General features: G+C 49.2%; 1 protein-coding gene and 2 long non-coding RNA genes across 3 annotated transcripts; 2 read left to right on the top strand and 1 right to left on the bottom strand.

Annotated features, from left to right (window-relative positions):
- Positions 1-49449: 49449 nt before the first annotated feature.
- On the top strand, positions 49450-264882 carry TCERG1L (transcription elongation regulator 1 like). Its single transcript, XM_077124440.1, has 12 exons — positions 49450-49794; positions 51813-51959; positions 52743-52923; positions 86764-86943; positions 191438-191529; positions 197743-197831; positions 211423-211577; positions 220906-220975; positions 245575-245710; positions 258200-258289; positions 261876-261994; positions 264637-264882. The coding sequence occupies exons 1-12, from the start codon at positions 49450-49452 to the stop codon at positions 264791-264793; spliced, it is 1761 nt and encodes a 586-aa protein (XP_076980555.1). The 3' UTR covers positions 264794-264882.
- On the bottom strand, positions 55192-77844 carry LOC143653307 (uncharacterized). Its single transcript, XR_013161246.1, has 3 exons — positions 77732-77844; positions 76786-76950; positions 55192-55908 (listed from the first exon to the last, which is right to left on the bottom strand). It is a non-coding gene; the product is annotated as an uncharacterized LOC143653307 (long non-coding RNA).
- Positions 264883-267299: 2417 nt separating the features above from the next.
- Positions 267300-280387, top strand: LOC143653309 (uncharacterized). The gene is made up of 3 exons (XR_013161247.1): positions 267300-267355; positions 277984-278062; positions 280042-280387. It is a non-coding gene; the product is annotated as an uncharacterized LOC143653309 (long non-coding RNA).
- Positions 280388-287364: the final 6977 nt, after the last annotated feature.

Raw genomic sequence — 287364 nt, 5'->3', positions numbered from 1 at the left:
GAGGAAGCCGTGGCGCGCGCTAAGCTTGGCAAGGCTCCGGCTCCTTCCCTGGTAGCGCGTGTGCACGGCGTGAGGCTCATCAGGCCTGCGGTGTGCCAGGGAGGGGCGAGGCGCATGCAGAGGGCGGTGGCCGCGCAGCGCGGTCAGCTCCCCGGCCGCAGTCACGGTGTGACCTGGAAGTGAGCCCCGAGGAGGTCCTGCCCCAGGACGACCAAGCGCCCAGGCGTGCGGGGGCCGCGGGGATGTGGGGGCCGGGAGCACGGCTAAGGCTGCGGGGAGCGGTGCGGGTCAGAGGGGAGACCTCCAGAAATGGGCGTGGCATGGGCGTGGGCGCACGAGACTGGACCTCCGTGGGCACCACTGCGACGTACGGAACGTGGACACCCAAGCTTGGGACCCGCTGTCCAGTGGGGCTCATGGGGAGTTACAGGCGGCCCTCCACGGTCCAGATGAATCCGCAGGCCTTGGGGGGCAGTGGACGGCTCAACGCGGGGCAGCCTCCCAAGCAGCCGGGGATGAGGGTCTGCGGTGTGTACCTTCCCCCAGCCCGCACTCCCGCTGCTTTCCCCGGGGATGGTATGCGGTCAGGAAGCCCGGGGCAGGGGAAACCTATGGCGGGGCCCTTCCAGCTGCTACGCAGGGCAGAACTTCCTGGCGGCCTCTGCGGTAGGCAGGTCGTGCTGGCACCAGTGATTTTGTTTGAAACACGGAAACACACCCTTTCAAATAAGCTTCAGTTAGAGAGTGCTGATGGCCATGGTTTCCTAACCCCCAACCAACATCCCTCCTGTTGACTCCTAAGATCATCTGGGATCGGATTGAGACTCTATAAAAGTTTGATACACTGGGCTTGCCTTCCTGGAGCATCTAATTCCCAGAGGGTTCCCAGGTCAGATAAATCCTGAACCTTGGAGGGACCATCCTCTTCAAGATTATCAATTAATTGCATCCCCCTGTCCTTTAGTGTGGATGCCCCTTCTCCACAAGAAAAAGTCCGAGTGGCCATTCCCAAATATCTTTGTAGATTGGGAGAACAATTAAAGGAGAAGGAGGAGGTATAACAAAGAAAATGGGACTTAACAAACAGGCATGGCTGCTGAATCACTATATTAGAAAGCCTTCTCGCCTCTAGTGTTTTGGAGCAGCTAAAAGGAAAAATCTGAGATAGTGGAATGGTAGCCCATGACAAACTCTGGGATCTATTCTGTAACTACTTGTTGAAGTGTGCTTTGAACATTATTGCTTTATCCTTTCTTTGCTTTGTATATATGTTTTATTTTACAATAATAGTTTTTAAAAAATTGGGTGACCCTTTTTCTCTAGCAGAAGGGGCTGATTTTTCTTGTTCTCTATTTTATATTCACTATAGGGAGATAAAGATTCTCATTGCCACAATGATTTGGGATAGGAGTTTGTCTTTATCTATCTGAAATGTAAGCTCTATTTGTCAACTGAATTTTTTTAAATTGTGAAAAAAAGTATGATTAAGGTAGGAGATGGCAATAGCTCATATATCATATATGTCACTTCATATGAATAAATATCAATTTTACTTCCTAATTAAGAACAAATTATCCCACTTTTCAAAAAAAATAAATAAATAAGGCCCTGAGGCTGGGAGAATTTAGGTGACTGCAGGTCCCTGGCCATGTGGATCTGGGACTCAGGGCTTGCCCTTCTCCTACCCTCTCTGGGCTTCTGTTGGGTCCAGCAGGCAGTGTCCTGCTGAGAAGTGGCCATCGGGTCCAGAACAGGGGCCTGGCCATGGGGAGGCCCCCAGAGCTGCCACGGCTGTGGCTCACCACCCAGGAGGCTCGGCCGTGACGACGCCCATGGTGTGCCATGGTCACAGTTTCCCTTCTGCCCTTCCTCGACCAGCCCCTCCCCTGTGGTCTTCAGGCACTCCCCGGGAGCCTGACGGGGTCTGGGGGCCTTCCCCTGCATCCAGCTGCTCCCCTGCCTCTCGCAGGACACTGCCCGAAAAGAGAGCGCCAGGGGTCTCCAGGCATGCGAGGAACCTGCTGGGCACCTCCAGGAAGCAGGTGGGGGGGCCTCTCCATGCACCCCTGGGTGGACGGCAGCTTCCGCCAGCCCCAGCCTGTGCACTCCTAACCTGGTAAACATGGAAACTGGGAATACATCTTATTCCAAGTTGACCCCTGAGAAGTTTAATGAGATCAGTTCCAAGGAAACACGTAAACACTGGCATTTTGTGTATTTTGAAATTCATTGCTTTTTTGTATATATATCTCACAATTTAAAATGTTTTTAAAAATTGACATTTTATTAGTGTTGCATAGCAGATATCCAGAGGAATCTGATCAGGGGCTGGGGACAAAGGGGTCCAAGACCGGTGGCTGCTTCAGGAAGGTCTACACAGTGGGGCCCTGCTCCTTTCTGGGGGAGGCTTTATGTTGAATTATTAAATCCGAAAGCAAAGTTCTATGTCAACACATTGAGTGTGTGGAGTCCAAGGCACGAGCTCCCTAATTAATACCCCAGAAGCTGCCACTGAGGGAGTTCATTGAACTGGGCCTCAGACCATCTAATTTTTCATCACGCTACTTTGCTCTTGAAAATTCAAAGTTTACCATCAGGAAAAACAATTTTAATTCATGTATTTAATTTTTATTGGATGGCATCACCACTAATTGACTTACTTAATTTCTTTTCTATAAGGAGAAAAAACAAAGAAGGCACTTGTCTTCTTCCCAGCCTCTGGGCCCGCCCTGAGTTTGGGGCTCCCTTTGCGCCATGAGTTGAACGCAAGACCCGGTTTCCATGCATGGACCTCGGGTCTGAGAAAGGAAATGAGAAAGGAAGAAAAGGCAGAGCAACTGTCTGATCCATGCATTAGCTGTCACGGGAGGTTTTTGTTTTCTTTCATACTCGGGATTAGAGAAATACCAACAGTGCTAATTTTAATTGTGAAAATGTAGCAGAGTACATTGATCGATTTTCCTGTGTTGAGCAATGCTTGCATTGCTGGGATGAATCCCACCTGGATGTGGTGTGTCCAACCTTCATATGCCATTGAATTTGGCTTGCTTGTTATTTTGTTAAGGGTTTCTGCATGCATATTCATAAGGAAAATTGGTCTGTAATTCTCTTTTTTTGTGACATCTTTCACAGGCTTTGGTAGCAAAATAATGCTGCCTTATAGAATGAATTAGGAAATGTCACCCCTTGAATCCTTTGGAAAAGTTTCAGAAAGATTGGTATTAATTCCTCTTTGAGAGAATTCACCTCTGTTTTAGTTTGGTAAGGCAGACAAAATGCAATATTTTGTAATGCAAAAATGCAATTAACAGAAATAGGTTGGCTTTTACAATGAAGATTCATTAACCTACAAGCTTATAGTTCTTAGGCTGGGAAAATGTCCTACTAAAGGCATCAACCGGGCATGCTTTTTCCCTGAAGACCAGCTACCATTGATCTAATTCTTCTTGAGTCAATTTGGGTGATAGACGTATTTTTGAAATTTTCCATTTCTTCTAAATTAGTTTGTTGGCAAACAATTGTTCATATTATTTTCTTATAATCCTTCTTATTTCTGTAAGGTGAGTAGTTGTATCACCATGTTCCTTTCTGATTTTAATTATTTGCATATTTTCTCTTGTTTGTCAGTCTAGTTAAAGATTTGTCACTTTCACTGATCTTTTCAAAGAACCAACTTTTTGTCATTTATTTTCTCAAATGTTTTCTATTCTCTATTTCACTTATTTCTGTTCCAATCTTAATTATTTCCTTTCTTCTGCTAACTTACTTTGCTCATGCTTTGCTAATTCTTCAGAATGTAAGTTAGGCTATTAATTTGAGATCTTATTTTTAATATAGGCATTCATGGCTACAGATTTTCCTCTGAGTACTGCCTTCAGTGCATCTCAAAAATAATAGTATGTTGTGCCTTCATTTATCTGCCTTTAAGTATTTCCTAATTTCTCTTATAATTTCCACTTTAACCCACTGCTTTTTAAAGAGGGTGCCATTTTGACAAGTGCTGGAGAGGATGCGGAGAAAGAGGCACACTTATCCGCTGTTGGTGGGAATGTCAAATGGTGCAACCACTGTGGAATGCAGTTTGGTGCTTCCTCAAAAAGCTGAATATAGAATTGCCATACGACCCAGCAATACCATTGCTAGGTTATCTACTCAAAGGACTTAAGGGCAAAGACACAAACGGACATTTGCACACCAATGTTTATAGCAGCGTTATTTACAATTGCAAAGAGATGGAAACAGCCAAAATGTCCATCAACAGAAGAATGGCTAAACAAACTGTGGTATATACATACGATGGAATATTATGCAGCTTTAAGACAAGATAAACTTATGAAGCATGTAATAACATGGATGGACCTAGAGAACATTATGCTGAGTGAGTCCAGCCAAAAACTAAAGGACAAATACTGTATGGTCCCACTGATGTGAATGGACATTCGAGAATAAACTTGGAATATGTCATTGGTAACAGAGTCCAGCAGGAGTTAGAAACAGGGTAAGATAATGGGTAATTGGAGCGGAAGGGATACAGACTGTGCAACAGGACTAGATACAAAAACTCAAAAATGGACAGCACAATAATACCTAAGTGTAAAGTAATCATGTTAAAACACTGAATGAAGCTGCATCTGAGCTATAGGTTTTTTTTGTTTTGTTTTGTTTTGTTTTTTACTATTATTATTACTTTTATTTCTTTTCTCTATATTAACATTCTATATCTTTTTCTGTTGTGTTGCTAGTTCCTCTAAACCGATGCAAATGTACTAAGAAACGATGATCATGCATCTATGTGATGATGTTAAGAATTACTGATTGCATATCTAGAATGGTATGATTTCTAAATGTTGGGTTAATTTCTTTTTTTTCCATTAATTAATAAAAAAATAAAAAATAAAAAAATAAAGAGGGTGCCATTTAATTTCCATATATATTTAAATTTTCCATTTTTCTTCTGTTATTGATTTCTGTCTTTGTTCCTTATGGTCTATCTACTTTTTATGATTTCAAAATATTTCTAAATGTATCAAGGGTTATTCTGTGCCCCCACATGTGGACTATTCTAGAGAATAATCCATGAGCACTGGAATAAATCGTGTAATATTTTGTCCTTGGTGAAGCGCTCTATACAAGTCAGTTGCATCTGGTTGGTTCATAATGTTGCTCAGGTCGTCTGTTTCCCTGTTGACTTCTGTTTGGAAGTTCCACCCAGCATTGAAAGTGTTCACTGAAATCTCCAACTCTTTATTGTTGAACTGTTTATGTCTCCCTTTAATTTTGTCAGTGTTTACTTCACACATTTCAGTGCTCTGCTTTTAAGTGCATGTTTATAATCGTTAAAACTTCTTGATTAATTGTCCTTTATTAATAAGTAGTGTCTTTCTTTGTCCCTCGTAGCAGATTTTGACTTAAAGTCTATTTTTTTTCTGATATTAGTATAACCACCCTGTATTAGTTTGCTAAAACTGCCATCATGCAATCTACCAGAAATGGAACAGCTTTTAAAAGGAGAATTTATTAAGTTGTCAGTTTACACTTCTAAGGCCCTGAAAATGTCTGAATTAAAGCACCACCAGGAGGTTACCTCCATTCAAGAAAGGCTGATGCTGTCCAGAACGCCTCTGTCAGCTGGGGAGGCACGTGGCTGCATCTGCTGGTCCCTTGCTCCTGGGCTTCATTGCTTTCAGTCTCTGTTTCCTGTGGTTTCTGCTCTAATCATCTGCGGGCCTACACTTTGCTCCTCCAGGACACAACTCTGGGTTCTGCTCATCTAGCATCTCATGGGAAGGCACATGTGATATCAGCCGGGCTCTGCCCGTGTCTAGGTATCTGCTCTCTCTGTCAGCACTCCAAGCATCTCCAGACATCTGTATCTGTCAGTTCTGAAGCAACTGTTCTCCAAGCATTTGCGTCTAAGTTCCTTCAAAATGTTACCCCTTTTCAAGGGCCCTAGTAAACTAATCAAGACCCACCTGGAACGGGTGGAGTCACATCTCCAGCTAATCAAAGGTCACACCCACACTTGGGGGCAGCACATCTTCATGGAGATAATCTAATAAAAAGTTTCCACCCTACAGTATTGAATCAGGATTAAAGAAACAGCTGCTTCCACAAGATTGGGTCAGGATGAAAACATGGTTTTTCTGGGGTACATAATAGTTTCAAACAGGCACATTCCACCCTCTGGAACACCCAAAAGACATGTTCCTTCCATATACAAAATACATCAACTCCATTACATTATCACAAAGCTTTAAACTCTTTCAGTGACAATACAAATACAATACACGGTCAAAACCAGTACAAACTCTCATCAAAGTCCTAGTAGGTGCTTGTGTTTTGTCAGTAACTGCTGCTGCGGAGAGAGCTGAAACCAAGGCCAGAGTCCTTGGTGTGTCCTAGGGGTCTGCCAGACCAGGAAATGCCCACACATTAAAGTGAACACACATGCACACTCTCTCTCTCTCTCTCTCTCTCTTCATACCCAGGTGGATGCTGGTGGGTGGCTGGAATCGTTGCTGCTCAGGGGGCTGAACCTGAGGTTAGCTTCCACATGGTCTCTCAGGGATCCCAGGCCAGCCTCAATCCTCAACCCCAAATCTTAGAGAGGTTTCTCCTGCCACCCTGTGTCCAGCCATCCCTTCCCCGGAATACTGGCCATATTGCCTCAGTCACAGCCTGTCCGCAGCCGTCTCGTTCGGCTTCTGATCCCCGGCCGGCGAAGGGAACAGGAGGGGAGAAAGAGACAGACGCAGGCAAACCAACTTAAGTGACAAACACGGGTTCGAGGCACGCAACGGTTGTGAGCACAGACCTTTACTGGAGTTAAGCTTGCATTCTCTGTTACAGGTTCCACGCGGGACAAGATACCCCGCGGGGGAACAACCTCTATGCGGCCGTCAGGTACGGCTCCCTGTGGGTCGTCTCCACCCACCCTGTCCGGGTAACCTCTTATATACTGTGCCCAAACCCAATAGGTTAGTGCCACATATACAGAGGTGATTGGAAGATAGGGTTGGTGGGCGCGTGCGTCATACGCGGAAACAGGATGCGGGCGCCATCTTGACTCACTCGATGGGCGGGGGGAACTCTAGAGCAGGCTGCAGCGCGTCCACTAGGCCTGACCCGGGAGGCGGCTCTCCACATCTCCCCCTTTTTTATTTTGACCCAGTGTCTCCATTGATGAGTGAGCTCCCGTGGGCTTGAGCGGCCCACTACATGTTTTGGTGCTTTGGGGAGTCTGGACTAGGCTTGCTAGGCACCAACCAGAATGCCTCCTCATATAGAGACCGGAGAGCCCGTGAACTGGAAACAACGTGACTCTCCCTGCAGTGCTTCGCCTCGCAACTGGGTTATGTAGGGGGGCAGGAGAGCGGCAACCAGAGCCGAGAGCGTCATTAGGTGTCTCTGTGCAATGGCCGGAGTCTAGTCTGGCCAGGACCGTGACTCCGCCGTAGAGATCATCCTTTAGACAAAAATTATGACTTCTGGTGCTGCCTTTTACACCCGGGACACGGCCATGGGCTTTGCAGCAGATCCTGTTTTCGAGCGCCCCGCCCTGAGTGGCCGGGACGGGTTATACGGTGAGGGGAAGGACTGGGTAGCGGGACGGTCGTTGCCAGGAGCATCAGGGGCGAGTGACATAGCCAACATGGTAGTGACACGTAATTGCTGCTGTGTCTGGAACAAGCGTTCTAACAAACATTTAACAGTGACTAAGCCCACTAATAGTCCCACTGCCACGAGGATCCAAGTAGTCAAATTGGGCCAAGAGAACCATGAGGTGACTCGGTTCCACAGACTTTGTACAGTCTCGCCCAGTTTGGAAAGGTCGAAGTCAACGGGGGTCAACTTGATATCCCCAAGCACTCGAAGGTCTGAATCCACTTGTTGGGAGAGGTTAGTAAAGGTAGGGAGGTTTTAAAGCTGGTCCCCTTTCTATACGATAGAAGGGTGACTAGCGCTCCTGTTGTCATCTTGTCGTTCGTCGCCATCATCAGCAGAGTTGGAGACCGGATCTGGTGGCTCTGGTTGGAGGCTTATCAATTTTCTGGGCAACAGTTCCTTGGCGTCCTCGGGCGACATCACGGTTCTCACCAGTCTTTCCGGAACCCACACTGGTTGACGTCCTGGCTCCTGGGGAAAAACACAAACAGAGCCTCTGGCCCAGCTGAGCACTGGGTCAGGGCCTTGCCATTGTCCTGACAGGACATCCTTCCAACGGACTAGACCTCTATGTGGAGGACTCGGAGTGGTGTGTTGAAGGGCAGGTGTCATTCCCTGTGAATTTTCATTTAAAAAATTGTACGTAAACAAGGCTATGGACAGTTGAGCCTTTGGGGACAGGCCGTGACCTATTCCCCCTTTCTGTTTTTTGAGCAAGTCTTTAAGAGACCTGTGTGCTCTTTCAATGATTCCTTGCCCTTGAGGGTTGTAGGGGATACCATGTTTTAATTGCACTTCCATATTTTCACAAAATCTTTGGAAGGCTTTGCTGGTGTAAGCGGGTCCGTTGTCTGTTTTTAATATTTTCGGCTTACCCCAAGCTGCCCAAGCGGCAAGGCAGTGTGCAATTACTTGGTGGACTCTTTCTCCTGATTCGGCAGAGGCAAATAAAACTTGAGAACAAGTATCCACTGACACATGCAGGTATTTAACTTTACCATACTCTGAGTGATGGGTGACATCCATTTGCCAAATGTCTCCCGGGATGAGACCTTTAGGGTTAACCCCAACTGAAGGGACTGCTCTTTGTTCTACACAATTTCCGCACGCTCGGACTATATCTCTAGCTGTCGCACGTGGTATATTAAACCGTCTAGCTAGGGTACCTGCATTGATGTGAAATTTGGCATGGAACTTTTGGGCTTGCTGATACGGCGTCTGCACAGGGAAGATGTGTGGCTCTCGAGAGGCTACATCTACTATGTGATTTCCCTGTGTCATGGGGCCAGGCAGGCCTGTATGGGCCTTAATATGAGTTATGTAAAAGGGGTGATGTCTAGCAAGTATTGTCTCTTGAAGTTTGAGAAAAAATGGTCTTACTGAGGAGGAGTACTTTATAATGCCTACTGTCTCTAAAACTTTTACAGAATTTACGACGTACAAGGAATCAGAAACAATATTCAGGGGGCCGGCAAATTCTCTCAGGACTGTAATAATGACTTGTAATTCTACCCACTGAGGTCTTTTCGATTGGAATAATACTGTTTTGGGAGTATCCCCTTCCATATAATATGCTCCTGAACCGGAGCTGGAGCCGTCCGTGTATACGGTGGGGGCGCTCGCTAGTGGCTCAGGTGAAGTCATTTTAGGAAAGATTACTGGGTGTAAAAGGTTTTCAACCATATTCAATGTAAAAGGGGCATTGGGGCCATACTGATGGACGGCCTGCCTCAATTCCTTTAAAAGTTTGTAATCATATGGCTCGTGCTGATTGTTACCTTGGGGGTTGATAATAACCGGGTACATTTCTGAGGCTGGTTGTGGCTCAAGTGGTTGGTAACCACCCAGCATGCCAAAAGGTCTAAAAGTTGAAAAAGGAATCCAATTCCAGAAATGCCTCCCTCTATTGTTTGATGACGTGGGACCCTGAGGGCCTGCGTACGCAGGCGGGGGGCACAGCTGTAACTGCCCCTCCCTAGACCAGCCTGTAGGGGGTTCCGGGTCTCGCAAAGGAGGGCCACTGTAATTACCTAATTCGGCCACCAGAGGGAGCCCGTGGTGAGGGTTTTTGGCGAGATCACCAAAACCATTCACCGGAAGCCGCCGCGCCCCTGCAGCAGGCGCTGGCGGGGCGGAAGCCTGCGTGGGTGAGACAGGGGGCCTCCCCCAATCGATCAGCGGAGGCGCGTCTGCACCCTCGGTCTCATCACCATCTGACTCTGAGTCAGAGGTGTCTGAACTATCGCTTGACTCTGGCGGCTTGCCTTTACGGGAGCCGTCCGCAGACGAAACTGACTGAGTTTCTTGGAGCGCGTGCCGTGCTTGCAGCAGGGCGGAAGACGGACTTAGGCCTGTAGCATTCTCCGCCTCAAGACAAGCACGAACGGTCTCCCATATAGGGACCAGGATCGGGTCCATACAAAGGCCCGTCCGGCGCGCCCGTTCTATGTCATTACCAAGTTTTAACCAAGAAGGCAGACTAAGGCTCCCGGAGTGGGCGAACCAAGGTGCAAAAGCAGCAACATCGTCTAAGAACCGTAGGAGGGAACTCCTCCTGACCGAGACACCCCGTTGCTTCAAGAGGGTCTTTAAAGGGTCTAACAAAGGTGAACTTCCTGACTGCCCCATGCTTGCAGTCAGCACTGTACCTTAACCACTCGGGGAGCTCTCCCGAGTCACCGGGGCTACCTGAAAGCCCGCGGCCCTTAACTCTCACGTAATAGGAAGCACTCACCTTCTCGCGGTGATCAGGCGCGGGAAGTCCGCTGCGAGCTCAGGATGCACGTCCTTCTCAGTTCAAGAAGAGACAGTACGGCTCTCCTTGCAGAAGAGGTGTCGAGAGAGGAGGTTCCCCGTACGGGCCACCACTTGTCGGGCGCCGTCTCGCTCGGTGTCAGGTCCCCGGCCGGCGAAGGGAACAGGAGGGGAGAAAGAGACAGACGCAGGCAAACCAACTTAAGTGACAAACACGGGTTCGAGGCACGCAACGGTTGTGAGCACAGACCTTTACTGGAGTTAAGCTTGCATTCTCTGTTACAGGTTCCACGTGGGACAAGATACCCCGCGGGGGAACAACCTCTATGCGGCCGTCAGGTACGGCTCCCTGTGGGTCGTCTCCACCCACCCTGTCCGGGTAACCTCTTATATACTGTGCCCAAACCCAATAGGTTAGTGCCACATATACAGAGGTGATTGGAAGATAGGGTTGGTGGGCGCGTGCGTCATACGCGGAAACAGGATGCGGGCGCCATCTTGACTCACTCGATGGGCGGGGGGAACTCTAGAGCAGGCCGCAGCGTGTCCACTAGGCCCGACCCGGGAGGCGGCTCTCCACAACAGCCATTTCCACAGGAGGGTGTGCTGGTCACTGATTCATGCTTTAACTTACAAAAGCTGAATTTTGATCAGCATCTCACTTCCTCCGGTACTCTAGTAGGTTTTCTAAATCTCTATTTGGTTTCAGGGTTATCACCTCGTTAATGCCAGTCTCTATGTCCAGCTCTTTCATTTCTGTAGAGGAGAGGGTGATTTGTAAAATGTCTTACCTTCCATGTTATGTTTGTGCTCATTTTCCCAATGGTTTGTCCTCCAGCTAGTCTCATCATGCCTCAGAGAAGAGTTTGGGTGAATAAGGGACCAGCAGGCAGGGCCAGGTTATGTATCAATGCAGGATCCTTATAGCTTACTGGGGCTCAACATAGGAGAAAGATTTTGTTATTGTTGTTGCTTTGTAAATCAATGGCTTCTTAACAGAGGTTCTACTGCCTTCACTAAAAAGTCTTTGTCTCATTAAAGAAACAACGTTTGTCCCTGTCAGGGTTTCCAATGACCCAGATCCAAATGGCTACTTCCTCTCCAGGGTAGGTCTCCCATCCTTTCCTAGGCACACCAAGGGAAAGGGACTTGAGAAAGGGACATCATTTGCTTTGTGACCTCCACGGAGCTTTCCTAAAGAGGATGGACATGCTCCCAGCCAGTCTGCTCTGTGAAGCACAGGAGTTTAGGAGAAGCCCCTGCCCAGATACACCATAGGTACAGGCAGCAATTCCTTGTCACAGAGCCCCCAGATTCTCCAGGTCCCACTCACATCTCACTTTCTCATTGCTGGGACTATGAGATTTTACCAAGGGATTATTTCCTTCCAGCAAGGACAATGCAGCTTGGCTCTTCAAGATTTATGGACAATAAAAAACTCGTACACATAAAGAAACATTCAGAACAGCCATGTGATGTGTCCAACAATGGATTGCAGGGGAGGAGGAAAGAAACCGTGATGTAGTTCTGCTATTCCAGCCACCTTTTAACCTCTGGATGAATTGTTTGCATCAGTGGTGAGGAATGTAAATGCATCATAATTCAGCAGATTGTAATGCTGTAGGACAATCAGAGGTCTCAGGAGAAGGATGGAGCTGTGCAAAACCATAGTCAGCAGTTGTGCATAAATATTACACCAAACGGCAAACCTCGGAGTGCAGCTAATCTTCAGTAATAAAGGCTGAGCACAAAGATGACCTGCACAGTTTGTCCTAAAGTTGTCTCTGAAAAATCAAGACCAAATGAGGGGCTCAGCTTAATACGGCTATATTCACATATTTTTAGCCCGAAGACATGGGTGAGCAAGAGTTGATAGTATCGAAGGCCACTCTTGCTGTATTTATCCCTCTAGTTATGGGAGCAAGGACACATTTTGGAGAGGAAAATGAGCACTCAAAGCACATACTCTCAGGATTTAACAGAACTGAAAATTGTATGGGAGTGCAAAGACAGATTTCTGCTCCTTAAAGTCTGGGGTAGAGGCCAGGAATGTGCATTTTAATGAATTCCCCACACAGGCAAGTCTAATGCAGGAGTCTGCAGACTCACGTTGAGAAATGCTGGCATCGAGGAGTTTGGGGTGGAGAGCTCCTCCGTCCACTGCTCACAGAATTCTAAGAGGTGATCCCCACAAAGAACAAAGGGCCCTGTAGGACCAGAAAGGCAGAGGAGCTGCCACAATTTTGGAGAGGAATAGCTCAGAGACTCTCTTTCAGGGGAGATGACCATGATCAGAAGGCTCAAGAGCTCAGTCATGGTGACCAGGAAGAAGGAGGTTGGGCCTGTGGCCATGCTGTACAACTGGGCTCAGGTGGGTGAACGATACCAGCTTTGGGAATTGAAGGTTCTCCAGGAAAGCCACCTTAGGAAGCAGTGCGGGGTGTGACACTGGCAGGATGGAGCAGCATTCCGTCCCTAGAGACATTGACAAACAAGCAGACGCCGTCAGAACCAACTTTGCCAGAACTTTGGAAAGCATTCATATGTCTACAGCAACTGAGCAAATGCTGAATCAAGTAAAGAAACTTAAAAATGGTAGGAAAGTTTTGTGGCATTTTTACTTGCCCTTGTCTTACTCTTATACTAGCTCAGCTGCAGGCCAGTGGACAGTGGTCCAGATTCTCAGTGTGGATCCCTGGTCCCTGGTTCGAGAAGAAGCAGAGCAAACATTACTCACACTTATTGTGCTTGTCTGTTCTAACCTGTCTGGGGGTATTTATAATGATTTCACCTAATGTGGAGACTACTCAAGGATAAAAGCAATGGGCATTGCCCCAAAACCCTATAAGGCAAAGGAAAAATCCACAGATAGTGAGAGCAAAATATTACAGTTGAAACATACAATAATAAACACCTATGGCTTGGGAGAGAAAGCCAAGGAGAGAGATTCTTTGGGAAATAAGGCAATGAAAAGGGCTGAGAATGCTGAGGAATTCTGACAGTGCTCCACATGCCCAGGGCAGGAAACTTGTTCAGTAAAGGCCTGAGAAGACCCTCAGCCCTCACTGCTGGCTGATTCCTGGGCCCAGTGCAAGCAGGAAGTGAAGGCTGAGGCAGAGTTGTAAACAATTTGGCTAAGTGTTCGAGGAATGCCCAGCACAGAGCCAATCCACAAAGACTTCGAGAGATAGATTGTTTGTTAGTTTTTTAAATTAAGCCCCTGGTGTTCAAAGAAATCTTTATCAAAACACTGGCTGGACAGAAGCAAAGTCTTTAGCAGTCAGAGAAAGCAAACTCTAAGGCAGGCGAGAATCTCATTTCCAGAGATACCACATTGCGATCCTTGAATGCTCCGTTTTTGAAAAGATCAACAACAAAAAGGCACACAAATAGGCAGGAGTATATGGCCCATTAAAAGGGGACACATAAGCTGTCCCTAATAAGCCAGACTTTGGAACTACTAGAAAGAGATTTTCAATCAATTGACATAAATATGCTCAAAGAACAAAAGGAAACCATGGACAGAGAAATACAGGAAATTAGAAGTGATCAACAAACAATATAACAATGTCAATAAAGATAGAAAACATAAAAAGGAACCAAATATGGGGTGCAACTGCAGTTCAGTGGTAGAATTTTCACCTGCCATGTGGGAGACCCAGGTTCGACTTCTGGCCCTTGCACTCCCACCCCCTAAAAATTCAGCAAATGGTGCTGCAATAACAGGGTAGTCACACGGAAAAAGAGTGAAACGTGACCCCACCATACAGCATACAAAAAAAGGAACCAAATAGAAATCCTCTAGCTAAGAAGTTTAATAACTGAAATGAAAATTCCACTAGAAGGGCTCAAAAGCAAATTTGAGAAAGAAGAAGAATCAGTGGAGTTGAAAATAGGGTGATTGAAATGATCCATTCTGAAGAAGGGAAAGAAAATAGAATGAACGAAGTGAAGAGAGCCTAAGGGACATGTGGGATGACATTAAGACAGCCAACATATTCATTATGAGACTCCCATAAGGAGGAGAGAGAGGGTGGGAAAGGAAGGGCAGAGGGGAGAGAGGAGAGAGGGGAGAGAGAAGGTACAAGACAGGGCAGAGGAGAGACTAGAGAGAGAGAAAGGGGAAGGAAGTATATTGAGAAATAATAATAATAATTCCCAAATTTTACCCAAGACATGAAACTATACATCCAAGATGACCTCCAGGCATGATAAATTCAAAGAAATCCATATCAAGAACATTATAGTGAAATTGTCGAAGACAAAGTTGAAGAAAGAATCTTGAAAACACGAAGAGAGAAGCAAATTGTCAAGTACAAGAGATACTGGGTAAGTTTAGCAGCAGATTTCTCATCAGAAAGCAAGGAGTTGAGAAGGATGACATAGTCAGAGACCTTAAAGGAAAGAAAGAGCCAAAACTGTCAACCAAAAATCCTATATTCTGTAAATCTATCCTTCAAAAATGAAGGAAAAGTGAAGACATTCCAAGATAGAAAAAGCTAAGGGAGTTTATTATTAGTAGATGTGCTTTATCAGGAATGCTAATGGGAGTCTTTCAGGCTGAAATGAAGAATGCTAGTCAGTGATTCAAGGACATCTGAAGAAATAAAGGACACTGGTAACAGTCACTACGTAGGCAAATATTTAAGCTACCAATATTGTATTTTTAATTTGTAACACTTCTTTTTTTCTATATGACTTGAAAGTCAAACTTATAAACTAGTAGTTATAAATCTATGCATATGGATACATAATATACAAAGACGGAATCTGTGATGACAATATTGTACCAGTATAAAAGGGTAAGGACAGACCTGTATAGAAGAGGGTTTGTGTCGTATCGATACTAAACTGGTATTCTTCAAACTAGCTTGTTAGAAGTTTAAGACATTAATTTTAGTCCTCTAGGCAACCAGTAAAAATTAACTAAAATGTATTAAAAAGGAAAAGAGAATCAGAATGATACACTACAGAAAACAGCTAAGTATGAAAAGAAACAATAATTGAAGAACTAATGAACAAAAAACAAAATGTATAAGACACATAGAAATAAATAGTTAAATGGCAGTGTAAATCCTTACTTGTCATTAATTTCTTTAAATCTAGATTGATTAAATTCTTCAATTTAAAGGCAGAGATCAGTAAACTGATTTTTTAAAAACCACATGATCCATCTATATGCTGTTTAAAAGAAACTCAATTCAGAGACAATGAAATAAAGAGGTTGAAACTAAAAGGATGGAAAAGGATATTCCATTCAAATAGTGTTGTGGCTATATTATTATCAGAAAAAACAGAGTTTAAGTCATAAAAGATACAAAAGACAAAGAACATAATATATTGATAAAACTTTTAATCCAGTAAGAATATGTAGCAATTATAAACATATACACACCTAACAAAAGAGGTCCAAAATATGTGAAGCAGAAATTACAGAACTGAAGAGAGAAGTAGTACTATAATAATAGTTGGAAATTTTATATTTTCAGGAATGGCCAGGACAGCTAGGCAGAAGGTCCATAAGGAAACAGACCTGAGCAACACTATAAAGCAATTAAACTAGCACACACACAACAGCAGAAAAAATGCTCATTTTTCTCAAGTGCACATGGAATGTTACCCAGAATGGAACATATATTAGGACATAAAACGAGTTTAACAATAATGAAAATAATGAAACAATAAAATATCTTTTCTGACCATAATGGAAAAAAACTGGAAATCAATAACAGAAGAAAAACTAGAAAAATCACACCTATGTAGATTATCACACTAGAGCAACAAATAGGTCAAAGAAAAAGCCAAAAAGGAAGTGATAAAATACCTGAAATGAATGAAAATGAAAACTCAACGTACCAAAACTTATGGGAAATGCTAAAATTATTTCTCAGGATGAAAGATACAGCTGCAAACACCTACATTGAAAAAGAAATCTTTAATCTATAGCTTAACTATACAGTTGAGGAACTAGAGTCCTTTCCTACAGAAGAGCAAAATAACCCAAGGTTGGTAGGAGAAAAGAAATTATAATAAAATTTGAGAACTGGAATGAGAAAAACAATAGAGAAAACTCAACAAAACGTATGTTGGACCTTTGAAAAGATCAGTGAAATTGACAAAATTTTAGCTAAAATGACATAGAAAATAAATAGATAGAAGATTCAAATTACTAAAGTCAGAAATGAAAAGAGGGAGCAATAGTAGAAATTTTCAGAAATAAAGATGTGTGTAAGAAAAAACTCTGAACAACTGTTACACCTACAAATTAGATAACCCAACTGAAATGGACAAATTCCTAGACACACGCTAAGAACCAAAACTGGCTCAAGAAGCTGCAAAAACTCTGAAGCAACCTATAACAATTTAAGGAGATTGAATCAGTAATTTAAAAATCTAAACAAAGAAAAGCCCAGGATCTGATGGCCTCATTAGTGAGCAGTACAAAGCTTTTAAAAAGAATTAATATCAATCATTGACTATCTTTTCCAAAAAACTAAAGAGGAGACGACACTTATTAACTCATTCTATGAGGCCAGCATCACCCTGGCTCTGAAACTAGAAAAAGACACTATGGGAAAACTTACTTCCCTTATGAATATAGATGACGGATTCCCCTAGGAATACAAATGGAGAAATACACAACAAAACATGAGCATGCTGAATTCAGCAGCACATTAAAATGATTATACACCATGGAGTTAGATTTATCCCAGAAATGCAAGGATGATTCAACATATAGAAATCAATCACTGTAATGCATAATGTTAATAACATGAGGAAAAAAATGCGCACATGATCATTTCCTTTACTGCAGTAAAAAATAGCTGTCAAAATCCAACACTCATTCATGATGAAAACACTTAATAACCTAGAAATAGAAAGGAATTTCTTCAACATGATAAAGTTCATATATTAAAAACTCAGAGCTAATATCCTAGGCAGCAAAGACTGAAAGCTTTTCTTCTACTCAGGAATGACGGGAGTGCCACTTCTTTCACCACTTCTATTCAGCACACTACTAGAAGTTCTAGCCAGAGTAATTAGGCAAGATAAAGAAAGGAAAGACATCTACACTGAAAAGGAAGAAGTGAAACCATCTCTATTCACAGATGATATGATCTTATATCTGGAAAACACTAAAGAAACCACAAAAAGTGATTAGTGCTAATAAACAAAATTAGAAAGCTGCAGTCCATACTGTCAATACGTAAAGTCAGTTGTGTATCTATACACTAACAATGAACCGCCTGAAAGTGAAATTAGGAAAATAATTCAGTTTACAATAGCAACAAAAATAATAAAATACTAAAGAATAAATTTAACCAAAGATGTTGAAGACTCATGCACAGAAAACTACAAAACATTGCCAGAAGAAATTAACAAATACCTGAACACATGTAAAGCCATCCCATTTACACTGGCCAATTTCAAAACTCATTCAAAGCTACAGATATCAAAACAGTGTAGAACTGAAATAAGAATAGTCATCAGACCAATGGATTAGAATTGATACCCTAGAAATAAACCCATACAATTCTTGTCAACTAATTTTTGGTGAGAGTGCCAAAATCATTCAATGGAGGAGAAATAGTGTGTTCAACAAATAGTGCTGGGAAAACTGGATATCCACATGGAAAATAGTTAAGTTGGATGTTCACATTATGCCATATACAAAAATTAACTCAGAATGGATCAAAGGCCTAAATTTAAGAAGAAAACCTATAGAAATCTTAGAAGAAGATATTGGAGAAAATCTTCATGACTTGGGTTTGGCAATGGTTTCTTAAACATGATACCAAAAGCACGAACACCAAAAAAATGAAACACAGATGAATTTATTTCACTAAAATTAAAAACCTTTGTACATAAAAGGACACTATCAATAAAGTGAAAAGACAGTCTGCACAATGGGAGAAAATATTTGCATTTCAATATATCTATGAGTCTAGTATCCAGGATAGAATCAGAGCTCCTACAACTCAATAGCAAAAAGACAAACAACCCAACTAAAAAATGGGCAAGGGACTTGAACAGACATTTTCCAATGAACTTGTGAAAAAATGCTCAAAATCATTAGCCATTAGGGAAATGCAAGTGAAAACCACAATGATATACCATTTCACACCCACTAGAATGGCTATTAGAGAATGGAAATAACCAACAGTTGGCAGGAAAACTGAAACAGTCTTTCGTTGTTGTGGGGAACCAACCAACTGTGTGGGAAACAGCTTGGTAGTTCATCAGAAAGTTAAGTATAGAATTACCATGTTATCCAGCAATTCCACTTTTGATTTCCCCCAAAATTGAAAGAGGAGCACAAACAGATATGTGTATACCAATATTCACAGCTCATGATTCACCGTAGCCATAAGGTGGGAAAAAAAACCCATGAATGTCCATCAATGGATAAAAAGATAAACAAAATGTGGTAAGCATGTACAATGGGATGTTGTTCATCTGTTAAAAGAGAATGAAGTTCTGATACAGGTTGTGATACAGTGGACCTGGAAGACACCATATTTCGTGAATTAAGCCATACACAAAAAGATAAGCATTGCATGATTCCACTTATACGAAATTATCTAGCATACATAAATGGGTCTAAAACTTGGCACTCCTAAGTGCCTTTTTGGAGATGGGGTGAAAGAAGATCTCAGATTTTACGTAACTAGCTCCTGGTCACAGGATTACTATCGAGAGAGCCAGCATGCCACGTGAGTGGAGTGGGGTGCAGAAGGCCTTTCCTTGATGCTAACCGAGCCATGTCCCCAGCACGCTGGACACTTGGGGCTGCTGGGTCACCTTGGATCATGGGCGCAAACCAGGGACTGACATGGTGGAAGCTTCTTCCGGGACCAGCCGCCTTGCCCCCCACAGTGGCTTTGGCCGGTGCGTGCACCATGGGCACTTGGCACAGCGGGTTCTGCTCCCACTGTCAGGGGGTCCAGGCTTGGGGAAGGGGAGAAGGCTCTTCCTGGTATTCCTTTCTGAGCGGCAGGAGGGTACGTCTTGGCTTGGCTGCCCAATGCTGAGAACCTGCCCAGGTCCATACCCCACTCTACACCTCCTACAGGGCCCACTACCCCCAGCCCCTCCCCCTGCTCCATGAGGTGCAGTGGCTGTGCAACAAGGCTGGCCTTTTGGTCCTCGTGACTAGCCGGCTGAGGGCAAGGGGGCAGCTACTGTGCATCACAAGAGCCATTCAGAGTCCCTGAGCCCATGTTACAGGGGAGTCACTCCCCAATTCTGGCCACATCAGGCAAAGCCCACCTTGGGGAGGGGGCTTTGTCAGTTGTAGCCACCATCTGTGTCTGCCAGAAGAGGTGCCTGAGGGGGCAGTTGGCCATGATGGCCCCGATCCCGCAGACCTGCCCTGGGTAACGCCCCCACTCTGGCTGTGCATCCAACTGGGGATGTGCTCTGAGCAGTGGGATGTGGGTGACGTGATGTGAAGCACTGGCCTGGCGGGAGCTCTCCCTCCTCCTCCTTGGTCTGCTGTGGCAGTACCCTCCAGCTGACCTGCTGTGGTGAAGCAGGCAGGAGGACACCAGGTCACTGCAGGTGTGTGGACAAACCCCACTGGATCTGCTTGCAGCCATCTGTTTCCAGATGAGTAAGTCCAGCCAAGAGCAGACTCAGCCAACCCATGGATTCAGGGGCTAAATAAACATTTACTGTTTTAAGCCACCGATGGCGAGTGATTTGTTACGCAGCGAATACTGTGGCGATAGATAACTGATACGCCTGTGCTATCTGAACTGACAGCTGCTAGCGAAGTTCCCCAGGTGCCCTTTGCTAGGGGGTAGGCTACTAATCCAGGCTGGGGGAGCTGGGAAGAGATACCTCCGTCTGCTGGATCTCCGTGGAGCTGTCCATCCCTGCCTAGCACATGCGGACAGTGTGTCTACACTTGCGGACATGGAGATTCTGGGGCAAAAGAAAATAGAAACCCCTTGCCAAATCTTTCTCATATAAACTCAGACAGTAGCCTAAAGAATGACTGATTTCCTGTTTTGTGGTTTGAATGTTAACAACCTCAAATACGTTACAGTACAAGGATAACCAGATAACTGTGTGTGCTTCCTTGTGAGAGACAAGTGTGATGCCCTGCACGGGACAAGCTGCACTTCCAGGAAGAGGATGCATCACAGTCCTGACCATCAGAAAGGTGGACCCTGCTCTTTCTTTCTGAAATGGAGTCTCTAATTGACCCCCATGAATGTAGCTGCATGTTTAGAGTAGCTTCTTCAGCATGGCGTTATAACAATCAATACTAAAAAGACAAAATGGAGTATTTGGGCAGTGATGAGCCAAAGAAGACCAGAACTGGTGGAGTTAAATTAAAGAAAAATCTGACTCAGAAACAACACTAAGGACCCATTATTTGGGCTATGGAAAAATTCATTTCTGTATACATTTTTTAAAAGATTTCATCCTGTTATTTCAGGATCTAGATTTCTCCTGAAAATGGGACACAAACAACTTAAAACATTTTCTTTCAACTCTTCAATGTACATGGAAAACATAAAAATGCCTCTATTTTAATGAGTGCATTTACAAATAAGATTGACCTTGCATGAAACCTTGCATCATATGAAACAGGCTGCACCTGTATCACAGGATTTGCACTTTTCCTTTCACACAGTTAACATTTAAAAATACTTCTCTGAGTCAAGAAAAATATCCTATTCATCTTACTTCTCCACAATCTAAAGAAAAGAGGTAAAAAAAAAAAACAAAAAAAAGCACATGTTCCTTTTCATTAGCCAAGGGGCACAGAGTCAAAATTTCTATAGAAGCTTTGTCCCAGCATGTGTGGGCTCCTTCAGCAAGCACCATAGGAGAAGAGCGAGAGGCCCCACGTAAGCCCTGATAAAGCTTCTGGGATCTGACTTCTTTTAGGGAGCATGTACCCCATTCTTTTCAACAACATTGAGTCAAGTTTGGGGAGCCCATTGGCCAAGATGATCTGCCCTCAGAGTCATGGTGCCTGGGCACAGGAGGCCAGGGGCTGGACAGACAGCTCGAGGATGCCTCTGTAGGTTCCAACTCCTTAGGAACGTCTTAGCTGCCCGCCCAGTCACCTCCTGGCTGACCTCACTTGGCTCTGACTGTGCTTATTAGTGGGGATGGGTCGCTGGCCACATGCCTGAGTGTTCTGGCCAACCTTGACAAGCAGTCATTTTCACCTCTCCAGCCATGCCCCTTCCTCCGAAAAGGTGACCCCAATTTGATTCTACTCAGATTTCTGCCTCGGTCCTTGGTTAATACCATTCTCCCTGTTGTGTCTCAAATTTGCCAGTCAAGAATGTTGACAACTTCCCCAAGCTCCCTCTTGGATGCGGACTCAGGAATCCCTGCTGGTGCCCCTGCCTTGGACCTGAGAACAGCACTGGAGGTCATCAGAGCTGCAGTACACCTTCATTCATTCATTCATTCAGTATGTGTTGAGAACCTACTATGCACAAACTTATAGAATTCTCATCCCCAAGAAATAAAAGCATATGCAGCAATATAATAAAGACATATAATGAGCTAAGGGAATACAGTAAGATGTGCAAATGCCAGCAAAGGTAACAAAATGTTTTCATAAAAGAAAATATTTGATTTAGGCCTTGAAATATAAGGAGGTGGAAGAACCTTCTCAGAGGGAGTCACAGGATAAGGCATTTGGACCGTGGAGTAACTAGCGAGGGAGAGGAACCAATAATTCACAAAGGATCTATACATAGATATCCAGCTAAAAAATAGCTTTAGAAAAGTGATTCAACCTTAAAAGGAAACCAAAACATGTAAATTAAAACTATAAAGTGGTGTATTCTTTGTTGCCAACAACTAGACGGATTTTTATGACAGCATAATGAGATGAGCTGGCTATAAGCCTGTACTACCGGCATAGCAATACACATCAGGGGACTTACAAGGGTTCAGATCTGTCAACCTTCTAGAAATCTGAAGACACATATTCGGTCCTGCAAAACTCTCCTTCAGAGGTAAAGAAGAAATCAAGACATTCCCAGACAAACAACATCTGAGAGAATTTGTCATCAACAGACTCGCCCTAAAAGAGATAATAAAGGGAATCTTTCAATCGAAATTAAAGGACACAAAACCCTAACTCACATAAACATAAAGAAATAAAAGCTATGGTAAAGATAACTGCATATGTCAATTTAAAAGGGAGTATAAACATTTTTTTGTTTGTAATATTTTTCTCCAATCTAATTTAAAGACACCTACATAAAACAATAATTATAAAATTGCATTCATGGGCTTGTAATGTATAAAAATATAATTTATGTGAGAATTATCTCACAAAGGAGGAGGTTGAAAAGGAGCTGTATTTGAGCAAATTGTATACACTATTGAAATTCAGTTGGTATTAATCTAAATAGATTGTTATAATTGTAATCACCAGAACAACTGCTAAGAAAATAGATATAGTAAAATAAATTACAGGACAATTAGTATGTATACTAGAGATTTTCTAGTTAATGCAAATTAAAGTAGTAATAGAGAAATTAAGGGAAAAAACAGAAAACAAATAGCGAAATGGCAGATGTACACCATAAATTGGATTAAACACTATAATCAGGATAAAAAAGAACATGATACAGCTTCATACTGTCTACAAGAAACACAGCTTAGATTCATAGATGCAATGGATGGCAAGTAAACGAGTGGCAAAATGAAACTGTGCAAATAGTAATCAAAAGAGATCTGGAGTGGCCATTCTAATAACAGACAAAATCGACTTTAAGACAAAATTTGTTGCTAGAGAAAATAACCAGCAGTTTACAGTGATTTGAGTCAATCCATCAAGAAGACATAACAGTTATAGACATGTGTGAACTAAGAAGACAGCAGGAAAATGCAGGAAGATAAAACTGAAGAACTGACGAGAGAGAGAAAAATAGACAAATCAAGAATGACAGTTAGATATTTCAATGCCTCACTTTCAATAACGGATAGAACAATTAGACAGAAGATCAACACGAAAATAAGAGTTGAACAACACTATAAACCAAATAAACCTAACACATTTATAGAACTCTACCCAACAGCAGTAGATACACACATTCTCTCAAGTTTACATGCAACATTTGCCAGATGATGCCATATAATAGGTCATAAAACAAGTCTCAGTAAATTTAGAAGGATCGAAATCATACAAAGCATGTCTCCATCTTCTCCAAAGGAATGAAATCAGATGACAGTAACAGAAGGAAATTTGGGAAACTCACACTATACAAAAATTAGCCAACATGCTCCAAAATTAATTCTAACAGTCAAAATTAAAATTTACTTCCACAAAAGTGAAAAGGAAAACAATACATGGTGAAACTTACAGGATGCAGCCAAAACAATGTTAGAAAGAAAGTTATAACTGCAAATGTCTGTTAAAAAAAGAAAAATTTCAGCTCAATAACTTTACCATCCACCATGAAAATAAGAACAAACTGAACCAAAGCTAACAGAAGGAAGGAAATAATGAACATTTAAATAAACAGAATAAAGAAAATAGAGAAAATAAACTAAGCTAAAAGTTAATTCATGGAAAAATCAACAAAGTAGTCAAACTATTGGCAACTGTGACCAAGAAAAGAAGAGAGAAAACTCACATTAAAATCAAGAAGGAAAGAGGGGATATTACTACCAAAATTGCAGGAGTAAAAAATATTTATGAGGGGATCATAATAATTGTAAACCAACAAATTAGATAACTTAGATGAAATGGATTAATGTCTAAAAACACAAACTACCAAAACTGACTTAAGAAGAAATAGAAAATCTGAATAGATATACTATAAAAAGTAAATATATTGAATTATTAATAATACTTTTTAAAATCCCCACAAAAGAACATTCCCACGTCAGATAGCATCACTGGTGAATTTCAACAAGCATCTAAAAAAGAATAATATCAATTATTCATGAATTCTTCCAAAAAAAAAAAGAAGACAACTGAACATACCCAGGCGTATTCTGTGACGCCATTATCACCCTGACACTGAAACCAGACATCACAGGAGAAGAAAATGACAGACCAATGTCTTTAATGGATATAAGCACAAACATTCTCAAAACATTTGGCTAACCAAACCCAGCAACATACAAATTGGATCATATGCTATGAACAGTGGGATTTATTCCAGAAATGCAAAGTCAGTTTAACATTTGGAAATCGATTAATCGAATACACTAATGTCAATAGAATAAAGGGCAAAGCCCACATGTTCATCTCAAAAGATGCAGAAAGGCATTTAATAAAATCCAAAACTCTTTCATGATTAAAAACATTCAGCAAATTATGACATGAGGGAACTTTTTAAACCTGATAAAGGGTTTCTGTGAAATCCGGATTAGAAAAGAAGTAAGGGGCACATACGCGTGTGAACCCTCTCATTCCACCTTTTCCTCACAACTATTGGGACTGTTAGACAAGTTCTGCAAAGTTGCAGAACTCAAGATTAAAATAAAAAACTCAATTGTATTTATATACAATAGCAGTAAATATTCTGAAATGAAATTAAGAAAATTATACCTATTGTAGATATACCTACAATATCACAAAAAGAATAAAATACTTAGAAATATTTTAACAAAAGAAGTACAACATATGTACAATAAAAGCTATAAAAATGTGAAAAAAACTAATGACCTAAGTAAAGTAAGACATCATGCTTACCAACTGGAAGACTTTATATTAAGAATGCAATACTCCTGAAGTTAATCTACATATTCAACACAATCCCTATCAAAATTACACTCCTTTTTCGTAGAAATTGAGGTGATTCTAAAATTAATATGAAAATGCAAGAACTCACATAACCAAACCATTATTGAAAGAGCACACCATAGTTAGAGGATTCACACCATTTATTCTGGTACTAGCACAGGATAAACATAGATCAATGGAATAGAATTGAAATAAACCTTTCCATTTGGGTCAACTGATTTTCAACAAGGGTGTCAAGACTTGTTCTAGTTTGCTAGCTGCCGGAATGCAACACACCAGAGACGGATAAATTTTAAATAAAAGGAGATTTATCTTGTTAGTTCTTCAGAGGAGAGGCAGCTAACTTTCATCTGAGGTTCTTTCTTACGTGGGAAGGCTCAGGGTAATCTCTGCTGGCCTTCTCTCCAGGCCCCTGGGTTCCAACAACTTCACACAGGGTGATTTCTCTCTGCATCTCCAAAGGCCTGTGCTGAGCTGCGAGTGCTGAGATGAGGTATGCCGAGATGCTTTGGCTGTGCTATGTTGAGCTCTCTCATTTAAGCACCAGCCAATTAAGTCAAACGTCATTCATTGCAGCAGGCATTCCTCCTAGCCAACTGCAGATGTAATCAGGAACAGATGAGGTTCACATGCCATTGGCTCCTGTCACAGCAACAGAACTAGGTGCCTTCACCTGGCCAAGTTGACAACTGAATCTAACTACCACAAGACTCTTCAGGATGGGAATGAATCATCTTTTCAACAAATCACGATGAAACAATTGGATATCCAGATAGAAAATGGATCAAAGACCTAAATGTAAGAGCTGAGACTGCAAAACTTTTTGAAGGAAGCATAAGCATTAGCCTCTGTGACCTTGGATTAAGCAATGGTTTCTTAGATATGATACCAAAAGCAAAATGACAAAAGAAAATATTAGATAAATTGCATTCCATCAAAATTACAACTTTTCGCATATCATAGGCACCATAATAACATGAAAAGACAACACAAAGAACAGGAGAAAAATTGCAAACCATATATCTGATAAGGGACTTTTATCTATGTAAAGTACACTTTCAATTTTAAAATAAAGAGAAAAAGTACCCAATTTTAAAAAAATAGGCAAAAGATTTGAACAGATATTTCTCCAAAGAAAATACACAATTGTCTGATAAGGACATGGAAAAATGTTCAACATAATTAGTTGTTTGGGAAATGCAAATCAACTCCACAATGAGATACAACTTCACCCCCTTTAGAATGACTTTAGTCAAAAAGACAGATAAAGGCAAATGTTGATGGGGATATGGAGAAATTGGAAGCTTCCTAGCTTGCTGGTGGGAATATAAAATGGTGCAACCTCCTTGGAAAACCACCTAGCAGTTACTAAAAAACACAACCATATGGTTACCATGTGACCCAACAATCCCTCCTAGGTATATAACCAAGAGGAAATAAGTCTTACATCCATAGGAAAACTTGTATATAGATGGGATAAGATGGCAGCTTAGTGAAGTATGGAAATTAGTTCATCCTCCAGAGCAGCTAGTAAATAGCCAGGAACAGTACCGAACAACTGCTGGGTAACATCAGCGACTGGACAGACAGCGTACACCAGTCTGGACCAGGTGGAAAGACTGAGACACCACACAGAGCTGTAAGTCTGCCAAGTCTCAGAAGCCAGCTCCCCCCGCCCCACCCCACAGGTACATTAGGCTGGTTCCCTGAAGGGAAAGGAAACAGAATTTATAGCAGCAACGGCTTAGCTCCATTTGCAGAATTAATTAACAGGTTTTGGCTACTGAAAATAGGCTCCCAGCACAGATAAATCCAGAATAAGCACTAAGTGTACTAGGAGCATTTGCCCTGGCAGACAGGGGGCAGAGCTGATGGGGAAAAAAAAGAGGAGTTTTGTGTTAGTGCAAAATACTGCAAAAGGGCTGTACCCCAAGGAAAGGGGGACTGTAGAGCTTGGAGACACATGCAGCCGTGTATCAACTTCAGTTGTTGATTAACAAATCCAAGGAGTGGAAGTCTCGCTCTGAATTTTTTTTCACTTTTTCTCTATGTCTTAACATCTCATTAGATAGAACTGGAAGCTTCTCAGGCTCCAGCAGTGCCCCAGGCAAGGGTGGAATTAAGCTTATCTGAGAGAGAAAGCAACTAGTCAGGTGAAAGGAGTTAATTCTCCAAAGGGAGTATCTTCCCCAAGGGAAAGTTGGGGCCCAGCTCAAGGGGAATCCCTCCCTCAAGGAATTCAGGCTCCAGGGACTGGAAAACTGAAGCAATTAAAGCCAACCTCTAAACTCACCTCTATCTCAGCCATGCCCTGGCAGGGGAGTCTGCTGAAGTTAAAGTTAAATATCACCTTACACTGGTGGGAAGCTCTGGGCAGACAAGCACCACATGCTGGGCAGATAGAAAAAGCACAGAGTCTAGAGGCTTCATAGGAAAGTCTGACAACCTGCTGGGTCTCACCCTCAGGGAAAACTGATGCAGGCAACTCTTTCTTCCTGAAATGTGGGCCAGTCCAGTCAGGGAATATCTGACTGGGGACTACAAAGTCTGAGGAGACCCTCCTCAAAAATGAAAGACTCCATATAGGCAGGCAAGAAAAAGAAAAATAAGAACTGAAAAATTCCGATGATTTAAACAGAACCTGTGCTAGAAGTCTTGAATAAGTTGAATTGAATGTCAAAGAACAGATAGAGAGCAAAGCCATCCAGCAAGAAAACCCTCGGCAGACGAGTGAAAACAACCTCCAGAATAAACTAACTAAGGAAATCAGATGTCAGCAAAAAATGAGTCATACTAGGAAAATCGAAGATATGGCCCAGTCGAAGGAACAAAACAACAATTCAAATGAGATACGGGAGTTGAAACAACCAATTCAGGATGTTCAAATAGATGTAGAAAATCTAATAAAAAATCAAATCAATGACTTGAGGAAGGATATAAAGAAGACATTGGGTAAACAAAAAGAAGAAATAGAATAATTGAACTCATTACAGAACTTATGGGAATGAAAGGCACAATAGAAGAGATGAAAAAGACAATGGAAACCTACAACAATAGATTTGAAGAGACAGAAGAAAGGATTAATGAACTAAAGGACTGGACATCTGAAATCAGACACAAAAGAAAATATAGGGGAAAGAATAGAAAAACATGAGCAGGGTCTGAGGGAGTTGAATGACAATATGAAGTGCATAAATATATGTGTTCTGTGTGTCCCAGAAGGAGAAGAAAAGGGAAAAGGAGGAGAAAGACTAATGGAGGAAATTATCACTGAAAATTTCCCATCCTTTATGGAAGACATAAAATTACACATCCAAGAAGTGCAGTGTACCCCAAAAAGAATAGATCCAAATAAACATATTCTATGATACTTACTATTGAGATTGTCAGATGTCAAAGAGAAAGAGAGAATTTTGAAAGCAGCAAGAGAAAAGCAATCCATCACATACAAGGGAAATCCAATAAGACTATGTGTGGATTTCTCAATAGAAAGCATGGAGGAGAGAAGGCAGGGGTATGATATATTTAATATTCTAAAAGAGAAAAACTACCAACTGAGAATACTATATCCACTAAAATTGTCCTTCAAAAATGAGGGGGAAGTTAAAATATTTTCAGACAATCACTGAGAGAATTTGTGACCAAGAGACTGGATCTACAAAAAAAATACTAAAGGGAACACTTTAGTGAGAGAAAGGTCTTGATAAAAGTGTAAAAATGAAGACTATCAGTAAAATTAAAAGGAGAAAAAAATTAGGTATACATATAAAATCCAAAAGACAAAATGGTAGAAGAAAGTACTGCCTTTAGATTAATAACATTAAATGTTAGTGGATTAAACTCCCCAATTAAAAGACATAGACTGGCAGAATGGAGTAAAAAACATGACCCATGTATAGGCTACCTATGGGAAACTCATTTTAGACCCAAGGACAAACAGGTTGAAAGTGAAAGATTGGGAAAAGGTATTTCATGCAAATAATAATCTGAAAAGAGCAGCAGTACCTATATTAATATCTGACAAATTAGACTTCAAAAGTAAAACAATTAAAAGAGACAAGGACACTATATGTTACCAAAAGGAACAATTCAACAAGAAGACATAACAATCATAAATATTTATGCACTGAGCCAGAGTGCTCCAAAATACATGAGGCAAACACTGACAACTACTTCTACCATAATAGTCGGAGATTTCAATTTTCTGCTCTCATCAATGGGTAGAATATCTAGACAGAAGATCAATAAAGGAATAGAGAATTTGAATGATATGATAAATGAACTAGACTTAACAGACTTTTAAAGAACATTACACCCCACAATCCTTTCTTCTGACAGCTCCAATCTGCTTTTGAAATCTTCCTGGGAATTTTTCATTTCAGTTATTGTAGTTTTCAACTCGAGTAGTTCTGTTTCCTTTTAAATATTTTAGCTCTTTATTGAGACATTCATATTGCTCATTCATTGTTTTCCTGATATTCGTTAGACCAGCTCCAGAATGCAAAGGACAGGAGTCGGAAGTGCCTCTGTGGCTTCCTCCATGGCTCCCCAAGGCTGAGCTTTCTTACCTGCCTAGCGAACACACATCCCAGAGGGAGGAGAGTGTCTTCAGGTACAAGATGGGCTGGTGTGATGGGAGCCCCCAGCGACCCAAAGCTGCTAATCAAAAGCTGTGGCCACCCCTGATCTGGGGTAAGTGGATTTTGGAGTCCCTTTCTGTCTCCAGGGAGTTAGCCAGGAGCAGGTGCCCACTGCAGCCTGCTGTGAGGATAAGGCTGGATGTGGGTCACTGGCAGATCCCCCCTGGCATTCACCCTACTTCACCAGCCTCTCCCTCCTTCTTTCCCCGGATGCTGCCCAGCGTTCCGCTGGACTCTGCAGTTTGAAGATAGTTGTTTCCGGCAGTGGCTGGCTGTTTAGCTGTGCTCTGGAGGAGGGCCTGGGTCCTGGGGCCCCCTGCTCTGCCGTCCTCCACATCCTCTCCCCACCCTGGTTTTCACAGAGCGGAGACCCAGAACTGAGGTCGGGCCAGCGGGCTCTGGTAGGAGTTGAAATAATAATCATAGTAAAAGGGCGTGCAGAGGTTTTGTCATGTGCGGGCACTAAACCAAGCACTGAACAGTGGTCACACCATTTAAGTGGTATAATTAAGGGTTGCCACAACCCGATGAAGCAAAGTACAATCAGCCACTTTATAGATTAAATAATTGGGATTAAAGAAATTAAGAAATTTAGGATGTTACATTTAAGCCCCGAGGTAAACACAAATAAAATACCAGTGAATATGCAAGTTTAGAGAGACAGAAATTAGAGTACAGGTTGCCAGGGTGGAGGGCAGGGAGAATGGGGAGTTAATGTGAAATGGATAATTGTCATGGAGAGATCTAACAAGGGAGGGGAGAAGGATATTATTGGGACATATGAAGGAAAAAATTGGAATATAGACTGCAAGTTTTATATCAACGTCAAATTTTTTGAACTCGATAACAGTACTTAAGGCGGGTACATAAGTGAATGTCCTTAGGAAATGTCACAGCAATATGATGTGTTCATATTTTCAGCTGGGACGTCTCCATGGCCAGGTCCCAAGGCTCTGCCATATAAGGCTGATGGCAGACATTGGCACAGGGCTTAAAGCAGCCCAGACACTGCTTGGAGGGTTTGCTTTGCTCTGTAATGGAGACAGAGAATTGCATGGCGAGGGGCCCGTCCTGCCAGGCATGCGGGGGGCCCGGCTGTGCCGTCCCGGAGCTGCGAGTGCCGCCCTTCATTGGCCCGCCACACCTGGGCCACGGGTCGAGGGTGGCCCCATCTGCTCTGGCCCCGGGGCTCCCTGGAGCCAGCTCCCTAAACCCCGCCCTGCACCGCAGGCTGCCTTCGAGTCAGGGTCCTCCTCCCAGCCGCTCAGGCCCAGCATCTCTGGCCTCTTCTCTCGCCGCCCCCCCACGGGCGGTGCAGCGCAGCCCTGGCCTGGAACCCGCCCCAGCTGGGGTGCACAGAGGCCCATCGTGCCATGTGGCCTAAGGGCTTGGGGTCAGTCGGCAGGCCAAGAAGAGTACAGCACGAGGATCTGAAAGGGAGAACATCTCTCCAGGCCAAGCAGGGGCTGGAGCGGTCACCTGGGGGAGAGGGGGACATGGGCAGCCATGGCAGGCACTGCAGCGGTCTGGAAGCTCTTGATGGCAGCCAGGCTTTGGGAGGGTTTGGAGCTATTAGAAAGAGAGAAGTGGGGTGTGGCTGGCAGCCCAGGGCCCGGGACCCCTCCTCGAGCAGGCAGTGGCCCATGACCAGGACAGGACAGCAAAGGTCACGGAGTCTGACCACCTCTGGGCATCAGCTTGCTCGAGGCTCAGCCGGGACGTCTCCAGGCTGGGTCCTGAGGCTCTGCCATATAAGCACCCCCTGTTCTCTTGTTTCATGTGGATCCCTTGTTTCCATCTCCCGACAGCCGCCATGGGGAGTTATATTCTCCCGTAACTAAGTCCCTGATTAGATTCACGGGGAACTTTTAGCCTGCTGGGTTCTATGGTCTTGGGCTTGGTTGGAGGCAAAGAAGGTTCAAAAAGGAGATTAGGATGCCTTACTCATTCCACAGACACTTGAGGAGATTTTTATAATTTTACTTAATGTAAAATGTAGATATGCAGCAGCATGCAATGAAATACACCAACAACTTCCTGCTCCCCCTGTGCCGGGGTCTTCTCTCCTACCGCTCCAGAGACGCACGTTTTCCTGACTTTTCTGTCCGCGCCTGGCTTTCCTCTAGACTGTCCCCCACACATATGTTGCTTGATTTTAATTTCTCACACCTTACATACATGGGTTAATAGTCCTGTGCTCTTCTACACGCCCGTGTTTGAGTGCGACATTGGGGGGCAGACCTGGCTGTGGCCCCCGGTTTATGGGGAGGCCGTGCCATGTCCTGTTAGGTGGCGGCTCACAGGGGACCTTCCCCATCAGTGGACACCTGTGTGGTTTCCGTTTTCTCTTTTAATTAACAGTTTTCTCTGAGTGTATTGGAGATTTCCCTTGTGCCTCGCTCACAGTTTCTTCAGGGTGCAAAGCTGAGAAGAGACCTAGGAGGATTGAGTCCCACGCCTCCCTCACTTCCCCACTACTAGATGATGTGATCGTCCACCTAGAAAGTTCTAAGGCCTCAACACACACGCACACACACAACTTCCTAGAACTAATAAGTTAGTCAAGCAAGGTCATAAGACACATAATAAATACACAAAAACCAATTTTATTTTATTTCTATATGCTAAAATGAACACATAGACATCAAAATTAATCTGTATATAAAGGCTATTTACAATTGCTCAAGAATGAAACAGGCGTGAACACAATGAAACACTTGCGGACTTGTGTGCTGAGCACACACCAGGCTGACGGGAGAAAGCCAGGAAGACCTGAATTAACTGTGTCCGGCAGTGGGAGGGCTTAACACGCAGCGTGTTTGTTCTCCCCAGATTGATGCACAGGTTTAGCCCGAGACCCATCAGATGCCCAGCAAAGTTGCTGTAGTTAGAGATAAGATAATCCTAAAATTTATATGGAAAAGCAGAGGAACCAAAATCATGTTTAGGTTAAAAATTGTTAAAACATGTTTTTGAAAGAGAAATCAAGTGGGAGGAATCATTTGGCTTGATTTTACTCTCTGTTGCCACAGGAATCAGGACTGTATGGCGATGGGGGAAGGAACAGACTGTAGATTTGTCAAAAACACACACAGAGAATCCAGAAATAGATCAACTCACGTTTGCCCAACTAGCTTTATCGCCCTTAGTAAGATGTAAGCTGCGTAGCCCACCCTTCTCGCACCTCGAGTGCACAATGTAGGGGCGTCTAGTAGATTCACAGCTGTGTGCAATCATCCCCAGAGTTGACTTCAGAACATTTGCATGGCCTCTAAAAGAACGCCTGTAGCCTTGAGCTATCACCCCTCCCCATCTCCCATCCCTCCAGCTCTGAGCAAGCACGAATCTATTACCGCCTCTATAGATTTATCTATGCGGGACATTTCCATAGAGGAACTCATTTAATACTTGGTCTCCTGCATCTTGCTTTTTTCTCTCAGCAGAATGCTTCAGGGGCCATCCAGGTTGTTGCATGTCTCTGAACTTCACTCCTTTTCATGGAAGAGTAATATTCCATTGTAAGCACAGACCACGTTTTGTTTATCAGTTCATTGGTTGATGGATATTGGGGCCGTCTCCACCTGCCTGAATGAGTCCTAGCAAAGGCGAAAAAGCAACTCAGTGAAGGAAAGAGGTCCCTTCCAAGGGGATGCTGAGCAGTTGGACATCCACAGATGATGACAACAGCCAAGAAAACTGATCCTCAACTGCAGTCTAAAATTGCCCCATACATTATGCAAACAGGAGCCCAGTATGAAAGTCCACGCAAACCTTGAAGCTCTTAGGAAAAAAAATCATAAGAATAAGTCTTTTGGATCTAGGCTAAGCTAAGTCTTCTTAGAACCGCCACCCAAATCATCATCTATGAAAGTAAGAAAAATGGTAAACTGGGTTAATCTATTGCAAAATCGCTTGCTCTGTGAAAGTCTTTTAAGAGAATGAAAAGGCAAACTAAGGACTGAAAGAAAATAATTGCTAATCACACATCTGAAAAAAAGAATATCTAAAAATATATTTTAAAAAACCGCATAAAACTCATCATTAAAACCAAACAATCCCATTTGAAAATGGGCAAAGACAGAAGGAGACATTTCACCAAAAAAGGATATACAAATGGCACATAAGCACATGAAAAGACACTCAACATTATCCCCCATTAGGGAAATGCAAGTTTAAAATCATAATGAGATGTCGCTACGTGCCTATCAGAATGGCTGGGAAAAAAACATAGTGACAACACTCAATCTAGACACTGCCTTCCTTGTGCACTGCTGCAGGGGCTGTGAAAAGCAGTTTGACAGCTCCTTAGAGAACTAAATATTCAACTATGGTGCAACCCAGCCAATGCACTTTTGGGCATTTATCCCAGAGTAAAGAAAACTCGCGTGCACATAAAAACCTGGATGTGAAAGTTTCTAGCAGCTTTATTCATAACAGCCCCAGCAGGGAACATCTCGAATGTCCTTCGGCGGGAGGAAGGATGAGAGAACATTGGTGCGTCTGTACGATGAAGACCCCTCAGCAGCGAGAAAGAACAAACTATCAATGCAACAGCCAAGATGAATAGCCAGAGAATTAACGCCAAGTGAAAGAACCAAACAATCCCCCAAGTTTACATACTTGTATGATTCTGTTCACGTAACATTGCTGAAAAGACAAAGTCGTAGAAATGGGGGTGAGATGGGTGTTTGCCTGGGCTTAAGGGGAGAGTGTGGGGGGTCAAAGAGGTCTGTAGGGGCTCAAGATGAGGCTTTGGGGATGGAAATACTCTGAGTGTGCTACTGTAGGGGTCTGGCTGTGATATTGTACTGTATTTTTGTAAAATTTTACTGAGAGGGAAGCTGGGTAAAGAATGCATGGGCCCTCTCTGTATTATCTCTTATAGCTACAATTGTCTCAAATAAGAACATTTAGTTTTTAAAGCACAAAATAAGTGTATGTGACTAATAGAGCATGTCTCCCCGCTTTTGCATCTTCCTTAGGAATTGTCTTTTTGGTGTGTGTAAAATATACATGTAGTAAGAGGCACAGACCTTAATTGTGAACTTTGATGAGTTTTGATGAGTGCCCACAAACTTGGCAGAGCATGTCCTTCATCCCCAAAGTTCCCGAGAGTCTTCCAGTCTCTTTTCTACCCACAGAGAAACCTCTGTTGTCATTTCTTCCACCATAGATTACTTCTGCCTGCTCTCGGACTTCATAAAAATGAATTTTATGTATATATTCTCTTGTGTCTGATCTCTTTCACTCGGCAAACTGTTTTTTTGTTTCATATATCAGTAATTTGATTTACAGCATTTTATTGCTGGGTAGCATTTCATTGTTTGGAGATCCCACAATTTGTTTTACATTTTCCTGTTGGTAGGCTTTTGGGGTGTTTCCAATTTGAGGCTATTTTGACTAAATCTGCCAAGGTGTTTTGTACAGGCTTATTGTGGACATCAGATTTTTAGATTCCCATCAGGGAAATGCCCTGGGTGGAACTGCTGGTAAGTGTTAAGTGTAACTCTAGAAGAAACTGCCAAACACACTCTGGAAGCATTGGAGCCACCTAACTGTCTCCCTGGCAGCACAGACGAGTTCCTGCCGGTGCACACCGCCTCACTGGGGAAAGGGATTGTCCTTTTTTCTGCTATTTTAATTTTTTTTTAATTAAATAAAAAAAACCTTTTATAGCTATCCCAGTGGGTGGGAAATGGGGTCTCCCTGGAGTTTTAATTTGTATTTTTCCTGGTGACTAATGGTGTTTGGCATCTTTTCATATGCGTATTGGCTATTTGTAGACCTTACTCTGTGATGGGCTTGGTTAAGTCTTTTCTAATTGGACTGTCAGTCCTTTCTGCTATTGACTTGTAGGAGTGCTTTGTATTGGCAAGATATTCTTTATGTGTTCTGAATCTTTTACAAGATGTATTAGTATAAGTATTTTCTCCAAGTTTGTGGGTTGATTTTTCATTTTCTTAGTGGTGTCTTTCTAAGAACGAAAGTTTTAAATGTAATGGAAACCAAGTTATCCATTGCTTCTCATATACCGTGCCTTCATTACCTCATGAGGTGTCTGCCTGTTCCAAGGTTGGGTTGTATCTCAAACATGTTTTCTTTTGAGCCTTAAATAATTTCACTTTTTGCGTTTAATTCTTTGAAACACGTTGCATTCAATTTTGTGTGTGGTGTGAAGTCGGGGTTCAGGTATGGTGGAGACAATTGCTTTGTTTCATTCTTTTATCTAATAGTTCTGGCCTCATTTGTTGAGGACTTTTTTTCCTCCTATTTAAAGAATGCATTGGCTATTCTCGCCCTTTGCACTTGCATATGTAATTTAGAATCAGCTTATCCATGAGTAACATTTTGGTGATCTTTATTGAATTAACATCATAGAGAAGTTTACAAGCACCAACAACTCTAAAATTGCTATCCATAAATATAGTCTATCTTTTCTACTTTTTTAGGCCTTTATAAAATGTCTCAACTTATACGACTTTATCCACGCAGTAATTGCACACTTTTATTAGATTATTCTTAGGGATCTCATCTTTTTTATTGTGATTGCCAACATTATATATTTATAAACTATATGCTCTGTTTACTGCTTGTATCATGGAATGCAAATAAGTTTCATAGTTTTAGCTTTAAAACTTGCCAAACTCTATTTTTATCCTTTCAGTGATTGCTCTAGAAATTCTAACATACATATTTAATTGAACAAAGTTAAAATTTCATAAGCATATTTAACTCTCTCCAAATTTGCAGGCTATTTTTGTCAGTACTTTAATTCTAACTTAATTTTTAGCCCCTTGGGTATTCATTTCTATTGTTGTATCCTAAGGCTAGTGGTTCACCCACCTGCTCGCTGCCTTCTCTGTAAACTTTTCCTTCGAGTAACCTGACCTTCGTCTCCCTCCAGGACCGCTTTCTTGCTTCCTTTAAAGAGTCTGTTGGAGTAAATGCTGTCCATTTTTACTAGTTTGTACGTGCCTTTATGTTCCCTTACCTTTGCATGCTGACCTTATTCAATAGAGATTGGATCCTGTGCATGAACGTTTGTCGTAAGTGAACTTGCCATCAACTCGTTCATTTCCTCTATCCGTTACCCATTTTTTTGTCTTGCTCTACTTGTCACTGTTAGAGGTGTGTTAAAATCTCCAACTATGATTATTAATTTGTCTATTTTTAATACTGTTAATATTTAGTTATATTTTTGAGTCTGTATTATTAAGTGCATATAAATGATGCATACCAATTCAGAAACATTATATCTTCCTGTTTTATCACATTGTGCAGTTTCTCTTCACCTCTAGCCATGTTGATTTTCACCTTCAATTAGACTTGGTTTCAATGTACCTAAACCAGCATTCGTTTGGCTCCTGCTTGTACACAGAGCTGCAGAGTTTGTGGGGTCTGCTCTATACTTTATGTAAGGCACTTATCTAAAGAAATGATTTGATTTAAAATTCCATTACAAAATCCATGGGGCAATTTGAGTTCTAGCGATTTATTCATAAAGATTCAGAACAAGAAGTAAAGCAAAGGGAAGTCACGTATCGGCTTCTTCCCCAATCAGCGCACGGGAGACTCTGGCACCGTCCCGTCCTTGCGGGAGCAGGAACCATCTCTGCGCGTCTTTATTATCGAAGGCACCGTTCCTGACTGATTTCCCACCTCTCCAAACCAGGCGCAGGTGGCACCACTGCCCAGGAACCACGTGGGCGTCTCACCTCTGCAGCGCCCGGGGGCTCGGGCTTTGGCACCAGCTGCATCACCCCCGGGATGCAGTTTCTGGACTTCATCAAGGACGACCTCCGCGAAGGTCTGAGCCAGCGTCTGCCAGAAGCCGCCCGGGATTCGCTAGGCCTCCAGAAACCGAGGACTTTTTTGTGACCTTAATAAGTTCTGGAAAAATGTTGGTCATTATCTATCTCGTTAGTGCCTCTCTCCTCTCTTCTTTCTCTTTCTGGAAGTCTCATTAGGCAGCGTAAACCTTCTTGTTTTGTCCCCATATTCCTTATCCTCGCTTTCATGTCCAAAGCTTTACCTTCCTGTGATGTTTTCTGGGCTATTCCTTCATATCTCTCTTCTGTTTTACTTATTAGCTCTTCAGCTGTGTCTATCCATATATTGTGTTTTTAACTTCAAACACTGTGTTCTTCATGTCTAAAAGGCTTATTGGATAAATCTACAAGCATGCAGTTATTTTCATAACTCTAATTCTTTAGAATTCAAATATTTTAATTGAATATTATTTTTAAATTAAATAAATAAGTGAAATATTTCAAAAGAGCATAATGCAATATTTTAATTCTGTTTAAATATAATAAACATACATATTTTATATTCTGTGTCAAATAATTCCAGCATGAACAGTCTTCTAGAGCCTGATTTTTCTTTTAGTTTGTTTTCTTTCCAATATCAGCCATGGTGGCCCTTCTCCCCCTTGGCTTCTTGCTTTGCATACTTACTTGTGCTGCTTTGATGTTTTTCTGTGGCATATATTCCTCTAGATTGTAACATTTCTCACTGCCAAGTTCTTGGGACCCCTTTCCACCACCGGAGATGACTACAAACATATTTGGGGTTGGGGGGGCTATTACATGGAAGGAGGTCTGGATTCTGACGCCCTAAGCATGGCGGGCAGGCTTATGTTCCTGCATTTTCAGAGCGGTCCTTCTCCCCGCTGGAGCCAGAACTTAGCAGTTCTACTTAGTCTCCTTTTGGGGACCGTTTCTTCTAGGTAGACCACTGAGGATGACTTCTGGGACCTGGCTTTAGTGGGAGCCCCCTGTCTGCAGCCCTGCCCTGACCCTACTCCCTGCAGCAGCAGCACAAGGAAGAAATGCTCGGTCACCTTGCGGTCAGCTGACGGCTTCAGTCTAATCTCCTCTCTCCACCTTGCCCCTACTTGTCATTGCTCACCTCCCAGTGCATCCCTTACGTTTGCCAATTCAGCCCCGCATTTAAATGGTGTGTAGTTTTTGAAATGTAACCATAGTGGTTGCTTTTTTTATGTTTTATACTTATAAGGTTTTAAGTTGTATAGTTTATATTATCTTTACTCAATAAGGTACACATGAGAGCTGAGCTCAGTCCCCAGTACTGCCTTTACCTCTGACAATACAGCTGAGAGCACGGCTGAGTCCCTACTGCACGTAGTCTACTCCCTAGTGGTTCTCAGTGCAGGCAAACAAGGGCACCCACTGAGGACATCCCCAAGTCCCTGAGATGGTTCCCAGATGGGCCACGCACCCAGGGCTCTGGTTGCTTCCAGACTGTGCCTGCCCCACCCTGAGCATTGCTCCTGTTGGGCCATTCTCATCCACGTGATCAGAGTCTTGTTGGGTCACACGTGCCCATGTGATAGGGTCCTTCCTTCCCCCGTCTTCACTGCCCGCTGCAGGAGGAAGATGGGCTGTGCTCGCACGTGTTGAGCAGAACCTCAGTCCCGGGCATGCTGCCTTCCCGAGATCGGTCAGGACGTGACGGGGATCCCTGTCCCCCGCTGATGGGATGTCTCAGGGCCCTTCCCCAGCCCTCATCTGTCGTAACTGCCCTGCACTGACATCTATGCAGGAGCTACCGAAAGCCAGACACTGCGTTGCCCTTTATCTCCTGTAATGGAAATCTTGTCCCCACGCAGGCCGGCCGGGGACGTGGAGGGTGAGGGGCTCACTCAAGGACTCTGAAGCCAGAGCCAGGGGCAGGTCCAGGGACCCTGACCACACCCTGACCCACACTCTGAGCCGGACCCACTGCCTCTCAGCCCGAGGCCTTCCCACTTCCTCTCTCCTGGTGACAGGACAGGGCATTGGCTAAGGGCATCAGGACGCCTGAGGCTTACCGGGGCCCAGCGGCTCTGGGGCTGCATCCTGCGGGCTTAGGGGCCCCTCACGGCATCCGACAGTGCCGGCAGCACCTCTTGCCAGCCTGCTCCCGTGAACCCCTCCTTGGGGTCCCCTGCCCTCTGACCCCATGCCGGCTGTCACATTCCACTGTGTTGTAGGACTGGCCTTCACTGAGGGCACTCACCAAGGGTCCGGTCCAGGCCTGGCATGTGCAGAGGTCATGGAGTGGGGACTTCAGACTTCAGAGCCCCCTCCTTGCTCAGAGTCCACGGGTCTGTCTAGGCGTCACTTTCCTCTCTCTCCCTCTCTCCTCTCTCTCTCCCCCTGTCATTCTCTGGTTCTCACCCACTCACCAGTTCTTGGTGGAGAGAAATTGGACATGAAGTAAGGTGGATGGTCTTCTAAGACTCCCTCCCTCTCTCCTTGATACTCGAGAGACCACTGGTTCTGGGTCTGTGCAGTTGCCCAGCCGGCTGTGGACAGGAGGACAGATGGACCCCGGGGTGCCTGCGGCCTCAGCCACCATCATCCTTGATTTTCGCCTGGCTCGCTCATATCTAAAATGTTTCGGATGGGCTTCCCAGGAGCTGTTTAAGGCCCACAGGAGATGGAGCCCTGGTGGAAGGAGGCCGTGTGTGCTGCTGGACACAGGGAAGTGTGGAATCTGGGTGAGTTATCACCGCTTGCCAACCCAACAACCATCATCCTATGTGTCTTCTGCAGGAAACACATGCCTTTTCCTTCACTCCTTGTGTTTCCAAAAGACCCCACCGGGGAGACATGGCTCCTATTGGCGTGACATTAGGTCCTGCAGCTTGGAGGGACGTGGCCAGGGCAGTGCCTGGAGGGCCACTCTCCCGGCAGGACATCTCCTTGATCCTTCCGCTAGGGCTTGGACATCTGTCCCCAGGGCTGCTGCCTCTGGACAATTTATCAGCCTCTTATGGGATGGCCCACAGAGGGAAGTGCCTCACTGGCTGGAGACACCCCCACCCTTGCTGATTTCGTGACATCCCGGCAAGTTCCCAGAGAAGTCTGCATGGCAGTGAACTGTCCCAGTTGTCCATCCACCCGGGCTCTGTGGGAAGCTCCCACCCTCTCCAGGCCCCACGGCCACGTCCCCGTGTATTCTACCACCCACCTCTATTCCACCACTTAGCTCTTTAAATCACAGAAACTTTTGCGGTAATTCTGAACCTGAGACCCAAGATCAGCCCAATGCAGTACGTTTCAATGTATTTATTAATGAATTGGAAGAATCAGAGGAAAGGTTAAATGGCAAAATTTGCTGATTGCAGAGAATTATTTAAGTTAATAGGGAAGAAAAACAGACTATCTTCTATGAAATACTGTTAGGTTTTTTCCCCCTTATCCTAAGAACATTTTCTCAAGGTGAAAAATATTAACACAGTCAGTGGAACAGAAAGCACATTTGGCCATACCCTCTTTTTCCTGTTGAGCCGTGAGAATTTACTGTGGAGAGTAGAGAATTTAGATTTAAAGGATAATGATTGCTGAATTCAGAGTTGTCACTTCTCCAGGATGCAGGGTGCTAGTGAAAGCACGGGTGTGTGAGGAGGGGCTGCCCAGCCTGAAACTCTGCAGAGGCAGGAGTGTGGACAGCCTGCGCCAAGGCCAAGGACAAACGGCACCTTTGACCACAGATGTCTGTGTCACCTCACCTGGCCCGTTGCCCTCCTTTCCCTGAAAAGCTTGAGCTCTGGAATTAGGCCTTGTGGCTCTGAATTCTAGCTGTGCCAATTCTGAGCTCTGCAGTCTTGGGCAAATCACCACATTTCTCTTTGCCCCGACTCCTCACACATGGCAGAGGTGGATGGAACCTTGCACCCCACTTTGCACATAGTCTTGGCCTGCATTCTGGTGGGTGCATGGGATCTCTTCAGGATGACACTCCATAAAGGGGCAGTCCTACTGAGTCAGGCGACCTCTGACCCAGATATTGGAATCCTTTATAAGCACAGGGAAAGTTAGATGGGGAGAGAGAGATGCCACGAGAGCAGCCAGAAGCCGAAAGTTCATGGAACCCAGAGGAGAAAGCAGAAGATGCCACCATGCGCACTGCCATGCTATGGAAAAACCAAAGAGACCCAAAGACTGCTGCCAGCCAGAGGCTGCCCACCCCGGGGGAAGCGGGCCTTCCAGCCTTGGACAGTGTGCCAATGCAGTCCTGTCGTTAAGCCAGCCCATGTCATGGTCCTCGTCTTAGCAGCTGGGAAACTAAAACAATGGCATACTTTCTCCAGGGCATTTTAGAATGGGTTGGATGAAATAGCAAACGCAACCTCTTGTGTGACCTCTGATGGAGGTGAGTGCTCGGTGACTGGGAAGCGCATGATTTCTCTGCTGAGTATTTTACACCAAGCCCTCGCGAGGAGCAGAAAGCTTCGTCCTGACTTGAGGAGTGGCCCTCGCAGTGGGGTCTGTTACAGGCACACCAGGCCTGGCCTCATCCTCTGCGCTCCTGCAGGCAACTTGCACGGGGACTGTGTTCTGGGTTCAGAATCACGGTGTGAAACGCGTTCTGCGCTTCAGACGTCCCCCTGGTCATTGAGCGTGGCCGACGGAGACCTGAAGGCCTGTGTGCTGAGTCTTTGGAACTCTGGTCAGCTCAGGGACGGCCAGATACTGCCTGCCCTCTGCTCTGGACTGTTGCTCTCTTGGGGCCTCTGAAAGATGTGCCCCGGGCAGTGCTGTGACCCCAGGCCTTGCAGCTTGGCGTTCATGCGCATTCTGAAGGTAGCTGTAACCTTCCTCTTCATCTGGGTGGGAGGCGACAAGGGTCTGCTGAGCAGAGTGTCGCCGTGTGCACAGGAGACTGCTGAGCCCCAGAGAGGAGCAGAGACCTTGGCTGCTAACCGCAGAGGGTCAGACTGCTGGTGGTGGTCAGAGGGGCCACTCCAGCCCTGCCCCAGCTCCATGCTCCTGCTTGTGTTGAAAGCTGAAATGTTGCGTTAAAAGACACTATAATCTGTGTTCTTCCCCAATTCAGACTAAGGTGCTTTGTTTGTTGGGTTTGTGGCAACAGGTGCCCTATTTTGGTTGCTTTTGGTGCCTGCTCATCATGGCAGGGCCAGATGTGCTGTCCGGAGACACCATGAGAGGCTGCCCGCACCCCCTGCCTGGGCTAAAGGAGCATCTTTATTCTGCTGATCACAGCAGAGGTCAGACAGTAGCTTCATCTGAATGAGTTCGATGTGCATTGATAAACTATATGTAAGCGCAAATGCTTGTGTCAAGATAGGAAGTTTTTGTGTTCTGTCACTGGCAAGACTCCGCATGCATCAGGACAGCTTTCTAGTTTGGCTGGGCTTTGTTGGGGAAATGCAAACAAGTTCATGTCTCTAAGACCCACAAATCATGCCACCATATGTGTGTGATGAGAACAAGGCAGATAAATTGTGCGACTTGTGACAATGCATGGTGCCGTATGCCTTTCTCTTCCCTCCTTGTTGTAAGTGCCCCGTAAATCATACTCGGATAAGACTAACGATCCCTGCCCCCTCACACAGCAGCTGGCGCTGCCAGGCAGGGGTGGGCTGTAAAGGGCACGGGAAGGGGCTCTGGGCTCGGCTGGGGGGACAGAGTCCTCCCCAACTGTGCTGGAAGCCCACCCCTCAGTTCCTGCCTACCCCTTCCTGCCTTTTCCCCCCTCTTCTTTCTGCCCTTCCCCACTTTGGGCCCTCTCAGGTGCTCCCAGCTCTGAAGAGCAGACAGAATGGGGCCTGGCTGGGTGGTTCCGAGGGAAGGCGCAGCCAGTCCCCGGACCAGCCTGGTTCTCTGGGCTCCTTGTAGACCTGGGGCCCGGCGTCGCATGCCCCCCACTGCACTTTAGGGCCGCGTGCCTGTGCTGTCGAGGCCCTGTGCACACCGCCTTGCCCTCAGGTCCCTCCTTGCATCCTGCGGGGTTTCCTGATGGGCTTCCCCGTGGCCCAGGGCTGAGCCCTCGATGTGGCCTGAGGACTCTCCTGTCTCCTGCACTGAGCAGTGACTAACTTCTTGTCGGGGCTGTGGGTCCCCAAAGGGAGCTGACCTTATGGCACAAACATGCAGCAACTGGGTACAGAGTGAACCCTGAGAAGCACTGTGCAGGGGGGCAGAGGGCAGGGGTGCAGGGGGACAGCCTTGTTCCCAGAGCATCTGGTTGTATGTCTGCCACACTCCACTGACACCACCTCCACGCTCCGTAATAATAATGATCTGTAAAATACACACACGCGCATTTATCTGTGAGGGTGTGTGCATATATATGTGTCGCTTTTTTTTTTAACCTACAAATCAATGCAATACGGCGAGCTATTATGTGGGATGTCTCTGCTGTCTTACTCCTGGTTACTGAAACCCAAAGCTGGTGACAACGACTGGATCAGCTGCAAAGGAACCGGGCATAGCAGCTCAGCAGCCCCCGGAAAGGGACAGTGGTGTCCCGTTCCTGGTTGGATTCTGCTCAGGCGGCAGATTGGCTCACTTCTGTTTCTTCTCGAAAAGAGAGTGTCTGGCTGTCAGGCCTGGTAGAGGGAGGCCTCAAAGGAGAATCCTGAATTCCCTTCTTGGTGTGCAAAGGTGAGTGACTCCAGCACTTTCCAGGCTGCCTCGAGGAGAGGGGTTGCGGCTTCTTGTCTGCTCCCCCTGAAGGAAAACCCTCCATGGGCAAGGATGGGGCCGCCAGGGCCGGGGTTAGGAGCTGGGGTCAGAGAGCTCAAACGGTACGACCACCAATTCTGGGGCTGTCCTTCCAAGAGTCCCTTAAGGAGGAAGGGGTGGGGTGAGTTAGCATTACCTGGGACGTGAGTGGAGGGGTCTCAAATTGAAACTGTCAGGGAAGCAATGGGATTCACTCCAGATGCATGATATGGAAGAAAAAGAAAATAGAGTTCATAATGTTGATCGCATAGTCTTATCAGAAACTCAGAAGACACAGAGAAGTCTAGCAAAAGTCATCCAGATTCCCACTCCACAGAATGTCTGTTCTGTATTTTACTGTCTTTGGACTATTATGCCTTCATTTTTTTTTTTTACCTAGAAGTATGCATAGAAATTTTCTCAATTTTCTGTAAAAAAATTTTAATCATGGGATAGTAATCCATCATATGCATATTTTGCCATTTATACCATCAGCCTGTGATTGTAAAGTTATTTTTATATCATAAAATATTCCTACATGTTTTAAAATAAATCCTATGATTAAATTTGTTCATTCAAAGATGTGCGTGGCTCAGCCAGTTGCCGCGTGTGACAAATCCGGGAGCTCCCATCACGCTGCGTCCTCACGGGGCTCGGCTCTGCACGGTCCCCTGGCCTGGGTGGCAGGCTGGCCCCTGTCGCAGGCACGTTTCTTGTTTCTGGACCCACTAAGTGAGGGAAGGCTGCAGTGAGCAGGAGGGACGTACGTTTTAGATATATAGACCCTGATGAAGATGCACAGCTGAAAGTGCTTCTGCACCCTCGCCCCGCACCAGGGCAAGGCAGCGAGGCAGAGGCCACTGCCCTAAGGACAGCGGTCTGGGTGCCACTGCCTCTTCCCTCCCCAGGGCCGAGGGGTCGCTGTCCCAGGTCCTGAATGCAGATGCTCAGGGTTTGACCACGGACAGGAGTGCCCAGCCAAGGAAATGCGCATGCCCTTGGGTGAAGGGGCCACGGGAAGCAACACGGAGCAAATGTCTGCTCTGTGCCTGCTACTGGGTGTGGCATTTCCATTATATGCAACCTTACTTAATCTGGAAAATCTATGTTATGGGGCACCGTTCTCTAAAACCTGCCACATCTCAGAGAGGTATTTGTGAAAAACAAGGTCCCCTAAGAACTTTTAATAACATGGGGAAGTATTCTTGCTACACAACTGAGTGAAAATAAGATTTAAAGTTACATATAGTAGAAGCTAAATTAAAAATATTTATTATAAAATGGAATATATATTTCATTATCTTATAAGGAGATGAGTAGGGGAATATACCATGGAGGGAAGTTCACCAAATGTTAATGTTCTTTTTCCCTGAGTGACTCTGATTCATGATGCTTTTCTGTATTTTCCAAATTTCCTTCAGTAACACTATAATACTAAGAAGAATATAACATTACCATTCACCGAGGAAGGGCAATCTGTCCCCCAGGGGTCTGGTGGCTTCTGCATGGCCCGTGTTTAAGTCTGTGTGTGGGGGGTTCACTCTGTCTCACTGACGAGCGAGTTCTGCATGTCTTTGAACCCAGTGGGTACCAACAGCGGGCAGTCTCAGCTTCCTTGTTAATTTCAACTCTGTATCTCCACCCAGGACTTGCTCCTGCACTCCAGCAACCTCCCTTCCCTGTGGCCCATCCTGATCGCTCCTTGAGTCCAGACCCACCTCTGCACAGACTCCAGAATTTAACTAAACTTTGGAAATACTCTTCCTCTGGCCGCCTTCCTGCCCCGCTGGAGTCAGGTGTCAAACTGCCATTCTGGGGAGCTTGTGGAGGAAAGGAAAGCTGTTCTGCTGGGTGGGCGGTGGGTGGCGAGGGACTGCTGGGTGACAGCTCCGTCCTTGGCCCCTCCTTTCTCAGTGTTTACCTGCACATGCCCTGAAGGGGCATTCTTCTTTCCTTTAAAAAAATTTCTATCATATTTTACTTACAAGAACAAAATAGAACAAGTTAAACAAAAAACTTGTACAGACGGCAGAATCTTATTTTATTCATCTCTCTCTAACATCCAACATTATTCTTTTTTGAAAGGTAAATAAAGAATTCGGGCCTCATTAGCATATGCAGATAATTCACATGGCTTCTGGCATAGATCTCCTCTTGCTTAGGTGACATTCTGTTTCACCTTATCTAGGAATTTCTGCAGGTTCTCCTAAATAATATGGACAAGCTTTAGGTTGCTTTTATTGGTTAAGATAGCTTGAGACTAGATTGTATATAAAGCACTTTATAAAGCTGATTTCTCACTGACTTTTATAGGAAAACAAAGGGTCTGAATTTATGGGGTGTTGAGTGTCCTGCTCAGGGCTGTGCCATGGGGACACTGCTGTGTCAACGCCCGCCTACCTGGTACCTGGAAGGGAGCCTTTGCTAACAGATGAGTGACAGTGGCTTCCGGACCCGGAGGAGCAGGCCGCTTCCCGTTTCCCTGAATGTTGCCTGGCGGCTGCTTCTGCCTTGTTTCCACCTTTTCTGGCTTTTGCTCTTTCCATGTCCTCATGATAGAAAAGTGACCATCACAGGGCTGGTTAGTGGAGGGGTCCTGTTGGAGACCCACTAGAATGAGGGGCCTGTGGAGTGGCTTCTTCCAGGCGTGGGGGCGCAGGGCTGCTTCTCCGATGAGAGAGAGAAGCCTGAGATGAGTCTGGTTGAACCAAGAGCCAGAAGAGGGGCACATGCCTATCTCCTCAGTACCCCGATCAGAGCAATTAATTGGTTGATGGGAATTTCTCTGTGTCTGGGCTGTCCACTGCTGTTTTCCCAGAATTTGGCACAGAGCCTGGCACAGCAAAGGTGTTCAAAGCACTGACGTACATGAATAAAAAGTTAAGCTCATGGCAGGTTTAGTGAAGGAGTTTGGGCTACCTTGAGATGCTCTGAGTGAAACGCTACTTGAGATTTTTCCAGCTCTGCTCAAAGCTGGGTACACATGGAAGCCATCCCTGGCTAAAGGTCCTGGAAGCCCAAGGGAAGGAGTAGAAATGCTTGGCAAAAGCTGACTTTAAAAGGGCTGCTCCAATGATTGCGCTGTATGGGAAGAGCCCCCTGCACCCCTCCTGCCAAAAAAAAAAAGGTTCTGCTGAAGGACTTACAGATCATAGCTCCTTCCCAGGTGCATGGATGGGTACATGACAGGGCTTCCGTTTTGCTGAAGGCAGCATGAGAGCTGGGTGCTGCCCACTAGCAGTCCTCTGTCCCAGCCTCCAGTTAATGGAGAGGCACCCATAACTCCTCTTCAAACTGGACCATGTGAAGGGGCCCCCGTCAGCTTGATTAGAGATGCACACCCGATTCCTTCAGTCTGGTTGCGGCCCTCAGGATCCAGCCCACTTTTATTGCACAATCAGTGCACGGAAATATATGCACATGAATTAAGGGCTTAAGCTACCTAGGAACAGGCTTCTAACTGCAGAGCTTTCTGATTTTAGGTAAGAAAAAGAATCTTGCCTGTTCTTTTGCATCAAATAGAGAAAAGCCTGTTAATTGAAAAATGGTTTGCATGGAGGAAAAACATGGAGATGCCAGCTATGTAAATTAGCGTATGCCCGGATCTAAAAGAAATCTTGCCAGAACGGGAGGAAATTAAGCATATCAGGAGAATGAGGAAACAACCCTAGACGCAAATTGAAAGTGCTCTGGTCTTCAGCTTATCTTGCAAGAGTGGCTGGATCTGAGGAGTTGAGAGGTGATGAGAACGCGAGTTTGGAAAGCCCCAGGTTTGTCTGTGGGTGTGGGTGGGTGAGTGCATGTTCTCACCCTCCCCCAAGGCAGGGTAGGTTCGTCTTACAAACTCTTAAATGCACGAACCACAATACTCTCCTTTTGCTTTAGGCAGCAGTGAAGCTCCTTCGCCAAACGCCCCCGAACAAGCACGGCCGGAGCTCGCTGTGGCTGACTGTGCTTGGGGTTTCTCGGGTTTAGCGAACTGTGTCAGCACACGGAAGTCTCCACGCGGCTCTCAGCGCGAATAGCCCAGCGCTGGGCTAGGTCTCGGACCTGACGCCTTGGCAGGGATTGAAGAGACCCGGCTCCGAGGATCGGTGGCTGGAGGGAGGTCAGCCAGGCGGCTGGAACGAGCGGCGCCTAGCGGTGACCGTCTTGACGCGCGCTAGACTGCGCCCTCCTCCGCTCCATGCAGGCGCCGGGGTGCGCTGGGCTCAGCGAGGGGCCTGGCCTCTAACCCCTAGGCTGGTCAGGAGGTAGCAGCAGAGGCCGCGTGCGGCTGGGTGATGGAGGACACAGCCTGGGTCTGCGGGACTCCACTCTACAGTCAGCGTTCTCAGCCGAGAAAGAGACCAACCTGTGCAAAGGCCCGGGGGCCATCAGCAGCGTCGTTTGCCCGAAGCTAGTGGGGCGTGGAGTAGGGGCCACAGGGCTGCTTCTTGCCTGGGGTGAGGGCTTGGCCCAGGAGCCAAGGGAAGGCTCAATTTCCGGACCACGGGGAACCCCTGGGGGTGCCTAGAGAAGCCTCGGGGAAATTTGCTAGGGAGAGGGAATCTACCCGGGCCTAGTGGCAATTGGCGCCCGCCGCGGTGGCGTCCGGGTCAGCTGCCCAGCCACCCCCGCGGGGTCTGCGCTCTCGACCGGATTAAGCCAGGAGGGCGGCCCGCGCGCGTTCCCGCCGGCGCCCCCAGCCCTGCCCTGGCGGCGGATGTGCCCGGCTCCAGCGCCGCCATCCCGGCCTCGGCTCTCCACTGCGCGCAGCTTCTGGGGCTCCACCCCGGTCCGTGCGCTCCGTCCGCGGCAGCCGGCGGGCTCCAGCTTCGGCCAGGAACTCGGAGCCCAACCCGCCGGCCCGGGGCCCCGCGTGCCCTCGGCGTCCCCGGCGCGACCCCAGCCAGCCTCCGGGCACTGGGTGGGAGGGCGGGTGAGCGCCCCGCGGGCCGGGCGGCGGTGGCGGCGGCGGCGGCGGCGCGGGAGGGCGGGTGGCGGGAGGGGGCGGGGCTCCCCGCGCGGGCCGGGGGCGGAGCGAGCGGCCGCGCCGCGGCACCAAGTGAGTTGCTCCGGAGCCCGCGCCGCCGCCGGCCCGCACCTCCCGCGCCCGCCGCCCCCGCCGCCGCCCGCCGCCCGCCGCCCGCCGCCCGCCGCCCGCCGCCCGCCGCCCGCGCGGGGATGTAGGATGCTGGCGGGCGCCAGGCTTCAGCGGCGGCGGCGGCAGCTGCAGCAGCAGCCCCGGCGGCGGCAGCCTCTGCTCTGGCCGATGAATGCGGACCCGCCGCCGCCGCCGCCGCCCTGGGTTTGGCTGGTGCCCGGCACGGCCGGGCTGCTTCGGCTCGGCGCGGGGGTCGCGCCCCCGCCCGTGCTGCTCGCCTCGGCCCAGCCCCCTGCCGCCCCGCTGCTCCCGGCGGTGCCTGGCTGGCAAGCCCCGGGCGAGCCCCTGCTGCCGCTGCTGCCGCTGCCCTCTGCGCCAGACCCCGCCGCCGCCGCCGCCGCCGCGCACCACTCCCCCTGGCTCCCCGGGCAGGTAAGGTGCCCTCGCCCCTCGACTTCGGAGCCCCCGGCTCGTCCGCTGTCTCTGCGGCCTGGCCCTTTCCCGGCCCGGGCGGCTCTGGCCCTCCGGCTCGCGTGCCCCGGCCTCCCGCGCGGGTCTTTGGCGCCCTGAATGCTCGGGACGTAACCAGGCAGCCCTGCCTCGGCAAGAAAGTTCCTGCCTCGACGTCTCCTTTGGCCCCTGGGCAGTCTTCGCCATTGGCCGGGGCGGTGGGCGGAGAGCCCGGTCGCCCAGGGCCAGAGTTGCGTCCGCGCCGCCACAACTTTCGCGGGGCCTGGGGTCGCTGTCCAGAGCGCGGTGCTGAACTAGCCGCCGCTGGAGCCGAGCGGAGCCGCCGTGCAGCCTGGCTGACTTACCGCGGAGAAGTTAATACTTTTAGTCTCCCCGAGACTTGAGAAGCAACCTGGGCGTCAGTAGCTCTTTCTGATTCTGATCTTGGTCTTTGTAATTTTTTTTTCATTTGCAAATAGACTCAGGACGATGCTGAAGAAAATTCAAACCGATGGAAGCCAATAGGGAAATCCTGCCCTCAGCACTGAGAAATGTAGCCGGTGTTTTCCCAGAGTCTAAATGTGCTAATGCCGTACACGCTGCGCTTTAGGAGAGTTTGGCGTTTTAAAGCCCAAAATTGAAAAAAAAATAAAAACCAGCGATAAAATAGAAGTGATTGTGCCTTTGATTAAAATGCAAAGGCTCTAGGCAGATTGGCTCTGGCGAGGTCCATTGTTTGCCATCTAACTATGCAGATGTATTTAAATTAGGGGATTCCATGAATTTTATTCCAAGTATTGCCCTCATTAGCATATTCAAACGAGCGATACTTTGGAATACACAATTTAATTAATGTAATTCCATTATTATCTTGTGAGCTTTCCTAAAAGGTGTCCTTCAACTCCTCCTAAACTGGTCTTTAGGCTTGAGGACATACCGAATTTGCGGTGCTGGATCTCATATTTTGATGTGAGGTGCAGTTCATATCGGGTCTTACCAAATAAACCTCGTAGCCTTTGCAATCTTGTGGAGGGGTTGCTATATCAGAGTGCTACCGCTAGAGGTATATAATGCCAAGTAACTACATTTTTTTCCAGTTTAGAAAATTGCATTTTTCTTCCTTGCATTTTTACGCGAGAAAAAAAATCCAAAGAAAAACCCCACCAAAAACCGTAGTATTTATATTTTAAATATGTCATGTTGCACATATTCTATTAAATAGCAATATTTATAACCAGAAGAGCATCTTCACTTAAATTTTTTCAAATGCTTTTCTAATTTAAAAATAAATGGATATTGAAGTGTTCCATGTCATTGAGCAGTGCATCTTCTTAGTTCTCTGCTGATGAGTATTCCACTATTTTCATTAGACTGTCTCCTAAATTTTCTGTCTCCTTTCAATTTTTTAGTATTTATTCTGTGCATTGGGATCTTCGGTTATTTTGTAAGCTCACTTACATTTTCTTTGCTTTAGAATCAATTTGAATTGCTGATCCTTGGAAAACTTTGAACCACAACTCCTTAGCTGTTTTCCTTTTGGTAATGTTATTTATGTGTTTTGTTTTAAAAGGATGAATGGAAGTAGCAGAAAATGCTATATTTAAAGGAATGTCATAAATATAGCTTTATGCTCGCTTATAAAGAGAATTACAAAAGGGACCTCCAGCATTTTCCCGTTCTGTCATGTTTTTTCATTATCTCAGGGCAGAAACCCATTTCCTACCACATTCTCATGAATTTCTGCTTGGAATTTGTTTCTCAATATTGAAGATTGAAATGTTGTTAATGCTTGGTAGAGATGAAATACGAAATATTTTAATACATTTTTCTTTGATTTACTAATCTGTATAGTTTTTCTTGATTGGGGTGAGAGTGGATTTTTTTAAATAATCAAGTATATAAATTCCCTTTTAAAATAAATTATCCCAGCACCCTTTGGTACAAAGCACAGTTGACTGATTTAGGCTAATTAGCCCTCCTTTGTCTTTTCTGGGCTGCAGTGGCTGTTCGGGGGCCCCTCTCCAGCCATAGGACTATCTCCCTCGTCCACTGTGGAGCTGGTGCCCCTCTTCCCACATGTCTGCCCATCTGCTGTTCCACCTCCTGTTGGGAAAAGTTGGATAGACAAAAGGATACCTAATTGTAAGGTAAAAATGCAAGTAATTTAATTGGATAAATAGAGCTTTAATTATTAAGTGGCTGGATATTTCCATGACAACAGAAAACACCATGCAGTTTCTAATTACAGTTGATTGACCATTTAGGTATAGAGTGAAGTTCATTTAGAATGAGACCGGTCTGTTCAAAATGCCAATAGATAGAGGGAAGCATTTTGTTTTACTTTTAAGTATTTGGATTCCATAGAACAATATAAAATTTTCCAATTTTGAATCAGATTCTCTTCTTTTAAATTTAAGTGTTCAAACACAATCATTGAGCAGAATCTCACCTTAATTATTTTATAATATAAATGTACAGTTCCCAATGAGTTGTTCTTCTTGTATTGCTTTGAATTTTCATCTTTCTGATTGTTCATCTTGGCTTTTGAATTCAAACTTGTCAACTGCATTTTGTTTACTTGAAAATCAAAAACATATATACATATGTATACGTTGACTTTTAAAAATAACATATTAATGACCTCATTGGGACAATTCTTTAATCTATAAACTGACCATTGGGCTGACCTAACCAAGTTTGCAGTTGAAGACACTGAGACCCAGCCCACAAGATTTTCACTCGAAAGGGATTGGTATAGGAGGCCCGTGGACCTTTCTTTAGGTTTTAGGATGAATGTGTTTCTAGTGTCCTCAGTTATAAGTGTCCAATATTTGGGAGCAATGTAAGAGAAGACAAATATTTTCATCACAGTGGTTAGCTTTTATCACATTCTTTGCTTAAAATGTTACATTTCCTTTGTCTTTGTACAGATAATTTTTAATAATTCCTTTGCTCTGGACTCAGCATGGCTATATCCTGAGGAGTCAAGATTGTTCCATGGGCATGAGAAGCCTCATTTGCTGGCGAATCACGTGGCCGTGTCTCTGTCCAGGCCTGCCCCTGCCACCAGGACGCTTCCTGCGGTGGTGTTGGCGCCTCAGCCCCTTCCAGGTTAGTGGACCAAATGATGGGGACAGTTTTCTTTTTGCCTCACGTATAGTGAGTTTTAGGTCTTAAAATCTTATTTTTCAGTCTAATGGAGCAGTTCTTTCAGTAAAGTATAATTTCTTTTCATGGGTATGATACTTTTTTTTATTAAGAAATTGAAGCCTGGTGAACTCACCCGCAACTTATTTGTAAGACAGGTTCATTTTTGTAGTTTCGGAGGTGGTTGAGGGACTTTGCTCAGGAAGGGAAGGCCAGTGCTTTGCTTCTGGATTTGGGCCAGGTCCTCTGCTGATGGCTGTTAGTAGAGGCACTAATGGATCCGTCAGCTCATTAAATGCTGCTTGAGTGGGAGGTTTATGCAGTAAAGCCACGGGTCTGCACCACCCAGTACGTGTCAGCTGTGTAAACTCCTGCCTGCACATCGGGTGATGATGGAAGATGGACTATAAAAATGGCTTGTTTGGAAGATGGATTTTGTTCCATCTTTAGACTCTAGTGACATGGAAGAACATTTGTCCTGGAACAGAGTCCCATGAAATGAACCCCGGATGAAAGATTGTATAATAAACCCATACAGTAACTGGAAAATAAATTCATCTTATGAATTTTTAAATTGATTTTTAAAATCACCTTAACATATGATCATATTATAAAAGAAAATGTTGCTCATGCCAAAATTATCCTGCAATACCTTCCGTTATGTAATATTTTATGCCTTCAGAATTACATTAACTTCCCGTAATTTCCTGCCTACCAGGCTTGTCTCAATATGTGTCTCTAAAATTCAGTAATAAGGAAATGTTCCTGTGGATAATGTAGTGCTAGTTTAGGAGATGTATTTATTTTCTTCTCTGTTTGCCTACCTTATTTATTCTAAGTTGCTATGAATCTTGTTTAATAATAAGTCAGGAAGAACAACTCAACCATTTGTATTTTCACAGGCCTTAATGATTCTTGTCTGAAAATTATCTTCTGTGCTTGTAGTATTATACATTACTGATTAAAATCTGAATGAACATCATACATACATACGTTTATAAGCATTTTACACCAAGATGATCGTGTTTCCTTTTTAGTGTAATGATGATAAAAGATGATTAGGTGGAATACGTTATACAAGGATGCTATAACTCTTGGCCTATTTGAGAATAATTTCCTAATGCGTTCGTAATAACTCTACCCCAAATAATCAGCACATTTGGTTTTAAAAAATGTTGAAGTCAGTCTACCTGCTCTACCAAAATCTTTGAATGAACTTTCTTCCTCTCAGCTCACCCAGAGTATAATAGAGACATTTTCCAGGAGGCCTTAACCCTCTTCTCGGGAAACTCAGCCTTCTAAAATGATAAATATCTACTTAGCTGGAGAAATGTATGAAAGTTTATAGATTTTTTAGCACATGGACATTGTTTTCTTACTACTGTGATAGTTAAATATACTTGTTCTGAGATCAGAGTTTCCAAATTGCTGTGTGACAAATTTGGGTTTTGATACATTTCAGAATTTTTCACAAATTTCCCAGCTCAGGACTTGCATATGTGCCACTAACTGCTTCACAGACAGCCTGGCAGGGGAGCAAATAAAGAGGGAAGGCAGGGCAAACTGAGGGCCAGTTAAAAATTAAGACCCGTCACTTTAGTTTTATTGTAATTACCTAAAACATCTAACAAAAAAGTTTTAATAATAAACTTTAACTTTATAACTAAAACTTTAACTGTAAAACTTTATAAAAGCAACGAGTGATGTTTTAATAAAACATTTCATATAAATTTTCAGAAGTATTATGAAATGCAGTTATTAAAATAGCTACTAACCATGTATAGCCTATTATAAATTGTTACATTAAGTTGATTAACCTTATTATAAATTGTGGTGTTGAGAAATAAGTGTTCTGAGACTCATGGATATATTTTGTTTATCCTCCAAATGAATCAGAGTCATATTCAAACTCTAAGGAATGTAAACTGTGAGATAAAATCCTTCATTTTCAGCAGGCCTTGTGTGGTGAGCTCTTTTCCTTTTTTGGGTAAAGGGTAATTTTTGTGTAACAATGACAGGGATATTTGTGGAAAGTGTAACCTTAGTGATAAAGGGAATATAGACTTTGTGCTAAAAGGAGTGACGCGAGAAAGCGGTTTAGTTTGCGTGCGCTGTGAGCTGTCTCGTGGTGGGCACACCTGTGGGTGGGGTGGGTGCTGAGGCTCACGTAGATTGCCCCCCTCCCACCACTCGTGCATCAGAGTTGACTGCACAGCCCCACGGTCCCGATGGTGTGAACACAGATTGATTTGGATAAGTTTTCTACAATTAGTATTCTAAAGTGCTTAGCTTTATTATGCATGTGCGGTAGCCTCATTCATCATGACAATAAAGGTGAGCTGCCATCGCACTAAGCTCTATGGAGAACCTGTCAGCCTCTCTGTAAAGATAGAAGCTGATGCTTTGTGTTCATGATTCCTTCTCCACTCAGTGGACAGACTGTTGTGGAGCGCTCTGTCGGCAGGCGTGTCCCCAGGAGGCGGGACAATACAAGGCTCTGCTAAGGAGCTCCCAGTCTAGGGGTGTGCGGTACAAGTCACGAGATAATTCTAGAATGATCTCATAATGTGTACTCATGGCAGAAGGTGTGTTAACAGAGTGGGAGGAGAAAGGTCAGGGAAATGCAGGTGAAGATAACTGGATTGTATTACAAAGATCCGCCGAATTTTACCAAGGAGTGAGGAGAATGGAATGCTGAACGAAGGGTAAGGAGCTGGGGTGAAAGCATGAGGCATGTTGTACTGTCAATGGTCAGAAGTGGCTGGGGGCGTGGTGGGGAGAGAGCAGTAGGTGACGCTGGCTCCAGTCTGGAACTGAAGGTCCCGGGCCTCTGCGAGGATTGTTATGGGACTTTCCTTCATTCTTCACCATCACAGAAACCTTGGCTCCTTCAGTAAAGCATCGTCTATCCTCAAGAAGCTGAAGAGTCTCAATGATAATTGCTTTCCCCTGAAAAATAATCCAAGCATAAAAAAGTATGCAAACTTAAACTACTGGAGATTAAGGTCTCAGATCAATAATTTAATGGCTCTCAAAGAACTTTCCCTAATTAGAATGTGGATGGGTTGAATTGAGAAATAATCTGGGATTCGCTCATTCCTGGTCCTCAGAAATTGATTCAGAGCCAGACCAGCAGAAAAAGCGAGGGGGCTTCTATTTGTCCCCTTGTGTTGACCACACTGGGGAGTGGTGATGGCAGATGGGTGCCCGGACACCTGCCGCCTCTCTCTGCACAAGATTCTGTGCCCACAGGCCGGGCTTCGCCTGCTTTACCTCCCCCATCAGCCTCCCCTGCTCGTGTGTAGTGAACACAGCCCCCAGTCCTTCCCCGGAGGGACGGGCAGCACTGCGGCTTCGTATGCGAGGTTAACCTCAGATGAATGGGAGGCAGGGCAGCTGGGAAGGGTGTTCTCAAGGATTCTTCTCATCCTGCTACTGAAATGAAGACCTTCAGAGTCTTTCAAGGTTTGCAGGAATAAGGTCACCATCTCATATGCAGAGAACTGGGCAAGGGGAGCAGGAGGTAATTAATTCACTCTGCACAGCCAAAGCTACATGAGATAATAGTATGTTGGAAACTGGAGATTTATCTAAATATGCCAAGACAAATGAAGACTATAGAAAAACAGTGAAAGATAAGATAAAAATGGAGCTGGCTGAGATACTAACTCATGTGGAAAGATATTTTGAAGAAATGAGGAAAGGATGCTAGGAAACTTTAAAAAATAACAATTAAAGTATTTAAAGAGAAGAACTACTTCTGAACCTAAACAATGTGATGGAGGACAAAAAGAAAAAGTCTTAAACCTACATAAATGAGGAAGTGGAAAATAAATGAAAATTATGGTAGAGGGTGATAAACATGTAAAATGGAAAGCAAACAATAAAGCTGTATTTAATTGATCTCTTTAAAAACAAATAAAATGCTGCAGAAATATAAATCTGGTCATATGATCCATATATCCTGCTTGCTATATTGTGGTGATATGTCATGAGTGGGAGAGGTGCTAGATAGAAGACAAGTTGACATAGGTTCAGATCATTCAACAATATTAGATGATGAGGAAAATTTGGATAATTATGGAGAAAAATGTTTGCTATAGAAGAGATTTATACAGATTTATATTTATATAGAACATAATATCTGCTGCATTCTTGGCATGAACAAAGAAAAGACGTTCTCAGAAAGACAGTAAGTAAACTTTGTCACAACTTATGTTTTGAACTCAGCTTCTACTTTTTCTGAAGTTATGTTGCCATCACTTCTGCATCTTGATTTTATCTTATGTGTTTTTGCCTTGCTTTTTGTTTTAAGCTCAGCTCGATTGTTTCAAAGCACAATCTCTGGCTATTTTTTTTTTTTTTTCTGGCATGAGCAAGCTCCAGGAATTGAACCCGGGTCTCCAGCACGGCATGTGAGAACTCTGTCACTGAGCCACCATTGCACTGCCCAATTTCTGGCTTTTAATAATGAAATTTAGAACATTTATATTTTGTATTTTATTTATTGTTTTTTTCTCTTGTATTACTATATCCTGCTTTATTATTTTTTGGTCTCTTGCTACTTCTTTTTTTAATTCTATTTGCTTGAATTCATATATTCATTTAGAAAGTGTTCTTCATGATACTATTTTCTCAATCAATTATCTAGGATTTTAAAAAGCAAATATGAACTTACGTTTTCCTCTAATTTAAAAATCATGACAACACCATTACTTTAGAATCCTTATAGGAATTTTGTAGACTTTGGGAAAAGTTTATATCCTCAGAAAATTTTGCTTATGTTTTCTATTTATTCCTTCACATTACTGAGAAATCGATCTAATGCAAGGATTATGAATGGGGGAAATTTGGTATTGAAATATCAATAATTATTGACAATTTCCTTTAAGCATGTAGAATATATGTGAACACTTTTCAATTTGGTTTGAATGGCAGAAATTCAAAGCACTCCTCTTGATGGGGAAGATTTAATAATGGTCCTGATCTGCCTGGCCACAAGTGTGTGTGAAAATTGAGGAGAGGAAGTGGGAGGAATGGGCGCCGTGCTCGTTCACTGTCCTCACCTCTGTAAAAGGGGCGCCAGGAAAAGCCCCACGGGCAGCAGAGACGGACCCCGGGCCAGCACAACCTCGGGGGCCCTGTCCGCCCCACCGCCCTGTAAGGCCTGGGTGTAAAGCAGCGGTCATCGCCCAGGGTGGTGGGGCAGGGCCATGATGCCCAGCAAAGGCATGGCTGAAAGCTGAGGGGGCACACACAGTGAGGAAAGTCCCCAGATCTCATCCTAAATAGAGGGTCTGTTAGCAGAATTTAACGACTGTGGTGCACAGAGAACAACTATTGTGCAAAACCCGAATCCAGGTCCACCCCGACAATGTGCACTCACACTCGTGCCCTAACAGGCTGACGGAAGAATGTGTGTGCCCTTCCCCAGAAGTGAATAAGTGTTTTCTGTAGTGTTGTATCCTTGATGTCTGATCTTCAAGAAATAATAAACCACTCTCTGTAAACAAAGTTATTAAGAGAGCTGGATTTATAGGGGCCTTAACGCTGATTGGTGTGTTAGAGGACAGCCTGGAAAAGAAGACCAAGGTGGATGCACACGTGAAGAACTTCATCAGAGATATGCCGTCGATTAAAATACAGCCAAATTCAAACAGTAGAAAGATAAAAACAGAACACAGAAACAAAAAGAAAAAATAAAATGACAATGCAACATAGTACCCGATGTGAATTTCTTTGATGGGCTACTGAAGAAATGTGATAGTGATATATTCAAGGAAAGGTTCAGAGAATTTGAAGCTAGGTCAATAGAAATGACCTGTTTTCAAGCAAAAAGAGAAGAAAGACAAAAGAAAAAAATAGAACATACTTTCTCAGAGCGGTGAAATAATACCAAATTGTCTAACGTATGCATCATTGAAGCCCCAGAAGGAGGAGAGAAAACGGGGTGAAGAAAAATGTTTGAAAATATAATGGCAATGGATAAACAAAAATAATGAGTCATTAAGCCGCAGATTAAAGAACTCAGAGAAACCAAGGCTGAACTATAACAAAAGCATAAAACAAGCTCAAAAAGCCAAATTAGACAAATCATATTCAAACTTCTATAAACCAAGGATTATAGGTAAATCTTGAAGACAGACAGAGGCAAAAAAATCACAGAACAGAGATGGGAGAAAAGGTTAAAATTGTAACAGTTTTCTTGTCAGAAACTCTACAAAGGTGAAGACAACATTATTACATCTTTAAAGCCCTGAAATAAAAATCTCTCAAGCTAGAACTATGCACTGAGTGAAAACAATTATCTAAAACTAGGACGGAATAAACACTCTCCCAGACAAATGAAAGTCAGTGCCAGTAAACTTTCATAAGGGCTTTTACAGAGAATCTTCAGGCAGAAGAAATATGATATTAGAAAGACTCTTGGGCTCCCCACAAAAACTAAAGAATGTGAGAAATGAAATGCATTAAGATAAACTATTTCTGTTATTTTCCCCCTTTATTGTTAGTTGTCCTAAAAGATAACCAACTGTGTAAAGAAAAAACAGCTGCTTGTGTTGTCCACTTATGTACATGTGAAATCAAAATATATAACAATTTCACCAAGGATGACAGAGAGGAATTGAAAGTATAGAATTTTAAGGGTCTTACACCAAATATTAAGTGGTATCATAGTATTTGAAGGTAAATGGTGATAAATTAAAGATGTATATTGCAAAGTATAGCTCAGATGCTTGGAATTATAAAAAAGAACTGTTGGACTAATATACCATGGCGGAGATAAAGTTCAAATTCTAATAAATAGTAAACCTAGAAAGCAGGTAGAAAAAGAACGAATGATCAAATGATACGAAAAAATCAAAACAGATAACTGGTGAGACAGTAGATACAACGGTCTAAACACCCTAATTAAATGGCAGAGGTTTCCAGATTTTTAGAGCAAAATATGTGATGTCTACACTGTGATGCCACTTTTAATATAAAGACATAGAAAAGATAACAGGCCACGCACGGAAAAGGTACACTGTGCTCACAGAGGTTTAAAAACCAACTGGAGTGGCTTCATCAGTATGAGGCAAACTGGACCTCAGACAGGAAACGCCAGGGGACCCACTGCGCTGAGACAGTGGTCAGCTGCCAGAATGCCTGGCGAGCCCGCTGCCTCTGGACTTCATAGAGGAGCTTCTGGAATCGTCGTCGGACTGCGCAAAAAAACAGGCAAATCCGCAGTTGCGTCTGGAGACCCAGACACTCCTCTTTTGGTGATTGACAGAGCACAACCGACCTCGGGAGCGCGGCAGGAGGTAGAGTTAGGAGCTTGCACAATGCCGGACAGAGGGTGACCAATTGGCCCTGGCCAAAACCCACCCTGGCTAACAGCTGCAGGATGCTCTTGTTCAGGGCACCTGGAACCTTCCCCAAGGAAGGCCACGTTTGAGGCCACAGCGTAAATCTCAACATATTTAAAAGAATTGAAAGTACACGAAATATGCTCTCTGACCACATCAGAATTCAGTTAGACATCAGTAACAGAAAAATATCCAGAAAATCTCCAAATACCTGGAAATTAAGTAATACACTCCCATGTAACACATGGGTCAATGAGAGATTAAGAAATATTTTAAATTGAAGGAAAATTAAAATAAATTTAACAAAATGCCACGTGGCAGACCTGGTTAGATTCCCAGTCCATGCACTTCCCAAAAAGCAAACAAGCAAAAATTCAACAAATGGTGCTGCAATAATGGGATACTTGCGTGGAAAAACAAAGAAATGTGACTCCAATATACAGCATACACACACACACACAAATGAACAAAACCATGTAGGACTTATCTAAAGCAGTGCTCAAATGGAAATTTGTGGCATTAAAATGCTACATTAGAAATGAAGAAAGGTCTCAAATAATTATGTAAGTATTACAAAGTTAGGAAATAAGAAGATGGAGAGCTTGTTGGACCCAAACAAGCAAAAGGAAAGAAATAGTAAGGATAAGTGCAGAAATCAAAGAAATTGAAAACAGAACAAAAAATTCAATAAAGAAAGCTAGTTCTTTGGAAAAGTCAGTACAATATATAAAGCCTTGGCTGAAGGAAAATAAGAAGAGATGAGGCAGATTATGGATGTCATGAATGATAAAAAGGGACATCACTATAAATCTTCGCACTTAAAAGGTAGTAGGAGACTATTTTAAACTACCTCGGGCCAATAAATTGAATAACTTAGATGGAAAAGACTAAGTCTCTGTAAGACACAAGCGACCAGTGCTCACTCAGGAAGAAATAGAGGACGTGAAAAGTCCTCTGTGTATTAAAGGCATCGAATTCCTGGTTTAAACCCTTTCAACGGAGAAAACACCAAGCTTAGACAGCTTCACTGCTGTGTGCTAACAAATATTTGAGGAAGAAGCAACACCAAATTGACAGAAGCTTGTTCTTTAAATAAATAAGGAGTGACATTTCCCAAGTAATTTTTTGGTACCGGTGTTCCTCTGATTGTAAGACCAAATAGATATTATAAGAGAAGACAGTTACAGACCAGTATGCTTCATGAACACATGTGAATATCCTCAACATGATATGACAGTGCAAACCTAGCAACATAATTTAGAGAACACATCAGAGCACGTGGGGCTTATTCTAGCAATGCAGTGCTGGTTCAACAAGAGACTATCAATGCAATTCACCCTGTCCATGGAATAAAGAAATAAACAATTTGATCATCAGAATAGATGCAGAAAATGATTTGAAAAATTCAACATCCATCCAAGTAAATACGTTTAAAAACCTCTAAGTCAACTAGATATTAATGGGAACTTCCTCTTCTGTGAAAAATCTCCTTCTGACCTTTCCGTGTAAGGTAGGGAACGAGGCAGGGATTTCTACTCTCACTACTGCTATGAAATGTTGTACTGGAAGTCCTAACCAGGAAAAAGCAAGGAAAAAATAAAAAATAAATAAATATAGATTGTGGAGTAAGAAACAAAGTTGTCTCTATTCACAGATGAAGTTATTGTCTAGTACACCAACAGAAAGTCTACTAAAAGCTGCTAGTACCAATACGTGAGTTTACGAAAGTTGCAGGAAAAAGGTCAAGGTACAAAATTCAGTTGCATCTTTTTATATTACTGACAAGGGACATATGGGAATTAAAATTCCAGTACCATTAAAATAACACCAAAACATGAACTATTTAGAGATTACGTTAACAAAATATGTGTGTGCCGAAAACTATTAAACACTGATGAGAAAAATCCCAAGAAGACATAATTGCATGGAAAGAGATTTTGTAGCATGGACTGGAAGATTACTTGGTAATGTTAAGGTGCCAGTTCTCCCCCAATTTGTCTGTATATTCAGTGCATTACTGAACAAATCCAAGTTTCATAGACATGAATAAGCTAATTCTGTAATTGGTATGGAGAGCGAAGGGAGTAGAACAGCCAGGATGATTCTGAAAAAGGAAAACAAGTGTAGAAGCCATCCTCATGCGATTTGAAGGCTTGTGATAAAGCCGCAAGGACCAAGACTTTGTGGAATTGAGAGATGGGTAGGAACACAGATCAGTAAGACACAACAAGAGAACACCCAGAAATAGACGCACGCATAGGTGGTCGATTGATGTCTGACAGAGGCGCAAGGCAATTCCACAAAGAAAGTCTTGTCTTTTCAGCAAATGGTTCTGCGGCATCATCTGCAAAACAAACTAAGAAACCTTGACCAATTCCTTTGTGCCAAGTAAACATCAACTAAAATAGATCATAGTTTTAATTATAAAGCCTAAAACTCTAACACTTCTGAGAGAAAACACAGAAGACAATTTTTATGACTTGATTTGGGAAAAGATTTCTTAAATCTTGTTTAAGATTTAAAACACCAAAAGCAACAAAGTATAAAAGAAAATACATCAATAAATTGAACTTCATCAAAATTAAAAGGTGTTGTTCCTTTTGAAAAGAAGCGCCATGCGCTGGGAGAAAATATTGGCAAGCCATATATCTGATGGAGAAATAGTATCTGGAATAGACAAAGAACGCCCCCGACTCAAAAGTGAGAAAGCAAACAACTGCTGAAAATATATGAGCAGACACTTCACCATGGAAGATATATGGATGATAAATAAGTACCTGAAAAGATGCACAAATTATACATCACTAGGGAAATACAAATTACATCCATAATGAGAGGCTCTACACGCATACCACAATGCGGATTAACAAATTAACGAACAAACATGTAACAACAACAGCTGCCAGTAGTAAGTGCTGGTGAAAATATGGTGCAGGTGGAGCTGCCCCTGGCTGCTGGGACTGCAGCACGCACAGCCGCTTTGTACAGCAGTTTGATCATTTCTTATAAAGTCAAATATGCACTCACCATGCAAACCAGTTGCCCCATCTCAGTATTTACCAAGGAAAAAAGATATACCCATACAATATCTGTGCACATACGTTTATAGCAACTTTATTCATAACCAATTAAAGCTGGACACAGTCCAAGTATCCATTACCTGGTGAGTGGGTAAATGAACTGTGGTCCATCCAAACAATGGAAACTGACAAAGAAATAGAAAAGAATGAACTTCTGATAAATACAATAAGATAACTGAATCTAAGAAGCATTGTATTAAGTGAAAGAATTCAGAATCGAGCATTGACAATGTATCTGATTCCATTTTCGAGACATTCTGGGGCAAGCAAAACTATAAGAATGGAGACTAGTTCAGGGGTGAGGGTTAGAGCAGAGGAAACATTTTGGGATTATAGACATTTATTTTGTTGTGGTTGTGATTATATGACTATGCATTTGTTATAATTCAAAGAACTATACACCCAGAGAAGAGTGAATTTCATTGTGTTTAAATTATACCTCAGCGCACCCAATTTTTTTAAAAAAGAGAGCTATAAGAGACACCGAGTAAAGTGTATGGATCTTATTTGATCCTGATTTGAACACAGCAGACAAAAATTATGAGGCCATTGGGAAGATCTAAATACTGACTCTGTTTTTAATAATTTTAAGAAATTATTAATTTTTAGGTGTGATCATAGCTCTACGCCTATGTTTTTAAAAAGAGTCCTCATATTTTAGAGACACCTACTGAAATATATAAGGTTGAAATACTTGGTGCTATGCATTTACTTCAAAATAATCCAGGCATGAGGACTGGGAAAGTGGGTGAAAAAGTGAAACAAGATTGGCCAGGAGCTGGTAATTGGGGAAAGGACTCATTATACTATTCCCTTTTACATAATTGTTGAAATTTTTCATAATAAAATCAAAGAATACAGAATAAAAATGTTATCCCACCTCATGCCATGAGACAAACTTCAAGAAATTGCAAAAAGCACTTGTATATCCTTGAAGGACTGGAGAGAAAATGTGGAACTATTAAACTTTTCTACCTGGGAAATCCCTGATACTTCTTTAAACATTGGGCACTCCCAAGTTAGCAGGCTAAGCCCTTGATTTTGAAGTTTGCTCTTAGGAATCTTATTTCTGTAACGGGGAAACTAAGCTCACCTATGATCGTGTCTTAGAGTTATTTCCAGAGAATCTCTTCTGTTGCTCGGATGTGGCCGCTCTCTCTCTAAGCCTAATTCTACAAGCAAAATCATTGCTCCCCCCCCATGTGGGACGTGATGCCCGGGGGTGTAAGCCTCCCAGGGATGAGACTGACCCTGGCTTTGTGGCATTGACAGTGCCTTCCTGACCAAAAGGGGGAAAAGAAATGTAACAGAATAAGTTATCTGTGGCTATGAGAGTTTAAATAGAGTGGAGAAGCTATCCTGGAGGTTACTCTAATGCAAGCTTCAGCTAGATATTGCTAATTATCATGGTTTGCCAAACCCCAACCAACAGTTTTCCTGTAAACCCTAAAGAATACCCCAGGCTTTATAGGAGACTCTATAAAAGTTTCATTCATGAAGTTTATGTCTCAGAAACCTATAACCTCCAGATGGCTCTTAGGCCAGATAAGTCCTGAAACCCAGAGATACCAATCTTGCCGAGAGCCTCAAACTGTTGCATCGCTTACCCCATCACATGGACTCCCCTTTTCAACATGAATAAGGTAGAATGGTCATTCTAATGACCGTTATCCCTAAAGGTTGGGAGAAGGATCAAAGGAGAAGGAAGAGTTATATTAGAGAAGATAGGATTTAACAAATGAGTATGACATTATGTGATATTTCTTTTTAGTCTCCAATGTCTTGGAGTAGTTAGAAAATACCTGAAATTGTGGAACTGTAACCTATACCATACTTTGAAATTTGTTCTAAAACTACTTGTTAAAATGTATTCTGAGGGCAGGTAATGGTGTCTCAGTGGCAGAGTTCTCGCCCGCCATGCCGGAGACCTGGGCTCGATTTGTGGTGCCTACCCATGTCCAAAAAAAAATGTATCCTGAAATTTATTGCTTTTTTTGTATATATGTTATGTTTCAGAATTTTAAAAAAATAGGAGGTATGGGAGTATGGGATGTTTTGAGTGCTTTATTTTACTTTTATTTTTATTCTTGTTTTTATTGTTTTCGGAGTAATGAAAATGTTCAAAAATCAATTGTGATAATGATTGCACAGCTGTATGATGGCACTGTGAACCACTGTATGTATATATTAGTGGATTATATGAGATGTAACTATATCTGTGACGGCAGGTTCTGGTGTCAGCTTGGCCAAGTGCTTATGCCCAGTTCTCTGGCCAGGCAAGCACTGGCCTGACCATCACTGCAAAGATAGTTCACACCTGGTTGATAGAAGGCTGGTGCGATAAGTCAGCTGATTGCATCTGTGGCTGATTACATCTGCGGTCAATGAGAGCTCATCTCCACAATGAGATAATCCAACCAGTTGAAGGCTTTTGAGGAAGAAGAGGCTCTTTCATGGCTTCTCCAGCCAGCGAGCCTCTCCTGTAGCTTCACCCAGACCCTTCACTGGAGCCGCCAGCCTCACAGCCTGCCCTGTGGATTCTGGACTCTTCCATCCCCATGGTTGTGTGAAACACCTTCATAAATCTCATAATTACAGATCTCTCCTGTTGGTTCTGGTTCTCTTAAGAACCCTGACCAACCCAATATCACACTATAAAATAGGTATGTTGCAAAAAAAAAAAAGAAAACTATTGTATAGGATTTTCCTACTGACCACAAGGCAACCGAAGTGAAAACTGACAATGAACTCCAGAAAGACCTGAGGGAACCTGGAAGTTAATTGTCAACTCCCAAAATAAAAATAAATAAATGAACTGAACAAAGATCAAATTAAAAAAAAAGAAAAAGAAACAAGATGAGATTCATGTATTAGAATCGATGAGTTGTGAGTATGCGGTACTAAGAGACAGATTTCAAGCTCAGAATGATTGTACTGTGAAATATGAACGCAGGTCAGAGGGGAAACCAATTTGCTAATTGGGGTGTTAAGAAATGAGAGGACGTAAGGAAAAGAGTAAAAATAACAGCAGATACTCATAGCTTTTAAAAAGGAAATAAATTAAATTGATTAAAAATGCCCACCCTCTATATGGGAACTCGGTATTTTTTGCATTTTTCTGTAAACCTACAACTTCCCTAATAAAAAAAAAGCCCATCTCCACGGACACCAAAACATATTGCACATGCACAAAAGGAACATTCCATGAAGACATCTCTTCTCGCATTAGTAATTTTTAAATAATCACATAAACGATTTTCTGGGAGGTGGTGAGTTCTGAACTTGACCAAGGATAGAGTGGCCTGGACTGATCGCCACTGTCCCCAGGAGAAGATCTCCAGGGAGGCCCCCTGCGTTCACGCAGGACCGAGCCCGCCACCCTGTCCGTTGTCCTTCCCTTGACCTTGAGACCCCGCCTGCCCGAGACTCCAACAGCAGAGAGGACGTTAAAGGAGGACGTGTGACATCTCCGTATGGTTTCCTGCCGGGACTTTCACTAGTAAAATCTCCCCAGCTACAAGGAGACCTTCTTATGATCTGGGGTTTGATCCAGAACATAAAAAAGGTGAAACGCTGGGATGTTTTATGACACTGTTCACCGAATTTATCAACGTTTTTCAGAAATAGGGACAAATAGAAACAAACCAACTGTACAGCTGGCTCTCTGTTGTAAAGGCAGACGTAAAAACCCAGAAGGATTATTGAAAATGGAATAGCACCCAAAACAGGAACATCTACCAGGATCCATGGAGGGAATTCCGCAATCACAGAGTTGTGTGATAATAAGGAATGCACCAGGAATGGCATTGCCTCCAGGAGGTTAATATGAAAAATTAACATTGTACTATATTATATTAAGATGCATTGTTTGATGAAATGCAACAGGCATTCAGAAAAACAGTAAATTAAAGACGGAAGTGTCTTTCTGCTCCGTGATCTGGGATATCCGGCTGCACCCCTTGCTGTGCAGGGAGCATTGTCGGCATTTCCAGGATCGTCAGTTTCACTCGCATTTTACCTTCACCGTTTCCTGGAAGTGGCAGCCCATGCAATAGGACATGAACCAGAGATCTGAGCTATCACTTGGAAGTCATGTACGTTTCCATTTTGAGCTTCACACATTCAACTTAAAAACTCTCAGGACTAAAAAGACTGTTCAGTAAAATAGATTGATAAAGTGTACATGGACCAAAGCCAATGCATTCCCAGTATATTAATGGCTGCATGTTAGAATTGGGCAAAATACTCTGTTTGCATGATGTAGAAGATGCATAAAATTCCAGGGAGATGGACAGTAGCATTTCCTCATGTGTAGCGCCTAAACAGAGACAACTAGGAGAATATTCTGAGAAATGGTATTTTTGGAATGTAGAGATCCACCTTGATCTTGGATGGGAAAAGAGGACATAGTGAGGAAATACATTTTTCTCAATTAATTTATGGATGCATTACAATTCTAATTATAGTACCAATTTTTTGAAACATGAGAAATAAATTTTAAAATGCTTCTGATGTAGAACACCAGAGATTAACAAAAATATATTTCCAAATCTTTAAGGAGGATTGAATTTAATATTAAAGTTATACCAGATTTTTAAAAATGTGGTTGTGATTTAGTAATCTGCATATAGGTCAACACAGTAAGATTTTAAAATAATTTTTATGCAGGATAATTCATTCTGTTGCCATAAGAGAAAAATAGACAAACATTAACAGATGACTCACAAATTAGTTATAAGTGATCAATAAGAATATGCAGTTTATTTACTAGTGATGAATGCGAATGCAAACCACCAAATATTATATTCTCCTATTAAATTAGCACAGATTAAAAAAACAAAACTGGCTCTACTCAACGTTTGCAGGAATAAAACAGCACGTGCACTCACTCTAATGCATTCCCAGACATACAGAGTAATTGGTCAAGCAATTTGGCTTTCAGATCCTTCAAAAAATTAATGTAAGTTCACCCCGTAATTCTACTTTAAAGACAGGTTAAAGAATAGTAAAAACATATGAACAGCAATCTAGGACATTACTGTTTATAATAATAAAAGGAAAACTAAAATTTCAAATGCCCATGACTGCATAATTGGTTAAGTGAATTATGATACATCAACAATAAAAGCTGAATTGTCTTCAGCCATTAGTGCAATCACAGTTAGAAGATATTTACTGACAAAAGAAAATGCCTATTTTAGTGTTAAAATTTTACAAGGAGGCTACAGACATCTGAGAAATGATTCACATTTTGTGAACACTATACTCACTGGCACACACGTGCACACACACACACACACACACACACCCCTATATGTGCACATGCCCATCTGGCAGACACAACCCGTCATGTGCACACACCCATGCTGGCACACATGCACACACAGGTGTGCACACCCCTACATGTGCATACATCCACCTGGCACACACGTGCACACACCCATGCTGGCACACATGCACACACAGGTGTGCACACCCCTACATGTGCATACATCTACCTGGCACACACGTGCACACACCCATGCTGACACACACATGTGTACATCCTCACAAACAAAGAAAAAATGGATGACATAATCCAAAATGTTAATAGTGGTTATTTCTGGATGCTGAGATGAGGAAGGACATTTATTTCCAACTCTATAATATCTTTTATTCTTATTTTTTAATGAGCATGTATTACTATTATAATCAGAAAAATGCCATAAAATACATGAAAGTTCTTTTTTCTTCTTTATACCACTGCAAATGAGAGTATTACCTGCTGCTCGAGACTCTTATCATCCGCATAAACTTGCAGAATGAAGATAATGGGGTTTTGACCATCTGTTCCACCACGAAACTGCCCTTGCTAAGGGGCTGCTTTTCTTTCTATCTTATCATACTTGTCTGTCTCGGGAAGGAGCCTTCGAGTCGCGTTGAGGGGGATTTGGAAGAACCTTGAGCCGAGTTCTTTCACCTCCTTGGACAGGCAGTCCTGTTGGTCCCCGGGTGTGGGTGCAGCTGCAGGCAGCACAGGCACTGAGGCCCCCTGCGGCAGGCGGCTTCACGGAATCCCCATCCACAGGGTTTAAGGCCGGTCCCCACTGAAGATGGGCCCTGCGGGGCGTGCGTGTTGGGGGATGGGGTGGGGAGCACACGCTGGGGAGGTGATGACTTGCAGCCAGGAATCTGCCCCGACTTGCCAGAGAATTACAAGATGACCTCACAGCCGTGCCTCTGCTCAGCTTCCCAAACCGGGAAGCCACTTGTCTGTCTGGGGTGTTAGGAGGGCGAGGGGCCCTGCCAGGTGGTTTCAGGGGTCACAGGAGAAACGAGGAAATCATGCTGGAGGCCCGTTATCATGGACAGAGGTGGGGCAGACGGGCTGCTGTTATAAGGTGGAAAACCAGATATTTTAGTAGAAAATGCGAATATGTTTGACTTTAACTGGATACATTAAGCCTTCGAGAGCACTTCCGGCCTGCGGTGGCCCGTTTGGGCGCTGGCCTTGACCCAGCTGGTGTGTTCATGCTTCTCTCTAGTTCTAGAGAAAACTGTAAATCGTGCTGGTCTGGGAGAAGTCCCGCTTGTGTGGGAAACGCTTTGTCCAGAGCGGCGGTGCCCAGCACGCTGCAGCGACGCGTGGCCTCAGAAGGCCCTTGCCACTGGTTGGTGGGTGGCCGTGGGGAGTTCCCAGCCCCTCTGTGCTGCCGTTTTCTCATCTGTAAAACTGGGTTATTGTAAGAATTAAATGAATGACCACATGGTAGCCAGTTCTGATGCCTTCCCTGTGGCATCTGCAGCCAGCCCTGGTCCCCTAGACATCCCAGCATGAGGCATCTTAGGATGCAAGGGCACAGCTACTTGGAAACGGTCTGGTGAGCAACATTTCAGTTCTGCATTTTCTCTGTCTCTAGCCTCTACCTCAAGGCACTATTTATGGAGAAATGGCTGTCCCTCGACTCAGTGCTAAATTATTCAGGCATCAACTAAAAATTGAGGGACTGCCCAGATAATGAAAAAGTTAAATGGGGTTTGTGTTTACTGACATAACTCATAGCATTTTAAGGAACTATAAATCTAAGTTCTGTTGATTATTATTTTCCTTGAACTTATGGGTGACATTCCACAAAGTGATGCAGCAGGGTGTCTGAGGACGAGCGTGCCGCGTTGGATATGATCCTCATGTTTTTATTAGTGCATTAGTGCCTGCAGTACTGGTGATAAGATGTGAGAAGTCCATGCAATTGTGGACTTTAAGATCTAAATTAGCAGTGATTATTCGCTTAATTACTTTCTTCTAACTGGAAGCTTCCAAATGCACGTACGCATTCTAAAGGTGCACTCTCCATTGGAGATGGAATGCAAGCCACATATGTAATTCAAGTTCTGGTATTCACATTAAAATAAAAAGTAAAATGAACCTGGTGAGACGAGTTTTTTTTTATTTAGCCAAATTTACCCAGAATATTGTCATTTCCACGAGTAATCTGTATAACAATTATTATTTTTGCACTTTGTGGAGTGTGCTGTCCTTGAAATCCATTAGTGTCTTTTATGCCCGTGTCACACCTCGATTCTGAACAGCTGTGTTTCAGGCTCTCAGAAGCCCCAGGTGACGCGTGTCCCTCGGGGAGGACAAGCCGGAAGGACAAGACGGTGACCAAGTCCATTTGTGAAGAGCTCAGAGGTGTATTTGTGGATCCTTTCTAGAGAGATCATTCAATAATGCTCTTTAAGAGAGCCTTTCACAAATGCTCATTTCATGCTCGCGCTCAGAGTCGATCCCAGGTGTGTCCACTCTATCACCTTCTACGGATAAAGGGTGCGCTTGCTGCTACACAGAGGTGTTCAAACCGTGGCAGCTCGTATGGTGTCCCAAACGATTTGGTTTTCTTTTTTCTTTTTACTTCTTGGAATATGAATGATCCATTATTTGTCAGGTATAGAAAATTTGGAAACAACCAAAATGTAGAAGGAAGGGAAAAAGTCACTCATAGCTCCAGGAAATGTTTACAAACAAGTGATAAATCAGTGAACTGCCGTTCATGAGGTTATGTCATAGCTACATTTTGTGTTCTACTCTGATGGAACATTGGAACATATGATGTTATAAATTAATTAATGTCATCGTATGAGTTTTTAATAGTCTGTTAATGAGTCAGACTTTACTTAACCAAAATATTCTGGGGGAATTATTTCCATATTTTCAATGTGTATAAATACTTTTTAGTCATTTAGGATCTTTTTTTTTTATGATAACTTTCCAATCTTTTAAAAGACCTCTTGATCTAAGTCATCAAAGTGTATTGACCTGTATTAAAGGATGTAAGAAAACTGCTGTGAGAGGAGTCAGGGTTATTGAAGTTCAGGGAAAGGATTGGTTTCTTCCTTTTCATTCTCATGCTTGACTTTATTTTATTTAATATTTTATTTTTTTTATAACTTAATTTAATTTTATATTTTGTTTTATTTTATATTTTATTTCCTGGGTTATTTTTATTTTAATTCTACTTTGCTTTGTTTTCAATTGTTATTTTATTTTATGTAGTAGTTTATTGTTCTATTTTATTTTTATTTTGATCCATAAAATTATTTCCTAAATAAAATTATTGTATTTTCATTATTTTATTTTCGCATTTACCTTTGCTGTCTAAGGTTTCCAGTGTATGGCTAACAGACGGCCCCTATGCGGTGCCCTTTGAAAGGGAGTGCTTCCACTACTTTTTAGCAAATACCCATTATTTGGTTTTGAAATTTTCCTTTTGGTCCTAGCTTGCTAATAGTTATATTCACTGAATCATAATTCAGTGTTGTGTTTTTAAAAAGGCCTTCCTGCGTCCACTAAGACGATCATGCTTTTCTTCCTTTATTCCGTTGTGCCCAGCCTCTCTGACTGCTATCGTGTTTGATCCCTCCGGGTTGCCTTTGATAAACCCGAATTCTTAAGAACGAGCTGCCTTTTTGTGTACGGCGCTGGATTTGTTGCTCACACTTTGTTCAGTGTCTGAACTATGTGTGTGTGACTGGCCTGCCATTTTCCTTCTTTTCTTTTACGCTCACCTCGAATGGGTTATACTGGCTTCATGGCCTGAGTTGGGGAGCAGTGCGGATTTCATTGTATTTTATTTGTTTATTTTTTTTTTTTGCATGGGCAGGCACCGGGAACTGAACCCGGGTCTCCGGCATGGCAGGCAAGAACTCTGCCTGCTGAGCCACCGTGGCCCTATTTTATTTTTTGAAAGAGTTTCAGCACACTAGAATAGTTAATGTCTTTAAACAATAATTTGTTGAACTTGCCTCTTAAAATGTGAACCTGGTCTTTACTTTGTGGAAAGACTTTTAGCTACTGATTAATGTGTTAATTTAATTTAATTTATTGATCATTTAATTTTATGCTTTTATTTCTTATTCTGACACAGTTGACAAGTTATATATTTACATATATATGTGTATATATATTTTTTCCTAGAAGTCATACTTACAGCTAAGTTTTCAGTGACTTTTTGGGGGGTTGTATAAGATATTCATGGTATTTACTTATCTTTTTAGTTTGCTGTAGCCATACCAATACTGATTTGCTTTCTCTAGACTTTTCCCCTCATGTTGATATAGCTACACAATTTTCTGCTGCTTATATTTTCCCCTGCGACTTTTTTCATATCTTTGAAGCCAATCTTTCTATGTGTCCTCACGATTTAAGTGAATCTCTTTAGGCATCATGTAGCTAGGTTTTTTTTTTCCAATTACCATCCATCTTTTAACTCATTAGCCAATTTACATTTATTATGAATGTTGATCTATTTGGATCTGTTGCTAACTTCTATGTTCTGGATTTCTAGTTTTGCTAATTTTTCTGTGCTTTTTTATTTTTCTGCTGTTAATTTAATACTTTTCTCAGCTTTTAATTTTATTTTTCCTATATTGCTTAGAATTTATACATGCCATTTCTATTATTTAAAAGAAATACTTTAAATTTATAACATGTATACTTGATTTAAAAAGTTAAAAGTCACACATTATTTAACCTCTCCTGTCTTCCACTGAACAACACAAGGACATAACCACAGTTGCTAATGCCCGCCTCCCTTCCTTCCCCTGCCTAACTAGCAGCTCTGGTTTTTCATTATTTAGGTCTTAAACTTATAATGTGAAGTCTGCATTTTTTATTTCTTATTTCTCATTTAAATCCTTTAGAATTTATTTTAATGTAAGCTAGCTAATGGTAAAATTTTCAGTTTGTAATTGTCTGAAAAATGTATTTATTATTTTTCTCATTTTAAAAAAATGGGTAATTTTTCTGGTTGGCAGTTGTTTTTTTTCTCAACTCTTGAATATTTTATCCCCATGTCCTCTGACTTCCATTCCTTTCTGCTGATAAATTTTCTAACAGATATTCCTGTGTAGATCATCTGGCTTTTTTCTCTGGACTTGTTAATATTTTTGTCTTTTGCTTTAGGATTTACAATTTCATCACTGTGTTTCTAGATATGGTTCTTTTAAAAATGCAATCTGCTTATTTTATCTTGTGCTTTCTGTGGATTCATGTATTTATCAGCCCTGCAAGATCCTTAAAATGCTGCCTGGTCTTCAATCTCTTTCTCTCCTTCTGAGATTTTGATAAGTAGTACATTAAACTCTATTATTCTATACTCTACATCCCTTAGCTTTTCTTTCACATTATTTGAGTCTTTGTTCTCTTTGTGTGTTCTGGATGATTTCTTTATATTTTCCAGTTAAGTCTCCATTCATCTGTGTCTAATCTGCCATTTCAACTCTCCATGAAGTTCCTTTATTTAAATGATTGCAATATTAGTCTGCAGATATTTCCTTGGCTTCTTTTTTGAAACCTATTTCTTCATTCCTTCTAGTGTTTTGATCCTCATTAATCTTTAAAACATTTCATAGGGAAATACTTTATATTCTGTATATGGAAGTTCTGATATCTTTAGTCTTTGAGGGTTCAGATGGGATGTTTGTTACTTTGCTGATTCCTACTCATGGTAGCCTGTTTCTTCTTTTACTTGGCGTTTTTCAATTATGAGATTATCATTTGATCTTAATATGTGGGACTCAGGCCAGCCTAAAGTGGCTGTTTCCCTCTGGAGAGGATTTACACCGATGTCTGCAGAAATAAGAGGCAACACTAACCGAGGACAAGACCCCATGAGCTCTTGCTCAGCTCTCCCGTCCGAGATTCGAGTGGGCATCCCCAGCTCACCCTGTCTGGCCTCTGCCTCTGCCCTTGGGGAGCACCTGCCCACCTCTTCCCCCCGCCCTTAAGGATGAGCAGGCACAGCTGGCCTGGACAATGGGGATCTTCAGCTTGCAACGGGCATTAGGAGGTTAAAAGTGTTGCTAGGTTACCGCTTCAGAATGGTGAGAAAGAGACATGGCCTCAGAGGCATCGATGCAGGCTTTGGTTAAAGGAGGAATTCTCACCAAGGTCTCTGAGATAACTTGGACAATGACTTTTAGAACGAACACTACGTGGTTGATTCTACCAGGCCAAGATGTAAATACTGAGGCAGGAGAAGGGCCAGAGTGTGTGGATAGCATGCTTCCTTGAGCACCCAACTTCTTTGCTTTCACTGAGGGATGAGACAGAGAGTCACCATGACCCCTGGGAGCGCCTGACCACAGGCCAGTGGTCTTGGATGGCCAGGACACAGGCAGGTCTCCCTGCTCCCCATGCTGAGCCTGTCACAGAAACCTTTCCAAGGCCTCCCTGGTAAATGTGAGGCTGTTTCTAGGCATCCCGGCCGTAGAGAGAGCAGGTGTGTGTGTGTGTACTTCCCTACTCAGGCAGAGATGCCAGGCGCATCGCAGTGAATTAGGACGTAGGGATAGGGTGGGCACTGACTGAGAGAGCAGCTTGACCGTTGCAATGGAAGGCAGAATGTGAGTAGTTGGACATGCATTTGGCAGATTTGCTCCGAGTTTCAGCCATCTGAAATCCTCTCAAGTTTAAGGTGCAGCTGTTTCCCTTCGCCCAAATCACTTAGGCCTGTTGCCATGATCCGCTGAGGTGGGTCCCTTGAGGCATTGGCTGTCCCATTGGGGAACTGGGGAACTGTTTTCTTCCCATGCCCACCTCAATTTTTTTTATCTCCTTTCCTTGGAACTTTCATGGACTACAGGAGAACATGCCATGCTGTCGTCTCCTTGCTTTGGGCACTATTGAAGGTGGTGCGTGGACCTGTGTCACCAACATGGAATGGAAGTCAAAGTCCATGGCTTTGGCCTGGCCTCTTCTACCACATCCCTGCCCCCTCTCCTGACTTCTGAGACTGCAGCGACCACCTGCCCCTCACCCCCGAAACTCCCTTCTGTTTCCCAAGCACCTGCCTCTGGGCCTTTGTGGTTCTGTCCTCTCCTCCCAGGACACCGTCCCTCTGATGTCCTTACAGCTCTTTGCTGTCTTTCTGGGCCATCTGATGAGATGTCCCCTCTGCCAACCAGCGTCCTATCTGTGGTCATTACCCTGGCTGCGGGGTCTTTCATGCACCAGCTGGACATCAGTGTCTTCACCTGTGCACCTGCTGTGGCCTGTCCCCCTACCCAGACAGGACTGCAAGGGCAGGGTCCGCCTGCCTCATCACTGCTCTCTCTGTGGTTAGTACGAAAGAGCAGATGACCACTGCCGGACGTCAATGCTGTGGTCGGGAGGGGAGGGGGACCCTCTTTCCTGGCTGTGGTTGGGGACAGGCCGCCATCCTGCCAGCCTGGCAGATGTCCTGCACAGAACCCGGCTGTGCTGGTGCAGGGACTGAGACGCTTGTTCAAGCTTTTGGGTGTGCACGCATGGTAGCAGGAAGTTCTTCAATCCAGTGGCTTGGGTTAAAAGGCTGAACTGAGAGCCCCTTGATCTTGCACGGTCTCTCACACATCTCATGGGTGTGAGGCCTTTTGGCTTCTGGTGCCCACCATGGGGGCCCCACCGAGCAGATGGCAGCGGGGTCCAGCCCCCAGGCCAGGCTCTGTGTGTGTCAGCGGCTCTCTTGTCCTCTGCAGTTCCAGTCTCCATAAGGACACGGCGCTCTTTATCACCAATGCCTTGATTCTGGAATCTCAAACTCTCATCTCATTTAGCGTTTCCGTCCTGCAAAGACAGACCCAATTGTACTCTATTTTGCTACATGGAAGCTGAAATTCGATGTCCACGCTTCAGCAGTGGCAGTGTATCACAGAGATGTTTTCCTGAATCTTTCTGTATTAGATTTTCTTTCTCAAATACTTTTTTATTCCCTGAGGTATACCTGGAAGCCCCTGGTCCAGAGGCTGTTTCTTGGGAAAACGTTTGCATTTCAAGGAATGGAGTCATCCATGTGTACCCGTTTATCCTTGTAGATCTAGTAAAGGTCTGTCCACCTTCTGGAATGTTCTGGAAAGGAGCAGCCACATGCACTTACCTCAGGAAATCCAAGGAATAAAGCCCGCTCCGGCAGGTGGTGAAGAGAAAGGCATTTCGGTATCTCGATGATGAGACATTCAATCATCTTAATTTCATAATGAAGATAGGCACAGCAGAGCAGCAGAATTCCTAAAACCCGTCAGCTGGTTGATTGCATCGCCATCTAAATGCATCTCCAAAGAGAAAGATGAGGGCTGAGAATAATTTCCTGTGCTTTATGGCCGCCCTGGGATATTACGAGACAGGTAAAAGGTGAGTGCAACTTGAATGCACGTTGAACATAATGAAGTGGTTTGGAAACAGCTGCCTGATGACAAACAGCTTAGTTTTGCTTAATGCATTAAGGAACTCTTGCACAAACTTAGTTGTTGTGCAAACAAATAGGACTCTGCCCTACTTTCAAGGTCAATAAAGCCTCAGGCTGGCTGTCGGGAATAGAATCTGTTGCTGCCACTGGAAAAACAGAAACGGGTCTATTGTGGGATGAAAGGTTGGTGTTTGCTCAGTGCTACTACAATCCACAGGAAAAGGCACTCTTTGTAGCAACAGCCGTTCGGGTAGCAGATGTGCCAGATTCACCTCTCAGGTGTAAACAGAGAAATTGAGGGAGCTGAGTAGATGCATTTAACCCGCTGATGCCACTTATTAAATGAGTCCTTTGGGGGCCACTGTTTCCTGACAGTCACCCCGCTGACCTATTTATTAGGTGCCTCCTGAGTATGGTCAGTGGGCAGCTTTGGGCTCATCCTCCCTTTGAGGAGTTTATGAGGTAGTGTGGCAGGTGTGTGAGTAGGTGTCTCTCGCAGGTTCTGGTGAAAAGTGAGCCTGGGGAGGCCAGCGGCTCTCCTGAGCCAGCCCCAGTCTGTCATAACCGGTCTGCAGCCCCCGAGGCGCCATCCCTTCACCCCCCAGGAGGAACCTGAGATGGCGCCTGCCCCACTTACGGCTTCTTCCTGAGATGGATCCCGGATTCGAGAAAGCCCAGTGGCAGTGCCGGCAGGGACGTGGCACGGAAGCGATCAGACCAGAAGTCGAGGCTGACAGCACTTGTTGGAAGTTCCTGTGAAAGCAACCGCTGTTTCTTAACGAAGGAAGTCCCTGCCCTGCACTTCGTTCCTCTCGCTTTTCCTGCCTCCGTTCATTATAGTAATCACGGCATTTAGATTACCCAGAATTAGCGGCAATTTGTTCTTTAGGGTAGCGTAATTAATCTCTAGGTTTAATAAAATGAATATACAGATTATGTACTAAGCTACACAAAATCATAAAAATAGCAATAAATTAGTGTCTCTAAATGGATGTAGAGCTCTAAGTGAATTCACTACTGCTTGGCATTAATAAGGCATGCGTCTTCTCCTCTGACCGTGCACGTGGCTGCAGGGCCGAGAGCTGATGGGCACCTGCCGCGAAGACACGCGGGCGGTGGGTGCCTCAGTGCGGAGCGTGTGGGGGGCTCACGCTGGTGGTGGCTCCGACGAGCAGCCCGAGCTGACGTCATCGGGGTCCCCAGGAGGGACACAGTCACAGCTCTGCCCTGGGTTCCTTTGCTCTGGGGGAGGGGACCCGTCCCGATGGTGGGGTGGGGGCTGCACCGATTATGGTTGGGGACCCCTTCAACACCAGGACATGTGAATATGGGTGCATTTCATCCTAGGGTTGGGGTCACCACTGGGGGCAGGGAGCCCATCGCCGTGGGGTCTGTGCCTACAGCCCTGGTGATGAGGAGGGTCTGGGCTGCCCCGTCTGCCTGAGGCTCAATTCCAGTTGGGGGGGAGGCGAGCAGGGTGGGGGCCCAGGTGCAGGGACTTCGGTGGTTTCCAGGCCGCACAGCAGATGCTCCAGGGAGGGGCTCTGTCGGCGTGGCAGGCAGGTCCCTCTGATGCTGGGGCCTGGTGGATAACGTGGCCGGCTTGAGCTGTGTCTGGACGTGCGGATGCCCTGAGATTAAAAACCGGTCAGATACCAACAATCCATTGGTTTTAGAGAACCTCGTTCCTAACAAAGTTGTAAGTGAAACTGGATGGACAGCAGCCCCTGGCAAATTAGTTCTTGTGCCTTTAAATGATAGCTGCAGAGGAGGTGCTTACTTGGATAAATTTAAAAGGATTTGTTCAGAAAAATCACCTCCCAAAGCTGCAGATTCAACAAATGCAGGCGGGAATGGGAGCTTGAGCTAAAGCTGCCCTGGAGGGTGGTGGCTGGGTGCCCGAGCAGTTCTCCAAGTCAGGTTCTGCCCGAGGAATGCCATTTGGACGAGTCTGAGTACTCCTTTTGGGATATGTGAGAATGTGGGCGCTTTCACAGGCCCAGCTTCCCGGAATCTTTTGCTTCCTCTGTCTGCTGGGCAGAGGACCCCAGGCCATGTACAAACACAGCAGAGCGTGAACTGGACATTTTACTTCCTTATTATTGTGAATTCACATTGGGCAATTGTTATTCTCCCACCACAAGCCAACACCCTTGTTATTTTTTCAGTCAAACAGAAGAAGCGAAAAAAGAGGATTTAACTAGAGGTTTGATCTGTCCTACGGCATGTTTCACAATACATTATTTTCTTTCTATTTGGGAGGCTTTTGATTTGGGAATAGTAATTGCTTTCATCACTGATTCTTACTTTGGAACAAATCTTCACATTAATTTCTTATTTACGTGCAAAGAGAGGCTCACGGGCACTTGGTCTTGCCCAGTGGCAGTGCCCAGCTCAGGTCGGCTTGGCTGGAAGCCCCGCTGCTCGGCCCCGGGCTGGGGAGGGCGCCGAGCTCAGTGCACTGCTGCCGTCCACGCGCTCGGGGAGGCAGAGGGGTGGGCAGAGAATTTCCACTGTAAGTGTTAAAATAAAAGCTTGTGCACGGCTCTGGGGGACCCTGAAAGAGAGCATTGAAGTCCTTCTGCAGGCACAGAGGGCATTGAGACCTCCCCGTGAGGCTGTCCCTGTGAGGGCAGTGCGGGGTGCTGGTGCGAAGGGAGGGGCCGGCCGGGCACCTGAAAGGGGCTTGCGCTTGGGTCCACAGCCCGGGGAGGCTGCGGACGGGAGCAGGGAGAGGAGGGAAGACGCCTGGCCGTGCTCCGTAATGGCGGCGCCAGTGTGGTCGGAAGCCGGGCTGTAAGGGGACGCGGCTGAGCTGTCCCTGCAAGGCCAAGACGGGGGACGCCAGCAGTGGTGTCCAGTGGGGATCCGGGAGAGTCCAGTGGGCATCCAGTGTGGTCCAGGGTGATCCAGCAGGCTCCAGTGAGGGGGAGTCCAGCGGGGATCCAGTGGAGTCCATTGGGGTCCAGCAGGACCCAGCGGGACCCAGTGGGGATCCTGGGGAGAGAGCACTGTGAGGAATTACTGCTGCAAATCGCCAGATGTGCTGGTTGATGAGATGTTGACCTGGAGAGAAGAAGGAGTCGAGGGTGGCCCCCTGTCTTGGCCCTGGAGGGGTGTCACTGGGGTGCTTCTCTGGAGCAGGGCCTGACCGGGAGAGGGGCAGGTCTGGGGAGACGGCTGGTGGGGAGTTAACCGGGGGCATGGGACACCATCCATGTGGATGTGTCCACTGCATGGTTTAACACATGGGACTAAAGTCAGGAGTGAGGCTGGCCCAAGGAGGGGATGGAGCTTTGCCATGCAGCGAAGGGACCTGAGGCCCTGAGGGTCGGATCCGCGTCGGGGGCCGAGGGAGAAGGAGAGCCCTCCAGTGGGCGGTCCTGAGATAATCGCAGCCTGAGGAAGACTGACCGCTGCGGTCAGGGGCTGGGCAGAGAGGAGAAGGCCGGGCAATGGGGCGCCCGGGGTGGGGGGCAGGTGTGCCAGTGCGCTAGCCCCCCAGAACCCCTCCCTGTGAGGAGCCGCCGAGACGGGGGAGCTGCGGCCGGCCACCGGGTCTCTTCCTACTGCCGGTTTCCACTTTCCGGATTGTCTTTTGGGTAATGATTTCCAAAGCCGCCTTCACTGGATACTTTCCTCATCATTTCGAGGCAAAGATAGTGAAGCTTTCTGCTTATCTGTCGCAACTAAAGAAAGGGTTGTGTGCTTCCACCGATCTGAAATAAAGGTAGAGCAAACCCAGGGAGGCAGCGCGGTAAGGGGGCCGCAAAACCCGAGAGACCAACACAACCGAAGGGCCACATGGTATGGCCACAGTCCAAACGGACGCGGATGGCTTTGCACCCGTTTGTCACAATCCGACTTAAAGCAGGAGCAGTCGCATCGACACAGGGAAATCAACGATGGTTTCCAGAAGCAATGGGAGTTCAATTCCGACAGTTTCACTGTTGTTTCCATTGGTGTGGAGACACAAGAGCATGGTGGCCTCAGAGTCAGGGTGGGAGACAGGCCCCCCCTTTTGAGAGTCTTGGGCTGCTTGTCACCCTCTGCTGGGGGAGCCGCAGTCTCTGAGCCCCCTGCAGACCCTGCCCCAGGCCCGTCGGCCGCCGAGCCCCCTGCACACGCAGTGCCTGAAGGATGGGCCTTGACCAAATAGTTGCTTTTGCAGAAATAATTAGCAGTTGGTAGATATATTGCTTGAAGGATTTCCACCAGAGCTGAAACCTTTTGCTAAGCAGACATAATAAACTGATGATTGCTTATTTTTTGAATTGTTGCTGAGCATCGACAGCTCAGCAGCTGGTGTTTGTCAGATTTGGTTTCTCTTTGGCAGAGGGCTCGCCCAGCCCCCCGTTGTTTACTTAACACCTCCACCATCTTTGGGATTCAGGGTTCCCCTGCATTCATGCGTCCTCAGAGACAGTCATGCCACGTGGGGCCCTCAGCCTGTGAGCCTGTGAAGGTGCAAATGTTACACACTCAGTCCTGTCTGCTGTGACCTGCTGGTGTTATATTGCCCAGTTTGGTGTCTGGCAGCTGTTCCAGGGTTCCAGCCACATGGTGCAGTCCATCAGACGCTGAGTGTCCCCCAGCAGTGGCCAGTGGCCTGGACCAGGGGGTGGAGGCCTGGGTCAGGGGCTGGGGGCTGGCTAAGGATTGGGGACCTGGATTAGGGACAGGGGCCTGGGTTAGGGGGCGAGGGCCTGGATTGGGGGCCTCAGCACAGCAGCCCCAGCCTCCACTCTGCAGGACATGGGGAGTGGTGGGGGGCCTTTGCCGAGCGCTGACCTCCTCGTGAGGGGCAGGGGCAGGAAGAGGGACTTGGGAGAGATGGAGGACACGACCAGCTGCTGACCCTCCGTGGGCCGTGAGCTGGCCGCTGCCGTGTGAGGGCCAGCCGGCTGCACCTGTGGGGTCTGGAGCCCCGGCCTACCCCACCTTCCTGGTCCCCTCCCGGGCGACCTTCCACTCTGGGGATCCCCAGGGAAAGCAAACCCCACCTCCAGAGTAGGCACCTGATGCCGAGGGAGCCCCCTGTGCCACCACCCACCATAGGAGTCCAAACGGAGCAGCGGGTCAGCCTCCGGCACAGGCCATGGTCGGCTTGGGGATGCCGGCGCCAGCGTGGCCTGGAAGCCCCCCACCTCCCAGATTCTGAGGGTTGCAGGACGGGCACGGCCCATCTTCTACTCCGTGGGACCCTAGGCCCGCCCTGCAGAGGGGCTTCTGCTCTGGAGCCTGGCTGTGGAGTGTGGGCCCTGACATCTGCCAAGGCCTCGGCTCCTTAACCTCACGGAGCCGCAGCTTCCTCGGCTAAACACAGGGCAACAGAGGCGGGGTACATGAAGTTTGAAAAAAACGCAGTTGGGTCTCATTCTGCACATTTGGAGGCGAGTGAAGGAGGGTGGTGAAGACGCGGCAGCAGCCATGCGGGGCTCGCAGCGCGGCCTACGGGAGGGGTCCCAGACCCCCACGCTCTCCGGAGGGTCTTCAGGGGGAGCGCAGGGTTAATTGCCTTGTGTTCGGAACACTAAGCCCCTGGGCAGCCTCTCTGCTTATCTCTCAGCTGGCGGCAGTTCTCTTGCTGACCCTATCTTATCTCACTGTTTACTCACTCACTCTGTTTTCTGCAGGCGCTGGGAAACCAAGTTGTCAGAATTAGTATCAGTCAACACGATTTATTGAGTGCTCAAAAGGCAGTTCTCGGGGGGCAGCTGGGCAGCTCCCCCTTTTGCACTCCAGTCTGCAGCTGTGCGACCTGGGCAGAGATGGAGCTGGTGAGGGACCCCCATGTCCGAGTGTCCATCGGCCGGCAATCTGCAGCCCCTACTGAGGCACAGGTGCAGGGTGGGCGCCAGCTCCTTGCACTGTGTGGGTGACTCCCCCCGGGGTGGTGCAGCCCCCCACAAGGCGCAAGTGCAGGAGCAGGGTGGGCACCAGCACTCCGCACTGTGCGGGTGACTCCCCCCAGGGCAGTGCTGGCCGCAGCATGTCCATAGGGGCCACCTCAGACATTGTGCCTGATGGAGGCTGGTCAGCCAGCCCAGACCCCTGTTCAGTCTCAGGTACCAGTTAAGAAAGGAAACGTGGCTGCTGGCGGGGGGAGCGCGTCTTCACCGATAGGATTCAGTTGATTTTTCAAAGCAGTTGTTGAGTTTGGCACTTCCATAGTTGCACCAGATGAAATCAAAGCAGATTAAAAACTGTCTTTCCAAGTGTTTATTTTAATTTTTTTTTTTATTTAAAGGCAGGTAAGAGGTTTTGTTTTGTTTGCCCTCTCTAATCAGTACGTAATTTTTTTGCAACAAAATCACATAGTGATGAAAACTTTTCCAAACTTCCATCTGCACAATGCCCTCTCCGTTTAAAAGATCGCTGTTTTTCTCATTTATAGTTAAAAGGCCATCTTCATTTTAAGTAATAAGTTCATTCAAAAAGTTAACAGGGAGCATATTGCTGAGAGTTAGCAGCTTTTAAAGAAACTCTGAGTCCTCAAATCAAGCCCGCGAGGTCTTGTAAAGCCGCTGGGACTAGCATCTCCCTCTGTGGAGTGCTTGTGGCCACCTCCCTCTTGACTGTTTTCATGTGCTAAGCCGCCTGACGACACCCCACCATGTGGGGCAGGAAGGGGGCAGGGCTGCGGGGCAGAGTCCCGTGTGGGGAACGGGGCTCTCCAGCGCGTGACACAGCAGCATGGTTCCTCCCTTGTTTGGGGTTACAGGCAGTCAGCATGTGGAAGTTAGGGCCTTTCTTCCTGCAGGTGGTTCTTTGGGGCCCCTTCCCCTCCTGGGAGCCTCAGGGTGGCAGAGGTCCCAGGCCCAGTACTGGCCACCAGGGTCCCCAAGGCTCACGGGGAGATCACAGCCCTGAGCCAGCCCTGGGCCAGCCCCGCTGTAGGGCAGAATGCAGCGCTCGGGCTGGTGCGTGCAGTGCTCGGCGCCCAGAGGGTGCTGGGGGGCTGGGCGGGGTGGCGGCACCTGCCCAGCAGTCTCTGGAGCTGGGGGACAGCTGCAAGTGGCCGGAGTGGCTCTGCATTGCTGCACCCCCCTGCCTCCACCCCTCTGGAGCTTCTGGGGGCGCCTGGGATTTGGAACCTTCCCAGGAGGGTCTTCGGACCCTCCCCAGCCGCCCCAATACTTTCCAGCAGGGATTCTGGCTTGGTCGTGTCTGAGAGGCACACGGAGTAGGGTCAAATCCCAGTGAAAATCCCCATGAAAAACACAAATGCGGAGACCCTGGCGGAGAGAAGGTGCATTTAGTAAGAAGCAGTGGGAAAGGGCTTTAGGAGGCCCGTGCAGAATTACCTCGTCAAACCCCATGCCCGCCCCAGGAGACCTCACACCCTGCGGGACAGATACGGAAATCAACCTTTTCCTTTCAGCACACGGTTGTTTATGTCATGGCCATTAGACATAAGCAACATCTGCCATATATTCATAGCAGGCAGAGCCTTTTATGGCAGGGGTGGTCAATTGAATTTCCCCAGAATATTAGGCTAGGATGAAGATTTCCACTTCTGGCCGTTTCATGACAAGGGCGGGTTTATTTTGTAACTTCTCATGACCGGGCTGATGTGTGTAACGCGTGCTGTGCAAACACGACTGGCCATCAACGTAATAAAGAGCATCGATCGGGGAGCTAGAGGGACATTTCCCTATCTTCCTTATCCCGATTTTATACATTTTCTATGATGTGCCTGTATTAATAAGACAACACATTTTGAACAGTGCTTGTGTATCCTGGCTTTAAATCTGTGTACACCCATCATAAGGAATTTGAAAAATACAGAAAGACAGATGGAAAGAAGGACGTCTGCCCCATGCACTCGCTGGGAAAACTTCCTTTTGTGGTTTCTCCGCATCTGAAACCACAGCACTTGCTGCCTTTCCGCCTCTGGGTCTCTGACCGCCGCTGGACGTCTTTCTTAAGGCTCAGACTGTCCCTGGGGTCTGCAGGGTCCACCATGAACCTGCCCTAGCCCTGGACCCTGGCCTGGCGCAGGCCGCACTGCCCCTCGCCTGCTCCTCTGTCCCAACCGCCACGGCCGGCGCCTGTCTCCAGGCCTCCACCCCTGCCCTCTCCTGTCTCCAGGCCTCCACCCCTGCCCCTCTCCTGTCTCCAGGCCTCCACCCCTGTCCTCTCCTGGCTCCAGGCCTCCACCGCTGCCCTTCTCCTGGGTCTCCAGGGGCAGCCAGGTGGGCCTGTTCAAGCGACACTCAGGGCCCCTCCTGAGCCCCTCCCTGCAGGGCCTCCAGATGTCCTGTCCTCACATGCAGCCCCTCCCCATGTTCAGCTTCCTGACGTCTCGCCCTGGAGCCCCCCAGCAGGCGTCTGCCCTGGGACATCTGCACCTCCTGCTCCTGCTTCATAGAACCTCCCCTGGCTGCACAGACCCTCCTTTAGCTGTGCAGACCCTCCCTCCCTGCATATGGACCCTCCACCCCTGTGCAGACCCTCCCCCTGTTGCCCCTCCTCCCACTGAGCAGACCCTTCCGTCGGCTGCGCGGACCCTCCCCTGGCTAGGTGGACCCCTCCTCCCGCGGCCCCTGCCCCCGCTGCGTGGCCCCTCCCCCGGCTGCCTGCAGGGCCCCTTCCTCGTCTCCTTCAGGATTTCACACGTCTGTCTGTCCCCTTCCCCCTGACTCCTTCCCCGACCACTTAAAATGGAACCGACCTCGCAGTGCCTGACCCCCTGCCTGGCCGTGTTTCTCTCCATTGCACCCCTGAACTTGCAACAAACCAAATGAGCAGGAACAGTGAACACCTGTGCCTGCCCCCCGGAGGGGCGCCCTCCAAGGAGAGTGTCGTGCTCGCCCCCCTGCCGGGCCCCAGCTCGACGGGCCCGCGTCCCCCAGCAGGCCCAGATTCTGCTGGAGTGACCGCGCGGTGCACGGCTGCCTGGGGTTCGGCGACCTGCTCCGCTGGCCGACGTGTCACCGCGTGGCCTGTCCTCTGCGGTCCGGCTGTCCTGGCAGCTCAGCCGTGCGTGGACGTCCCCGGGCAGAGTGCCCTCCGCAGGCTGCTCCTTGCCTCTCACCCCAGCCTTTGTCTCAGGGAGGTGGGTGTGGGTGAGCGGCCGAGGGGAGACATGGACCAAAGGTCAGGGATTATCTCAGGGTGCTTTTCGGAACTGGTCCGATGGGCTTCTGCCATCAATGGCAGATGGAACCTACGAAATGTTCCTTAGAAACCACATCTATGTGGGGCAGTGACCCTTCCATTAAATGAAACGAGTTGACAGGTGCGGCGGGAGAATGTTCAGGGTCTGAGAGCCACGCGCACCTGCTGGGCTGACCTGCGCGGGCTTTGGGGTCTCTGGAAGTGGCCGCTTGGGAGGCCAGCCTCCCACCGGGGCCCCGCGAAGCTCCCGCACCCCGGACCCTGCGCCCGGCCACTTCTCGGCCCAGCGACCTCGACTAGTGGCCCGCCCGGGGACCTGCCCGTCCTCCACAGTCCGTCCAGCGGTGCTGCCCGGGCTCTGGCGGTGTGTCCTGCCCTCTGGGCGCAGTGTGGGCCAAGGGGTGGCCGGTGGAGGGAGCGCGTCCCAGCGTCTGTGCCGGGCTCAGCCTCGGCGGGGGTGACGCCGGCCCCTTCCTGCGGCGCACGCGTCTCTCAGGGGTGCCGGACCCTGTCCTAAAGGTGGACCTCGCCTTCTCTCTCCTCTAGGTGGTTCCCACAGCAGCCTTAAGGCCCCTGGCAGCAGTCCCGCCATCACCTTCACCGCCGCCACCATGGTCTCCATGGGCCCCGAAGGGCTACACGGCCCCGCGCCCCCCAGCCTGCAGCCGTGCCACCTGCTGACCCTGTCTCCCATCAAAATACCGCTGCGGGCCGTCCCCGTGTCAGGTAAGTGCGCAGAGGGGTCTCCGGGCCCTGGGCTCCTTCCAGAACCCACTGAGGTACAAACAAGGCAGCGGCCAGCAGCCCTGCTCTCAGGACCTGGCCAGCGACCCATCCCCTGGTCCCAGCCCCATGGAGGGACCCTGGCTGGGGTCACAAATCCTCTTAAACTGTGCAAACGCACCTCAGTCCCACCGGGCAGAGCCTGAAGGCAACAGCGCAGTTTCTGCCTTAGAACCAAGGGTGGAACTGTGTGGGATGCGCCAGGGGTTCTCTCCCCTTACGGGAACACAGCAGGTTACTGATCACACGGGAGGCACAGAGGTTTGTGACGTTCTTACTTTGGGCATGGAAGAAAGCGAAGGCAGCTGACTAGAGAACACCAAGGCTCTGGGTCAGCCATGCACCTGAACACCAAGCCAAGCCCCCCAGATGTGGCTCTCACAAGGCTGTGCCCCCTGGGCCTGCCAGCCTGGACAGCTCCAGGCCCTGGTATGGGGTCCCGACACGGTGGGGCCGTGGGGACACCTGCATGCTGTCAGCCGATGCACGGAGTGGCTGGCTTGCTTGGAGAGCATCCTGGGGACAGGAGGGCAGGTGGGGTGAGCAAAAGTGCGGGGTGCAGCAGGGGAGGGGTCCCGGGGACGCAGGAGGCCCCTGCGTTCTTGCAGCCACTGTCCCGCGTGCTGACAGCTGCACAGCCCTCTACTAACTCTTCCTGCGCCCCTTATGCTGCCTTCCTAATGGGAGAGAGACACGGGGAAGGCACCTTTGGCATTGGTTTGGGATGAGCCCTCAGTGCCTGTCAGCTGCACGCGCGTTTTAGTTTTAGTTGCTCATGTGAGGAGTGAAACCTGCTTGGAGGTGCATGGGGGAGGTTTTCCTCTCCGTGTTAGAGTCAGAAACAGGAGCCTGTTCATGGCAGGGAGGCAGGCAGCCTCGGCTCACTGCTTCCTGGTGTTTGGACTGTTTTTGGTTCATTAACTTTGATTTTGGTAAGTCGTCTGTGGTCTTAGCACGGCGCCTCTGACTTCCGGTATTTCTGTGTCGGCGTGACGGATCGGTTGGTCTGTAGAACACCATATTCTCAAGAACAAAATTTTATTTCTCTTTTACATGTTGGTGGACATGTATTTAGGGTGTGATCAGGAAAATAAAACACACAGGTTATCTCTTGTGTGGAGCATAATATAAAGCTATATCAGGATTTTGGTTAGAAACATCAGTCCATCGACATTTATTATGGGTGACTTGCTGTTTCCCAAGAAAATTAATCTTAGAAATAACCCAAAACTGTGTACCCCAGGGGTGGCTTCACTTTCCATGGCTTTTATATGATTTATAAAGTGACATAATAATTAGACATCTCTCTGTATTTGCATTTTAGAAGGTTCTATAATGAAATTTGCCATAATGTGCACTCAGTTAGAAAAAGACTAGCATCAACATTATCTATCATTTAGATAACTGCCAAGATGGGGTGTCAGAAAGATGGAGGGGGCGTTACTGGAGGGGTGCCTTCTGAGATTGCCTTAGCGCCGTCAGCCTCGGGGTCCTGCGCTGCAGTGGAGGCCGAGGTCGAAGCTGGGGTGCAGGCGGGCCTTGGGCCTGGACCCCGACCGCAGGCCAGTGGGTGGCCTCAGAGCGCCTTGACCAGCCGTGGTTTCAGGGTGGTGCAGCCCACCCCAGGGTGAGAAGGCGGGCAGGCCTTCAGGAGGGATGGCGGCTAAGTGGCCCTGACCTGGCCCTCTCCTCCTGACGTTTTCCGGAGGCAGTGGAGTGAGGCCGGCCCTGTCTCGGCTGTAACGCTCTAAGAAATGGCACTGGGTGCTTTTGGAAACCCCATTTGAGAGATCGCGGGATGGGGAGATGGCCTCTCCCAGCGCAGGACCATTTCCAAACCACCGGCTCGATGGGGCTGAAGACGCGGTGCTCTGGTGGGCCAGCCGAGGGGCCCAGCTGCCCTAGGACAGCCCCGCATCCTTCCTGGGGGTGGGGGGAGGAGTGGAGCAGAGGAGAGAGGTCTTTTGACGGCAAAACAGACTTTCATCAACTAAGAAAACACCGTTTTCCGTTGAGTTTACTCTGTATTCCAATTGATTTTATGAAAGCGTGTGACCTCTAATTACCTACAGATGAATAATCCTGTTTTCATTCAGAAGGTAATGACTCCCATTTTAGACGAATGCACCAAGCTGTTTTCCTTAGGCCCTTGGCGTGGTAGTAGAAGCGCTGTAACCTCACCAGCTCTGCAGAGCTCAGATGACTTGTTCCCAGTCTGGGGCGATTTTGCCCCCAGGGGACATGTGCCAATGTCTCCGGACATCTTTGGTTGTCACCTTTTGGGGTGGTGACTGGGCTGTAACACGTGACGGCTGAGGATGCTGCTAAAGATATCACGGGGCCCAGGCCAGCACCGCCACAAAGCGGCCCAGTCTGCAGTGTCAGCCGGGCGTCCCTGAGAAGCCCTGGGTGGGGGAAGGACAAAGCAGAGGCGACTTGGCCGGGAGGTGACCCAGCCGTGTCCAGGTAGGGCTCCCCTTTCCGAATGCTGCGCCCGAGCAGGGGCCTTGGGCAGGCTGGAGGGCAGCTGAGGGAGGGCGAGGGGCGCGATCATCTCTGCTCACATCTCCATGCCAGTTTCACGTAAGCACAGCTTGCCCCACTTCCACCTCTTCTTTGGAGTCGGAGAGCCTCAGGCTAAAGGAGGACACTGTGGGGGAAAGTAAAAGGTGTCTAGTGCCATGTTATTTTAGAGGAGCTCATGAAATTTGTCAAGGGGAGATTGAAAGGTTGGGGGAGAGGATTTGTCCTGGGGAACAGAAGTTCCTTTCTGGAGCACTCCTGCATCGAAGCATCCAAACCGCAGCCGCACAGCACCTATTCTGCTCACACCTCATGCCTGGACCCAAATTTGTGAGAATTCTCATGGGACAAAACCCTAGTGTCTGCCCCTAATGGGCAAAGTAAGTGAAGTGATTCTTCTTTGAAGAAGGATGGTATTTATGGTTAAACCTTCACCCATCATCTCCCGAGCCTTCAGTGAAGAAGGTGAAACCTGAGTAAGTAAGTGTTGCTCCCTTGTAGAGTAAATTACTATTGAATACAAATATTAAAAAGCACCATCTGCCTTGGAAACCATTTACCACCTGTTCTTTTGCTTCCAGAACTATTTAATGGTTTAAATTTAACATTTTGTCCTGCCACAGAACAGCTGGGAAACGACTTTTTTTTTTTTAAATCAGCAACTTGCCAGCCAAACTGCGCAGCGAGTGAGGACGGCGTGTTGGATTGTGCTGCTTCCCAGTGGCTGCAGCTCGCCGCCTGAGCGGGCTGTGCAGACGCTGGCTCCTGACGGCACCCCCAGCCACTTGGGGATGGAGCCTTTTCCTTTTGATTCAGGCTTGCTTCCTCCTCTACCGTAATCAGAATTGCCATAATACATAGTAACATTTTCGAGGTTTTCAGGGAGAAAAAAATACTGTCACAATGTAGTTACTTACACTGCCAAATGCCTGCCATCCAGCCACTTCCATGAGAAAGGCAGACACTTCTCTAATGGAGGTTTGAGCTGCCTCCAGTAGAAAGCTTATTGAGTTAAAAGGTGTGTATATTTTGTTCTCCACAATAAGTGAACTCATGTTAAGAATGCCAGCCGTGAATAGTCACACTGTTGTTACATTTTGAGCATGCAAGCTGCAGAATTTTCTACTTGGTAAGCCATTGTTGCATCCAAAAGTATTTCTGGGAATTTTAAGATTGCCCATCTTGAAATGACCCCCTTTGACCTTGGGCTCTACTGGGTGCTGCCCTTCTCTCTGCTGCCCTCCCGGACAAACTCCTGGCTCTTGACTCAGCGCGCGCGCTCTCCCCATTAGCTCCAACTCACTCTATCTGAAAGGAAAAATTGGAAATACATCATGCATGCAAAATCACATTTACGTTATGTCAAGTAAGAAGAATGCTAGTACAATACCTGCCCAGGGACCACCCTTGGAGCTTGAGGAATAGATGTTTCCAGGACCCTAGCCCACCGCCCCCACCCCGAGCCTGACCTCCAGTTACCCCAGAGGAATCCTGCTCATCACTCCTTTGCTACTTTGTATATTATGCTTGCCATGTGTGTTTTATCTTGAATGTTACATAACTCAGGTTTTTGAATTTCACATAAAATGCAGTCCCGTTTTCTGCATGATTCTCCTTTTGCTGGAAATGCTGTGCTTTGTAAAGTCGCCTGCGTGGGAGCTGTGATCCCCCTTTTCCAATCCATCAGCGTGCCGGCCTTGACTCCACCCGTCCTCCTGCCTCCTCTGCCACCTTCTGGCCCAGCCAGCGGCCTCAGTGTGGGAGCTGCTGCATGGACTCCCTGTGTCCTTGCGTCCCTGCATCCCTGCGTCCCTCCGTCCCACCCCGCCTGGGGTCTCCACGCAGGAGCTTAGGCCAAGCCGCAGAGGCTCTGGCCACCCCTGCTGCAGCCCACGCCGTGGCTCCTCTGAGCTGAGCACTCACTCCACCACTCTCCCTGGAGCCTCCTTTCAAGGCCCAGTCTGTGCTCTCCCCTGCCCTGTACCCCTCCCCTGCCCTGTACCCTCTCCCCTGCCCTGTACTCCTCTCCCTTCCCCTATACCCTCTCCCCTGCCCTGTACCCCTCTCCCCTGCCCTGTGCCCCTCTCCCCTGCCCTGTACCCTCTCCCCTGCCCTGTACCCTCTCCCCTGCTCTGTACTCCTCTCCCCTCCCCTGTACCCTCTCCCCTGCCCTGTACCCCTCTCCCCTGCTCTGTGCCCCTCTCCCCTGCCCTGTACCTTCTCCCCTGCCCTGTACCCTCTCCCCTGCTCCGTACCCCTCTCCCCTGCCCTATACTGCTCCTCAGTCAGTTTACATTCGTCCCTTGTGCCTCGATCACATCAGGCTCCCTTCTGCCGCGGGGCCTTTGCAGGGCTCTTCATCGGCCTTGACATCCCTCTGCCCAGCACCGCCCTGGCTGCCCCCATCCTGTCATTCAGCTCCGAGAGGCGGCCCCTGGCCACACATCCCAGCACAGCCATAGAGTCAACTCCTCACCACCTCTCGTTTACTCCTCAGCACTTATCCTTGCCTGGAATCCTTTTTGTGTTTATTTATTTCTGGCTTATTTCCTCTTCTCTGGATTGTCAGCTCCTCCGGGCGGGGCCGTTCCAGGTGCTGTCGCTTCTGAGTCTCTCCTGCCCTGGCTCATTCTCTGCAGAGTTGCACTTGGGGAGCTGTGCTCACTTACTCCTTGTGGAATGGAGGCAGCCAGCAGTGCCCCACTCAGGTGCTTTGCCCCGCGGTGCTTCTCCTCTGGGGTATTTGGGGGCTGCTTGGCTGAGTGAGGCCCCTGAAGAGGAGGGGTCTCTGTCCCCGTGAAGAGATGCGGAGCTTCTCTGAGTGTGCTCATCGTGTGACTGCCATGTGGAGAGACGATGGCAGGCGTGGGCAGTGCTTGTCACGCGGCGTTAACTGGAACCCCTACTTGGAAAGGCAGAAAACAAGGCTCTGTGGTGCCAAAGGGGTTGTCACACCTCAATCTCTCCATTCTTGTGACATGTGGATTTCCTGGGGCCCAAAAGACTCAAGCTGAAAAGGGCTTGGGGCCCCTCCTGCCAGTGCCAGGATGTCACACTGAGAAGAGAGCCAGGCGGGTGGGGGGCTGACGGTGGGTGAAGGGCCCAGGGAGGGTGAGGGGCTGACGGCCATGTCCCCGGCTGTGAAGGGCATGGCAGGGGCTGCACCTCAGCTCTCCTTCCCCAGGGCCTTGCGTTTTCTTCCCCCGCCTGCCCTGCCCTGAGTTTCCCACCGTGGGCCAGAATTCACGTCCAGGGCTGAGAGCCACTGCGCTGAACTCAATGGCCCAGGGCGGGGACCGGGGCGGCCCCCGGAAGGGAAGGGAAGCGGACGGCTGTGCTCCTGGCCAGTCACGGCCCGGACGTGTCCTCAAGGGGCGGACGCCTGCTGTGCCGGAATGGCTGATAAAGAGGCCGGGCAGAGGGGCCGCGCCACACACACCCCTGCAGGGTGACCGACGTCCCCCAACCCACGGGTGGTCTCCAATCGGGGGTCTGCCACTGTGTGAGGAAAAAGGTGGCTCCACAGACGGGGGCAGGCGGGGGAGCCCCGAGCCCCCATCGCCAGGCGGCCTTGCCTGTGGGCCACGCTGCGTCGCCGTGGCCGCGGGGGCCTCCCCAGCTGTTTCTCTGCAGCAAGACGGCGGCTCCTTCCTGGGCCCAACCGCGTCCCTGGCAGCGGCTGTCAGAGGCGGCGCAGGGTGACATCTGCCTGAGGATGTAGGAGGGCGAAGTGGCCTGGAGACGCTGGCTCGGGGGCAGCCACTGGAGAGCTGCTGGGCCCGGCCGCTTGGATCTTCTGAGGCCGGAGCAGGCCCTCGGTGTAGACGCCAGCCCATGCTGGGGGGGGGGGGGGACGGTGTCGTTTTAGGAACAAGAACTGTCCATGCTCACCGGCCTCGGGGGGGTGTTGACGTTTGGCTCTCAGAGGCCACCTGGGAGATGCTTCCCACCGGCCCCTCCCAGGCAGCAGTGCTGCTCCCCAGTAGCTCTGGTGCGCTGTGAACCGAGGTCCCCCTGGAACAGGCGTGCGGGGATGCGGATGTCCCCTCTGGCCCAGCCGTCCACCAGTGTGGGTTCAGGGCTTGACGGATTTGTTCTAGGGCTCCCGGAAAGTGCCAGAAGAACGACGTCATCCGGGAAGTGGAGAGAACGTCTTATTGCACACATCTTCTGCTGTGAGTTGAAGTCCCGATGGAGTAGCATCCGCCTTTCCCCTGACTCCTCCGTGACCGCGGCCAGACTTGGGGCAGTGCTGGCGGCTGGGAGCACAGTGAAACCCGAGACGGGGAGAGGACGAGCCGCACGTGAGCCTGGTGGGAGCAGGTCTCACAGGGCCCACGCTCTGTACAGGCTTGGGAGGAGCTGGGCCAGCGCTGGGGACTTTGGAGAGAGCCGAGTGGCAGCGGAGACCCCGGAGCGGGCCTGGACCTCTGCAACCATGGGGTTTGCTCAACTGGAGCAGCCGAGGGTGCAGGGCCATGGGCGGCCTGCAGTGGGGGGCACAGTTGGGGCTCTGAGGCCAAGGGAGAGATGGGGCAAAGGGAGAGTGGGGCAGAGAAGTCAGGACTCACTGTCAGCCTGGACAAGCACGGGGCCCGAGCACAGAGGTGGGGAGAAAGCCACCGAGCGGTCAGGGACCGAGGCCAGGCTCCAGAGGCCTGAGGATGGGCCAGGGTAAAATCTGGGCTGTTTCCATGAAGACGTGAGGGCTGATGCCACTCCGTTTGCCTGGAATCTGTGCTCTGAAAGAGGCACCCAGCCCTGCAGTTTCGCAGGGAGCCCTGCAACGGCCTAATGCCTGAGCGCGCCCCCGGGTGCTGACAAACCACGGATGCGAGTGGCCTTCCACTCTCCATGACTTGTGCCATCCAGGAGCACTGGTGGAAGTGGGGCTTGAAGTGGACACCAGGATGTGAGAGCCAGGGAGCAGCCCCAGATTCCCCTACTCCGTGCGATACTGGGCTGTAAGCACTTGGGAACCTGCCGAGAGAGAGCTGCGTGCTGCACGGGCTGAGGAAGGAAAGGGTGGGCTTACACATCTGCCTGCTCCCTTACGAAGCCGGCTCAGTGGTGCAGCTAAATACCGCATGAAAAATGGCTGTGCTGAAACCCACCAAGGCTCAGTCCACCATCGAATGTGTCCCCTTGTGCAGGACGAGGCCTCCATCTACTGAAGCGGCGTTGTTCCAGCTGAAGGGTCTAGTGGGCTTTGGCAATGCACAGTGTTCTGGACATTCCTTTGAGGCCTGCATTTCAGCTGTAAGTTTTCATGGTGGATATTTATATTTTGGATAAACAGCTGATACTAGGCCACAATTTCATTGCAGTGGTGCATTTTTTCCCCTGACTCCTTCGAGTAGAATATCAGCGCATAGCACACATCGACACTGTGCATTGTTAAATGACTTCAGCTAGAACGCATTGGGAGCCAGTCCACTCTACTATCCAGTGGTTGATCTTGGGGTCACTGTGGAAGGTGCAAGCCTCAGGTACAGGAGACTGTCCCTTTCCCGAGGCCGCATGGACTGGGGGAGCTGTGCTGAGAGGCCTCGACTGAGTCGGGGTGTAGCCCTTTATCTCATCTTGCTGCAATCCAGAGGGAAGAGAAGAGTGGCCTGAGACTTATGCAGTACAGCACTCCCCTCCCCCGGAACAGAAAATTCGGGGATCTCATGGGCCATGGGCTGACTGGCATGTCCAGCGTGGTGGCTGCTTTCACTCCTGGGAGGTACATACTCTTGGCACCCCTTTTCTCTTGAGTGGGGTTCTATTTAGGGACTCTTGTGCACTCCTGCCCAGTGCTTCTGTCCATCCGTCTCAGCGTTCCTGCAGCGCCCAGTGTCTGCAGAGCAGGTGCCAGGAGAGTAGTTACTGAGCGGGGGATGCCACAGCCAGGGGACACGCCACGCCGTCGGAGGTCATGTGAGGCATCCTGGTTAGAATAGGACGCTCTGCTTTTGTGTCTGCACGACACGTGGCGCGTCAGGTCTCCTCTTAGCAGTGACCTCAGAAGAGAAGAGCCCAAGTCCTTCAGTGGCGCAGGTGTCCCCCAGGCACGTTTGGACGTCTCCTGGCCACGCCCGGGACCTCGTCCCTGTGCACAGGAGCGCGTGCACGCCTCTGCCTGGGGACCAGGTGCTGGTGGCCTGACATCGGGCCTGTCCGGGGGCCCCCATTATGTCTAGTCCGCTCTCTACCTGAGGCACACCGGCCTCCTGGGGGTCAGGTGATGTTTCCTGCACCCACTGGACTCCCACTCACCCGGCGTCCCCTCCACGGCAGCCTATCGCAGGAAGGACATGGCATTGGCCCCGGGAGCACGTCTGCATGCGGGACTCCCGGCGTGTGTGGGTGGCTGTGTGCTGGCTGCGCCCCTGGAGCTCCGCCTTTTCGTCTGGGACAGGGCGAGGGCTTGTCATTCTCAGCGCGTGCAGCAGGGGTTTCTCTCTCCAGGTTCTTTCTTTACCAGGCTGGTGGCGTCTGCATTTCTGCCCTGATTGGAAAAGGAGGGGGAGAGCTCTTGCTTTCGTGCTCACTCTAAACCAACACTAACGTTGTGGGTGCGAGTGTGCGAGGGAGTGTGCGAGCTCCCAGCCAAGCAGAAGTGTGAATGGATTGCTGACGGCTTGGCAGTGGAGGCATGTCATGGTTTAGTAATTTGCACAAATTGGGTGAAACTTACGCCCAAGTTCTTTCAAGAGAGAACTGAAGTTACGATAGTTTCCAAAAGAAAGAAGTCTGCTTCTTGCCTGGAAAGGGCTCCAGAGGTGTTCTTCCTGGAAAGGCGAGTCTCTCCACCGGTCTCCTTCATGCCGGGGTCCTGAGGCCCAAAGCTGCCTGCATCTGAGAAGGACCGTAGACGGCGTGCTTTATTTTTTCTCTTCTTCTTTTTTTTTATAAATTAGGGTGCTGACTCTGCTAAGAGGGCAGAATCGCCCCGCTGATATCGGCCATGGACCATGGGCTCGTCTGTGGCACAAACCCAGCCCTAGTCCTCGAGCTGGGGCCTGTGTGGAGAAAATCGGAGTTTTTCTCCGATTCCCTGTCTTGTCCCTGCTCCTGTGTGTAGCCTAGTAGCCACCCCACTTTTCTGGAGCACATCTGGGTGCCCAGCATATGGCTGGGTTCTGGGTACAGGGCTGAGAAGCCACCGGAAAGGACGGGCGCCCTTTCCTGGCAGGACCGTGCCCTGAGCCAGGGGGGCCGCGTGCGCTGACCTTTGTGCCTCTGTGCTGACCTCTGTGGGGGTGCAGGTGTGTTGGGGTGCTCAGGCCTGCTTAGGCCCCCCACCCCGAGAGAGATCCCACCCCCACAGAGCCCCCACAGAGCCCCCCAAAGACCCCACAGAGCCCCCCAAAGACCCCACAGAGCACCCACAGAGCCCCCCCAAAGACCCCACTGAACCCCCACAGAGCCCCCCAAAGACCCCACAGAGCACCCACAGAGCCCCCCCAAAGACCCCACAGAACCCCCACAGAGCCCCCACGGAGCCCCCACAGAGCCGCCCCCACAGGGTCCCCCAGAGCCCCCATCCCGGTCGTAGCCGACGGGCAGCCCCTGGCAGGGCAGCTGGGGGCTCCGGGGGAGACACTGGGGCCGGGGCGCAGCAGGGGCAGGTGGGGTGGGGAGGCAGACGCTGGGCTGCTGTGCAGCGTGCCGAGGCCTGGGGGCGAGAGGGGGTCTGGAGGGGAGTCCCCATGCCTTCCCCAGCCCTTCCTGTACCTATTAGTCCGTTTCTCTGAAGGAAAATTCCTCAAAGCAAAGGTTGTCTCTGCTGCTGCTTTTGATTTCTCTCCCATTTCGGTTGGCCTCAGTCCTACCAGACCTTAACCGTCCGCACCACTGAAATTGCTCTCATCAAGGTCGTTGATAACGTCCTTTTCCAAATCCACACTGAATTCTCTGTCCTTTCTGAACTGGCCTTTCATCAGCTCTGACTGGCTCCCTCTTGAAGCATTTGTAGTCCGACCTGCATCCGGGCAACACCTGGTCAGTCCACCCCTCCTGGCTGCCCTTCTCGGCGCCCCGTGCTCCCTCCTGTCACCCCTTTGCTGAGCGGGCCAGGGGCTCACTCCACAGTCCCTTCCCTTGGGCCACACGCGGCTGCGCTGGCAGCCGGAGCTCACCAGGGCAACTTCCACTGAAATCACTGGCCTCATGTTTTGTCATTGCCTCCACATTTGTTTGCACCTGGGCCACCCCCACCCCCGATTCCTGCACCCCTGACTGTGTCCTCTCTGCTTCGGTGCTTAAAAACCATGTCAAACTGAGCAGACCGCCGGCAAGCTCGTGTCCTTTTAACTACAGCAAATGCACTCCAACTTGTAGTATACTTATTCTCCTCAAGGTGAGAACTGGGGGGAATAAAAAAGAAGAAAAGGTGGTGGCCCCACAGAGTAGAGTGCAGGGTGGGGTGACTGGGTGTCAGGGTATGGCAGAGGCAGTGGGAGGCGGGGACTCTGGCACATTCCATGGCCTTGAGCACATGCCTTGTCTCCAAAGCGAGCCTGTGGCTTTGATGAGAGGTGGGCGGCCTAATGAGTCAGCCGTGCTTACCAAACAGACCTTCAGATTTTGCAGGAATAGTAGCTGTCATTTTCATGTGTTGCAGAATTATGAAATTTGTTAAAGATTCATTTAGACTTGTAAATGTATATACATGAGAAAAACAACCCAATTAAAAGTTAGCAAGAAATCTGAACAGGCATATCTCCAAAGAAGGTTTGCAAAGGGACAACAAGCACCTTGAAAGGTGCTCAGCCACACTAAGCATCAGAGATACATACAGATCGAGCCACAGTGCAATTCCGTTTCTTACCTGCTAGGATGGCTCAAATCAAAAAGTCAGAGGACAACAGGTGCTGGTGGAGACGTAGAGGCATTGTAATGCCCACAAATGGCTGGTGAGAATGCAGAATGCAAAGACCACTTTGGAAAAGGGTCCGGCAGTTTCTGAAGTGGTCAAAGATGGAATTGACCTATGAGCCAGTGAATCCACTCCGCACAAAACCTTGAACATGACTCTTACAATGAAATCTCCATGAGAATCAAAAGGTGGAAGCAGCCCGAGTGTCCATCAGCCAATGAATGGTTAAATAGAATGGGGTTGTCTCTCTGATGGGGTATTATACAGCCACAAAGCACTGAAAGATGCCCCAATGCAGAGCCACCTTGAAAAGGTTACGCTAAGAGAAAGCCAGACACTAGAGATCACAGGTCAGAATTCCATTTCTGTGAAATAACCCAGAATAGAGAACTCTGGAGAAGCAGAAGTGAATTGACATTACTTGAACTGGGGGTGAAGGTTCGGGGGTGTGGGTTTCTTTTAAGGTTGATGAAAATGTTTTAAAACTGATGGTGGTACTGGTTATATAAACCCAGTGAATACACCAAAAATCACTCAGCCGTACACTTTAAGGGGGTGAATTTTATGGTATGTGAGTTATATCTCAATAAAAGCTGCTGCAAAAGAATAGAGTGTGTGTGCAGCCCCTGTGCGCCCAGCTCCTACGTGCTGCTGTGCGGGAGGGTGCAGCCAGCACTGCCCGTATGTGGGCTGAGGATTAGAATGACGCGTTTACGCGGCTTCGGACCCGCCAGTCACGCCCCGTCCTGTGGTGAGCGTAGGGCACGTGGGTCCCGTCGAATCCGGTGGCTTTCTATTTCACTCGGCTTTGGGTCTCCCCTGGAGGCTTTTGGTCCAGACCACTATGACAGCTGTCCTGCCCCAGCCCGGCTGGCATGGACGCCAAGGTCCCCGTGGGCATTTCTTGCAGTCTGGGCGAGGCACGTGGGTGTGCTGGGCAGGCTCCACGCCGCCGTGTTAGACAGACCGTGTTTGGAGGGCGCAGCGTGAGCCCTGGGCCCGGGCCCCTTATCCACACCCCAGGATGCTGCCCACTAGCCCATCCCTGGGCCCTGCAAGGTGGGGTCCTCAAAGTGGGGTCCCAAGGGGCACCTTTCCTCTCTTGGCCTCCCAGGGCTGCTGTGGTCTGTGCCACACACTGGTTGGTTTTGCAACAGAAATCTTTTTTCTCAAGGTTCCAGAGGCCCCAGGGTCAAAATCAAGCCTGGTAGACCGAGCTTTCTCCAGAGCCGGTGGCTGCTGGGGCTGGCAGCCTTCTGATTGCTGCTTCTCCTGCCACGGCATCTCTGGCTTCCACATCTCCTCTGACTGCCTGCTCTTCCTCTCTTTATAAGGCCCCTGTCACAGGGATGAAAACTCACTCTCACTCACCTTGCCCACTCTCTAACTAATGGTAGCATCCTCATGAGGCCCTCCTCACAGTGGGTTCACACTTGCAGCAAGGCGGATTAAGATTCAGAACTCGCCTTAGGTTGGGGTACATCGCCCAGCACCCAGCACCTCCCCCTCTCTGCTATCTGGCCTGACTACTCGGAGGGTCCTGCTCCATCACTGGGACTGGGCTGAGGACTTCCTGGGCCGAGTGGGGGGCCTCTCGGAGCGCCTGTCCCGCAGCCCTGAGTGCAGGAGTCTCCTGGCTGGGAAAACCCCTCGGAGCTGTGTACGGGTGGGGGTGAGGTCCCTTGGCCCCGAGTCTCACCCCCCTCCCCCACATTGGGTCTTGGCTGCAAGCTGGAAGCCTGACCAGCGACAGTGGGTAGCTGCTGGGATAGGATGTAACAATCTGCAGCCAGGTCAGAGCAGGTGGCCCACATGTGGCAGGAACCGCCAGTGAACCTGGCCCTGCTGGCTGGAGGCCCTTTGTCAGGAAAGCTCTGGGGAGCCCGAGGTCGCCAGCCGTCTCTCCATGGGATAATTACAGGGGTCCCTCCCACAGCAGCACCCACAAGCTGGAGGACGGGTGTGCACGTGAGGCTGGTGTACAGGATGAGAGCAGGGTCCCCGCTGTTGCTTTTTGGGGATCAGCAAGCACCCCGCATGTCCAGATGGCATCTAACAGGCCCCAGAATCGGGATGCTGGGGTGCTGCCCCATGGCAGGCCGGGGAGTTTGCAGTGGAGCGCACCACCCAGTGGCTCTTGTTTTAGAAGGAGAATTATAATGGGTCTGTCACTGTAGTGCTGTCCAGTTAACTGCTGGATTAAATCTGCTCCGACACCACGGACGGCTAAATCCACATAGCGGGTTAAGTCGGTTCTCACCATCTAAGGAAAGTGCCACGAGTAATGTGGGGTGGCCCCAGCCAAGGAAGATGGGGGCCCGGCCCGGATCTGTGACTGTCCTGGAGAGCCCTGGTGGCAGGGTGGCCGCACCCTCTCCTCTGGAGTTGAGCCCAGAGCGAGCGTGTCCGGGCCAGAGGGCCAGGAGGCCGGTGTCCAGCCCCGTCGTTCTCGCTGTCTGCTCTCCCTGACCAGGTCTCCTTATCTTCAAAGTGTGGGGCACGTCGCCGCCACCCCCAGGGGCAGGAGAATGGCCCAGAGCTCAGGTGGAGTGGCAAAGCTCCCAGGCCGGCAGCTGTTGCAGGAGCAGCTCCAAGCGCGGCCTCAGGCGCCACGCCGCGGCGCTCCCTGCTCGTCTGTGAGCTCCAGAGCAAGCAGAGGAGGTCTCTAGGGGCCAGACAGCACCACGTGGCCTGGGGACGGCCCTTCGCGAAGGCCTGCAGGCCCCCTTGGGGCTTCCCCGGGCGCTGCCCGGCCTGGTGATGTGACAGGAGGCGAGGCTGGACGAGGACCAGGGAGAAACGCCTGGCTTACTCAGGTGCGCTCTGTGTGCAGCTGCAGCCCCTGACTGTAGGGCCCTTTGAGCCAGTTCTAGGTGGGGGTCCCCAGGGAGAGGCCCTTGGGGAGGCCGTGCTCCTGGGGGTCACCCTTCCTCCTGGGCCTGCGTGCGGGAGCCGTCATGGAGCCACCCTCTGCAGAGGTGCCACCAAGATGGGGCTGTGGTGGCAAGGACACCAAAGGACTTCCTATCTTGGGCTAAGGTCAAATGAGACCCGGGGTACAGGGCGGCCTGTGGAAAGGTTGGTGAAAGAGGAGGCGCTGAGAGCTTCAGATATCCCAGGAAGGAGTCTCACCTGCGGGCCTGCTGGGGTGGCCTGGGAGGGCAGCGTGGCTGGATCTGGCAACAGTCTCAAAGCTGTAGGCAGGACACAGTGGGGGCTTCGAAGGGGGCAGGCAGCAGAGGCCCCTGGGGGCTGGTGCCCTGGGAGCACAGGGTGGAACAGGCAACACCCAGAGGGCCTGGGGCTGGACACTGTTCTGGGGAGAGGGCCCAAGGACTCCGGAGAAGCCGAGGCCTCTGCCGTGCTAAGGGCGTCTGAGACGTGGGTACCTACCGGAAGCTTCTGGTTTGGGTGCCATGACACTGGGTCATGATATTTGGGTCTTGGTATTGCAGGGCACATGGGGAGGGAGATGAGGTCAAACTGGAGAGATGGGGGGCTGTGGTCACCCCCATGTACTCAAGGTATGGGGAAGGTCTGGGCTGTCATGATGGAGGGGTTTAGGGCATGAGCTGTTGGGATGGGCTGGATGATGAGGAGGGCGTGGGCAGAGGAGAGGGTGGCACTGCCGGAGCATTGGGCCTGGGTGGCTCTGAGATTGGGGTCAAGTTCAGTGAAAAGGAGCACAGCAGGAAGGGGCCTGAGCTCAGCGTACGGAGCCTTACTTGTTCAGTTGAGATTCCAGAGGGGAGAGCCCATAGTCCTTTCTCCCTGGCCCTACTCTCCAGATGAATCACTGCATATTAAGAGGTGAGGCGCAGAGGTTGGCACTGAGGGGACCTGTCACAGGTCGTCTGCCCCCGTGAGGATGCATGCACATTCACATTTCAGCAAATGGTGAATCTGCAACTTGAAAATGGATTTTATTATTGTCCCAATTTCACATAAAATTATTTTAGTACTTTTATCCGTGCTTATTATAGCAGTTTCTTAAATCTCTTTCTTTTAGTGATAACACAGGAGGGTAATTTATATGCTCGACTTGTTTGTAGCTAATCAGTCCCCAGGTAAAACCTCAGGAGGGTGAAGCCAGGCCCTGCACTTCTGCCTTACTTCCTTGTAACTGTCCCAAAGACGGAGGGACAAGTGGGAAGCACAGTCTCTGCCCTGGATTGAGGATGACCTGAGTTTACCATAGTTGCTCCCTGTTTCTGTTATTTCTTGTTTTAATCCAAATAGCCGTCCTTCTCCTGCCCTGTCCCATGTTCCGTGTCCCTCCAAGCCTGGCCCATGACCAATCATTACTAGGAATGAACTACTGACTTTTTAAAAAATTTGTTTAAATTTTTAAAATTGTATAATATAACATATACACAAAGCAAAGAAAGAGAAAAGCAAGTTTTCAAAGCACTCTTCAACAAGTCATTACAGGACAAATCCCAGAGTTTGTCGTGGTCTACCATACCATCATCTCAGATTTTTCCCTCTAACTGCTGCAGAAAATAGGAGGCTAGGAGGAATAAGTATTTTTTTTATCATCGTAATAGACTTTTCCCCCTTTTCTTGTGAAAAATAACATATATGCAAACAAGCAATAAAATTCAAAGCACAGCACAACAATTGCTTATAGAACAGATTTCTGAGTTTGGTATGGGTTACAATTCCTCAATTCTAGGTTTTTACTTCTAGCTGCTGTAAGATACTGGAAACCAAAAGAAATACCAATTTAAAGATTCAGCAGTCATATTTGTTTGTTAAACCCTACCTTCTCTGTATAACCTTTGATCTTTCTATGCCACTCTTTAAGGGTATTTGGGCTATGCCCATTCTTTTTCATGTTGGAAGGGGCTGTCAATAATACCGGGTAGAGATAGAACTAGCTGATGTTCTGGAGAGGCTGGGCCTTTTAGGGGTCAGGACTTATCTGGTCCAGGGACCCATCTGGAAGTTGTAGGTTTCTGGAAATTTACCCTAGTGCATGGAACCCTTGTAGAATCTTATATACTGCCCTAGGTGTTCTTTAGGATTGGCTGGAATGGCCCTGGTTGGGGTTTGGAAGGTTATGACAGGTAGCAATGTCTAACTGAAGCTTACATAAGAGCAACATCCAGATTAGCCTCTCGACTCCATTTGAACTCTCTCAGCCACTGATATTTTATAAGTTGCACTTCTTTCTCCCCTTTTGGTCAGGATGGAGTTGTTGATCCCATGGTGCCAGGGCCAGGCTCATCCCTGGGAGTCATTTCCCACGTCGCCAGGGAGATTTTCACCGCTGGATGTCATGTCCCATGTAGTGGGGAGGGCAATGATTTTACTTGCAGTGTCCGGCTTAGATAGAGTGTGGCCACATCTGAGCAACCAAAAGAGGTCCCCCAGAAGTAACTCTCAGGCATGGCTATAGGTAGGCTAAGCTTCTCCACTGCCTACATAAGCTTCACAAGAATAAGCCCCAATATCAAGGGCTTGGCATATTGATTTGGGTGTCCCTAAAGTTTGACACAGTATCAGGGGATTCCCTGTGGTAAAGTTTAATAGTTCCATTTTTTCTCCCATCCCTCAAGGGACTTTGCCAGTACTTTTTGATTATCTGCTTAATATATTCTAGGGTGTTATCAGGCATTACATTAAGCTATGTAGGATTAAAGGTACTCATTCTTATTCTGGGCTCCATGTGTTTCATTTGTTCAAATGAGCTATCCAGACAAGTTGAGTTAGATTTTGTGCTACAGAAAATTTAGGTTCCAGACCAAATAAACCTTTCTTCGTTTGGTCTCAAAGAGTAGGTGCAGTTCTAAAATGAAGACAATGTCTTCCTTACCCCTGTATTCTGAATTACCTTGATCCTGACCTGATTGACTTCATTCTTATCTCTAAACCCATTCTTATATCTATCCTGGTTATAGATATATAAAACAGCCTTTCAAAATCCAGAAATAATAATTACCACTCTGGACTAAATGTGTCTGCTATAAGGGTCTACAATCTAGGTCCCTGTTTTCTTATAAGCATTTTCTAAAGGGGATAATACAATAATTGTTCTTTCGTTTCTGGCTTATTTTGTCTCACCAGATGTCCCACAGGGTCATTCACATCGTTGTATGCCTCACAACTTTTCCTTTTTATAGTAACACAATATTTGATCATATGTATACAACATCAGTTGCCAATCTAAACTTCTCAGTCAGTGCATCCTTCAGCCTCCTACATTCATTAATGTATATTAATCATGTATTGGCCATCATGTATAGTGCCCAATGTCCACAGTCCATCCACACTCAATTTTAGATAATTTCATTGTCCCCAAGAGAAAAATAACCAATAACACACCCTCACCAAATAGGAAATCGAATCCTCCTCTGAACTCTTGTCCTTTCCTCCATTATTTACCTCTGGTGTTTCTGTGGTAGTGCTGATGGTTTCCTTTTAAATACAGCCCATGCATGCAATAGCAGTTTCCCCCCTGCACCCTGGGCTTAAACACCCTGTGTACTCTAATCATACCTCTGAAGTAGTTCATGCAAGTCCTTATTTGTATTTCTAGTATGAATCAGTGGGACACATAGGTCTATACAACCCCTTTCAATCCTGTTCACCTTCAATATGGTAATATTACTTCTAGACTATCTAGAGAACCGCCTTCACTTCTGTCTATTCCCTTACATTGGAGTTCAGCCTCATTAGGTAACTGTTCACCCATCTCTAGCTTCTGTGTATCTCTAAATTTCCTATATTCTGTATTATAAGCCTCTGACTTGACCTTTTCCATGGTCATAAAAGCGGAATCATACAGTATCCATCCTTTTGTATCTGGCTTATTTCACTCAGCATTATGTCCTCAAGGCTCATACATCTTGTCATGTGCTTCAGGATGTCATTTCATCTTACTGCTGCATAATATTCCATTGTGTGTGTATATATATATACCACATTTTGTTAATCCACTTGTCTGTTGATGGGCATTTGGATTGTTTCCCTTCTTTTGATCAAGATTGTGAATAATGCTGCTATGAACATCAATGTGCAAATGTCTGTTTGTGTCACTGCTTTCAGCTTTTCTGGGTATATACCAAGTAGTGCTATTGCTGAATTATAGGGCAACTTGATATTTAGTTTCTGAAGGAACCACCAAACTGTCTTCCATGGCGGCTGCACATTATACATTCCCACCAGCAGTGCATAAGTGTCCCCATTTCCCACATCCTCCCCAACATTTGTAGTTTCCTGTTTGTTTAATAGCAGCCATTCTTATAAGTGTGAGGTGGTATCTCATGGTAGTCTTGTTCTGCATTTCCCTTATAGCCAATGAAAATGAGCATCTCTTCATGTGCTTTTGAGCCATCTGTATTTGCTCTTCAGAAAAATGCCTGTTCATATCTTTTGCCCATTTTATAATTTGGTTTTTTGTTCTTTTGTTGTTGAGTTGTATGATTTCTTTATGTATACAAGATATCAAACTTTTGTACAATGTGTGATTTCCAAATATTTTCTCTCATTGAGTTGGCTGCCTCTTCACCTTTTTTGACAAAGTCTTTTGAGGTACAAAAGCATTTAATATTGAAGAGTTCCCATTCATCTCTTTTTTCTTTGTCTCTTTATGCTTTGGGTATAAAGTTTAGGAAGTTACCTCCTATTACTAGGTCTTGAAGATGTTACCTTACATTTTCTTCTAGAAGTTTTATGGTGCTAGTTCTTATATTTAGGTGTTTGATCCACTTTGAGTTAATTTTTGTATAGGGTATAAGGTAAAGGTCCTCTTTCATCGTTTTGACTATTGATATCCAGTTCTCCCATGCTCATTATTGAAAAGACTGTCTTCTCCCAATTTGGTGATTTGGGGCCTTGTCAAAAAGCAGTTGACCACAGATTTAGTGTTCTATTCCTGCATCCTCTATTCAATTCCATTGGTCACTACATCTGTCTTTGTGCCAGTACAATGCTGTTTTGACCACTGTGGCTTTATAAAAAGTTTTAAAGTCAGGAAGTAGTAATCCTCCCACTCTGTTCTTCTCTTTTAGGATGCTTTTAGCTATTCAGGATTCCTTTCTCTTCCAGATGAATTAGGTAACTAACTTTTCCAAGTCTTCAAAGTAGGTTGTTGGAATTTTTAATTTTTTTTAATTAATTAACGGAAAAAAAGAAATTAACCCAACATTTAGAAATCATACCATTCTACATATGCAATCAGTAATTCTTAACATCATCACATAGATGCATGATCATCGTTTCTTAGTACATTTGCATCGGTTTAGAAGAACTAGCAACACAACAGAAAAAGATATAGAATGTTAATATAGAGAAAAAAAATAAAAGTAATAATAGTAAAAAAAACAAACAAAACAAAACAAAACAAAAACCTATAGCTCAGATGCAGCTTCATTCAGTGTTTTAACATGATTACTTTACAATTAGGTATTATTGTGCTGTCCATTTTTGAGTTTTTGTATCTAGTCCTGTTGCACAGTCTGTATCCCTTCAGCTCCAATTACCCATTATCTTACCCTGTTTCTAACTCCTGCTGGACTCTGTTACCAATGACATATTCCAAGTTTATTCTCAAATGTCGGTTCACATCAGTGGGACCATACAGTATTTGTCTTTTAGTTTTTGGTTAGACTCACTCAGCATAATGTTCTCTAGGTCCATCCATGTTATTACATGCTTCATAAGTTTATCCTGTCTTAAAGCTGCATAATATTCCATCGTATGTATATACCACAGTTTGTTTAGCCACTCGTCTGTTGATGGACATTTTGGCTGTTTCCATCTCTTTGCAATTGTAAATAACGCTGCTATAAACATTGGTGTGCAAATGTCCGTTTGTGTCTTTGCCCTTAAGTCCTCTGAGTAGATACATAGCAATGGTATTGCTGGGTCATATGGCAATTCTATATTCAGCTTTTTGAGGAACCGCCAAACTGCCTTCCACAGTGGTTGCACCATTTGACATTCCCACCAACAGTGGATAAGTGTGCCTCTTTCTCCGCATCCTCTCCAGCACTTGTCATTTTCTGTTTTGTTGATAATGGCCATTCTGGTGGGTGTGAGATGATATCTCATTGTGGTTTTGATTTGCATTTCTCTAATGGCCAGGGACATTGAGCATCTCTTCATGTGCCTTTTGACCATTTGTATTTCCTCTTCTGAGAGGTGTCTGTTCAAGTCTTTTTCCCATTTTGTAATTGGGTTGGCTGTCTTTTTGTTGTTGAGTTGAACAATCTCTTTATAAATTCTGGATACTAGACCTTTATCTGATATGTCATTTCCAAATATTGGCTCCCATTGTGTAGGCTGTCTTTCTACTTTCTTGATGAAGTTCTTTGATGCACTAAAGTGTTTAATTTTGAGGAGTTCCCATTTATTTATTTCCTTCTTCAGTGCTCTTGCTTTAGGATTAAGGTCCATAAAACCGCCTCCAATGATAAGCTTCATAAGATATCTCCCTACATTTTCCTCTAACTGTTTTATGGTCTTAGACCTAATGTTTAGATCTTTGATCCATTTTGAGTTAATTTTTGTGTAGGGTGTGAGATATGGGTCTTCTTTCATTCTTTTGCATATGGATATCCAGTTCTCTAGGCACCATTTATTGAAGAGACTGTTCTGTCCCAGGTGAGTTGGCTTGACTGCCTTATCAAAGATCAAATGTCCATAGAAGAGAGGGTCTATATCTGAGCACTCTATTCGATTCCATTGGTCGATATATCTATCTTTATGCCAATACCATGCTGTTTTGACCACTGTGGCTTCATAATATGCCTTAAAGTCAGGCAGCGTGAGACCTCCAGCTTCATTTTTTTTCCTCAAGATGCTTTTAGCAATTCGGGGCACCCTGCCCTTCCAGATAAATTTGCTTATTGGTTTTTCTATTTCTGAAAAATAAGTTGTTGGGATTTTGATTGGTATTGCATTGAATCTGTAAATCAATTTAGTTAGGATTGACATCTTAACTATATTTAGTCTTCCAATCCATGAACATGGTATGCCCTTCCATCTATTTAGGTCTTCTGTGATTTCTTTTAACAGTTTTTTGAGGTTTTCTTTATATATGTTTTTTGTCTCTTTAGTTAAATTTATTCCTAGGTATTTCATTCTTTTAGTTGCAATTGTAAATGGGATTCGTTTCTTGATTTCCCCCTCAGCTTGTTCATTACTAGTGTGTAGAAATGCTACAGATTTTTGAATGTTGATCTTGTAACCTGCTACTTTTATGTACTCATTTATTAGCTCTAGTAGTTTTGTTGTGGATTTTTCCGGGTTTTCGACGTATATTATCATATCGTCTGCAAACAGTGCTAGTTTTACTTCTTCCTTTCCAATTTTGATGCCTTGTATTTCTTTTTCTTGTCTAATTGCTCTGGCTGGAACCTTCAACACAATGTTGAATAATAGTGGTGATAGTGGACATCCTTGTCTTGTTCCTGATCTTAGGGGGAAAGTTTTCAATTTTTCCCCGTTGAGGATGATATTAGCTGTGGGTTTTTCATATATTCCCTCTATCATTTTAAGGAAGTTCCCTTGTATTCCTATCTTTTGAAGTGTTTTCAACAGGAAAGGATGTTGAATCTTGTCAGATGCCTTCTCTGCATCAATTGAGATGATCATGTGATTTTTCTGCTTTGATTTGTTGATATGGTGTATTACATTAATTGATTTTCTTATGTTGAACCATCCTTGCATACCTGGGATGAATCCTACTTGGTCATGATGAATAATTCTTTTAATGTGTTGTTGGATACGCTTTGCTAGAATTTTATTGAGGATTTTTGCATCTATATTCATTAGAGAGATTGGTCTGTAGTTTTCTTTTTTTGTAATATCTTTGCCTGGTTTTGGTATGAGGGTGATGTTGGCTTCATAGAATGAATTAGGTAGTTTTCCCTCCACTTCGATTATGTTGAAGAGTTTGAGGAGAGTTGGTACTAATTCTTTCTGGAATGTTTGATAGAATTCACATGTGAAGCCGTCTGGTCCTGGACTTTTCTTTTTAGGAAGCTTTTGAATGACTAATTCAGTTTGTTTACTTGTGATTGGTTTGTTGAGGTCATCTATGTCTTCTTGAGTCAAAGTTGGTTGTTCATGTCTTTCCAGGAACCCGTCCATTTCATCTAAATTGTTGTATTTATTAGCGTAAAGTTGTTCATAGTATCCTGTTATTACCTCCTTTATTTCTGTGAGGTCAGTAGTTATGTCTCCTCTTCCATTTCTGATCTTATTTATTTGCATCCTCTCTCTTCTTCTTTTTGTCAATCTTGCTAAGGGCCCATCAATCTTATTGATTTTCTCATAGAACCAACCTCTGGTCTTATTGATTTTCTCTATTGTTTTCAATTTCATTTATTTCTGCTCTAATCTTTGTTATTTCTTTCCTTTTGCTTGCTTTGGGATTAGTTTGCTGTTCTTTCTCCAGTTCTTCCAAGTGGACAGTTAATTCCTGAATTTTTGCCTTTTCTTCTTTTCTGATATAGGTATTTAGGGCAATAAATTTCCCTCTTAGCACTGCCTTTGCTGTGTCCCATAAGTTTTGATATGTTGTGTTTTCATTTTCATTCGCCTTGAGGTATTTGCTAATTTCTCTTGCAATATCTTCTTTGACCCACTCGTTGTTTAAGAGTGTGTTGTTGAGCCTCCATGTATTTGTGAATTTTCTGGCACTCGGAATATTATTGATTTCCAACTTCATTCCTTTATGATCTGAGAAAGTGTTGTGTATGATTTCAATCTTTTTAAATTTGTTAAGACTTGCTTTGTGATCCAGCATATTGGTCTATCTTTGAGAATAATTCATGAGCACTTGAGAAAAAGGTGTATCCTGCTGTTGTGGGATGTAATGTCCTATAAATGTCTGTTAAGTCTAGCTCATTTATAGTAATATTCAGATTCTCTATTTCTTTCTTGATCCTCTGTCTAGATGGTCTGTCCATTGATGAGAGTGGTGAATTGAAGTCTCCAACTATTATGGTATATGAGTCTATTTCCCTTTTCATTGTTTGCAGTGTATTCCTCACATATTTTGGGGCATTCTGGTTTGGTGCGTAAATATTTATGATTGTTATGTCTTCTTGTTTAATTGTTCCTTTTATTAGTATATAGTGTCCTTCTTTGTCTCTTTTAACTGTTTTACATTTGAAGTCTAATTTGTTGGATATTAGTATAGCCACTCCTGCTCTTTTCTGGTTGTTATTTGCATGAAATATCTTTTCCCAACCTTTCACTTTCAACCTATGTTTATCTTTGGGTCTAAGATGTGTTTCCTGTAGACAGCATATAGAAGGATCCTGTTTTTTAATCCATTCTGCCAGTCTATGTCTTTTGATTGGGGAATTCAGTCCATTAACATTTAGTGTTATTACTGTTTAGATAATATTTTCCTCTACCATTTTGCCTTTTGTATGATATATATCATATCTGACTTTCCTTCTTTCTACACTCTTCTGCATACCTCTCTCTTCTGTCTTTTTGTATCTGACTCTAATGCTCCCTTTAGTATTTCTTGCAGAGCTGGTCTCTTGGTCACAAATTCTCTCAGTGACTTTTTGTCTGAGAATGTTTTAATTTCTCCCTCATTTTTGAAGGACAATTTTGCTGGATATAAGAGTCTTGGTTGGCAGTTTTTCTCTTTTAGTAATTTAAATATATCATCCCACTGTCTTCTAGCTTCCATGGTTTCTGCTGAGAAATCTACACATAGTCTTATTGGGTTTCCCTTGTACATGATGGATTGTTTTTCTCTTGCTGCTTTCAAGATCCTCTCTTTCTCTTTGACCTCTGACATTCTAACTAGTAAGTGTCTTGGAGAACGCCTATTTGGGTCTAATCTCTTTGGGGTGTGCTGCACTTCTTGGATCTGTAATTTTAGGTCTTTCATAAGAGTTGGGAAATTTTCAGTGATAATTTCTTCCATTAGTTTTTCTCCTCCTTTTCCCTTCTCTTCTCCTTCTGGGACACCCACAACATGTATATTTGTGCGGTTCACATTGTCCTTGAGTTCCCTGATACCCTGTTAAAATTTTTCCATTCTTTTCCCGATAGTTTCTGTTTCTTTTTGGAATTCAGATGTTCCATCCTCCAAATCACTAATTCTATCTTCTGTCTCTTTAAATCTATCATTGTAGGTATCCATTGTTTTTTTCCCATCTTTTCTACTTTATCCTTCACTTCCATAAGTTCTGTGATTTGTTTTTTCAGTTTTTCTATTTCTTCTTTTTGTTCAGCCCATGTCTTCTTCATGTCCTCCCTCAATTTATTGATTTCGTTTTTGAAGAGGTTTTCCATTTCTGTTCGTATATTCAGCATTAGTTGTCTCAGCTCCTGTATCTCATTTGAACTATTGGTTTGTTCCTTTGACTGGGCCATATTCTCAGTCTTCTGAGCATGGACCCTTATCTTCTGCTGACGTCTGGGCATTTAGTCAGATTTCCCTGGGTGTCGGACCCAACAGGTTGGAAGATTTTTCTTTGAAATCTCTGGGTTCTGTTTTTCTTATCCTGCCCAGTAGGTGGCGCTCGTGGCACACATTTGTCTCACGTGTTTGGAAGGGATTCCCCCGGTCACCGTTCTCCGCGGCCTGGGGATTTCCGATCCAATTCTCTCAGTTGGTCCGGGGGGCCGCATGTGGTGGGGGCGCCAGCCGCCGCGGCTTGAGGGGACCCTGTGGCTCCTTTATTAATGCCCCTATTGGTGTTTGGTTGGACCCAGTCCCTGCCACTGTCGGAAATTCCCTCCTCTCCCTGTAGGGGTGCCGGTCGCCGGCTGCCGCGCCCCGGGGAACTCACCACCGGACCAGGAAACCGCCCGTGGGGGAGGGTCACCGCGGCTTGGGTAACCCTCTGATCCGAGACTCGTAGCTGGTCCAGGAAGCCGCCCACAAAAGAGGGGCGCTGGCCACCGCGGCTTGGGAGACTTTCCTCTCCAAGACTCTCAGCCGGCCCGGGAAGGAGGGAGGGAGGAGCTCCGGCTGTCAGCTGCCGCGGCTCGGGGAAGCGCGCACCGCTCAGGGATCTCACCACAGCAGAGTCTCTCAGTCAGTCTAGCCAGTCCAGACTGGGGTACGCTGTGTGTCCATTCCCTGCCGTGGCCCCGGGTGCTGTTCTGCACTGTTTCTGTTCCCCTAGTAGTTGCTCTGGAGGAGGAACTAAGACGCGCGTACCTTACTAACGGTTGTTGGAATTTTGATTGATACTGCGTTGAATCTGTAGATCAATTTGGGTAAAATTGACACCTTCCTATCCATGAGCAGGGAATGTCTTTCCAACTATTTAGATCTTCTTTGACTCCTTTTAGCAATGTTATATAGCTTTCTGTGTACAAGTCATTTATGTTCCTAGTTAAGTTCATTCCTTAGTACTTGATTCTTTTAGTTGCTATTTTGAATGGGATTTTTTCCTTAACTGACTGCTCAGTTAGGTCATTGTTTGTGCATAGAAATGTTACCAATTTTTGCACATAATTTTATATCCTGCCAACTTGCTGAATTTATTAGTTCAAATAACTTCGTTGTAGATTTCTCAGGATTTTCCAAGTATAGTGTCATGTCATCTGCAAATAATGAAATTTTACTTCTTCCTTTCCAATTTGGATGGTTTTTATTTCTTTGTCCTGCCTGATTGTTCTAGCTAGAACTTCTAGTACAATGTTGAATAATAGTGGTGACAGAGAACATCCTTGTCTCATTCCTGATCTTAGGGGGAAGTCTTTCAGTCTCTATCCATTGAGTACAATGCTGCTATGGGTTTTTCATATGTGCCCTTTATCATATTGAGGAAATATCCTTTGATTCCTACCTTTTGAAATGTTTTAATCGGAAAAGGATGTGGAAATTTGTCAAATGCTTTTTAGCATCAGTCAAGATGATCATGTGATTTTCCCCTTTCGGTTTGTTAACGTGCTGTATTACATGAACTGATTTTCTTGTGTTGAACCATCCTTGCATTCCTGGTATAAACCCCACTTGTTCATGGCGTATAATTCTTTTAATATGCTGTTGGATTCGATTTGCTAGTATTTTGTTGGGAATTTTTGCATCTATGTTCATTAGAGAGATTGGCCTGTAATTTTCATTTCTTATAGTGTCTTTAAATATCTGGTCTTGGTATTAAAATGATATTAGTGTCATAAAATGTGTTAGGTAATGTTCCTTTTTCCTCAATTTTTGGAAAAGTTTTAGCAGAATTGGTGTTAGTTCTTTTTGGAATTTTTGATAAAATTCCCCTGTGAAGACATTTGGCCCTGGGCTTTTCTTTGTAGGAAGATTTTGATGACTTATTAAATCTCTTTACTTGTGATTGGTTTGCTGAGATCTTCTATCTCTTCCTGAGGCAGTGTAGCTTATTTGTGTGTTTCCAGGAAATTGGTCATTTCATCTCAATTGTCTAGTTTGTTGGCATATAGTTGTTCATAGTATCCTCTTATGATTTCTTTTATTTCTTCAGGGTCTGTGGCAATGCACCATGTCTCATTTCTGATTTTGTTTATTTGCATCCTGTCTCTTTTTTTTTTTTCTTTGTCAGTCTTGCTAGTGGCCCATCATTTATTTATTTATTTTTAACATGGGCAGACACCAGGAATCAAACCTAGGTCTTCAGCATGGCACATGAGAATGCTGCCATTGAGACACTGTGACACTGCCCCCATCAATTTTATTGATTTTCTCAAAGAACTAACTTATGTTTTTATTGATTCTTTCGTTCTCCCACTAATTAACTCTGCTTTAATCTTTGTTATTTCTCTTCTTTTATTTGCTTTGGGGTTAGTTTGCTGTTCTTTTCAAGTTCCTCCAGGTGAGCAGTTAGGTACTTGATTTTTGCTCTTTCTTGTTAGGCATTTAAAGCAACAAATTTCCCTCTCAGCACAGCCTATGTCGCATCCTGTATTCTGATACATTGTATTCTCATTTTCATTCATCTCCAGATAGTGACTCATTTCTCTAGAAATTTCTTCTTTGACTTACTGCTTGTTTAAGTAAGTGTGTGTTTTTTACTCTCCATATATTTGTGAAAGTTCTAATTGTTTGGTGGTTATTGATATCCTGCTTCATTCCATTGTGATCAGAGAAAGGGCTTTGAATAGTTTCAATGTTTTTATATTTATAAAGACCTGTTGTGTCCCCAGGTCTATGATCTATCCTGGAGACTGTTCCATGAGCACTAGAGAAGAATGCATATCCTAGTGTTTCAGGGTATAATGATCTATCTATGTCTGTTAGGTCTAATTCATTTATCAGTTTGTTTAATTTCTCTATTTCCTTGTTGATCTTCTGTCTGGTTGTTCTAACTATAGAGGAGAGTGGTGTTTTGAAGTCTTCTACTATTTTATTGTTGAAACATCTTTCACTCCCTTCAGTTTTGGAACTCCTTGATTGGGAGCATAAACATTAATGATTATTATTTCTTCTTGGTGAATTGTCTCTTTTATTTATATATAGTGTTCTTCTTTGTCTCTTATAATGTCTTTACATTTAAGGTCTATTTTGCCATATATCAGTATAGCTACCCCTGCTTTCTTTTGTTCACAACTTGCATGGAACATTTTTTTCCATCCTTTTAATTTCAGTCTCTATATATCCTTGTGTCTAAGGTGAGTCTCTCGTAAGCAGCATATAGCTCAATTATATTTCTTAATCCATTGTGCCAATCTGTATCTTTTAATTGGTAAGTTTTGTCTGTTAACATTCAACATTATTACTGAAAAGACGTTTCTTGAATCCACTATCTTATCTTTTGGATTTTGTTTGCCAGAGCTGTATATTCTTTTACCTCTTTCTTTTTTATCCTTTAAATTATTCTTACTAGTACTCTTCAGTTTTGTGCCTTCCTCCAGACCTCCTTCTCCTGTTTGTTTTATTTTTCAACTGGCAGAATTCCCTTTATTATTCCTTGCAGGGCCAGTCTCTTGTTGATATATTCTTTCAGGATTTGTTTGTCTGGGAAAATTTTAATCTCTCCCTCAGTTTTGAAGAACAATTTTGCTGGATACAGAATTCTTTTCTGGTAGTTTTTCTCTTTTAGGATCTTAAATATAGCATACCACTTCCTTCTTGCCTCCATAGTACCAGTTGATTAGTTTGAACTCAGTCTGATGTGGTTACCCTTGTTTGTAGCAGGTGGTTTTTCTCTTGCTGCTTTCAGGATTTTCTGCTTCTCTTCAACATTTGACAGATTTATTTTATGTGTCTTTGGGAAGACCTATTTGGATTCATTTTATTTTGATTTTGTTGAGCTTCTTTGACTTGCATATTTGTGTCCTTTATAGGGGTTGGTAGGTTTTCCCCCATTATATCCTCAACTACTCTTCCTAGCCCTTTATTCTCTTCTCCTTCTGGGACACCAGTGAGTCTCATATTTGTATGCTTTGTTTTATCCATCATTTCCCTGAGATCCAATTAAAATTTTTCCATCTTTTTTGACATTTGCTGTTTTGAGTGTTTTAAATCAGTTGTCCCATCTTCCAGTTTGCTTATTCTTTCTTCTACTACTTCAGCTCTTCTGTTGTGTGTCTCTAGTATGTTTTTAATTTGGGTCACAGCGTCTTTAATCTCGGTGTTATCTGCTCTTCTTCTATTTATTCTTTCATATTCTTCTTCATGCCCTTCTAGTGTTTTCTTGATCTCCTTTATGTCATTAGCTGTCCCACTTATTTTATTCAGTAGAGTTATATTAATATCCTTGATTAGTTGTTCCAACATCTGTGTCTCCTCTGGTGTTTTAACTTGGTCGTTAGACTGGGCTGTATCTCTCTGCATCATATTCTACTCTCTTTACAGCATATGAATATCTTGATTGGTCTACTTTGGGAGTTGATTTCCTTCAGTGGTTTGAAGCCTTATATTTGCAGGATGGATGTGGAGAAGGGTGCTGGGTGGGGAGGGCACAACTGTGGTGATGCATTGCAGCACAGGTATACGTGCAGGTATAGGCTATGCTGGTGCCTGTGAACATGGTTCCCTATCGACGGAGAGGATGTTTCTGTGCAAACACATGGACCTGGGAGGTGGGGTCTTGGTGTGCGCTGGTCTAGTGCTTGGACCCCTTTGTGCACATGTGCAGAGATAAGGGCAGTAGGTCATCATTCTGCCCACATGGGTGGGGGTGTATGTGGCCTGGCTGTGCAGGTGACCCAGCTGTGCAGGTCAGCAATTGCCCAGAGCTTGGAGATGTGACTGTGGGTCACGTGCATGCACAGATCTGGGAGGGCCATAAACTGATGTACTTGTGTGCAGAACTCAGTGGGGACATGGTGGGGTTGCACAACTGTATGGGCTGGGGGCAGGTGTAGCCTGGGTATGAAGGTAAGTGCCTGCAGCCTTTGTGCACTGGCAACAGCCTGCAGGTAGCAGGGATGGGGAAGTAAGGCTTGGGAGGGGCAGGGTAAGACTGTACTTTTGGTAGGTTGGGTTGGGTAAGAAATGCGTGTGCTAGGGTTGGGTGGGGCAGATAACAGGGTTTAGGTTTTTGGGGTATGGGGTGAGTCGTGGATCGTGGGTCGCGGGGCTGTGCCGGTGAGGGTAATGCATTCAAGGAATGCCGCTTGGCTTACTTCCTAGTCCCCGTCTCCCCGTCTGTGCACTCCTGAGGGTTCCAGCCTCCCCTGTTATGCTGTTTGCACCATCTGGATGATCTCCAGTTCTCTGCTTCTCAGTTCCTCAGCTTTTGCAACCAGGGCCTCCCTGTGTGCTGCAGAAGACTCTCCCAGGTCACTTACACCCTGGAGTTGCTGTCTTAGTCTCCCTCCCATCCCTTCTCTCCTGACCACAGTTTTGAGGCTCAATAACTCATTGTTTCCCAGAACAAAACATAAGAAGTATTTTCCCAACTCTTTATCACTCAAAGATGAGTCCAACAGTGTCAGAAGAAGTTACTAGCTATAGTAGGCCCAGCTGCTGAAACAAATGCCATGCAATGGGTTGACTTAATAATAGGAGTTTATTGGCTCATGGTTGAGGCTAAGAGAAGTCCAAAATGGAGGTGTCTGCAAGATGATGCATTCTCTTGAAGACTGTGGCATTCTCAGATGGCTGCTGCTGGTCTTGGCACTTGGATGTTCTGTTACATGGCAGTGCACATGGCGCCATCTTCTCCCGTCTCTTCAGGGTTCCATTGACTTCCATCTTCTTCCTTCTCCTGTAGCTTCCTTTCCGCCTCCAATCTCCTTTGCTTATATGGATTTCAGCCATATTGGATGGAGGCCCACTCTCAGTTTGGCACTTAGATCTTCAAAGGTTGCAGTTGCAAGTGGGTTCACACCCATGAGGCCAGGGGTTGAGACCTGAACACACCCTTCATGGGGAGCTGGGGCCCAGCCTGGACACAAGCTGTTGTGGGTTGGATTGTGTCTCTCCTAAAAGAGTTGTTCAGGTCCTTACCCCTGGCTGGTCAAGATGACCTTATTTGGGATTAAGTCCTTGAAAAGATAATTAGTTCAAATGAGGTCACAATGGAGCAAAATGATAAACTTATTATTATAAAGAAGCAAGAGGAGACAGACAGAAAGATGCAGGAGGAGGGCCTTGTGGGGTGGAGGCAAGGGAGGAGAAGGCCATGTGGGATAGGGGCTAGGGAGAGATGGCCTCCCCGTCCAGGCTCTAAATTGCCTGATTGCTGTCTCCCTATCCCCAGACATTCTCTGCAAAGTTTGCTGCCTTTCCAGGGGCCGTTGGTGAGAAATGGTCCACTGAATTTGAAAGGAAGCAAGGTCATCGTGATGCTTTTGAGGAAGCCATTCCTTCTGCCTCTGAAATGTTTTCAGAAGCAATTAGACTTTAAGAGGCTTATCACTTCCATCCCATGAATGCCTGCAGTGGCACCTTTCATCTGGGACAACTTCACACTCACTGCAGGCACTTGGTCGTGTCTGAGCAACAGGAAGTGTTCCGGCTCCTTTGTACCCCATCACAGGCTGTCAGAGTCAGGGCACACAATTCTACCAGAATCGATAACGTCTCCCCCGGTTTCTTAAGCATCTCACCCAGATCCATGCCTGCATGCAACAGTGGGTGAGTGTGAGTGTGTGAATTTGTTCACACTTGTAGATTGTGTATGGGAGTGTGGGAACGTGTGTGCGTCTGGGAGCCAAGGTGGGAGGTGATGATGTCGGGGGAGGACATGTGGCTTTGAGGAGAGGATTTGGAACACTTTGGAAACAGAGCGAATGGTCCAGCTTTGGGGGTCCACCAGGGGTAGTCTATGGTGGAAGAGAAGCCAGAACTGACCTGAAAATCCCTTGATGTATTTCCATCGTTGGAGAGTTTTATGCAGTTCAGCACTTTTGTCATTTTGGTGATTTTCGCCTTTCTCGTCAGATTTCGATGTGTCTGGCACAGAGACCACAGCTTTGTCGGCCCTGCCGTGGGGGCGGTCCAGTGATGGGGGCTGCTGGATGTGGGCATGGTTTGGTTATCAACCCAGGACGGTGCAAGGAGGAGCTGCTGGCCGGGAACAGGAAACTGACCCAGGCTGTGCCTGGAGAGGATACTGATGTTTAAATAAACACGTATTTCAAATTACAGTAGCAGGAGGAACAGCGTGCGGATACCATTTGCTGGGACGGAGTTCGGTGCTTACATGTATCACGGAGCACTAACGGGTTAAGTGGCCGGACGCCTCACACCAGGCCAGCCCATGCGAGTGAGCACGACCTTTGCCACCAGCCTGAGGAAGAGCTGTCCCTTGCTAAGCGGGGTGTTTGCACACGCACATGTGCCTGGCACACGGATCAAGGTTGCATCTGGAGGGACAGGATGCTCAGCGGCTGTGGGAATCCCTCATGGACCTGCCTCCCCCGGCAACTCGTATGTGCTCTGGGGAACTCACTGCACAGCAGCCCTTGGGTGCCAGGTGGTTGCCAGTTGCAGCTGGAAACAGGGTGCCAGTACGTGCTGCTCAGAGTGTGTGACCCTGGGGCCAGCCAGACGGGAGCCTGGGCCTGCTGGCCACACAGGGCAGGACGGGGACTGCGGGAGGCATTGTGGAACACGACCTAGGCTGCAGAGAGGGCGGGTCCTGCCAAGCCCTGCTCCTTGCTGCGCGCTGCTTACACCCACACAGACAGGCAGTTTGGGGGGCGGGTTGTTTCTGGCCGGGGAAAATATTCTGCAGAGGCCGGGGTCAGGGAGGGAGAGGATGGGCTTTACTAGGCTCCCCTGCCCCACCCTCTGCCCTCCACCCTCTCTCCTCTGGCCGGGAGCTGCCCTGGCCCTCTGTGCCCCCCACTGCCCATCCCCTCACACCAAGCATAAGTAGTGATGGATGCCTCCTTGCTCAGCTCCAGCCCGCGAGCCTCTGCCAGCTCTGCTCCTGCTCTGGCTGTGCCTGCCACCTCTCTGCATGTCTTCCTCAGAATTGATTGTGTTGCTCTGGCTCCTGTGCCTTCCAGGGGGTGCTCCCAGCTCTGCCCGAGCTGGCATCACCCCAGGAAGCACCTTCCTCTCGGCCCAGGCTCGCCAGCCGCTGTCAGGGCAGCCTCCGCGCTGTGGCACCCTCACTGTCAGCTCAGGGCACTGCCCAACCCCGCAGCGGGGGCCGAAGCCTGGACTTCGCCTGGCTCTGAGCTCCAGCAGGTGCTCACTCAGTGTTGGGCACGGAGCCAAGTCCAGCGGAAGGTGACTCACCCATGGCCTGGGTCCCTTTAGAGGCACTGGCAGGTTTGGGGCAGCTTGGCCTCCATTTTCTGGAGGAATCAGTTATTTCTTGTACAGAGTCAGTGGCTCTGGGCCATCCCCCTGGCAGCTGCCTCCACGTGGAGACTCTTTCCGTGGTGCTGAACCTGCCCTTGTGTCCCAGCGCACCCAAAGGGCCCAGCATGTCCTGGGCGCTGGTGCTGGTCCCAGCAGTGATTCCAAGATGCAGGTGTTCCAGATGCCGGCGTATGTGCCGTTCTGAGTGCCCAGCCCCCATGGTGGGTGATTGGACAACCGCAGCCCACCACCTGGCCCGCTGCAGCCCGACCCCTCCCCGCCACACATGCCCAGCCCCACCTCGCCCAGCTCCCTTCTCAGGCAATGTGGCCCATGCTTGTCCCTTACTCGCCTGGCGCCCACTGCCTCCCTTCCCGCAGCTCAAACCTGGGACCAGCCCTTTATCGAGCAGTAATTAACCCAAATGTCCACACTGGCCCTGCGGGGGCCCCTCTGGGGGTCTCTGGGCAAGGGGCCGAGCCTTTCCTTTGTTGGCAGCTGCTCACACCAGCGTGACACGCTGCTGGGGGCGGATGGTTTCCGGCCGGCAGAGACCCTGGAGTGGTTTCCAGGGAGCCCGGCTGTCCCTGTGGACCTGGTCTCCTGGGAGGGTCAAAACTGACAACCTGACCATGTCCATCCCCCTGGCACCCAGCAGCACAGCCTCCCAGCAATGGGAATGAGGCGCCAAGAAGTGGTGGCCGAAGGGGACCTGAGCTACCTTACAAGTGGAATTCTTCCAGGCAGTTAGGAAGCTTAAGCCCATTTAAACCTCTCCCAGCTTTTTTTTCTTTTGTTAATTTATTATTTTAAACCTATTAACAAGCTATATTGTTGGCTGTTATTTCAAAAAATGATTAATCACAGACAAACTCAGAATTCCAAAGAGGCTGAACCTGGCAATATGGCCTAATGGATTAAACACTGTAATTAGCATCACTCCTGTGGCCTCCCTTTGCTTGGCTTTGTAATTAAGGTTTGTGATGCTTTTCCCGGCACGTGGTGGGGTCTCGCTCCCTGCCCTACCGCCATGGCAGTGACGCCATGAGACACTTAAAGCCATGGGGGACTGCTCTCCTCGCATGGCTGCCGCCGAGATGGGCCTGGGGGCTCCATTGGGGAGGGGGCCAAGGAACTCAGGTACCTTGTGGGTGATGGGTGTGGGTATGGCCTGCGTGACAGCAACGCATCATCTTGGGGTCATGTGCCATGTCGGGGTCATGTGCCACCTCTGGGTAACACATGATCTTGGGGCACACGCCATCTTGGGGTAGCATGCCATCTTGGGGTCATGTGCCATCTAGGGGTCACACACCATCCTGGGGTCCTGTGCCATTGCAGAGTCATGTACCCTCTTAGGGTCAGACACCCTCTTAGGGCCATGTGCCATCTCAGAGTCATGTGCCATCTTGGGGACACATGCCATCTCGGGGTGACACTTGCCCTATTTCTTAGAAGTCTTTTTGATTAGCTAGTGGAACGAGAAACTACCTTAAATCTTTCAGAAGTTTCACCAGTGCATTTTAGAGTCACTTTTTTTTTTTTATTTGGGCTTTGATTCAGCCCTAAGGGGAGACTTATTTTCATCCCTTCGAGTCTTGGCCCCATAAATTCCACCAGCAAACCAAACGATCTGTCTCTTCTAAGATCTCACAGGCAAAGAACCCACCTGACACTTTCAACACTGTGCCCAAGTTCACCCCCCAGGATTCATAAAGACACCGGGTGTGCCTCCCATCTTCCCGGTGAGCATGGGCAGGGGAGTTGCTGGTTGCTTCACTACCACACGACCCAGATCTCCTTTTCCCCTGCTTCCAGCTTCTTCACCATCTTCCCCACCTTTGCTCATGGTGTCCTTCCCAGTTCCCTAGCATCCATTCGCCACCTAGTCATGAAGCAAATGCCATGGTCTTTAGGTCTGTGCTGTCAGAGCACTCACCTTAGCTGTGTCAGCCAGCTGCTGCTGTGCACTAAAGCACTGAGTGGCTTAAACACAGCCATATCCTAGGGTCAGCAGTTGGGGGTGGGCTCAGTAGGGCAGTTCTTTTGCTTGTTTTGCTGTGTTTGTTCAGGTTTCACTATCAGCCCTTGGGTTGCCCAATGGCTGAGTGGTTGAAGATGGCTCCATTCACTCACGTGTCAGTTGGCAGGCTCTTGGGCAGGAAGAAGGGGTGACAGAAGACACACTTCTCCTCACTGAGAGCACAGTTTTCACATAAAGGTCACAGGGTTGTAAGAGTGGCAAGAGAAGGCAAGCCGCAATGTGCAAGTGGGCTCGCATTTGCTATTGTCACCATGGCCAAGGCAGGTCTCCTGGTCAACCCTAGGGTCGGCGTGGGAGGCGCTGTCCAGCAGAATGGATCTGGGAGATGTGAACAAGTTGGGACCGTCAGTACAGCCACCTTCCCTGGGAAGTTGCCTGCTTCCATAGTCCCATGCCACTCTAGTGATATTTTCTTGTATCATTTTAGATATTTTAAAGTAAATATCCTCTAAGTAAATTATAATTTAAATGAAACTCTTAATCCCCTATTCTTCTTCATAAAATTGTGTTTTCCTTCGCTCTCTCTTTATGATACAAAGACATGAACATCCTATATTTCCCTCAATTTCTCACCTCCTAATTTCTGCCTGACACATTTTACTTTTCCATTGTTAAGGGGTTAAGAATCATATTCTGTCCTGTGAGTGCAACCAGGATTTTCTGGCCTTGTAGGTTGACTCTGCAAGTAAAAAATAATAACTTTATTTTATTATAATTAAGTAGATGTTTCATTCAAACCCTCAGTTCCTTGAAGGACATTCTTAGCATTAAAGGCAAACAAGTAACTTAAGTCATCTGTAAGTTCTTGAAGTCATACAGCTTTTTAGTTTGCTTGAAAAGTGGATCAGAGCTTTCTTAAACTTTTTTCTTAGCCCTGACATTCCCAGTTTCTTTTATTTTACGAATTGCCAATATCATTTTCAAATTCTTCATTTTACTTTTCCATCCTATTCTCTTATTTTTTTTCCCTGGAGTTTGTCCTCCTTGTCAAATCATCTGTCTTCCTGATTCATTTACTCTTGGGGGAATCTCTCTCCAGGGTTATGGTGCCCCAACTTGTCTCTGTTCTGCCAGCTTGGACTCACTATTTCTTAAATTTAGCCTTTTTTTCCTTTCCTGGTTAATCTCACTTCGATGAAGTATATCCTAAAATAACCTCCCAATAACGGCTGCTTCTGTTTCCTTTCATGTTTAAAATTCTGATTTTTGCCTTTAAACTTGATTAATAGTTTTTCAAATTATGCAATAATGGGTTGGATTATTTTCCCTAAAAAAGTTTAAAGAAATTGTTCTATTTTCTAAACTCTGATGTCACAAAGAGAAAGACTCATTTCAGTCTGATCTATATTGCTTACTAGAGACTTGTGTTTATTTTTTGTAAAAATGCTGTGGTGCCCCTTTTATTTTGAATGTTCAGTGATTCTCTAGAAATATCAAGAAATTACTTAATATCAAGTTTGTGGAACTGTACATCTTGGACCTTTTCAACCCAAAGATTAATAGATTTGGCTCTTCACCTATGGAAATTCTCCCCTTTTATATGTAAAGACACACATACGTACATATATATGTACACACACACATGTGAACATCTGTATAAGTGAACGTTCAGCCATCATGGGTCGGCCCTCCATGACTTTTGTTCTTTAATTTCGTGTTTTCTGACTCTTGACGTTTTCCACATTTGGAGAGTCTTTCTTAGCTTTGTTTTCCAAATCTATTGAAAATTTCTTTGCATGTCCAAGAGCTTTTTTGTATTCTCTGAGTGTGCCTTCTCGCTCTTTACAGTTTTCAGCTCCTTCTATGTTATGTATGTCGTCTCCTCAGCTCTCTCTGGATGCACGCGTTGCCTTCGTGCCATCCTCACTTCCATTCAGCCCCTGCCTGTGGAGTGCGTTTGTCTCTTTGATCTCCGTGTCCTGCTTTCCTTGCTGTCAGCCCCCCTCATTTTGGCCTCATGTAGTTTGGCTGTTTTTTCCTATTTAAGAAAACACCTAAGAGGTAGGTGACAGTCTCCTCTGCCTTGAGAGTGGGGCTTCTGGAAGGACAAGAATTTGCTTTAAGGCGAGCAGAGGAAACGCAGTGCTGAGTGAGCCAGACGCCGTGCTGAGAGGGGCATGGCTGCCCCCAGCGAAGAGGGCGTTCCTTCCCCTGGGTGCTCTCTCAGTTCCCCTAGGGAGGGCTTTTTGTTTTCTTTTCTTTTTGATCAGGAAGTTCAGTGTAAGGAGGGAGTGGGTGGCCTGGAAGGCAGATGCTGTTGACTGGGCATCTCCCTCTTTCCCTCTCTGCCACCTTGTCTTGCCACTGTCGGTCCCAGAGCCTGGTGCCTCAGTTTCCCCAGTGTCCTCAGTGCCTTCGTGTCTGCTTATCAGGCATCCTAGCAAGGGCTCTTGGCTTCTTCCACCTCACAACCTGCTCCATCTGCTTCTCACCTTCTAAAAATCCGTGGAACTCTCTCTTTTGCACACCCCTTCCACTCCTCTCTGCACCTTTCGGGAGAGGCCTGGGGTGGGACAGCAGGCAGACCCCGAGCCTTCTCCACGGTCTTGAAGGAGCCACTGATGTGATTTCCATAAAGTGCTGGTTTCATGTCCCTCCCAGGACTGCAGACGCCCTGCAGGAGGGGCCACGCCTTCACTCGTCCTTACCTCCGGCTCCTCGCAGGGTCTGGCCTTCAGTGATAGATGTTCATTCACTCATTCATTCATTCATTCATTCATTCTCTGGCCAAGAGCTTGTTGAGTACTAACTAGGCCTCCAGGGATTGTACCCCATGCTTGGGATGGCCAGTGTATACAAGAGGCCATAGTCCCTGACCCCAAGAAGCTTGTAGTGTCGGAGAAGACGGTGATAAGCAAACTAAGGACGAGTCACCAAATGAGTGAATGGGGGTAAAGTAAAGGAAGGAGGGAAACAAACAACATGCCTTAATTCCAGGGTAGACAATGAAGTCCCTGCACTAGACGGGAGGACAGGCCCACCCCACATGATGTCAGGAAAGGGGTACCTGGCCTTGGGGCTCCCTGGACACTGTCACGGTCCTGGCAGCTGAGATGGGAAATGACCCTGGACCACGAGTGGCCATCCCTGGGGAGCCAGCAACCCCTGCCCCACTCCAGGAGTTTAATTCTGTGCAAAGATGCATGGCCTTCTTGTGGAAACACACTCTGAGCCCAGTGCAGTTCCTCATCTCCCAGCATGAGATGGGATGCGCCCTGAGCAGGAGGCACCCAGCAAGGAGGGAGTCAGGAAGCCACGGTCCTTTGTGTTTGGGGGTGTTTACCGAGGACACCCTGCCCCCAGGCTAGGGCCTGATGAAGATCCAGGAAAGCGTGTCACAGACAAGAGGCTGCTAGGCATTCTTTGCAGCAGGGGACGAGGCAGGCTCCGCAAAGGAACCTGGGCAGAAAGTCAAGTAGCAGCATTTCCTTCACCCCGGAAGCACCCCCTCCCCAGCAGACCTCTTCCAGGCATGGCCCCAGGTCAAGCTTGTGAAAACCTCTTTGCTCGGGCTGCTCTGCTCACCTCTCATTATTTTCCTCTCCAGCATGCGGGATTCGGAGCAGCTGGTGCATTTGGCAGTCCCTGCAAATGGAAATCTGGAGTGTTTAATGTGCTGTTTGCAGAAGATGTTTGATTATAAACAAAACTTATTTCCATTATTTGACCACTTTGTCAAAATTGGTGAAAAGCTTTCTTTGGAGGTAATAAATAAATAAGCAGAATACAAGGGAACGTGTTCTTTGTTGGACGGGCGTTTATGTTCAGGAGATAAGATCCATGTTGACATTTAATTCTCATTTTTATTCCAGACATTGCTATAAATGTCTAAATCAGACGGCCCTTTTCTATCTGCATATCTTTGTCTCCTGTATTGGCAAACACTTTATTCCCCACTGTGGGGTTTTGTGTGTCCGCTAAGGGCTGCATTCAAGTGCAGATGTAGAAGTAGACTTCCACAAGGCAGGTGTGGGTAGCATTTCTGCTCCTGGGGGCAGGGGGGCTCTGGGCCTCCCAGCAAATCCAGGCTGTCCCTGGGGAGAAGCCCCCTGATCGGTCTGCTGTGGAAGAAACAGCACATGGGTTCTATTGCTTTAATGTTCTCAGCATGTGGAGAGGAGTGGGCAGCGGGCATGTCCACCCAGCAGGTTAGGGGTGGGGGTTCCTGGACCCGCCTTGCCTGGGGGGCCCCAGTGGCCCAAATGACAGATCCCAGAGGCTCAGCACGCTGCTTCCCAGCCCTGCAGACAGAGTGCTTTGCAACCCATGGTTGAAATGGGCTCATGTGTCACTCGCGTCCTCAGCCTTCCCGGTGCTGGAGGGCAGCTGGAGCCTTGGGGGGCAGCTGCAGGCACCGGCCCCGCTAAGCACGTCCCGTCTCGCAGATGTGTGTCCCCAGCCGATCTGAGCAGGGCCTCCATCTGTCCCTCTGAAGCTGCAAGGCTGCAAATAGAAGGGGTGTCCCTTGGCACCCTTGGGGGCACGTCGGGGCCAGGACCCCCCGAGAAGAGCTCTTGAGAGTAACACAAGCAGCTTCTAGAAGGCCTCCCCCTTAGACACGGCCTTTGTCCACCGTTCCCGTGGCGACGTGTGAAATACTTCTTCACCGGTGCCCAGGGCTCTCCCTGTGAGTGGGGGTCCTGGGCTGGCTCTGGGTGGGCCTTGGGGGAATTTCTGAAAAGGATGTGCTGCTTCAGATAGGAGACGGCCCCAGAGTGCAGAGCGCTTGGCTGGCCCGGAGCCCCGAGCTTCACAGAGGTGGGGACCCGGGGCTGTCTGGCGGGGTTGCAGAGGCTGTTCCTGGCAGTGGGTGGAGGCGCCAGGAGACCAGTGGCCCTGCAGACCCCAGACCCGCTTCCGTCTGAAGGTGCACCTCCAAGGCCCCTTCCCTGCCCGCTGTACGCCGCGTCTTTGCTTTGCTCGGGAACGGCAGGGCTGCCCTAGGAGGTCGACTGGGACGGCGGCTCCGAGGAAGCAGTGCCCGGCTGGGACCAGGGTGCAGGGGGACCCAGACGTGCACAGGTCTGGGGGCCCAGTGCTCCCCACACAGCCCCTGCTGTGCTCTGAGCACTTTTCCCTAGCAGCCGCCGGAAGGACGTAGAGAGGGGGCGTCCCGCAGGCCCCGAGAAAGGAGGGGCACAGGCTTAGGCCGGCCCGGCTCTGCGACCTTCAACCTGCCCGGACCCTGAACCGGCACCTTCCCTGCCATGACCAGCAACAAGGGCACCGTCCTGGGAAAGCCACGCGAGCGAAGGGTGGCACAAAGTGTCCCCAGACGGGCATGTCTGCGTGCTCACTGCACGAGGAGAGGGACATGGAAGGCCAGCCATGGGGTGTCGCGGGCAGGGCCGAGTGTCCGTGCCAGCTGGAGGCTGAGGTGCCTTCTCCCTTCCGCCCCTTACTCAAGCAAAGCCACTAAAGTGGTGGCCACACGATACCCTTTCACAGCGGTGACCCAGTCCCCTATTCTTTTTCAGATATTCATTTAAAATTGCTGGATTCTTTTTATTTCATTATCTCAGAGTAAATCCATGGAACTGCCCTCACCCCGTGATTTGACTGGCAGCTGTTATGTATTTTGGAGTCAAATGAGGCAGTGACTGCCGTGCTCCCCAATCTCGGGAAGCATCCTGGGCAAAGAACGCTGGAGTCCCCGCTTTTCACTCTGCCAGGGCAAAGAACGCTGGAGTCCCCGCTTTTCACTCTGCCAGGGCTCAGCCGAGTGCAGCATGAAACACTTCTAACCCTTCCTTCAACGAAATTTGGCTGCACACCTGCCTTGTGTCAACACCAGGTGTGGAACTAAATGGTACCTGCCCTTGGGCTTCGGTGCACCCCTCTGCAAATAACGATGAACAGGAGCCCAGAAACCGACCTGCTGCAGGTCTGCTCAGAAATACATCTCTGACTTTTCGTCAACCACTAAAACCTTATAAAGCATGATGCAAATTTGCATGCATCCCTGAGATTTTCCATCTGCAAGTTTACTCAGTCAGGTACCATCACTCACTTATTAAAGCTGTGGACATAACTAACCTATCCTCGTCCCTACGTTCATTTCAGTAGATATTTGTTAAGCACCTACTATGTCATGAGAACTGGTTTGGGTGCTTGGAAAGTCTTGAGAAGTAAGATAAAAATCTCTGCCCTTGTGGGGACAAGGAGACAATAAGTGAGCAGCGTGCTGAGCTGCTGCAGTGAATGGTCTTGAAAAGGTAAAGCTGTCATGGAGAACAGAAATGGTGGAGAAGGAAAACAGTGACAGGGCCTTCAGTGAGCTGTTAGGATCTTCGGGGCAGGTCGAGGTGGGCTTTGCTGGGAATATAACCTTTGGGGCAAAGCTTGAAGGAGGTGAGGGCTCTGGCCATGGGGGGAGAATATTCCAGCAGATGGAGCCGGTGGTGCAGCAGCCTGAGTCAGGCACCTGGCGCATCTACGGCCAGCGGGGGAGGCGAGGAGGTGAGGGTCACCCTGGGGTAGGGCAGCACAGGGAGAGGGGCCAGGTCTCGGGGACAGGGGGGCTTACAAAACTTTGCCTTTTTCTCAGAGTCTAAGGGTTTGGAACAAAGGTGAGCCCTGCAAAGTGTTCAGGTTTAAAATGGTCACTCCTACTGCCAAGAACGGATGGCTGGGGACAAAGGATGAAGCAAAATATGATGAAGTTGATGAGAATAATGGACTGGTGGTGCATGTAAACCAAATGGATTAGAGGAACACTTCTTCCGCACTGACCTATCTGGGCGTATCTATGCTCTGACTTATCTGCCAGAGTCCTTTTCTTCCCAGAGTCTGAGCTCCTGGCGGAGACTCATTACAGAGGCAATTACCTCTCCGCAGCGTCTCCACTCCTGGACCCTCAACAGCTGTGTTCCGTGATTGGGAGGGAGCTGATGAAAAGATTCACAGCTCTTCCACCCAGCCCGGAGGCCCGTAATTGAATAGATGTCATTTTTAATGACAAACGAGCTAAATAGGAGGGGTCTGCTGCCCCTCGCTTGGTGATGTGCGGGGGGGTGCAGGGCATCACAGCGAAGGTGGCTCTCCAGTGGTCACCACGTGTGCAGCGGCACCAAGATTGGCGTGTCCTCATCCAGGGGCCGTTCGCGTGGTGAAGCTGGCTTCCCTGGCTGTGACCCAGTGGCTCTTGTAACTAAACGTGTGAAAGAAACGGCGGCGATGGCCCATTCATTGGGGACCATGTGTTATGGACGGTCCTGTTAGATCACAGATCGAGCCAGGTGTGCTCACAGGTGCAGGCCTGGAGGGCCAGCAGAGGCCAAGGGAGGGCGAGATGGAAGAGCTGATGCCTATAGGAAGACACAGTGTATCTTTGGAGGTGGGGGGTGGGGTGGGGTGGCTCCCTGCATGTTTACGTCCCGAAAATAGTCACTTTTTACCTTTTCCTGATGTTAAACCTTCACCTTCCAATCAGGCCATCGTCACTGATGTTTCTTACAGAATGACTTTCTTCCTTTATTTTGGGGAGGTGAATTGTCCTGGGTACAGGGATTTCCATAGGGCACTCCTTGCCCTTGGGTCCCATCTCCTGTCTCAGGCCCCCACCCAGATGAAGGAGCCCTCGCAGCCTCTGGGTCACCTGGGTGCTGGCCAAGCCCTTCCACAACGGGACATTAGCTGTTGCATCGAGGCCTGCCTGAGGGCTCCTCCTGGCAGCGTGGTGCTCACTTCAGTGAGTGAAATCCTGCACTGCTGTGACATCATACAGTGGGCTGATTATTTTGTCTGTTTGTCCTTTGGAGCAAGATAGGATGAGTGAGTCCTTTCTCCCAGGGTGGTCCTTCCTCCCGGGATGGCCCTTTCTCCATGGTGGCCCTTTCTCCAGGTGGCTCTTCCTCCCGGGATGGCCCTTTCTGCAGGTGGCCCATTGGCAAATTCAAAGCTAGCCCTCTCTTAGCCCTTGAGTTGTCTTGTCTTCAAGCAAGAACCACAAGTTTATTTAAAACTTCCCCATGAAGGATTTTAATAATTTTGTTCTGTAGGCTTCATATTTCATTCCTCTGTTTTAACAATTCTGTATGCCTAACAGCTAGTAATAAATTGCATAGATATTATTTGTAGTAGCAATCATTCATGAAATCACTTTAGTAAAAATGGTTTTATCTTACTATGCAGTTTATTTTCAATGGTCTGCTAAAAGGTAGCGCTGAATCTCAGACAGAATGGTTGATCAGAGTAGAAAATGAAATAAAATGAAAAATGCTTGATCATCTGCTTCCAGGAACTTTTAAGGAATTAAATAATTCCTTAAATGTTTAATAGGAATTATAATGACAGTTTCTCTTTTTACAATAATGCATGTTTGATAGTTTCAAAGTATATGATTTAATGTAGCCTTAAAAATTAATTCTCAACTTAAATATAGAAAACTACAGGGGAAATAGAGGGTAAAGGACTAGAAATTATTGAAGTGAGAAAAAAATCATAAAAGACAAGACTGAGAGATTTGAATGAATCATCTAAATTCCGCTAATATGTACACTTTGAATTGGTTAAGTTGGATTTTAAATTAGGGCCAGCTGGGGTCTGTCGTGACACCGCGTGAACCTGAGGCTGTGCATGAGAAAATACAGTTTGTTACAGGTCCCAGAGAGGGACTGGGGAGGTCAGTGGGGAGTGAGGTCAGCTGGGCGCCCCACCAGCAGGTGGGTGCAAGCATGCAGGGTGAGAGGGGCCCTTGGCTGCTGCCCTTGCTGGGGTCCAGGGAGGAGTGGGTGAGGTCTCCCATGGGGAGCAAGGTGGCTCAGTTTTTGGCAAGTGGACATGAGAAAGGGAAGGCCTGGGGTCCTGGGGCCAAGGAGGGGAGCGTATCTGCTGGAAATGGCCTTGAACTCAGTGTGAGGCAGGGGGCTGCACGGGCAGCGTCGATGGAGTGGGTGGCATGAGCGGCGTGGGTGTCACGGGTGGCTCAGGTATCATGGCGGCAGCATGTCATGGGTGGTGTGGGTGGCTCGGGTTTCACGGGGTTCACAGGTGGTGCAGGTATCACAGGTGCGCGTGTGTCATGGGTATCACAGGTGTCACAGGTAGCATGTGATTCCCGAGTGGCACAGGTATCGCAGGTGGCACGTTGACTTGTGATTCATGGGGCACAGTCAGCATGAGTGTCACAGGTGTCATGGCTGTCATGGGCGGTGTGGGTGGCTTGGGTTTCACAGGAGTCACAGGGGGGCAGGTAGCACAAGTGTCACGGGTGGCATGGATGTCACAGGCGTCACAGGTATCATGGGTGGCATGAGTGTCATGGGTGTCAGGGTGTTGTAGGTGGTGTTAGTGTCACGGGTATCATGGGTGCCATGGGTATCACAGTTGTCACGGATGACATGGGTGTCACAGGTGGCACAGGTAGCATGGGTTTCCTGGGTGGCTTGGTGTTGGGTGTCACGGGGGTGTGGGTGGTTTGGGTGTCATAGGCAGCGTGAGTGTCACAGGTGTCACAGGTATTGCAGGTGGCGTGGGTGTCACGAGTGGCACGATGTCATGGGTGCTCCCTCCCTCCCCTCCCCCTCCCTCCTGTCTTCCTCTTCTGAAGGCCATCACCCCTGCTGGAGGATGCATGGTAAAGCAGAGTCGCAGGCCATTCTGAGGGCAGAATGAGCCTCTTTTGGAAACATGTTGGGGAAATGTGTCTCTGGCCTCACGCATGGGGCTGTCCTCTGACCAGTAACTGTCCCGGGGGCATGTAGCTGCAGGTGGACGTGTCCCCCACATGGAGCTGTTGCACAGTGAGAAATCGGCTGCAGCTTCCATCTCCAAAGCATTGTTTATCTGCCATTCTTGCGGTAACTCTTCAATGTTTCCTCTAAAAAATAAGCAAAAAACTAAAGCAAAACAACAAAAAAACACCACTAATTACAAAGAGTACAGAGAAACAAAAATGCTCATCACATCATGTATAGAGTTTTTCAGACATCAGGATTAGAGATTCGGGGGAAATCTTCGTGGGACGAGTGCAAGTCCTTTAGTCTTTGTCTTTCTGCAAGTTTAGGAAGAAGTGTTTGCTGGACCCAGGGAGGTGAGGGGGTCTTCAGTGACCTTTTCCAGAAGCTTCTAGCAAAGAGCTCTCAGCCCTGCTCATCTTTGAGTTGCCAGTGCTGTTTGAAGACAGAGCCCCAATCTGCAATTCTTCCATACACTGCAGTGCTACAGGGAAGGAACAAAACGATTTCACAACTTCTTTTCAGATTCCATCCACCTATCATAGTCACTTCTTGTGCTGCCCCACAGGCCCTTCCCTCGTCCTTTCCAGGCTAGCCCAGCCCTGTTCTTTTGGGGAGAGGCAGTGGGGAAGCTGCGCTCACCCAGCCACACAGGTGCTGCCCAAGCCACAGGTTGCATTATGTTTGCGAACATCCCTCGGCCCTAAGCCCACCTGGCTGAGCTCAGCATGCAAGACAGGCAGGGCTGCCCCTTCCAGAGCAGATGGGTGCTCAAAGCCACCAGACGAAACTGGTGTCCTAGGGAAGGGATGGACCGGGGCTGTTTTCTGCAGGATGACACACAGTGAAAGCACACTCCTTATTTCCCTGTGATCCTTTCTGTCCCCTGGATGAGCTCCATGCTAGGTAGATACTCTTAGCCTCTGTTCAAAAGCTCTTCATTCTCCTTAAATACACAGTCTTTTGCCAGCTGCCTTTCATGGTGGTTAAGACGGTGACTTCTGGAATTCTCCTCTCTAGGTGACTCCTGAGTCGAAGTCTCCTCTCCTAGCAAGGGCCTGGTGCTGCCAGGCCAGCAGTGTCCTTGTGGGGGGTGGGCTGTACGCCACTCCCAGGTGGGTGCTGGCTGCTGTCCACAGGGGTCCTGGTCGGAGGCCGGCCTGTGTGGGGTGCTGAGTCCTGCCACGTGTGCCAACCACAGTCTCTTCTCCTGGGCAGGGCAGGGCACTGCAGCTCACCCGGCCCATCTCTGTTCTGCCATGCGCTCGTAGGTACGGGACCACGGAGCCCCCTTGCAGGGTCTCCACCCCCACTATGACTTTTCAGGGCCATGGTTCTGTCCTCGCAGATCAGGAGATGCCTGAGAAGTGGGCTCGTTGTCATGGCCGTGCCGAGGCCAGCGTGCCGCCCTCACAGTCACGTTTATCTGGACTTCTCCTGCTTCATGGATGGACATGGCCTGAGGGCCAGCATGTCCAGCTACTCATGATGCATTTTGAGGCTGATGCGCCTTGGCAGGCTGGCGAGGCTGAAGTCCACCTCCAAACTGGACGGGCAAACCGGGGTCCCCTTCTGGGCAGGATGCTGATTGACAACACCTGTTCATATGGGTTTCAGGCCAAATTCCAGTCCTTCATACCTCCAGGGTGGCTTTCTAGGGTCACTTGGCACTTGAGTTTCTTGGGCTGCCAAAAGCAGATGCCATGGAATGGGTTGACTTGACAGTGGGAAGTTATCAGATTATGGGTTTGAGGCTGAGAAAAGTGTCCAAATCACGCCTTCATCAGGGCAATGCTCTCTGCCCAGGCACTAGTAGCCAGCAATCCTTGTCTCCTCTGGCACATGGCAGGGCACACGGTGGTGCCTGCTGGCCTCTCTTCTCTTCTGGGTCTCCTTGTTTTCAGCTCCTTGCTGCCATGGCTTCCTGTCTTCTCTCTCTGTTCATTCTCTTATAAAGGAGTCCAGTGAGAGGGTTGAGACCCATCCTGAATGAGGTGGGCCCCACCTTGACTGAGGTTACATCATCACAAATTCTGTTTACAATGCATCCATACCCATAGGAATGTTTAAGAACGTGCTTTTCTGGAGTTCTTATAGTTTCAAAACACGACACCCACTGGATCACAAAGAGATGTGTTTCTTCCATGTGAAAAATCTATTTACTGTATCGCAATATCCCAAAGGCCTTAAATCATTTCAGAAACAATGCATGGTGAAAAGTGTCATCAAATCAGCCATGGATGTGCCTGTCCTGGAGCACCGTTCCCCTCTGTGGACCTGAGAAACCTGGAGAATAAGTTATCTGTTTCCAATGTACAAAGAAGCGACATTCCTAGGATAAACGTTCCCATTCCCGTCGGGAGAAATCGGGAGGGAAGTAGGGGTCGCAGGTCCCACACAATTCTGAAACTGCACGTGGAAAACTCCCTTAGACGCCAAGGCCTGAGAGTCATCTATGGAAGGATGTTTCTTCCTCTGGTCCTGAGGGGTGGAAGCCCAGCACTTTCCAAGGGCTTGCACCGTGGCCGTGCTCTCCCCGAATACTTGGTGACGGTTCCACCCTCTTCAGACTCTCGTGTGGTGGCCAGACTCTCTCACCTGAGAAGCCAGGTGTGGTAGCACTCTTCCTGTACAATGGTGTGGGAGCCCTGCCCTCTCCAACTCCAGTGCAGACTCACACACCTGGATGGGCTCACTCTCTTGGTCTGAGAAGTTCCAGACCTCAGTTTCCATGGTTCGGCTCTTGAGGTGATTTTTCCTTCAATGTGTCCCTCTTCTTGCCCTTTAGTCCAGGCTGGCAGTGGTTCTATTCATACAGAACCTGCTGGCTTCTCATGCAGCACCTAGGTGTCCAAAGCATCAGACAACAGGACTTTCCACAAATAATTTCTGGATAACCACATTTCCAATCCTGATTAGCACCAGAATGGCTGGCTGATTCCATGTTTAGTTAAATCCTCATATGAGGCACTATTCACTGGGGATTTGCTTTCCGGAAGCTCAGAATTTTCCAAACCATCAATTTCTGGTTTCCTTGTGCTCAGAAGCTCAGTTCTCAGCTTATCCCTTTCCTCTTGCATTTTACTATAAACTGCAAGGAGAAACAAGCAGTACTTCCCACATTTAGTTTGGAAATCTCTTCAGCTAAATATCCAAGCTTGTCATTTTCAAATTCTGCCTTCCATCCAACATCAGGCCTCAGTTTTGCTGGGGTGTCTTCAAAGATTTCTGTCAAGCATCTCACAGCTCTTTCAGCCTCTTCCCATTACCCAATTTCTTGGGAGTTTCCACATTTTTAGTATTTGCAATAGCAGCTCCCTACTCCCTGCATCAAACTCTGTTTTAGTTTCCTGTGCTGCTGAAAGCAGATACCATGACATGGCTTTGTGTAACAAGGAGAATTTATTAGCTAACAATTTTGAAGCTGAGAAAATGTCCAAATCAAGATACCATCAAGGTAATTCTTTCTTCCCAAAGATCACTTGCCAAAATCCTTGGATTTTCTGCCACTTGAAAAGGCACATGGTAATGTCTGCTGGTCTCTCCCTTCTCTTCCAGGCCACATTGCTTTCAGCTTCTTACTTCCGTGGCTTTTTCTCTCTTTGCCTAAATTTCATTCTCTTATAAAGGACTCTAGTAAAAGGATTAAGAACCATCCTGAATAAGGTGGGTCATACCATAACTTAACAACCTGCTCACTAAAAAGTCCTATTTACAGAGGGTTTACACCCACCCACAGAAATAGATTAACTTTAAGAACATGCTTTTCTGGGGTACATACAATTTCAAACCACCACACTCGGGTATGTCCTTGAGCAAACAGGAAGTGCTTTGTTTTGGACCTGCATGCAAGCACCTCTCAGAGGCTCACCTGTGCACGAGCATGGCGCACAAACCCTGTGAGACTGCAGAGTGTGGATGGGCATTGGGGGGCTGCCTGCTTAGCACATCGAGGAGCTGCCTGTTCAATGCATTGGGGAACTGCCTGCTCAGGGTGTCCAGGGTAGCAAGCTCAGTGCAGTGAGGGGGCCACTTTCTTAGATCATCAGGGGGCTGCTAGCTCAGTTCCTCAGGAGCTGACTGCACTGAGCTTGGAAGGCAGCCCGTGGCTCTCCTAAGCAGGATGGCCAGGTGAGATGCCCATGGGGCTCTGGCCACACGCTGCCTGTGGGCTGGCCCTGGTGATGTCCAGGGTTGGCGAGAGGCTGCCTGCTCATGCCCGACTGCTGCTGCACACAGCGTGGGCCTCGGGAGCCAAGTGCCCACATCCGTCATCGTCCTTCCACGTGGATGCCTTTGCCGAAATACCGCCTAACGCAGGCTCACCCTCCAATGGGGGATCTATGAGAATCACCATGCAGAAAAAGAGTTCTGTGTCTCCTTCCTCAGTGTCCCCACACCTGCTGGAGAGATTTTCTGCAGGTGAAAGCTGACCCAGATTCTGCTTCTTTAGCCAGCCCCTAAGAGACAGTGGGTAGAGAGGAGGCTGTGGCCATGGAAAAGCCCAGCCATGGCCCACACAAGCGGACATAGGACTGAGCCATTTCTTCACTTGGGCCAGCAGCACAGGCCTGAGCACAGCTCAGCCCGCAGGTCTACCTGAGGGGTCCGGTACCGCACACCCTGTGCTCTGGTCTCACGCTGCTCTGCAGTGACCTGGGGGCGTTCCTTTTGGCCGAGACGCAAACCTGACGAAAGGTGTGCTTCGTGTCTGGTTCTTCACTTGAGTAGGTGCTCGGTCAGCGCTGTTTTATTATGAAGTGATTCTGTTTGCTGGATCTAAGGCTGGCCGCAGTCCATGGCTCCTGGTTATGGCCGTGAGGCTCCAGGTGAGACCGGAAGGCCACCTCATGGCCTGTTTGAGAGCAGGAAAGGGCTGGCGGGTTTAGGGTGGTGAGGTAAGGGGGAAACAAGCCGCTGGGTGCAGACGAGTAAGCCTGCACCTTAGGTGGGATTGTTTGGAGGCTGAGGACTGCAGGCAGGTGTGTGACCATCCAGGGAGCACCGGGGGTGGGGCACAGTCTGTGAACCACGGAGCACCAGGGGCTGGGCCTCTGGTGGGAGACTCTCCCCTGGCTTCAGAGAATGGTCAGCATACCTCAACGGGCAGCTGCACAGCCACCCCGAGACCCTGAGTCTGCAGGTGTGCAATGGGGCCTGAGCACCTGAGTCTCGAACCGTCTCACAGGGGACGCCCAGGGTGCCGGGCACGGATGGCATGGGGGCAGCACCCAGCAGCTGCGTCCAGTTCAGTGTGGCCAGAATCATCAGCGATGCCAATTACCCCACAGCGGATGAGGAAGCCTTCCTCAGGCAGGCAGTAAATACTAACCACTGGAATTTCAAAAATGTCCATGGAGGTGAAGGCCAGCCTTTCTAGGTGCACACGTATATTCGTACTCGCACCTGAACATATATAGACGCTGCCGCTCGCTCGGGAACGCCTTGTCCTCCTACCAAACACGTGTGATGGTGGCTTTAAAGAGAAAACTCTGGGATGGGTGCAATGAGCTTGTCACCACTATTCCTCCCTCGAGTTCAGCAGGTGCCCTCAGGACAGCCTCAGTGTGACATGCCGAAGGGGAGGTGACCGCCTAACACCACGGCCACGTCAGGCCTCGCAGCCATGGCCCTTTCTCAAGGTCAGTGGCCGGGCCAGGGCAATGGGCAGAGCTGCGGTGCTGGCCCCTGAGCGCCCTCCTGCTTCCTCTGCACCCTGGGGGTGGGTGGCATGGGTGGGCCTTAGGCTGCACCCAGCAGCTGTGGGGAAATGTGTGCAGCTGAGTCCGCGGGCGCCGGCCTGCAGTTGCGTGCCTGGGCCATCCCTGGCAGTTTCCTTTCTTCACTTCGGAGAACGGTCAGGGCTCTGAGTGATTTCCACATGAAGAAAGGCAGAAGACAAGTGCCCTGTGCTCGTCAATGCCACGAAAGGAAGGGAAACAGCAGTAAAGACTAATTACCTGATTCTCAAGTCCGACTCCCGCCTGATGGAGCGCCTCCACACCCTGTGCCTTTATTCTTAATCATTTAATTTTACTTCAGTGCACCCCCATGTGTCTTTTATGCTGGGATTTCACTTTCCCTCCAGAATCAATCAGAAGTTGGTGACTATGTTAATTGGAAATTGGCATTTATACTTAACATTTCATGGCCTTTACTGTTGGGTTGAGCTTCACTTATAAGAAGGGAAGTTGGGGTGGATGTTAGAACGGGCTTTTTCACAATTGGTATTGGTGGCAGGACAGATATAACAGGTGGATGGTTCTTTAGTTCTTGCTGAGCATGTTGACATGATTTACCTATTGGATGGATCCATCCACCTGGGGGAAATAAAAATCTTAATGGAATCCCAGCGGAAGCATTAGCCGAAAGGACTTTGCACCAAAGAGGTTGCATCCTTCTGTGTAGGCGAGGCCGCGTCCTGCTGGGTACTGCTGCACCCTTTGCCTGTGTAGGGCTGAAGCGCGTGGTTCCCAGCTGTGCCTTTTCACAACCAGACACAGAAATTCAACTAGGGATATGGACACTGAAGACCACTAGGGAAACGTTTTCTGGACTCTGAGTCATATGGAAATAGACAAGTCTAATCCTGCTGGGATGCTACTGGGAAAGGAAACACGCGAGGGCACTCGGTAGGAGAGGTGAGGCTCTTAAGATGCGGCTGGAGAAGCAAACTCAGGGTGGGGAGGTAAGGAAGCTTGGGCTGCTGGGATGGCCAGTGTGAGGATGGCCAGGCTGAGTGAGAATGAACAATTAACGAGAAGAAGGGATTTCAAGACTGAGCTTCTTTCCGCATTGCTACTGAATGTTGACCTCGGAGATACCCGTGATCAGATTAAAATTCAGATGCTAGACAGATACCATGAGAAGGGTTTCTACTTTCTGTTTAAAAATGAGAAATGAAGAACGTTATGCATAAGCAATCCGTATTTTAATGAATATAACTATAATCTTTTGGTGATCATTGAAATGCACATCTGAGATGTTTTGCTCAGGTCCACGACCCTTCCATCTGTTCTGTCTAAAGTGGCCAATTGGGGAGGACAGCTAGCTGGACCGATTTTAAAAATTTAACTTGTTGGTTGTTTGGCTGAGTTGGTTCAGTAAAAACCGCCGTGTGTTTGTGCATGCAGATATGCACAGGCTTTTCCCTTCTTTCCCTTCAGGAGCCTGAGTGGGGGCCTCTTTGGGGAGGTTTGCTCTTTCAGTTTTGCATTAAGAAAGTGTGCGTGTGTTTGCAGGTGGGGGAAGGGTTTCCTTTTACTCCAGCCCTGAAAACAGGGCAGGCAGTCCACGGCCAGCCTGAGATGCGCCAAACCTGAGGCCACAGTGGGAGACGACTCTGTCCACCTGTAACACCCCACGGCCCACCCAAGGACATTCTGCTCCCCCAGTTGGACAGCCCCAAGCCTGGGAGGGTGAAACGTGAGGCTGTTCTTTCCCGAGAGTACCCTCCGGTAGAGCAGGGCGGGGAGCTGTCCAGGCCACCGGTGCTGGTTTGGGCTTAGACCAGCCTTTGGCATCTCCAGTGCTGGAGGCAAGTCCCCCCATTCCAGGGGCTCACTCCCCACAGCCAGTGGAAGAATCTGGAGAAGTTTTCCACATGGCTGTTGTGAAAAGTCCGAGGCAGGTGACGGACATTGGGGGACCCAGGGGCAAGAGGAGAAAGAGCAAGAGTACCGTCCCACCAAGAGCTGACCTGGCCCCTGCCCTCCCCACAGGGCTGCTGACCGGGGGGCTGCATGGGGAGTGTGAGCAGGTGGGGGCTGTTGCATTCTGCCTGTGGGTTTGCTCTGTGATTTTAGTTTGATGCCTCAAGCCTCGGTCCGTTTTTTGTTTTACACAAATACTGAAATGCAACATTTCATCCACCACATGCCCCTAGGCGGATCCTGCTCTTAAGCCCAGCTTTTTTCCTTTTTAACTTGTAAACTGTAATTATTTCTGATTTCATGCATTTACTATTTGACTAATAAACCTCGAAGGCCCTGAAATTGAATTTGTGGGTGCGTTTTCTCTTTCACGGCAGCCTTTCCCTAGACTCTCCCCCTCTTCCTTAGCTGTCCATGTACTAAGGCCATGCTTGCTTTCTGGCTGCAGAGAGAGAAACCTGCTGCTTCGCAGGGCTGGTAGCAGGGCTGTGACCCTCCTTTTTAAGTGTTTGAAGGAACCTCAAAAGCCCAGTCATTTTCTGGATTCCTAACTATTGTGGAAAGGAGGTTACCTGTTTCTGAAGCAGACTAGAATTCTGCTGAGTGAAAAAGAATGTTGGGCAAGTATGGTGTTAGAAGGAAGTTAATAGTTGGGTCTAGGGGATGCTGCCTCAAGATGTGCAGTCTTCAAGTCATTTTGCCCCATTCACGTGACTTGAATCAAAGTCTCCAGTTTTGAAACTGCATCCGTGAGTCTGATTCCAACTATTTTTAGCCAAAGACTAACTCTGAACATTATTAAGGTGTGTGAACCAAAGCGTCACCCACAGGGCAGGAGCAGGGGTGCCAAGGGCTGTGTATTGAGAGGGAATTTTTTCCCATCCCAGGGAGTCCACTGCTTGGGTACTTTGGAGGGTTGCCTCAGTATTAGTTGTGGGGTTTGGGTTTTTCTCCGAGATGTGTTGCTTTGCACATTGCATTAAATGTTAATTGGACCTGGAAATCGAGAGGCAGCTCCAGGCTCAGGCCATGTTCACCGTGATCTCCTGAAGTCCTTCTGCTAAAAGCTGGGAATGCCTGAGCTCTCGCTCTGCACGGGGCAGGATAATGTGCTTACTGAAATAAGTGCAGTTGTCTCCTTTAAGCTGTTTCTCTTAGGACTTTGTTTATGATTCCGGGTGGGTCTTAGCATTTCCTCCCTGGGAAGCTGGACAGATGTCTGCTTGGCTGCCTGGCTTTTAGGTCAGCGAGAGGTAGCCTATCCTGGAGGATACCTTGCCAGCTTGTAGAAATTGTGCTCTCCTGGAAGTCTTTTTCCCTCTGATAAGATAATAAGATGCATAATGTAGGAAAGGAATCCAACTACAGTGCCCCAGGGAAGGGAGCAGGAATCTCAGTGGTGTGGGCCTTGGGCAAGGGGCTGGATGTCTCAGAACCATGTTGTACTCAGCTTTGAAACAGGATTGCACACAGATCTTTCTAAGCAGACATGTTGGTCGTCATTGATAAGAAAAAGACCCAGATCAGTGCTTGGTGAATGACACACAACACGGAGTGACTTTCATTATCTTCATGATCATCAAACGCATCAGTGTCTCCAATTACTGTAAAATATGTTCTACTCTCCATTCTATGCACAAGGCAGGTAAGGTTCTCTAGAGTGGAAAATGCATATCATCACGTTTAGAACTTGCCAGTACCTCCTATTTTTGTATTTTCACAGAGTGCTGGTGTTTTCTTACACATTTTCTCTGGGAGAGTTGAGTTGGGGAGGAACGTAGAGGCTGTGGACTCTGGGAGCCCAGTGCTAGACCTGACATTTTCCAGGTGTGGCCCCCACTGACCACCTGGGACCTAGAGGTAGACCAGGCGTTTTCTCACTGTGGCTCGACGGCAGTCGTGTTTCCCTACCGGGTGGCAGCGCAACGGCCTGTAGTGCTGACGGTCCAGTGGGCCCAGCGAAGGGGCAGGCATATAGGTGTGGACAGAGCTCGAGATAAAGACCAGCCATTTGGCAAGCTGTCTGATGCTCCCGTTTCAATGCACTGGTTTTCATAAGCCGATCATGGCGTTGTGTAGAGAGGATGGAAATACCACAAGGGAAACGTGTTAACTCTAAGACCTCCTCTGCTGAGCCTCTGACCTGGGGACCAGAGCGCAGCACTGAACCCTGAGGTTGCCGCACCCTGCCTCTGCCTCCTGTCTCCATGGCTCTGCTTCTCACTTTCCCCGGAGGAAGCACCCCGTTTCCCATTGGGGTGCCCTGGCATGCAGGGCCTGGCACCCGCAGGACGTGCTGTGGCGTCTCCGGAGGGTGGGGACCTTGGCAGTGTGAGCAGCGGGGCCGGCGCTGGTGAAGCTGCCCCAGACCTGCTGTTTCGTCCACCCCCTGCCTGCTGTGGGCCAGAGCCCGTGGGCCCCCTTCGCTCAGCAGTGGTGAGACCCATCCTGGGGAATGGGGAGCCAGGGAGGGGCCGGGACAAGCGGACCCCAGCAGGGAGAGCCTCTGTGCCCGGGGTTGCAGGCCGTGGCCAGTTCTGCAGGCAGCACAGGGGCTGGGGGCCCCTCCCCACGCTGCGGGAGGCCTTGGGGTTGCTCTCAGGAACCCCCTCAGAGTGCGTTGACTTGGGCAGGGGTCTGCCCCCAGGAGGGTCCCTGGCCAGGAGGCCATGGTGGACGAGGCCACCTCTGTGTCTGTGCAGGCACTGTCACCCCCAGGGTGATGGCTCTAAGAGGCCGGTCCCCCGCTGGTAACTTCCTGGTGCCTCTCTCGGGGAAGTTGTTCTCCTACAAAGCCAGAGCAACCGTCTGAGAATCAGCCCCCTCCTCCATCCTCCCGAGGGGTCCAGCAGCCTCCTAGCGGCCCCTCGGACACGGCGGCCCCTCTGGGTGTGTGTGCGTGTGAGAGAAGCCACGCGCGTGTCTGTAGGTACGCGCCCTGTCCCTGAAGGCTGGACGTCGTTCAAGGAGCTGACACATCTTTCACGCTGATAGGCCCTTAGCGTCGCACTGACTCATCCATGATTAGTGAGCGGGCCGGGTTCAGAATGCCACTGTCCAAACTAAAGTACTGTTCGCAGGGGATGTGGGGGCCGGGCCAGACTCCGGGCAGCGAGGATGGCTGCGTGGCATGGACAGTTTGTTCTCTTGATGGGCAGTTGTGTCTGCCGCGCCAGCCCTCACCTGGGGCAGGGAAGCTCAGTTGTCACAGGCGACGCCTCACGGTTGTGTTCCAGGCAGGGGAAGCTGCTCTCTTGCCGGACTTGAACTATTGGGGAATGTGCATTAATCCCAGGGATTTAAAAACTGCGTTTCCATGTTCTCCGGAGTCCTAAGTATTTAGAATTTTGCAAGTGATAGGAAACAAATAAAAATAAAAGCACACAGTGGGGCGGGCCATGGTGGCTCAGCAGGCAGAATTCTCACCTGCCATGCCAGAGACCCGGGTTCAATTCCCAGTGCCTGCTCATGCAAAAAATAAATACATAGATAAAAGCAATGCAAATTCTTGTACACTCCCATGAGCAGAGAAACCGGTGATGTCTGAGGGACAAGGACCTGTCGTCTTGGGAAATTCTTCCTTTTCTTCCCATAGGCTGGAGTGTGGCAGTGACGTCCCATCCTTGAAAACGTGGATCTCGAGTCCCCTCCCGCTTTGTGTGATGTGCCCTGACATCTGTGCCTCTGTGACCCCCAAGCCATGGCGCAGGAACTTTGCAGTTATGAAATATTGCCAAACAAGTTCATTTTGCAAAGAACTCTGATCTGTTTTTAATGAACTATAATAACACATGCAATTTAAGCATATGTTTGGCATATTTTACAAACGTAATATCTCTTGAATGCTACATATTATTTGAAAATGTTCCGTGTGGGACCCAGGCCGCAGGTGGCTGTGTCCGGTTGTGTGGAGAGGCAGGGCCTCTGGGGACAGGGTGTCGTTCTCTCTGTGCTGCTCCTTCCCAGCTGCCTGCAGAAGAGGCTCAGAGCAGAGCAGCCCGCAGTTCTGGTCAGTCATGTCGTCATCTCGGGACTGAGCCTCTCTCAGCATGTACCTCCCCTCTAAGGAGCACCATCCTCAGTTTTCAAACTGAAAATATCTCTGTGTGTGTGTGCTTAAACCAGTTTAGCAGTAGGGAAGGTGCGTGGTTCAATTTTAAAAATTAGCAGGAAATGTGTCCCTCGGGAATCTTTACAAATTAAAGGCATTTGAATGTACATTTGGCATTACCAATGACATTTGCCTCTTAAAAGATATGATCCCCTTTATAGATTTTTAAGATGCATTCTGTTCAATTTGCCTCTAAAATTGCTAGGTTGGGGGCTTTAAATACTTTCTTTCTCTGAAACCAATCAATGAATGTTGGAAATGACACTTTCCTTGGGTTACAGACTTTCTAGAGGACTGATGGGACATTTTAATCTCAGATACAGGGAGAAAACCACCCTCAGCTAACTTCCCTTGGGAAGCAGGGTCTCAGTCCTCAGCTGTCACCTGGGTTACAGGTAAGGGAGGGTGGTCAGAAGCTGCCGCCCTGCGCCTGGATAAGCTGCCAGCGTGCGGTCTCAGACCTCAACCACTTTAGTTTCTTTGGGTCCGTTTTCCAGAGTTTGCAAAGTGGAAGAATCTCATGCAAAATGACCCGTTGCCGTTTACTGTCCCACCTGCCACTGTCCACGGGTGACGACCCCTCCCGTCAGCACAGGAGGAGCTGGTAGGGTCAGCCACCACGTTATCACCACGACCACTAACCTTTGTTGAGCTCTTACCAGGTGCCGTGCATTTTATACATTTCCTCTCAATTCTGCCTCTGAAAGGTATGGGGAGGCACTGGTTTTACCTCCATTTACAGAAGAGGAAGCTGAGGCACATTGGAGTGCACCCAACCCACCTCCAGGAGCTCCCGCTGGGCAGGGCAGGGCGGGAACCCAGGCTGCACCCACTCCTGGCCACAATGCCCCTGGTAGGGCGAGCCCGCAGCTGGGACCACCCAGCGTTGAGGCTGGGGGACAGCCCACCACCTGTTTTTTCCCAAAATCTCAGGCAGTTTCCCAGGCTTCAAAAGCAGGGATATGGCATTAGAATGGTGGACTCCAGATGTGTCTGTGGGGGGGGGGGAGGGTCAGCAAGAGAGAGACAGAGACATTCAGAGGACAGAGACAGACAGAGAGATTTGGAGACAGAAAATAACAGGGGCGGAAGGACGGACTTCCAGAGGCCTTGGCACCCCATTGCCTGCTGCTGCCTCCCGGCTCAGCTCTGCTCCTCGGCTCTCTGAGCTCACCACTCATCCACGGAGCAAGTAGCTGGAAACGACTCTGCTGGATGTGCACCTCTCCGGGAGGGAAGGATGGGCCCTGTGACGTGGGGATTGGAGAGGAGCTTCCCCCGAGGGGTCTGAGCCCACTTGGCCAAGGAGCCTCTCCCTCTCCTGCTCGGGGGTGGGAACTGTGCACCTAAGGGTGGCCTGGCCTTAGAGAGCAGCACGTCCCGGGCCTTCGGTCCTTCCTGTCCCTGGGGAAGAGGGCAGCGCAGTTGCTAAGGCTGGGGCACCGCTGAATTGCCTCCCCCCGGTTCCCCTTCCTGCTGCCCCTGCCAACGTGCAGACCCCCAGTCAGCGGGGCAGAGGGAGGGTCCCAGGTGGGCCCCCCAGGAGGCAGACAGATGGCTGCAGGGAGCTGACCAAGGGCCCCGGGGAGAAGGCTGGAGCAGGTGGGGACCGACTGATCTCAGAGCTGAAGAGCTGGGGCAGCTCTGGCCGCTGGCCATCCTCGGTGCGACTTGACCTCGTCTGTGGATTTCAGGGGCCACCGCCCCTTCATTCCCAGTGCTGTGGTGGCAGGCAGGTCAGTGCACATGGAAGCAGGGAGCCTCCGAAATGTGAGCTCTCCCTGAGCACCCACTTGCCCGTGACCTGAGATTTCTCATCACAGGGTCCCTGATGCCCAATTGTGGTCACATTCGAGTTAGACGCTGGGTCGATGTTTGTTGACTGAATGAGTGAGCACAGTGTGTCCGAGAAGGGCAGGGACAGGGGCCATCTGGCCACGGCTGGTTGGAGAAGGGACCTCCGCAGCCCTGCACTGTGTCCCATCAGACGGGCCATCTGTGGGTTGGGACCCCAGCTGGCCAGGCCGAGCTCTGCCACCACAGTGGCCCTTCTGCCCCGTCTGGTGCCTCGTCTCCTGCTCCCCCACCCCTTCCTCCACGGCCGGCGCCCTCCACCCCCATCCCCGGGAGGGGGAGCAGCCATGGCGCCCGTCTCGTCCTGGTGGACTGGGGCGATAGACGTCGTCCCCAGCTGCGTCTTCTGGGTAGCTTCATGGCTGGCAGGGAAATGAGAGGAAGGTAGAAGGCAGTGGGGTGCTGTCCACCCCCTTACCCAGCGCCGTGTGGTCCCTGGGTGGTCCCAGGTGGGGCAGCTGGACAAGCCTGGGGTCTGCAGCCCGGGCCACCTCCGCACCTCAGGGCCGTCCTCGCCCCCGGTCTGGGTTGGGCCATTCCCAGCTCTCCACACTGGGTGGGGTCAGTGATTCTGCTGCCCGCGGCCTTGAGGCCTCAGGCCAGGCCTGTCCCTATGGCTGAGGAGGGGTCCCGGGTGCCCCCGTCCCGGGCAGGCACCCCAGGAGACCCCCAGGGTCCTCTCCCTCTCCCTCTGCAGACCTCACCCAGCCCTGCCACCAGAAAGCCAGAGGCTACCATGTCCTGTGGAATGCTGGAGGGTGGGGTGAGCCTGGAGGCCCACAGGGCAGGACGGACAGACAGCCAAGAGGGCAGGACGGACAGACAGCTGAGAGGGCAGGACGGACAGACAGCTGAGAGGGCAGGACAGGGAGCTGGCTGAGAGAGCAGGATAGAGGGACACACGAGAGGCAGGACAGAGGGTCAGCACAAGATCAGGGAGCCCCTGGCGAACAGCGCTTCTCCACACCGTCTGGCCATGCAGCTTAGGAAAAGCCACGGCATCTCTGGATGCTCAAGCTGCAGGTGGGGGCTGGAGCAGAAGCCACACTGCCATGCCTGGCCATGTTGGCACCAGATACATGTCTATAAATGCCACCTGTCCCTCTGGGCCACCATCATTGGTGGCTGGGAATCCAGCAGTCGTCGTCCTTACCTCCTGTGGTGGTCAGGTTCAGGTGTCAGCTTGGCTAGGTGAGGGTGCCTCGTTCTGCCGCTGTGGACTTGAATCATTAACATATGAAATTCATCCGTGGCTGATGGGCGGTGCCTTCCACAGTGAGTGAAGTTTAATTTCATTAACTGGAGGTTTAAAAGACAGAGGTCAGAAGAGGGCTCAGCCCAGCACAGCGTAAGCAGCTCAGCACACCTCATCTCAGCACTCGCAGCTCAGCCCAGACATTCAGAGATGCAGAAAGGAATTGCCCTGGGGAAAGCCGTTGGAACCCAGAAGCTGGGAGGGAAGGCCAGCAGATGCGGCCGGCCCTGTGCCTTCCCCTGTAAGAGAGAACCTCAGATGAAAGCCAGCTGCATTTGTAACAAAATAAATCCCTTTATGAAAAGCTGATGCATCCCTGGTGTGTTGCATTCTGGCTGCTTTTGCAGACTAGAGCAGCTCCCTCCCCTATTCCTCTTGCAATTCTCTCACCTGTTAGACTCACACGAAGAGGGAAAGAGTGACTGAGTGGCAGAAAAGTTGGTTCTTTTCCTCCCTCCGTGTGAGGAAGCCCCATTTCTTCCTTGGAATACACGTGAAGGAGATGGTGACACCCGCTTTAGTTTCCCAAGCACACCCATCCCCGTTTTCTCCAAAAATTGTTTAAAAAAACCTCTTGCCAGAAGCAAAGGTTCTTCTGTCCAAGCGCCAGGCCTTACATGTGGGAAAGTGCCGGCAGTGGTGGGGATTGTGCAGACCGGTCTCCTCTGTGGGCTGAGAGCTCCCAAGGACCTCGGGCTCACTCAGTTGGGCTGTCCCCATCTCCCCCACCTCACAGAACCCCCTCGCGCCTTATACCTGGCCCACTGCTGCCTCACCTCATCTCTTCAGCCCTTGCTTGTACTCTGTGGACAGCTTTTCTATGTACCCATCCTAAATCTGGCTGAGGGCTACAGCTGCCTCCCTGGTGGCCTGTGACTGGATTTTGCCTACTATTGGTATTTGGAATGGGATGATTCTCCTCCAGCGGCCTCTAACCTCATGGCAGGAGCGAGGACGGCATCTGTCCCACTGCCCTGCCCCTCCCTGAGCCTGCCCTGGTTGTGTCCTTGGGGTTCGGGCAGCACACCTAGCAGTGTCCCCAGCTGACTCATTTCAGTGGGCAGAGACCTTTGCCTCTGACTCATGCTTATGCACAAACTGGTGTTACTCATCCAGCTTCATCATTTTCTAGGTCATATAATGTTTTGGTTCTTTAAATTCACATAATATAAAATTAGCATTTGTAAAGTGAACAATTCAGTGGTATTTATTACATTCACAGCATCATACAACCATCACCTCTGTCTAGTTCCAAAAACATTCTCATCACCCTAGAAGGAGATCCCTTAGTGATTAATCAGTTTCTCCATATTTCCCATTCCCTTAAGCCCTTAGCATCCCCCTGCATTCTGTCTCTATGCATTTACCTCTTCTGGACATTTTATATCAATGGAAGCGTATAAATTTGGTCTTCTGTGTTGGGCTTCTTTCACGTAATGATTTTGAGGTTCCTCTGCCCTTTTACTTGGTGGGATAACAATCCATTGCACATCCATTCATCCATTCGTGGACATTTGGTCTGTTTTCATCTTTTGCCTGCTTAAATAATGTTGCTTTGAACTTGCTTGTACATGTGTCTGTTTAAGTTTTCAATTCTTTAGGGTGTATACCTAGAGAACTAGGGGGAAAGTTACTGGACCATAAGGTAGTTCTATGCTTAATGTTTTGAGGAACTGGTGGGCTGTTTTCCATGTTGGCTGAACCATTTTAAGTTCCACCAGCAATGCATGAAGAGTCTTGTTTCTCCTCATTCTCACCAGTACTTGTTAGTTTTCATTTTGCTGTTGTTGTTAATAATAGTAGCCATTCTAATGGGTGAGAAGTGGTATCTCATTGTGGTTTTGATTTGCATTTCCCTAATGGCTAATGATGTTGAGCATTTTTCCATGTGTTAATCAGCCATTTGTTTATCTTCTTCATATATATTCAAGCCCTTTGCCCATTTTTAAAATAGTGTTATCTTTTTGTTGTTGAGTAATACTAAACTCAACATCCTGGGTACTTATCAGATATGATTTACAGATACTTTCTCCCATTCTACAGGTTGTCTTCTTACTTTCTTAATAATGTTCTTTTTTTAATCTTGGTGAAGTCCAATTTATATAGTTTTTCTTTTGTTTCTCCTATTTCTGGTGTCATATCTAAGAATCTCTTGTGAAATCCACAAATCCAAGATAATAAAGATTCTTATGTTTTCTTCTAAAAATTTTTTATCTTTAGTGTTTATATTTAGGTCATTGATCAGTTTTGAGTTGATTTTTGTATATGATTAGATTTAGGATCGGACTTCATTCTTTTGCATGTGGTTATTCAGTTGTCCCAACACCATTTGTTAAAGAGAGTTTTCTTTTCCCATTGGATGGACTTGCCACACTGGTCAAAAATTAACTAGTCATACCACTATTAAACAAACAGGAGACTACCATGTTGGAGAGGATGTGGTGAAATAAGAACTCTCATTCACTGCTGGTGGGAATATAAAATGGTACTCTCACAGTGAAATACAGTTTGGCAATTTTTCAGAAAACTTAGCATTGAGTTGCCCACCCAGCAATCCCACTACTCAGTGTATGCCTAGAAGGTCTGAAAGTAGGGACACGAACAGACATTTGCACACCGATGTTCACGGCAGCATTATTCACAATTGCCAAAAGACGGAAACAAACCAAAAGTCCATCAACAGAAGAGTGGATAAACAAAATGTGGCATATACATACAATGGAATATTATGTAGCAGTAAGACAAAATGGGGTCCTAAAGCATATGACAGCATGGATGAAACTTGAGGACATAATGCTGAGTGAAATAATCCAGACAGAAAAGGACAGATATGGTATATTTTCACTAATATGAACTAACTAGAATATGCAAACTCAGAGTCTTAAAATTTAGACTATAGGTTACCGAGAGATAGAAGCTAGAGTAGGGGCAGCGGTTACCCAATATGTACAGAACTGTTAATGACGTTGAACTTGATTGTTTGGGACTGGATAGAGGAGATGGCAACTTGTTGTTGGGATTGTAAGTAATAGTGCCATAATGGAGGTGAATTTGATTGAAAGAGGTTAAGTCATGTAGGTAACTGATTAACGCTGCAAATATAAATAAGTTCTTACATGAACTACTACAAATATAAAAAAATAATAGAGGGTATATGGGGAAAATATAGCTATAGCAAACTATAGACTATAGTTAATAGCATTTTTTTAAATTATTTTTAAAATACCAAAAACCCCAAACAAATGCAAACATTCGTAACTTTTGATCATTCTATTCTACATATATAATCAGTAATTCACAATATCATCACATAGTTGCATATTCATCATCATGATCATTTCTTGGAACATTTGCATCTATTCAAAAAAAGAAAGAAAAAAATTCATACATACCATACCCCCACCCCTCCCCCTCGCCAATCACCAGCATTTCACTCTAAATTTATTTTAACATTTAACAACAATATTTTGATATTCTTTCATCAACAGTAACAAACCTACTACACCAATACTACAGGCCCACAGTAAAGGGGGATAAGGGGTATGGAAGGATTTGAATTTTAGTTTTTATTCTTATTTCTATTCTGGAGTAATGAAAATGTTCTAAAATTGATTATGGGATGTGTGTAAAACTGTGATGATACTGTCAGCCAGTGATTGTATACTTTGGGTGGTTTGTGTGACGTGTGAATATATCTTAATCAAATTGAAAAAAAAAGAGAGAATCAATTGGCCATAGACATGAGAGTATATTTCTGGACCCTCAGTTCTATTCCACTGGTCTGTCTGTGTAATGTCTAGTTCACGTCAGTACCGCGTGTTTTGATTACTGGAGTAATGTGACAATTTGAAATGAGGATGTTTGTTCCACCAACTTTATTCTTTTTCAAGATTGCTTTGGCCATTCAGAGCTTCTCACAACTCCACATGATTTTGAGATTTGATTTTTTCATTTCTGCAAAATAAAAAAAAGGGAGGGAATTGGAATTCTGATAGGGCTTGCGTTGAATCTGTAGTTTGCTTTGGGCAGTATTGCCGCATTGGCATACTGTCATGTAACAGTGTTGCCTTCCAATGCATGCACTCGGGATGTTTTCCCATTTACTGAGATCTTCAGTTTCTTCCAGCAGTGTTGCGTATTTCCAGTGTACAAGTCTCCCACCTCCTTGGCTAAGTTTATGTTTGGTATTTTATTCCTTCAGATGCTGTTGTAAACGAAATTGTTCTCCTTTTTGACTGTTCATGGCTGGTGTATAGAAACCCGAGTGACAGCTTTTTGTGCTGATCTGGTGTCCTGCAATTTTGCTGAACTTGTTTATTAGCTCCAGTAGCTTTTGTGTACGGATTGTTTGGGATTATCTATATAAAAGATCATGTCACCTGTGAATAGAGATAGTTTTACTTCTTCCATTCCAATGTGGAGGCCCTTTATTTCCTTTTCTTGTCTGTCTGCCTTAGCTAGAGCTCGCAGCCCAGTGTTGGACAGCAGTGGTGGCGCCGGGCATCCTTGTCTCATTCCTGATCTCAGAGGGGAAGCCTTCAGTCTTTAACTCTTAAATATGATGTTAGCTGTGTGGTTTGTTTTTTGTTGTTGTATTTTTTTAATAAATGCCGCTTATCAGGTTGAAGAAGTTCTCCTAGTTTTCTGAGTATTTTACCATAAATGGGTTTTGGAATTTGTTAAATGCTTTTTCTATTAGTCATGTAATTTTGTTGTGGAAGATGTGTTTATGGTTCTCTGCAACACATTTAGCTTATTATTTCCTTTTGCATAGTTTAAGTTTTCGACCCTTGGAGGTCAGCGCTGACTCTTGGTATGTGACAACTTTCTTCCCCTGTCCTTAGTGACTTTCTCTGAATGCGTGGGGGACTTGCTTTCTCTCTCCTCCCCTGTCTGCAGCTTCCGTGTCTGGCTGAAGCTGGATGTTCTCCCAAGGACTGGACAAGGCACCCTCCTGGCTCGGCGGTGCCTTTGGTTCTTCAAGAGCCTCCATCTGATTCTCCCACAGGTTTGCTCATCACAGGTGGCTCTCAGCTGGGGCTGGAATTTGGCCTTTCCAGCATGTCCAGGCTGGGCCTCAGTGTTTCCCCTGCTTGGACCCGTGCATCTCGTCAATGAAGGTGGCACCTTGGCAGACTTCCAGGTCTTGTGTTTCCCAGTTAGGTTTTTCAATTGTAATCAAGCTAGATCGAGTTTAAAATTTACATTTATATTTTAATATACAATTTAAGGCAATTTTCTCTCAGTAGTTGATATGTTTACCTTGTGGTAGGCTTCCCAATTTAGCATGCGATCTTCTACTCAAAATCAATCTTAAAACATAAATCAATCTTAATTGCTTAGCCTCTCATTTCTGGTTCCCCATGGGGTGATGTTCCTTCAACACGGTAGTCACAGGTGGGCAGAGTTGGAAAGAACTTTGGATGATTTATGGTCTGGAGGTTTTCCAGCAAAAGAATAAGTTGTTGGTGGGTTAGGCCAACATTGTTTTTAAACCGATAGGGGTCTGACAAAACCTGAGTGGGGCGGTATTTGCAAAGGGGCCCGGAAGAGTTTCTGCCACAGGGAAATGGACGTCAGTGCTTCTGAATCAACAGAATACAATTCGTCCGTTATTAGTACGTTTTTGCTGGGTCTCGTGGCAAAATGTCTTTCCCACTGGGCATCACGGTCAGTGGGTTTGGAAAATGCCACGCGGGCCGGCCGGGACCAGCTGGGCTTCTGTGGACTCAAGCCTGGGCTCAGCCTGCCTCACTCACACCCACTCCATCTTCAAACCTTCCCAGTCGTGCAGAGCCCTTCTTTGAGCAAACTGAAGTCTGCTGGCCCCAAATCAGGAGTTTTCACTTACAAGGCCAAAGGCTATGGCGAGCTCTGTGAAAACACTGCCGTGAACAGGCCTCTCCCCTCCTGAAGTGACGGTGTATTGGAAAGAGGTCTCCGTGGTGATGGAGGGCCCTTAGATAGCACATAGAACACTCTGCTTGCCTAGAAAGAGGAGTCCTGACCCCGGGAGGGGGGTCTTCCAGCCCAGAAGGTAAGGGGGCTGGAGGGGATGTGCAGAGGAGTTGAGCGGCCCCACGCCCCAGGGCTGTGATGGGGCCTGCCCCTGCCCACCCCTTCCCAGTTCCCCACCCGTCCTGGAGGGCAGCTGGTGCAGGATGAGGTCCAGCCGCTGATTGGGGCAGCTCTGCAGGCTTCGCAGGCAGAGCCCAGGGCCAGCCCAGCAGCCCCAGCCCCGGCCGCTGCCCCCGGCAGAGCCTCTGGGAGCCGGCAGGGCTTCTGGGAGCCTGTGGATTTCCGCAAGAGTTGGTGGACTCTCAAACCTCCATCCAGTTCTGCTGTCAGCAAGCCTGTTCAGTTTATTATTATTATTATTTTTTAATTCAAAGACATATCTTCAACCTCACATATGGGGAAAGCCTCTGGCTAGGTTAAATGGGGAGACCTCTGGGTCACCAGGACTTGCAAACTCTTTATTAGAGACCATATATAAATAACTCCAGTTGTCTAGAAAGGCAGCTCTAGTCTCCCCTGGGGTGGGAGTCTTGTTTCCTTCTAGTTTCCTTTGCCTAGAGCAGAGCCAGCTATGTAGTGGTCCAAGTCATTGATGGTGAAATTCCTGCATTGTGCGTAAATTGCTCTTTCAATTCAGGTATCTGCTCAGCAAACATTGCAGAGCAAGGATAGATTCACTGGGTCCCTGTGAATTGAAGGTTTATAGTCAGCCAGACGCTGCTGTAGGTGCTTTGCTTACGCTAATTCAGGAAGCTTCCTGCAGCCTGGGGGGTCCATGTCATTATTATCCCCACTCAATGGATGGGGAAACTGAGGCACAGCTAGGCCGGCCAGCCAGAGAGTGGCCTCGTGGGAATCCCAGCCCAGGTTGCAGGCCTCTCCAAGCTCATAGCTGACCTCTGATATTTTATAAGAAGTTATAGAGCAGAGTATGTTAAACACTTTAACGGAATTCACAGGTGCCTGGTAATAGGAAAGAATAATTGTATATCATTGGATATCATTCCATAATTGGATATCAAAGAATAATTGGATATCATTCCAAGTGCATTGCTTGCCATGGCTGCATTTCTGTATAAATTTTCCAAAAGTGGCCCCGGATTTCAAGCCCCTGGGATTATGGGGAATCTCCATGGGCTGGCTTTGGAGTCTGCAGTCAGGTTTCCTTCCTCCCACCCTGAAAGGTGCCATCTTCCCAGCTGGCAGAGCCACTGCTCCATGGGCACCGGGCTGGGAGAGCAAGTCCCCTCCCCACCCAAGGGGTACAGCTGCCCCCAGCCCCTGTGGCACACACGCACACCCTCCGTCCTCACCCCCCGCGGCCTGTGACTGCAGCTGTACAAGGCATGGTTTTTCTGGGCTCCCTGCCTGGCACTTTTAAGCTGGTTCGCAGTGAGTCTTCAGACCCCTCGTCCAGCTGAAGGTCAGAGAGTGGGCAGTGGGAGGGGCGGTTTGGAGCCTGTGGGGTTTGGGGCTTTGTGACCCTCTAGAAAAGCATGTTCTTAAAGCTAACCCATTCCCGTGGGTTGAACTCCTGAGCAGGACCTCGGATGAAGGTGCTACAGTTAAGGGTGGCCCTCCTCAGTCAGCATGGGGCTACATCCCATTACTGGAGTCCTTTGGAGGAGAACAAAACTCAGACAGAGAAAGCCAGAGAGGGAGAGGCCAGAAGCTGAAATCGATGGAACTGAAGAGTAGGAGAGGCCAGGAGAAGCTGCCATGTGCCTCGCCGTGGACAGAGGGTCCCAGGGCCACGGACCACCTGCATCCAGCCCCGGAACGCCAGTCTGCAGGGTGAAAGCTCCACCTTGATGGCACCTGGCTTTGGACTTTCTATTAGCCTCACAACCATGAGCAAATAAACTCCTGCTGCTCAAGCAAACCCATGGCATGTTCTTTGCTTGAGCAGCTCTTCCACCCTCTGCACACAGAGACACTTCCTTGGGGTCGGGGGCAGCTCCACGTTCTCACCCCCCACCCCCTTGGTGCCTCAGCATCTTGCGTCTCTTAGGGCTAAATGAACCTGTATTTGCAGCTGCGGTTTCTCCAGAGCATCACAAGTTAATTAGTTGTTTTGTTACTCACTGGCAAATAGGCCTAATTTGATAGTTCCAGAAGTAATTAAGAACCTCAGAAAACACATGTGCGAATGTGAAACCCAGCGATAGCAGTCGTAGGAGATTATTGGACCCTTCAAGACATTATCTACCTGCATTTGTCAGATCACCTGGGTTTTGCTTGCCTCTTTTATTTATCATTCCACTTTGGAGGCTAAAATTAATTATGTGCTCATTAGGTGAGGTCTGGTACTTAAGGTCTTACAGATATCAAGTCTCAATGAGTGGCGATTCCCATGGTACATTTGGGATGCTCTTAACATCAGAGTGGGCATGGGGTCCTGCAGAGATACCCTGCCTTCAAGACATTTGCTCAAACCTTGCAGTATAACCGTGCTGTGAGTCTGAGGCCATGGTGGGCGGAGCTCTGTGCCCAGGGTTAGAATCCGAGTTGGGTGGTGTCAGTGGGCAGAGCATGCTGGCGCCTTAGCTCCTGGAACATCTGTGTAAGGGCAGTTCAGGGATGAAAAGGGCCTCTTGCATCCACCTGGGCATTTAGGGAGACATGGCAGCTGTGCACACTGGCAACAGAAGGATGCTTTGAGCTTTGCTAAACCAAGGATGAAAATGAGTATCAGTGAGGGATTTTCTCAGCAGAGGCACCTGCAAGCTTCTGGTCTTGGAATATAATTCTCCCCTCTAAGCCAATTCATGATGGCCAGCTGCTTCCCATGCAAATCTTTTTAAGAATGCCGTGGGCCAGGCATGGTTCTAAGTATTCACCTGGGTAGCTCTCCTGGCAACCCCATGCTGCAGGTACTTGTAGGTCTATCATGATCCCCTCTACAGGTCAGTAAGCTGAGGCACAGAGAGGGCACAGCTCTCACCTGAGGGCACACAGCAGAAGAAGCAGAGCTGGAAACTGAGCCCAGGCAGTTTGTCTGCCTTTGCTTTGAGCTGCCCATGACGATGTCTGCTCCCATGAGAAAGCCAGCACCATGCACATGGTTACATGTATGTCTGCTCAAAACATCGGAGTTGGTCATTGCTTTATAAGCTGGGAAAGAAATTAGAAAAAGAAAATCTATGGATTTTCCTGTGCCTTCTCAGCAATGGCAAAATGATTACTTTACTTAGGAAGTATTGCTGTGGACATTTCTGTTATTTGATTACTTTGTATAATCCTTTGCAGTCACAGGATGGATGTTGCCAGCCTCTCTACGTCAGAAGTGGCTGTGAGGGTGTGCCTCCGGGGACCAGGGGCCATGGCCAGGGGTGGGCCACAGTGTCAGAGTAGGGGATCTGATTGGAGACAGACACAGCCTAGAGGTCAGGGCACCCAGGGAAGGAGGGAGCCAGCCCCAGTGGCCAGTGGGGACTGAGAGTGGCAGAGTGCAGGTTCTGGACAAAACGTCCTGTCCATGCCTAGTCTCTCTCTTTCTCTTTCCTCTCTTTATTTCTCTCCTGTTTCTTTCTCTCAAGTTCTTCTCTTTCTTTCTCTCTTCGCTGATGCTGGTGGAGGTGGTTGTAGTAGAAATGAAGGCAGTAATGGTAGCAATGATGGTGGTGGAAGTGGAGATGGTGGTAGGGGGCTGGCAGAGGTTGAAATGGTGGTGATGGTGGAAATGGAGATGGTGGTAGTGGAGGCAGAGATGGTAAAGGAAGTGGAGATGGTGGTGGAGGTGGAGGTTGAAATGGTGGTGGGATGGAAATAGTGGTGAAGGTGGAGGTTGAGATAGTGGTGGAAATGGTGGTGGTGGTGGAAATGGTGACAGAGGTGGAGATGGTGGTGGAGGTGGGGGTGGTGGTGGAAGTGGAGGTGGTGGTGGAGGTGGTGGAGGTGGAGATTGAGATGGTGGTGGAGGTGGTGGTGGAGCTGGAGGTGGTGGTGGTGGTGGAGGTGGTGGAGATGGTGGAGGTGGTGGTGGTGGTGGTGGTGGTGGAGTTGGAGGTGGTGGTGGAGGTGGTAGAGGTGGAAATTGAGATGGTGGTGGAGGTGGTGGTGGAGGTGGAGGTGGAGATGGTGGTGGAGGTGGAGGTGGAGGTGGTGGAGGTGGAGGTGGAGGTGGTGGAGGTGGTGGTGGTGGAGGTGGTGGTGGAGGTGGTGGTGGTGGTGGAGATGGTGGTGGAAGCGGTGGCAGAGGTGGAGATGGTGGTGGAGGTGGTGGTGGAGGTGGAGGTGGAGGTGGTGGTGGTGGAGGTGGTGGTGGAGGTGGTGGTGGTGGAGGTGGTGGTGGAGGTGGAGGTGGAGGTGGTGGTGGAGGTGGAGGTGGTGGTGGTGGTGGAGGTGGTGGTGGAGGTGGTGGTGGTGGTGGAGGTGGTGGTGGTGGAGGTGGTGGTGGAGGTGGTGGTGGTGGAGGTGGTGGTGGTGGTGGAGGTGGAGGTGGAGGTGGTGGTGGTGGAGGTGGTGGTGGAGGTGGAGGTGGAGATGGTGGTGGAGGTGGAGGTGGTGGTGGAGGTGGTGGTGGTGGAGGTGGTGGTGGAGGTGGAGGTGGAGGTGGTGGTGGAGGTGGAGGTGGAGGTGGTGGTGGTGGTGGAGGTGGTGGTGGTGGAGGTGGTGGTGGAGGTGGTGGTGGTGGAGGTGGTGGTGGAGGTGGAGGTGGTGGAGGTGGGGTGGTGGTGGAGGTGGAGGTGGTGGTGGAGGTGGAGGTGGAGGTGGTTGTGGTGGTGGAGGTGGTGGTGGTGGAGGTGGTGATGGTAAAGGAAGTGGAGATGGTGGTGGAGGTGGAGGTTGAAATGGTGGTGGGATGGAAATAGTGGTGAAGGTGGAGGTTGAGATAGTGGTGGAAATGGTGGTGGTGGTGGAAATGGTGACAGAGGTGGAGATGGTGGTGGAGGTGGGGGTGGTGGTGGAAGTGGTGGTGGTGGTGGAGTTGGAGGTGGTGGTGGAGGTGGTGGAGGTGGAGATTGAGATGGTGGTGGAGGTGGTGGTGGAGGTGGAGGTGGTGGTGGAGGTGGAGGTGGAGATGGTGGTGGAGGTGGAGGTGGAGGTGGTGGAGGTGGAGGTGGAGGTGGAGGTGGAGGTGGTGGAGGTGGTGGTGGAGGTGGAGGTGGTGGTGGAGGTGGAGGTGGAGGTGGTGGTGGAGGTGGAGGTGGAGGTGGTGGTGGTGGTGGTGGTGGAGGTGGAGGTGGAGGTGGAAGTGGTGGAGGTGGAGGTGGTGGAGGTGGAGGTGGTGGAGGTGGAGGTGGAGGTGGAGGTGGTGGTGGATATGGAGATGGTGGTGGAGGTAGGGATGGAGGGCGAGATGGTGGTGGAGATGAAGATGGTTGTAGAGGTGGAGGTGGTGGTTTTAGCAGCAGTGGTGATAGAAATCTCTGGTTAAGACATTGCCAGGACATTGCATTCGGAAGCCTCCCACACACCCTGGGACGACATGACGGGCTGTGGTTGGGTGAATGTACAGTTACCCAATCCTCCCCCAGGCTTGCTGGAAGCTGTTCTGATTTGGTTCCTCTGTCTCTTGGGTCTGAGGGCACAGGAGGGCCCCTGATCCCCCTGAGTCCATCCTGGGCTGGGCACATGCAGGTGGAGGGCCAGGCTGTACTGGCCCAGCCATAACTCACCGCCCAGACTGCAGCCCAGGCCTGCCGCCCACATGGCCCCTCCCCACACCACCTCGCTGCCTCCATCATGACACAGATGCATAGGCTGTAGGCAGATCCGGAAACAAATGCTCAGCAGGCCCCTGAGTGGGCCTGGTTTTGGAGGCGAGAGTGAACAAAATGTCCTGAGATGTTTTATTTTGATTAAAACATTAAAGTGCATGGCAGTGCCTCATGGAAATTGTAAATCTTTACTGGAGGAAAATGAGAAAATAGTAATGACATGAAATAAAGACTCAGTGGTGGTGGCTTGCAATGCCTGCTTGAGTTTACACATGAAACTGTGTATTGTAGCTCCCAAATTAATTTTTGGAAAATGAGTTATTGACTGCAGATGTAATTTATCACTAATAAGCAAAATATGTTTGTAACTTATGCCTGATGGGGTAGTTAGTAAAGCAGGAAGAAGGTGAGGAGGAGGGAGTGGAGGGGAGGTGGCTCTGAGGGCGAGGAAGTGGAGGGCCAGCCTCACAGGGCGACCTGCTGGACGCCTCGTTTCATGTCATTTAGTCTTGTCACAGCTTGGCGAGCTGAACTGTATTCTAACTGGGGCAATGCCAGACCACTTGTAGGTGGCAGAGTCCAGGGTCCTTTCCCCCCACCTCAGGTGAGAATCTTTCTCTTTCCCTTGACATTGCCTCATGGAGCACTACCATTTGGCTGTGTCCTGCTGCAGAGGGCTTGGGCACAGCACGTGGAGGAAGCTGACTCGGTTTACCACAGGTGGCAGGTGTTCAGCTCCTGCTCAGAGGGCTGATGGAGTCATGGCCAGGGTACCTGGGCTTTGAGTTTTGAGCTAATAATTCCTGCCAAGTTGTGTGGCTTTAAGGAGAGCTGTATCCTTTGAACCCTAGGTCTCTTCTTCTATAAAGTGAGCACAGTGACAGGACCCCATCATTCTTCTTGAAGTGATGGCAATAACAACAAGTAAAATTGATAACTTCAAAATGCTTGAACACTTCTCCAGTGTTGCATTCAATTTCAAGTCAGGCCTTTTATTTTTTTCCAGGTAATCCTTTTTTAAGCTTTTTATTTATTGTGAAATGTAACATATATACAAAGCAAAGAAAGGAAAAAAGCAATAATTTTCAAAGCTCGCTTCAACAAGCAGCTATAGAACAAGTCCCAAAGTGTGTCAAGGGCGACCATTCCATCATCTCAGATTTCTCCTTCCAGCTGCTCCAAAACACTGGAGGCTAGCAGGAAAGTTAATGTAGTGGTTCAGCAGCCATGCTCGTTTGTTAAGTACCATGTTTTCTGCCTTACCTCCTCCCTAACCTTTAATCCTTCTCCCAGTCTGTAGGGATCCTTGGGGAGTGCCCATTCGCACTCTTTCGTGCTGAGAAGGGGTGTCCACACTGCAGGACCAGGGAATGCAATCAGTTGCTAATCCTAGAGAAGCTGGTCTCTCTGGGTTTCAGGATTTATCTGGCCTAGGAACCCTCTGAGAATTATAGGTCCCAGGAAGGCAAACCGATTTCAAGAAGCCTTTATACAGTCTCAGTTTGAGCCCTCGGTGCTCTTAAGAAACAACAGGAGGGATGTTGGTTGGGGTTTAGCAAACCATGGCAATTAGCACTTTCTAACTGCCTGTTAACTACTGGCCTTCACATGCATTTTTTAGGTAATCTGTATCTCATTATGGGGTATCCAATTCCTTGCTTAACAAAAACTGCATTTTTTTTAACTCTTTGAAAAGAAAAGCATCCTTAGATCCTTTCATCTTTAATATTTTATTAAGGCAAAATTCACTGAACATGCAGTTAACACAGCCCACTGAATTATGGTAGCATCAAAGTATGACCACTGAGTGTTACGTTTCCAATCATAACATGTGTTTGGACACTTGCTTTTTTGGAATATTGCATCCTTAAGATGCTGAATATTAATAATATGTGGAGAACATTCATCTCTGAAAATTAATATTAAAAACCACAGGATCTTCTTCAAGCTTAAACACCAACCTTGTGTAAATGATTGTGTAACTAATTACATGGTCCTTGTCACTCAGTGGGAAGCGAGCTGGGCTGCTCAGCCACCAGACCCCAGAGAATTAAAAGGATGATTTGGAGAGATGACAGGCCACCCAATGAGCAGAACTGCGTCTTTTATATACTTACATTTAGATAGAGCACGTACCTGCATGATAATAACATTGTTGTACCAGCCGTATGTGGTGGCTTGGAGCTGTGGATCCCAGAGAGACATATCCTTAAACTTGACCCAGCCTGCAGGGTGGGACCCGGGAAATGGGACCTTTGGGTACAGTGACTTCAGATAAGGGGTGGCCGTGGTGAGTTAGGAGGGGTCCCATCACCAAAGGCCTGAGAAGGAAAGTCATGGAAGGAGGGGAGGCCAGAGGGAGCAGGGAGCAGCTGGGAGTCCACGGGAGCTGGGAGAGAAGGGAGAGGCAGGACAGGCCACCATGTTCGCTGTCTCGTGCCAAGAAACAGCACCTTGGCTTTGGACTTTTCCTGGCCTCAAAACTGTGAGCCAGTAGATTCCTATCGTTTGAGCCATCCCATGGCTTGAGCAGTCAGGAAACTAAAACACCATGCCATGCACACACAAAGATGTCCATTACCACCATTCTAATAGTGATTCTCCAATGCTTTTAAAATAAAACTACTAATTTTTCTTCATGGTTATAGTCTGCATGTATCTCTCTGTATTCCCCTTACTACACACTAGAAATTATCAGTTAACTTAGTTCACGTTCTTTTTAGAAGATTCTTGATTTTCCAGATTTTCACTTGTTACAGCTGGGCTGAGAAGAATGCTTTAGTGTGAAGAGATCTGATGACTTTTCTCTTCCATAGAAAGCTTGGGCAGGGGGCAGACCAGGATAGGCATGCCCTGGCTGTGGTCATTTGACTCCAACTGTGAAGGCCACTGGCTGACCAACCTGGGGAGAAGGTACTTGCGAGGCCGCGGGGCCATCGCGGGAGAGGCTCGTCGCCGCCCACGGAGCTACCCTGCCATTGTTGTGGTCATGTTTGAAGCTTCGGCTGTCACCACATCTTGACCGAGTTCTCGGCGGTTCCTGGAAATGCCGGTCCTGGGACCGTGGGGCAGCCAGAATTTAGGGGACCAGGCTTGTAGATGCCCCGAAGGCATCCTTCATTTGGGGTGGGGGCACAGAGGCAGCAGGAGCTGTGGATGCTTGGGGGAGAAAGGGCTCTGTGCAGCTGAAGTAAAATGGCCCCCTCAGCGAGGAGGAGAGCTGGGCCTGGGGGAGTCCCTGAGGGCGAAGGCAGGTGTTTTAGTTTCATGGGGCTGCTCAAGCAAATGCCTTGAAAGGGGTTGGCTTCAGCAGTGAGAATGTATTGGCTCACAGATCGGAGGCAGGAGACGTCCACATTAAGGTGTCCTCAAGGCGATATTTTCTTCTGAATGGCTGGTATTCCAGGGCTGGCTGCCGGCATCCAGACCCTGGGCTCCTCGGCACGTGCCCAGGCACATGGCGGCCTGTCCTGGCCTCTCCCGGCCTCTCCCTTCTCTTCTAGCTTTCACTGACCTTCAGCCTCTGGCTGCCCCCTCTGTGGCCTTCTCTCTGGGTCTGAACTCCTTTCTCTCATAAGGGGCTCCAAGATGCAGCCTCACGGGGCTGGGTGACACATCACTGGGGAAACCTCACCAAAAAGCCCTACACAGCCCCAGGAGCGGAGTTGGTGTAAGGACGTGTTCTTACTCCAGCTTCGAGACTCCGCAGGAGGCATTGGATTAGGAAGGTCCCTCAGAAAAGATGGGAGTTTGATTTGGGGGATCCCTCAATGAGGAGGGGAGTCGACTTGGGGACCCCTCCCAGGAGGGGAGTTGCTTTGGGGGTGTCCCTAGGCGGGGAGGGCCTTGGCTCGGGCCTCTGCGCTGACCTCGGCAGCCCGTCCACCCCACGCGCCCCTGTCCTCCTTGGCACCCAGGGCTGGTCCCGGGACGGCCATAGTGAGACCAGGGCTGTGCCGGCTGCCTGGGCTGCCCCGGCCCCGCCTGCCCAGCCGCTGCCTCCGTGTCCCGCCCAGGAGGGACGTGCCTTCCGCTGGCCCGGCCCCTACTTCCTTCCAGGAGGCCCAGGGCACCCGCCCCCCTGCTGCCCACACTTTCCCATTTGAAGCTTTTGCCCAGAAATGCGCTTAGAGGCGGTGCAGGCTCCTCCCGGTCCGGGGGTGGCAGTGGGACGACCAGGGGGCGGCCAGGGGGTGACCAGGGGGCGGCCAGGGGGCGGCCAGGGGGCGGCCAGGGGGTGACCAGGGGGCAACCAGGGGGTGACCAAGGGACGACCAGGGGGCGACCAAGGGGCAACCAAGGGAAGACCAAGGGGCGGCCAGGGGGCAGCCAAGGGACGGCCAAGGGGTGCCCTGCCAGCAGGGAGGCGGGAGGAAGCCCGGGTGGGGCCCTGGTTCCGGGGCCACCGTGGAGCCCGAGGCTTGGGTTTGTGTCCCTCCCTCAATGCTGGCACCCGCAGCCCCTGGGACCCTCCCTCTTGGGCCTGGGCATCAAGTGGACTGCGACCGCAGGCCGTGGAGGCGAGGGGAGAGCCATGCATGTTCCGTGTCTCCATCCGGGAGAAACGGCCCTCGTCCCAGGCCCAGGCATGTGGCAGCCGCACTGCCAGGGGACAGGCTGTGTCTGCAGCCCCTGCCCACCGCGGCACCTGGGCGCCTCCTGGCCCAGGGCAGGGCAAGGCTGCTGTGAGGACCGTCCGTGGGGCCTGACAGGGAGGCTGCCCTGCAACGCCCATGAAGTCCGCTTGAGCTCCAAGGACACCCACCTGTCACTCTGGAAGTGAATTCCCCTCCTTCCCAAACCCTCCCGTGGGAGGCCCTTGCCTGGCCCCAGGAATCCTCACTTTCCCCCCATTCACCTCACGTGTCCACTGTCTGTGCTGTCCCTTGTCCTCTGCCCTGTGACTTGTGCCTGCAGCCCGTCGCTCAGCCTCTCCTGGCCGCCCCAGGCCCCCTGCACCCACCCCAGCCCTACTCTCTCTTCTGACTCACATGCTGGAGCTGTGGCTGCCTGGCCTCCCTTGGGTGTGTGTGCCCTGAGCTCCCCTTAGCACCCCTGGTGCCCACGCAGTGCCCACCTTGCAGCACTCAGTCGATGCCTGGAAAGTGGACAGAAGGTCCAGGCTCAGCGTCGCACTGCAGCCGCCCAGCTCAGGACCTGTCCTGGCCTCACGGCTCGCCTTGTGCCTCTCCATGAAGGCTCAGTCCAGCCCAGCTCTCCAGGGTGACCGGGCTCGGAAGGCTGCGGGGGCAGCGTCGGAGCTGCCTGGGCTCACTCTCTGTCCCTCAGGCCGCACTTGCGTGTGTTCTCTACAGGCCCCCCGTCCCAGGGCCCTCGCCCAAGTCCCTTCCCGGTCTTCCTGCCTGTGTACGGGACCGGACCCCAACTTTCCATGGGGCCCTTCCAGCCCCCTATGTGGATTTGTCACTGCTGGCCCTGGCTGTACCCAGGGTTGGCTCTGAGCTTTAAAACCTGCCTGAGTCACTTAGACTAGATGGCCAGAGCTGCCAGCCGGCCCCCAGGCCGGGCAGCCAGAGGGGAACCCGTGACTGCAGAGCCCCTCCCGCCCCGGCTGTTTCCCTGCAGACCAGCCAAGTCCCGGAGGTGGGACGTCACTAGGTCCCAGGGCGCCTTTCTAGGGGTCTGCGCCCCGTGGTGGGGGGTCCCAGGGCAGGGGTGGCCAGTGAGGAGGTTGAGTGGGGCCAGGGGTGGAGTCCGAAAGGCCACCACGACGCCCCGGCCTGGCCGGACCCTGCATGAGGAAGGCCACAGGGAGCGGTTTACACGCGTGTCACCAAGGCTGCTCTGGCCTGCTCTGCGGAAGTGCTTTCTTTCCTAGTCTTGTTTTTAATAAACGTCAGCCTCTTGCCGAGTTGCACGGCACCAGACGAGACACAGGCGGACCCTGTGGGGGGGCCATTCGCGGCCACAGCCCTGCGGGGAGGATGCTTCTTCCAGGTCTGACTTTTCTCCCTTTTTCTCTCACGTTCAGATTTTATTGCAATTCTTTTTGACATTAGGAGGAACTGAAAACCTGCTTAGATTTCACGGCTTCACATTTCGGAAGTGAGCTGTGTGGCGGTAGCCAGGATGGGTCTCATTTACACTCCCGGACGAGATCTTCCTTCCTGTTTTAATGACACAGCATTCCATAAAGGGGGGGCACCGGAATCAAAGGGTAGATGGCTCCTTTGTAAGGGAGCCACCTCGCAGGCGAAGAGGCAATCAACCCAGGCATGATGGGATTGACTAAGGGAGGGGATGGGCTGACAGGGGTGGGCTGTGGCTCAGCCTCCCAGAAGAGGGCAGTGGGCAGGGCGGGGGTCCAGATCCAGCACTGAGGCCCAGCCCCGGGCCCCGGGGTGGCCAGCAGGGCTGAGCCCTCTGCCCCGTGGCATGAAGTAGCATTCACGCGCTTGAATTCCTCGCCGTACACCAGGGTCCATTCTCTTGTGCAAACCCAGTGGTTCCCGTCCCTGCTACAGTGGACACAGTGGCCTGCACTTCTGTGGCATCCTCCAAAGAGAAATGCCTCCCACGAGCAATGTGGGCTGCTTCGAGAAATCTCATGAGGGAGCTCATGTCACACGTGGCTCCACCTGGGACTCTGTGGCCCCCCTTTCTTGCTGTACCCCGTTTTTCTGCCTGACTGTCCACATCTATCCACCTGTCATGGTCAGGTTCATGTGTCCACTTGGCCAGCTGGTTGGTGCCTGGTCGTCTGGTCATGCACCCGCTGGCCCGTCTGTTGCTATGAGGATATTTAATGGACTTAAATCATGATTATGCTGGCTGTATCCACATTTGCAATTGGCTTCAGGGAGTGTCTTCTGCAATGAGTGATGGTTGACCTATCACCAGAAGCCTTTAAGGAGGATTCAGAAGAGACCGTCACTCTTCCTGCTTCAGCCAGCGAGCCTCTCCTGTGGAGTTCATCCAGACCCATCATCAGAGCCGCCAGCTTCACAGCCTGCCCTATGGATTTTGGAGCCTTCCATCCCCATGGTTGTCCAGCCAGCCTCTCCTGAGAGTTCGTTGAGGACCTTCATTGGAGCTGCCAGCTTCGACCTGCCCTACAGACCCTGGACTCTAAGTTCCCACCGTTACATGAGACACTTTCATAAATTTTATATCTGTAGCTATGTCCTGCTGACTGTTTTCCTAGAGGACCCTAGGTGGTACACCACGCCCTGCATCCTGTGCAGAGGGGTTCATTACTCCCTGTCGCCACACAGCCCCCTCCCCAGGCAGCTCCCTGCCCCAGAGCTGGGCAGATGGGAAGACTTCCAGGAGCAGTACGGCCTGTGGCCGATGGCAGAGACCCGCCCCAAGCAGCCTACATGGGTGAAACACTCACACGCGGCCACACTCACACACGGCAAGGCCACCCCCACTTCCCTGACCCTGTGATGTCTTTGAAGCCACGCTCAATGGTGGAGCTCCAGAGGCCACATGTCCGGCTGAGCACGGGGGCTGCGTGTGACTCTAGGGCTACTGGGAATGTCCTTTCCGGTGTTCTTTGAGGAGCCCCAGCCCTTGCTCTCCCCGGAGGCCCTAGCGCTGCTGGTAAATCGAGCACCTGCTTTGCAGCCCTGAAGTCTTTTCCCGATAATCTGCAGGCCAGGATAAACCCCTTCACCCAAGTCTCCCCTGGGCCTGGCAATGGGTGACCATGAAGCGTGGGGCACTAAACCAAGGTGAGGGGCCCTGAAAGCTCCAGACTTAACTTTTCAGACGTTTATCTTTTCTAAGTAGATTGTGAAATGTGAACACTTTCTCTTTAAACATAGGAACGGCTCAGAAATAAGTAGAGCCCGCCCCACCCACCCCCATTTTCCCCTCAGGGGGCCCTTCTACTGGGAGTCTGTGGTGGTAGTCAGATTTCCGGTGCGTTTACATGTGTACCTGAGAACTCACGATCCCACGGAGGAAACTTTAGGACTTACATGGGATTTTATAGTGCACGCATAGCTGCTGGGCAGTTTGCTTTACTTAGCAATAGATCTTGAAGACCGAACACGCTGACGTAAAGAATTTGCACACTGCTCCAGTGGTGCCCCCTGTGTGGGCACAAGCGATGTACGGCTTGATGGATCTCAGAGTTGGCCCTGTTGGGCTGTTAGGAAAGATTCTGAGGGAGCTTCTCATATGTGTCCTCTCACGCAGGGGTCAGGCCCCTTTGTGGCTGGCAATGATGTAAATCAGGACACTGTTTCTGGAAAGAAGCCTAAGCATTCCTTTAATATTAGTGAGAGCTTTTCATTTCCCAAGGCTTCGACCAGAGGTTCCATTCATGCATGGGAATGTGGGTACCTGCCTGTACCTGCTGACCTCCTCCTTGCCCATCTCCACAGAAGGGACGGCCTGTGTGTTCTCAGCGCCGTGTGTTCTCAGCACCGTCTGTTCTCAGCGCCATGTGTGTTCTCAGCACCGTGTGTTCTCAGTGCCGTGTGTTCTCAGCGTCGTGTGTTCTCAGCACCGTGTGTTCTCAGTGCCGTGTGTTCTCAGCGTCGTGTGTTCTCAGCATCGTGTATTCTCAGCACTGTGAGCTCTCAGCATCGTGTGTTCTCAGCACCATGTATTCTTAGCATCGTGTGTTCTTCAGCACCGTGAGCTCTCAGCGCCATGTGTTCTCAGCATCATGTGTTCTCAACGCCGTGTATTCTCAGCACCGTGTGCTCTCAGCGCCGTGTGTTCTCAGCGCCGTGTGTTCTCAGCACCGTGTGTTCTCAGCACCGTGTGTTCTCAGTGCTGTGTGTTCTCAGCGTCGTGTGTTCTCAGCATCATGTGTTCTCAACGCCGTGTATTCTCAGCGCCGTGTGTTCTCAGCACCGTGTGTTCTCAGTGTTCTCAGCACCGTGTGTTCTCAGCACCGTGTGTTCTCAGCACCGTGTGTTCTCAGTGCTGTGTGTTCTCAGCGTCGTGTGTTCTCAGCATCATGTGTTCTCAACGCCGTGTATTCTCAGCGCCGTGTGTTCTCAGCACCGTGTGTTCTCAGTGTTCTCAGCACCGTGTGTTCTCAGTGCCGTGTGTTCTCAGCGTCGTGTGTTCTCAGCATCGTGTATTCTCAGCACTGTGAGCTCTCAGCATCGTGTGTTCTCAGCACCATGTATTCTTAGCATCGTGTGTTCTTCAGCACCGTGAGCTCTCAGCGCCATGTGTTCTCAGCATCATGTGTTCTCAACGCCGTGTATTCTCAGCACCGTGTGTTCTCAGCACCGTGTGTTCTCAGCACCGTGTGTTTTCAGCACCGTGTGCTCTCAGCATTGTGTGTTCTCAACGCCGTGTGTTCTCAGCGTCGTGTGTTCTCAGCATCGTGTATTCTCAGACTGTGAGCTCTCAGCATCGTGTGTTCTCAGCACCGTGTGTTCTCAGCACCGTGTGTTTTCAGCACCGTGTGTTCTCAGCATCGTGTGTTCTCAGCCCGTGTGTTCTCAGCACCGTGTGTTCTCAGCACCGTGTGTTTTTCAGCACCGTGTGCTCTCAGCGCCGTGTGTTCTCAGCACCGTGTGTTCTCAGCATCGTGTGTTCTCAGCCCGTGTGTTCTCAGTGCCATGTGTTCTCAGCATCGTGTGTTCTCAGCACCATGTGTTCTCAGTGCCGTGTGCTCTCAGCATTGTGTGTTCTCAGCGCCGTGTGTTCTCAGCATCGTGTGTTCTCAGCACCATGTGCTCTCAGCGCCGTGTGCTCTCAGCACTGTGTGCTCTCAGCATAGGGCCTCGTTGGCACTGAAGCACGCTAGCAGGTATGATAGCAGTACCTTGGCAAGTGACTGGCAGCTTCAAGCTTGGTCCCAGCTGGACGTTTACAAGGTCACACCAGGCCATGAAGAACAGTGTTTTAGAACACCTCATGGACCATTGTTTAAAAGAGGAAAACAAGAAATAAAAATGTGTCCGTGCTCAACAGCAGAGATGAAATAATTGTCTGCGACCATTTTGGTTGTGACGTCTGATAGATGCTTCAGCCAGAGCCCTGGGGAGGTCCTGGCCCTGTCTTCACGGGGTCATGTTTTTGTAAAACTGACTGTGAGGGATTAGGGGGCACAGCCTCGGCTCCCCTCGTGGGTGATGGGAGGGTCTGTGTGGACACATCGGGATCCAGCTGGGGGGGGTTGAGTTGGGGGACCCCTGGTTTGAGGACAGTGGGACACGTACATGAGTTTTTCCATTCCTGAGAGGCATTGCCCGCCTTGCCAGGCTCCGGAAGATGGCCCAACTCTGCCTGCTTCCTGCGCCGGGGAGCAAGGACGCAGGGCCAGCGGTTGCCGTGATGGGCACACGTCCCAGGTACCTGGCCGGGCAGGGCTGTGGGTGCCAGGTCCTGTGGGGAGCAGAGCTGAAGTGTGTGACCTGAAGCTGGTCCTTGGGAAATTCTTCTTATTGTCAGACGTGGGAAATTCCTCCTGTCATCAGATGTGGGGCACCATCAGACGAGGATCCATTTCACATCAATAACTGGTCATTTTACACCCACAGGGCAGCATCTGGACTGAGAAACATGCCACTCCGTGTGCCACTTTCCAGGGCATCCCACCAGATGGAGGTTATCACAGCCCTTGCGGCGGGCGGCGACCGCTGGCAGAGCTCCCCCAGGGAGTGTGTCTGCAGGCGGGCTCACACTGTCAGGTCTCACAGCCGTTAAGGATGAAAACAGCAATTTGATCCAAGATACTACAGGAAAAAACTGGATTATCTTCCTGTGCTTGTCTAGGATGTGACTGTGAACCTGTAAAAAGATTAGAAACTGGTGTCTGGTGGTTCACAAGGACACGGCTCAGGAATACGGGAGCACGACACACTCTGTAATTAGGGTTGGGAGTTGAGGCTGAGGTGGCATTTTTCTAGATTTTGTGATGCTAGTGATATTTTTCAAACTTTTTTGCTGTTCGGATTTGTTGTGATTTATTTGATTGTTCCAAGATTCACGTTGTGCCCAGCTTTGGTTGCTTATTTTACACTGTGCTTCCTGAAGCGCCCTGGCCCCGCCTGGCTACCGCCGAGCCTTCCCACCGCACGGCCTCAGCGGGCAGGGGGACCTACTGGCATGGCGGGAGACCTCCCCGAAGGTTCCGCCTCGGCCAGCCATGTGGACCCAGCCCTCCCCGCAGCGGGCGGCCGTGTAGACCCAGTTCTCCCCGCGCAGCTAGCCGTGTAGACCCAGCCCTCCCCGTGTAGCGGCCGGCCGTGTAGACCCAGCTCTCCCCGCGCAGCGGCCGGCAGTGTAGACCCAGTTCTCCCCGCACAGCTAGCCGTGCAGACCCAGCCCTCCCCGTGTAGCGGCCGGCCGTGTAGACCCAGTTCTCCCCGCGCAGCTAGCCGTGCAGACCCAGCCCTCCCCGTGTAGCGGCCGGCTGTGTAGACCCAGCCCTCCTGCGCAGCGAGCGGGGCAGGGCCGGCTACTGCAGACCATGCAGGGGCAAAGCAGGTGTGGCTCCCTCCCTGGCGTTTGTTTCCAGCAAAACAAGGAACAGAGGGTGTGTGCGCTACTCATCAGTAAAGGCCTAAAACATAAGGAAATCCACCTAAGAGACGTCTGGCAGCCTTCACTGCCTTCAGGGAGGAGAGTCCAGGGCACGGAGGAGGCCAGGGAGACATTTCACTTTCTATCCATCTGCAGCTTTTGAAACTTGACTATGGGAATTTATTACTTATTAAAAATTTAGATAGGTTTTTAAAGATATGCACACAGCCAGGTCCCACGTGTCTATAATTTACACATGCAAAAATTCCAAAAGCAAAACTCTAGAAGCCTTTCTGTGAAACAACTTGTGAATTTTCTACAATAATTATCCTGAATGAGTGGTAATTACAGACCTGTTATTCAGGTATGGGAATCATTGAAATACTGAAATTTGCTTGTTTTTTTTTTCTATACTAATGAGCTGTTAAGGGTGGCCTAACAATAAGCTTGTTTTTACCAGTATTTGCCTCTTATTTCAGACATTCATTCCACGTAGACTGTGGCCTATATATATTTTCAGGTGGATGTGGTGATTGTGCAGGCAAGAGGCATCTTTCCTCTTCCTGTAAAAACTCCAGGCCCTATTTTTCGGCATGGAAACCAACAGTGCATACTCATTTTTATTGTATTCCCTTGTATTCGGCGGTGCTTCAATTCCCACTATTTCAGCTCATACACTTTACCATCAAGGAGTCGAATTGCACTAGAAACAGCCAGGGAACTTCACGAGCATTCAAAACACATAAATAACATCACCAATTAGCCACCAGGACTGCAGAGCCCTCTGTCTTCCTGTCACCAGCTGGTGAAAGTTGCTCTAATTGTGCCCGTGGCAGGGCAGTCACCGATTCTGCCCGGCTGTCCCTTGGTGGCGTGCTGGCGACAAAGGTGGGCAGAGGCTGCCTTTAGGAAGAGGCACAGCTCAGGGCGCAGAGTGGGCCTTAGCCCACCTCCCGGGTGATCTGTTCATGCAGAAGGTTAAGTGTCAGGAAAGGAGCAGCTGTTGTGCCAACGCCTTGAGCAGCGCTGGGTGCTTACCTCCGCAGGAGATGGCGTTTGTCATTCTTGCGCCTTCCCAGTGTTATGCAGGCAGTGGGCACGGCAGCTCTGCAGTGGCACAAGGAGCCCAGACGTCTTACTTATAGGGGCAGTTCTGTGGTTGATGGGTGGGAAAGGGGGCCGGCAGGAAGTTGGAAAACTTAAGACCTCGGGGAGCCCCTGGGTGGTTCCTTCACCTGGAAGGCAGGTGGTCTCAGCTTTGGCTTTAGCATCTGGGAATGAACAGAACGAGCACAGGGGAGGCAGGTGGCTGCCTCCTTGCACACCTGCCATCCTTAGGAGCAGCTGCATGTAGGGCGGTTGGATCAGTCCCGAACAGTCGGCTGGTAGAACACTCCTTTTATGGCCAGCTGGGCATTGTTATGTCCAGGGCAAAGGGAGCGTCTGGCGCAGACTTGGAGACTGTTGGCAGGGCCCGGGGTTACCTTGGACCTTGTGCTGGATGCTTTACAACCTTAGCACCTATTTGCGTGCTCATGTTTTCGTTCCTTTGTTCAGCGGTCTGTCTTCAGTAGGGCAGAACTCGGCCCTGTGCTCAGTGTTTGGCCTGTGTCCCCCGGGCACTGTGGCCGTGTGAGCTCTGGTGTCCCCCGGGCACTGTGGCCGTGTGAGCTCTGGTGTCCCCCGGGCACTGTGGCCGTGTGAGCTCTGGTGTCCCCCGGGCACTGTGGCCGGGTGAGCTCTGGTGTCCCCCGGGCACTGTGGCCGGGTGAGCTCTGGTGTCCCCCGGGCACTGTGGCCGTGGGAGCTCTGGTGTCCCCCGGGCACTGTGGCCGTGGGAGCTCTGGTGTCCCCCGGGCACTGTGGCCGTGTGAGCTCTGGTGTCCCCCGGGCACTGTGGCCGTGTGAGCTCTGGTGTCCCCCGGGCACTGTGGCCGTGTGAGCTCTGGTGTCCCCCGGGCACTGTGGCCGTGTGAGCTCTGGTGTCCCCCGGGCACTGTGGCCGTGTGAGCTCTGGTGTCCCCCGGGCACTGTGGCCGTGTGAGCTCTGGTGTCCCCCGGGCACTGTGGCCTGTGTGAGCTCTGATGGACTTGCTTGGCTGTAAGTGGCTGGGGCACATGCCTTGAAGTGGAGGAGATGGAATGTGCTGGAAGGGAAAGGCCCCTCTGGGGGGTGAAGGGCAGCCGGCCCAGGGGGCTGGCAATGTGGGGGCAGGGCCCTTAGACGCAGCCCACATCCCCAACTCCTGCCTCAGCCGAGCTCCTTTGTAAACACCACTGCACATCAGACCACCATCTCCGATGGGGAAATGCAGGTGTGAGCATCCTCCCTGCGAGACTGATGAGAAAAGTCGTGAACCAACCAACAAGCAGAAAGGAAGCTGGTAGCAGCGTAGCAGAGGCTCAGTGCTCCGAGAAGAGCGGTAGACTGGATCCAGAACCTTCCATGATGCCGCCCTCCCACCACCCACAGGAGCACAGCGACAGTGCCTCCCAGCGGCTGGACTTGTTCTAAGTGTGCCTCCACCTGTCCTGCCTCCTTGTTGCAGAATCGGTTTTCCTTTTATTCCTGGAAGCCTGTCAACAGATGCTACCTCCCGCGCTCCCCAGTGTCTCACTGACACACCCAGATATCACTCTGGAGCCATTAACTCTGAAGTCCTGAGCTTCCCAAACCTTCAGGGACTGTTTGTCGTTCCCTGTGCTCCTTCTGGAACTTCTTCCACTTGGATGCTCGGCTTCCCGGATTGTGTCCCTATCATTCAGACTTTTCTCTTTCTCGATTTTGAGACATTTCCTTGATTTCATCTTTCAAACATCTATTTATATTTTTCCACTTTTGGCTGTATATATGTATTAGTGATGGGAAAAAGAAGAATTAGAGAACAAGAAAGAGCTTTGGGAAATGTAAATAGGAATATAATTATAGACACATAAATAATTACACTTATATATACTCTAAGCATATGTATATATAGTCCTAGAGTTCATGCATGCTATTATTTTTTCCGTGGTTGCATCTCATTCTTGCTCCATGGAGAAAATATCCTGGGGATACCATGTCAAATACAAATAGAGCCTCTTAGGAGCTTTCTGCTGTCCTCCCTGCTGCCCCATCCACCTGCCTGCCACCTGCTCCCTGAAGCCACACATTTCCGGGGTGTCGGGCGGTCCCTGGCCGGGGACAGCCACAGGAAGGCCGTCTCCACGGCGCTCTCGGATGCACGGACAGAGGCTCTGGGAGCTTCGTACTCCCCGGAGGTGGGTGTGCAGGCGTCGCCAGTGGGCAGCAGGTCCTTAGATGCGGAAATGGGGGCTTGGCTCTGGATGAAACATGCCCATGCCAGCTGCCGTCGCTCCCAGCAAATCCTGCGTCCAGCGTGCAGTTCCCTGCGGGTTGTTCTCCTTCTGCTTGGTTGCTCAGGGTGGGGGTGGGGCAGAGGGACAGTCCCACTGCTGCCCCCGAGGGGACCTTCATCCTTTCGTGTGTCTAAACACACACTCAGCCATGTCCCACGTTTAGTAAGCATCTCTTGGGTGTCACTAACATAGTGGATTTAGAGTGCGGTTAAGGATGAGAAGGGGCCACTTCTGTTTCCAGGGAGTGCGCAGATGGAGATGGGTCACTTAAGGGGGCTGTGCCAGGACAAAATGCAGAGCTCTTTTAGCACATGGAGCGCGATGAGGTCGTCACTGCACTCAGGGCTCTCAGTGCAGGCTTTGCAGGGAGACGGCAGCATGGGAGGTCAGCTGTGGACAGAGGAGGAGGGGGTCCTGGGAAGCAGACACTGTCTGTGAGGACGCAGGAAGGCCGAGCGTGCTGGGGAGACGGTCCAGGGACCCCTAACACGGTGCTGCCCGTCCTCCCTGAGCCCTTCTGGAAGCAGAGGTGGGACCTGTTGTCGGGATGGGGAGGGGCTCTGACCACAGGGAGTGGGTGAGTCCCCCTGGCCCCGAGCCCCAGCACCTGCGTGGGGACAGGACAGACCAAATGCCGCAGCCCTGGTTTCTGCCCTTGAGATTGTCCTCCGAGAGGCAGAGACACGACCTGCGATCTTAGTAATGTGCGAAGAGGAAGGAAGTGGAGAGGCTGGAGGACGGGGCCAGTGCGTGCTGGACAGGACAGGGAGGGCGGGGGTGCGGGGGGTGAGCAGGGGGGAGGGAAAGGAGGTGGGGGGCTGTCTGGGGAAAGCAGGTGGGGAGCAGCAGCCGTGCGTGGCGTGTGTGTGTGTGCACGTGCATGTGTGCGACGAGGAGGTGGGGGCTCCTAGAGGATAAGATGCAGAGGGGTAGCAGCAGTGGGCAAGAGAATGGCCGGCTTCGCCGACCTGGCAGAGCTGAGGCCGCTGGTCACCAGCCCAAGGCCTGGGAAAACTGAAGTTTGAGTATTTCTGAAACAAAGGGTCTCTTTTTCGCCAGATGCTTCATGTTAAGGGTAGGATTGATTGCTTTTAATTTTTAATGACTTGAAAGAAATATTCATTAAAAATGCAAGCCCCTGGGAAAATTGCTCCAATTCCCCAAGCTCAAAAAGAACTCAAGGCAAAGCAAGTCCTCTTCTTGGGGAGAAGCAAACAGAATGCAGTTGAGGTGGAGCTCTCCGCCCCATCGCTGGACAAAGGGTGCCTGTCCTTGTCAGGAAATAATAAATGTGCTTTGCATGTGCGGGGACAGGCTGGCTCCTTGAGAGCTCTGGCAGAGGGATAATTCTTTCGGGGGGCGGGTGCTTTACTTGGATGCCAAACCGATCGGATCGTGCAGCCTGATTCTGCAAGTCATGGTGGGGAGCGGCGGCTGCTCTCCCTTCTGTGGCGCACGGACCCGCGTTCTCAGGCCTGTGTTCATTAAAGGTTATGTTTGCTTTAACCTAATTAAAGCCATTTGTATCAAATGACAGGAAGAACTTCCCTTTTGAAAACAAGGAAAAAACTGAAAGTAGTTGGTAAAAAAAAAAAAAAAAAAAAGAGTGAGTTATTCCATCAACTGAGATGAGAAGTGTACTATTAATTTTATTCCATCTAAATGTGGAAATAAATCAGTTACGTGCAAACTGCATTTTCATGTAGATTAGTCTGCAGAAAGTCAGAGCTGACTCCATATGAGTTCTTTGGAAGTATAACTGGTCTACAAATGCCAAAATGGCATGAAAATAAATCAAAAGGCAACCTCCATCAAGTATACAGGGGGATTTGTATACTTCTTTTGAAATCACTTTTGGGCTTAGGCGTGCAGAGTTAGAAGAAGCCTAAATACCCTTTTGTGCCTTGAACATATACCCTTATTAGTTGCTGCTCATTTAAATCATGGAAATAATGTAGGTTAGGCTGAGTTAATCACAAATCATGATTCCTATCTAATAGGCATTTTAAAATAGGTGTTTATTCCTTTTTCAGTTACTAGCTGAAGCCCCGTGGGTGCCAGACCTCCAGCTGGGTGCCAGTGACACAGAGGCACCCGAGAACCCTCATGAATCACAGTCTTTACTTTTGTATTTCCTTAATGTGTCATTTCCTCCTTTCACACCATGATGATGCAAGATCGTTTTTACAAGATGCGAGAGAAAGCTCTTCGGGCGATTTTCCCCCTCCCACTCACAGACTCAGGGACCTGGAGGAGGGGCACGAGTACTCAGCGAGGCAGCTGATGTGAAGCATGGAAATGCACACACACCCATGTGTGCACACATGTACACACTCATTCTTACAGATGCACTGTTGTGTCTGTGTGGCTGATTTCTGCATCCTGCAGCTACATCTCAGCATGAGGTGTGATCATTCTCTTCCATGTACTTGCTGAGAGTTGTCAGATGTTTGCCTTAAAATGTCGATGCTGGGATAATCCAACTGCAGGTTGTCGGACACCTGGCAGGATGCGCAAGCCACAGCGGGCAGGTGGCAGGACCAGGGGGCTGGGCATACCAGGTGCCAAGTGGGGCTTCACAGGCCCCTTTTCTGCCCCTGACCCTCAGGGCCCAGGCGGCAGGCTCTGGGTTTTGTTCCACTCTGGGACCCAGTCCAGGTGGTCCCGGGTGGTCCCGGGTGGTCCTGGGTGGTCCTGGGTGGTCCCCGGTGGTCCTGGGTGGTCCCGGGTGGTCCTGGGTGGCCCCCGGTGGTCCTGGGTGGTCCCCGGTGGTCCTGGGTGGTCCCGGGTGGTCCTGGGTGGTCCTGGGTGGTCCCCGGTGGTCCTGGGTGGTCCCGGGTGGTCCTGGGTGGTCCCCAGTGGTCCTGGGTGGTCCCCGGTGGTCCCCGGTGGTCCTGGGTGGTCCTGGGTGGTCCCCGGTGGTCCTGGGTGGTCCCGGGTGGTCCTGGGTGGTCCCCAGTGGTCCTGGGTGGTCCCCGGTGGTCCCCGGTGGTCCTGGGTGGTCCCGGGTGGTCCCCGGTGGTCCTGGGTGGTCCCGGGTGGTCCCGGGTGGTCCTGGGTGGCCCCCGGTGGTCCTGGGTGGTCCCCAGTGGTCCTGGGTGGTCCCGGGTGGTCCCGGGTGGTCCTGGGTGGTCCCGGGTGGTCCTGGGTGGTCCTGGGTGGTCCTGGATGGTCCCCGGTGGTCCCGGGTGGTCCTGGGTGGCCCCCGGTGGTCCTGGGTGGTCCCCGGTGGTCCTGGGTGGTCCCGGGTGGTCCCGGGTGGTCCTGGGTGGTCCCGGGTGGTCCTGGGTGGCCCCCGGTGGTCCCGGGTGGTCCCGGGTGGTCCCTGGTGGTCCCGGGCGGTCCCGGGTGGTCCCGGGTGGTCCCCGGTGGTCCCGGGTGGTCCCGGGTGGTCCCCGGTGGTCCTAGGTGGTCCCCGGTGGTCCTGGGTGGTCCCGGGTGGTCCTCGGTGGTCCTGGGTGGTCCCAGGTGGTCCCTGGTGGTCCTGGGTGGTGGGCTGGGGGCTTCACATGGACTTTTCAACAATACCTTAAATCCTATCAGACGGGCATCGCCATGGGCAGGTGTGGTACATGCTGCTTTAAATTAACCATCTGTCCATCTGCAGAATCTTCCATGACCTATCAGTTTTCACATTGTGCTGGTGGGGAAACTGGGACGTAGAGAAGTGGAGCACCTGTCCCCCACCGCGGGGCTGGGGGCTGCTGAGTGGGCTGTGACCCGAGGCCTGCCGGGCTCCACACTGCAGCCCCTGCTTGGAAACCTTGGCCCCTCCCTCATCACCCAGGCTGGAGCTGGCCGTGGTGCCTCCCTTGCCTGACTCCTGGTCCTTGGTCCCCAACAGAGCCCCCTTGCCCAGCCTCGGTGCCCCTCCTGGCTCCCGGGACAAAGCTCCACCTTGGTAGGAGGCCCTGAGCCTGCCCGGGTCCGTGGCTGGCAGTGGTGGGAGCTGTCCCCCTGCCCGCCTTGGCCCTAGAGTGTGCGGGGCCATGAGGATGGGGCCATCAGGAGGCCTCCTGCACAGCTGCTGGAACACCAGGGCAGCGACACGACCCCCTCTGGAGAAAGGGGCATTGCAGGTGCAGGACAGACTCGCAGATGCGGAGCCCACTTGGGAGGCGTCCACACAGCTCTGTTGGCTTCAGCCACTTTAACCCCAAATGCATTTTTCACAAAAATCGTGCCTCTCTGGTGAAATGTAATGGTGCACGTGAGGGTATGAGTGTATTCCATCATGTGTTTCTCCTCCATCCCTGTCTGGAGGTTATGTGAAAAGGTGTTTTGCAGAAGTCTTAAGCTCTAAAGTTAGATTGCTTATACTAGTTACCCGAAGTGCCAAAAACAACGGTCGACAGGGGAGGCTGCAGCACTTCATGTATACACTGACGGGATGCGTGGAAGGAAAGTGCAGGCTCCATCTTGAAATCCCTTTCCTTCCGTGAAATAGCGGGGACAGTGGATAGTCACCAAAAAGCAGACTTAATTTGAAAGCGGACTTTGATAGTGGCGTGTCTGGGGCCTCAATGTTCATGTTTTCAGTGTCACCTTCTGTGCTGCCCATGACGCCCGGCCCGGGGATGGCTGGCCGCTGGCTGAGCTGGCCTTGGCCGCGTCTCTCGTCCTGTCTCCTGTCACCTTCCACCCTCTGGGGCCCAGGCCATGGCAGGGCTGCTTGGCTCTGCGTCTTGGAGACACTCCTGCCCTTTGGCCCCGTCCCCTCCCATCTTCCCCTTCTCAGTAGGACGTGACTGTCCCGAACTTCTCTGGCAGGTCAGTTACGAGCAGCTGGACAGCTCCAGAGTCTGTCCGCATCGGGGCTGCACTGCCACTTCCCTGGCTGGCCACCCTGGCCCCAGCCCCACAGGGCACCCCTTCCTGCACCCCCAGGTCCCCCCGACCTGTGGCTCCTGCAGTGCTCTCAGTTATTGTTAACCGTCACTATTAGTGTGTGGCACCCATTCCTCGGTCTAGCGCACACTTCACTGGCCCTACGTCCACAATGCTGTGGCCCCGTCACCACTGCCCGCTGCCGAGACTGCGCCCTGACCCCACACCAAAACTCGTCCCCATCAGGCAGTCACGCTCCATTCACATTTGACCGAAATGAAGAAATGATTGAACTTGTCTCCGAGGCGGGTCGTCACTGCCGGGTGCGGGAGGGTGGGGCCGGGGCCCTGAGCCTTCTGGGGTCGGGACAGCAGGAGGTGCTGGACGCCGCCAGGGTCATGGGTGCGTGGGCCCCTCGGCCGCAGGGAAGTCCCCGCCCCCATCAACAACGTGGCCAGACTGACCCCTCTTGAACCCATTTCTGTGAAACTTTGTCTGCTATGAAATAAGGTGTAAGGAGCTTTCGTTAACCTAAAAGCCCCAAATCAAACAAAAATCTGTGACTCTGGGTAATAACCCACGACTGGAATTGCTGGGGCCCCAGCCCAGCTCCCTGGTGGTCCTGGGGAGTCATCGTGGCAGGGGCTTTGCCTCCCTGCCCGGGCTGCCCCTGCCGTGAGGGGTGGGGTGGGGCTGGGGGCTCTGAAGGCCCAGGCGGGGCCTGGCGGGGCCCAGGGAACCCCATGGCTCCCCCAACCGCGGACGCTCCACCCGCTGTCCAGGGCACCGCGACCCTGGCTGCGGGACACAGGGTGCAAGCGGGGTGACTGTCAGCACCAGGAGGCTTGGGGGACCGGCACCTCAGCCACGGTGCAGCCTCTTCCCCCTGGAGGGGCTGCGGGGGCCAGGGGGGCGTGCCCAGCCGCTCTCCCAGCTGCTGCTGCTGGAGCCGCCCTTCTGTGGCCTTCCTGGCAAGTGCAGGCGATATCTTCCCTGCTTGTCCATCTCTCCACATTTCCTTCCTCCCTGGCACCCAGCCGTGCTTGGTTAAGGAGGGGGCCCGCCCTCCCCCAGTACAACCCACCTTTACGTGACTCGCCCCACCTGCAGTGACCCTGTTTCCCGGGGAGGTCACACAGGCTCCAGGCGTCAAGATGTCAGTGTGTCATTTTGGGGACATAGTTCTACCTGTCCCAACTTTCTTTGGAAAAAAAGCTTAAAAGTCAGTTTAAACAGCCCCAAGAGGGGTGCTTGGGTATTTGGCAACCCAAGGGGATGCCTCACTCTGCAGGCCCCTCAGTGGGACCTGGGGTGCTGCTCTCCCCCAGGGACCACCTCGCAGGGGCCGGGACAGGGCTGGGGTGGGCTGGGGGCAGGCCTGGACACTGCATGTCCAGCTGGCAGCTCTGGCCACAAGCTGGGTTACATTTGTGGACTCTGGAGTGCACATAGGCCGTGGCCTGTGCTGACCCCCATAAGAGGGGCCGGGGCTGCCTGGCCCTGTAGGGGTTCTCTGCCTCAGTATCCCCCCCTGTCTTGGCTGAGGCAGTGGGCTGAGCTGCCCCTGAGGGGGAGGGACCCCCACAGGTTGAAATGAGCATCAGTGAGAGCGCGGGATATAAAATGCTGCGTCTGGTGAACTCTCCTGGCTCTATTGGAGACTCTTTGTTCCTCATTAAACAACTAATTTGCAGCTCTCTGGAGTGCTGAGCCAAGTCCCATCTGTTGATTCTGTTGTTTCACAAGACAAAAGTACGAGCTCTGGAGTGTGGGAAACTAGACAGCCAACCCCGGGAGCATTTTGAATGGGGCTGAGGCCCCGGGGGCCGGCGCATCTGTGGGCTGGGACAGGTGTGCGGCCTGAGCTGCAGGTCGCCGAGAGCCCCACAGGTGTGACAGGCTGGCCCAGGAGCTGGGACGACCTCAGGGCTGGGGCTGGGGCAGGGTCTTGACCACTCGCTTCGGGTTGAGACCGCATGGCTCTTTGCTGTCTTTGTTTCCAGCCTGCGGTGGCCAGTGCCAGGACGACTTGCCTTAAATGTGGAGCCCTGTTGTCTCGCAGCTCCGGAGGCCACAAGCCCCAAACCCAGGCAGCACCCTGGTCTCTCTGAGGTGTGTAGGGTCTGGCAGTGACTGGCAGCAATTGGCTTTCCTTGGTGTGAGACAGAACTCAATCTCTGCCTCCGCTGCACGGCCGACGGCCGTCTGTCCGTCTGCCTCGCCAGGCAGATTGGATGGGGTTGCTTTCAGCGGTTCGGCCTCATCTTAAGAGACCGCAGCTTCACAGATCCTATTTTCACGTCACTCATGTTCATGCCACCAGGGATTTGGGCTCAAAGGTTTCTTCCAGGGAGCACAAATCTGTCCCTAAGAGGCCCAAGCACAGACACACACACACCTGCCGGAGCATTTGGGGGAGACGCAGTTAGGGCACCTCCCCTTTCCCAGGGACGGCCTGGCAGTGCATTCCAGCTGCCGTCATGTGACTCCTTCCCACGCCTTTGGGGCCACGCGGCCTTCGGGGCTCGGTCACCACGTCTGCCAGTGCGCAGCGCCTCGTCTCTTTTCAGAACCGCCCCAGGCCCCCCCAAGCAGGCTCCCCTGCCTCCCCAGGAGCCCAATCATACTCCCTGTTGGCTCCTGCCCAGGTCATTTGTGCTGCTATCTTGGTTTAAATTCATAATCCTGTTAAAAGTAAAATAAGTTTCTGGTCCAGTGCATGCACTCAAAGCAGCTTGTGCAGAAGGTTCTGGTGGGGCTCCCGGGCTGACGCCCGTCCCCATGGGCCGCAGCTCTGCTCCCGGAGACGGACCCTTTGAGCCGAGGTCTAGGTCTGCGGGGCGGGGCAGGGCCCCCACAGCCTTGGCGCGCTGCTGTGGACTCAGCTGCATAACAACCTTCCGTGACTTCAGGCTTCCTGAGAAAGCAGCCGTTTGTTAAAGCTCAAAAGAAGGCACAGGGAAGCTCAGGAAAGCCTCAGGACAAAAGGGGGAAAAGAAGCTGATTAGATTAAAAATGGCAATGTGCCAGTGTCCATTTCCAAAGGGAGAAAAATAAGTAGAAGCAGACTTTGCACAACAGGGGGGGACACAGCTCTTGTCAGCTGACGCGTGTGCCTCTAGAGTCTGTAGATTCTGGTGAGACGGGAAGACACACCTCTGAGGGTGACGAGGATTATTTGTGGAGGCCTCCTCGCCCCTGGCCCGTCTCTCCTGTCCAGGGCCCACTCTGGTCTAGTTCGGGGGTGCCAGCGTGTCCTCAGTGAGCAGCTGGGAGGTAGGGGCACAGCCCTGCTGGCGCCCCTTTGATGGGCCGTGGCACATTAACAGCCGAGGAAAATGAGACCATCAGGTAGCCTTGGAGACCAGAACAGGGAGCGCTTCCAGGGTCTGGGTGAAACGCAGCGCAGTTGGGCAATCGCCAAAGCCATTTTCCACGTTGCTGAGGCCGAGTCCGAGACGGTGGCTCTTACCACAGAGACACCTTATTTCTGGTGTTGCCCTTAGAAGCAGTTGCAGTGCTGATATTTGCACAAACCTGTGCCAGCGTCACCCATTCATTCTTCCCTGGTACCTGTGGATGACTGGGGAACGCAGGGAGGCATGTCCTGTGCTGCGTACACTTGCCCTGTGTGCTGACACACTCACCCCCTGACGGTCTTTTCTCTGTGCTTGTGCGTGTGTACAGCCTCTGCCTCTCCGATGGACGGGCTCCTGAGCCCCCTGACACCGACGCAAGTGACCAGGGTGGCTGCAGTGACCAGCCCAGCTGTGACCCTCGTGACGGCCAATCTGGTGGAGCGAGCACGGCCAGGTGTGTATGTGCGGGCGTGGGGGGTGGCAGGAGTGGCCGGGGTGCGCTGACTGTCCCTGCAGCCATAGCACCCACTGCCTGGGAAAGGCAGGCTCTGCCTGGGTGACTCGGGAGGGACAGACCCCTGCCTTTCGGAAAGGGGGAGTGCTGCACGCCCGCATGTGAGCCGAAGGGACCCGTCCTGCGGGCGGGCGGGCACGTTTGGCGGCTCCCTCCCTCCCCTCTCCCTCCTGCCGGTCTCTAGCCCTCTGTCTCCCTCCTTTGTTCCGGCCCAGCTTTCGCCAATATCCTGCTCTGTTCTCCACATGCCCAACCTGAGAGTACTCAGATTTTTCGTCTTTTCTTGGAATATTATGTGATTTAATGTGTCTATTTTGCTTTGAATATCTGTACTTTTGGATGAAGATTAAACATTTGACCAGAATGTTTGAAGTTGCATAGGACTCGCCTGCAGTTCGCCCATTCACTCACTCATTCACTGACCACGTCGGCTGTGTGCAGTGAGTGGTGGGAATGTGTCTCTAATGTGTCTTTTAATGAAGACTTACTGAGCACTTGCTGTGAATCCCCCGCTTGGCTCAGGGCTGGGGATTCAGAAATGAATAAGATGCATTTCCACCCCCAAAGGGCTGAGTCCCCCAGGACCTGCAGGTACCAGCTGATGCTCCCCAGGCTTCAGGAGCTCAGGGATTCCTTCGGTGGCACCCGGACGGGCGCCAGCTATGCTCCGACTTCTGCTCTTTGGGACAGCCTGGGTGTCCACAGCAAGAGGCCACAAAGCCCGCCCTGTTCCCCCTCCACTGAGCTCCGCTCGGCACTGTCCCAAGGCCCAGCCCCCATCTGGCAGTGCTGGCCTGAAGGTGTGTCCTCAGGGGGGTCCAGGCAACCACAGCGCTTAGGGACGGACCCTTTGAAGCATCCTTGGACTTCCCTGAGCTGCTCCTCGGTGACCCTAGAGGAGGGCCAGGAGACTGGCTGCGCTTCTCAGGGAGAGCTCCTGGAAACTGAGCTGGTGCTGCCTCGCCTCACTCCCCTGGGCTGGGCAGGGAGACCTCAGGTGCTGCAAATTGCGTGCAGTGCCCACGAGCGACACTATAGACCACGGGCGAGCCAGTCCCAGTGGTGCCCCATCCCTGCACCCCTGCACCCCATACTCACCTCCCTGCAGCTCTCTCCTGCAATGTGAGAACAGCGATGTGGAGAGTTGAGTTGCTTTTCCAAGGCCAGGTGGGTCCGAGTTTCCAGCTGCTTCCAAGCAGCCAGGGGAAGAGGTGGAAAGCAAAGAAAATGCGGGCTCCTGCAGAGGCGAGCGGCGTCCCTGCCAGGGCCGGGGAAGGGGCTCCCCTTACCTGCCCACTCCAGACAGGGTTCTGGCTGGCTCCGGTGGTGTGGGCTCTTTCAGGACCCTGGGGCTCCCGGACCCTTGGGCCAGCCCTGAGGGCTCCTTCTTCCCGGGCTTGGTGGCAACGAAGCTGCTGGGCCCTTAGAGCTGGTGGTCCTGGAGCCCCACTGGATCAGTGGTCCCAGCGGTCCTGGAAAATTAGCAGTCCTGGTGGACCAAGGCCCAGAGCCATGTCCCTGCCTGCAAACCCTGGGAAAGATGCACTTTCCTGCCACACTGCAGCAGCGTCTCCCTTGCATTAGGGCCTCAACTCCAGCGACCGCAGTCTTAGGATCCAGGACAGAGGGGCACCCATAAAGGTCCCCCAGTCTGCACCGAGTGCCCTGGGACTTCAGTCATTTGATGCAATCTCTGAAGGGAACACAAGGAATGACAGAAAATGCACCCTGGGAGCAGGCCTTACCTTCCACACTGGGACTAGGGAAGAACCTGAGGCTGCAGCTTGTTAGGGGCTGATGGCATTTGCTGCTTCATTCATTCATTCGTTCATCATCCGTTCATTCACCAGCCGTGCATTCGATCCCTGCCGTGCGCCGGGCTCTCTGGGCATGTGGAACGCGCACTGCAGGCTGGGAGGGCTGCAGCACCATAAGGCTTGGGGGACGGGAGCCAGGCAGCTGGGCAGCAGGGGCTCCCCGGGGCCGGTCTGGGATGCTGTCCTCTCAGGGAACTGAGTGACAGAAGCAGCCCTGGGCAAAGATGTGGCTGGAGCACGTGGAGGGCCGGGCCTGGGCAACACTGGCGCCTGAGCTGTGGGCTGGGGGCGTCTGGGGAGGCATGTCAGCCAGATGGCGCCGTGCAGCTGGGGCCACTCCTGACCCTGCTCGGGGACCGCACACTGTCTCTGGACACAGCAGACCTGGCAGGACCCGGGGAGGGCTGTGGCGCCTTGTGGACCATGGAAGCGGGCGCAACCTGGAGCTCTCCACCTGGGGCGGTCAGCACCCCAGCATCCCTTCGCCATCCGGGCCAGCCTTTATTGAGACTCTGGGTGTCTCAGGCCAGGCAGATGTTTAAAGAGTTCTGGAACATTCTGGGAGAGATGCCACCCCACGTCCACTTGCCCTTCTGTTCAGGAGTGACCTTGCTGGCCAGAGCCGCCCTGGGGTCCTGCTCCAGAGCCCCTCCCCAGAGGCCAGTGCTCCATCCCCGTCCTCTCATCCGAGCCTGTGAGCCCTCTGTTCTTGCAGACGGAAATTTGAGATGTTAGAAAAGGGTAGAAAAGGAATTCTCTCTGCAGTTTGTCAACCTTGGGGGATCATTACCTATCAAAAATTTAGGAGGACTGAGGAATGACTCAGGGTTTATGTGAGAATTATCTTCAGTTGTGGCAGGGTTCAGAGAGGCACTTTCTGGATTTCATCTGCAGGTTGGACCTGCAGGAAGGGCTTGGCCAAGGCGTCCTCCCACAGCCTGCTCCCTGAGCTGGCACCTGGCCCCAGGGCAGAATGCCCCGGCCACTGGACATTCAACCAGCTGGTGGAATCTCAGCCTGAGGAGGTCCCCAGGAGGCCTCCCTGAACAGACTCCCTTATCTCTTTATTCGCCACAAGACACTGTCTGAGAAAACTGCCGAATGCAGCCGCCTCTTGGTCAGACTCTGCGGCTGCCTCTGGGCCAGCTGCCTCTGCCGTTGGGGCTTCTGGTGGGGTGTCCCACCCAGTGATGCCCCCAAGGCCGCCTGGACGCTGAGACGCTGCACCCCAGGCGCCTGGTAATTTTGGCTCACAGCTTCACGACCCTGGCTTCTCAGCTGCTCTCGGGGGTAAGAGGCGCTGAGGAGGCGACCCCAGTCCTGTCTCCCCTGGAGGGAGAGGAGGGGTTGTGCCCCGCCCCCAGGCATCACAGAGCCACGTGCCCTTCGCCATGGCACCTGTGCTCCCCTGGCACAGGGTCTCCAGGGCTCACTCCTCACCCTCTTTCCAGAGGTCCTGCCTCCTGGGCCCAGCTGCAGCTCTTCCTCACCCCATCTCTCCAGCTGTCCCGATTCATTTGCTTCAATTCCCGAGCACTGTGCGTGTCTTGCTTCACCCCTGGCCGGCCATTCCTGCTCGTTGACCTTTGGCAGCAGCCCAGATGGACTGTACACACTTTGCCAAGGACAGGCCCTTCCTTGGGCTTTTGCTCCCCAGAGCGGCAGATGGCAGAGCAGGGCAAGGGCATCTGTACTGCGCTGCTTTCTCTGTCTTAATTTACTGTCAGCTTATTTGGGGGAGCCCACTGCAGCACCCACTGACAGGTGACCCCAGTCCTCCTACTGGTTTCCTTTGCAACCCGAAAAACGGCATTGAGTCTCTCCCTCTTGTGCGCACGGGAGGCGGCTGTGGCCCCTTGGCCCGGATGTCATGGTGTTTCCCTAAGCTGGTACCTCTGCAGCGGTGGCGTGGACCTGCACTGGGACGAGGGGCCCCGGGGCTCTGTGACTGCCCACCGCCCCCATGCACCCTTCCAAGACCTGACCTTCCTCTCCAGGAAGGAAGGGCACCGGACAAGCCATCAGTTTCTCACCGCAGCTCACGGGCAGTGCCATGGCTGTGTCCAGAGCTGCGCACTGGAGCCAGCAGGCGAGGTGGGAGGTGTCATTGGCTGGGTAGTCTTCATAGATCCCTCGCTTTGCTGCCTGGCTCCCAGATCTCCTGTTCTTGCTGCCAGTGTCTCGGGCTCCCCAGGAAGTCCTCGTCAGGCTTATTTGGGGTGTCAGCCTGAGGCTCAGTGGTCCCATTAGACCACCTAAATCCCAACCCGCCAGAGAACCAATGCATCCACAGCCAAACAAGGGCCAGTTTGAAGCTCCTGCTAATGAATTCCCTAGTGCCTTCCAGAATAAAAAGCCCACTTCTCCCTTCTGTCTTTCCTCTCAGTTAATTCGTGCTGATGCCAGCCCCTCCCATGGCAGGAAGATAGAAGATTTCTCATGGGCCCTCCACGGTCTCAATGTGTCTTTTAATCTTTGGGATTTATCCCAAATGGTTCCAGATAGCCTCCTGACTTTCAGCATCCCCAAATGGGAAGGGACTTAAGTAAGAGTCTTCCATTTTATAGGTCAGGAAACCGAAGACAGAGCACTCAGTATTCACTGAATTCAACTTAGACTGAATTTCAGAGTCACTCTTGAACTAGGAGATGCTGATACAGCTCTCATTTCTATTTGACAAGTCTGGCAGTTTGGAATTGGCTGCAATAGTTTATTTGTAATGGTTAAAATTTCAAACTTTTAATACAATTTTCCAGCACTCCATTGACTGTAAGTCCTGAGTGTGACGTCACAGCTCACAATTCCTGCCAGGCCCCTGGTCAGGTTAGACCCTTCTCCTTCCACCACATTAGATCTGGGCTGAGGACTCAGCCATGAGGAGCCCACCATGCTTCTGTGAGGACAGGTGACCAAGGGGAGGGGGCAGCTCCAGACAGTGCGCTGTGGCCCCCAGACCTCTGAAAAGACACAAGTAAGCCGGCCATGCTGTTCTTGTACAGAAGCAAAGCTGGCGGATCACTGAGTACAACGGTTTCCAAGGAGAACTCTTGCCCAATAGACAGAGCGTGATTTTTCTTTCCACCCTTCTTCAGAGCATAAGTTACTGCCGTTCTCCAGGAGCTCCTGCATATTCTCGGACACCCTCACCCTTGTCTGTGGCCCTTGAAGGAAGAAGCTGTCTAATTGCTCACGTCCACTTCCCTCCATTGCACACATAGCCTAGACTTCAGCTGGACGCAGTGTGGGCAGCCAGTGGGCGCCTGGTACTTGATTAACAACGGCGATTTCCACCTAAGGGATCCTTGCCTCCCTCCTAACTTCCACGCGGCCTCTGCCGTTGTCCTCGCCCTCAGCACTGCCAGGAGGAAGACCGGGCAGGAGGCCGTTTGGAGGCCGTCGCATCACAGCGCTGGGCTTGATCAGCGGGCGCAGGCCCTGACAGCGTTCCCCGCACGCCTCTCGGAGGGCGGAAATGTGTCGTGGCTCCCCAAAGTACTTTAGGGCCCGCAGTTGTACAACTTGTTGGTTTCCCCCATAGACTAGTTCTCTCTGCCCCCCCAGGGAGGATTTTATGACAACCTCATCAGGGTTTGTGGAGAGGCCCAAAGCAAGGTGTAGTTAGGGTGTCACAGTGCAGCCCACAGGTGGTCCCTGAAGGGCCACCGCAGAAGGAGCAGCCCCGTGGGGGGGCCAAGGGCAGACCCAGCCACGTGCGTGAGGTCCCAGATACCCTGGCTCAGCCCCCACCTGCAAGGTGGCTGTGAAATCCGTGACTGAAAACTCTGCCTGCTGTTGAGGCAGCCATCCAGGCCAAGACACTAACGCTTGTCACAGGGACCCCGCGCGTGTGATCAGGGACCCTAAATAAGCAGTAATGATGAGCAATATAAATCCATGTGTCGCAAAAGCCAGATTTGAGGATCTGATTTTTTTAAAAGAGCAACTATTTCCAATAAGAGAAAGACATTAATATGCCATACATATGTTAATATGGTCTCAACATCTCAAAGAACACACTTGAGGAAGGTTACTCTCCTTTGAAAATAGTATTTAAATACCGCGTGGCCTTGCTGTCCAGTCTCCTCCCACATTTCACAATGTGTCTTGATTTATGTGCTCCGAAGAGATACTGGGATACTCTGTTATTAATATTATTGCTGTATATTCCGGGTGAGATTGCGACGTGGAAACCACAGAGGGTGAGTGTGGAGTCGAAACCCAGCTCCCCCTTCCTCGTCCAGCCCCTCGAAACCTGCTCCTGCGGTTTGTTCTTTCCTCCACTTTAAGGAAATCCAAACCAAGGGATCTGGGGCTCATTCTTGGGTAGTGAAAAGTCAGCCAGTAACTTCTAGACACAAAATAGGTCTCAGTCCAGTAATGAAATATGTGGAGTCCAGGTTAATGATCAAAGTCTCCAACTTCCTTTAACATTTAAGCGTTTTACTGCCCTCACTTAGGGATGGTCTCAAGGGGGAAGGGCACTGGGCTCAGTCGTCTTCATTTTCACTCTTCCCTGCTCAGAAGGGGTCCCAGCACCTTAGAGAGGGAAGAGAGGAGGAGAAGGGTCTGGGCTGCCCTCAGGAAAGAGGCCGAAAGGACAAGGATCTGGGGTGCTGTTGGGCCAATTCTGGGGGACCCTTTTAACTTTTGTCATCACAGCTCAGTAGGTTCCAGGTGTCTCCCCATTTCTCAGCTGCTTTGTGGCTCTATCCGTCTCCCCCCTTCTGGGGGCTCTCCCACTGCGCCCCCTCCCCAGCAGAGGTAGCTCTCTGGGCAGGCCAGGCACCTGCTGAGGCTGCTCTCACCCACACTCCATTCCCAGCCCCTCTGGCGGCCCGGGCCCCACCCCATTCTTTGCAGGCCGCGGCTGCCCTGGCTCCTGGCCATCCCAGCCAGGTCTCACGCAGGATGGGGGACCGGCTCCGAGTCAGGAGACCTCAGGGGAAGCTGGACTGGACTCCTTACAGCCTGCCCTCCTCTATGTGCCCATCACAGTCGGAAGAGTTGGGCAGGAAGGGTTTACCCTGAAACCTGCTATCCTGGCTTAATTAGAGCTTCGTTGCAAATTTTCTGGCTTTGTTTCAAAAGGAGAAAAATATTGTTGCTGTCGATGACCAGGTGTCTAGCCATTAGGTCACCATTGCCCTCTCCAGGGAGCAAGGAGAGACCAGGTGGCACCTGGCCGAGATGGGCGGCAGAGGGGGCTGTGACATGGAGGTCACTGCACCAGCATTAGTGGGTGGCCCCCCACGTAGGACCTGGGACATTGAGGGAAATGGCTGCAGAGTTCCAGGAAGAGAAACACAATCTCCTGAAATTTCTCATTCACTGAGTCACACCTTTTTCAAAATTTGCCCGAGTTTCTACTTGATTTGCATTGGTGCCATTAGGCATTTCAATGGTTTGCTCCTCAGTCATTTTACACCCATCGCTCCAGATGCTGTGACACGCTGGTCCCATTCTGTAGATGAGAGACTGGAATGGGGAGGGGGTGTTTCGTCTGCAGTGCTGCCAGGGCAGAGTTCTGATGTCCACACCCATTGCCAAAGGATAGCTTACAAGAAGTAGGCTTTGGGGAGTATGTTTTTACAGGACTCTGGAAACCTTAATGCCTACCATCCTGAATGGCAATAAACTATTTCCACTGCCCTTCAGGTTGGAGTAGAATTGAGCTCCAGGCCTCGGCTGGTTAAATAGTTCAATAAAGCTCACAGCTTCCGCCCAAGGCTGCCCTTGAAATGGGTCCTGATACGGGCAGCAGACAGCTGCAGTGACTGGGCCACGATGAGCTGTCTCTTGGTGACTCCGCCTGGCCAGGAGTCCTGTGTCCACCCTGGCCACCCCATGGGGACGGCAAGCCCCGGCCGGGGCCTGTGCCCAGACTCACTGGAGGTAACGTGAGGCCAGTCAAGATGGCGGTCATGTCGTTTGCTTTCTACCAGCCTGGGCTCATGTGGCTACCTCGTGGTCAGCAGGAAGCAGGCACCAGCCATTTTTGGGGTGCCCACAGGACAGGGCATCCTTCAGAGTGACCATAGGCCAATGCTGGAATGCAGCATGGAGGGGGCGGTCAGAGTGTGGCGTCTCAGCAGCTGCCTCGAGCTGACACACAGCCTTGTGGGATGGGAAAGTTGTTCCCAGTCCGCTGCGTCCGGGGCGCCGCTGGCCTCTGAGTGTTGTGGAGCAGGGCGGCCCCCTCCCAGAAGACACAGGAGCAGCTTCCCTGGAGGCCGCCCTGGCCGGTAGCCGCAGCATGACATCAACGGATGCCATGACGGACGTCACGAAGGACATGCCAGGCCACGCTCCACCGGGCCAAGCCTGCGCCCCTCCCTGCAAAGCCCCTCCCCAGAACGCGGCAGAAGGAAGCCAAGGCTTGCAGGTGGAAAGTGCCAGCCTGCCCTCCCTGCTGGGCCCTCCTCCTGCCTCCGTGTGCCAGCACAGATGTGTCGGCTGAAGGTTGTTTGGACCTTGAAAGGCCACAGGGCTCCTTTCCAGCCCCTTCCTTGTGCATATGCACACGTGTGTGTAAGCAGTATCCATTGTTCTCCCTTTTGTTGGGTTGCAGTTCGATGGTTTGGGGTTTTGTTTTAAATCTTAGAATTAAAGCAGCAGCTGCTTTACCCCCTTTCACTCTGTCCACTTAATGGCTGCACAGTGGTAAAGGCTGTGTAGACATTTTTGGATGAAACGTTAACAAATGCTGATGATTTTCATCAAAGTGGATTCAGAATCTCACACATCCACCTTTTCAACTCCCCCACCTCCAAAATAAAGAATAAAGCAAAATGCTTTCACCATCAGGCTGCGGAAAAGCCGGGGTCCACTTTGAGTCTGGGCCTGGGCTGGAGGTGCCGAGGTGGCTGGTCAGGGCCACCGACTGCCCACACTTCACAGTCCCGGCTCTGCAGGCTCGGGCTGGCCTCCTGTCCAGCCATGGGCCTCGTTGGGAGGGTGAAGTTGAGGACCTCGCAAAGTGTCCAGCAGTGTTCCAGATGGTACCAGGCACACAGAGTGGGCTGAGAGGGGGTCTAAGTCCCCTGAACAGGGCACGATGGCCAAGCTGCAGGCACCACTGGGAATGCCAGAGGGCTGACCAGAGACGCCCACATCTCACACTGCCCCTCCGCCCTCTGTAGCATTGGGCAGTGGCTGTGGGCAGTGGGCAGGGGCCATGCTCTGCTCCAGGAAAGGCTGCCTTTTCTCGAGAGGGTTCCTGAGGACACATTCTGCCTGTTGTTCACTGGCCAGGCTGACCATGGACACAGCAGAGTCCAAGGATTTGTCTTCATTTACATCAAAGTGGCTGTGAGGGTCCTGGAGGTGAAGACGGGCCTTTGCAGGCAGGCACAGTCTGGGGAGGGGTTTCTGCCGGCAGGGACAGGGACGGATGTGGAGGTGGGCCACAGGCCAGAGCCAGGCGGGCATTCAGGGCAGTGGCTTCCCTGGGCCCAACCAGGCATAAGAATTTGTAAAAAGCTCTCAGCGAAGTAGGAATAAAGGAGATCCACCTCCAGACAATGAAGGACAGCTACAAAAACCTCCAGCTCACGTCATCCTTGATAGTGAAAGAGTGACTGCTTGGCCCTAGGATTTGGAACATGGCAAGGATGTCCCCTTTTGAAACCCCTTGTGTGTACACCCTCAGGGGCCGTCTCCCAGGGCTGACCCACCCATTAGAATCTGCGGGGTCGTGTTTGTTCTTGTTTCATTTTCCCAAGCTCTGTGAAAAACGAGATGGTGATGACAGTTGCTTTGGTCCCGCAGATAAGAGCAGAGAGCGCCGCCGGCCTGCCTGTCCCCCGGCCCTGGTGCTGCGTGCAGAGAGGGAGCTCCGGGCTGGACACCAGGAAGACAAGGTGGGTTGGATGACTTGCCGCCCAGGTTTTGAAAATGCTGGACCCCAGGTGCAGGGGCAGAGGGGTCAGTGACCTCCAGCATTTGCCTTCTCCCTGGCTTCTGTAGGACGACTCTGCCATTCTGCTGTGTGAAACTGAACCAAATTCAGTCTGGCATTGCCAGCGACCCCGGAAAGGGAGGGGCGCGGCTGCAGGGCTCCAACATCGTGTCACCATGGGCTCATTGGGTGGAAGGTCGCTTAGGGATCTGTCTCCCCATGTGCATTTTCTGTGCATTTCCACCATGGGCGAAACACACACAGGACCCAGACCGCATTTAGGCAGGAGTCCCCACAGGCAGGGGCTCTGCTCATATTTGGATTTTACTGTTAAAGGAAACCCACAGCACATTTGTTCTTCTTAGAACATTCTGATGTTGGGTCCCCCTCTTTGGATGCTTGCCAAATAGCATTTTAAAAACTTTTTATTTTGAAACATGTCCAAACTTACAGGGTAGTTACAAAACCCCTTACAGGGAGCTGCCACATACCCCTACCTTGTCCCAACCCCCTGATAGCCAAGTCCACAAAATTAACATTTTGACATATTTGCCATATCATGCTATGTACATATGCATTTCTTTATCTACCTATCTACCCATTTTTTGATCATTTGAGTGTAGCTTGTACAACCAAGCTCTTGAACACTTAACACTGCCATGTTATATCCTAGGCACAAGGATATTCACTTACGTAACGGCTTTACATGCAGTTATCAAATTCAAGAAATACATCATGATACAAAGCTTACAGTCTGTATTCCAGTTTTTTGTATGTTCCAGTGATGTTTCTTTGAGCCTTTTCTCCCCCTTACTAGATCTCATCCAGAATCAAGTGTTGCGTTTAATTTCCATTGTCTCTTTAGATGTTCTTTCCTCTTTTTTTTTTTAAATTGTGGGAACATACATGCAAAATAAAGGTTCTCAACTCAACCACTCCCCAACACACCATTCAGTGGGATTAATCACATTGAAATATTGCTGTACCCTCACACCTTCCATTACTAAAAACTTCCCGTCTCCCCACACAGAAACCATCCACCCATTGTGTCTTAACTCCCCATTCTCTGTCCCATCCATGCAGTGTGTACTCTAATTTCTGCTTCTGTGAGCCTTTCCATTTTCTGATATCTTTTTTTTTTTTTTTGGAATCACCGTGAGGCTTTAATTTAATATCCTACATCTTTAACAGTCCTGTTTGATTTTGATTTGATACTGGTTGAACTTCACTTGTATATGTATAGGATCTGTGTTCCTGTAACCGTGTGTGTCCTGCCTTGGTGTAGTTTTTGTTACCAGTTACACACTTATCCATTATGTGCCCAAAAGCCTGAGATGTCATCACATTTCATGCATTTGCCTTTTAGATCCTGTAGGAAGTTAAAAATGGATATAAAATCTAAAAATACAATAGTGCTGGCATTTCTATTTACCCCTGTCATTGCCTCACTAGAGATCTTTATTTCTTCCTGCAGTGTCAGTCTTCAGTCTATTATCCTTTCCTTTCAACCTGCACAGCTCTCTTTAACATCTTTTGCAGGGCTGCTCGAGGGGTGACGTATTCCCTCAGCTTCTGTTTATCTGGGGGCATCTTAATCTCGCCTTCATTTTTGAAAGATAGCATTGTCTGCCACAGAATTCTTGGTTAGAACTTTTTTTGCTTTCGGCGGGTTAAATATGTCACTCCACTGCCTTCTTGCCTCCATGGTTTCCAATCAGAAATGAACACATAATGTTATTTGAGGCCCCTACATGTTGCTTCTCTCTTGTGGCTTTCAGAGTTTTCTCTTTATCTTTGGCATTCAACAATTTGATTATAATATGCTGCAGTATGGGTTTATTTGTATTTATCTTGTTTGGAATTAATTGAGTGTTTTGAACTTTATATTCATGACTTTCGTTATTTCTTTGAATATTCTTTTGGCCCCTTTCTTTCTCCTCCTTCTGGGACTCCTGCGATGTGTCTAGAGATTCTTCCAGCTCTGCTCACTTTTCTTCACTCTTTCTTCTTCCTGCTCCTCAGATCAAACAGCTTCATTTATCTTATTTTCAAGTTCTCTGTTTCTTCTTTCTTCTCTTGTTCAGATTGGAACAACAGCTCCAGTCTGCTGTTGATCCCTTTTAGGGAATTTTTAATTTCTGTTACTGTGGTATTTGACTCTGTTCCTTTTCACAATTTCCTTCTTTTTATTGATACTGTTTTTGTGTTCATATTTTTGTTGTCCTGATTTCCTTTAGTTCTTGTCCATGTTTTCCCTTAGATCTTTGAGAATATTTAGGACCATTTTTTAAATAAAGTATTTGTCTACTATGCTCCTGGCTTTGTCTTCCTCAGTGATGGTTTCTGCCTTCTCCTCTGCCCAGGCCATCACTCCCTGTTTCTTTGTATGTTTTTGTCTTTTTGTTTAATCCTGGACATTATAAAATTTTAATGTGTCATTGCTGAAATGTGTACTCTGAGGCATCTGTTCCTTAAGCTTGTATCCAGCTAGAATTTTGACAGAGCTTCCTTTGAATGCCAGGAGCTAACGCGCGCGCACACACACACACACACGAATAAGGAGTGCAGAGAAGGGAAGGGGAAGAAGGAAAAAAAGAAAACCCCTTTCTCAGTCTTTGCAGAATGACTTGTGTGAGTGTTCTCCTCCAAGGCTTAGCCACACAATGAGTTTAGAGAATAGCTCCAGGCTACGTAAAGCAGAGGGGCTTCTCTGACCCTTACTGCACGTGGATCTTGTCGTAGGCATGTGTATGTGGCTTTAGAAATCCCCCTGTTTACAGGGTTCTGAATGTCCCCTCTTCCTTAGGAAACAGATTCCTCATAGCCCTGGGTGCTGCATTATATGTCCTGCAGCCCATAATCCCTTGCCCCAGGCATCCACTTGGCGGCTGTCCTCCAGGGTTCTCCAGGTGTGCTCTCTGAGCTGCTTTCTACATTCAAGACAAGTTTGGGGACAGCCCCTCCAGTCACCACCAGACAGATTGGACCAGACATGCCCCTCTCAGTATGTGCACGAGGGCATCTGCCTACTCCCGACCCAGGACCAGAGGCCAGCTCCATGCCGAGCCAGTGTGGGGTGAGCCAGGACCCACCAGGCCTCCAGGAGATCCTACTGCTTTGAAGAAGGCTTTCACTTGATTCAGCGCTCACACGTTCACTCAGTCCTTTAACTGTTTTCTGGAGGTTTGAGCAAGATGCTTTAGCAGTTTTTCTGAGTGGTTCAAAGCATCTGTGGTTGGACAGAGCCCTGGAGGGTCTCATGCTAACATCTGGGCTGGGGTGGAGCCACCAAATGGCCTTTTAGAGATTGACCATAGCAGGACGTTTGATGCATTTAATATGTTGGGTAGTCTGCTCCTTCTCCAGTCATCCAAGTGATCCCCTTTTATTGCTACATTTAAAACCTCTGCATCATACTTTATCTGCTCTGATGGGTCAAATGCCCTGGAGCCTCTGATACAGCTCACGATCGGCTTTCAGATCCTCTCTTCCTTTCCTTCTGCCAGGTGTCTCCGCCTTGTTCTAATTGTCCTGTTCCCGCGGCTTCAGTGTCCCTTCCCCACTGGGCATCTTTCGTAGCTGTGATCAGCACCCGGGTCACTCTTTCTGCCAGCTCATTAAGGCCACGGGAAAGACATAAATTGTTCACAACTGTTAGTGCAAATTAAACCTTTGCTCCCTGACATATGATTTTCCTGTAAGAAATTAACATCCTTGCCAAAATTGCATATTAATTAAACAGATAAGCCTTTCTGGTGCTTTAAATAAATACCTTCGTTATCACCGGCTTCTGAGAGTCTAATTCACTTTTATTACTTCAGCGTGGAAGAGGAGTTTTATACCATGATTAGCCATTTTTATCACCACCAGGAAATCATAACCAGCGTGAGTATCACGAAGACCTTGGTAATTAGCAGTGGAAGATCTTAGAATTGTCAAATTTAAATTTCAGCACCCATTGCAGATGCCATCCAACCATATTGACTTGAATAATTAGCAGAGGTGATCTACTGCTCAGAGACTCCTCATTGAGTTTCCATTGTTCAAATAACTTCATAATGAAAATCCCCCCTCCTCGTTCTTCTAATTGGGTTAGTAATATAAACTCTGGCCTTAATATTTTTTTTCTAAAGACAACTGTTTCTAAGTACTCCCTGTTATGTTAATTATTTATCCTGGCTTTATTTCCTCACAAGGAACAAAGATATTTTCTGCTAACAGAAAAGTCTAAAAAACATTTTCTTTAATATGCCAATTAAAAATCATTTCCTAAACTTCGTTATCATAAATGCCCATCAGCAGGAACAGAGGGCGGGAGATGCCCTTTTGTTTCCAAATTGTTACTTGTGTGCTGCTTGGGTGGATTCCATTCGCTCTGAGGCCAGAGGCGGCTCAGCAGCAGGTCCAGCTAATTGTTTTCTTCCTAAGACTTCTCTGACCTCCCCTTTGGGCTCCTCTAGCCCAGGAGGGTTCATGAAATATGGAAGTTTCTGGGCCCTCATTCAGCTGGACCTCAGTGAGAGTCAGCTTCTCTCTGCGTTACCAGTGGTTACCCGAGGACCATATCTGATGGGCTTACTTTTTGGGAGTTTTTGGGAGTTGCATCTTGGCTTTTATAGATACTTGGGATTCCCCTCACTTTTTGTTCAAATCTTATGATTTAGTGCTTCCATAATTTAGTACGTTCCTTTCTAAGAAAAGTGGCAATTGCCAACGATCCCATTTGGTTCTGAAACAATCCCTATCTTGTCTGCTTGGCAGCTGTTGCCGCCGTGAGCCTCTGCAGGGCTCTGCGGCAGACTTCAACTGATTTTGATGGGTCAGCCCAGCAGTTAATCATCTTCTCACCTGTGCATCAGAGAGTGCTGACTTCAACAGTGGAGACTCTAACATTTTAGGATGACACTGAATTTTTTAAAAAATGAATCTAGTGGTTTCATTGTACCCGCCTTCTCTGCTCAGAACCTCATTCATTGCCCTGCTATGTCGTCTTATCTCCACCTGAATTCCTTAGAGAGCGTGAGCACCGTCTTTATCATATTCTTCTTAGAAATTAAAGTCATGGAAACATCTGGGGGCGGGGGGAGAAAGGAAATATTTCCTCACCACTAGAATTTACTGTCCTTAATGTGAATTCATTTCTTTCTTATAACTGCCCTAAAATTTGACACTTGGCTTTCTTTAATTCCTCATTATCATTGTGATGTCACACTGGTTGCCTGTTGCTCTGCTTACCCATTAATTAACAATGGTAATGCCTTCCAGACCTTACACAGCAAATTGAAAGTCTATAGTTATGTTGGGATTATATTTACCCAAATCTTCTAATATCGAACAACTTTTGTTTCTCTCCAAACTCTGTCCATAGTGAAAAATGACCAAGTGTCGCAGTCATATATATTTTCTTTAATTGTAGGGAATAAATCTTCCTTATCTTTGAGTCAGCGTGGAGTTCAAACATTCTTTATTTGTTGAATGGGGAAGCTTTCCCAACGTGACTGTGTATCAGTCACCCACACAAGGCAAAACGTGCTCCCTGTGCTGGCTCCAGAAAGGTGATCAGGAAAACCGGAATGGCACAAAGCTGGAGGACCAGTCATGACTAAGAATAAAAGAGGATGGGCTCTTCACCCTCTCTTAGCTTAAAAGGGCATGGAGGTGCCTGTCTGAACTGTGCCCGGGATCCCTCCAGCTCCCCTCTTCCCTGGCACTAAAGTCTTTCAGTGGGATGGCGACTCCCCAAAGTGACTCCAGTGGGATTTTCTGTCCCAAAGTCAGGAATGTGTTAGAAAATGTCCCTTGGCTGCTACTGCCTCCCTCTATTTCTGACAGTTTAGGAAATTAAGGAGAAGCCTTTGCCTGGGCTACCACACAGGCTGCTGTGCTGTTAATTCTCCGTGCCCAGTGTCACGAGTGGGCCAGCCCCGGCTTTGCTGAGCGAGAAGGTTCTCACCTGGCTCCCTCTGTGTGCAGGAGACTTTTGTTATTCTTTTGGTTGCTTTAATTCCAAGAAGACTGTTTCAAAGTTTAAACACAAAACAAACAAGGGCAATGATGGCTCAGTGGCAGAGTTCCTGCCTGACATGTCGGAGACCCAGGTTTGATTCCCGGTACCCAACCATGTTAAAAACAAAAAACAAAAGCAAACAGCTGTCACCTTTCTTTCTGTTTCAAGGAGCCTGCGTCTATACTACTGAGAGGAGAGGACAGCTCGACCAAGGGCACCAGACCGGTGGCTTCCGCCCCGGTGCCCGGATCCCCCTGGTGAGCCACTCGGACACGCGAGAACCTTGGCAACGCCACCGTCACATGCCAAGGCGCAATTGCATGCTCCTCGGGCAGTGCTGCATTCTGCAAAATCAACTTGCAGCTCAGTGTGGGCTCAGCCCCACCGCGTCCTCACACCCTGCAGGAGGGAGAATAGCTGCTGAGAGATCAGTTACACGCCCAGGGTGTCAGTGAATGTGGGTTACAGCAGTAATGTCATTGCATGCATCACAGAAAACATCGCGTTTCTCAAACTCCAAAGATTTTCCCATCCACTCCAAGAAAAAGAGTGAAGTGCTGTCAGTTAGGGGCATGTCTGGCTGGGGCAGCTGTCCCACAAGGAGTCCACACCGCAGAGCCAGCCGTCCTCAGAACATCTTCCAGGAGAGAGCCACTGTCTTTGGTTTCTAAAGATGGTTTTTTAGGATGCAGTAATTTAGAAGCAGAGGGAAAAGGTTATTGTAGTGAAAATTAGTCTAAAATTGGTATATTAAAGTGCAGCGTCCAGCTGGGAGGAACAGCTAATTCAGTGACAGAAATAGCAAGCTTTTGCTTCAGATTCATGTGCCGTCCAGGTAAAGGAGGGTCCTGCGGGGAGGGGGCAGCAGGTGGGGCCCCATTCCCAGGAGCCCCCCGGGATGCCCTCGAGGAGCACGTGGGGTGACCCTGGCCATGCCCCATCATCTACCTCTTTTGAGGAGCCCTGCTCTCACCTGGAGAGGAAACAGTGGGGGTGGCAACCTCTCTGTTCTTAGCTGGTGGGTGGTTAGCGTGGGCAGCAGCCGGGGCTGTCGTCCCTCCTGGCTGGGCCTCCATCTACAACACCCAGTGAGAGGCACGTGGCCGCACTTTCTCAGGTTATCACCAAGGCGGGCGCACGACCGAAATCAGTGTTTGGCGGGGGGTGTTTAGGATTCACCCAGAAACAGCGCGTCTCCATTGCAGGCCCCGTGACGTGCACTTGGCAGCAGTGAGTAGGTGGGCGCAGTGGCCTTGCCCCCGAGGAGCTCCTCCCGGTGGCACTGCCCTTTGTGTTTCTCAAGACCGTCTCCTGTGGTGCAGAAGGGTTCCGGAGCTTCACACCGCTGGTCTCAGCGCTGGGCGTCCCGCCCCTCTCCGCGCAGACCTGCTCCCAGACCCACGCCTCAGGGCCCTGGCTCAGGGGTGGCTCCGTCCTCTGCCGTGTGCAGCAGAGCCTTCGGGCACAAGAGGGAGCTGGGGGAGCGTGGGCACAGAAGGGGTGAGGGAGCGCGTGGGCACAGGAGGGGAGCCCCGCAGGCCCCGGGAGCAAGGCTCATGCACTGGGAGAGAAGCGGTCTCTCCAGGGCACAGGGGAGCTGTCTCCCTGGAGGTGTATTTCGAGTTTGACTGGTGAACCATTTCCCTGAGGTCACCAGGGGTCTGGGACCCCCACCCCCACCCCCAGGTAACCCTGACTCCGTGGGTGCGCCAGGCTCCTCCCCCATTGGCGCCCCTGGAAAGGGTTTCTGGGCTGTGCCCTGAAGTGGGAGCTGGGGGCCCCCGGGCGGGGGAGGAAAGTGGCAGGCAACCCCTGTCCCCGCGGTGCCCGAGGGAGACGCAGCGTGACGTGCGAGCGTGTCTCTTGTTGCCTGTCACAGCGCGGGGCTGACGTTGCCATCTACCCCAGACCACGCTCTCTTCACCCCAGGCCTGGGCCTGTTCCAGCCCTGGGGATTCACCCGTCCACCTTACTCGAGTCAGCCAGGCCTGGGGCAGGAGCGGCAGGTCTGGGGAGTGGGGAGGCCAGGACCCCACTTCCACGCTGCCGGCACCGCCCACCGTCTTCACCGCCGGGGCTTGGAGGGAGCGCCCCAGGGGCCGCATCAGACCACTTGGGCTGAGCCAGCAGCGCTAAGCGGGGTGCAGATCTGGGGAGGGGGCCCCATGACAGGTTCAGGAAGCACAGCAGGGGCCGGCTGCAGCCCTCGGGGCTGCCCGGGGCAGGGTGGGTGTTTGCCCACTGTCCCTGAGCTGATGCGCCTGTGCCCCCACCCACAGCCAGGGCAGGCCCCCGTTCCGACCCGAGCCCCTGCACCCCTGAGCCCCCGTTCTGACCGGGTGCTGCAGACGACTGCTGTCCCCATTCCCGAGCGGGTGCTGCCAGCGGCATCCAGGGGCTAGGGCGGGAGGGACCTGACCCCAGAGGGCAGCCCAGCGCCTTCTGGGCCGTCCCGCGGGTGCTGGCAGGGGGGGAGCTGGACAGGTGTGCAGGCAGGTGTGGGGCCTGGCGCTGGCCAGGTGGGCACGTCCCCTCACTTCCCTGCTCCGCCTGCCACCCGGGAACCTGCTTCTCGTCCTTTCTCAAGACCTGAGCTGGACAGTGGTTTCCTTGCCAGTCAAGCTGTGGGTCCCCTGGGGAGTGGGTCCCCTGGGGAGTGGGTCCCCTGAGGAAGGCCCCTGACCCGGCTGCCGCTGTGGTCAGATCTGAGAATTAGACCCTTTGTCTACGAATTTCATCCCACGGTTCCCCTAAGACTCGGCTTCAAGGTGACTCGGTGTCGGCTGGCGGGCAGCGCGGGCACAAGAGGATTTGTCTTGAATCAGCACGTAGCTGTGTCTGGGGCCCATTTGAATCATAGAAATAAGAAAGAAAATATTTTGGAAGCTGCTCAAAACACAAAATATTTTTCTTATTACTGTTATATTTCTAATAACATTGAAGCTGAGAGACTGAGTGAGCAAACAGGAGAATGAACCTAAGACCCTCAGCTTCGTGTCTGTAGAGAAGGGGAGAAGCTTGCCTTTTTGGGTGAAAAGCCTCCAGGAGAAGGGACAGGTGTTGGGCGGCCTGATTCAGACGTGACGAGGGATTGGGATGTAGGACCCCCCCGGGCTGCTGGCAGTGCCACCACGCGGGTGCCGAATGAGTGCGCATGAAAGGCCAAGCACAGACCCACAGCGCCCTCAGCCCCTGCCCTCTGGCCCTCTCCTTGCCCAGAAGGCGGGCCATATGCAGCCTCCTCACAAGTAGCAGTGTTGCACCAAAGACTCCAGAAATGAGACAGGACCGGGAGAGAAAACGGGGAGAGCCGGGGACTTCCACTGAGCTCCCTGCCTGCGCCGTGGCAAGTCGCGGGAAATAGTGTCAGTCCAGAGGCAGCCCTCGGGCCAGCTCTGCTACTCAGAAACCCGTCTGGCTTCATGTCACGGGACCACTTTGCAATTGGAGGTATAATATTTTAAGATGAAAGAACACAAAGAACACATATCAACTTTCCTGAAAAGTAGTATCTTCATAACCTCCAGATGAGAAGATTGAGCCTGCATCATAACAACAGGTGCAATGAAATTTGAATTTATTTTTCAGATTGGCCCGTACTTTAGGTAGTTAGTACCAGAATAGTGTTCTGTTAGTCTCTTGAGGTGCTTCTTTCTTAACCTTTGCTTTTTTTTAACCTCTGCTTTTTTTTTTTACCTCTGCTCCTTTTTTTATAATTTAACTTTTGACCCAAATAGCAATTCTTTGGGAATCAAATAGCATTTCTTTAGGAATTAAAATATTCTATTTTGGGAGGAATTGAAGTGGTTTTCTTGGAATTGCTAATGATGTGGGAAAATTTCTACAAGGCAATTGTAAACAAAATATAAGATCCGGGAGCTTGTGGCTTACCTTAACAATAAATGCCAAAGTCAAATCAATCAATTAAAATTTTTAAATGATCTAAAAGTGAATTTACAAGGGATTAGTTGTGTTCATGAATTTTTTTTAAAATGTTGGCCATTGATTTTAGAATTATGTCATTTTCTAAAAAGATCTATATCGACATGTTGCAATTTTTTTATGTCAGTGATCTACTAGTAGCACAACCCTTAGTTCTTTTAAAAATACTTAAAAAGAGGGTGGGCCACAGAGTTCTCACTTGCCATGCCGGAGACCCAGGTTTGGTTCCTGGTGCCTGCCCATGCAAAAAAAAAAAAAAAGTACTTAAAAAGAGATAAAAATGTGCTTGACTAAAAAGGAGGAAATCATGCCTCAGTAAGGAGGTGACCCCTCCAGAGCGCTGCTCCCTGGCAAAGCCGAGTCGTGATTTTCTCATGAGGGGCAAAGGCAGGTAAAATGCAAGTGACGTGTTGCATCCCCTAGCATGCCTGGCGCCCCGTCCTGACATTTGTGGGGGGCACGGTCGGATGCCCGGTGCCCATGTTTCTGTCCTGAAGAAGCAGGAGGTGGTCAGAGGCTGGGCAGGTGGGTGAGGGAGCCGCCGGCGGTCCTCGAGGACCTGAGGACAGGTCGGAACCCGTCTGTGCGCCTGGGCTCTCTCGACTTGGTGTTAAAGCGAGGTTTCCATTCCGACTAGTTCTGATGTGTGGGCACCTGCTCATCCCTGGGACACGTCTCTAGAGTACTGGATGACTGTTCATGTCGTGGGCGTGGAATTTACAAGACAGCGTCACTGGGTGGTCTAAAGACCAGTAAAGAACACGTTTGGCTCTCAAATTATTATTATCAACATGTTCTGGAATGGATTGGGTAAAATTTTTCAAGACAGAAAGGGAAAATTTCCCAAAGCTTCGTGGTGCGGCACTGCCCAAGGAGAGGGTGGTAACGGGGCGCTCCGGGACTGGGGGGAGGCCGGGTGCAGTCCTGAGCGTGCAGCCGTTTTCAGGTGCAGTTTCCCGACTTGCTGCTGCAGGAACCTAGAGACTGGGCCACCTCCCTCCAAAGGCATGCCCTTGAAGAGAAGCCAAAGGTCATCTTCCCTCCTTTGGATAATGAACTCTTTTATTAAGTCAAAAAATAATAATAAAAAGAGGGCCAGGGGAGGTGTTATGTGTTGGAGAGGGGTGCCATGTTAGATGAAATGTCCAGCCAGGCTAGTTAAGGCCAGTGGGACGGGGGGCATGAGGCGCTGCTCCTTCAAGTCCCAGCAAAGAGGCTTCCAAGGACGGCTTCTCATGTGGAGGGGGAATCCTGCCATTTCCAGCTTTCCTCTTGGCTCATCCTGTTTTTATAATTATTTGTTGTAGAATATAACATGTATACAAAAAAGCAATAAATTTCCAAGCACATTTTAACTAGTACTTATAGAACAGACTTTAGAGTTTGCTATGGGTTACAGGTTCCACAATTTTTCGGCTTTTCTTCCAGCTGCTCCAAGGCACTGGAGACTGCCAGAAATATCAATATAATGACTCAGCAGTCATACTCATTTGTTAAATCCTGTCTTCTCTGTTATACTCCTCTCTCTCTTTGAATAGCATATTTACATAAAAGCAATAAATTTCAAAGTGCATCGTAACAATTAGTTGTAGAACCAATTTCAGAGTTTGATATGGTTTATAATTCCACAAGTTAAGGTTTTTATTTCTAGCTGCTCTATGGTCCTGGAGGCTAAAAGAAATATCAGCATAGTGATTCAGCCCGCATACTCATTTGTTAAACTCTTCTCTGTACAACTCCACTGTCATCTTTGATCTTTCTCCCACTCTTTAGGGGTATTTGGGTTATGCCCAATCTATCTTTTTCATCTAGGAAAGGGCTGTCTATAATAAGGGATAGGGGGATGGAACCAGTTGATGTTCTGGAGAGGCTGGCCCCTCCGCATTTCAGGACTTATCTGGTCCAGGGACCCATCTGGAGGTTGTAGGTTTTGGAGAGTTGCCCTAGTGCATGGAACCCTAGTAGAATCTTGTATAATGCCCTAAGTATTCTTTAAGATCAGCAGAAATGGTTTGGTTGGGGTCTGGAAAGTTAAGATAGGTAGCAATGTCTAACTGAAGCATGTGTAAGAGTGATCTCCTGTGTAGTCTTTTGACTCTATTTGAAATTTCTCAGCCACTGATACCTTATTTGTTACACTTCTTTTCCCCCTTTTGGTCAGGATGGCATTGTTGATCCCTTGATGCCAGGACCAGGCTCATCCCTGGGCATCATCTCCCATGCCGCCAGGGAAACTTTTACTCCTGGATGTCATTTCCCAATAGTGGGGGAGGGCAGTAATTTCACTTGCAGATTTGGGCTTAGAGAGAGAGAGAGAGGACAGATCTGAGCAACAAAAGATGTTCTCTGGAGGTGACACTTAGGCATACCTATAAGAAGACTAAGCCTCTCTCCTACATACATAAGCTTCACGGGAGTAAGCCTCAAAATCAAGGGCTTGGCCTATTGATATGGGTGTCCCTAATGTTTGACACAGTAGCTGGTGTTTCCCTGGTGGCAAAGTTTAATAGTTCCATAATTTTTCTCCCATCCCTCAAGGGACTTTGCCAGTAATTTTGATTATCTGCTTAATATGCTCTGGAATGTATCAAGGCATTACAATAAGTATACAGTATTAAAGGTCTTCATTCTTATTCTAGGTTCCCTGTGTTTGGATTGCTTAAATGATCTATCCAGACAGGTTGAGTTAGATTACATGCTGCAAAAAACCTAGATTCTGGACGTAATAAAACTTTCTTCCTTTGGTCCCAAAGAGTAGGTAAAATTCTAAAATATAAGCAATGTCTTTCTTACCCCTATATTCTGAATTCCTTAATCCCGGCCCGATCAGCTTCATTTTTATCTCTAAATACCAGGATGTACATGCATAAAACAGCCCCTCAAAATCCAGAAATAACAATTACCACTCTGGACTAAATGTGACTGTTATAAGAGCTTACAATTTAGGCCCCAGTTTTCTTATAAGTATTTTCTAAATGCGCTCATACAATCTTTGCTCTTTTGTTTGTGGCATATTTTGCCTCGTTGAGTGTCGCGCAGGTTCATTCGCATCACTGCATGCCCCACACCTTCTTTGCTTTTTGCAGCAGCACCGGGATCCATTATGTGTTTACACCATTGTTCGCCAATCTACTTTGCAGTCAGTGCATCCTTCAGCTGCCTCTATTTACTGGGCCTCGTGTATTATGTCCAAAGTTAACAGTCTATCAGTACTCTCACTTTTAGATAATTTCATTGTTCCCAAGAGAAGGATAGCTAATAAACACACTATCAGCAAATAGAAAATCCAAACCTCCCCCTAACTCTTATCGCTTCCCCATTATGCACCCCCTGTATCACTGCGGTTCTGTTGATCTTTTCCTGTTAAACATAGCCCAGAGCACGCAATCTCGTTTTCCCCCATACCCTGAAATTATTCACTCTTTGTACAAGATTCATACCTTTGCAGTAGTTCATGCAAGAACTTATTTATATCTGTAGTGTTAATTGGTGGGATGCATGAGTCTAGACAGCCCTTTCAATCATGTTCACCTTCAATATGGTAATATCACTTATAAACCGACTAGTGAACCACATTCACTTCTATCTATTCCCTTGCAATTAACTTCAATCTCATTAGCAAACTGTTCACCTGTCTCAAGTCTTGGCTTATTTTTGGGATAATAAAATAAGATAGTCTTGTTTTAATCCTGGGGCAGAGCTGGGCTTCAAGGACCCCCTGTTGGCCCCTTACCTGTGCTCGGCAGGTGGGTGACTAGGTTGACCCTAAACTGAGCAGGGAAATCCAAGGTTGGGAGTTCGCTGCAATATCCAGCACCGCCAGGTCTCTGGTAGTAGTGAGAGCAAAGGAGAAGTCAACTTACATCGCCAGAAAGGCAGATTCTTCTGGAAGCCCTTGGTAAAGGTCAAACGGAATTCCCTGTAAGGTTTTTTGTTCTGTGAGGACAGCCTGGGGTCTTGAGCAGTATTCTAATATTGGGAACGAGCGTCTCCTCTCTGCAAGTTTGGCAGGAGTCGGGCAGGCCCCTAGGGCAGCTGGGATCAGCTCCTGCCATCGCTTATCGGTGTTTTTATGTTGTTCATTATTTCAAAGTGGGAAAGTGAATTCAGTGCAATAACTAAAGGTCAATAGACAATTTTTTGCTTTGGAAAATGTGGAGTAAGGCCATGAAGTTAAAAAGTGATGATCTTTAGGAGTGGAACAGGTGAACACGTTTAGCCAAATCTTTGTTCTCAGCTCAAATGTCTGCCCTTGATGCTGAGTGACCTTCTCTGAGAAGCCGTGGCAGAGACTTCCCTACCCCTTGTTTTCCTGCTTCTCTCTCTGGATGTCTACATGGAACTCTTTCCCTGCATGTTTTCCACCTCAGAAGGAAGAGGTAGGGAAGTTGCTTGCCCTAGCCAGGAAAGGGATGAGAACAGACTGAGCCATTGCTTCTTGGGGGTCTACTATCAACGATTTCAGTGTGCATTTCTAACCTAACTAACCATTATAAGAGAAAAGGCAAGATTCCCTAAGCCTGAAGCTGCTCCTTAGACCCACAGCTGCTCCCCAGGCCCAAAGCTTCTCCACAGGCTCAAAGCTGCTCTCTTGGCCCAAATGTTCCCTGGCCCAAAGCAGCTCCCTAGTTCCAAAACTGCTCCTCAAGGCTAAAGCTGCTCCCCAAGCCGGAAGCTGCTTCTTTGGCCCAACCATCCCCAGGCCTGAAGCTCTACTCCCTCCTCCTTGATCCTGGGTGTCAGCAGACTGCTCACCAAGCCCACCAGATGGATGAGGTGGGGCCACACAGTCCTGCCCAGGAGACAAGGCCCGAGAGAAGGGGGATTGTGGGAGTGGAGGGAGAGAAGGGAGCAATGGGCATGCAGACACTGCCCTTTCATGCTCAGAGATCTCTGCTCTGCTAAATGTCACCCCGAGTGCCAGACTTGATCCCAGCCAACAGGGTATTCCTCCTGAGACAGGGTGTGGAGGGGCCAGCCAGCAGATGGGCAGAGGGACCCAAATGCTTGTTTGAGATGCACCTTTCACCCCAGTGGAGCTTAGAGAGAAGCAGCTGCAGCTTCACACCCTACAGTTTATAGGTGTGGGATTCTATGATCTGAAAGATGGCAGCGGGGATCCTTCTGTACGACAAGTCTTCATATATGGGGCTATGAAGTGTGAATTTACTGTCCTGGGTTTAAATAGCTCTGATGCACTAATTCTAACCTCTGGGACATGGGGACAGTTAAAAAGAGGGGGGATGATGGCAGCTATCCAGAAATTATGCAGCATGATGAAAGGAGAGAAGCATATATATACTGCTTAAAGTGTGCATAAAGAGGTACATAAAATTAATTTTGCACGTTTCAGCTGGCTCAGTCTAGCCGAAATCAACCATAACAAGTGGATGGGCCGATTTCTCTAGGGTAGCTACATTTAATTACACTGCCACCAGCTCTTTGGTTCGATTCCACAAATTTCCCCAGGGCACCAGAACCTGGGGCAGAGAACCCACTTATACCCAGGGTAACCTGGGTATACACATGTGCCGTGTTAACTGCCGTCACTCAGCTCTCTCCTGGGTAATAATCCCCAATTACGTCCTTAATTAGCTCCGCTCTCTCCTTGCTCCAGCAGCTCCTTGGTGGTGCGTTGGGGCATCAGTGATATTTCCACACAACTCTGGAGCTTTCCCTGCTGCTGTGTCTTCTTCCCCCACCCCGATTAAGTGGGCATTTCTGCACCCAAGAGCCAGGGACTGAAACAGTTCATGCCCCGCCCCCCACAAAGCACAGAATTTACAACAGAGACTGAACTTGGCTGGGGGAGAGCTTGGTCAAATAAATCTCGAAAGAATTAAACTTCTTTCTGAAGTTAACAGCGAAGTCAGAAGCTTTGGGGAATTTTTCAGCACTCGGTGAGAAAAGGGAGCATGTCGACCTGTTGGAGAAGCCATGTGGGTATCAGGCCGTTGGGAGACCCTCCAGGTTGCCTGCTTCTAGTGCTCCAGCACACTCACGTCTTCAGGAAAAGCAGGGGTGCGTTCACAAAGGACCCCGGACCTAAGACCTGCAGCCCCTGACAGAGGCACTAGGAGAGCCATGTCCTGTTGAGCTGTGTGGCCTTTGGTAAGAAGCTGTTCAGTTGTCTGCGGAAGAATTGAGGCAGGTCCTAGCATGTGATGGGGTAAGGCTTGTGCAGCTCGTCCCTTCCTCCCCCCACTAGAGGAGGCCATGGACCCCAAGTCCCTCACATGCCGGTCAGCTTAGCCTTGGGGGTGACTTCTGTGAGACCCCTAACTGTCTGCAGCATAGTTGCCTGGACCCCATGCCTAAGCCTACCTGCCTGGGCCCACCTGCCAGGACCTACCTGCCTGAGCCCACCTGCCCCGAATCACCTGCAGGGACCTACCTGCCAGTATCTACCTACCTGAGCCCACCTGCCTAAGCTTACCTGCCCAGACCCACCTGCTTTTCCTCAGCCTGGTGTCAGGTCACATGCGATCTGGAAGCAGGCCTGGCACCCAAGTTTAAGGCCTGTGGTTCTTACACTCCATAGCTCCCCATGGCAGGGACCCAGCTCGTCCCAAAGTGGGTGAAGGATTGCCTGCACTCACCTATCTTCAATGACTTCTACCAGAACCTTCTCAAGACACAGAAAACTCCCCATGTGTGCTTGGGGAAACTGTTGGCTTACAGAGAAACACAAAGAAATGCACCTTTATTCTGGAGCATAGAAATATATCCCAGAGCCAGCTGGGCGTGACTTGGGCTTGGCCAAGGCTGAGACCTGCTCAGAGTTCTCGAGGGGCTAGCCCGGAGCTGGCACTGCTGGCGTCCTTTCTTTACACAGATCCGGGGTCTCCTTCCTTCAGACACTTGCACCCGTCTTCCCAAGGCTTCCCAGCATTTTGACAGTTTTCACTTGAAATGCCTCATCTGCTTGCAACATACATTAAACATGCCCCTGCACTTTTTCAAATTAGCAGCTCTTAATTAAGCGAATACTTCCAATGAGCATGGAAATACACCTCCTCAGCCTCTCTGCCCTTTGCAGCCAGGGCGGTCCACACTGGTGAGACTGGGTCTGCTCTTGAAAGCCCCCAGCACAGGCTTGAGTGGGCGATGGTGGGGCGGGGTGGGGCGGGGCAGGGCGGGGCAGGGCGGGGCTGGGTGGGGCAGGGTGGGCCTCCTCTGGACCGAAGTCCACACTCACTCGTGGACTGGGAAGTTTCCCGGGGACACCTAGCTCTTCCTCCCATCTGCGCTATCTTGAGTGAGGGTCCCTGAAGCAGCAGCTGGGACCGAGCTCTCCCTGCAGGTGAGAGAAGAGGTGATTTCCAGGGAGCAGGGAGTGAGGAGAGCAGGGCAGGACGGGAAGAGGCTAAGGGAGCCAGTGTCCAGCGTCAGCTGCACCCTGGGTGCTCTGGAGCATGCATTGCACCTGGACCTGGGCCCCTTCCCGCCCCTCAGCCAATGGGTGACGATAAAGGTTGCCCTGGGACAGGTGTGGCCCCCGGCACAAGGCAGCAGCTGGCAGAGCTCAGGTATCTAGCGCACAGGTGGCCCCTCCCCATAAGCTTGGCCTGGGGGCGGGAGCCACCTCCACAACTACGCAGGGCTCCTGGAGCCAAACTGGAAAATTAAGAGGAAAAGAATCGGAGCTACCATTAAGAAAGAGCTTTAACTTAAGAAAGCTTTAATTCTTAGGAGAAATTGTCTAAGGACTGGAACCCCAGCCCAACAACCTTCTTTTATAAATAAGGAAACCAAAGCCTTGGTGGGAAACGCACTTGCCTGGTGTGCAGAGATCCCTAGAGGCAGAGCCCTCTGGGAAGCAGTTCTCTAAGGCCCGGGCTCCCATGAGGGCTCCTCATCTCACTGGCTCTGCCGGAGGGAGAGGGGTAGGGGGCCTGGGCCATTGAGTTTGGGGTACATCATGTGTGTGTGTTTCGGAAGGGCAGTTTGACTTCCTAGCTGGAGTCGGGGGGTTCGGCAGGCCTATTTGCTGTGATTACATGCACTGCAGTCCTTGAGTCCTGAGTCGAAAGTGGAATACCTTTGTCTCCCCTCCCCTATCGTGCCTTCCTCGTGCAGGTCTAGTGTGGTACATGCAACAAGCTCTGCAGGGCCCCCAAAAGGGGATCAGGGAGGCACCCGCTCCCAGAGTGTGTCCTAGAGGGAAGGAGGTGAGTTTGCACGGCAGGGTTGGTGTTCCTGCCAGCACACACTTCTGTCTGGAGAGTTCACGTGGCAGCTGAGCTGTGCATAATTTACAGCGCGGCATAATCACCTTCCACTCCACACTCAATACCAGCCTGTTCCGCCTGCTGAGTTCAGCACTGTGAAGGTTCGCAGTCCCGCTCCGGGCCCTGGCAGGGCATCAGCACCTCCCGCCCAGGCTCGTGGGGAAATTCACTTCCTTTACTTTCCCGGCTGCTGGAGGCGCCGCGTGCCTTGGCTGCAATTCCTCCCTCCATCTTCGGGGCCAGCGAGGTAGCATCACCACATCTCCATCTCTCTCCACCTCTGCTTCCATCATCACTCCAAGTTCCCAGGTTGATCTCCGCATTGCAGGGTCCTTTGCTTAGTCACACCTGCAGAGCCCCTTTGGCCACGTGACAGCACACCATGGCTTCCTGGGCCTGACCCGCTGGCATCGTGAGTCCGGCTCAGTCCCACTCAGCCCAGAAATGCCAATGCTTGGGGGCAACCCTGGAGCGGTCAGCCTGGCCCGGGGAGGTGGCCAGCCAGGTCCGGCAGGGAGGTTCAGGGGTGTGCGGCGATTTTCCTCTGAGCAAAGTGGAATGGTCTGTGCTGGCCCAGAGCCGCATCAATGGCCGGTGTCCATGCGTGCCTGGTCTGGGCGGTCAGGGGTGGGGGCCCAGGCAGGTCAGAGATTCTGCCTTGGCAGGAGCTCATTTTCCCTAGAGTTCCAGCCCACGTGGCCAGTCCCTGACCATCTCCGAGGCACCGGAGGAGTCTGAGGAGCATGACGAGGCCAAAGGTCTTTCCACGGTTGCTGTGGGGTGCTGGGACCTGGGCGGGGGGGCCTGGGCCAAAGGGCCCATCTGGGAGGCGCAGACCAGACAAGGGCCTTGGGGCCAGCACAGCGTCCCTTCTCTGCTTTGTCTTGCCAGGCAGGGATGAGGGGGGGTGGTCTCAGCTAGCCATGGTGCAGAGATGCTTCGAGGCCAGAATCCATATCCGTCTGTGCCCTTCCACCCCTGCACCCACTGTGACAGGCCCTGACCCCATGGGAGGCCCTTCCTTCCTGCTTGTTGGCTTTTCTCTTTTTGATCTATCTTTATCATCCTTTCTCTTCTCTGATAACCGTCCACAGACAAGGGATTTTAGCACTGAGTTTGCTCCTTTCAGATATTTTAGATGCTCATACAAAACAGTACAGAAGTTCAAGTCTTTTCTGGTCTCTTCTAAGAGTGAGCCAGGACAACAGGGCTGAACTGCCCATTAAAGCTGCCCTTTAAGGACTGCTCAGTGGTCAGCGAAACCTTGGCCGCATGCCTAGCACTTAGCCAGGGACGCTCAGGAACCCCCCCACCCCGCCAGACCCCTCCGTCCCTGGTGCCTGGGCGAGGGCTCTAGGTTTGAATCAGATTTCATTAAACTAGAGGTGGGTGGGGCTGGGAAGGGTGGGGTACCTTACGTGGCCTCGGGATGCCGCCTGCCTCCCCTGGACCCCGAGTCTTAGCGGTGAAAGGACGGCGGTGACGGTGCCGAGCGAGACAAAATATGCCAAAGATCCGGAAAGCAGCCTAGGAAACCAGAGCTGGTCATCACCGCGGCCACCCACACGAGTGGCACAGCTCTCGGTCCCCAATGCATCCACGGCGGGGTGGCACAGCGCTGGGCGTGGGGTGCCATGTCTCCCGGGGGACTAAGACGGGCGTTTTGATGGCACAGGTGTGTGGTCTGGACGGGCGATGACCGCGTCTTCTTCTTCAACCCGACGACGCAGCTGTCCGTCTGGGAGGAGCCGCTGGACCTGCGGGGACGCGGGGACCTGGGCAGGATCCTCAGAGACCCGCCGCACAAGCGCAAGCTGGAGGCCGCAGGAGGTAACACGGGCCAGGCGGGCGCACCCCCTTTTCCAAACAACCAGAGTCCGTGTCCCCAGGGACTGGGAAGTGAGAGTGGGGCGCATCCTCGTTATGCTGGAAACTGATGTTTAAGGCACGGGGTTGACCATTTCAGAATTCAGTTCTAAGTCATGGTGCTTTATGCCGAATCATCCATCTCTCCCAGCGATGGGGCACTGATTTCTTTTCGCACCAAGGAAGTTTATGAGTTTAGAGAAGGTCCTTCATCGTCAGCCACTCAAAGTCTCCTCATCCACATGGTCACTTTCCAGCAGCTTTTGTTTTTGTCCTGAATGTCTCAGGGACTCCACTTTACAGACCAGCTGTACACAAATGACACTACCTCCCTCTGCCTCACACGCTCACTTCAGAACTTCAGGGCTAAACAGGGCGTTGTTTTCTTTGAATGGGTGCTTTAATTGAATTAAAACACATGCCTGCAGTGGGCAAAGGATTCTTCCCAGTCGTAGAAGAATGGGACGGCTGAGGGAGAGGTAGATTTTCTATCCCTGCCCTTATAAATTCTGTTTCACAAAAAGTCAGGGGAGAATGTCTTGGCATTTCCGATGAGATCTAAGACATTTTTTACAGCCTATGTGTTGGGAAAGCCACATCCCCTAAGCATGACAGCTCAAAATAGCCATGTTTTCACTGGAGAAGTGAGAGGACAGGCATTCTCCGGCCTGTGTGTAATCTCAGCCTGTGTGTAATGCATGTCATTCTCCAGCCTGCATGTAACTTTGGTGGTAAGACCAGGTGCTGGAGGTGGGGGTCTTGACACCTGGACAGAGGATTTTTGCTTTATTTCTGCAGGGCATTTTGAAGGTTTGCTCGGCTATTTTTTATTCCATCTCCTATAGGGCTAACAACAAGATGTCATCAGCTCACACTTTTGGTCAATGATATCTTCAGAAGATATCATTATGAAAGTTTTCTGAGGCTTTTTATCACCACCAAGGGACCTGGAAAATACCAATCTTGAAAAGCTGGCAGAAGTCTTTTTAGATTGAGAGATGACAAGTTTAATATGATTATTTCACTTAAGATATCAGAGAACATTCTCCAGAGAGCTTGAACCAACTGATGCTGGGTAAAGAAACATGTTCTGTGTGCATATTTAATTGAATCTAAAAACTACACTGCATTCAGGGACAATAGCAATTATATTTTGTGATTTCTTTCCCTCCTTTGATCAGGTGGAGCCACTTTTAAAAGAGACAGTTTGCACACTGGAAGAATGCTAATGTATAATGTAAACACACACACACAGAATGTCTCCCATGGTCCTCATTCATAGACAGAGAAGAGTGCACAATTTATAAAGATCATGAGACTTTCAAAACCTGTAAGAAACGTTCAGGTACCGTTTATCCTAATGATATTATTTGCATGGTAAAAGGCAAATAACGCAAGCAAGCAGATTCTTTGGTATTTTCTTGCCTCTGCATTCCTGGAGATAATTGGCTCTGTTTCTCTTTTCTTTTTCCCAAAGAATTGGTAGAAGTGAGAAAAAAAAGTGCTCATTAAAAGTCAGGGAAGAGTCGTTCTTCCATTTTTCAGTGAAAATTCTTTGGACATAATCAGGCCAGGGCTGAAAAGAAGCAGGCAGGTACCACGCGAGCTCTTACCTGGTCAGACATGGCATCCAGGTGTCTGAAAACCAGGACTGGGGTGGGGGGACCCCGGTGCCCCGGGCCCCAGACCCATGCTCCATTCTGCTCTGCCATCATGTCCACCTTGTACTTAAAAAGTTCAAGAACTGAGTCTTCAGCCCTGCAAACCCACTCGGAAATGCTTTATGAGTGTAGAGTGGACATGCTGAGGTAGACGTCAGTTTTGTCACAGCAGCTGCCTCTACTTAGATAGACATGCAACTGCAAAATTGCAACCAGTGACAAGTCAGCTTTTAGCCCTGCCTCCTTTTATAAAGAAAGAAAGAGAGCTTCTTGAATCAAATTGTGTGGGTGTGTGTTTATGTCTGGTGTTTGTTTAAGTTGAGGATACGCCACTGACCTCAGCTCTCAGCTTCCGGTTGTCAGAACAGAATTGTTATTTAAGTATGTAAATTCTAATTTCCTAAGCTCTGTCCAGATTGCTGTGCAACAAAACAATTGCGACAAGGGACATTTGTGTAGGATGAGTTAATGACTAAGGGGCAGAGTTGATGACTTCCAGCCACCAGCAAATGTCATTTGTCCTGGCTGGCCATTCATCATGATCCTTCAAATGATTTGACCCCAATTATTATAAGAACCACTGTTAGGGAAATGGCTCTCTGTAGAGAAATTCGTTTTTCATGTGTTGTTCAGCCATGGTTCATTCTAGATTTGAATATAGTAATGCCTTGTTTCTAGTCTGAAACAGAACAATTAGGCATTCTAATTGATACTCATAGTTTTTTTAAGAGTAAAATGAAATAGATGAATTTTGTAAAATGATTGCTGCACTAACCTGCTGTCCTTGGTAGGGAGAGTCATGTTTAACTCGGACCCAAAGTGGGGGAGGGGGAGGAGCTGATGGCTCCAGGCATTTTCCTGGGTGCGGGACACAGAGATGCCAGCGTGCCAGCCACTCCTTTCATTGCATCAGCATTGCCGCAGCTTCAAGTCAAGGCTGTATATTTTTTATTATCTTGTGTTGCATGTGGACCTTTTATGGTTTTTGTGGCTATACTGTTATTTGAGGAAGACACACGTGTTGAAGTGAAAGAAATGCCAAGTGCCAGCCTTCACCCCCTCCATCCATTATGGGCCCCGCTGGCCTTGGGATTATCACACACGCTTTGTCTGGAAGATTCCTGCTTGTCTCCTAGCATCAGCTCCAGGACTCCCCGCACTCCCCAGAGCCTCACTCCCCACAGGCTCTCACTGCAGTGGCCACACCTGTGCTCGCCAGCAGGCGTCTGGCCTGGGCACAGCCAATGACTGCTTCCTGGGCTTGACCAGGACCTGTTCCCTTGTCCCAGTGGGGTTCCTGCTCGGCCAGGGCTCCGTGTGGCCCGGAATGAAGTGTCAGCAGCTTTAGGCTTTTTCTTCAAGGCAAAGCTGGGGAGAGAGAGGGATAATGCCCCAGCCTTTCCCTCCCCCAGTGGCTGTGGTCACGGAGCCACAGCTGCAGAGGGACGCATGATCCCCGGGTGGTAGAGGAGGGAGGGGCTGCTGGGGCTCTGCAGGGGCAGCGGGGAGCATCCGGCTGGGGTGCTGGTGACACAGAGCCCTGGGCAGCACACATAGCGGGTCAGCCGGACAAGCTACCGAGCACTCCTGAAGCGATACCATGTGCTGCGTGTCGTGGCTCTGGAGGCGGGACCTGGCGTGGGTGGCACTGGGCAGGTCATGGTGTCAGCAGCACTGCTTCTGGAGGCTCCAGGGGGATCGTTTCTACCTGTTTCAGCTTCTAGAAGCTGCCACCTTCCCCAGCCTCGCTGCCCCTGCCCAAGGCCAGCAGCGCGGCGGCCTCAGGCCCCCCTCTGCGTCCCACTCCTCTACGCAGTGGCACTCACAGGACCCGCCGGCACCCCACGGAAGCCGCCGTCCGGAGCAGCAGGTCTGCAGCCTGAGCTCTGCATGCAGGGCATTTGCAGCTCCAGGGTCCGGGATGCGGGTGCTTTGCCAACCTTCCCGAATTCACACCCCTTTTACAGAAGAGAGGCGCAAGGAACAAGGACAATCGGCTGGCAAGCAAGTGGGCCTTGACTGGGAGCCGGCAGGCGTGACCGTGGGTCCGGGAGGGTGGCACCCCTGCTGGGGCTCGGGGTGCCTGAAGGGCTGGACGGCCTTTGGCTCCCTGGGCCCCCGCTCGTGAGCAACCCGTGACACAGCTGCATTTCTACACGCCCTCGTCCCAGCCTGCACGGAGGCGGCAGCAGCCCTTCTTGGCCTCAATTGCTCTGTAAACGTTTGAAACTTTTTATTCGAGACAAATGTAAATAGACAATGGCATTCGCTTCCTCGGAAAGGATATTAAATTGCTCCGTGTGTAGACACAGCTGGGACCTGCGAAAGGGTCCTTTCTGGCGCTGTTTGCCTGGGGGCAGTGGACGCCGCTGTAAACGCAGGGCAGACAGGTGGCCGTGGTAGTGAGTGCCAGATGGTCTCTCATGGTGAGGGGTGCCGGTTTGTGTCCACAGTGGAGGCCCCTGGCGTGTGGTGGAGCCCACCTGCCTGCTGGGCTCTCTGGGTGGTGCCCCAGCCTCACCTGACATCTGTCCGGTCACCCCCTGGGGTCCCCCAGCCCTGCCCTCCTCAGTGCACAGGCACGAAGCAGGCCATGTGCTTTCTCAGCTCCACACCAGCACCCCCGCCTTGGCCAGTGGCTGTGCCAGGGCAGCCCGGTGAGGTTCTCGGGCAGAGACCGGCCCCCGGCAGGAGAATCACCGCTCAGCTCCTCCATAACGGCCAAAGGCTGCTTGCTTAACCTCTGCAGAAGGTTCCAGGCCACTGGGCTCAGGGCCCCCCCGGGACACGTGGGCCAGCAGCCCCACGCAGCATGCAGCCCTCACCTCTCTTTGCTGCCTGTGGTCCCACCAGAGAGCCCAGGAGGGCAGCGAGAAGCCTGGGCCAGTTTCTGGACGCAGCGTTTAATTCGCGTCCCTGAGAAGGCTATGTGATGCGCTGCGCCTTGGCACTAAACAGGAGGGTAGACTGGGGCAGCAGTTTTCAGAGTGGCATCACCTGGAACCTAGGGCTACAGGCTACGCCCCCTCCCCAAGAAGGAAACAGAAAAGAAGAGGAGGGAGGGGGAGGGGGACAGCAGCTCATCCCGCCGGGCTCTTGCTGCCCAGGCCCCTTGACCCGTGGACCCCTGTGGACTGGGCCCTCCTTGTCCAGGTCCTCAGGCCACTCTGCCCACGGGCCTCCGGCGTCCCGCCATCCTGCTGCCGGGCGCTGCTCCCTGAGCTTCCCGTCCCCGCAGGAGGAGACCTCGTCACCCTCCTTTGCCAGGGCACACTTGGTCTTGAGGACGCTGGTCCGTGTGGCCCTGGAAGGGGCCGGGGGCCCTGGGGGCTGGGCGTGCGTTCCCCTCACCCCGCAGCAAGGCTGGGCACGAGAACAAGGACAAAGAGAGGCCCAGGGTGCCTGCGCCTGACGCGGGCCTTAGGGACGGACGACGTGGGCAGCCGTCGGCGCGGTGACCAAGGCTTCGGAGAGGTCTGTGCGGGACAGGCCCTGCTGGGGGGACGCGGCCTGGCCTGGCCCACAGGGTCGGAGCCGCATTCCAGAAAGGGGCCTTGGGGGTCCCACCAGCCTTAGACCTGGGCCCCTTTGTCCCGGCGCCTCCCTCGCAGCCTGGGGGTCTCTGTCACGCCCCCCATGGCCGCCCTCGCCACACACCACACCAGGGACCCGGCTTTCAGAGGAGCAGACGGAAGCACAGACCCCTGCACTGGACAGAAGGGGCCTGGCTGTGACACTCATCCCAGACTGCATCTGGCGGCGATGACCCGTGTGCAGAGCGGGGGGCACCGCTCTGGCTCCTCGGGGCTGCAGGCATCTCGCCCCTCCCTGCCTGACCTCCCGCGGCGGCACTCCCACCCTCCGGGCCTCATGGCCACGTGGACCCCAAGGGGAGCAGGGAGCATGGACTCGGCGGGAAGCTGAATAGCAGCGCCTGATCGGGGAGCACCAAGAGCCTTCTACGACAGAATTGGGGATCCCCTGAGTCTCAGCCGTGGTGCCCGAGCTTTCCAGGGGTGCCTGGGCACAGCCACGTCCTCCTCGGGCCTCAGTGCGCCCCAACTACCCAGAGTTGCCCCCAAATGCAACTCTGCTCCACCCACCGCAGGTTTTCATTTATCCGGAGATGGGCCTGCCCTGTCCCAGGCCCCGAGCGGAAAGGGGTGTCCCCCTGGTAGAGGCATCTCCACCACCAGAGCTGCCGGGGGCTTTCCCTGCCACCCCGCCTGCTTCGCAGACCCTGCCGTGTCCCTTTCCTTACATGTGCGCCCTTGATGAGAAATGCAGGCAGGTAAATGGTGCAACAGCTCATCTGTATGGAGCTTTTTAAAACTGGGGAAACTTCCCATCTTTTCAGGTTCCTTTCTCTCCCTCTCTTTCTCCTTCACCTGTCTTTCTCACCTCCCTCTTCTCTCTCTCTTTCCTCCCACCCTTCTCTTTCCCCCCCATTCTCTCTTTCTTTCTTCCACCTTTCTCTGTCTCTCTCCTCTCTTTCCTCTCTTCTCTGTATCTATCCCCCCACCTCTCTCTCTTTCCTCCCACCCCCCTCTCTCTCCTGCCCCCACCACCTTTCTCCCCTCTTTTTCAGGCCTGGGTGGACCATCACTTCAGCAGGGCTGCTGATGGACTTTCCTCATTTGTTCGGCTTTGCTAAGACGTGGTGCCGATAAGGACACCCGTGCAGGGACGTGTGTAAGGAGCACTGGTGCGAGGACACCTGTTGTGCAAACCCATATCGTGGGGGTTGCTGGGTGAAGGGGTGTGTGCGCCTGGAATCTGGAATGGGGGCACCGAGCCAGGGCAGGTCAGTCCTGCCCTCGTGGGTCGAGCAGCCCTGCCAGCTCCGCAGGTCACCAAAACTCAACCTAAAGAACCACGGTTTGTTTGGGTTGGCATTTCCTCATTTTAGGTGGAATTGAGCACCTTCTCCTGTAATTATTGTCCATTTTTATTGGTTTGTTTTATATTCCTGTGAACTGTTTGTCTTCTTTATTGGGTTAAACAATCTCCTAAATCAAGGATTTCAGCCCTTTGTTTGCAATGTGATTTCAAAACATTTTCCCTGGTCTTTTGATTTCATTTTTATTACTTTGAAACAGAAAGTTGGTCTTGTGTTTTGAAAGCCAGTCAAATTCATAAGTATCTTCCTTTCTGGTTTTGGATTTTGAATCCTTTTCAGTAAGGCTTTGCTTACACACTGAGGTTGTTAAAATCAAATACACAAACAAAAACTATTAGGAAAGAAACAGCATGGCACATATTTTCCATTTTACATACCATCTGTGTAATTGTATGGCCTCATTATTTTTGCTTTTTAGTTTTCATGTTTAGCTTTGCGCACCCCTGAGGTATGTCTGGAGCAGGTGAGAGGAAGGGGTTCCCTAAGCCCTGCTCAGGCCCCCCCCTGCCACCCCACACCCCGCCACCCCGCCGTCCCTGCCTGGCCTGCCTGGGAATAAGCTGCAACCACACTGCCCCAGTTCTCCTTCACATCCTAGCTAGAGAGGAGCCCCCAAGGTGCAGGCGGGGCAGAAGGCAGGGTCAGGTAGGAGCCAGGGGGCACTCTGAGACCCTGGGAGGAGGCGAGGGCCGAGCAGGTATGGCAGGGGGCTGGGGGTGTGGGGGACCGGCTGTGCCAATCAGGGTGCCCACAGGACACCAGGAGACAGGTGGCCAGGCGGTGGAGGGATCTGGGAAGCTGTGGGGCCAACGAGTACATTTTGGGGTCACCAGCCCAGAGGAAGGGCTGGGGGGCACAAGGAGGAGGAGATGACCGGTGTGGGGTGATGGGCCTTTCCTGGCCCCGAGTTCCTCGCTTCTTTAAATGGCCTTGCCCTGCCCAGTGCCCTGGCGGGCCCTTCTCCCCCCCCCCACCCCCCGCTCCCTCCTGCTGCCCCTCAGGGATGGCGGATATGCAGGGAGACACTGTTGGCGGGGCCGCAGGCAGCGGGGGAGGCCAGGGGCCGCTGCGCAGGATGATGCCGTCCACAAAGGGCTGTCGACTCCCCGCAGGCGGCAGTGGGGGGCACATGCAAGGCCGCAGGGGCCCTCGAGTCTGGACACCACCCACCTCCCCTCCCCGCCCGCTTCCCACCGTCTTCCTCCTGGAAGTGCAGCTGGGACCGTCCTCAGTGGCTCGTCCCATGACAGCCTCACGGGGGCAGGTGCTAGCCTGATTGGGGGATGCCCCGGGCAATGTGCCTGTAGCCAGTGCCCGCCCTGTGTGGCCTCGTGGCCGCCGGGGCCCGGCTGCAAGCGCAGGGCTTGGCATTTGGCACGGAGAGGCAGGCCTGGGGAGGAAGCTTCCAGAGCCAGGTGCAGGGCGGGCTGCGGCGAGGTGGGAGCTGGCCCTCCCACCTTCCGCGCGGCCCCACCCTATGTTTTGGAAGCGCCTGCGTCACTCCGACCCGGGAGCGGGCAGCCTGGGCGTCACAGGGATTCTGAAGGCTGTGTGGGGGAAGCCAGGTTCCCCGGAGGGAAAGGGGTGGAGGGCTTTGCAGCTGCTGAAAAGCGATGTTTTCCCATAGACCCCACAGTCCTTATGAGTGCTGGGCCCATCGGAGAGGGCCACACGCCAGAGGCAAGGTAGCCATGGGGTGGGGCCTAGTGGGGGCAGGGCCCAGGTGGGAGGGGAGCCCCCGTGGGGTGGGGCCCAGTGAGGGCAGGGCCCAGGTGGGAGGGGAGCCCCCCGTGGAGTGGGACCTAGGTGGGGCCCAGGTGGGAGGGGTCCCAGTGAGAGTGGTACTCAGGTTGGGCCATGAGAGGAGGTGCTGAGTGGGGCGGGGCCAGGTGGGTGTGGGTGTGGCGAGGGGTGTCCAGTGAAGCCCAGCCCCCTTCACCCCCACCCACAGGGCCATGTGCTCGTGGAGAGAGTGTTTTTCTCGGGGCTGATAGATACCCATGAGAAACAGGAAGAAGGCATTTGAGATGCTAGAAAGCACTTGGAAAACATCCAGCCTGTCAGGGCAGAAAAAATAATGGTCTAGAACAAACTTCATGCTCATTTTTCTCTTTCCCTTTTGTGGACAAATACGAAAACCTGACAGCACTTTTTGTCTTTTTCATTCCGTAAGCTCATCAGGCATTTACAGGGTCGACCTCTTCAAGATGGAAATCAGGGCAGTGTGTCTTCAAAATCAATTTGAGTTTTTGAAGTAGACACAGAGTCAGTAGAGAAGTGGGCCCCATGTACAAGAGAAATCCGATTACTCCCCACAGTGGACAGAGGGGAGCAATTAGTGGGCCCCACTGGAAGCACTGTGGACCAGCCACTCTTCATTAGGGCAGGTGGCAAAGGAGGGAAACCCGGGCTCACCTTTCACTCACAAGGACGTGAAATGGAAAGACTCATTCCAGGGACCTTCGTCCTGAAGTGGGGGCAGGAGGGTTTGAACAGGGGCCCACCCTTAATTCCCCATCCTCTGGCCCATGGAGTAGGTCAGACAACCTCAAAATCAACTAAAGATGGCAGCTAAAAATGACCCCTCTGCAAAAAGGCAAAATCATAGGTCTCTGATGAAATAGAAGAGAATATACACTGAGAGCATTTCTCTTCCACCTTGAGATGTCATGGTGACTTTCCAGTGTCGTGAGCCCTGGTGCCCAATCCTTTTCGCTTGCTTCTCTTTTAGCTGACCACAGCGATGGATCAGGTTCTGAAGATGACAGCAATGACCAAAACGTGAAAACAAAGAGGAATCGGTAGGTGCCAATAGCTTTTCTTCTTACATCTTTCCCCAGTGGATAAGCAGGTGGTATGAAAAGAAAGGGTCTCCTAACTTTGAACAAAGAACAAATTCCACTGCTTAGCTGGTGTTGGAGGGTCTCAGAAAACAGAATTGTCTGGTTGTAGATTCTGCTGTCCCAACTAAACAGGTGTTTTAGTGGCTTCTCACCTCAAACATGTGGGCACTATTTCCCCTCCCCCATCTTTTCCAGGGTCCCACCTTCAATTTGGCCAAACTTCTAAAGTCCTTAGAAGCTGCTGGAGAGGTGGATGGGGCTGGGGGTGGTCACACATCCCAGGAAGGAGCCCATGTTTGGGGTGGGTAGACCCGGGGTGTCCTTCCAGCCCCACCACTTGCTTGTGTGACTTTTGGCAAGGTAATTCAGTTCTGACCTCTGATGTCTCATCTGTAAAATGGGCTGGCAGGGAAACAAGAGGACACCAGTGTGACTGATCCTCCTCATGCTTGGCTGATGGGAAGTTCTTGATAAAGTTTGACTGTCACTGGTTGTGGCTAGTGCAGAGATGGTGGGAAATCCTCCCTTTCCTTTCAGAGCAAAGGCATAGTTCTTATCTCTCCATCAGTCCTTGGACTTGTTCCTTTCATATTGTGTTTCAGATAAAGCAGTAAAATTGGGTGTGTTGGTTGGTCAGGGCTGCTATGACATGTACCACATCTCTGTAGGCTTGGCCGGAATTTATGGCCTTGGTTTTGGAGAGCAGAAGCCCAACATCCAGACCTCCACCGGCCATGCTTTCTCCTGGGCGACCAGGGTTCTGGTGCTGGCCTAGCACAGTCCTTGGGCTTCTTTGGGCCCCCATTACATGGGAATGCTTCATTCTCTGGGTTCTTCTGACTTCTGGCTTCTACTGCCTGACCACACCTGAATCTCCTCACCTTGTAAGGGCCAGGCACAGGGGTGACTGTCCACCCTACTTCACTGTGTCCTCATCTAAGACCTGGGAATACCTTATCCGTAACGGAGCCCACTCCTTCACTGACACTAACATCTTCTAAGGTCCTGCTTCCAAATGACTTCAACCCCAGGAATCCAGATTAAGAGCTGAGCCTGTCTTTTGTGGGGGGCGTGATTCAGTCCCTACTGCTAGGCATGTATGTGTCTAAATCCCCCAGCACAGAGGAGTCAGGGGATTAAGTGCCCACCTTTGGCAGAGCAGGGAAGGGGTGAATCTGAAAGGCAAATCGATGACTGAGGGCTTTCTTTACTGCTTCCTCAGCTAGGTTTCTTCAGCACGAGCCAAGCTCTGGCTGGGTGGGCCACTGGGCAGCTTCAGTCCTGCCCCAGGCCTTTGCCTCAGCCCCTGGCAGGGGACAGCCTAGGCCACCCACAGGAATTCAAATGCAGTGTCCTTCTCCTGGGAGAAGTGTCTACCACCTCTTCCCATGGAAAAGTGCCTTAGAAGAGATAATACTTATTTTTTAATACTTTGTCGGCAATGATCAAGGACAAACAAAATCTTGACTCAGAGCCTATGCTCCAATCTCACTTCATCTCTCCTTGATTCTCACTTCTTGGCCAAGGATGGTGAGGGGAAAGAAAGGGGTAAGAAAATGTGTGGGGCCAGTGGGGTCTCCAGTAGCCTGAGGGTATGAACTTTTCCTCTGGATAGATGTCCATGGAATGACAAATGTACAGATTTGGAGCTTCAGGGTCTTACTGAAGCCTTTATTCTGAGACCGTTAGGCCTTTTTCAACCAAACACCCCCTTAAAAATTAGTTGACCTGAATAGGTCACAGGGACATTGTCGTTTTAATGGATCTCAAGCCGGGTACAGTGTCCCAATATGCAGAGAAGTTAGCATTGCTCTCCCTGAGCCAGGGAGGCATGTCTCCTGCTGGACAGCCTCTCTCCTACTCTGGACCCCTGCTGACCGTAGCACCTCCAAGTTTGCAAGTCGCTGTATGAGGGAATCCTGGGGAGTTGCTGGGGGGGCTCTTGCATAAAGATACCTCCCACCTAATCTTACAGATGTCTGTTCTCTTGATCCCCTTTTCCTTAAAAAATCACTTTTGGGGACCAAAGACATGTATGTGGGCTAAGGGAAGGACCCTGAATGCCTCTGATGGAGGCATTGACACTAATAAGCACAATGGCTTCCTCAGGCGCAGAAGCAATGGAAAGCTAGTAGTTATTTGATGAATTTTGAACTTGTGTAGGAGGAAGAACTTGGTAGGATCCAAAATAACTTGGCTATCTGCCCTCACAGCCCAATTTCAATCTTTGCTTATTATCCCATGGAACTGGCCTCGAATTCTGAACAGTTGGCATTTGTAACGAGAAAACATTAATTGTAGTTTTAATCGTCTGAATGACTTCCATAATTGAAAACTAGCTTTGAAACAAATGTGGATGTTGTGCATGGAGTCTTGGTAATTGTATATTTCTGAGGTCATTTCTGCCCTGCAAATTCCTCTGTAAGAGGAAAACGTTTAATCTCATGGTGGTCCTCACCTCCCTTCTCATGAACCGGAATTTCACACACTGTCATCACCAGTGGCTTGGCTCTGCCCTCCCCTCCCATTGAGGAAATTCTTGGAGGAAAATGTGTAAATAGTAGTCATGCACTTGGGTGAAGATCTAGTATTTTCCATCAAGTCCATCATTTGCTTATAGGTGAGTTTACCTAAACTTTGCCTATTCTGTTCGGGTGCTTCCTCCTTGTCCCCTGTATCCAGAATGCTCCAAGGCCAAATTGGAATGTGCACCTTCCCCTCCCCAGCCCCCACCCCCAGGACCTGCAGGACCCTGGTCCAGAGCTAATGGCCCCAGGCTGGTTGAACCGACACAATCACCTTGGCATTGTTTATCCATCATTGGAAAAGTGACTATGGACATGCTCAGATGCTCCTCCAGCTCCCAGCTGCTTTCATGTACTGTTACATTACAGCTTCTCGCATCTACAGAAGGAGAATGGGCCTCCACATGATCTGCTGAAATCAGTCAATTTTGACCTTTTTTGATATAAGTAATAAAAATTTTCCTCATTGTGAGCATTTAAAATCCTTCTGCAATGTATGACTAAGTTAGCAAACATACTGAGAAACAAGGAAGTAAACTACAATGAAGATTATTTCTGGATATTCTTCTATCTGTCCTTTACATTTCATATGAACCCTAACCCAACCGTTGTACATTTTGACATACATACCAATGAAGCAAGGTGGAATTAAGTCAATTGTGCTAATAATGCAGGTCCGCATGTTATTTCTCCTAAAATTCCTTGAGAGAGGTGTATAACAATGACACACTTTCATTTATTAAAATATTTTAACTTATCTGGTAAGTGCCATTTCAAATGGATTGTTATTTTCTGTTTAATGGAATCTGTCCATGATGCATGATCTCAAATCTTCTCTGAGAACAGAAAATTGATTAATTGTTCAATTTCCCCCCTTTTTTACATTGCCGAGAGTTTCTGCCCATTTCAAACATATAGGCTTTTTTATAGTTCACACCTGGTTTTTCAATGTGCTGCCTATTTTAAGAAGTTAGGATCTATTTCAATTAATTGAATTGTTTTGGGAATTCAGCAAGAGAGTGTCATTTGATTTGGAAATTAGATAAAATTATACTCAAAAGAAAGTATGAGAGAAGAAACTATCAGTAATCTGCGTGGCTTCTAGCCCCTTCATTAGATGCCAGGTTTTGCCTGTTGATGAGCTTGGGGTTTCCTACTAAATTAATGACTTTTCATAGCATCAAAGACTAAAATTGCTCTTTTGCACTTTTGATTATCACTGGCTCTATGGCTTTGGAAACACATTTACATTTCTATGTCATTCAGAAATAGGTTTCTTGTATTGACCCAAAGACATCTCTTAGCTTGAAATATTCTCTGTCATGGCATTTTTTTGTCTTTGGCATTCTGCAATTGGTGGCTTCATTGTAAGAGGTAAAGCTGACCTAACATCATAAGCTCTTAATGTAATGCGGCATGTTCTCACGTGAGTGTGTACAGCCCAGAGGGAAGGGTAGTCACCATGGCCTTTGCTGAAGACCCAATGTGCCGGTTTGAATCTGTGGTGGACCCCAGAAAAGCCACGCCCTTTGATCCTCATTCAGTATTGCTGGGTGGGAGCATTTTGATTGTTTCCATGAAGATGTGCCCCACCCAATTGTGTGTGGTAACTTTTGATGAGATGATTTCCATGAAGGTGTGTCTCCACCCACTGAAGGTGGAGTTGCTTGCTGGAATCCTTTAAAAGAGGAAACATTTTGGAGACAGTCCCTTTTTGTAGAGCCACGTGAAAGCCAGCAGATGCCGCCATGTTCGCCATGTGCCCTTCCAGCTGAGAGAAAAACGTTGAACATCATTGGCCTTCTTGAACCAAGGTATCTTTCCCTGGATGCCTTTGATTGGACATTTCTATAGACTTGTTTTAATTGGGACATTTTCTCGGCCTTATAACTGTAAACTAGCAAGTTATTAAGTTCCCCTTGTTAAAAGCCATTCCATTTCTGGTATATTGCATTCTGGCAGTTAGCAAACTAGAGCAGTATATGTGAATGTTGTAATTTTCTGGCTTGGTTTGAAGGGAGCCACAAACATGGGATATCTAAACTATGAGAAAGAACCAAAATTAGAATACCCAACAACATAAAAGCATCAAGAAGGGCCTCTTGTGGCTTCTGTCCTGCTTTCCCCCAACATGCCATACACCTGGGTCCTCTCTTCTCAACAGTCCAAGGTGGCCACATCCAAAGCATGTTCTCCCTGGCTGGGCCTCTGACCTGGTCTTCAGGTGGGAGGGGCATTAGGGGGGCCCACCCCTACCCAAGCAAGACCTTGAGGTGCCATCCCCAGAGCCATGTGGCGTATGATCTGTCTACCTGGGGTTCTGTACCGCACCTGGACCTGACTATGGATGGGGAGGCCTATCCAGAGAGGAAGGACTCCGCCATTGTGTAGTTTCTTCATTGCTAAGGCAAATACCATGCAATGGGTTGGCTTAAACAATGGGAATTTTTTGGCTCATGGTTTTTGAGGTGAGGAGAAGTCCAAATCAAGGTGTCATCAAGGTGATGCTTTCTTCCCAAAGACTGTCGTTCTGGGGCTGGTTGCAAGAGATCCTTGATTCTCAGCTTCTCACATGGCAATGCACATGACCTCCTCTCCTGGCCACTCTTTCTCTTCTGGGTTCTGTTGACTTTCAGCTTCTGTCTGCTCCTTCTGTGGCTCCCTCTCTCTCCATCTGAATTAAATCCTGTTATAATGGACTACAGTAATGGGATTAAGACACATCCTGATTGACATGGGTCACACCTGAACTGAAGTGACCTCATCCAAAGGTCCTACTTACAATGGGTGCACACCCACGGGAATGGATTAAATTTTAGAACGTGTTTTACTGAGGTGCATAGCTCCAAACCACCACACCATCAAAGACAAATAATAATAATAATAATAATAACAATAATAATAATAATATTGATGGTAATGCAATTCCAAGTCTGGAGGCTTTGCAACCACTCCCCTCTGGGACTCTGATCCCAAGTGAAACCCATATCGTAGGGAGTCAACTGGGAAAAAACAGAAGGAAAAACCCCTTTTACCATCAGAAAGGAGGGGCTGGCACCCCATGCTCTGTCCTCACCCAAAGTGTATGAGGCAACTCACTTTTATTTCAATATAAATGATTTCTAGAACTCCAGGAAAATTAATTATGAGTAAGTGAAAGCAATACTTTTTAAAACGCTATAAGATAATGCTGTAAAATATGTGAACTCCCAATTTATGTGGTTATAAAATGATATTTTTCATATGTCCCTTGATAACAACAGTGCTATTTACATTCCAGTGGCAGAGCTAGCCTCTGGGTTTGTCTTCTGGGTAACTTCATAAGATTGTAGAGTGCATTATCTCTTTGTGGTCTTTGACATGCATAGAAAACAAATTATTAATATGCCTACACTTTTAAGTTGTTCTTGTTACATAATTCATGAATCTAGTAGCTCATTTGATCCTATAGAGAAACCTGTGGTTTTATAAATGGCATTGAGTCCACATCGTACGTCATTAGGGACTCCTTCACCGTGCCTCATGGATTTCTGCCTTGCAAAGATTGCACGTGCCAGCACCACTGTACCAGGGAATTTTAATCTGCCTTTTTAGACTGAGACGTAGATATTCCCTGGCATTCATTTTGTCTTCAAATGAGATTATAAAATGTGTGCATTTCTTAAAGGGAGACCTGGCATCAACTTTAATAACGAGATCTGTGCATCATCGTGCGATATTCCACACGGGCCATGAGCACTGTGTGAGGCTGGGTGAACAGGCAGAGCTCTCTTTCCAGTTTACAGGAAATGTTCCCCTCCCGTGGAGGTGCAGCTGACATCTGAGCACTGGAGGAAAACCTAGAATCACTTCTGGGCCAGCTGACCTGACTGTGTTTAGCTCTCCGCCTGCTCTTCACCTTACCGGACCCACAGTGGGGCGAGAGCCAGCTTAGCATCGCACATCTGCATGAATGTGCAAATGCCCACCGTGGCATGGAGGACAGCTGGCGTGGCATGCCTCGGGACCTTCCCCATTGGCAGCAGGCGTGAGAACACTGAGATGACAACATGACACCCATGAGAGGTCTATGTGCTCCCTTGTGTGAGGGAGCGGAGAACCATTTCAGAATCGTCCTTCATGAGGGGGTCCATTCATACAGTCAAGCTCCAGATGCCCGGGGTTTGCTGGGAGCCTCAGGGTCTTCCCGGCCTCGGGACTCTCCCATCGCATCCCACATGGTGCCCACGTGCAGGCAGGTCCTCTGGAGCAGTAGGCACATCACTCCCCAATGAGAGTTGGAGAGACTGTTCCATATCCACACTGAGGTTCACCTGATGCTAAACGCCTCCTGTGTGCAGTAAGCCTCAGGCCAGGCCCCAGTGTTGTCCAGGCTTATGAGTCTGGGAGCTTCTCACCTCTGTCTCGTTGACTGATGGAGTGGAGGAAGGCACCATCCACGAGAAAGGCACAACCTGGGGAAAGCAGAAGGATGAAGCACTCATTCCTATTTCCCAGGCATATCACCTTGGCAAAGTTACAAGTCCTCTCTTGCAGGCATGCGTTGAACAAACCTGCCAGCCTGCTTTTGGATCTGGCCCTGTAGACACACAGACTAGAAGACATTCTTCTAGGCTCAGGGAGCTTCGGCCCAGGACAAAGGGTCAAATGATCAAGATGTGCCTAAGGTCACTGGGCCTTGCTCAGATTCAACACCACCAGACAAAGGCTGCCAGGCTGCCCTGTGGCGATGTGTCTTCTCTCCCTGGCTTGGTGCACCCTGCAAGTCAACTTATTGTAGTGAAAGCCAAAAACGGAAGCAAATTATACCCAGAGCACTCCTGATCTGTGTCTCCCTGCCTGTGTTCTGTTTTTACACTGTTCCCATTCCAGCCCTTGAGTCTTGGGTTTGCACTCTGGTTTTCTTATTCTGGTGAAGCTCCCCAGCCTGTAAGAAATCACAGCTCAGCTGCTTCTAGCTTCCTCCTGGGTACAGGAAACTTCCACCAATTCTGGTTCTCTTGGCTTCTCCTTTTGGTCTCTGGATGACCAAGACTGTGTCTCTGCATGCCAGAGCAGCAGCTACTGCTTCATTTCAGTTCCCATGCTTGGATGGGGAGCCCCATGGGGTCAGGTCTACAGCCTTTCGTCCACACCAGGGCTGTGTGTCTCTCTCCACATTGAATCCCATGATAATGGAGTCCGGACATTTCCTCCAAGATTGTGGGGTCCTGAAGACCCATGGAGGTTGTGTTTCAGTTGAGTGTTCAGTAATACTTAGGATTTTCAAAGGAATGGAAAGGAATCCAGAAAAAAGAGACAGATGAGGTCTGCTGGATATTGTTCCATGCTGCCATTTTCTCTCTCCCCTTCCCTCCCTCCTCTGAGTGCTCCTGAAGCCAGAAGCAGGCTGGGCAGGGGGGTACCCTGCCCACTCAGGAATCTCTGAAGACCTCCCTCTCTGGATTGAGGGCTGCCCCATCCCCACTCATGCTCTGGAGTGTTGGAAAGTGAGCCTACCCTGGAGATGGTCTTGCATTTTAGAAGACACTTCTAATGTCCAGCTCTACTTAGACCCCCTTATGGCTTTTGAACTCTCCTTTTTAAGTGAAATTTCAGAATTTCAAATCCCCAGGAGCCTTTCCAACCTGCCAATGAGCTCAGGGTGGCTCTCTATGCTGAGAGCTATCACTGCTGCTTCTCACCAAATGTAGCTTCCCTTCCCACCGGAGCCAGCCGCTAGGAATCTGAAACCTGTAAACTCTGACTCAAATTACAGTTATGATTTCTGAAATTGCTGTGGCTATTTGAAGTTGAAATATATTTTCTTGAATTCTCAGATGTCTTTACACCAGGTATACCTGAAGGCATATGGAATGAGCCTGTACAGATTGCATAGTGGGCACTGGTTGAATGCCTTTACCCATTTGTTTCTTTTCCAGAAAGTGAATCTACCTTCAAGAATATTTTAATTGAATTAGATTAATCCCTATGTACCTGGTTCCTGGAGGTTCTGATGCATGCCACTCAAGGTTTGGAGAGTGTCAAGCCAGGGAGTGCCTTCCACACCAACCTCATTGCTTTATTCACGAGGCTGACAGCAGAAGTCCGTGCTCATTCTCTAACCCTGTGGGGACATGTCTTTATCACAATCTGAGGCAATTTCTTCTTGGTGCCTGTGGAAAATGCTTTTTTTTATATTTATGATAAGTGATGGGTAATTCTGTCCAATTTGATTATTCCTTCTACTGTGAAGAATGTTCAGCTTGAATGAGGCAAGTAGAGATGGTTAGAGAAGACAAAGGCCAACATTTCCTCCCCCAGCGACAGGGCAGGGAGAGAGAGAGGGACTTGGGTTCCCCAGAGGAGGGGGCAGCTGGGGGGAGGGAGCTGCTCGGCAGGAGGGAGAAACCAAGGAGAAATGCTTGTGTGAGGTGGAAACATGGGTCAGGGCAGTTCCAAGACAGCCAATAGGATGTGATTTGTCTCAAAGCAAATGAGACAGCAAAGACAATTGTCTTTCCATAGCCAAGCACTTACCCAGGTCTCTAAACTATGCTGGAATGAAAGTGACATTGACATACCCATTTAGCAGGTATTATGCAATTTACCTCCTTTAACTTTTTATTATGAAAGAGCTCAACATAAAAAAGTGAACAATCTGCCACCCCCAGACCCACCCCCAGGTCAGGATTGGTCCTCTCCATCCCGGGCCCCTTCCCCCAGATTATTCTGATTCGAAGCCCAGATATCATAGCATTTCATTTGCAATTATTTCAGGATGTGTATCTTCAAAAAGGATATTTAACATATAACCACGGGACCATGGTCACACCTAAAAAAGGAACAATAAAAAACAGTCCCTTAAGATATTCAAATAGCCTCCAGTCAGTGCTCACATTTCTCCAATGGTTTTATTTTTTTATTTAAAATATGAGCTTTTGAATTAGGATGCAAATCAGGTTTATACCTTGTATTGGTTGTTTATCTCCTAAGTATCTTTCCATATTTAGGTTTCTCCATTCCCACCTCACTCTCTTTTCTATTCTTTCGCCGTTTATTTTTAAAATAAATCAGGTCTTTTATTCTAAGAGCTTCCCTCTGAATACCATACCTTCCCTGTTGAGGCTGGCATGTTCTTCTGTCCCCTGTATTTTCTGTAGATTCCTAATCAGAGCTAGAGGCTGGCTGGGAATCAGGTGTGATTAGGAGTTTTTGGAAAGAGTGCTTCTCAGTGCCATCAGGCAGCCTCCCTCATCAGGTGTGAACTCCTTGGTTGTCTGAGCAGCACTCTGTGATTTTTACTTAGATCCGGTATTGCCTTAGGGGCCATTAAGGTTAAATGCTCATATCTTAATTCTATCATGCCCCTCCGTTTACAAGCTTTGACCACTACTACGAAAAGAAAGTCATCCTTGTAAGCTAGTTAGTTCCCTGGAGGCAAAACTTAAACAGGAATGACAGGATAAATATGTGACTCTTGTCCTATAATTCAGTGTTCAAAATAGTAGCTGATTCCCCTGGGAACTCAACCAGAAAAGACCCATTCATTGGGAACTCCTGGATTTGAATATAGTAGATGCCTTTCAATCCATTTTAGTTATTGTCATGGTCAGGTTCATGTGTCAACTTGGCCAAGTGGTGGTACCTGTTTGTCTGGTTGGGCAAGTGCTGGCCTGTGTGTTACAATGAGGACATTTCATGGAATTAAATCATGATCGTGTCAGCTGAATCCACAGCTGATTCCATTTGTAATCAGCCAAGGGGAGTGTCTTCTGCAATGAGTGATGCTTAATCTAATCACTGGAAGCCTTTTAAGGAGGATTCAGAAGAGACAGGCTCTCTTCTTGCTTCAGCCCGTGAACCTGTCCTATGGAGTTCATCCAGACCCTCCATCGGAATCGTCAGCTTCACAGCCTGCCCTACAGGTTTGGACTCTACGTTCCCACAGTTGTGAGACACTTTTATAAATTTTATATTTACGAATATTTCCTCTTGATTCTGTTTCTCTAGAGAACCCACTAATACAACTTGGTAGCAGGAGCAGTTCTTAAGAAACAGAATCTTAAAAATGTTTTTTTATGAATGGTTTTCCAAACTGACTGGACTCGAAGGAACTAAGGACTCTGATTCCCATAATCAGAATGACACTCCCAATCCATGGAGTGAGTTGACAAAAGAGGTAGTCAAAATATCACCATTCGATTCTCCTAATGCTTTGCTTGTATGAAGCCAGGCTCTGGGGGATAATGTTTTTGACACCTTTACGGAGTTTTGTGGAAATAGGAGGGATAGAGATGTTGGCTGGCTGTTGTTAGATACACTATGTACATTAATGAGTGAAAGGGATGGGCTTAAGCCTTCAAACGAGAAGCTTAAGTGCTATCTGACAGTTCTAGACATTTCTGTGAGTGTCTTGAAGGAAAATTTTATTTCCTGTAGCTGTAGACTTGAAATCTCTGAAAATCAGACTCAGAATCTTATTGTTAGAGTAGCAACTTTACAATGTAAACTGAAATCTCAATCTTGCATGGTGTCTGCCGTTGAAGTGAAGGCATTGATTGGAAAGGAGTGGGACCCTGAAAAATGGGATGGTGACATATGAATTGATAATGATGTCGATGGAGAGGTTGAAACCCTAGGTCATGCTGAGTCTTCTCTAGACAACCCTGTCATAGTCTTTCCTGAAGACATAGCCGTCCCACCTCCAGCCTGCCTCGAGGAGTTGGCCACCCTCCTCCTGAAGAGATTAACCCTAGAGTGATTAATCCTGCTTCAACCGGTGAAACTGCAAATGAATGCCCTGATGCAAATGGCTTGGAAGGTATTTCTAATTCTTTTCATGAACAACCCCCACCACCCCTCATTTCTTCCAGACCTATAACTAGACTAAAGTCCCAACAGGGCCCTAAAGGTGAGGTACAAAGTATCACACATGAGAAAGTACATTATACTCCAAAATTTTCCAATTTATATAGACGGAAATCAGGAGAATATGTGTGGCAATGGATTTTAAGGATGTGGGATAATGGTGGGAGGAATATAAGGCTGGATCAGGCTGAATTTATTGATATGGGCCCACTAAGCAGAGATTCTGCATTTAATATTATAGCTTGAGGGGTTAGAAAAGGCATTAACAGTTTGTTTGTATGGTTGATTGAAATATGGATCAAAAGATGGCTGATGTTACCTGAAGTTGAAATGCCAGAACTGCCCTGGTATAATGTAGATGAGGGGATCCAGAGGCTTAGAGAGATTGGAATGTTAGAATGGATTTATCATGCAAAGCCTGCTCTTGCACCCCAGGAACGTCCAGAAGATGCACCTTTTACCAGAACAGTGAAAAATAAATTTGTGAGACTAGTGCCATCATCCCTGAAGAGCTCTGTAGTTGTACTTCTCTGTAGGTCAGATATTACTGTAGGAACTGCTGTCACTGAGCTGGAATCCTTAAACACAATGGGGATGACAAGATCCCAAGTTGGCAGAAGCCAGGTAGCAGCACTTAATCACCAAAGACAGGGTAGACGTGGCTATTATAATAGACAGCAAACTCAACGCAGGAGTCAAAATAATTTTACTCACAAAGATTTGTGGCATTGGCTAGTAAATCATGGAGTACCTAGAAATACAATAGATGGGCAGTCTATTAAATTCTTGTTTGAGCCATATAAACAAAAGAGTTCTAGGTCAAGTGAACAGAAGTCTAACATGAATTACAAAAAGACAGACTCATGTCCCCTTAATCAATTTCCAGTCTTGAGATAGTTTAAGGACCCAGAGCCCCTTGAATGAAGAGAAGGACTGGTCTCTTTGGGGGAGAACCCTGTTACACGTCCACAAATTCATACTGTTAATCTTCCTGTAAGCCTTCCCCAAGGAGACCAACAGCCTTTTACCAGGGTAACTGTGCACTGGGGAAAAGGAAATGATCAGATATTTTGAGGATTATTAGATGCTGGTTCAGAAATGACATTAATTCCAGGGGACCCAAAACATCACTCTGGTCCACCAGTTAGAGTGGGAGCTTATGGAGGCCAGGTAATCAATGGAGTTTTAGCTCAGGTCTGTCTCACAGTGGGTCCAGGGGCACCCCAGACCCATTCTGTAGTTATTTCCCCAGTTCCATAATGCGTAATTGGAATAGACATACTGAGCAACTGGCATAATCCCCACATTGGCTCCCTAACTCATGCAGTGAGGGCTATTATAGTGGAAAAAGCCAAGTGGAAGCCACTAGAACTGCCTCTACCTAGCAAGATAGTAAATCACAAGCAATACCAGATACCTGGAGGGATTGCAGAGATTACTGCCACTCTTAATGACTTGAAGGATGCAGGGGTGGTGATTCCCACCACATCCCCATTCAACTCTCCTATTTGACCTGTGCAGGAAACAGATGGGTCTTGGAGGATGACAGTGGATTATCGTAAGGTCAACCAGGTGATAACTCCAATTGCAGCTGATGTTCCAGATGTGGTATCATTGCTTGAGTAAATCAGTACATCCCCTGGTACCTGGTATGCAGCTATTGATGTGGCAAATGCTTTTTTCTCAATAGCTGTTAGTAAGGACCACCAGAAAGAGTTTGCTTTCAGCTGGCAAGGTCAGCAATATACTTTCACTGTCCTACCTCAGGGGTATATCACCTCTCCAGCCTTATGTCATAATCTTGTCTGCAGAGACCTTGATCGTTTCTCCCTCCCACAAGACATCACATTGGTCCATTATATTGATGATATCATGTTTATTGGACCAAGTGAGCAAGAAGTAGTAACTACTCTAGACATACTGGTAAGGCATTTGCGTGTCAGAGGATGGGAGATAAATCTAACACAAATAAAGGGACCTTCCACCTCAGTGAAATTTCTAGGTGTCCAGTGGTGTGAGGCATGTTGAGATATCCCTTATAAGGTGAAGGATAAGTTGCTGCATCTGGCCCCTCTTACAACCAAAAAAGAGGCACAATGGCTAGTTGGTCTCTGGATTTTGGTGACAACATATTCCTCATTTGGGTGTGCTACTCCAGCCCATTTATCAAGTGACCAGAAAAGCTGCTAATTTTGAGTGGGGACCTGAACAAGAGGAGGCTCTGCAACAGGTCCAGGCTGCTGTACAAGCTGCTCTGCCATTTGGGCCATATGATCCAGCAGATCCAATGGTGCTGGAAGTGTCGGTGGCAAACAGAGATGCTGTCTGGAGCCTTTGGCAGGCCCCTGTAGGAGAATCACAATGCAGACCCTTAGGATTTTGGAGCAAAGCCTTACCATCTGCTGCAGATAACTACCCTCCTTTTGAGAAACAGCTTTTGGCCTGCTACTGGGCCTTAGTAGAGACTGAATGCTTAACCATGGGCCACCAAGTTACCATGAGACCTGAGTTGCTTATCATGAGCTGGGTGTTGTCTGACCCACCAAGCCATAAAGTTGGGTGTGTGCAGCAGCACTCCATCATAAAATGGAAATGGCATATACGAGATAGGGCTAGAGCAGGTCCTGAAGGGACAAGTAAGTTACATGAGGAAGTGGCTCAAATGCCCATGGTCTCCACCCCTGCCACATTACCTTCTCTTTCCCAACCAGAGCTATGGCCTCTTGTGGAGTTCCTTACAGTAAATTGACTGAAGAAGAGAAAACTCGGGCCTGGTTTACAGATGGTTCAGCATGATATGCAGGTACCACCTGAAAGTGGACAGCTGCAGCACTATAGCCCTTTCTGGGGGTGTCCTTGAAGGACAGTGGTGAGAGTGAATCCTCCCAGTGGGCAGGACTTCGAGCAGTGCACCTGGCTGTTCATTTTGCTTGGAAGTAGAACTGGCCCGAGTGCATTTATATACTGACTCATGAGCTATTACTAATGGTTTGGCTGGATGGTCAGGGACTTGGAAAGACCAGAATTGGAAAATTGGTGACAAAGAAGTCTGGGAAAGAGGTATGTGGATAGACCTTTCTGAGTGGGCTAAAAACCTGAAGGTATGTGTGTCCCATGTGAATGCACACCAGCAGGTGACTTCAGCAGAGGAAGGTTTTAATAATCAAGGGATAAGATGACCCGTTCTGTGGATACCAGTCAGCCTCTTTCCCCAGCACCTCCTGTCATTGCCCAATGGGCTCATAAACAAAGTGGTCATGGTGGTAGGGATGGAGGTTATGCATGAGCTCAGCAACATGGACTTCCACTCACCAAGGCTGACCTGGCTACAGCCACTGCTGAGTGCCCAATCTGCCAGCAGCAAAGACCCACACTCAACCCCCCAAATTGTACCATTCCCCAGGGTGACCAGACGGCCACATGGTGGCAGGTTAATTACATTGGACCACTCCCTTCATGGAAGGGCCAGCGATTTGTTCTAACTGAAATAGACACATACTCTGGATATGGATTTGCTTTCCCTGCATGCAATACTTCTGCCAAAACTACCATCTGTGGGCTCACATAATGCTTTATCCATCATCATGGTTTTCCACACAGCATTGCTTCTGAACAGGAAACACACTTCACAGCAAATGAAGTGCGGGAATGGGCACATGCTCATGGAATTCTCTGGTCATACCATGTTTCCCATCATCCAGAAGCAGCTGGATTGATAGAATGGTGGAATGGCCTTTTGAAAACTCAATTATAGTGCCAACTAGGTGGCAATACCTTGAAGGGCTTGGGTAATGTTTTCCAGGAAACTGTATATGCTCTGAATCAGCATCTGCTGTCTGGTGCTGTTTCTCCCATAGCCAGGATCCATGGGCCCAGGAACCAAGGAATGGAAATGAGAGTGACACCACTCACTATTACCCCTAGTGAACTATTGGAAAATTTTTGCTTCCTGTCCCTGTGACCCTGAGCTCCTCTGGCCTATAGGTTTTCGTTCCAAAAGGGAGGATGATTCCGCCAGGAGAAATAACAATGATTCCATTGAACTGGAACCTAAGACTGCCACCTGGTCACTTTGGGCTACTCATGCCCTGGATCAACAGATGTAATGCCAAGAAGGGAATTACATTACTGGCTAGGGTGATTGACCCTGACCATCAGAATGAAACAGGACTGCAACTTCACAATGGAGGTAAAGAAGAGTTTTCCTGGACTATAGGAGATCCCCTAGGGAGTCTTTTAGTACTACCATGCCCTATGATTAAAATCAATGGAAAACTGCAACAATCCAATCCGGGCAAGACTACTAACAGCTCTTAAATTTCAAGAATGAAGAAGCCCACCAGGCTAAGAACCATGGCCGGCTGAAGTGCTTGCTGAGGGTAAAGGGAACATGGAATGGATAGTGGAAGGAGGTAGTGATAAATATGCACTACAGCTATGTGATCAGTTACAGAAATGAGGACTGTAATGCCATTTTGTTCATGTTATAGTATTTAAGTTGTAAGATATCAAGTTTAAGAATGAATATTACCCAAAGACTTGCACCCTATTCTGGAGAGATTGAATGTGTTTCCATTTATATGTAGGATAGTTGAGTATTGTTAGGTGAGAAAAAAATGTGTCTTTTATTGTTTTCTATTTAGAAATTAGGTATGGTCTAAGGTGACGAGTATAGCTGCCAAGTTGACAAGGGGTGGACTGTCATTGTCAGGTTCACATGTCAACTTGGCCAGATGCTGGTACCTGTTCGTCTGGTTGCGTAAGTGCTTGCTTGTCTTTTGCTATAAGGACATTTCATATTATTAAATCATAATTATGTTGGCTACATCCACGGCTGATTCCATTTGTAATCAGCCAAGGGGAGTGTCTTCTTTAATGAATGATGCTTAATCTAATCACTGGAAGCCTTTTAAGGAGTATTCAGAAGAGACAAGCTCTCTTCCTGCTTTGGCCAGCTAGCCTCTCCTATGGTATTCAGAATCATCAGCTTCACTGCCTGCCCTACAGATTTTGGACTCTACATTCCCACAGTTATGTGAGACACTTTTCTAAATTTTATATTTATTAATATTTCCTATTGATTCTGTTTCTCTAGAGAACCCTAACTAATACAGTTATTATCTTTGTCGTTTAGAGGCCAATGCTTGGCTAGTTTTCCCAGCTATGAGTGTGCCCTTTCAAACAGTGGGTGAACCTCTGCTTTATATAAAGACATTTTATTGAATTATTACTTATTTAATATATGCCTTGCTGTGTTGCTCTGAGTTTCTTTATTGGAGACTCCAAGTATACTGTCTGGTTCTTCCTTGCCTTTCTCCCACATCCTTTTTTTAAATTCCTTTTTGTATCTTTCTTAATTACTTTTCAATTTTTGCCTCTACTTTTTGTCTTCTCTTTCTCTTAAGGCATTGTCTTATCTATGGTATGTACTCATTCTTGTCTTCCTTCTCATTTATTCTTAATTTTGAAACTTTTTTTTCCCTTTCATTTCTACCTTTATAGGATTCTGTTTAACCTTTTTTCAAATCTTTCTCTTTGCCAATATTATTTTTTAATGAATTTTTTTTGTTCTGGTATATGTGCTGCTATGATAGGTCATCTATCCTGTTCTTTAAGCAATGAGCACATTTTGTATTTTCAGTTAAAATTTCCATCAGATTCTCGGACGCGTTTCTCACCTCCTCACCCCCCACCCCTCCGTGGCGCTGACCTGATGAGGGGCTCTAGGCGTTTCATGCTCAGCCCCACATGGAATGGTCTTGGGGGTGGGTGGCCCTGACAGTGCTGGTTCCTCCATGCCGGGACCCCCTCTTCTGTTATTTCGTGAAGCATTTGGGATGCATACCGGGCTTGGGGCGATCAGCACCTCTGCTCCCCACCTCACCTTCCCCGGGGCCCCTGGCGCCTCTGATTTCAGATGCTGCTCCAGCAGGTTCTCGCAGTGGGACACTTTACCCAGGGGGCAGGTGCACAGGCCCAGGCCGCCCTGCCCTGCAGCTCCACGCCAGCCCCATGCGGCTGCTCAGTCCTGCTTTGCACCTGCCACGTGAGCCGATGCACATGGACCCCTCGTGTTCGGCGGTCCAGGCGCACCCACCCTTGTTTCATTGTTATCCTCATAGCTGTATCTGCTTTTAAGGGGGATGTGAGGAGATTACAAGCCTCCCCTCTGCCACCACCATTCCTTTCACTAGTTAGCTTTTGCTTTTCTGTCTTTGCTTTATTTAGCATCATGAACATTTGTCTTTTATTTTTTAGATCTTAGAATATTTTTAGAATTCTGTATCCTATGGTATGTGTGAATCCAGATAGTGGGTTCCAATATCCCCAAAAGGAATACCTGGAGGCAACAAGTAGAGGTAAGAAAATAGTTTACAAAAAACAGCCAAACAGCCTCTGTAAGCTGCACCCCCAGTCCACAAATATCCCAAGTAGTTCCCCCAGCTCTGCTCTGGCCCATGCATGCCCTAGGCTGGTAATCCTCCCAATGCAATCAGGAGACAACCAGCAAGGGAATGGAGTAAAGGATGGGTCTCCTGGCACATCACTGGAGGATGACAGATTTGGGCACTACAGCATCATCAGGCATCAGTTCCAAAATGAGGAGACCACTACTTGCTTCTCATTTACAGGTACAGAAATGTGTTCCTATGGGATACTCAAGGGCCTCCTAATGCTGAGAAAGCTCTGTGCCTCAGCCAAGCCAAGCCAAGCATCAGAACCGAAGAGACCATGTTATAGAACAGGCTCTTAACCAATGCCCCCATCTTCAGCATCAAATCTGACCTGCTTCTGCTATACTCAGAGGGTCCAAGCTCAGTGTCTGCCCAACCAGGAGGCCATCTTCCCTGAGCAGCAGAACACCTTGCCTCAAATGGCCAAAGGACAGATGGACAATTGAGAGGCAGGGGTACTCTCCAAACTGATGAATGAGTCTGTACGCCTGGGAGATCCTTCAAGCCCTTCCAAACCTTTTGCCTATGGGGACTCCTGAGCTACGAAAGAGGGTCCAAGATGGACCCTCTGGTCCATCTGGTCCAGTGTCTGTTGATCCTCATCCCATCCCCGACTGCCCAAATCTGTTCCTGGCATCCTCAGCATGTCATGGCCCTGTGGATAGTGAAGGCGTAACAAGATGGGTAAATGTGAAGATGCAGAAGGGAGCCATCCAGCTGACAGTGGGGGTAGGGATGGTCTGCCTGCACTGAGCTGGGAAATGCTGCAAGGATTGCACAGGTCAGAACCCAGAGGGCAAAGCCAATGCTAAACCGAGGAGGTGGCAAGAGCATGACAGAGCTCATAATGACAGGAGCCAGCATGGGGAAGGCTGGCAAGTCGAGCAATGCCCAGCCAGGCAGAGCAGGGGGTCAGGTGAGTGTGGCCAGGGGACAGACCATGTGTGTCCCCACCCATTCGAGAGCCCTCGCCCCTGCATGCTGGACAATGTTGCCTCTCTGTGAGGGCAGGGAGTAGCCCTTCACGCCAAGCGCATCCATCTCCATGCAGGAGCTCTGCTTGGGGACAGCACCAAGCTCCCACCACCAGGACTTTGCCCTTGGCCGTAACTCCATCCTGGGAGAGTCATCCTCCTTGGTGCTGCCATTGTCTTCTAATCCCTACTCTCCACAAGAAAAATGCGGTACAGACAGGACCAGACAGCTCTGTGTCCTGGCCTCTGTCAGGAAGTAGCTCTTCCCAGGGACCACTAGCTGCCCGACTGAGGCATAGATCTTCCTGACAGCTGCCAGAGGCACGGTGCTGCATTGCCCAGCTTCAGGGCCAAAAACCTGGAGAATACAGATCTTTCAAAATTTGTCTCATCTGAAAACCATTTGTTACAAGCGCACAATGCAATGCCTTAGGCCCCATAAGGCAAAAAGATTAACAGAAACTTTGATTCCTGCAGAATTTTATATTGTGTCTAACACAAGAGTTACAGGCTGGCGGTGTTTTGATGATAAATTCCTAGTTTCCTTTGCTGGCAGAAAGAACAGACTCTCCAGATCCATTAAATCTAATAAAAGATGAGATGTCACCTGCTGAGTGGAGAACCAGACCCCAGCCCAGGGAGGACAGGTGTGGGCAATTAGAAACAGCCAGAAACAGTGCAGATAGAGCGTCATCACCATTGCCTCCTTGCCCATCATCCTCATCCTCACCATTGCCACATTCATCATCTTCATCATCACTGTCATCATCGTCATCTTCATCTTAACCTTCTTCATCATCATCATCATTGTCATCTTCACCTTAATCGTCATCTTCATCATCACTGCCATCATCATCATCACTATTGCCTTCATCACCTTCATCATCATTGTCATGTTCATCATTGTCATTTTCATATTCGTAATTGTCATCTTCATCGTCCTCCTCCTCACCATATTCCTCCTCCTCCTCCTCGTGTTCCTCACTGTCATCATCATCATCATCCCCACACCACTGTCGCCTCCTTGACCGTCGCCGTCATCATTGGGGCAGCAGCACAGTGGTGGTGTTATTTTCCAGGACCCGCCCTTGTGCAGAGCTCCTCAGAGGCCAGCTCCTTCCCCACCTGTGAATGTGGGGGGCCCGCAGGCTGCCCGTAGGGTTGCGGGAAGGGTGGGGCAAACCTATGCAGAGAGCAGCAGGCTTGGCACACAGAGAGTGGTCAGCAAATGGACATGCTCGTAGTATTCCCTCTCCTTCTTACAGAAGATCCTGAGTGCAAGTGGCTGGTAACATTATTATTTCCACTTTACAGATTAAACAAAACAGAGAGTCAGCTACAAGATGAGATGGTCCCAATAACATATAGCTAGCCAGTGGGAAAGTCCAGGTCAGAGCTAGGTCTGTCTGTCCATAGATATCAAACTTTTATGAAAGTCTTACACCTGCTCGCCATGCCTCCTGCCTTTCCTCTGGTGTTGATCCTGTTGTTGCTGCAACCACTGTGGAGGAAAAGAAACTAGGTCTTGATGGATGTCCGCGGACAGACAACTAATAGGAGATAGGCCAAGGACGCCTACCTTGCTGGATTCCTAGAACATTGTCCTCTGCTCCTGCTTGGCTGGGATGTAGCAAATATCAAACCACGGGGCATTGACCAAAGCAGCCTTGTTTATGAATTCCTTTGACAACATGTTCAATGGGAACAGAACTCAATGCAAACGGTTAGCCACAAAATCCAGAGATGTACAAAAAAATGTATTAATTCCATTCTACACAGGGCCAGAGCAGAAGCGGGAATGGCGAGAGCCTATTGGGATGCCAAAAACCGATGGCAACCTCTTCTCTTTAGAGAGTGAACTCTTGAGCTCAGCAACATTTAATGTGTCTCCAAGGAAATCACAAGAAACAAGCTCAACCAGGAATCTAATTCAACAAACATTAATTCACTGGTTTGGGGCACCATGCCCAGTGCTGAGTGCTGGAAAAAAGCACATGAATGAGCCAGAGGCCAGGCCTTTGAAGAGTTTTCCCTGTAGTCGAGAGGCAGATTGGAAGTGACAAAACCATGGAGTGTCATGCTGGCTGCAGGAGCCCCTCACCTTGTCGTCCCCAGGGAGGAAATGTTTCCATTTCTCAGCCTGACCTCATGGAGAGAATGCCAGGTAGAACATTCACAAGCTGAACGTGGGTATCCTAAGAGAAACCTGGGAGGCATGGTGATTGGCTCTGCCACTAGCCGTGCTCCTCCCTCAATCATGGTTGACAGAGAGAGTGAGTGGTGCCAGTCCCAGCCTTAGATGGACCTTCTGTGTTGGGGTCTGTAATGGTCCCCAAGAACACTCCCTGGGCATGTATCTGAGGTTGGATGCAGGAAGAGGGAGGCTGAATGTGGACCCCCAGGGGCAATGCCCTGGGAGCACTTGCGTTGGCTTTGTAACGACAGCAGGTCAGAAGAGGAAGCACTCTATTTATAACGCAGTGACGGAGAGGGACACCCCCACCCAGCTTCTGGGGGTTTCTGCTAGGGGTGCAGGGGGCCTCTGGGTTTGTCTAACTTTCCTAAGCACGTAGCATCTCTGAATACACCGGGTTCCCTAGGCTTGTTTGCGGGTCCCCGTTTTTCCCTGTAGCGTGGGCCTCAGGAGGGGGGCCTTGTACCCCAAGTGCCTGGAGCAGACCCTTCCACAGTGGGTGTGTATGAGCTGCTTCCCCAAACCCTTCTTCATCTGTGGTCGCAACTGAGTGATCGGGGAGGCTCTACCGTGAAGGAATCCTGTAATGGCCCCCCTTGGGCCAGACCCTTGCAGCGCATCTCCTGTCCCGTGTGTCGCTTGCACTGATAGAACGAAACAGATTCAGTGAAGCAAAGCAGCGCTTTATTCTTTAGCCAAAGAATGGAGATGGGTGGCCTCTCATCCTAAAGGCGCCTTCCCCAGGAAGGAGGGGGGTGTGGCTGCTTTACGGTGGGTTAGGGTGTGTGTGCAGGAGGCAAATCGGAGGTTTTCCAGTGCGATCCCCTCACCTGTAGGAGCCCCTCAGCCGGGTAGGTGCTCCCTCGGGCACCCCGTCTCTGTCCTTTGGCACCTGCCTCTCCTGCCCTCCCGTCTCCTGCCTTTAGGAAAGGGTCGTGTCCAGTACTTCTCTTGGTGCAATCTCGGTGGTGGCGCTAGTGGGGGCAGTGACCACAGGCCATCAGGTCCCGAGGGGCTGGAGGTGGTCACTGTGCTGCACATTGCGGCTCTGAACCGCCTGATGATGTGCAAATGCCACTCGGCACAGGGCTGCAGGGCCTGGCCGGCTCCTGGGTTTCACTGCAAGTCCACTGTGCGTGCAGCGTGCACAGTCCGGTGTGCTCACATGGGGCAGGGGGGACGGGAGTGGGAAGGGGGGAGCCCCTGAGCGAGGGCTGCTGGGAGGAATCAACCTCTGAGCTCACCGGCTCCTCACTGCAGTCCCTGCCCGGGAGCCATTTCCTCCCACTGGGGAAGCTGAGGCCTGTCGAGCTCAGTGTGTCCCCAAACCGAGATTTGAACCTCCGTCCATCCAGCTCCCTAGTCTGAGCTCCTGCCCGTGTGGGTCACACGGTGGTGTGCATCCGAGTCTGGATGTGGGAGTGGACAGCGGGCCGCAGGCTCACTGGGAAGCAAACCTCCCGAAATGCACCTGCTGTGGAAGAGGGGAGGCCAAAGGCAGTCTCCTGGGTTTCCCCTTCTTTCTCTCTCTCCCCTTTCCCCCTCCCCTTCTCTCCTCCTGTCCCCCTTGTCTCTCTCCATCTCTCCCTCTCTCTCCTCCTCTCCTTTCCCTCCCATCTTCCACTCTTCTTTCCTCACCTTCTGCCTTCCTCTCTCCCTCCTCCCCTCCGACCCCTCTCTTCTCTCTCTCTCTGACTAGGCAATGAAAATGGCCGTTCCCATTTCATGTCCCTGGCACTCTGACAGGTCTCGCGCTGACGGAGGCAGCGTGTGTCAGGGTGAGGTTCTGACCTGAGGACAGCTCACCTGAGAGAGGCAGCCTCTGGACGCAGGGTGGAGGCGGACACTCGCCCCGTGGCCTGAGTCCCTCAGCCCCAAATGGACACATTCGATCCGCAGCCCACAAGGCAATGACGTGGGCACTCGCCATGGCGGCCTCGAGCCATGCCCAGGCCAGGCCCCGTGAGCTTGGCTGAATCATCCCCTACCCTCTGCATGGGGTACACTCAGAAGGCCTGGTTCACAGACCTGCCAGCACCTGGGGGAGACACAGACGTGCACGTGTGCACACACATGTGTGCACACATGCCCACGCGCACAGGGGAGCACACACAGCACTCACAGTGGGGCTGTCAGAGGCGGGCCGGAGGTGAAGGCCTGAGTGCTGGCCAGGGAGCAGACCCTCCTGCTCGGGGACGGCCAAGCACAGTGTCTCCAAAGGAGCATGCCGTCCCGGGGGCAGAGTAGGGGAGCAGCTCCCTGGCTGGAAGCCCCTTTTGACCTGTGCGCTGGACCTGGGGTGTTTCCCAAGCAATGGGCCAGCATCACAAGGCTTTTCCAGCTCAGTGACCACCGCCAGATGGGACGTGCCCACCTCGCTCAAGCAGCAAGGTCCCTGGGGGCCCAAAAGTGGGTTCCTGGGGCGGCGGCCTCTCACCCGCGGCTGAAGGCTTGCCTGAGCCTTCTTAATTAAAAGCATTAGAAATTACACTTTGTTAAAAGTACGATAAGAATATCAAGAATATACTTAGCTAGTTTTCATTTGCTTTGGACCAGTTCTAGTTGACCTGAGAGCTGAGCAGTTTGGAAGGTGTCCAAATGGTTCTGAATGGAATATTCTGTTGAATGAACTATGATATGAGATCATCGGTGAACTTAGAATGTTCCTGTTTATCTTATTGCAAGTCGCAATAATGCAAGCCTTGTTTCCACATTCTGTTTTTAACTAGGGAAAATTTATTACAAAGAAATCCTAATTATACCCTTTGGAATATAATGCAGTTTCAAATACACTGGTAAATTTTTTTTCTTTCAAAATTCTACCTCATCACATAACCAGAAAAAGTGTAAGTTCTCCTGAAATAGTTGGTCTATAAACAAAATGCCCAGGTGAGCTGAGCAACCATTTTTTCCTGCTGCACGTTTTGTATTAGGTTGGATTCATCCATAGTACAAACCCTATGAGTAGAAGCCCCATGTTTGACATAGAAAGTCACTTATTCGCCATTCCCTGGGCGCCCTGGACAGGCAGAGGTGGGGAAGGCCAAGCTCCCACCAGATGCCAGAGGGGTGGATGGGACTGGACCACGCCCTGAATTGCCTCCAGCCAGTCGCTTTCCTTCTGGGCCTCCTCTCCTGCTCTCCAAGTGAGCTGTGCTGACTTACACTGGTGCCCCAGAGCTCCCAACAAACTGATGGGACCCGGGGCTTGCCATGAGGCTTGCAGCCCAGGCAGGCACCCAGGTGTGCAGCTCCCCGCCCACACCTGCCCATCCTCTTTTCTCACTGCTCCCGAGGACGGCTGGTGGAAGACTTGGGCTTCTGTCTCAACTTCTGGCCACCAACACAAGAAAACGGCATCCTGAATTTCTCCAGTGCGCCCAGGAAATTTCCCATAAAAATCCCTGCCTTTGCTGGGCTGACCTGGCCAGGCTTTGAAAGGGATTTTCCAAGAATGTCTGCATTTACAGTTTACTGGAGGGTTTGAAGGTTGAAATAAAATCTAGGTAGGTATGCAGTGGCGCACTTACCTACCGCTTTGTGTCTTATGCCCCTGAAGGACCGAAGGCCATGCCAGCCCAGAGCCAGATGGCACAGAGAAGGGGGACAAGGCCACGGAAACGCCACCGCCTCAGATTCTCCTGCCCCTGGAGGAACGTGTGACCCATTTCCGGGACATGCTCCTGGAGAGAGGGGTAAGAAAAGCTCTGTGCAGGCAGCTTGAGTCCTTAAGAATACACAGCTGACCTCAGAAATGAACGTTACTCCCCCAACCTCAGAGCCTGAGGGATATTTGTCCTACCGAGTTCATGTCATTGGTCCAAGTAGAATTTGGGTTCTAAAAGAATTGCACCAAAGGGGACAAAACAGCATAAGGAGTCCCTGCTTCTTGCTGAAAGGGGCAAGGAAGTGCTTTGAGAGACACGAGTACTGTGAGACAGCCTTCCTATGGGAAAGCCCCTGAGAGTCAAGCAGGGGTGGGCCTGCCCAGGCAGGGACAGGCAGCAGGGCTGTGTGTGCAGGTGGCTGCCCTGTGGACGAGGCTCCTGGAGCCCACGGGACTTGCCTTGCAGAGGACAGCTGACTGCAGCTACCTCCCCAAGGAGGGTCAGCCCCGTGGGTAAAGGCGACTGGCCCTCACAAAATGAGGATATTTTTATTGGAGCTGATTTCTGAATCTCTCGTTTAATTTGGGAAGAAAAAAATGTTTATAATCAAATCTCCTACCAATGAGTTTCATTCCGGCTTTAGTTTTGGGGTATTCAGTGAGGCAGATGCAATGTAGTGGCCATGTAGGGTTTATTTGCACAAACAGTGGTGATGGGAGCCTCTGTAGTGGGATTATCATGACACTTTCACCTGCCTCATGCAGGCAAAAGTGAAAGCCCTCTGCAGGCAGTGCCCCACCCCGCTGCTCAGGCAGGAGGGTCAGCCGGGAGCCCAGGCACAGACCACAGAAGGCACCAGCCCCTCCCAGAGCAGGGGGGCAGTACACAGCTCCCGCTGGGACAGCCTAGGACACCAGCGCTGGTGCGAGGGGCCCCTGAGGGTGGGGGAGAATCGTGTGTTGGAAGGAACCAATCCCACCCACCCACCCTCCATGGAGAACAGCACTTCCATTGCACCATGAATTTTCATGAACGCATCTGTTGGTCTATTTAGTCATTCGCTCAGACATAAAATATAGCCCTTAAGGAACCAGAAGGAAAAAATAGACTTGTAAACTCATAACTTCAATAAAATGTGTTAAACCTAAATAAACATAAATCTCAAGAAACACAGAGGCACCAAAGGGGAATAGTGACATGAGCATATGCGCACGCATGCACGCACAACACACACATGTACGTAATGCACACACATGCACACGCCACACACACATATGCACGCACACCAGACATGCATATGCATACATGCACATGCACATGCATGCAAATGTGCATTTGCTTCTTTCAAGCCACAGAGATGGCATGGCCTCCACGAGTCCCTTGCTGGGAACCCCTGGTGAAGCAGCCCCCGCGTCCAGCCCTCGTCCCCGGCACAGACCTGCCAAGACTAGCAAAGTCCCCTTGCTTGGCAGTGAGGGCCCCACCTGGCCGAGCTGCCCTCTCACGGTGCCTTCATTCTGCCGTGACTCTATGCTACTCCCCAGTGTGCTCAGCCTTCCCCCGTGCAGACACGTTACAGGCATATAAACGGGATCTACTGCAGCATCCCTGTCACGCTTGAGAAGGATGAAGAGCCTCGTAAAGGAAGTGTGAGCACAGACTCCAGACTGCCTGGCCTCTAGGGCCTCTCCAGCCCCAGTGGAGAAAGAGACCTTTCCATCCCATCCTCCAGATGATATGGGGAGGGTCTCGGGGCCTTGACGCCATGCCCACTGTGCCCTTACAAACCAGGGGGTCACTTTTTCTGCTGCAGACCGGCCTTCTCGTCTCCAAGGCCGGTCCCCACCTCCTGTATTGCAGGGTCCCGTGGAAGGCCCGCCCTCCCCACCCTGGCCAGCCTCCTGCCTCGGTGCCACCTGCTCCTCCTCCCACTCCAGGCATGACCTTCTCGACGCCCTTCCCCTCCCTTGGCCCCTTGGGACCCCTACAATGTCCACGGCCGAGTCCCTGGCCACGTTGCTGCCAGACAACAAGTCCTGGAGGCTGGGACTTTTCATCCCACCTCGGAATGCCCAGGCTGAGCACACAGTAGGTGCTTAAAGCCCTCCCCATGTCTGCTCAGCGTTCCTGAGCAGGGGCAGGCCTCCTGTCTGAGTCACAGGTGCCCTGACCCCCCGTGGCCCCAGCTCTCCAGCCCTGGGCACGCCCACTTCAGAGTAGGTCCTCGGAGCACATGACTGAGGGTTTCTCCGACGACAGACAGACCCTTCTGAGCAGGCAGCTTGGGGTGACGCTTACTTTCCTTCCAGCCACCTCGCCACAGAACAGCATAGGGCAGAGTTTATATGATATTCTGTAGATGGCCTGCAGCCCGACACCCTCCCAGTGGTTTCTGAGAACAGAGTCCCCTCCCTCCCTGGACTTCTGAGGTGGGCCCTGCTGCTCAGTAGTTATTGGGTCAGCGGAAAGCCCCACCTTTTGCCATCCAGCCTCTTGGCAAGGAAACAGCGATACAATTTCAGGTCTCTAGATAAACCTCCCCATCTGCTCCAGGTGATTACTTAGCAGAATACAGATCCAGCTTCCTTGAGACATGAAGGCGCTGATAATATTTGAGAAACATAAGTAAACATCCGTCTCCTTTGGAATCTACCCAGACCTGATTTACCAGCACACGTCCAGGGACCGGGGGCCGGCGCGGCTGAGAGGCTGCCAGTAGCCACACGTGCAGGGCCTTTGGGATTTATCCCGGTGGCCTTGGTGAACAACACTTACTGATGAGATTCTGAGTGCGTCCTTGCCTCCGTGGCAGTGATTCATTTCAGCCTCAGTCCTTAGAGTCTTTGATTCACGTGAAATTGTGGAGCATCAGCCTTGGTGCCTTGTCTTTTCCTTGCAAGGGAGAAGCTGGGGTGAGACCCAAACCCACAGCCTAGGAGGGTCAGAAGGAGGAGCCCACACAGCTCGTGAGTCGAAGAAATCAATCTGAATTTATGGCGAAGATGATAAAGCAAAAAGTTATGACTTTTTGACTTTATAAAATAGGCCATCAGATTTCATAAGTTGCCCAGGCTCATGAGAATTTTATGGTTAAGCCCATGAGATTTTGAGTTGCTTAGAAAATGAGGTATAGAAAGGTCAATTTTTCATGGACTGGGTGATTAATAAAAGCCTTTATTGCTTTCGTTGAGTACTTTGATTGAGGAGATTGTGCACTCATGGCGGGATGAAGGAGGCGCAGAGATTTCTAGAATTCTAAAATGACCATGGTCTGTATCGGTCATTTTGACTGTGGACTGCGGGAAGCAGGCAATATTCTGTGTTTTTGAGGTGTGCAAGTGATGGGTCAATGAAAGTTTTTTTGCTTGCTTGTTTTTGCTTTGTTTTTCCTTTTACAAATCACCATGGTTTGCTCACTTTAAATTTCAGTCTACATAGGGACATATTTAACTGAGTAGCAAGGTGCTAATTTAACCCTGCCTGTGAGGATAAGTGCATTAGAGAACTCGCCCCTGCTGCAAAGCACCCCTTGGAAGTCGGGGCCAGGGAAACAAAGTCCATTGGAGAAGCCCAGGTCTTGGTTCAGGGGCTCCAGGCATGTCCCCTTGGGGTCTCTCCATGTGTACCCTTGGCTAGCTTTCCGGCAGGGCTCAGCCCCAGGAGACTGGTTGCCACTGTCCTTTGTACAGGAGCACCCCTGGGAGCTTGACTGGGCATCTGGGCCAGGAGGAGACTCCACGCAGCGCCTGCTTGCGCCAGCTCTGCCCATGCTGAGCGGCTTTGATCAGGGGTTGTCGGTCTCATTGATTCCAATGACACCTCTCCCTGGGCATCCTCCAGCACCCTCCCCCAGCCAGCGGTGCCACCCGCCCTGAGCGAGGCTGCCTGCCCCTCCCATGTAGACACGGCCCCGATGTGGCCTCTAGAGGTTTCGGGCAGCCCTGGCCAGGGCGAGGGCTGGAAGGCTCTGTGTGGTCTCCCCTGCCGTGGCCTGTCCGATGACCAGGTGAGGGGCTGCTTCGGCTGCAGCGGCCCAGAGTGCCGTGTCCCACAGGGGAGGTGGCCCATTTCATGTCCCTGCAGCATGCTTCAGAATCCCTCCAGGCGCCCAGCAATAGCCCTGAAAAAATAAAATTCTAATATGAAGGTTTTCAGGCTTAGTATAGATAATGTGCAAAATGTAAAAAGTATAAATAAGAGAGAACATCACTCCCAATCCTACTCTAAGAGATAATTACTATTATGAGTGGGGTGCGTTTCTTTCCAGTCTTTTTTCCTGTGGATAGATTTTTAAAATAAAAAATTCTAGGCATGAACACTTGTAGCTTACAGTGTGAACCAATATTGAACGATGGCTGAGCTCGTGTGAACCAATTTTTTTTAATGGTCAATTTCATAAGGTTCAACTTTATTTATAAATTTGTATAGGGCTTTCTCCCTTTAAGCTTTTTAAAAATTATCATAAGATTTATATGAATTTATAAAAATTATTATAAACTCTTAAAATATTTTTGGTGAAGGCATAATATTCCATTCCTTTTCAGTTTAAAAAGCTGCCATTTTCCTTCCTTTACTATATTTCCCAATTTTGTTCTTTCAAATAATACATTGATGATCTTACTTGTATATGAATTTTAGTGTGTTTCTTTTTGCTTAATTATTTTTTTGCATGTAGAATGGTTTTTTCCAAGTGATAAACGTTTAGCCAATATCACCAATTTTCTATGAAGTTTTTAATACAATTTAATCTCCTGTTACTCATATTTTAAAGTTCCTGGTAATCTGTTTGTCAGCATACCCTACTGCCATTGAATGCTAAGAAGTTCAGATGCTACTATTTAGTATTCTTTGCAATCTCCCTGTGCTTTGCCTATGATGTGCCTGTCTTTTGGCCCCAGCACTGAGTTCCCCTTCCCTGGATGTCCTGCCCTTTGTCCCTTTAGCTCTGGGCCCCAACAGGCCCCTCCTGTTGGGGATTCGCACAAGCTCTAATTCTGAAATGGCAGCGGGGTTTCCTAGACCACCCACTCTTATTTCTAGAAGGGGATTGTAACTATCCTCACGTGAAAATAACCCTCAGAAGTCAATGCAGGTGGGGCACGGTGGCTCAGCAGGCAGAGTTCTCGCCTGCCATGCCGGAAACCTGGGTTCGATTCCTGGTGCCTGCCCATGCAAAAAAGCAAAAACAAACAAACAAAAGTCAATGCAGTCAAGGTGCATGGATGGTCCAGCAGTAGAATGCTCACCCACCACGCGGGAGGCCCGGGTTCGATCCCTGGCTCACCCCCTCCAAAAGAAAAGCCAGTGCGATCAGACAACTATACTATGAGAAACAACAGTACGAAACTTTACCTAAAAAAAAATCTGAAACAGGAAAGATACCCTGAACCCCGAGATGTGGGATTGGGTTCCCGGGTCCCCGGCTTAGGGAGAAGTGGGCAGGCAGTGGCTGTCCCGCCTGTGGCTCTGGGGTTCACCTGAACCAGTTAGTCCTTCCCTCGAGCCAGCACCTCCAAGGTCAAGTGAGGTCTCAGCACCAGTGATGTCGGGCCCCCAGGGCAGCTTCATCCAGGGGCTGAGGGTCAGGAGGGAAAGGCCCCCTGCCCCATCCCTTGGTGGGATGAGTCTGAGGCATGGTCAGGCCTGTGCCGCGGGGCTCTCCAGGGCTCTCAGGGACTCATCTGGTGTCCCACCTGCCCATTCATGCACCTTGAGCTCTCCTGTTTTTCCTGGACTCACCTCCCAAATGCATCACCTGTGCCCGAGCCCTTGACTCAGGTCTGCCTTGGGAGATGCTAGCACGGGACAAAGAGCTCATTGGTCCTCGGGACAAGGTGGGAGTGTGGCCTAACCCCAAGGGGATGCTCTCAGTCTGGGCTCTGGCTCCCTCCTGATGCCCTTGATGATGGGGAGCCCAGCGGCAGAACAGTTCCAGGGTCCCAGGTACAAGCACGCCACTTTTTGCTCTGTCTGAACCTTTTCAAGCAGAGTTGAGGGCGAGGAGAAGAGGGCAGGGCAGGCAGGACATTTTGAAAGAGAGAGGGGAGGGCTGGACAGTGTTTCAGGAAGGAACTCCATCCATGTGAATCGGCGTCTTTAAGGCTTGTGGGAGATGTTGGGGGGCTGCGGTGGGCGAAAGGAGGGGGTCCTGGGTGGGGGCCGAGGTATACAGTGGATGGAGGCGGGAGGCTCCAGGGAAAGTGGGGGGCTGGAGAACCTGGACCAGCTGTGAACGAAGGTCCATGGCCAAGGTGTCCGTTCCCAGTGGCTGCCAGATTCAGGTGCGGGAGAGGGTTTGGGAACTGGTTCAGGTGGCCCAGGGGACTCCCGAGAGGCTGTCACCTGCGTCCCCCACCCCCCTTTGCTCAGGGAAGAGAGCACTTCTGCTCCTGCTTGTTGAGGTCTTCAGGTAACTTCCCAGAGACCAGGAGAGTCAGAAAGGGGTGGGGAGCGGCGGGCAGGAAGGGAGTGAGGCTGTGGACGTGCCCGCGACAGCTTTGTTCCCTGCCCTGCACCAGTCGCCTCTTGCAGACCAGGATCAGCAGCCACATCCTGTCACTGCAGCTGCCCAGGGGCGGCCGGGAGGGGCTCAGCTGTGCTCCCATCAGGAGGTGATGTCGCTGTGGGTCAGCTTCTTCCTGTAGCGCGTTTACTTTCAGAGCCTTAGAGGAAAATCACCTCTAATTTCATTAACAGTCCATGCTCCAAGTTCAATGTGGCCATTTAAAAACACCAAGGAAATGAAAGAATAAATCTATTGTTCCTGATAATCAAATTTGGTAAAAATCAGAGTAACTTTATGTGCACCTGAGATGGAATCAGCTCCATCCTAGAGACCATAAGACCCACCCCCACAGTCCCGAGCACACTCAGCAGCTGTCCTCTCCCGGAAAGGAGACAAAACAGTGATGGTGCGTGGAGGCTGGGTGGACACAGACAGACAGACAGACAAGCCCACACAGCGGATGTGTTTCGACAGGAACCTGCCGAGAGTCTGGCCTCCGAGCTGGTGCTGGTTTTGCCCATGCCACTGACTGGCACCCAGGCAGGGGCTTGCCCCAGCTGGAGGGTGCATCCCCAGTTTAAGACTCAGCAAGAACCTCCCTCCAGGTGAGCTTCTCTGCTCTTCTCTGGTGTTAGGGTCCTTGGCCTTTTCTGTGATCCAAGGATTTGAAAAATACTTGGAACAGTTTGTCGTTGTGGAAGATGGAAGCTGCCCCATGCTCCCTTTTAAGTGCTCTCTGTAGTTAACAGCAGGCACCGGCGCTCACTGCCCGTGGTCTTTCCAGGGGGTCATGGCCTCTGAGATGTCCAGGGCCTAGTGGATGGACATGGTGCTCCCTCTTCTGGCCCCACCAGCCTCCCTCAGGTGCTTCTCTTACCCTGAATCCATTTTCTCTCTGGTTGAATTATCCTCATGAGTAATATTAGATCCTTTTTCTTAGTTTCTGGGGATGATTTTGGCAGAGATGAGACTGAAGTTAGAGCCCTGTTTTATTCGGTTTTGGGCCAGCACCCAAGCTGACTTCCGTTCTTTATGCACGAGGCCTTGATCGGCTCCCAGTGGGGTAAGGTGTGAAATTTTGGGTAGAGGGGGACAGAGCATTCCTGGGACAAGCTTGGGGTGGTCTTCCCAGCCCAGAGCCCACTCACCTGAAGCAGATGCTCAGGGGAAGCTGGGGCCCCCAAGGCTAGAAGTCCCTCAGAGCTCAGCCAGGCCAGGGGGACAGCAGTTCAAGCTGGGAGCATGAACAGGGCTGGGTGAGAAGGCGCTGGACGCCTGGCTGGTGAGGGGGTAGTTAGAAGACCATTGTGTCTGTCCGGGCAGGAGATTCTGCAGCGGGGAGGTGGCTGCTTTTCTCTTTGCTCTGGAAAGGTTCTGTTCTTTCACAGCATGCTGGGGTCCAGCTGGCTTTGCCACTGAGGATCAGTTTACCATCCAGAGATGCCAATCTCCCTCCACCTATCACCTCCAGCAGTGACATTTGTGGGTTCAGGTGGAACCAATGAGGGACCCTTGGGCTCAGGCCCCAGCGGTGGCCCCTGACACTTGCCCATGGTGTGACACATGTGAGTTCATTTGATGGTGGCATCTGTTGGTTTTGGAAAGGCTGTGATCTGATGGCATCCTGCCCTATAGCCACAGGGCATCCCCCGTTTGCTGCTCTCTCCCAGTCCCTTTCTTTCAAACCATCAGCTCTTTTCTCCTCAGTTGCAGAAATGGTGGGACATGGGTGGCAACTCACGGACTAATGGGGAGTGAAATCCACTCCAGCTGGCATTTCCCATGAGACTGTCCACCAGTCCGAGAAGCACGCTATCATCTGGGGCTGAAGGGGGAAGAAGACAGTGACTGCCCGCCCAGCCTCTGGTGGTCCACCCATGCTCTCGTGGTCCCAACAGAAGGGAGAACGGATGCTCAGACTATGCATTAAATACAGAACCACACGTGTGCCAGTGAGGGTCGGACACACTCGCAGTGTCAGTAATACTACCTCCCACCAAGGCAGATGGCTTCAGCACTCATGAACCTGGCCCTGTACTGCATAGTTGCAATGCAGACGACATCCTCAGCACTGAGAGTCAGGGGTGGCATCAAGACCACAGGACCATTTCAGGAAAGGGAAATGGAATCCGTCCATTAAGCATGCAATCTGCAGAGCGAGGACTGGATTTCTACATGAAAGGTTTTAAGAAATCCACTGAAGAATGCAGCTACTAAAGGGCCAAGTCACATGTAAAATGCCAGAAAATCAAAGAAATGTTAGGTGAGACAACGGATATAAATGGCTATTGAGAAACGAAGGCTGTGTAAGAGACAGATTGTAGCCTGGGGCATCTATTGTGAAGGCAGAATTCCAGGATGTCCCCGGGATTCCCACCACCTATTGTACACCCTCTCCATAATCCCTGCTGCTCCAGTGTGGGCAGAGCTACTGCCCTGATGATGATGGCCCCTGCGACTGCAGGGGAGACTCTGCTGCTGGCTCTGGAGAGGCAGGGTGCCATGTTGCAAGGAGGACCACAAGGCGGGGAAAACTATGTGGAATCCAGGAGCTGAGACCCATGCTCAGCTGACCCCAGCAGGGATGTCGGACATCAGTCCAGCAGCCACAAGGAATTGAATTCTGGAAACAACCAGAGAGCTGGGCAGGCAACTTTGAGCTTCAGACGCAATGGAAGCGCCAGTCTACACCTTGCTGTCAACCCGGAAAGACCCTGAGCAGAAGACCCTACTAAACCTTGATCAGACGCCAGTCTCAGAAAATTGAGACAATAAATCAATGTTATTTTAAGCCACTAAGTTTCTGGTAATGTTATACAGCAATAGAAAATTAACACACTAACCTACTTTTTTGTCGGAGAGAAAAATCAGACTTGCATCTACCTGAGGGACAGTTGTTCTCTCCCGAGTTATCCCAGAAGATCAGTCTTCCCTGGTGGCGGTGGCAGCAGTGCATGTGTAAGAACATGTGTTGCTCCCCAAAATGAATTTGTTGGTAAAATAACTGTGGGTACATAAACCCAGGTTGACAGGATTTTTATCAGAAATTCTCAAAAAACTGATGGAGTTAGCTGTGTGATGACAATTCTTAACCATTTTCTGGCCTCTAGCAGAGCTGGGATGTCCCAGGGTATCCCAGGTCCCCACCAGATATACATTGCCTATTGACTGAGCTGAATTGAGGTGGTCACCACCTCTCTCCATAACAGCCCCAAGTTCCCCTGTGGTCAGTGGTGCTCTGTCAAAGTCCTAGCTGAAGTAATTCTGACTGGACACTTTCCCAGCTCGTCCCCATCCCTGTCCCTGCGATATATCATCTCACCATTTCTCAGTCCACTGAAGAAAAGCCAAGGTTATCCACCCAGCAAAGAGGCCCATGCACATTCTTGAGAGGGCTTGGGTTTTGATCACTGAAAACAAATTGGCAGGAAAAAAATTATGTTATGAGGTACCTAATAAAGCATGTGTGTACTGAAATGGTATCTCTAACAAAGAGTGTGAATGAGACTTCGATTCCATGAGCTGCCAATTAGCTTCTCTCCACACACGCTAGGAGTCCGTTCCATGCCTGGGCCCCACAGGCTTTCCCAAAACGTACTCTTCTTTCTCCCTGACTCTCCTGGTAACACCCAAGCTCCTCCATAGGTCTTGGGGTGCCAAGAAGCTCCTCTTCTTGCTGGCTCCTCCCCAGGTTCCTTCATCCCCAGCCATGACTGACCTCTTGTCATCTCCCCATTCCCCAAAGTAGATGAATTCCTGGGTAGTCGACGTGGATCATCATCCCAAGCTCCTTCGCAAACCAAGAGGAGCATCCATGGTCCAGAATTCAGCCCTGCCAGTAGCAGTCTAGAAACATCCCAGCCTGGCTCCTCTTCTTGCTGGCTCCTCCCCAGGTTCCTTCATCCCCAGCCATGACTGACCTCTTGTCATCTCCCCATTCCCCAAAGTAGATGAATTCCTGGGTAGTCGACGTGGATCATCATCCCAAGCTCCTTCGCAAACCAAGAGGAGCATCCATGGTCCAGAATTCAGCCCTGCCAGTAGCAGTCTAGAAACATCCCAGCCTGAGTCTGATGTCCCTCCTCTGCAGCCCCCAGCTCCTGGATGGGAGAGGATGCTCAGGGTCTCTCAGGAGACCACCGGCCCTCATGTGCCTTATCCTAAACCATGACCACCGGCCCTCATGTGCCTTATCCTAGACCATGGGCTTCCCAGAGTCAGGGGCCTGGATTGCTTTTCTATGAATCTTTGGTACCCAGCCTGGAGCCTGAGTCAGAGTCATGGGGAACCAGGAAATGTTTTTAAATGAATAAATTATTTTGCAGTGACTTAGACATGTCATTCTTTCAGCTGAGAGAGTCTAGAAGCAGTGACATCTCAGTAGCCACAAGCACACCCAGCATGAGATTTTGGTTTCTACCAACCCCCTCCAATAGCAGGAACCAGGGCTCTGTGGAGAACTAGCTGGGGTGGGGCATATGAAAGGTGAGCCTGGAACATGTTGTAGTGCTGGAAAGTAAGGAACCATTTAGAAAATGTACAACAATTGGGGGATGGGGGGTGTCAAAGAGACACATGAGCCAACAGAAAGAGCTCTCAGTGGCCAAAGCTGGAACAACTTAAGTAGCAAAATAAGTATTGTAATACTTTATTGTCCAAAGTATCAAATACATACCTAGGAGTCCATACTGATAAAAACAAATGATTGAATATATAAATAAATTAGGGCAAATGGGCAAATCTCCCATCCAGAAGAACTCACATAGCTTGTATAGACCTGCCTCCCTTCCAGGTGGTGAAATGTGACTTCCCCCACTGCACGTGTGGCTGACTTCCCTCTGTAGGGTCAGCATGGAAAGAGGGGGAGCGGAGAAGCCTGGGAAGCATGACCTCAGACAGACAAGCGATCATGACGTAGCCTTGACACAATGCAATATGATAAAAATGCCTTCACCTCTGGGTCTTCTCTGAAGTCTCATGACCCCAGTGTAGTCTCGAGGAAAGCATCTTGCTGACCCCAAGAGAGGTGCGTGCAGTCACGTGCCTGACCAGGCCTCCTCCAAGCTCTCGGTCACCCCAGACAAGGAAAGTCCAAGAAATTGTCTCAGTTGAGAGGGGCTGTGGAGACATGATGACTGGATAGGGTATAGGCTTTGGAGGGATCCTCGAGCAGGGAGAGATGCTTAGGAAACAACGGAAGAACTCTGAACAAAGTACCCTTTTTAGTTAAGAATAACGTAAGGGGTCAGCGGTATGGCATGTGTGAATTTTTTTCTGTTGTGTTTTTATTTCTTTTTCTGAATTGATGCAAAATGTTCTAAGAAATGATCATGATGAATATGAAACTCTGTGATGATATTGTGAATTATTGATTATATATGTAAAACAAATGATCATATGTTAGGAATGTTTTGTGTTTCTTTGTTGTCATATTTTTTTTAATTTTTAATTAATAAAAAAACAAAAAAAGATAAAAAAAGAATAATGTATTGGTTCCTTAGTCATGAGAAACAGACCTTATTAATATGAGATGTTAACAGTGTTGCAAACTGGGTTGGGGGCATAGGAGAACTCTAATACTCACAACTTTTCGGTAGATCTAAAACTATGGTAAAATAAAATAGTTAATTTTTTTTAGAAATGACATAACTAAAAAATGTTCAAATGTTAAATAAAAATCGACTAAAACTGTTTTAAACCCACTTATCTGCAACACATTTTCCTCTGTAATGATTTGCTGGGTTCCAACGTATTTTACAACTATCATTTCTCCTTTCAAGATGTGCCGTGCTGGACACTGCACCTCCACGCACATAAGCAGGCATTCAGCTCAGGGCTCAGGGCTTTGGAAGATACCCAAGGAAGAATTAGTGTCATGAGTCTAGAAATTAATTTTTCTAATGCTCTCAATATTGATTTTTCTGGAAAAGTTTCGCATGTCTAGTGCTTTTCTACAACACTACCTCATGAGGTCCATTGCACAAATGCCATTTTTTGCCATCCATCATTTCAGCGTGACTCCAGGCACAGCGTTAGATGCTAAAGCAAATCTATTGACTGTCTTTCTCCAGGTGTCAGCGTTTTCTACCTGGGAGAAGGAGTTACATAAAATCGTGTTTGACCCACGCTATCTTCTGCTAAACTCTGAGGAACGAAAGCAGGTACGTCACAGTAGGACCCGATGACCACTCTAGATTCCCAGCATTAAAATGATCCCATCATGTCGAGGTTGTGAAAATGTTTCATTTAAAAACCCACTTTTAATTTTGTTGTGAGTGTGTGTGTGACAAAGGTGATTAAAGAGGGAGGAATCCAGCGAAGACAGGAGTTACAGGGACAGGGGAAGTTATTCTGAGCTGTTGTTCGTATCTGACCCCTTGGTCATGAGCCCAGAAGACAAATGCTCATTTTCAGAGATGAAGAATGTATGTTTTTAGGACATTTGCCACATTGAAACCGAATGTTAAAGACGCAGATGGTTTTACAGTGACAGTGTAATGGAGCAGGGCCCAGGGAACTTTGGCAGCATAACAAAAGGACAGAAGCTCTAGAAAGCAGGGGTAGGTTTGAGGTGCTGGTCTGGAGGTCCTTTTACAGAGGGAGGAAGGGTCTTCACATCTGGTTAACAGGTGAGGGTCTCGCCATCACGTGCCTGGGCAGCACCTATTTGTCCACACGGCATTCAGTAACACTGCATTAGCGGTGCATTAATTGCAATTTTACGTTCATTCTGCTGACGGCCCCTGACACCCTTTGAGCACGGCCTTAGCCGCTGTGGGTGAAGCACTGCGCAGCGGAGGCTCAGGACCGGGGGCCACGCTGCAGAGCCCCCCAACCAGGGGAGGAGGCTTAGGGTGGGGCTGTGGGCGTGCGATGGGTTTGTACGATTCGGACACGTCAGTGAGAGAGTTCGGCTCTCCCGAGAACTGTAATTACTTTCCTTTTGTTTCTTTCTAGCTGAGTTTACATTTCCAGAAAAAAAAAAAAAAACTGAAAATCTGTGAAACATGCAAGCAATGGCTCAAAATAATACTGCAGTAGAGCAGGATGAGTTCGGGCAGTATACTTCTTCGTGTAGCAAGGGAATACAATTTATTATCAGTACTAATTTGCTCTTTTCTTGCAAGATTAAAAATTTAAAAGTTCAACTATTCAACTATGAAAACATGTAATAAGCAGCCTGTTTGTTTATGTGACAAAATCATTTTATGCTGTAATAAAGATCCACAAACTGGCTAATATCTAATAACAGTCATCAGATATGCAGATTGGGTTTACTTTCACTTTGTCCTTGAAAATCTCTGTTAATTGATGAGGCCAGTTGGGGGCTGTTAGAGACCCTTGGCTTGTGTAAGGGAAGTTTAAGAGGTAAGACCCCATCGCTGGCCCACTGCTCCCTTAAAATAAGTCCCAGTTATGATTTGGTCCCCCCTGTAGGCCCTGTGTCCCCCCCCCCCCCACTCCCCTTCTCCCCCCATAGTCCCTGTCTCCATGGGGGGGTTGGGGGAGGAGGGACGGGGACAGTGTGGTGGCCCCGGGCTGTGGTGGGTCTGGCCTGGATGGGACCCTGCAGGGCCAGCCCAGGTGGGGGGTGCACTGACCCAGTGCCCACTCTCTGGGGAAGGCCGCCACCCTGCGAGGGTTGTCACCCTAAGGGGGCCACGGGCCTGTCCTCACCCTGGCTTGGGTCCCCAGCACCCGGGAGGAAGAGAGGGCAGTGGTCTTCACATTTGGGCCGCACGTCCGGGTTGGCGAGAGGGATCCAGCTGGTGCCTAGAGGGACGAGGGCAGTGCCAGGGGGCGACCGGCGCCTTCGCGAGCACTTCCCATTTCCATAAACTGTGGGGGCAGGACCAGAGGGGCCAGGCCACGGCTGGGAGACCTGGGCAGCCCCCACCCCCCAGGGGCCTCAGAGGGCCGCCTAGGCGCGTTCCTGGGGCGCCAGCAGCATTTCATGCCAGAACCAGGGGACGCCCAGTTGTGTGTCATCATAAGTCATGGCCCACGTTGGATGAATCTGGTAAAATTTGTCAACGATTCTTTAAAAATCACATTAAATTATAGCATTATAAATAAAGCAACAGAAAAAAAGCAACAGAAAAAGAGAAGAAAAATTACGATTAGATGGATAAATGGCTTTTGGCAGAGATAGAATCAGATGTTTCCTGATAGCTCTATCCGTACAGCCAGCCGGAGGTCCAATACAGACTCACAATTAATAGAACAAAACTGACTTAATGATGGAGCCTCCAGTTTTGATTTGGATAGGAACTCTGCATTCACCTTTTTTATTAGTTTGAATTTAAGACAACTTGAAAGCTTACATTCCGGTTTGCCTTCAAGATAGAGAAAGCCAATCATATTCTTCATTAGACATCTATGCCTGTGTTCTAAATTTGTCATATTTATGAACATTTCAGTTGGCTGTTGTGACTTCAGGAGATGAGCATCTTTTTGTATTTGTAATCTTGTAAACATTTGCCATTACCGAAACCAGGCGACAAGGCCAAAAGGGAGACCCTTCTGGAATGGCAAAGTAATTAAGCAGGTTATTGTTTTGTTTTTCTTTCTAACCTGCCAGTGTCTTGCTTTTCCTATCTTCATCTGCTTGGCAGGAGTTCTGGAGACCAGCTGAGTCCACGGTGCCCACAGCAGGCCCTGATAACCCGGCAGTGGTGGCCGACTGGCCTGGTGCACAAAGACTATTTATTGAATTCTAGGATTCTGTGTGGAATTATCACAGATCTTTTTATGCGTGTTTGATAAGATTTTAAATTATTTCCAGATGATCTCATTTTTAGCATTCTTGCAGTTTGGAAAGCACTAGGAAAGAAATGTCTTCTCCGCCCCCTCCCCCCCACCTTGGCTTATAACCTGTAAATGATGCGCTTTCCCATATGAGCAGTGAGAGGTCTCAGGATGAGCAAGGGGGGAAGCAGGATGACCCCACAGCGGGTCCCTGTGCTGTGGCGGCTGCTGGCTCCGGGAGGAAGTGTCCTGGGGCCCCAGACCAAGTGGCACCAAGTTTCCATGTCCTGTGTCCTGAGGAGGTTCGGGTTTGGTCCCTTGGCCAGGGGCGTGCCGCCTCCCGGGCCAGACCCCTTGCTGGCGCGTCCACGCTGGCCATGCCCGGGCACCCCAGGGGAGCCCACGAGCTTCGCCTGAGGACCTGAAGCTCCAAGTCAGCAGCGGGTTTGCCTGGAAATGGGAGACAGGGAGTCAGGGGTGCTGGATTCACTTTCTCCTCGCAAGTTAAAGTCTTTGTTGGAGAATCAAATGCTAATTATGTTGCCATTGGAGCGAATAGAACAAATTAGATGCTCTAATGCGACACTGGTTAACTGGCAGGCTGGTGACAGGCGGCAAAGCAATGGGATGCTGAGGCTCCTCGCTGGAATCAAACCAGGAAGCAGGGAGGCTGAAGGGCTGGGCTTCCCAGCCTGTCCACAGTCTCGGGCAGGGCTGCCAGCTGACTCCAAGGATTTCCCAAGCAGGCCTGCTGCGGGTTCCACCTGGAGGAGGGGTCTGTACGTGGAGAAACATCTCAGGCGGTCCAGGCTTGCTGGTCTGGATTAGCTGGGCTCATGGAGAACACCACATTCAAAGAGCCATTGCTTGTCGCTCCAGCACAGTGGACAGGAGACCCTCACCTGCATTTATTGCTGTTTTTCATGTGCTGTTTGGAACACATGATTTCACTCCCGAGATGCTATTTTGTGATGCTTTTCTTTGTGTATGTGCTTTAAGATATTTGAACAGTTTGTCAAGACAAGAATAAAAGAAGAATACAAGGAAAAGAAAAGTAAATTGCTGCTAGCCAAAGAAGAATTCAGAAAACTTCTAGAGGAATCTAAAGTGTCGCCCAGGTATGTAGAGAGAAAAGCAACAGGCAATCATTTTATTAATTATTGTAATAGAACTTTCAAAGACTACTTTGTTAAATCATGTCACCTCTCATCCAACATTCTGTAGACACTGGGAGTGTAATTTTTAAAGACCTGTTGCTTTCTCATTTGTCGAGTTGTCACTGAAGCGTCAACCTCCTCCTTCCCCATGAGCCTAACACGAAGCTATTAGCTATTTGCTAATAAAATGCACCCTAATCACCTTTTTCTGCCCTGCAATGTTTTCAAGACATCAGCAGCCCTGACTGCTGAACCTAAGTAACCTGCAGGTAGGAAGCCCTCGGTGATGGGGCCCAGCTTCTAACCAGGTGACCAAGGAGTAAAATTTAAAAACGAGCAACACTAAGTTCAAAATAAATCCCACTGATCCCCTCGCTGAGATGTTTTGGCCTCTGGCTAAAGTACAAAATGAGGATTTGATTTAGGAGAGCAAGCTTGGTTGCCAAAACTTACCTGAAATAATAGTGTAGTATTTCCATTTTACTTCCATGAAGTAAAACAAAATAATAAGGAAATGGGTGTTAAAAAATCATAAAAATATGGCCTAAGCTTAACCCTCATTTTAAATTAGATTTAATCAACGGTTATTTTTAAATAATGAAAATATACTCCTTCTAGGATTACAAAACTACAACTTTATAAGTATAAAAATGGTCGATTTTAATGTATTCTCATTGTGGATTGGGGCAGGCAATATTATTTTTCATATGGACGTTAATTGGTGCTTTCTGACAAAGGCGTAGGCTCCCGTTTTTCCGTCGTTCATTCGCATGGTCATGACTGGGCAACTGCAGACAGCGCTGGTTATTTCGTCCTCACGCACTTCTCCAGCTCTTCAAGGTGGAGAAAGACTGAATGGAAGAAGGAGGCGCGCATCCCCCTCCCCAGGGCTGAGCTGGCGGTGGACGCCCTCGGGCCCTGCACCAAGGAGGCGGGGTTAGCGGCGCCCTCCCAGGGGGCTCCTGGCCAGGCCTGGGGGAACGAGTGGGCCGGCAGGTGCTTCCACCTGGGGGTCTGAGCGCGCTCCGAGTGATGCTGACCCCCTGCTGCAGGACCAGGACGCGAGGGGCACCGGCAGAGGAGGGAGAAAGGGAGAGCACGGGGAGGGGAAGGGAAGGAGAGAGAAAACCAGAGAGCAACGGTTTTCTCCAGGATACACGCACCACCCAGTACAGCACAGTCGGGGGGAGGTAGGGTGCTCAATGGGAAGTTATGAAGACTAATAATTGTTTACTGCAGCATGAGAGCGAGTCTGCTGCTAATGAGTCTGCTTATTGTCTAACAGCCCTGTCAGCATACTCTCGCTGTTCATAGTTTTAAAAATAGATACTGAGTTATAATTTAATAGATAATTACACATCTGCAAAGGAACATAAAAGTCTTTGAAAAGAGAAAAGGAAGGTCTTCCTGCAGTGTGCATGCCCCCAGGTCTCCCCAAAGCCCTCCCCCACGCCTCCCCCAGGCCCTCCCCCACGCCTCCCCCAGGCCTCCCCCAGGTCTCCCCCAGGCCCTCCTCCACACCTCCCCCAGGCCCTCCCCCACGCCTCCCCCAGGCCCTCCCCCACACCTCCCCCAGGCCTCCCCCAGGTCTCCCCCAGGCCCTCCCCCAGGCCTCCCCCAGGCCCTCCCCCACACCTCCCCCAGGGGCCCTCCTCCAGGTCTCCCCCAGGCCTCCCCCAGGCCTCTCCCAGGCTTCTCGCGCTCAGGGTGACCAGCCAGGAGGCTTCTTCAGACCTGAACACTGGCCTGTCCCCAAAACGGGGGACCTCTCTGTGTCCCATCTCCCCAGGCGTCAGCCACTCTGCAGCTGCCAGGAATCCTGGTGCCCAGTTCAGGCTGGAGTGGGTGAAAAGCGGTGGGGCCTCTGAACTGCAGAGACTCCATCTCCACCCCAGGGATGTGTCCAGGTGCTCCACCCCTGCAGCTGCCCTGGCCTCTGAGAGTGGCCGTGCTGGGCCTGCCTGGCCGCAGTTGGGTTTTCTTATGGGAATTCCCTGGCTCAGCAATTATAGCTCCATCCAGGCAATATTTGAGTGTTTTCTACCTGCTGCTGGGCTGGGAATTCAGAACAGCAAGTGCTTCTGCTCATCAGGGAAGAGAGGACTAGTCGAGTAAAATTGCGTGCTAAGGCTTGAGAAGATCACAGCTGTGATGAGGGCCACGGGAGAGAAAGGTGCAGTTTCATGAGCCTCTAGAATGTGGTGTGTTTTCCTGAAGAAGAAGGTTGGTCCTGACTTCTAGTCATCAGTAGCATTACCTGGGTGAAGGGAAGAGGGAACAGAATATGCAAAGAGTGGAGCTGAGGGTGGGGGAGCGTGGAGCAAGATAAGGCAGACGAGACAGGTAAGGACATGGTCACTGCAGAGGCCAACCAGATGTGGAGATAGGGGCCATCTGCAGGTTTGGCCCAGGCCCCAGTGTGGCCAGCAGGTGCTAGAGGTGGGGTCCCTGGGTTCAGGCATAAACCTGTCCGGGCATCCCCCCTTCTTCCCTGTACCCCAGAATTCGGAGTCTGGTGGGAAGCCTCTCCACCACCTCAAGCAATGCCAGCATGAAATGCTCACTCTTGGGGGACATGTCTCAAGAACCTTCTTGTTTTTCAGAACCACATTTAAGGAGTTTGCTGAGAAATATGGCCGGGACCAGAGGTTCCGACTTGTGCAAAAACGGAAGGACCAGGAACATTTTTTCAACCAATTCATGCTTGTTCTTAAGAAACGGGACAAGGAAAACAGACTGAGACTGCGGAAAATGAGATGAGTTGGTGAAACCTGTGCTGACGTGTGGGCCAGCGCTGAGGCTGCCAGGGTGGGGGGAGAAGAGAGCAGCAGGACAGCTTGGGGGGCGCTGCACTGGGGACATGTTGGGGTCTTGACTGTTTCATATTGAAGCTCTCTCTTTTGTACAACGCTCAGAGTTTGATGCATTTCTAATTGCCATGATAGTCAATCCCTTAATTGCTTTAATTATGCAAATTACTTGTAATATATACAAATTATAAATCCACTGCAGGTTTGTAATTAAGCAGACACCGACTCCATCTACAACACTCTCAAGGCGCCTTCATCGCTTAGGCCAATTGGCTGAAACTTTTCTGAATGTCTTTGTGAGCGACTTCCGTTCCCAGGGGTTCAGTGGTGTTGGGGTTCCCCCTAAGTGTCCCGTGATCTCGTCTCAGTCCGGTTTTCTGCGTAGTGTGATAGGGTCTTCTTCATTAATCATTGTGAAAGCACAGATCACTTACAGATTTCTAGGGGGATGTCCTCATTCGTCTCAGGGCCTCCTGGCTGCAGAATGGAGCCGACTGTCTGCCAGAGGCCCTACCGGAAGAAAGAATTATTTTGTACAAAACATCATATTAATAGTTGAGTTATTTTTATTGTATGCCCAGAGTTTGCATGAGATTTTTCTCATCATCTTTGTATAAAAAAAATTCAAAAATTTTTTTAATTAATAAATATTTTAAACCAGTGGGTTTCTGTGGCTAAGATTTCCAGCGTAAACTTCAGCATAAAATTGCATTTCTACTAGATAGTTAGAACATTTTTTTGAAAGATTCGGTAACTAATGTATGTACACACATATATACAGACACATTATTGCAGATAAGAGCTGCATTTAAGTACTATTCAAACAGGTCTTATTAGAAAACTTACTAGTCCAAGCATGAAACAATGTTTGATACCCTTCAGATGATCAAATGTGTTCTCTAACTTCTTGAACACCCATTTATTTATTTCACAATTTATCTGAATTGGGAATCTAAACAAGCCCCTGTTCAGACACAGCACCCCCGCCCCGCCGCCCCTTCACCTTAACTAAGCTTCCGGTGACACTTTGCCACGCAGGTTACAGTGTAACTGGGCGAGCAAGCCCCCTCCCTCATCATGCGTCTTGTCCTCACAGGTATTGCTAACAGGTCACCGGCTACGAGGGGTAGCGTCTTTGGGTGCCAGTGCCATTCTGTTTGTTTGCTTGCTTGATCGATCGGTTTTTGTTTTGTCAAAGTCCACTCAAGAAGTGATTTTTCCTGATATTTGTAAAATCGTTAGGGAACGTGTTACCTAAAACTCTCAATTCCCTTACGACATAGTTGCATTTTTCCGCAAGGAAATTCAGAAAAGTATAGACCCAGAGAAATCCCATTATTCCCAGAAATCAAACAGGAAGAAGGAAAGGAGGTGGGCACCAGCCTCACGGGGTGGGTGCTCTCCACCAGCACCCCCAATCCCACCGGCTCTCTCCTCGGAGGGGCGCTGGCCGCAGGTGGCTCCATCTGGCCTCTCTTGCTCTCTGCGTCCACCTGCCCAGCCAGCGGGAGGAACCGGAGACACAGGGGAAGGCGATGAGGTCGTGTATCCTTCCAGCTCTTTCTGGGCCACGCTTCAAGGAGGCCTCAGCCCTCTGCCCTGGCCCCGCCTCCTGCAGGGCAGCCGCCCCCCAAAACCCTGGTTGCATCCTGTCACAACCCCTCTGTTGGGTAGCTGATGGCTGGGGATAAGCGGCCGTACTGAGTCAGTCACACACACAGAGCACACAGCACACGACTCAGGAAACAATCCTCAGGGGTGCTGGAAGGCATCCGCTTTATTCAGGAAGCGCACAGGCTCAAATAGGCTGGGAGCATGCAGGGACACCTGTCGGGTGGGGATTGGTGGCCTTTGTTGCTAGGGCCACAAAGCAGGTTTCTGGGATTGGTCACTGTTGTTGCTAGGGCGGAGGGCAGGTTTCTGGGATTGGTCACCGTTGTTGCTAGGGCGGAGGGCAGGTTTCTGGGATTGGTCACCGTTGTTACTAGGGCGGAGGGCAGGTTTCTGGGATTGGTCACCGTTGTTGCTAGGGCGGAGGGCAGATTTCTGGGATTGGTCACCGTTGTTGCTAGGGCGGAGGGCAGGTTTCTGGGATTGGTCACCGTTGTTGCTAGGGCGGAGGGCAGGTTTCTGGGATTGGTCACCGTTGTTACTAGGGCGGAGGGCAGGTTTCTGGGATTGGTCACCGTTGTTGCTAGGGCGGAGGGCAGATTTCTGGGATTGGTCACCGTTGTTGCTAGGGCGGAGGGCAGGTTTCTGGGATTGGTCACCGTTGTTGCTAGGGCGGAGGGCAGGTTTCTGGGATTGGTCACCGTTGTTGCTAGGGCGGAGGGCAGGTTTCTGGGATTGGTCGCGGTTGTTGCTAGGGCGGAGGGCAGGTTTCTGGGATTGGTCACCGTTGTTGCTAGGGCGGAGGGCAGGTTTCTGGGATTGGTCACCATTGTTGCTAGGGCAGAGGGCAGGTTTCTGGGATTGGTCATCGTTGTTGCCTTGCATCAACCACGGCAGCCAGGTGAGCGATATTTTATGGCTTCTCTAACACCCCTCCTGCCCCTCCAGCTCAGAGGCGTAACAGTTCACACCGCACTGGCCGCAGATGCCTCACCTGTCCCTGCAGCTCTCCCTGAACCTGGCGTACTATCCATTTTTTGATCATGCTCCTTCCTGTCACAAGTCTGACAAATGTAGTAATTACTTTTTTACTTTTTGTCAGGGAAGGCGAGACTGCAGAAAGAACAATGCAAAATAGGGTTCTGAGAGTCAGTGAGGGCATGCGGGGGTGGGGGGCCTGGCGGGCTGTGGACTAGATGGCGCCATGGTCACTTGGACAGTCCCTGGGGTGATTCGGGTGGGGGGGGGTTGCAGCCGCAGCCCAAGGGGGTGGGGGCTGTCACCTCATCACCGTGGGGATGAGTGTCGTCACAAAGACTGGGCATGGGCTGGCTCGTTCCAACCACCCCGGAGTGCCTCACAGAGCAAAACTGAATCATGGAGTGCTCAACCCAATTCAGTGGAAGAACACCTGAAAGCATACATGGCAGCGATACAGGAATCCACTACTGTTTGCAGTTAGAGAACCGAGATGGCGGCGTGCAAGCCCAAGGCCTTATAAGGGGTTGTAGGGTTGTAATGACCATTGCATGTTAAACATATTGGGTTTCTTTTGCTTAAGTGGACTAGTGGGTCAGGCTGGGACCCTTAGACATCAGGTGGGGACATTTTGGCAAGCAAAGATGGTGCTGAAGATTTTGATTAATCAAAAGCCCCCAAAACTTACCTGCTGGTAAAATCAGACCTGCTGATCACCCCATCTCTACCTTTTACTCCCCTTCCCTGTATCTTTTGCATGAACCAATTTTCCTTGCATAGAAATCTTCCAGTTACTTTCTTTAGTACAGGACCAGCTTTGGCTTTCCTTTGTCCAGGCTGTGCTAGGATCGAATTCCTATTATGAGGTGGATTAAATGGGGATGTGGCAGGAATGGCCACCCCTGGTATCTCCCAGGTTTTAGACTAGATTGGAACTAATCTCCCCCATTCCCCCAGAGGTACGCTACCACTTCTAGCTTACCCTCTGTGGGAGCAGGTGGGAGTTCTTGCAGAATGACTCATAAATCACTGTGGTTTCTCACATAAGGTTTTCCTTGACCAAGGAATTTATTTTAAGGGAAAGTATCTTTAGCCATAAGCTTGTACTCACCCGGTCCGCTTGCATCGATACGGACCCAATCCCCCACAAGTAGTTGGACTGACAAGATGCTGGAATGGCCTGCTGCTGCACATATGGGAGAACGCCTGTGGCACTGTGGGGTTCAGGCACAGGGTTTTATATACTGGAACAGCAGCCTGTATATGGAAGCCGTAATGCATGACTCCAATCACCAAAACGTGGAGGCAGGCATGGCTTCTCTCACTATTAGATTTAATAATCCACTGAAGGAATTTTTATGTCCATTCCCACAAGTCTGGGCTTCGTGAGTTTAGAAGCTTGAACTTCAAGAATGCACTGGAGAACACGCCATGGTTCTGTTCGCTCAGAGGCTGTGACTGCTTCTTTGCCAGTGCGGCTGCTCCTGGCCATGAGACAGCAGGTGGGGAAAGGGGGTCTCTGTGCTGGCTGCCAAAGCGGGTGGCATCGACACCACATGAAAGGGACCAGGAGGCCTGTGTGTGAACCTGGATGGTTCACTGGACACTTTGAGCAGCTCTCTTAGCACGTGGCGTGGGCCAGCAGGAAAAGGTAACCACATAATATGGTTAAGAGACCCAATCTAGGTCACCCCACCTTGTTAACAAACCCCTCTACCTGCTGGCAGAGGGCCAGAGAGCACAGCATGGCTGGTGGAAGCTTGGGTCACCACTTGAGGACTCAGGACCATCTCCAGAATTAGGAAAGGGAGCAGCTATGCTTTTAGATTGTTGCTCTATCCCACCTCCTATGGTCATCGGTGACAACTTTGGGCTTCAGGTGGGAACTGTCCACATTAACCTTACCTCACAAAATCTAGCAGGTGATTGAATTGGCTCTTGTGTTGAGACCTCAAATTTTGTCTTTGCCAATAACAGTGTGGACCCAGGGGGCCAGAGGGGTGGACTGTCTCCATAGTTTCTAATTGCCCTTGCAGACACACTGTCCACTTTGAAGGGGTTGCTCCCCTGCCCCCTGTCCCAAGAGGCTCCACAGGCTGCAGCCATGGAGCATCCTTGCCTGCTGGCTCTCCTCTGGGGTCTGTCCACAGGACACATCAGCAGGGAATTGGAGGTGGGGATAGGGGAGCGTGTTTGGGGTGTTTCTCCATGCTTACCCCATCTCCCCGCTGGACCTGAGCTAGCAGGGGCATCTTCCCTTTTCCCAAGGACAGAGCCCTAGTCAGGCAGCCCCTCCCACAACCACGGCTCAGCTGGGCTTTGGGGACAGCTCTTTTTCCTGCCCCTTCAGGCCCAAGGCTGAGATTCCTCCTGCTCGGGCCAGTCTCAGGTACCCTCGTCTCCTGTAACTCTGCTCAGACGTATGTAACAATCCCTCTGTTGCACTCTCGTCCATCACACCTACCAAGTGAGCCGTGTGTTTGCTGTCAGCGCTGCATCAGCATAATCACTATCGCCAGCATCACCCTTGAACAGTGGCTATTGAGGGCTCGCAGCTTCAGGGAACGGTACCAGGAACTGTATTAGCAGCAGAAACTGAGAGATAACACACATCAACACAAGTCCAGCCCCTGTGCTGGGTGAAGTGTGAACAACTTCTATAACCTGAGGGTTTATAAGCAGGTGGGCATTATGCAGGAAAATTTCCAGGCATTTTGGCCTTTCATACAAATATTTAGGAACTTAGGTCTTATTAGTTCACATAGTCATGATTATGAACTTAATAGAACAAAAACATTTTAATTTGTTTATATCTATACATACATCTATAGCATACCTATCCATTTACCCATCCATCCTCTATCCCTATCTATTATCCCTCTAATATTTGTATCACTCAACATCTTGTTTAAATAAAGGGCAAATTCAAGTATTCAGGTGTAATAAAGAAAGCCCTTGGGGAGGAAAATAAACCGGTTTATATGTGTCTGTGGATGAAACATCAAATATACATGTACTTTGAGGACAACAAAAGTGAATTTTTAAATTTTTTTGTATGTATTTAGGAAATTAAAGTGTCATTCTGGCAGAGAGTGCCAATCGCCTCACAGCTGGTGCAGTCCAAGGCCCCCGAGAGAAATTCCTTGCCAATTCCATAAGGCAAAGAAAATAAAAAGTGTAAGGATTGGAAAAGAAAGACTAAAAGTGTTATTATTCACAGATGACATTATTTTGTACCTAGAAAAAAACACAGAGTAAAAAGTAATAGAATTAATAATTCCCTTTAAACATATAGCTGACAGCAAAGTCAATATAAAAAAAAACAATTGTAGCATTACATATTGTAAGAAACAATTAGGAAAATAGCATTTTAAAATTCTGCATTTGTTAATACCATAAAAAATTGTCATGTACACCATACACCTTGAATACAGTTTAATGAAGCGTGTGTAAGGTCTCTATAAAGAAGAGTTATCCATGAATACCTGCATCTCGATGCTGAGTAGTCATTATGGACCCATATAAACAGATTTGAGATTGTGCGCATTTAGAACTATATTAGTCACTATGGAAAAGATAGAAATGAACCACACAAGGTGTGCCCTTAAATCTGAAATCAAAGAAGTTATTAAACAGATCATAATAATCTTAGAAAGAATTAATGAAAACAACAGAAATTAAAGAAATAGAAAATTAAAAAAAGTGAATGACAGACTTCTGGAAACATGGCCAAATAAAGTAGCTTGAGCTCAGCCCTGCTCCACGGAAGTCAGAGAAGGGACAGGAGGCGACTGCGGCTGCGATTCAGGAGTGCAGCTGACCTGGGGGAGCTTCTGCACTACATGCGGCACCTGGTTGCAGAGGCCGAGGAGCTGAGAGGCAGAAAGCAGGAGCCTGACATGAAGGCACAGAGCCCATGAGAGCACACGGATGGACGGGAGCCCAGGGTCAGGAAGTCAGCCAGGTCACAACCTTGGGTGTGCTACCTTCACCAGCACAGCCCCATGACCGGTGACTCACCCACACCTCACGCACAAGAACCCCGTCACCTACTCCTGTTCCCCACGCTCCAGGTGCCCCACCCCACCAGCCCCCAGTGCACGTACCTGCCCCCACCCCCACCCCAAGTGCAGCCTTACCAACCTCTCTTGCACCACACTGAGCACTACCTCCCCCTCCCTGCTCCCTCCAGGTTGTTCCCAGTGCATAAAGGTTGTGGGCACTGACTTCTATACCCAGGCTACCCCTGCCCCCACCCATAGTTTCCCACAGCCTCACCCCACCCTCCCAGAGCTCAACATATCCATTTATGGCACTCTCAGGCCCACACTTGCCCCCATCATGTCATTCAGCTCTGGGAACTGCACGGTACAGTAGTCTTAATACTGTGCATGCCCATAGCCCTCAGCCTCACTTCCCAGCTCTGAGAAAGTGCCGACCTGCACAGCAAGGCCATCTGCACCCAATCCATGAAGGTGTAACACCAACCTGCTGCCACAGCTCTACGCATGTGCACAAAGTGCCCTATGCCTTAAACTAGGGCACACCTGGGTTACGCCCCCCAGACCAGTGCACCCAAACAGCTACACCCTCCCTGGCCACTGGACACCCACATTCACAAGTATCAGCATAACATCCCCAACCTGTGCCCACACCTACCCTGAAACAAATCACTGTATTGAGTGCCCACCCCATGCCCTGCTCCCTGCTGAACAATCATCCTGCAAACACAAGGCCTGAGACTACTGAAAGAAATCAACTCAATCAAGATGTTTATATGAGACGAAGACAGCAGAAGACTGCTAATTATATTACAATGCAGACAGATAAAAGCCCTGCCTAATGACCAAATTAAAACACTTCTTAGAAGAGACACAGATATTGGAACAACTAATCTAAGAAATTTATACAACTTTACTTAATAAAATAAGTGGGATAGCAAATGACATAAAGGAGATCAAGAAGATAGTAGAAGAGCACAAAGAGGAATTTGAAAGAATGAATAGAAAAATAGTGGAAATCACAGAGATTAAAAACTCTGTTGACCAAATAAAAAACATACTAAAGGCACACAACACCAGATTTGAAGAAAAAGAAGAAAGCATAAGTGATATAGAGGACAGGATAACTTACATCAAAAACTCAAAACAGCAAATGGCAAAAAAAAAATGCAAAAAATGGAATGGGAACTCAGGAAAATGATAGACAAAAAGTGCACAAATATAAGAATCATCAGTGTCCCAGAAAGAGAAGAGAAGAGTAAAGGGCTAGGAAGAGGTGTTGAGGATATAATGGGTGAAAACTTCCCAACCCTCATAAAGGACATAAATAAACAATCAAAGAAGCCCAAAGAACTCCAAACAGAATAATTCCAAATAGGCCTTCCCCAAGACACATACTAATCAATTTGTCAAATGTTGAAGAGAACCTGAAAATTCTGAAAGTGGCAAGAGGAAAACAATCTACTACATACAAGGGAACTCAAATAAGACTGAGTTCAGACTACTAAACTAGTACCTGCAGGCAAGAAGGCAGTGATATGATATATTCGAGATCCTGAAAGAGAAAGACTTCCAACCAAGAATTCTGTACCCAGCCAAATTGTCCTTCAAAACTGAGGGAGAGATTAAAGCTTTCACAGACAAAGAAGTCCTGAAAGAATTTGTCAACCAGAGACCGGCCCTACAAGAAATACTAAAAAGAGTGCTGCCAGCTGAAAAAAAAGACAGGAGAAGGAGGTCTGGAGGAGGGTACAGAATTGAAGAGTACCACTAAGAGTAATTTAAAGAATACAAAGAGAAAGATGGAAAAGAATATAAGATCTGACAAATAAAATTAAAAAGATAAGATGGTGGAATCAAGAAACGCATTTTAAGTAATAACTTTGAATGTTAACGGGCTAAACTTACCAATTAAAAGATACGGCTTGGCAGAATGGATTAAGAAACATAATCCAGCTATATGCTACTTACAAGAGACTCAACTTAAACACAAGGATACAAATAGATTGAAAGTGAAAGGGCAGAAAAAGATTTTCCATGCAAGTTGTAACCTAAAGAAAACAGGAGTAGCTATACTAATATTGGACAAAATAGACTTTAAATGTAAAGACATCATAAGAGACAAAGAAGGACACTATAGAGTATTTAGGAAGGGTCAATTCACCAAGAAGATATAACAATCATAAATGTTTATGCTCCCAATCAAGGAGCTCCAAAGTATGTGAGACAGACATTGGCAAAACTGAAGGGAGCAATAGATGTTTCAACAATCATGTAGGAGACTTCAATACGCCACTCTCCTCTATAGAGAGAACAACCAAACAGAAGATCAACAAGGAAACAGAGAAGTTAAATAATTTGATAAAGGAATTAGACCTAACAGACATATATAGGTCATTGCATCCCAAAGCGCAAGGTTATACATTCTTTTCTAGTGCTCATGGAACATTCTCCAGGATAGATCATATGCTGCTGCATAAAACAGTGCTTTATAAATTTTAAAATATTGAAATTATTCAAAGCACTTTCTCTCACCACAATGGGATGAAGCTGGATCTCGAAAACCCCCCAAAGAACGAGAACATTCACATATATGTGGAGATTAAATAACACACTCTTTAACAACTAGTGGATCAAAAAAGAAATCGCTAGAGAAATCAGTAGCTACTGGAGATGAATGAAAATGAGAATACAATTTACTAGAACTTATGGGACGTGGCAAAGGCTGTGTTGAGAGGAAATTTTATTGTCCTAAATGCTTATATTAAAAAACAAGAAAGAAATTACTGAGTGCATATGTAGAACGGTATGATTTCTAAATGTTGTGTTAATTTCTTTTTTTTCTCTTTTATTTCTTTCTTTCCGTTAATAAAAAAAAAAAAAAAAAACAAGAAAGGGCAAAAATGGAGGACTTAACAGCAAACCTGGAAGAACTTGAGAAAGAACAGCAAACTAACCCCAAAGCAAACAGGAGAAGAGAAATAACAAAGATCAAAACAGAGATAAATGAATGGGAGAATAAAAGAATAATAGAAAGAATCAATAAAACCAAAAGTTGGTTCTTTGAGAAAATCAAGAAAATTGATGGGCCACTAGCAAGACTGAAAAAGAAAAAAGAGAGGCTGCAAATAAACAAAATCAAAAATGAGAAGGGGTACATTACCACAAACCCTGCAGAAATAAAAGAAATCATAAGAGGATACTATGAACAACTATACACCAACAAACTAGACAACTTAGATGAAATGGACAAATTCCTGGAGACACACAAACAAGCTACACTGACCCAGGAAGAAATAGAAGATCTCAACAAACCAATCACAAGTAAAGAGATTCAAGCAGTCATCAAAAATATTTCTACAAAGAAAAGCCCAGGGCCAGATGGCTTCACAGGAGAATTTTATTAAACATTCCAGAAAGAGCTAACACCAATCCTGCTCAAACTTTTCCAAAAAATTGAGGAAAAAGGAACTCTACCTAACTCATTTTATGAAGCTAATATCATTTTAATACCAAAACCAGGTAAAGATGCTACAAGAAATGAAAACTACAGACCAATCTCCCTGATGAACTTAGATGCAAAAATTCTCAATAAAATATTAGCAAATCGAATCCAACAGCACATTGAAAGAATTATACACCATGACAAAGTGGGGTTTAGACCAAGAATGCAAGTATGGTTCAACACAAGAAAATCAATTAATGTAATAAATCATATTAAAAAATTGAAAGGAAAAAATCACATGATCATCTCGATTAATGCTGAAAAAGCATTTGACAAAATTCAGCATCTTTTTCTGATAAAAACACTCCAAAAGATAGGAATCAAAGGTAACTACCTCAATGTGATAAAGGGAATATATGAAAAACTGATAGCCTGCATTATACTCAATGAAAAGAGACTGAAAGCTTTCCCCCTAAGATCAGGTACAAGACAAGGATGCCCACTGTCACCACTATTATTCAACATTGTGCTAGAAGTTCTAGCTAGAGCAATCAGGCACGACAAAGGGATGAAAAGCATTCAAATTGGAAAGGAAGAAGCAAAACTCATTATTTGCCGTTGGCATGATACTATACTTGGAAGATCTTGAGAAATCCACAGCAAAGTTACTTGAGCTAATAAACAAATTCAGCAAGGTGTTGGCATATAAAATTAATATGCAAAAACTCAGTAACATTTCTGCACACAAGCAGTGACCAAATGAGGAGTCAGTTAAGGAAAGAATTCCATTCAAAATAGCAACTAAAATTTAGAATCAAATACTTAGGAATGAACTTAACTAAGGATGTAAAGAACCTGTACACAAAAAATTACCTAACATTGGTAAAAGAAATCAAAGGAGATCTAAATAGGTGGAAACACATTCCCTGCTCATGGATAAGAAGGCTAAATACAGTTAAGATGTCAATGATCCCCAAATTAATCTACAGATGCAACACAGTAACAATCAAAATTCCAACAACCTACTTTGAAGATTTGGAAAAGCTAGCTGCCAAATTCATCTGGAAGGGGAAGAGACCACAAATAGCTAAAAGCATCTTGAAAAGAATGAAGTGGGAGGATCAACACTCGCTAGCTTAAAAACTTATTATAAAGCCACAGTGGTCAAAACAGCATGGTACTGGCACAAAGACAGAAAAACTGACAAATGGAATTGAATTGAGTGTGCAGAAATAGACCACCAAATCTATGGTCAACTGATGTTTGACAAGGCCCCCAAATCCTCCTAACTGGGACAAAATAGTCTTTTCAATAATTGGGCATGGAAGAACTGATAAGTCCTAAGAAAGAAAGAAAAGTAAAAGCCTAAAGGGCTAATTTGTCACAATCTAAGTCAGCCACACCCCAAACTCATCTTCACTTACCGCTCACATTTTAGCAACTTCTTGTTATCTTATTGTCTTCTTTCATTCTCCCTGGACCATAGCTCCAAGGAAGGCCCACCTGGTGGTGCCTCAAGGATGGAATCCTAGGACATCCCACTGAATCCTAAAGGGGCAACTATCTCTTGGCGACCTGGAGCCATTGGGAGGCAGCTGACATTTGAAGGGCATTGGCTTGGATTCGAGCTAAGGGCAAACTTGCAGTTGACACTGCCACTTCTTCAGCATGGGGAGGGAAGTCAATCGTGGAGAAGCAGAAATGCAATTTTAGGAGTTACCTTGGTTAATGAGGCCCTGTGATTTCTGGAGCTCCAGTGTGTTTGTAGTGCTTGGTGCAAGAATCTATCCTAACAGTAGCTCAGATGGAAGTCTGTCTTCAGTAGCCCCTGCTCGTTTTTTGGTTTTTTTTTTAACTTTTTTTATTGTATAGTATAACATATATACAAAGCAAAAGAAATAAAAAAGCAATAGTTTTCAAAGCACTCTTCAACAAGTGACTACAGGACAGATCCCAGAGCTTTTCATGGGCTCCCATATGATCCTCTCAGATTTTTCCTTCTAGCTGCTCCAGAATACAGGAGGCTAGAGGCCTTAAATATTTATCATCACAATCAACTTTTTTTTCTTTCTCTTTTTGTGAACAACAACATATATACAAAAAAGCTATACATTTCAAAGCACAGCACCATTAGTTGTAGAACATATTTCAGACTTTGACATGGGTTACAATTTCACGATTTTAGGTTTTTACTTCTAGCTGCTCTAAAATACTGGATACTAAAAGAGATATCAATTTAATGATTCAGCATTCATATTCATTTGTTAAATCCTATCTTCTCTGCATAACTCCACCATCACCTTTGATCTTTCCATACCTCTCTTTGGGGTTGTTTGGGCTATGGCAACTCTAAATTTTTTATATTGGAAGGGTCTGTTGCTGATATGGGGTAGGAAGATGGAACTATCTGATGTTCTGGAGAGGCTGGGCTAGGTTTCAGGACGTATCTGGACCAGGGACCCATCTGGAGGTTGTAGGTTTCTGGAAGTTACTCTAGTGCCTGGAACTTTGTGGAATCTTATACACTGCCTTAAGTGTTCTTTAGGATGGGCTGGAATGGTTTTGGTTGGGATTTGGCAAGTTATGATAGGTAGCAATGTCTAACTGAAGCTTACGTAAGAGTAACCTCCAGAGTAGCCTCTCAACTGTATTTGAACTCTCTCTGCCACTGATACTTTATTAATATACTTCTTTTCCCTCTTTTGGTCAGGATGTAATTGCTGATCCCACAGTGTCAGGTCTGGATTCATCCCTGGGAGTCCTCTCCCACGTCGCCAGGGAGACTCACCCCTGGATGTCATGTCCCTCATAGGGGGGAGGGCAGTGATTTCATGTAGATAAAAAAAAGTTAAAAGAAATGTTAAAAAACATTTAAAAAAAGTGAATAACAGAGCGCAGCTTTCCCTGCCAAGCGTGACCCAAAGTGCAGACTCATAGGCAGAATAAAAGGTGCCATTGCTTCCAGCCCGAGTTTTCAGGGTGATTTGTTATGAACCTGGAACATCTGCAAATACCTCTTTTTTCCAAAGACCATGGCACTATATTTGTAAATAATCAAATACCCGTCACAAGAACTCATTTAACTCAACACCTTCTCCATACTAGGCCCTGAACCAAGTGCTGTGGTCTCTTACTTCTTTACCTGGACATCCTCACTTCGAGAAGAATCCTGAGTTTAAGAAGTGTAAGCAACATGCCCAAAGGCAGCGAGTGTTAGTGACCTGCACGCCTGGCATTGGGGGCGGGCTGGGCAGCTCTGCTCTCCTGGGTGCCTCGCCCTGTCCGTTCCCCGTGCTCCCATCCCCTCAGCCTTTCCTGCGGACCAGGCACTACTGGAAGAGAGTGTGCCAAGCCCCCGCCTCCGGGGTCCACGCAGGAGGTCGTGGGGCAGGAGGAGGCAGGAGGGAGGCGGGCGGGAGCCGCGGGGCAGGCGGGAGGACAGGCTCTAGCTCCTGCGTGCTCTCGGGCTCCCTTGGGGGCACACCCTTATGTCCAGAGGGGACCAAGGCCAGCCCTGGCTATCTACGTGGGAAAAATGCACAGGACTGAACTGGGGCCCCTGACCCTCGGGGGCTCCTCCCAAGCCTGGCAAATAAATGTCCACGGGAGTAGAGGTGACCATGATTCCCTCGTTCAGCAAGGATTTGTAGGCCCATGTGGCACGCGGGGCCTGCCCTCATCCGGAGCTCCCAGGAGCAGGCAGATGCGGGCTCCAGGCCACGGGGGTTGAGCCTTCAGGTGGGCAGGGATGGCCATGAGAGCAGAGTGGCGAAGGAATGACATGACCTGAATGCAGCAAGTGTCAGGAGGGAGAAGGACTGGGACAGAAGGGAGGGTGGGTGGGGACGGGCAGCCCTGTCCAGTGGGGAGAGCTGAGCCGAGACAGGGCAGGAAAGGGGCACAGCCTGGACATGGGCTTAGCTGGCCAAAGCCCCCAGGGCGGGCGGCAGATGTGAGGACGCAGGTGGCTGCAGGGTGGCACGGCTCTGGCTGCCCAGGTGGCACAGCAAGCCCCTGCCCCATGCCCAGGGACCCCGTGAAGACGCTCATCCCTGCCGTCCCCATGGGAGAGTGTTTGTGCCCAAGTTTTATGCCAGTCACTGGGTGATAACTTTGGCATCTCAGAGAAAACGAGGCGCAGGGCTTCTCCTGCCACCCTGTAAAACGTCACCCCTCAAGTTCCAAAGGGTCTTCTGTGTCATGGAGGTAAGTGAATTGGTCCCTTGGGGGCTCCCCGACAGAGTTCTGGAGAGGGCCATGGACCGGTCAGAGGGCCGGGCTGGCCATCCCGTTTGTCTGCCACCTCTTCACCTGCATAACAGGTGAGCAGCCCTGCCTCCTAGGGTTAAATGCAAGGGCCTCTGGGGCTCTGGAGTGGCCAGAAGCTGATGGCTGACCCCGGTCCACTCCCAAGGCATGGAGGAGCAGAGTCACACAGAGAAACTTTGCCCCTAGCCCTGCAAAGCTGAATCTCTGGGGAGACCCCTGGTTGCCTCTGCAAGGCATCTTGCTGGGGAGTTGAAATCATGGGGGTCTGGCCCACAGCTGGACGTGCACGCAGGGCACCTGCTGTGGTCAGTGGATCAGCCTCTGGACTCGGCGCTCTCTGAGCTCGTACGCTTGGAGCTAAGGCACGTTTTGTCTTTCTACTGAAAAGCCCACTTGTCCTGGGGACCAGGGCGCTTGCACGGCCAGGCAGCTTTCTCACCTCAAGGCAGATCCTCTCAGAAGACAGAGCAGGCTGGGCAGAGGAGCACCTTAGCTGCACATTTCGCCACTGCAGGAAGCTGCTTAGACATATTTTTCTCTGTGACAGGGGTGATCATTTCCATGAGCCCAGGCTGCTTGAAACCAATTAGTGAAGTTTCTTCCTTGCACAGTAGTTAAATTAGTTGTCAATATTTGCCTTCCTTTATCTCCCAATTCTTATAACTGTGATCATTTCCAATCTCCTGACACATATTTTTTGGAAGCAAGAACGTCTTCCATCAGATTGGCGCTGAACCTTTCAAGTCACTGGCCATTCTCTTCTCAGTGGCTCTGAGCATCCCAGCTCTGGCTGGCTACCTGCAGGTTCATTTGGCATCTCCCTTGGGGAGCCCTCGTGGGGAGCATTCAAGGGGGCCTTCTCATTTGGTCCATGCCCTGCCTTCTATCCTGCAGGGATGTCAGTGACCTCTCACACAAATAAAGCAAATGGATGACCCCAAATGTACCGATTCATTGGACGTTTGCAACACCATCTGGAAACTGCTCAGTTTAACTCTGTTCCCAATCTGACAAGCCTTCACACACAGCAGGACAGGACAGGGAGAACCAATTAGCTGTGTGCGGTCTCTCTGTTAACACAACATACAGGCACTGCATTCTCCCGACACAATTTGTGTCTGGTGGTACGTGAATTTGCAGCACTGACCGAGACCATCCTGAAATGAGAAATTACTTCCAGTCCAGTCACCTCACCCAAATGCTCTCAACCTGTTGTGACCCCAGTTTGCAAACCACAAATGAAAACAGCTGCTCTCCTGCTCTGGAGGCCGTGCTCTTCTCGATCAATAAAAGTTTGTAATCAAATGACTTGGCCAACTCATTCTCTTCAAAGCCCAGTGCATGCATTTTGCTTCAGGCGCTGTTGGAATAACCCGCAGAGATTTTGCAGAAATGGAGCTCTCCCTGTAAACGAGCAGCTGAACAACAGCTTAATCTCCATTCTGCCCTAGTCGTCAGGCATCCCGCCCAAAGGCAGCTGGGATGAAGGAAGAGCCAGCATCACCCCTCCTCCGTGCTCTGTCTCCCAGCAGCTGCTGTGAAGCGGTGGCGGCCTACTCTCTCAGCCTTAGCAGGGTGAGGCTAAGCAGAGAGACATCATCTTCCACGCTGCTGCCATCCTCATGCTCCGGGATGGCTCCCCAGGACGCTGTTATCTGGGGAAGCCAAGGTGCCCACTAACCCCCTGTGCCCCTCAGAAAAGGCCAGAGAGAGGCTGCCAGGTTCCCGGGACACCTGCTGAGGTTTTGAAATCTAGAAGGGCCTGGATACTGGCCTCTTGCCTCTTTCCTTACCTTCCCGCGTGCCCTAGTCTCATACTTCGCAATTCAAATTCTTTCTCTCCCAGCGCTTCCACAGACCACGAGAACTGCTGGGAACAAAACAGGATTGACAAAGCTCCTTCCTTTACCTGGTTAAGGTGCTTTACTCCTGGGCAAAACTTCTTCAGACCCAATACTTTTATACATAAAAATAACCCCCTTCAGCTGAAATTCCAGATACAGAGTTTCTCCCCATAGTTTCCCATCAGTTAAATAAGCAACTACTCCATCAGTTAAATAAGCAACTACTTGCTCTACCCACCTCTGTGCACATCCAAAACAGACTGGTCAGCTTAACTTCTATCCAGAATGGGATTTTTTTCTTTAGGCTTTTGCTTCTCTTTCGTTCTGAGGACTTGCCTGTTCCCCGGGAAGCAGTTTGCTGAAGGAAGACCATGGGATACATAGATTTGGGGCCAGCACACGCCTGTCGCAGCAATCTGCTCCCTAACATGCCCTGTCCTTCTTCTATGTAACTGGACTCCAGCACCCCCCTCCTCTGCCTCCCTCCAGCAGGCCAAGGCTGTCTAAGAAACAGGCAGATTAAGGGCTGTGAGAAGGCTGGCTGCTCAGAGCAATGGGAGGTTCTGAACAGAACTTACATTTCAGGAAGTTTTCACTGGATGATAAAGAAAAAAATGTGGCTCTGGTGTGGATTGAGTGGGATGAATTGAGTGTCCTGAGGGCAGGGCCTGGGACCAAGCCCTGTGTCCAGGGTCCAGCAGCAGCGCCCCCAAGGCTGAGCAGGTGTTCAGTGGTCCAGTGATGAGCCAAGAGGGCCAGCTGCCTCTCTCCTAGGTCCCCCTGGCACCATCACCTATGTGTGCATGTGTGTGTGTGTGCTTGTGCCTATGCACATGTATGTATACACATCCCCATGTGCATGTGTGTATACTGTGTGTGTGTGTGTGTGTACACATGTGCCCGTGCATTGCAGCGGCACATGGCGTGGCTCCATAATAATATCTGAATCTCTGCATCTTCTGCCCACCTCCCTCCAAGCAGGGGACCCCTCCCCAGGGGGCTGTCAGTGTGAGTGTGGGCTCAGCTTCCCGGCAGCATCAACTTTCCTGGACCTCTCTGGAGCCCTTCCTTGATGTGTATATTCCACAGACTCCCTTCCACGAGCCTCCCCTTTGGGTCCTGGCCACGGCCCAATGTGAGTCGTTGTCTGGGAGGTGATCTCTACCCGAAGCAGACAGAAGTCAGCGGGATGAAAACAAACTGCATATCGTGCCCAGGGGAGGACAGATTATTTTCTATACTTTCGGAGCAGTGCGTGGCATTGGCTTCAGTGGGTAATTTCACTTGATTCATCTTCACGACCAGCCGAGATGCATCTCTCCATTTTACGCCTCTAAGTCTGCCAGTGAAGTCAGAAAACGTGGGCCTCCCATATGCATTTAGTAATAAATAACCGTCTGGCGAGGGTGCTGAGATATGAATCATTTTTACTACCATTCCAACTTCTTCCAGCTCTCCAAAACTCACATTTAATAACAAAAGTTGGAGATCTACACTCTTTTTTGTAGCTTGGACTAACGGAATTGAAAATGCTCTCTTCCAAATGCACTTGCAAATGCATGGACAAGCTTTTATAGAAGGTACTGGCCACAATGACAGGAAAAGTTTCCTCCTAATCTCATCACAAGTTTGAATGCAGAAACCAGCAGAGTGGATTAAGAGGCCCCACCCCTCCGTGCTCAGGGGACCGTTCCCTTCTGTGTTCTCTTGGGATGAGGCTCCCTTGCCAGGCCGAGAAAGCCGCTCTTTGCCTGGTGCGCCCCAGCTTCCCTGGAACCGCCCTGCATGGGGTCAGGGGCAGCTCCACTGCAGGTCATGTTCACTTTCACCAAATTCACCTAAATTCCAGAACTGGTGGCGTAACAGCAAGATGTAAAAGAAGACTCTAGAATAATCTGGATGTTTAGATTTTATTTAGGATATAAAAGAGATATTTATTATGCTCCTACATAAAATAGGTATTTTTTACCATCACTTTGCACTATCCATCATATTTCAGGGGTGGAAATGGCCCATAGAGGCCCCATATACCGGCTGTGAGTGTATCCACACAGCTGGATGCCTTCCATGCAGAACGAAGCTGGCTCCTTCCTTGAGCGCCTTGGGCGCTCACAGCCTGGCAGTGCACAGCTCCTCACCTGACCCCTGAGGGCTGTTCTTCCCAGCAGCCTGGACTCTGCAGAGAGGCAGGTTCCCAGGAGGTCCACCAAGCCTGGGCTAACACCTGCGGGAGCCCCTCCAAGCAGGTCGCCTGCTGCCCAGTCCCTGGTGCCCGCTGAGATGCACCATGCCCCGGTCACACACGGTGACTTAGCTCCGCAAATACAGAGTAGTGTCCGGGGCCCTGGAGGGCAGCAGGCGCAGCCTGGCCTTTGAGGAGCTCCCAGGGCAGTGGGGTTGGAAGCGAGGGGTGGCTCTCCTGGCCGGGCACGTTCCGAGCTAAAGAAGAAGGATGCCTGGCAGAGCGATTCCGGCAGAACTTGAGTGCTGACTCCCCGCCCAGCATTTCTCCGAGGGCTTCGAATGCCCTAAGCCGTCCAGCCAGTCACGGTCACTGTCCCCATCTCACACATTTGCCACCAGGTCATAGGATGGTGCTGAGTGCTTGAGCCGGGCTCCCAGCCCACACGGCCGCCTCGAGAGCTCCTGGTCTCCACGGCCTGCGGAACCACAAGGCTGGGGTACAATCCACGGGGGCACCCCGCTGATCTCAGGGCCCGGCGCACAGCAGCTCCTCCAGGCTGTCTTAGTTTGCCAGAGCTGCTATGACAAATGCCACCGACAGGTCGGCTCCAGCAGCAGGAAGTCATCATCTCACAGTTTAGGAAACCAGAAATTCAAAATCAAGGGTTTGGCAAGGTGGTGATTTCACTGAAGTTCAAGCATGCTGCTGGCAGCTTGCCGGCCACCTGAGCTCTGTGTCTGCCTCTGTCACTTGGCCATCTCTCTCCTCTGTCTTCTACTCATGACATTTACATGCTGGGTTAAGGCATCTCCTTCAGTTTGGCCTCACCTTGAGTGAGGACACCTTCGCAGGGCTCCAGCCCGCAGGAGCAGGGTTTTGCGAGTGAGCCTGCGGGGGTGGGGGGCCACTGCAAGAGCTCACACGCGCCTGGGAAGTCCCATTCTCACCCTCTGAGGCATAGGCGGCAGAGATGACCTGCCTGAGGTCCTGCCTTTAACCCTGGCCTGAGCTCGGTCTCCCTCTGTGGGAGGAGAGGTGAACTTTCTAAAACTAGAGCTTGTGGGCTCAGAGAGCTGGCTGCCCACCGGGCGAGCTTGGACGGTCAAGCAAACCCAGAGAACTTCTGTTCTTCCCTCCGCAAGCAGCAGAGTCATCTTACAGACGTGTCAGGGTCACAGGGGTCACAGGAGTCCGCGGTGGCTGCCGAACAGGCTTTCGGTCAAGGCTGAATGCATGACCATGACCGGCAAAGGCCTGCCTCCCCCAGGGTGGGAGTGTCCTTCCTGGAAGTCGTCTTGCGTGGCCTGATGGTGGGTCTGTACAGGGAGGGGGGAGGGGCGGGCGTGGGGGCGGGGGCGTGGGGGCGGGGCGGGGGTGGGGGTGGCGCCGGCAGATGCAGATGGGGCTGGGGGCTGGGAGTGGGGCTGGGGGCTGGGGTTTGGGGGTGAGTTGAGGGTGATGTGAGCACCGGGTGGGGAGGGGTGGACTCTCCACTTGGCTCAGGGGTGGGGGGCCTGACTGTGCTCCTTGATTATTTTGCTAATTGCTCCTGTAGCAGTATTATTATAATCCAATTTTCTTATTTTTCAGGCTGAGATAGGATAGAGAATATATAACCTGATTATGCACGATATAATATATTAAGCCAGTAAGGTTTTAAAATTAAAACATTTAAAAAGAACCATCTAGGGAGGTAGTTAAAATCCATTTAAATCCTTATCAAATAATGAAAATATCTTCAGAAAAAATAACACACTCTCTTAACTGTGTTCCTTTCCATGATTATCTATGATTTTAATATAAGTCTGAAGACAAATTTCGGTGATAATATTTAGAATTTAAACCTCCTTTTCAGCCACATGCTGAGTGAGCAGGCTGGATTTGGGGTGAGCTTCTTAAAGGGTCTCTAACCAGATGGGGGCCTGGTGGCTCAGAACAAAGAGGGCATTCGCGGGCCCAGAGGTGCCCCCCAACCCTCGTGCCTGTGGGCACCACCTTCTCCTGCGGCGCGTGGCCCCAGCCTGGTGGGCAGTGCCCGTCACTGCCTGCCATGCGGCCTGGCCCAGCTCCTCTCCTCCAGGCGCTTCCATAGCCCCGTTCGTCAGCTGAGGGTGTGGATGAGATGAATCAAAGGCTCTCGTGCTGAGGGAGGGTGGAGTGGGGTCTGCACAGCACCCACAGAGCTGGGCTGGAGCTGTCTTTCCCAGAATCCACAAAAACAGGTGGGTGGTGCCAGTGCCAAGCTCTGCTGCAGCTCCCAGCTCACGCTGGCTCGGGCAGCAGGGGCCCAGCTCCTGTGGCACAGCTGGGCTCTCCAACCTTCGGCTGCTCTGTCTCCTGGACCAGGGAGGTAGAGAGAGGTCAGCCTCTACCTGCAGGCTCCGGCCATCCTCAACAGCTCCCGACACCCGCATCCTGCCTGCCTGCCACCTGTCCTGCTCCTTTAAGCCTCAGCCCCCTATGGACTGTTAAAGTGGTCAGCCCCCTACAACCACCCCTCATCCTGTATCACCCCAGGGGCTTCGCTTCTGTGACTGGACCCTGACAACACAGCCTGTCCCCAGGGGTGACTCTCCTGGGTTTCTCCTGGCCCAAAGGGCCAATGAAGTGACAGACCTGGCCCTTTGCCTCCAGAGCTCCATGCCTGACGCACCTACACATCAGCAAGTGAGAGGCCTCCAGGGTGTGGCCTTCTCTGTCCTGTCCTGTCCCTCTACAGCCACGCAGGTGGTCTGGCTGTTCGCCTTCCCTTCTCCCCCAGGCCCAGGACAGAGCAGGAGGGGGACCAGAGCCCACCCCTCTGCCACCACCTCCACCCCGGCCTGGGTCTCCGTGGCTTGGAAACCCCTTGGTTTCTCTGTCTCAGACTCAGTACCGAGAGGGTGGCTGCCTGGGGCTTCTCCCTCGTCTTTCCCCAGAGAGCGCTGGGGAGCACGCGCCCTCATGTGACTCACACCCAGGAGCCCCCGAGAGGCGGCTGGGTCGGTTTTGTCCAACCCCTGGCACCGGAGGCTACTCAGAAGCCCGGACGCCTGTCAGGGGCAGAACTGGGCTGGAGCTCAGGGCCCCCACTCCCAGCCATGGCCCCGCGCCTCCACCTGCTGTGTCCTGAGCTCTGTGATGGACCACATGAACAAGCTCCAGTGGGCATGTCCCTGGTGGGTGGATTTGATGTCCTGGTGGACGCTGTGGGGTGGACAGCAGGCCCTGTGGGGCTCAGCAAAGGAGGCCTCGCTGGAGGCAGGGAGCTCCAAGAAGCCCTGCTGTCTGGGTGCTTGTTAGAGAATCCTGCACATGCTCAGCAGTTGAGGCACCAGGTAGGGCATGTTTGGGGGTGAGGGCATTAGGAGGCAAGAAGATGGCATTTGGAGATGACTTAATTTGGGAAAGTTTGCATTTCCTCCAGGCTCTGCTCCCTTGAGTTGGTGTAGTGGTTGCTACTGGGACTTGGAGACTGGATAACCCATTCTGGCTGACGAGCAGGTGGAGCCTAGCTGAGCTGACGAGACTGGAGAGCCATGCTGGAAACCCAGATATGGGGGAACTGGGACGTGGGAATCTGGGGTGCAGGAGGCCCGAGACATGGGAGACCCAGACCACGTTTCCAGCTGAGAGCGAGGCAGGCTTGGGGGACAAGAGGCTGACAGGGCAAGCACTGTGCCACCCTCCATCCCTCGCTGGTCTCTACGGCTCCTCTGTTGCCTCAAATGAAGTGCAACCTGGATGAATTAGGAAAGTTTTTATTATGGATTTTTTCCAACATGTAAAAGAGGGGAGAAGAAACACAATAACCTACCTGCACCCAGGCCCGGCCTCGGCCACCTCTAGACCCTGAAGTGTTGTTTCCCACTTTCGGTCAAGCAAGCCTGAACCTTTGTGTTCTTAACTCACTGCCAAGCCCTGCTCGTGTGGGCCAGGCCACCAATCACGGGCCCACCCCCAGCCCCCAGGTCACCAGTCACAGAGCCCACCCCCAGCCCCCCAAGGTCCCCAGTCACGGAGCCCACCCCCAGCCCCCGGGTCACCAGTCACGGAGCCCACCCCCAACCCCACGGGGCCACCAGTCACGGAGCTCGCCCCCAGCGCCCCCCTGGGCACCAGTCACGGAGCCCACCCCTAGTCCCCTGGGCTGCTGGGCAGCAGGAGCTGCAGACTGTCCTTGAGCAGCTGCTCAAAGTGTGAATTTGT

The sequence above is a fragment of the Tamandua tetradactyla genome, chromosome 13 (assembly GCF_023851605.1).
Source record: "Tamandua tetradactyla isolate mTamTet1 chromosome 13, mTamTet1.pri, whole genome shotgun sequence".
NCBI lineage: Eukaryota > Metazoa > Chordata > Mammalia > Pilosa > Myrmecophagidae > Tamandua > Tamandua tetradactyla.
The sequence above is the reverse complement of the archived record's forward strand: the minus strand, read 5'-3'. Positions and strand labels throughout refer to the sequence as shown.

Bases quoted from the DNA above. Each gene is read 5' to 3' on its own strand.
- TCERG1L (XM_077124440.1), top strand. From the start codon at position 49,450: ATGCTGGCGGGCGCCAGGCTTCAGCGGCGGCGGCGGCAGCTGCAGCAG. The intron at 191,530-197,742 runs GTGGGTTGGATG...TTCTGTTTCAAG, and splicing joins CTGGACACCAGGAAGACAAG to GAGCCTGCGTCTATACTACT. The intron at 220,976-245,574 runs GTAGGTGCCAAT...ATGCCCCTGAAG, and splicing joins GTGAAAACAAAGAGGAATCG to GACCGAAGGCCATGCCAGCC.